At 47.4% G+C, this 288,358-nt stretch overlaps 1 long non-coding RNA gene across 1 annotated transcript; it reads right to left on the bottom strand.

Annotated features, from left to right (window-relative positions):
* Positions 1–61,632: 61,632 nt before the first annotated feature.
* On the bottom strand, positions 61,633–65,334 carry LOC138472493 (uncharacterized). Its single transcript, XR_011268617.1, has 3 exons — positions 65,274–65,334; positions 64,831–64,903; positions 61,633–64,738 (listed from the first exon to the last, which is right to left on the bottom strand). It is a non-coding gene; the product is annotated as an uncharacterized lncRNA (long non-coding RNA).
* Between the last annotated feature and the right edge of the window lie 223,024 nt (positions 65,335–288,358).

The raw sequence follows: 288,358 nt of genomic DNA, 5'->3' as shown, positions 1-288,358 counted from the left end.
CCTCAGTAGGACTGTGCATATAGCTGGCAGATACATAGTTATATAAAGTGGACTAACTAGAATACCATACTGGGCAGTAGGCGGGAACAGTTGGTGACAGGGTTTGTCTGAGTTCATGGAACACAGTGTGTACTAAAAAGCAGGGTGGAATAGTTTAGCAGAAAATGTTCACCTAAATACAAGACACAATGTATACTAGAAATGCAGTGTACCAGGAGGTAGGAACAATTTAGCAGCAAGGTTCACCTAAATACAAGACACAATGTATACTAGAAATGCAGTGTACCAGCAGGTAGGAACAATTTAGCAGCAAGGTTCACCTAAATACAAGACACAATGTATACTAGAAATGCAGTGTACCAGCAGGTAGGAACAATTTAGCAGCAAGGTTCACCTAAATACAAGGCACAATGTATACTAGAAATGCAGTGTACCAGCAGGTAGGAACAATTTAGCAGCAAGGTTCACCTAAATACAAGACACAATGTATACTAGAAATGCAGTGTACCAGCAGGTAGGAACAATTTAGCAGCAAGGTTCACCTAAATACAAGACACAATGTATACTAGAAATGCAGTGTACCGGCAGGTAGGAACAATTTAGCAGCAAGGTTCACCTAAATACAAGACACAATGTATACTAGAAATGCAGTGTACCAGCAGGTAGGAACAATTTATCAGCAAGGTTCACCTAAATACAAGACACAATGTATACTAGAAATGCAGTGTACCAGCAGGTAGGAACAATTTAGCAGCAAGGTTCACCTAGATACAAGACACAATGTATGCTACAAATGCAATCTATAGTTTCTATGCTGTTTAAGGTAGGGGGCAGTAATATAAAGCACATGTGGGCAAGGTTGGGTTTCTTTGTAGAGAGCCTAGGTTAGAATGACCGTGAGTTGGGTGCATACCAAAGAGCATAGACATAGGTTAAGCTTCATGAAGGGCAGGTGCTGTAGGGAGGTAGTTAGAAACTGATAATATGCGCGTAGGAGATACAACAGTACAGCAAAGGAGCAGTAATGGAATATGCCTTAATTTGCGAATATGCTTAGTTATGTTATGGTACATACATTTAGTATAAACGTACTCACTGAGTCAGCGTATCTGTAAAGCAAATGACTGAGCAGGACAAATAAAGTCTTGGCAGTGGTGGATTGTTCAGTGACTCTGAAGAGGGTTTCAAATGGCGTAGCCTTAGGAGGACTCGATGAAGTTAAGGTTATTTTGTTATGGGGTCAAGACTGGGTAAGCCACAAAAGGTGCACTTCCAGTCTGATGCGATAGGTATTGGCCGCGTGCGTAAGAGTGGACATCAGAGGTAGTCCTCATGTGTGTTTTGGTCAACAACATAACTGACCCAAGGAAGCATTCTTGCTCTATCTTGTGCAAGGACATCCACGCATGTTAATTTATAGCTACATAAGGATGCTGTTGTCATTAACTGGCATAAAAACCAAAGGGGTTTCAATCAAACATCGTAAGCAAAACCATCCACCCCTAACTCAAGTCTTAAGGAGATCGAAAGTGTAGCCATTGAAAGGGCGAACATCTTCTTCATGTTGACCATTTCCTTTTGCTCCAGCTTCCTAAGGTCAGAATATCCCCAGATCTCAGTTCCATACAGGCCAGAAGTACTGGCACATGCCCTCAATATCTCCAGCTTTGGAGAGCTGCCTTTCCACCATAGTGTTTCAAAAAGAGCTGTGCAGATGCCCCCCTCCTTGTAAAGTTGAGTAAGGATTTATCAATATGTTTCCCCCACTGTCCTCTTTCATCTAGACGGTCTCCCAAGTAATCAAAGAAGTTAAACTCCTGAGGTTATTTCATCTGCCCCCATTTCCATCATTTTATAAGCATTCCATTGTGATTTTTCATTCATGTAAACTACACGTGCTATTTCAAGTTGGAAGTTTGTCAAGTAACACATTGGCGCCCACTTGAGTGTTCTCTTTCTCCCTGTTAATTTGCCCATTTCTGTTTTTGAACATGATACAAAATTACTGCATCTCCCTCTGGTTTTTTTTCTCATAGTTCAAAGGTGGTCATCTTCTCATTCCTCATAGATGTTATTGGGGCCAATAAATCAGCCTCCTGCTTTTGTTGCTTATTACTTTTTTTCATTTTCTTGTACATTTAGAGCCTGTTTTTATAGCTGCTTTTTGATAGAGTTTCTGTATCTTCTCCACCTATACACAACATATAAACGGATAGGTAAGATAAAGGAGTACATTTAATTTGAGTGCTTACTTGTATATTGTTTTTGGCATTAAAGCCAGAGCTAGATAGAGCTCCAGAAATCTAGGATTATCTAATATCGGTTTTGCAGCTAGATTTACTGCCGCAGCATTTTGAGTTACTATTGTGGTCCTTCCTTTTTGGGAAATTTGTATATTTATTAGGGCCATGGGTATCATTACACTGCCACGGTTACAAACTCTTGGATTAACGATGATTCGCAGGATGCTTGCTTGATGGTTTTTACCATGCGTCTACATTGCTTTTCTTGATCCCATGTCCACAAAGGTCTCTAATCTGCCCAACACCTGAATATTGGGCTATGGCAGGGATGTTGCCTGAATTATCCTCCTCACCTTTCTCTTCACTCTCAGTCATTGAATGTTGGGATAGAACCCATATGAATGTACAATTAGAGATGTTTTTTAAAGGAACTCTTCTTATACCTTGTAGAAGGGACGTCTGCTTACTGAAAAATACTGTGAAAGTTCTGGGGATGGACAGACTATGACCTGTCCCCGCCTCAACTCTTCACTCGTCCTGACCAACCTACTACCTTTAGCTCCCTTCTCGTACTTATCATCTTCATAGATGGCCACAATATTTTTGTAGAAGTAATCATCACTCCTTAATTGAGCTTCCTCTTTCAGTCTTTGCCCAAATCGCATGGTTGTTGGGCTCCTTCCCCTACATCCTCTCATTTATCTTCCACTTTATACCCATGTCAGGAATCCATTCTAATGCCTAGGTTTCCATGTTACCCTAAAAGACAGATTTGGTATGAAGCCATCAGGGTTGTATCCACCTAGACGGACACAGAGCGTTCTAGGCATATTAACAATAAATGAGTGGCCACATATTGCCTCAGGGGACAAACACACTGTGAGCGGGTGCCAGGAGCACTTGTGGACACAACTGCAACACATGGTAGTCCTCCAGTACCCCTGCAAGAGAAGGTTAGTGGAGTAGCCAATGGCTTTGCATTTTGTTATAACCCTCAACCAATATTGTACAATGCTCTCGATGCTTAGCTACGATACCGCTATGTAAACCCAAACACAATTACAAATGGCTCTAATCCCTAGTAATCCCTTCTGCGAACACATTTGTAAAAAATTCAAAAGAAATGGGAAGCAGGAGGCATTGAGATGAGGGGAGCCTGTGACTTCATAATACCATGGCAGTGTCTTCCATATTCCCTTCTGCCAAATGTTCATCCATATTTTTTAGTCACTGAAAGAAAAAATTACAGTAGAATACTTAGTTTATTTTTTTAGCTTAGTTGTGCCCTCGTCATTTGTTCTTCTTAGATAATGCCCATGAGACCATTGTTCGTTTGTGCAGGTCCTCCATATTAGAATTATCAATTTTCCTTCTTTTTAATTAAGTATTCTGTTCAAATAGCCCCCAAATGTCCTAAAAAATCCATGTTTATTTAATTTGCATATGTTTTACCGGACGACTGTTGGAGTTCTAAATGGGGCTGGAACATGTACACTTGTATTAATAACAGTATATTATTTTTCATATATTGCTATCCATACATATAGGCAACATGGAATAATAAAGCACAATACAATCTGAGAAAGACATTCAGCAGCCATTTGCGTACCTTTCCAAAAGATGCCCTTCAATTTGTGAGGTTAGAATACTCTGGAAGGAAGAGCCTCTTTCTTTGAATTTACCTTTTACCGTTTAATAGAAATGTACCGTTCGCTGAATTTCAGCACAATGCACCCAACACAAAGCTGAAATCATTTATACACGCACCAAGTTACGATTTGTTTTCTTCTTTCTCTGGTGCACTCACAGTCACAGCTGAGAAGATCTCGGAGCTTACACACAGGAGGGAGCCTCAGTTGCCCTCCCCCGTTACCTCTCTCTCCTTCCATTACCCGTCGCTCAGAGTCAGACACAGTGTTATTATAACGCTACAGAAATTGAGCTGCAGCGAAGCACTTAAAATATGTCTTCTAGCCACACACAGGAAAAGATTAAAAGAAAGGAACCACAGCCAAAACCCAGCCGGTTTTATGTAAACAGAGAGGCTATTATGATATATTTTCACTGTCAAACATACAGTCGCACATGTTCTTTTAATTGTGTATTTATCTTTTCTTATTGCATTTGGTCTTTCTTTAAAACGGTTCCATCCAATTATATATAGTTTATGCCTCTTATATAAACCAACTAGTAAAACTACTCTGAGCGTTATCGTGAATTTTCAACGAAAGGTGTTAGAGTGAGAACACTGCAAAAAAAAAAAAAGAAAAAATGTGGCAACCAAGTACAGTAGGCAGTGGTCGTAGCATTTTTCTTTACTCTTTCCAACCAATAAGATTTCAGCCTCCTGATTCTGAGCTCTGGGTTAAACCAGAGTGGAAATTATCCCCTCCAAATGCTTGAGCCACCATTCTGAGGTAAAGGACTGGAAGGGAGGGGATCAAATCTATCCTTGTGAGTGCAGCGTGTTTCTCAAAATTATGCTGCTTTTCTGATTCATGAAAAAGACCTGTTAAGCCTTCCGTAAATCAGAATAGGGCGGGTGCCTTCTGGAAAATGCCTATCGTATCTGCCCTCTACAGGAAAGACTTGTTTCGTAGCTTGTAGGGCTTTTCAATGAGAATCACCTGGCAGTGTCTGCAGCAGGGGTCTGTAACTTTTGGCTCTTCAAATGTTTAGGAATACAACTTCCATCAGCCCTGGCCAGCATATTCAATGGTGAGGTATCATAGGAGTCATAGTCCAAAACATCTGGAGAGCCGCAGTTTGCTGGCCCCTGATCTACGGCATCTCTGCGGGTCTGATTCTGTGGCCGGGACTAATTACGGAAACTGCTGTCGAGTGTATGGACATCGTCCCTATTAACTGAATCTAAAGCAATACAAAGGTGGGGGAGATTTCTGTCATCTTGCACTTTCAGAATGGATGCGCTGTACTCATGTCACGGCTTAACAATGGCACCAGCAACCACACTGTATAGAAATTAGGATTTTGTGATGGCATTCCCCAAGATTACTTCCTTGTTTGCTTCAGTGTGTGTGTGTGTACACAGGTATGGTACTTCAAGGTGTAGTAACTTCTCATGTGACTACCAAAAGTAGCAGCAGCAGTATTCCTTTAGAGAGTACTCATCCCCAAGAAGACACTAAGTGGGAGGTGGAATTTCACATGCATCACACATAGCTATGCCCACAAATCAATTATTTGGTCAAAGTATATATTGCATTCAAAAGCAGGTGATTTTACCACAGGAACCTTTTAAGCATCACTTTCATGATTAAATACATGTGGGGTTATTTTACAAAGATGGTGTTGTAACTACGTGCAGAGATGCATACCGTTCACTGACCAGTTGCCAGATCACTAACAAAGAGGGTCAAATTACTTGTTAGAAAAATAGCACAGTTTTCCCTCTGAATTAGGCCCTGCTCCTAGTCAACTAGTCTAGATAACTATGACTTAGAAGGTAATTAGTCCTGGGGTATCAATTAAACCCGCAGCCGTCCCCACCTCTCCATCCCAATCTATGTGAGCAGGGTTAGCCAGGTCCTCCCTGACAATATTGCTCTACGTGCAATACTACTGGTCCATCCCTCTCCATTCCTTTCCTACACCCCCTGTTCATATATTATGCATTTCTCTGAATTTTCTCTCAATCATTGATCTCCTAAAGTGCCTAAATGGCTTCCTCCGGTGCTACACTCAATAATTCTGACCAATTATTTACACAAACCATGTCACCCCCTATTTACAAAACATTCTTCAGCCCAGAATACAAGTTTGCTTTCCCTAAAATGTTCTTTTAAAGGGTGATGTCTTCCCAATCACGATGAGTTTTTGAAGATCATGGCCTGCTAGAAATTGAGTGTGCCTCATCCTCCATTTTTGTCCAAAATTAAATGTGCTTGACTTCAACAAAATTGGTGTTTTAATCTGCTGGACAGGCTAACATCATTGGACATTGTTGCTGTATGTGAGGCTGGAGGCCACATTTGTATGACGGGTTACCGCCTACAGGATGGTCAGTCATTGGCTCGTCCAGATGGGCACCAACAGAGCCGAATGACACCCTCCACCTGCACAGCTCCAAGAGACCACAAAGGGAAGAGTCTGCACTAACCTGGCCATCAAGATCTATGACAATGATGATGACCCCAGCTGTACCTAAAGGTCAGTTCTGTCAATGACATTCTTTAATGCCCATTAACCAAAACTCTATGGCCCTCATTACGACCCTGGCGTTGGACCATGGTGCTAATAGCACCATGGTCCATGCCGGTAACTTACCGACTCCGCCATGGCAGAATGGGGAATTACCGCCCCATTCCGAGGTTGGCGGGGCGGTAATTCCCCATGCCACCATGGCCCTTCCCCATTCCCATTTTTGCCCCATAGGGCTCAATGGGAATGGGGAAGGCGCTAAGTACGGTGCCGCAAATTGCGGCACCGTACTTAGCACCAAGGTCCCTTTGCGGGTTGATTTTTAACGCCTGCAAAAAGCAGGTGTTAAAATCTCCAACCCGCAAAGGGACCTCGTAATCAGGCGTTAAGGGGTTAACGGCGCCGCCACCTTTTACGGCGCCATTAACCCCTTAACGCCAGGGTTGTAATGAGGGCCTATATCTCGCTCATTTAATCATCTATCTTAATCACCTACCTGAAAATAAACCCCATCAAAACCAAATGTATCCTCCTGTAAGCCAATTCGGAACTAAATCCCCCAGGTTCTTCATCAAAAGCAATGCTTCCTGCAAGACTCCAATTGTGAGGAAATCCCAGAAAGCCTGGTACCTGCTCTCTCACCTTTCCCATAATCAAGCTTGTCAATCCTGCCACAGACTTCCGAACTGTTATCCAAGCCCTCGTCCTTTTCCACTTGGATGCTAAAACATTTTCCTCACTGGAGGCCTACCATCACTTTGGGCTCATAGAAAGCCGTCCAGCATAATGCTGCCTGTCGTCTGAATCACATACACGGTAATGCAATTTCCGCCAACCCATCATGAAAATCTCTAACTTGGGAGACTACCACAGTACCACAAGGCACAATATCACAGAAGAATAATCTGGACCTAGTCCTGCTGTACTCTCAGACTCTGGAATACTACACCAGTGCATCCAGATTGGATCGATCAATCCTGCAATTCTGGAAGGAATTGAAGACCCTGCATTCAAGAGCCACCTCATTGCATGTTTACCCTCCTCCCCGTCACACCATTTTTCTGTCCCAACTCCCTCAGTCTTTCTCTGTGTGTATTCCTCCCCTTTTTTCTACAGGACTGTGTTACTTGATAGCTAGGATTACACTATGTAAGTTACATACATGTATTAATAATAACTTTTCCTGTACCACCTCAATGCACCTGCTGTCGGTAGCACTTTGTAATTTTTGATGTTTCCCTTGCTTTCAGAACAAACCCAGACACCCTCTAGTCACCAGATCATATCTAAGACTAAAGCTTCCTCAAGGTTCTTCACTGATTCCTCTAGTCTTCATCATCTATTATCCCACTGCACAGAATAGGTATTCTTTCTCCCCGTCACACTAAAAGCATGAAACTCCACATCCAACATTGTTTCGATCCCCTTTCCATAGTATTCTAATTTCCCCATTTGATAAAAATACATCCACATATGAATATAGTCCTGCAGGGTTAAGGTAATTGAAAATGAGACAAAATCACTGGTCTTTATATACTATACTGACCTTTTTACAATCTCCTTCTGGCCCTCTTATCTTGGACCATCTTCACTTAACTGATGTGAAAGATCTTCAAGGTATATGACAATCTCTTCTGCCCTCCCCCAGATAAGTCCCCAGAAGGTAAATAATGTCCTCAGTGGAATTGCACAAGGTTCCACCCTGTCCACTGTCATCTTCAACCTTTAAATGGAACCTCTGGGAGATCTCCTCATCAACACAGATTTGAGGTTACACTAATACACAGATGACATCATCTTTACCTAAAGATCATTTGAATCAGTGGTATCCATCGACTTCAGCACTGTCCCACATCAAAGACTAAATGTCAAGTGTATACCTTAGGGTCAACCCCACAATTACTGAATGTATTCTCCTATTAACCCCACTAAACATACCAAATCCCATAACTGGCTGACTGACATGAAGCTGAACCAGCTCATGCCTCAAATCTCTTTGACTGTGAGCTCTGATTAAAAATACACATCGCCAAGAAGACCCAAACGGCACTATATCAGGTCAAGCTCCTCCAAAAAAGTCAAGCCTTTCATCCCAGCCCATGTTTCAGAACATTTGTCCAAACCCTGATCATATCCCAATTTAACAGTGACAGTGACCTATGCGCAGGCATCCAAGATGCCACCATGCCCCTTCAGAAAGACGTCCTTCATCACAGGACTAAAATAATTCAACCACATCACCCCCATTCTCAGGGAACTGCACTGGCTAACCATTAAAGCTTACATCATGTTTAAGGCAGCCTGTATCTCTTTTGTAGGCGTAAACCCAACACCCGATTAATAAAAAAACGACTCCAAGAGAGTCAAATAAGCAGTGCACCCTTTGCAAGAAAAAAATAGTTTTATTACATGCAAATATGGCTGGGAGTTTCCATCAGTCCCGTGGAACTGAAAACAAAACTAAGAACTTACTTGTCTATTTTGGGTTACATCTTTTACAGTGGAAAAACTGCACGGTTAACAGAAGCTAAACTTATTGGTTACAACATAATCCCACATTTCCCATTGGCTAGCACCTATACATAAAATCTAAAGATCCCCTATTGCTCAAGGCCCTATTGGTCACGCTTATCTAAAAACAACTCCTTTAAAAATGACATAATATGTAATCATCGAGCAACACTGCAAGTTGATTGGTGCATTATACGCAGGTACTTTGTTGCACAAAAAAACTTCCCTTGTAGGTTAAGTTACTGTGGACCATCCCTTGATGTGCATACCCCCAACAGGACCCAATCAAAGAGTGAGTGTGGCTGAAGTGACCAACCATGCTCGATAACCCATTGGTCTTCTCATCATACCAGACACTATAGATATCATATGATATGACATTTATAACGCGCCTATGCACAAGTGTTTCAAGGCGCGACGAGGCAAGGGAGGGGGAACAGAGGGAAGACAGACAGCGATCTTACTAGGCCAGGTGTCATTCAGTTTGCGCAAGGGAAGGGGGGAAAAAGAGAAGTGCGGGGGGAAGGAGAAAGTGCAGTTCATGGGATAACATATATCATAAAATAAATAAAGAACGGCCAGCTGGTGGCAAGTGCAGGGTGAGTGTAGACATAAGTGCTGGTTTGGGGACACTAGGGATAAAGAAAAACAGTCCCCAGGTGCAGGGGTTGCCAGGGAGGCAACACAAGCGTGCAGCTGGCAGGGCTTGGGCCCAGATCAGATGGGTGGCCAGGTAACCCGTACAGTCTCAGTTTCAGCCAGGACGTCAGCAGGGGGGAGGGGGAGAGAAAGCAGAAACAAAGAGGAAGGTTTTTAGGTGTTTCCGGAACCGAAGATGGTTCTCCTCAAGTTTCATGGAGGGTGTTCCAGAGGGAGGCCCCAGCCAAAGAGACATCTACCACCAACTTGTTTCTTGGAGAAGCGACTGACCCTGAGGGAGTTGGAGACAGATGAGCGAAGAGTTTGAGGGGGAAGTTATTTAGGAGGAGAGAGTTGAAGATATTGAGGCCCCAGGCCTCAGAAGGCCTTGTGGACAATGCAGAGGGTTTTGAACTTAATCCTCGCAGCCACTAGGAGCGAGTGCAGAGATTTCAGTCCTGGAGAGATACGATCCCTGGGTTTAAGGCCAAGGACAAGTCTCACAGTCCTGTTTTGGATGAGTTGCAGTGGGCGTAGAGTAGAAGCAGGCAGATTTAGAAAGAGGCTGTTGCAATAGTCCAGCGTGGAGAGAACCAGAGCTCTGGAGACAGTGAGCTTCTGGGGGAAGGAGAGGAAAGAAGAATAGCTCTGAGGAGGTGCAGCTGGTAATGTGACTTCTTAGAGACATCAGAGATGTGAGGGGAGAAAGAGAGTGTGGAGTCGAAGATGACCCCCAGGGTTTTAGCTTTGCAGGTGGGAGCAGGAAGAGGGTCAAGAGAGGCCGGCCAGAGAGCCACAGGAAAGGAGGGAGTGGGTGTGCCTATGAGGAGAATCTCAGTCTTACTGGCATTAAGGCAGAGGTCATTGGCGGCACACCAGTCCTGGATAGCAGATAGACAGTCAGAGATGAGGGACGGGGAAGAGGTGGCCGAAGGTAGCCTGAAAATGAGTTGAGTGTCATCCGCATAGCACTGAACGTTGGGGCAGAGAGCGGCAATATGGCGGGCAAGGAGTGCCAGGTATTGGTTGAACAGCCAGGGAGAGAGGTTAGACCCCTGGGGGACACCACAGGTAGAGAAAAAGATAGTGGAGAGGAAGGACCCAAGTTGGACCTGGGAGGGTCGGTCAGAGAGGAAGGAAGTCAGCCACGCCAGGGCCTGACTGGTGATACCTAGGTTATCACGGAGACACTTTAGCAGGATGGCATGGTTGACAGTGTCAAAGGCAGAAGAGAGATCAAGCAAGATGAGGACACAGGGGGTTCTAGAGTCAAGGTTTGAGAGCAGGCCTTCACAGATGTTCAGGAGAACAGTTTCCATGCTTCTGGCAGCTCTGAAGCCAGACTGATGGTCATGAAGACAATCAACAGATTCAGTGTGGAGATTAAGTAGGGAGATGGCCAGTTTCTCCAGGGACTTGCCCAGGAAGGGAGTGATGGAGATTGGGCGGTAGTTGGCCAAGCAGGAGGGATCGGCAGAGGGTTTCTTAAGAAGAGGGTGCACAAGGGAGTGCGTCAGGGGGGATGGGAAGACTCCAGTGGCGAAGGAGTGGTTGCAGAAGTCGGCCAGCCCAGGAGCCAGGGTGTCAATGTGGTCCTTGATGGTTTTGGAGGAACAGGGGGGAACCTGTTTTGGATAGACTTTCATAGATCGGACTTGTCTAGAAAACTTGTCTGCGGAACACAAGGGAAAGGCAGAGAAGGAGGGAGGAGGGGTGGCCAAAGAAGGGCCAGAGGAAGAGCAGGGAGTATAGGGAGGGAGGGGAGAGGAGGAGAGTTAGAACAGGATGTCCTGAGTTTTAGAGATGAAGTGAGAAGCCAGTGCCGAGCAGAGGGCCTGGGAAGGGACAGGAGAGGTATCACGGAGACACTTTAGCAGGATGGCATGGTTGACAGTGTCAAAGGCAGAAGAGAGATCAAGCAAGATGAGGACACAGGGGGTTCTAGAGTCAAGGTTTGAGAGCAGGCCTTCACAGATGTTCAGGAGAACAGTTTCCATGCTTCTGGCAGCTCTGAAGCCAGACTGATGGTCATGAAGACAATCAACAGATTCAGTGTGGAGATTAAGTAGGGAGATGGCCAGTTTCTCCAGGGACTTGCCCAGGAAGGGAGTGATGGAGATTGGGCGGTAGTTGGCCAAGCAGGAGGGATCGGCAGAGGGTTTCTTAAGAAGAGGGTGCACAAGGGAGTGCGTCAGGGGGGATGGGAAGACTCCAGTGGCGAAGGAGTGGTTGCAGAAGTCGGCCAGCCCAGGAGCCAGGGTGTCAATGTGGTCCTTGATGGTTTTGGAGGAACAGGGGGGAACCTGTTTTGGATAGACTTTCATAGATCGGACTTGTCTAGAAAACTTGTCTGCGGAACACAAGGGAAAGGCAGAGAAGGAGGGAGGAGGGGTGGCCAAAGAAGGGCCAGAGGAAGAGCAGGGAGTATAGGGAGGGAGGGGAGAGGAGGAGAGTTAGAACAGGATGTCCTGAGTTTTAGAGATGAAGTGAGAAGCCAGTGCCGAGCAGAGGGCCTGGGAAGGGACAGGAGAGGTAGAGACTGCGGCAGGATTGGCCAGTTCCTTGCAGATTTTAAAGAGTTCAGCCGAGTTCTTAGATACCGCCGAGACACGGGCTTGAAAGCGCAAATATCTCCCCTGAACTCGCAATTAATTTTATTGGCATCACCTCTTGCTACTCCCGTCTCAGAACATGGTACATCTGTAGCACATCTTCTCCCTTATCTCTCTGGGTACCCAGGTGCCCACGAATGATGTGGTTGGGGCACTACACCTTGAGCCTGAATTTGGCGTACTTGTTTGTCGCGTTTACACAGGCAGCCGCAGTTCAAATGCGCAGACCGCGTTTCGATGGGGGCAGTATTGCACCTGAATCTAGTTGTTCCACTTTGCACCCTAAATGCCCTTCTTCATTATCATAGATTCAGTGTGTGCAGCTGCAACCCTAATCTTTAGGCCGGGACCTAGAATTCTGTTCCCAGCTCCTGTGAGCTGCACGGCTTGATGCAATTAGCTACTAGCTGTTCAGCGTGTCTTCCTGCAACCTTGGGTGTCTGACTATTCACGGGGAGAGACAACGATTTCTTCTAATGAAATGGACACACCCTCTGCTTCAAATGGGGCCTGCTTCTCATGCTACTAAAAAGGCTGCATATTATTACTATGCCCAAAATTCAACATAGTGGGACTCTCGCTAACTCAGCCACCATCCCTTGCATTCACTGCAACACCTTTCTTGCTCTCTGTCTTACTTCTGCCCTATTTCAACTACCTGTTTTTGTACTCCTCAAAGCGTAGCATAAGTCACTATTGCTAACTGTACAACCAGTTCCTCGCCACCCTGGCTCCACACCGCCGTGGCTCTGACCTCTATATCCACAGAGTCATTGCATTGTCACTAATTCTGTAAGGCTTTGTGATGCTTCTTATGTGTATCAACGCTAACTACAATAACATGCATGCAGCTACTGCGCCAAACAATGAAATACCAACACTAAAGGTGTATTTTGTGCAGCCTGAAACTTTTTTCCCGATTGGGACTTAGCACTTGCATCCCAACATCTACAAAGAGTCACAAAGAAAACACCACCCTACCATGTCAAAAAACGTACCTGCTCCAGAGGGCAATCCATGGAGAAGCCAAGACTTTTCCAGGCTGGAAGCAAAGAACTGCAAGAGGAAAACAACTTGGAAAAAGGTTTTTTCCTTATACACATTGCTAGGGTAAATTCTGGGGTCAGCAGAGCCGTACCTAGGGTCCGCGGACCTCCAGCTCGCGGAACGCCCTAACTCCTTCCAAGTCCCAAAGAAGTCAAAGTCCACACAAAGAGCAAAGGGTTACTGCCGTTTAATTATATCAAACGAGCAGGGATAACATACATGGAACAAAAATCCAGTCCAGGCACATCTCATCGATCTTGGGCTCGCAGGCCCCTTTTGTATCATTGTGACGTCACATTTAGCGTCACTTACCAAAATCCATCCCCAAACCTAACGCCACTCTGGTTTGGCTCCCAGGGTGGTAGGTCCAGTATAGAGACATATACGGTGCACAGTTATTGATGGCCATTGTGTCAGGTGGTGTGCTTGGATCGTCCCTAAAAATTGTTACCCGAGACATGTTACTTTAGAACCACTGATGATTGGCTGGAGATTCCGGCCGCCAGCCGATGAAGCCGAATTACTTCAATTTGATTTGTATTTTAGCTTGGAGTATTCTCTCCTGTAGCTGGCTCATCGTGGCATAGTGAGTGAGGAATGTTACTTGCAACATCATGGCCTTGGCGGTGGCAGTCCTTACCGGGGCTATTCTGGCTGCTCAGCAGCTCACAGCTTCGGGACCTCTGCGAGACGATTCTAGTGTGCAGGATTTGTCTGAGGCCTACTACAGTTCTGGTTATACTTCCGACATAATTGTCCATAGGTTAAAGGCATGCCATGGGTGGTCAGGTCCCTTGAGTGCTCCTGTCCATCCATAGATTTAAAAGTGGGTAGCATCTGCAAGCATATACACAAGGTCTACTGGCGTCTTGCATTTCTGCGGTGCAGTAACAAGCCTATATGGCAAAATAACAAACATGCAGACAGCGGGTGTGTGTCACCGTCATCTAGCTCATAGAACTGTACGCAGATGTCTTCATGTGGGTTGGTGTGTGAATGTCCCGGTTGTGCAGGCTGCACGTATGCTTCCTGTCTAACGCAGCTATGTCGTCATGGAGTCTCTAATGACCTGCAGCATGGCTTGTAGGAATGTCAATCGATTTGATCCATATAATCATCTCCAGGTCGGTTTTGGTTGTCATTGCTTGAATTGAACAGAGCTCGTGCCATCGCGGGGTTGTATGGTCGAATGGCTGGTTGCCGTTGGTGATGTGTGCTTATGCTGGGAGCGGTGGGACCAGGTGTAATCTCGTATGGTCGATGATTATATTGTCAGGGGTGCTTCTTCCGGTTGGGATTCCCATCAAGAGGGAAGGGACTCTCTGATTTTCCCTCTTCAACATCCGGGAACAAGATACCAATGCAGATATAACTGACTCCCCTATCACACACTTCTGTAGTGAGCGAGCGAGCTGGAGGAGGTGAAAGGGCACAGAGAGTGGAATGGGCAGAATGAGCTTCAGAGAGAAGGAACATTGGAGGTGGTGAACATCAAGAAAGAGAAGTGACCAAGACCAAGGGGATGGATGGGGAGGGTGTGGAAAGACATGGAGGAGGAGCCAGTAAAGGGAGAGTGAAGAGAAAGAGAGATATTACCTTTGGTGAGAGGAGGAAAAACAAGGGGGAAGATACCTGGAGAGATAGGAACATTTATAGTAACAAAGGAAGGCAACACCCACCTATCAGTTGTATGGAGTGAGAGGGAGGAGGAAATGATGTATGGCAGAACATAGACGAAGTTAGTCGACAGCCAAAGCAAGGGACATAATTGAGGTGCGGTGTCATGCCCCAAGGCCCCAATGAGTGGCTAATCAGTGAGGAGTCACGTGAGATAGGGTTGAGTGACAGCAGGATCATGTCCCTGAGACAGGGTGGTGATCTGAATTAAAACAGGCCCCTACACTCCCTCATGGCCGACCCCACCTTTGAGAAATGCTGTGGGGCATGCTATAAAAGACCCTGGATTGTCAATGAGGGCTCCTGAAACTCATGAGTCCCTGCATGGAGATGGCCTGATGTGGCCTTCCTTAAAAGGTCCAGCAACCAGACATCGCCTGATGATGCAAACTTGTGTCAAAAGACTGAGTGGCATGGGAGAAAGGAGTGAGGTCCCTGGAGGCTGGACTATAAAATTCCAATGCAACTAATATGGTAGAAATAATTAGAGTAATAGCCCAATTGCCTTCCAAAGCCACTCCAGGAGAGGTTAATGTTGATCTTTTGAGTATGAACAATGTGAATGTTACTCCCAGAGGTTCAGCTCTGGAGCTTATAACTGTAGGAGTCCAATCTCCCCTGAGAACCTGTGTAATGGAAGCAGCCAAGTCTAGGCTTATTCTAAATTATGGCATAGCGGAAGGTGTCATAGGCTGTGTATACTGGGGTAATGTTAAGGGGTACCGTTTAACCTTAATGATCAGTAGTTCATATTACAGAAAGGGGAGCAAACATTTCAGATTGTATTAAAAAATTACTTTTCAAATACATTACAAAATAGTACCTAACTCAGCCCTACTCAAATAGGGGATCAGAGGTTTGCTTTGAACTACTAACACTAAAAACATACTGTCTTTGAAAATGTTGAATGGTACATGTCTGCATGAAAACTTCAGGGGGAAGTAGTCCACGCCCTCCGAGTCCCAAATTTGCAGCAGCTCAAAGAAATGGTCCTTCCCTCCAGCCTGTGATTACCGTTGAGGAATGCCTTTAGAAAAAGGTCCTTAATTTTTAGAACAAGAGGGCTTCTTTACCAAGTAGACCACAATCCCACCAATAATGGACAAAGACACTGCCAGCTTCTAGTACCACCCGGTTTCAGGAAGGCAGTGCAAGACCTAGCCGATTCCCATCTGACAACGGGACATGATAGGACAACCAAGACACAGGCGCATTTCTTACTTTGTTTCCTTTGGCCTGGTATATATCAGCAGATCAAACAGTATTGTGAATCGTGTCCAATTTTCCAAAAGTGCTATGGCTGCAATGTGGGTCAAGCCCCTTTTAGTATCTCTTCCCATGATTGATTTCCCCATCTCTAGCTTAAAGATGGATTTAATGGGACCGCTCAACCAGTGCAAAAATGTCAATAGGCGTATCCTGGGCATTGTGGACTGTGCAACCAGTTATCCCTTTGCTCTTCCTATTAGATATAACACTGTACAGGATCTGACCTATAGTATCCCCTCCATATAGACACCTTATGCTCTTCTGCTTATCGTCTCAAATGGGACAGAGTTTACCAAACCCTCAAGTATCTTTTGTGGAACCTCATTGAGAACGATGTTCAGATCTAGAATGAACTGATAGCATGGGCCCTCTTTGCAGTGAGGTGGGCCGTTTAAGCTTACACCTGGATTCTCCCCATTTGAATTGGTGTACGGAGGAGAAGCCTTGGACATCTTGGGTATGCTGTTGATACCAGTTAAAATGCAGCGCGCTTTGTTGAGGATACTCAGGCACACATCCAAATGAGACAGTCCTTAGTACAACAGGATGAATGGGAAGCACAGGAGATGCAGAAGAGACTTTATGACAGATGTGCCCTGCTACAAAAACTTGAATTGGGGGCTGGCTCCCAGTCCTTTTACAAATATTTGATCATAAACATCTAGTCAAGTTACACGGAATGTTATGTTTTTGCATGGTCTTCAATTTACTCAGCAATGGCCTAACAGACTGAACTTTCTGTAATTAGAAGCTGCTTTTCATGGAAAATTGTGAATTCAGCCTGTTAAGAAAAAAGGAGACCCCACCACGCCACCCGAGGTAAGATACAACACAGCCCACATTGCAACCTGGGGCATAGTGGAGAGCACATTCGGAGTGCTCAAGTCACGCTTTCACTCCCTTGACAATTCTGGCGGGCAGCTGTTATACGCTCCCCCAGTAGTGTGCAGGATCAAAGTGGCAGCATGTGTCCTGCACAATGTTGCAACACGCCGGGGTCTGCCGGTGGACATGGTGGTGCCCCCAAATCCCCAACCACATGCACGCCCGCTGCGCATGGGAGGGGAAAGGGCACGGGGTGAGGCAGCCCGTACGCAGCTGGTGGGTAATTACTTCACCTAAAATCACACCCCTGTGGAGTGCACACAGCCCTGGCACATACCATCTGACAATCAATGATGATGACATAGGGGACAGTCAACTGTCACAACCATACCAGCCTGAGATTGGTCACATGGAAGTGTTACATTGTGTGCATCCCTACCTACACAAACACCACCAATGCTGTGTCATCAGAAGACACACTTCTATGCTGCTAAAATCATTACCCCCTTGCAAAATACAACATGACAACAGTGCCATGTCACCCAACCCCTCCTCAGCACCGCCACCCAAAACACCATGGCATGTTATGCTATGTGAGAGCAAACAAAGCAATCCCCAAAACATGGCACAAGTGTCAAAGTACAGTGTTCCTAATGGAAACTGCCCACACACAATATGCTCCCAGTAATGTAGAACTAACAACCCACATGACCAAATACTTACCAACAATACAATGCAGCTACACAACTTCAAACATAGCATAAACATGACAGTACTAAGTTAAAGTAGTGGTAGTCTTACAACCTGATCATGCCAGCACATTGGCCACTTCCAACTGTAAGGTGCAGCTGCCACGCAAATGTCTAAGTGCACTGCTTACAACATGAACTCCATCTCCAAAGTAGACGGCCTTGTGAAGACATGAGGAATTAACCTGCAAATTAGGCGAAAGACATGGATGCACAAGCACATAGCAATACACCATGCAGTGTACAATTCAACAACAATATCCACTAGGAATGTATACACAGTATTGACTACAGACTTCCCACACAGCTCACAGTCCAACGTCACTGTGTAAGTCACTGTCACTTGGGCACACCCTTTGCAAGCCCATGGAAATGGGAAGCAGGAGGGGTGTGTGTCATGAACCCAAGCATCTAACCCAAACTCAGGACAAGCCTGCATGTGCCCAGCTGGAATACAGTGGATGCCCACGGGAGCCACGCAAGGCAACACACTGTAAAAAAAAATCAAAAATCAAAAATCAAAAATAGCCATGTGGAGGCCGGGGGAGGGGGGTTAAGGCCACCCAGGAGGTCCGAGGACAGGGTGCGCATCAACACCCACCTGTGTGGATGTTGGGAAAAAAAACACCTCCATGGGCTCATGGCCTGCACGGCTATGCCAATGTGGGAGAACTGCTGCTGTCGCTCTGATCACCCTCTGCTGCTGCCACAGGAGGTGGTGCTGCCACAGGAGGTGGTGGTGCTATGGGAGGCAGCCCATGCAAAGCCCTGGTATGGTCCTCCATGGCACCAAGCATGAGGGTGTGGAAGGTCTCGTTCTGGAGGATTATAGTGCGGAGATCCCCATGCAGCACATGACGTGATGCCCGGATCTCCTCCCGAGTTGCCTGCATCTCAGCTGAGAGCGAACATGTGAGCCGCTGCAGCTGCTGTTCTGTCTTCAAGTTAGTGGAAGCCTCAAGGTCAACAAGAGTCTCCCTGAGGTGATGGAGTTCTACCCTCAGGGCTTCCCTGTGGCCCTGGGACTCTATTGATATCGATTGGGGTAGAGTCCCCAGTGCCGCCCGTCTGTCCCTGTTGGACGCCAACATGTACTCCCTGTGTGATTGGCAAATGGAGTCTGTTGCCTGCTGTAGTTGCTCCATCTGCCTTTCATGGGGGACAGTGGAAGTGGCCACCCTCTTCATTGCTTGAGCCATCATCTCAACTGATGCTGCCTGTTGGGTTACCATACCGTACATGGATTGTTACCATGCGGTATTGCCTGGTGGCGTACGGCCACCGCGTCGGCGGGCACCACACCTGTTTGGGGCAAGGCGATCTGCGCCTTGCTGTGCCGGCACTGCCTGAGGCTGCAGGACTGCATTCCCCCTCGGATCTGCTGGCCCAGGAACAGGATCAGATGTTGTGGAGTGTGAACCTGCATCCGTAACCGCCAAAGGCGGACTTACAACACTGACATCCCCATAGAGGGTTCTACCCCTGGTACAGGTGGGTTGGACAGAACAGAATCCCTGCCAGAAACAATTACCTGCGATGCCACATAGGTCTCATCATCCGAATCAGCACCTGAATAGAGGTCTGGGGAGGTGCACCCAGAGGCACCCCTCCACAGAATGTTCAGCAGCAAGTTTGGGTTCTCACCCACCACCACACCACGTCCACACTGGTGCCCGGTTGTGCCTGAGATTCCTCCTGGGTCTGCACCATCTCCTCAACCTCAACAGCATCAAGTGCGTCGTCCCCTGCAAAAACATGAAAGACAAAAAATGGAAACAGGCATTAGCACCATAGCACACAAATAGGCCTGACAAGCTACAGAACCAGAACATGATTTGCACATGTCCCACATGACTATAACCCTCCCATGCATGCACTGTCACAGAGTTGAAAGGGGAGGCAAAAGGCAGACACTGATGACACCAAGATGGAAGAGCAACACATTTGCTGCATGCTGGGTAGCACTGCCATCACACATTGGCCTGTGAGTGGCATGTCCAATACACATACATGACACATGCCATCACACAGATGGCATGTACCATAGCCATGTTACATTCCACAAGTACATCCAGATGTCAGTGAATGAATACTGGCAGCCATCCATGTGAGATGGACATGATGAGATGGAAAATGCTACATAGTGTGACAAAATAGGCATGTGCCACACACTGCAACACATCCACTGTACAAAAATACAGTGATTGCAGGCCGATGTACACATCAATGGTTGTGCACTTCAACATGACAGGAAAGAACTATCATGTTACACATTCAAACAAGCCCCAAAAATTCCTGTGAGCAGGCCAATACTCAATTAGCCTGAATGGTCGAATCATTCACCGAACAGGGTAACACATGTGGGCCAATGTGGGGTTCTTCAATGACAGAAGCATGTCACAAATGTGACAATAGGGCTGAGGAATGCGTAGCAGAAGTGGGAGAATTGAATCAATCAGCCTGAACGAACACTGAAAAATACAAACAATGTTGTTGCAAGATGCAACTGCCGTAATGTTGCGCTAAATTACTAATATGGGCTGAAGGGATACTGTCACACCCAAATCCAAGGGCGCTGAATGTTTTGGATGAAGCACATTGGTGACCCATACCACTCAGGCACACACACCCTCACCTGTCACTCAATCAGAACCCGTCACCCAAACAACATACACATGCATTAAACACACATGCATGGGCACTCACCGGGCAATGCATCATAATCAGGTAGTCCTCCCACACCTTGGATCTGCTCCTCTGTGATGAAGGCCCCAGCAACAGACTCATGTTCAGTGAGTTTGTTGTCCTCTTGTGGAGACCCACTGCCAGTCACCAGAGTAGCGGCATGATTTGAGGCCAGCTTGTACTTTGCTCTGCGTTTCAGGTCATTCCACCGCTTGTAGCAATCATCAGCTATGCGCCTCACAAATCCAAGGGCACTTATGCGGTCGGCGATGGTCTGCCAGTGTGCCTTACGTTGACCAGGTGTGGTCTTGCACCCTGCAGTCATCAGCATTTCGTGGCTATGTGCCGACACATAGCCCACAAGTGCATCAAGTTCCGGATCATTGAAGCAAGGCTTCCTTGAGGTACCGGAGTGTGTAGCCGTGCCTGGGGTCTCAGCCTGTCGTGCCAGAGCACCCTTCTTCCTCTTCTTTAAAGGTGGAGCAGAGCCAGAGTGGCTTACGCCGCTCTGGTCAGTAGGGGCAGAATCACCGGTGGACTGGGTAGTAGGAGTGTGGGAATGCACAATGACCATAGGTCTTGATGCAGGCATTGGTTGCAGGGTAATGTTGGCAGGGGGAACCTCAGTTTGATGGACTGGGACTGACACTGTCCTGGCTGGGAGAGTCAGAGCTGGGGCGGATGGAGCTGCAGCTGCTCCTGCAGTCTCCCCACCCTGCATACTTGGGGCAGCAGATGACATAGCTGCCCCAGATCCACGTGGATTGGTGACAACAACTTGCACCGCCACACGTGGCCTAGACTTGCTGACCTGGAAGTCAGCCAGGGAGTCATCCTGTGCCAGGTCAGGTGACAGAATGGGCTGGTCCAACAGGGGCTGAGCTTGGATGGTGTCAGCCACGTTTCCCTCAACCATGGGGCGGGGGGGGGCATGGGTGTCCCCGATTGTTCCTCCACACATGGGGGCATAGGGGCACCCTGCAAATCCCGGCCACGTCCCCTACCGCGCCCACCACGCCCACCTCTTGAGGGTCGGCCAACTTTGCCTCCCTTACCGCTTGGTCACCTCCCAACCATGGCACTGATGTTGTTGTGCGTATGGGAGTTGCAGTAAACTATTGTCCTGGGCAATTGGGGTCAAAGGGGTAGGATACCAGATGGAATTTGTACCCTAGTGCTCTAACAAGGCTGTCTGTGACCCCTGGGGGAAGATGACGGGTCACGCAACGCACAGGCAGCCCAAAATCAAAAATAAACGTGCAAGCAACCCCTCGTAGACCACGTGCATGAAAAAATGAACCCACACTACGCTGTGGCACCCAGAAACACAAAAATAAGCGTACGCGTAATACACACAGCCTACAATGACCTCTGAAGGGGAACGCGACACACGGGGCAAGCACAGTTGCTAAGTACGTGCGGAACTCACCGTCTGCCTGGAAAAAGAACGTGAAAAAAAACACACTAGTGCGCGTTGGCAACACCCCCGCCAAAAGAAGAATTGTACGCCGTCTGAGGAGACAGGACAAAAGGAGACGTGAACTCTGTTTGAGGAAACAGGCCCAAGAAAAATCAGAAAAAATCTGTCAGAGGTAACAGGGAGTACGAACTAGAAACGCTGTGAAGTAATCGCATGTGAACCGACAAGAAGTACAGATTTCACCCACTAGCTCTCCACGAAAAGCATGTACAAGGAAATGGCATCCTACACGCAGCTTTTAAAACGGCCCACACGTACACGTCAGAGATGCGTGTACGTGGGCGCTTTCCTCCAATTACACGCGATGACACTCGGACGTGCAGTTTTTCCACGTGTGCTCTGTCATCACGTGCTATGAGGGAAACGCCCGCGCGCGTATCGTAACTTACGCGCTTACGCGCTAAGGGCCTTTAGTCCAATGGAATCGCATGCGTGTGCTGACGCACTTACGCGCTAAGGCCCTTTCCTCGAATTACACGCTGATGTGTAAGATTTTCACGTGCCAAAACACTCCGTATCAAGCTGGCCACGCGAAAACACATGGAAGACCACGCTCCTGCCCAGAAGGCCAAATTACTGCCCCCCAGAGACCCGAGCATGCTCCCACCTGCCATCTGCTGCTGCCTGACTGCCTGCTGCCCACGTGCCCTGCCATTTGCTGCCTGAACGTCAGCCAGGGGTGTAGTTGCTGTGACCACCACTGCTGGAACCGAAGACTCCCGACTGCGATTCCTTCGCTCCACAGCCCAGACCCAGGACCCAGTTGCCCACCCACTCCTGCCTCTGGGGTTGCCATGTCCAGCACTACACCATCTGGCAGCACTGGCAACCCGCATCCAGAGAGGCAGAGGGCCACCAGCTTCAGTGCCACCGAAGTTGGTGTCCTGGTGGAGCAAGTCCTGGGGCAGTATGATGGCCTCATTGGAAGTTTGCGCGCCGACAAGAAAGGACGAACCAGGATCTGGATGGACAACGTGACTGCCATCAATGCGGAGGGGGTGGCAGTCCGCGATTTACAACATGTCAAGAAGCGGTGGGAGGACTTAAGGTCCAGGACCCTCAACACAGCCCGGTGCCTCGCAAAGGCAGCGGATGCCAAGGGGCGCCGGGGCCAGCTGTCAGACCATCAAATGAGGGTCCTGGAACGCATATGCCCAGCGCTTTACGTCCAGATCCTTGAGAGGCAGACCCGTCTGGAGTCGAGCGGTAAGTGTACATGCATACTGATTGGACGCTGTGCGTGTCGTGTTGTGCCAGTAGTGTGCAGGTTGCACATGTGTTTATGTAGGGCCATTTAGGGATGTGTATCAACATGGGCGTGTGGCTGCCACATGCGAGTCCTCTCAGGTGTGAGACACATTGATGGTGTATGTGTTGATAAGCATGCTGGCCATATGCAGGTGTGGGAGCACACAGGATTCAATCTCTCCGTATGTACATTGGCATGGTTGTGGCACAGATGGTGGTTCATAATTCATGTATCTGCACTGTGTACATGTGCATGTATGTGTATTTCACAAGTGTGCAAATGTGATGCATCATGGATGCACATTACACTGATATGGAGAAGGATGAATGGCAGATGTGACATGTATGGCGATCTCTTCACTGAAACAATTGCAGGAGATGTAGACATGCATGTAAGTGTGGTGGCGTATGTGCATGTCTAGTGCACACCCTGTGTTTCATGTGATGTCTGGCTCACCTTTGGCTGCTCATGCTGTTGTATGTGTATGGATGTTGCTGGCCGTTGTGATATGGCTGTGGAATAGCTCATATGTGTGAGTTGAAAGGACATGTGTGTTGGGGATTGCGATGCCATGTCTGAAGTTTGACCCTGCCACTCATGTGGAACTGTCATATGTGTATCAGTCCATTGTACAGTGACCTGATGCTTGTCTCCTATCTCTCCCTGTCTGCAGCGTCAACTGATGAAGAGGGCGGAGAGTGTGCTGTGGAGCACAGCGGCAGGGATCGCACTGCCAGCCGGAGACGCAAGGCCCAGCTCCCCTCCCAGGTTGTGATCCCGTCGGGGAGTGAGGCGTTTGGTGCCGTGTCGCAGGCCGCAGCTGCCGAGAGTAGGTCCAAGAGGCAGAGGTCAGATTTGGACTCCTCGGCAGCAGAAGGGGCAGATAAGACCCCACAGGGTCCAATGGAGGAAGATGGCACAGAGTCATCCAGGTTTGGTCGAGGAGGAGGCCGTGCAAGGGACAGACACGGGGTCTGGAGGTGGGGATTCCACTGGTGCTAGTGGTGCAGTGCAGGGGCAGGGACAGGAGGCAGCACAGGCCACCGCGGAGGTGCCTGTGTGTAATCCGGTCCCGATCCTGTGACTGCATCATCCCACACCAGCAGGGATGCCTACGTCCAGACCCGTTTTCATGGAGGGGATCCGCTTACAACAACTGGCCTTCCTCTCCCTGTGGACGTGGCTATCCGGGACCGGGTTGAGCCTGTCCTGGGTGGGGTGGCGTTGCGTCAACGGGCCATGCGAGCTGACCTGCAGTCTTTTCATGAGGAGACTGCACGTCTTCTCGGATGGCTCGTTGACCGTGTTGACCTACTGGGACAGCTCACCAGGGCCGGATTCCTCCATTTTCTGGACCTTGTTCTGACCCCCTCCTCAACTGAACCCCCTATGCCCCAGTCGTCCTCCATGCCATATTCCCACCCATGTATCACCTGGGTACCCTGTGGAGCTGCCTCTGACCCTGCGGCCAGGATGGTGGAGGACACATCCCTGCCACAGTCGGGAGTCGGACGTCCAGCAAGGGTGGCCACCTCAACAACTGCACCCTAGCCGGAGGAGGATGTGCAGGCACAGGCAGAGGCACAGCAGCAGCAGTAACAAGGTGGGAGCCATCATGGCTCGGGGACTTGGACATCGGAGGGGCAGGCATCAGCCAGGGGCAGGAGGACCCAGGACTGGAAGTGTCTTCGGTGTGGCAGCGGTTAGGCCATGCTATAGATGCGGAGCGGCAGCGGGCAGAAGAGGCACGGCTCAAGATGGTCAGGGCGGAGAAATCCATGCGGAGGGCCCTGAGGCGGGCCGAGTGCCTCAAAGCAATTCGCAGGCAGTTGGAGGAGAACATGTCATCGTCCCTGCGAACCCTCGGGGCCATGGAAGAGGACCGCCTCCAGGACATTGAGCAGGAGTTCCATGATGCCCTGACCCGGGACATCCAAAAGTGACCCGTCGGACTAGCCCGCTGCCCTTGTAAATAGTTTTTAGAGTTAGGTTTCCTTTATGTTTTTCTTTTATTTATGGTCAATGGACAATACCACCCAAATCTGTATATAGTTATATTTTTAGGTAGTTAGGTAGGTAGGTTTCATTTGTTTGGTTGGGATCATGGACCCTTTACATCCTTGGACAATGGATTGTATATAGTTTCATCATGTATCCTTTTTTTTTTTTTTTGCATTATGGACAAGGAGCAATGGAATTTTATTCTCCCGGACAATGGATTGTAAATAGTTTGACTATGGATTGATTTTTCACTTTTTTTTGGTTATGAACATGAAGCAATGGATTTCTTTTTTTTTTTACATTTCCTTTGTATTTGCGTTGATGGAGGCTGACTTTGGACTGATTTTCTTTCAAATTTATATGGCTTGGTTATAATTTTCATTCAATCATCATTTTCACATGCTTTTCATTTCATGTTTCATATTTTGGTATGCTTTCATTTCATTTTTGATTTCATGTACCCCCAGGGATATTGGCCCTGTGCGAGCGGGATATGTGTATTACGGGGTTCGCGGGAAGTCTCAAACACCATTTCAGCAGGGTACGTGTATTTCGGGGGTGCAGGGGAGTCCTACACGTGATTTGGCAGTGTGTGTCCTCCCAGGTGTTCCCTCTACACCCTCCACGTACCCTGCAGGCAGCCCACACCACAGGGGACTACCCTGCACCCCTGGTCATGTCCCGCAGGCAGCCCATCCACCATGGGCATGCCCCCCAGCCAAGCCACATGTCACCTTGCACTAGAGATCAACAACGCATGACCCCCTGTACCCCCACCCCCCAGCAGTGCAGGGCACCTGCCAGCAGGCCCCCACTCATGTCCCACTCATGTCCCCCAGCACCCCCACCCCTCAGCAGTGCAGGGCACCTGCCAGCAGGCCCCCACTCATGTCCCACTCATGTCCCCCAGCACCCCCACCCCTCAGCAGTGCAGGGCACCTGCCAGCAGGCCCCCACTCATGTCCCACTCATGACCCCCTGCACCCACACCCCCCAGCAGTGAAATGCTGATCTCATGACACAAACCAAAAATCAACTATGTACATCAACACATGTCCGTCACACACATACACTGGTTGGCATTGCTTGTGTAAACGCACATTTTCACATGCATCAACCCAATGAGCGAATCCCACACATGGAACTAAAAAAATGAAAATGTATTATGTACATGGAATCAAAAAGGAAATGAAAGCATACCAAAATATGAAACATGAAATGAAAAGCATGTGAAAAAGATGATTGACTGAAAATGTAAATAATCCAAAAAAATTTGAAAGAAAAACAGTCCAAAGTCACCCTCCAACAACGCGAATCAAAAGGAAATGTAAAAAAAAAATATCCATTGCTTCATGTTCATGATACAGAAAATAAGAGAAATCAATCCATAGTCCAACTATATACAATCCATTGTCCAAGGATGTAAAGGGTCCATGATCCCAACCAAAAAAATTGAAACCTACCTAACTACCTACCTACCTAAAAATATAACTATATACAAATTTGTGTGGCATTGTCCATTGACCACAAATAAAAGGAAAACGAAAGGAAACCTAACTCTAAAAACTATTTACAAGGGCAGCGGGCTAGTCCGACGGCTCACTTTTGGATGTCCCGGGCCAGGGCATCATCGAACTCCTGCTCAATGTCCTGGAGGTGGTCCTCTTCCATGGCCCGAGGGTTCGCAGGGATGATGACATGTTCTCCTCCAACTCCCTGCAAATTGCCTCGAGGCACTCGGCCCGCCTCCTGGCCCTCCGCATGGAGTTCTCCGCCCTGACCATCGTGAGCCGTGCCTCTTCTGCCCGCTGCCGCTCCACATCTACGGCATGGACTAACCGCTGCCACACGGAAGACACTTCCAGTCCTGGGTCCTCCTGCCCTCTGGCCGATGCCTGCCCCTCCGATGTCGAAGGCCCTGAGCCATGATGGCTCCCACCTAGAGCCTGCTCCTGATGCTGCTGTCCATGTGCCGTGTCTGATGGTGCCTGCACATCCTCCATCAGCTGGTCTCCAGTTGTGGTGTCCACCCGTGCTGTGCCGCCGACTCCCGACTGTGGCAGGGATGTGAGCTCCACCAAGCTGGCTGTGTTGGTCGGGCCAGATCCACAGGGGGCCCTGGTGGAATCAGGGCCGGAAGACGGTGTGGAGAACGACTGGCGCACAGTCTCCACAGAGGAGGAGAGGTCCGCCAGAGTGCGCGACACATGTAGGGACCCACCAACCAGGACGGAGCCCATTCGTTCGTGGGACCCCTCGTTCGCAGGTAGTGGAGAGGCAGATGACATGGCACTCTCCCCTACCTGCGGACGGGCCTGGGACGGGGCCTCCCTGATGGTGCATGGTGGTGCAGTCACAGGGTCAGGGACAGGGACATGCACAGGCCCCTCCGCTGTGACCTGTGCTGCCTGCTGACCCTGGCCCTGGACTGCCCCACTTGCACCAATGGTACTACCCCCACCAGGCCCCATGTGCGGCTCAGTAGCAGGCTCATCCTCCTCTGTGGAGACCACCAACCTGGATGTCTCCACACCGTCTTCTGCCATTGGAAGCCCCTGTGGGGGCTCACCCGGCCCTTCCGCTACAGCCGTTGTGGCAGACGCAGCACCAGCCCCCTCGTTCCCGGATGATGGTAATTCCTGGGAGGGTGGCTGGGCTTTGCGTCGCCGCCCAGTGGAGGCATCCCCGCAGCTTGGCCCCACAGCGCCGTCTCCGCCCTCTTCTTCACTTGACGCTGCGTAGAGGGAGACATAAAACACAAGCATCAGGGTAGAGTCCAAATACCCTAGACAGGAAGCAATAACACATGAGTGGCACTGTCAAATGTCACTTCCATCCTGTCATTCCACAACACATGGGTGAATGCACACAACACACATGCAGAAACAGTCCTGGCGCCTGCAATCAACATCAACATCCATGTAGAAGGGCCCCTGTAAACCAAGATGTTGCCTTCAAAGTCACATGCAGCCATGGCGTTTCAAAGTCACACACACACTTCTCTGGCACACACACACACACACATGTGCACCATACATGTACATGACATCAGCACCCATTCCTCACCCCCCCCTTCATGTCCAGGAACACAGACAGCCATGCTTTCATGTGTGCATTCCGCATAGAGCTCCCCATGTTACATTAAAACACATGCACCAACCATGTGGTTCACACATAACTGGTCTCACATGCATGACCATGATGTCCCTGCACTCACACATCCATACATGGCCTATGTCACACATACAGGCAAGCATCAGACTAGCAGCACACTGCAACATGCCCTGTCTCACACAGCAATGCTTGGCCACTTACCGCTCAACTCCAGACAGGTCTGCCTCCGAAGGATCTGGGCGTGGAGCGCTGGGCCTACATGTTCCAGGACCCTCATCTGGATGTTACTCATGCATGCCCGGCCCCCCTCTGCGAGGCGCCGGGCCTTGTGGAGGGTGCTGGACCTGAAGTCCTCCCAGCGCTTCTTGACGTGCTTGATGTCGCGGGTTGCCACCCCCTCCACATTGATGGCAACCACTACATCGTCCCAGATCCTCTCCCGTCCTTCCTTGGTGGCGCGTGATGTTCCGAAGAGGGCATCATAATGCCCCAGGACATGCTCCACCAGGACACCAACTTCAGTGGCAGTGAAGCTGGTGGCCCTCTGCCTCTCTGGCTGGGGGTTGCCAGTGGTGCTAGATGGAGATGTGCCCGACATGGCAACCCCAGAGGCAGGAGTGGGTGGGCAACTGGGTCCTGGGGCTGGGCTGTGGAGCGATGGTATCCCAATCGGGAGTCTTCTGTTCCAGCAGGGGTGGACACAGCAACTGGACCCCTGAAGATGGCTGATGTGCAGGCACCAAATAGCAGGGCACGTGGGCAGCAGGCAGTCAGGCAGCAGCAGGTGGGAGCGTGCTCGGGGATCTGGGGGGCAGGAAAATGGCCTTCAGGGCAAGAGCGTGGTCTTCCGTGTGTGTATGCGTGGCCAGCTTGATACGGAGTGATTTGGGATGTGAAAAATGTGCACGTCAGCTTGTGATTCGATGAAAGGCTCTTAGCGCGTAAGCGGGTCAGCACACGTATGTGATTTCATTGGACCAAAGGCCCTTAGTGCGTAAGAGCGTCTGTGACGTATCGCGCACGGGCGTTGCCCTTTCGCGTGTAAAACTTCACGCGAATCCCAGGAATACACGTACCCCACTCGCACAGGCCCTTTCGCGTGTGAAACTTCCTGCACCCCCCCGAAATACACGTACCCGGATCCAATCACGTGTGTGACTTCCCACGAACCCCTGTAATACACGTACCCTGCTGAAATCGCGTGTGAAACTTCCCGCGAACCCCAGGAATACACGTACCCCACTCCCACAGGCCCTTTCGTGTGCGAAACTTCCAGTGCACCCCCGAAATACATGTACCCGGATCCAATCGCGTGTGTGACTTCCCGCGAACCCCCGTAATACACGTACCCTGCTGAAATCGCATGTGAAACTTCCCGTGAACCCCAGGAATACACGTACCCCACTCGCACAGGCCCTTTCGCGTGTGAAACTTCCTGCGCACCCCCGAAATACACGCACCCAGATCCAATCGCGTGTGTGACTTCCCACGAACCCCCGTAATACACGTACCCTGCTGAAATCGCATGTGACACTTCCCACAAACCCTAGGAATACACGTACCCCACTCGCACAGGCCCTTTCTCGTGTGAAACTTCCTGCGCACCCCCGAAATACACGCACCCAGATACAATCGCGTGTGTGACTTCCCGCGAACCCCCGTAATACACGTACCCCACTTGCACAGGCCCTTTCGTGTGTGAAACTTCCCGCGCACTCCCGAAATACACGTATCCGGATCCAATCACGTGTGTGACTTCCCGTGAACCCCCGTAATTCACGTACCCCACCTCGCACAGGCCATTTCACGTGTGAAACTTCCCGCGAACCCTGTAATACACGTACCCTGATCCAATCGCGTTTGAAACTTCACGCGAACCCCAGTAATACACGTTCCCCGCTTGGCTTTGCTGTTTGGCAGCCCTGTAAACTGGTCCAGGGTTAGCGCAGCCCTTTGCTCTGGATTGGGAATTTTGATGGCTTTTGCTTGCGCCAGGGCGTTCTTGGGGGCGTAAGTGGCGCTGTTGCAGGGTCGCTGCGCCACGGCTGGTTTTGGAGGCTAAAATCCATGAATATGCTGTGCTTGGAAATCGATTTCAGCACACATGGCTGGCGCAGACATTCGCACGCGCACACTGTGCGCCAGCTCCGTGCGCCACTTTTGTGCGAAATTCTATGAATTACCCTGTATAATTTAAGTCTACATTGGCATAACTGATCTAAATATATAGGATTATCACCCAAAGGATAACGAGTGTCTACAAACTATTAGCATATTTATAAGACTTTTGAAGAATGTTTATGAACCAAGAAAATGTCTTGACTTTGTGTCTGCTATTCAGACCACCCTTAATGTATTCACCACTGTACCTTAGGCAGAATAAACCTGTTTGAACATAGCTAAGTAGATGTGATATCTGTGAAGTCTACTTAGCTTCTCACAATTATTACAGTTAATGAAAGTTATTACAGTAAATTTATGTTAAACATACATTACCATCTTGCACCATGCCGTATATATTGACGTTTATACCAACATTTTGAATGTTGTTTGTGAGCTACATAATGCCTGCATGCCAATTCTGTCCTCTTCATTGCTCTCAAACCCCACATCGTGAAATGATAAAGGAGAGCTGATATGATTCTACTTGCGTGTTTTTACTATTCATAAAAATGAGGAATTACCCCATGAAATAAAAGAAATAATAGAAAATTCAGTGCCTTCCTTATCAAACTCTCTATTTCAGGACCTCAACATAAATCCGCCCTATTAATTAAAGGTCATGTCTGAATTCCAAATATTTAAACTGTTTGTTTGCCATAATATCAAGTACTTAATGTGGGCTTATTTCCTCAATCATTTTTTACACTTTCAAGAAATGTATGTGTACTGTGTTCATTCAGTTTATGTCACTGAATGGCACACATACGTAGCTTGTCTTCTGGGGTATGTTGCATGTATATGCCTGCCAGTGTTATAGTGTTGGAAAAATCATTATTTAACAAGCCAATATTAGAGGTGTAATTTTTACATTTGCTGGCTCATTCAATGTACTAATCTGGTTGCATAAGCAGAAATCATATTCCTCATAAGAACCACACATCATTAGTTCGTTTGATCATTCTGTAACACAGGACACCGAGTCTTCCCCCACGGCCTGCACCTCCCTTTGAGCACAAGCAGCACTCGGGACCAGGCAGACCTTTGCAAACTATGCGTCTGTGGGACCTCCTCGTGACATGCACTTCGAACTAATCTCAGCCCACCTGCCCTGCGCCCCCAGGAGCACAGCAAGAATACCCTCAGCTCGCCCAGGAAACGTATGATCTCGCTGCGGCCTCCACAATGTACCAGGTGACCTATGTCAAAAGTCCCAGGAAAGAAAAATGTAATCCAGGATGGAGCGTACACCAAGCAATAAGTAACAGTCATTTATTGAACTCAACAGCTGGGAGACATGGTTCAGACAGCCACATGTAACTGAAATGAATTAAATGAGCTCTCAACGCCATCCACTGTGACTGGACTGTGTTCCCAAGTGAAACTTCAGTCCTGCAACATTTATGCGCACTGTGCTGATTATTCAAAAAATACACACTGCTTTCACAAAAGCCTGCAACCCTTTATTATGAGCTGTCAGCTCCTGTGAGTTAACACACTATGGGCCTCATTCCGAGTTTGGAGGTAAGTTCCGTTCATTACCGGCATGGTGCAAATAGCGTGTCCGAGCTGGCAATAGACCGCTAAAAGCGCCCTATTACGAGTTTGCGGGCACGAGCTTTGCGCCATGCCGGTAATGACCCTAGCGCCATGCGACAAAAACAGCTGAAAAACCCTCTACCGGCATGAATCGCACCAAAGCGAACAGTATCGCCTTAGAGTAACGCGTGAATATCGGTGACTGTAAATAGCGGTCACAGTTATTTACGGTCACCGTTAAATTGTGGAACCGGAAACAGCGTCATCACACAGGAATTGGAAGAAGCACGGCGGCCATCTTTAAAAACACAATCCATTGCAATCCTCAACAGACAGGACCCCTGGCAAACTTTCAACACCGTGGAAACCACCCATCTTCAAGGAGGAATGCCCAAAGCACCAAAAAGGGAGCTGTCCGCCTCAGGAAGGAGCGCTTCAGCCCTGATGAGCTCCAAATGATGGTGGATACCCTCCACGAGCATGCCGACACAGTTTTCAGCAGTGACATGCGGAGGGTGGCGGTAATAAAGAAAAAAGAGATCTGGGCTATGGTAGCGCAGAAGGTGAGTGTCGTGGGCAACACCCCCCGCACCACTAAGAACTGCAGAAAAATGTGGGAGGACCTGCGGCTGAGTGTGCAGAGCATCCTCTCGGCTAATAGAAGCCAGGCCCTGGAGACAGGAGGAGGGCCAGGTTCGCCCATGAAATTAATGCCGTGGGAGGAGGCATGTGCGGCCCTGATAGGCCCCGAAGCCATCAAAGGGGTTTTAGATATGGAGTGCGGGGCAACGTCATCCATTGATGGAGGTTAGTGTCCAAAGTCAATAGTGCCAACGCAAATGTTATGGAAGTCACTGCTAAGGGCTGGGCAAGGTGTCATGGCATGGTCGGCCACACCCCCCCTTTAAATCATGCCAAAACAAGTGAGACCCAGGCTAGTGCAGGTGCGATGCCGTAACCTATATGACACATAAGACACAAAGAGGCCCATTCCGTGAGGCACACAGGGCAGTTGATGTAAATAGTGTGCATGTGAGCCAGCACAGTACCCGGCCAAGATGAGTGACACAGACATATGCATGCATTTACCACCCAAGCATAGAATAATGTGCCGTTCACTACCCAAATGCCGATAACCCACTAGTATCTGATTGTGATATTGTAGGCATATCCAAATGCTGACTCTCAAATCATCACTCATGCCGTCCCTCTCCTCCACTCCCACAGGCAGCGAGCATGACAGCGAGGACCAGACAAGCAACCGGCCCAGCACCTCCAGGGGCCAAGTCTGGGCCCGCCGTCTACCTGCGAGCAGGAAAACACCTGGAGGCACACCACCGGCTCCGGCAAGGCCAGTGGAGGTTGCACAACACCCACCCCTACCCCACCCTGCACTGGCAGCAGACACATGCCCTATGCTGTGCTCTGAGGAGTCTAGTGTGGCTGGGGAGATTGCAGCCACGTCCCCCCTCGATGTTGCTGACAGCCCCTTATCCATATGCGGAGCAACTGAGGAGGACACATATGAGATCGTCCACACCCCTGATGGCCAAACTAACCCCCAGGTCTCATATAGTGACTCTGGTGAGAGTGACACACCTGGGTTTACGGGGCAAGGAGCAACACAGGGACATGCCAGTCCTGTGGCCAGTTCCCTTAGTGAAGCGCCGGAAAGACATGTGAGCCCGATTCCCAGTGGGCCAACAACATCAGCCATTGATGCAGAGCAGGCTCAGCAGCTCACAGGCCTCATCAATGACTTCATGCAAGACAATCGGCAGGCCAGGGAGGAGTGGCGGAATGAACTGAGGGCACTGGGCGAGGTCATTACAGACAGCACAAACTGGCTCTGTGAGGTCCTTGGCCGGATAGCAGATGCTCTGGAGGCTGCACCTCCTGCATGACAGCCCCAGCAGGAGGACACACCTTCTTTATGCTCCTCCCCCCAGACCAGCCCGCTCCGTCGGTCCCAACATACGATGCGCTGCCAGGACCTTCCTCCCCCTGGCTCTGGGAGTGCACAGTGACAATGCTGCCATCCACATGTGGCCTATGTGGTCCTTATGGGACTAGTGTGGGGTTGTTGTGTTGGGAGGGGGAGGGAGGTGGGCGTGTGTTTGGGAGTTGTGGTGGGAGGGGGAGGGGTGTGAGGGTGTGTTTGGGAGTTTTGGTGGGAGGGGGATGGGGGAGGATGGTGGAGGGTTTGTTTTTCACGTTTGAACCTTCAATTTCAATACACCGGTTGTTCATCTAAAAAAAACAGAGTGGACATTCATCATTGCGCATATGTCATTCAATATTGCACAGTGCATAGCGTACATGTATCCCCACACCCAGTGCCCGATGTCCTCACATCCTCACACCCTCTGCTGACTTGTGTGTCAGAAATATTGTCCAATCAATGCTTGCCGCACAGCACGTCACTCCTGTGCATCGGCACCATGATGCTGTCCTGCCCCTTCTTCCTTCTCCTCCCCTTCATCATCATCAGGTGGTAGCAGTTCCATGTCAAGGGGCAGGGGCACGTTCCGACGGATGCACATATTGTGCAGCATTACACATGCCATGGGGATCTTGGACATCTTCTCATGGCTGTAGATGAGTGCCCCACCCGACTGGCTGAGGCAACAAAATCGTGCCTTCAACAGGCCAAAGGTCTGCTTAATCACCACACGTGTACGGGTATGGGAACGATTGTAGTCCTCCTCATGCCTGTTCTGTGGGTTTCAGACAGGGGTCATGAGCCACGGCGTCAAGGGATAGCCACCATCACCTGCATGAGAGGGGAATGAAGGTAAGTGTTTGTACATTCATGGTGGACAACTGTACTAGTCTGACATGGCAGCAGGTGATTTCTGCCCAAACGCACATGTCCCTGGATGCATTGACCCCATTTCTGGCCCCGCAATGTGTCCTGTGCAATGGAATGATGTAGGGGGTTGCATCTTCAAGATGGTTTATGGTGTGCACTAAGATCTTGTAGCACGTGCATCATATATGCATGCAGCAGTCTTGGGGTAAAATCATTGATTTGCTGTCTTCTGTGAGATTTGGTAGTAGGGAGTGTTGGCTGTAGTCAGTAGCATATTCGTCATTCTGCACTGATCCATACCATGGTGACTTGCAGCACTCCTATGGGTGTGCGGAACCAGTGACACGCTGTGGTATCCCTGTTGGGCTCATCTCAATGCACTCCCAGGGATGACTGTCCTGTGTGGTGATATGCTGGAGGCAGCGACATAGTGCATGTGCAGTGCATAGTGCTGGAAGCCCTTACGATGTGTGAGGGCCGCCGATGAGTGGTGCATGTGTTGTTGAATGCGGCCAGTTTACCTGTTAGTCATGTAGTGTTAGGTGTCGCCCTTACTTCCTCACTGTGGGATTTGGTAGTCATGTGCCGTTTCACTTGCTTTGGGGCACAGTGTTCGGTGAGTTGCACATCGTGCACTGGCTTCAACATTTCCACCCAGGTGGAGTATGCATCCCCCCCTTCCCGCCCAGGTGGAGTATGCATCTCCGCCCCCTTCCTACCCAGGTGGAGTATGCAGCCACCCACCTCACAACCCTGATGCACTTCCATGGCCCGGTCAGGCAACTCACCAAGCAGCCAGGCACATCGTCCAGCATTTCGCTCGATATAGCATGTTAGCGTGGAGTCCTGCAGTACCAGAGAGTCATGACTTGATCCTGGGTATCGGGCACAGCAATGTGTGATGATCTTTCTGGCGTTACATACCAACTGCACGATGATGGAGTGGTATTGCTTGCGGTTGCGATCCGCCACCTCCATGGCATGCGGGACCACCAACTCCACATGGGTGCAGTCGAGTGCACCTACACAATTTGGCATGCCTGCCAGGGCATGGGAAGGCAACTTTTGTAGCGAATATCTTCTGGGGAGTCCGTGGTGGGGATATGTAGTCCTTTGTGTGCTTGAGTAGGGCATCCAGCACTTGGGTCAGTATCCGGGAAAATAAGGGTTGTGATATGCCATGCATGTGCTCCACTGTGTGCTCGTAGGTGATTGTGGCAAGGAAGTGCAGGACACACACTACCTTCAGTAGAGGGGGAATGGCAGTGTGTATTTCTATGAGGCTCACTATGTCGTTGTGTATCAGGTCCACTACGGTGGTGATGGTGTCACGGTTAAGCCATTACAGGGTGTGGATCTGCTCAGGTGTTAGGTTGAAGGGGGTGGCTCTGATGCGATGGATTGGGGGCTGCCGGCGTGGTAACGGTGGCTGCACTGGTAGGGCATGCTGGGCCTGTCTCACCCTCCTTCTCCTCCTGTGTCTCCTGTGTGGTGGGGCCTGTTGTTGTTGTGGTTGTTGTTGTTGTTGAGGCCTTGCAAGCAGGGCCTACTGCTCCAGTAATGCTACCACTATTGGTATCATCTTGGTGTGGGAGGGGGTGTAGTGTGTGGGTGTGCTCCTTTTGTACTGGCCCTGACTCCAGTGCCTCCACCTGTGCTGATTGTGTGCATCTGTGGCACTTGTAAACACTGCTCAGGGTTCTTAACACCTTCTCAGAGATGCTGGTATTTTCTCCATGCCGGTAAGGTCTTTTTCGGCCTTCAGGAGGCCATATTTGCATGTCCACATTACTTGGGATCAGCTCCGGGTTACAGGATGCCGCTGATGTCGGCTTGGTGTGTGTCGCGCGTGCGCCCTGACTGTTATTTACGGCATTGTACTTTACGGTGCCATAAATAGCGGTCTGGTTGGTCAGAATAGCCCGTAGCGGTAAGCAATGCTGGTAATCCTTTAATGGCATTGTTTTTCCCTTACCTCTGACCTCGGAATGAACCCCATAGAATACTCAAGAGTTTTATAATGTGTTACCAGAGTCCATAGACATGGGCTGTGATCACTTTCATCTCGTTCTATTATTTCAAAACATTGAAAAATGTGTAAGTCCTTTTAGCTTATTAAATAGATTGACTTCACAATTCAAAAATGTACAGGATGAGAAGGAGTGTCTTCAGTAAGTTTTCTTCCACAGATACTACATATGCTCTTATCAAATTGGATGTGTTCTAGAGAACCTTATTATAACAGACTTTTTTGGGTCACTTTGTTTTAGTTGCTTCATTAATGTTTGCTTCTTTTCCACGTTCCTGGGATTAAAATCTTCACAATCTTGATTTGTTTACTTATTTGTCAGGACAATCCTTAAATGTATGTTGTAATAAATCCAAAGAGTGTGTCTCTTCTCCCCAAGGATGAGCCACCCCCTTTGGGACAAGGGAGGGGAGACCCCTATGAAAGACCCTCCATAGGGACTAGGGTTAATGGGAATCCGCTGGAGGCATGGGCGTAGGACATGAGGGACAGGGGGGACACATCCCCCCCACAATTTTAAGTGGGGGGGGGGATATAATGGCATATATCCCCCCAGAATATGTCTGTGTTGTGCATAGTGAACAGTGTCTCTGCCACTGTCTAGTCATTCCAGTTGCATCATGCAGTGTGTAAAAATCCTTGGATGAGCCCAGAAGGTAAGTTCCTTATGAGCAGAGAGCTCAGTCTTGCCTCCACGGACGGTGCAGCTTTGCCAAGGTGGAATTCTCTCCATCAGAGATGACAGCTTCAGCCACATGCCTCCTGCATGGAAATCAGACATTGGAATATTCCCACTCCTTGGTGCAACCTGTTGGAAAAGTTTTAAGTGTCTCTATTTGACATGACCTCGAGACTCTGCCCTTCACTGCGATGCGCCAATTAATCTCATTTCTCCAGCAGTGGTCAGCGCCTTAGCATCGCTCTTCCAGCAGCTTTGGAAGCATTAGCAGCTATTTCCATTTACCTGAGAGCCCAACATCATTTAACAAGCTCCATGAAACTATACAACCCACCTGAGATGCTCTTTCTACACCCTCACAGGGAGTTTTTTCTTTCTATTTTTCGATGGAGTTGGGTAAAGAAACACTGCGCAGCATAGCAACAATGTTGGCCCCTTTCAACACAGAGGCCCTCATTAGGACCCTGGCGGTAAGGGGTTTGCGCCAGCGTTAGCTGCGCCGACCCCTTACCGCCAACTACGAGTTCCCATAGCGCCATGGTCATTTTTCCGCCCGCTTTTTGCGGGCGGAAAAATCCATGGCGCTATGGGACCTTGGTGTTAATTACGCCACCGTAATTTACGGTGGCGTAATTAACGCCTTCCCCACTCCCATTGAGCCCTATGGGGCCGAAATGGGAATGGGGAAGGGTAAATGGGTCAATGGGGACTTACCGCCCCGCCGACCTCGGAATGGGGCGGTAAGTCCGCCATCCGCCATGGCGTAAAGGGACTTTACGCCATGGCGGAAAAGTCCGCCGACGGCGGAAAAAATCCGCCAGGGTCCTAATGAGGGCCAGAGTCTTTATATTTCTGTTCTCTCCTGGCCTCATACAATTGCAGCCAGTCCCAGTCACATACATTTCGCGCCCACCGCCCATAGCGCGGCCATCTGAGCAGGGGAAAATGGGATGTAAAAGGACGAACGTAAGAGATAAACAAATACACCAATGGGGATGCACAGGCATTTAACATGGTGTTGGAAAGAACCCGCATTGAATGTGCAAAGTAAACCGCCTTTCAAACATATTTATGTAACCTGACTTAAGTTGCTGACTTTATATGTTCTGCGCACAATGAGTGTGTGCGGGGATGTATAGACTTCTGAGATACAACGAATACACTGCTACCTTTGACTGTGAGTGGCATTTCATGAATGTGTGTGGTTCACCCCACAACGTGCTTACATGACCAAGTTCCCGACATATGAGTTGCTACAGCCTTTGACTGGGAACTATGTTTTGTGCATTTTCTGTGATACAAGAGTTGGTAGGTTCTATGAACCAGTCTGGAATCTGATTTCTCTAGTTGCAGTAGGACGTGTTTTACACAAGCGAAAATTAAGTCCACCCTTCGATGCTAATTAAAAGTTACAGTTCATAAAAGCTTTGTAAGTGTAAGTATATCAAATATCAAGCTGACATATACACAAATGTTCACATTATGATTACATCTGCGAATTTGGTACGTGCATGTGCCCGGGGAGGGGAAAAAACAGCACTTGCGCAGTGCACTGCTGCACAGCATGCGTTTGTTCAGTCAGTCTTACTCATCGTCAACTCGAAGTGGAGCACCCAGGCAGTGATGCGTGCTGCGACTGAGCAGGCAGCCTGAGTAGGCAGCCTGAGTAGGCAGCCTGGGCCGGCCTCTACGACGACAGCGTTTGACTGATTAGCGAGGGTGTGAGGCAACATTGTATGCAGTACCCTGTGGGAGACTGCACCAGCCTTGTCCTCTTGGCAATAGTTAACTCAACCGTTGGTATAAGCATGTACTACACAAGTTGATAGAGTGACTGAGCATCCAGGTTTATCTCAAGAGGGTTCAATATGAGCTGTGGGGTTGTAACTTAGAGATTCACAGTGACAAGTATCCAAATAAACACTTACACTCAAGGTATCTTGATTAAACAATTTATTAATTTAACAGTCAGTTGAATAAGCCTTCTTTAGAAGGGAGCAAACATATGTAACACTTTAATATACTTCAAAATACACACTCTCATTTTCTTTAAATCAGTTGATACCCATTTGGATGGCACACAGACACTTCTTACACCCCGAGGTGACTTAAATAACTAGGACACTGCAGACATTAATATATCACTGGCACATTTAGAGCAATACTGAGTTTGATGTCAAAAGGCAAAGATTAGGGAATAAAACAATGGTTAACACATTTTCTTCAGCAGGTAAGTACTTTTGAACCCCCAATGCAAAGTAAATTAAACCTTTCCCTGCAACACAAGCTATAGAATGTGTGACTTTTGTTGAGGGATAGTAAAAGCACAAAGTCAGAGGTAAGAAGAGTCTATCGGGGAGCTAGGACAGCCAATGTCAATTGAGCAAAATGTATTGGGGAGCTGAAGCACTGCTTGAAGGTAAGTAAAAGGTATTTCACAATGCTTTAGAAATCTTTTTAGAAAATGAAATCACTGTTCGGCTAAAAGCTGGGAGGCTTGTGATGGGCAAAGCTGCAAGTAACTCTGCAAAAAGCAACCAAGACAAGTCTCAACTGGGAGCTAGTAAGGCTGCACGACAAGAGGTAGGTACCCCTTAGTTTACAGTACCTTAGGTCTGAAGAAATTGGTTCCAGCTGACTTCTGTTCCTGTTTTAGTATGGCAGAATTTCAGGAACCTTCCCTGCTTCCTGCCCTGCCAGACACGCTGGAGCCAGAGGCAGGATTCACCAGTGAACCGCGCCAAAGACAAAAGACAAAATTAACAAAGGGACTAAACCTGGTTTGGCACACAGAGTAAATATCAAGAAGGCCCTTTCCAATAAGAAATGGCGAAAAAAGAAGACCAGGGCCATTTTGACAAAATGGGCACCCATTGGTGCTTTACTGCAGCTGCAATTGCAGGCCGCGGTAGAAACACTCAATGGTAGAAAAAATAAACCACTGACACCAGCCATTCATTGTTGAAATAGTAACATAAAAATGTTACATGAGAAACTAGACAGAGGGGATACTAAGTAACCCCTCCAGCACCCTATTGTAAGATAGTTTGTGCTGGGTCTAGACAGTTACAAAATGTAAGTAAAGTCAATTTAACTTCACTGCTCTTGGAAACAATAGTTTTACCCAAGAGAAGGTATTTAAACCTTTGGGAAATCTGAAAGAATTCCCTGTGCCACTGCACTGAAGGTGCTGTGCGTCACAATGTAAAAATATGATGCCTATGGAGTTTGTCAGACTCCAAAACCAAAAGAAACACAGTGTTCAAATCACAGAAAAATACATGAGAGTGTGGGAAAAAGGTCTCACACTCTCCAGGATAAAAATTAAAAGTCCTAAAGTCCAGCAAAAGGGCTGGGGGTCTCTAAAGTAGAAGGAGATTAGCACATTTCTGAGAATTCTCCCTTACAGTGGGAGACTGGGAGAGAGACTCGACTCGAGCTAACTTAAGGTAAGTGAGTTGTGAGTACTAGTGTGTGATGCATATTGTGTGGGGGGACAGCGTAAGTGTGTGATGGTATATAGGTTAAGGGTTCCCTTGGAACCTCAGCGGAGGCAAACATTGACCGTTTGCATTGGTATTGTATGCAGCGTATGTATTTTGTTCTTGATGCAGCGCAGTGATGCTTTCAAGAACAAGATATGTGAGTGCACTTGTGCGCGTTCAACATCTCCCACCTGGTATTGTTGGGTAGGCACAGTGCCGTGTGGGGTGTCCACGGCTGCCCCTGCCCCTCCCTGCCTCTTTTTCATTTATGAACCATAATTGTTTGGATAAAGAACGTAAACCCGCTGTGTCGCATAATCACATTCTTTCTCTTACTCCCCCACATAAAAGTAACAAGCAACAATTAATTTCATTATGTACCATTGGGTCCAATTCCATTGTCTATTATTCTGCCCACAAGACTGTCCCACTCTCCACCATTAAATGCTTCAGACATTCTCACCAAGTACCCATGCATAGAGAAGCAGCTACTCCCCCAACCCCTATCTCCTGCTGCCGCAAACACAGTCCTCCAGTGTCCTATGCCCTGAATTTCACTTCGACTGATCTGGAGAGATCCTATGACAGTTTTCATGCGGACAATAAGGACTTAAATGACACGGTGGCATCTGTAACAGACAAATTCAGTTTTATTAAAGGTTTCATTTTTGCATTTTCTAAGGTCAAGTGGGTCCGTTAACATGGCAAATATGTTTTGAACAAAGCTTTTTTACATCCTCCAAGAGTGGTTAATGTTACACGCCAGGCCACTTTAAGTGAAAAGTCGGTATTACCTGTTGCTGTGGGAGAGGTGCAGGTAGAAGCTGAGGTTTTGTTTTCCATTAACAATCAAGTTCATTAATTAGAAAGTGTAACTCTAGGGGTCAAATACAGGAGATTTCATAAAAGGACGCTACCTTTTAAAAGCGGGTATGTGTGGGGCAGGATCATTCACATATCGGGCGTACCTGACTGCGATTTTCATCCTTCTAAGGATGAGGACTTGAATAAAAGTGAGATGGGTAAATATTAAAAGGTGAGATTTAATATTACAAGTCAGAACCTCTACAACTCTGGAAGGGCTGGGGAAGAGTCTGCCACGTGTAAGGATTTGCATTGCTCATGCTTTCATACTTTTAAAGTATGATATGATAGGATTTGATATCTCATTTATTACGCGCCTGTACACAAGTGTTTCTACTAGCACAACAAGAGAAGTTAAGGAAGACAGAGGGAGGGCCTTGTGTCATTCATATTGTGCAAGTGTGGGGAAGAAGGAGGGGAGAAGTGCCCAAGATGGGGATAACATGACAACATTAAAATCAGCACTTGAGAATTTTCATGACAGCCCATAGCTCCTCAAAAGCCAACAGGGCTCAGGTATAGCCATTCTTAATTTTCATGCAAATGATTGGCCCATTTAAAGGCATTTTACTTCTGGCATCCACTGAAAAGGCAATTCTAACCAAGCCATTTTAATTGTGCCTTTCAATCCTCAGTTGTTGCTGTTGAAATGTGGAGTGCTGGGAACAGGTAAAACATACTCATGTGTCCCAATATGTGAATACTGGAAAGAAGACCCCTTCAGCTATCTTACTGGGGTTGAAACCACACACGCACACACCCCCACAAACCCCCACACACCCTGTAGCCAGGGAACAGCCTCGGCCCTGGCAGCGCCCGGGGCAAAACAAAATGTGTGTACACTCCCCACCTCCTCAAGGCAGCAGGGGGCACCAAATGTGGGATTACGCTGCCACACCAGCACAGGGCCTTTCAAATGTTTCCCCGTGCTAGTGTAGCAGCAACGCCCTAATAAAATGAAAAGCATTGGGATGACTGGGTGTATTTGAAATCATGGTAGAGGGGCATTGTCAGAGCTCTATTGATGTGTCCACAACCGGATACCAGTGCATACTGCAGGTTAGGCAAGAGGTCCTTCATGTAAGCCCTGTGGATCTCTCACGACTGTGATAACAGAATGCACTTGAAGGCAGGATACAATAGTATTGCAAAAGCTCTGCAGACATCTCTATACTGGGAGACAGGTGTGGACAGAAGCAAATTGAGGGAGCATGGTGGTAGGTCAAGACAGAGGTGGATTGTATGAGCTCTTTGGATGTACCAGTACTGGGCGACACGTGCATACTGTAGGCCAGGCAATATGTGAATTGTGAGAGCTCTGAAGAGTCCTCAGTACTCTGATGCAAGGCCTCCCCGAGGTCAGGCAAGATGTACATTGAGACATCTGTACACACACAGTGTACACTCTGTATGGCCTGGTGCCACACCCAATAGACACGGTGCCAGGCGAGTGGATGCCTTCAGTCCTACACAATAGTTTGATACTAACTCAAGTACATGCTGTTCATGCCCTCTGGTATTCACTTCTGTTTTGTTTTCTCTTGTTTTATACACTGATGATATATGTAACTTAATACGTACTGCTATTTTAATTTAGTGATTTTGTGAAAAGTCGAGTTCTTTGACTAAAACACAATACATTTAAAAAAAAGCAAAGTCCCCAAGGTGTTCCCTGTCCCCCCCAGATTTTTTGTGTCTCTTACACCCCTGGCTGGTGGTAACGCCCGTCTCAGGACAAAGGATTCTCAAAAAATAATAATACTGCGCATTCCCTTTCCCATAAGAAAGACATGTTTATTGGTTACATGGGAAGTGAACAGGGCAATTATGTGCTGGACCACTTTATAGTGGAAGGCTTAGTTTCTGACCTGTATTTGTCGTCACCTTCTTGTGGAAGTCAGCACCAATCAATGTTCATCTTCCATTGCAGGAGGAACTTCAAAACCACTAAACATCCGACAAGAGAGAAAGCATCCGCTGTAGAGTGAGGCAGAGGTGACGTTGAGTACGGAGTAAAAACTGTGGTGGATGGATCCCAGAGACAGCGTAAAGAACCCTGTAGCTTTGACAAAGGCCGAACCTCAAGTAAGAGAGGGGCCATTGAGGCAGTAAGCAGCACCAACACTGCAGTCAAGAGTTAGCAGTGTCCCGGAGTAGAGATGTCAATGCTCCCAGCAGGACAAGACCACTTGAAGCACTCCCACTGATAGGGCCAGAGAATTCCATAGCACAAGAGAGGTCAACCACATACATACCCCTGGATGGGATGAACAAAACCGAACAAGCGAATGCCCAGAGAAGACTGTAATCCATGAGGAACCAACTGGGAGCATACGTCAGGATGGGGCTCACCAAAACGAACAAGCAAAGGGGCCAACTGAGAGCATACCCAAGGATATGGTGAACAAAACCAAACAATCAAAGGGAACAGAGAAGCCTGTAGCCCATGAGGGGCCAACAGACAGCATATCCCAGTATGGGGTGAATAATACTGAACAAGGAGGATAGCACAGGGGCAACGTGATGGTCTTTGAAGCAAGATCACGCAGAGCAACAGAAGTTCGAATCCTGGATCCGCTCTTAGAAACCCGAACTCAGGTACAGTATGAGGCGTGTTATAAAAAAAAATTAAATAAATTAAATAAATTAAGTAAATAAGCAAAGGAGGAAGAGAAGCATGTGGCCCGCGAGTGGCCAACCGCAGGCTTACCCCAGGATGGAGTGAACAAAACTGAACAAGCAGAAGTGCCAGAGAAGCCCGTAGCCCACTGGGGGTCAACTGAGAGCACAACCAACTGAGCCAGAACTACCCAGAGCCCAGTCGGGGCTAAGAAAAGGACCAAATCACTGATGTGTAAAGAAACAAACAACTGGACCGAGGGAGCCCACTGTCTATCCGAGGTCATCAGAGGTAAGAGCCCAGGAGGGACCAGGAATGAGCATTCTTGAACTTGTGAGTACTGAGACCCTGGTGCAAATATGCATATCCCTGGAGAATTGATCAAATCTGATGAGGAAATTGGTTTGAACAGAACTAGAACTTTGGGAGAAATGTTTCTACTGAAAACAACTCTTTAGTTTCAAGATATAAGAGTCTCTCCGAACTCCGGGGTGAAACCAGCCACCACTACTTCTCGGGGAGAAGTAACCCTTAACTAAGATGCATTTTAGGATCTTTCTTTCTATCTTCTTTTTCAGAGAGCAGAATAGTGTTAGGTTAGCTTAGGGTTGAGACAGAGTACTAACTTCAGTTTATTAGACATCATAAACTGCACTTTGTTACTTTATAGCAAAGGGGTCTCCTCCTAGAAGTAGGTACTAGAGCAGGTTTTTCTTAATAAAGTGGTGTTGAACTATGCCTCCGTATCTGCCTCCTCTTTATGACGTACCCCAATGTGTACAACCTTTCATTTTCTTTCTTTGTTCATTTTTTGATTAATTATATCTCACTGTTGGAAAGGGTGCTGCTGCCTTTGGTTGTTGTCGTCGTCCCCCATTGCTGGAAGCAGATCTGGTGTGCTGGTGCTGGTGTGTGCACCCACCCCCCTGCATTGTTGCAGCAAGAGGAAGGGGAGGCATTTAATCTTAAAAGACTGACCTTGAGGTGAATCCTACTTTGGGAAAGGGAGCTGCTGTCTTTGGATGTCTGTGGCCAGCTGGAGCTGGCAAGTAGAGTGTAAGGCTTACCTGCCTCTGGAGAGGTTGTACCATGGCCACAGTCATGTGAAAGGACTCATGTGCAGTGTCCTTGCCCCTCTTTTTTTTAACAACTTTGTTTAACTTTGCACACAGGTTATGCACATACATTTGTAACAATCATTTAGCGGTCATACAACATATACAAGTTAACTTCCCTCCGTAATCAGGCACTCCTGTTCTGTTAAATCTGCCAGATATTGTTTATACCTCGACCATATGTTTCTGGGTTTGGAGGGGGGAGATCACTGAGTCTATATATAGTTCCTCTGTATCGTTAGCCCACAACATGTCTTTGTTCCAGTCTTCTTTAGTCGGCAGTCGAACACTCTTCCATCTCATCAATATGGCCCTTTTGGCTATTAATAGACCTAGATTTAACAGTCTGCGCCACGTTGGGTTCATTTTCTCCACCACCCCCAGCATGCATATTCGCGGTGACCATTCCACCGGATGGTCTGCCATCATGTCCAGGGCTCTGCAAATCTCTGACTAATATTGTTCCAGTTCTATACAATCCCATAACATGAAATATGTTGGTGTTTTTACTGTTGCATCTCGGGCACGTGCCAGGCGTGGTAGGGTTTATTCTCTTGAACTTTAACGGTGTATAAAGTGTCCTATGTATTATTTTATAATGAATCATCTTGAACCTTGAATTGCATGATATCTGCTTGGTTAATGCACACATCTGGGACCATTCTTGGTCTTCTATCAGTTGCCCCAGATCTTGCTCCCACCTGCCCTTCGCTACGTAAATAACCTTCAGGCGTGTCTGTACTATGACTTTATACAGAGCGGATGCTGTTATTTTCTGAGACCCCTCTGTATATATGTAGCCTAGTGCCATATTAATTTCAGGTTAATTTGGGAACGATGGGTACACATAGCGTGTGAGGGCTACTACTCGGTCATATTGTCGCTTATGCGCATTCATGTTTCCCACTGTGTCCTTAATATCTTCCCAGAGTATAAAGTGTTTTTCCGGGAATAGCTGCCCCCATTGTGTAATACCTCTAGTACTCCAATGCATTGCCACTTCACTCTCGATGGAAAGGGATGTATGAGGATCACCCCAGATTGGCATACTCAGATGGTATAAGTTCTGGCTTCGAATATGTCAGCAATTTTAGACCATGCCGTGACCGGAACCTTAGTTGGGTTTATCGTGTTGTAGTGCTTGGGGGTTGGTCTGGTTATCCTTTGTAGAGCTAACACCGCCTCACGCTCCCCTGAGGAGGGAGCTGGGGGGCCTGGGTTCATAAAGGATGTGGTCCAACCAGCAGCATAGTGTGCCTGCGCTGACAGATAGTATATTTCCATGTCGGGAGCCATCAGCCCACCCCTGGGATACGTGTCCGACAATACCCTCCAGCTTAATATAGGATGTCCACCCCAGATGAACTCTATGCAGGCGCTGTTAATTTTAGAGAACAGAGCGCGGCCAGGCCAGACTGGTACTGTGCTGAAAAGGTAAAAGAGTTTTGGTAGTATTATCATTTTAATCAGTGCTATCCTCCGCATCAATGAAATGAGCAGAGCGCTCCATCGCTTCATTTTGATGCATAGTGTTTCTGCCAGTGAACTGTAGTTCAAGGCACAGGACGATTGGGCCCTCCTGGCTATGTTGGCACCTAGATATACAATGTGGACTGGACTCCATATGAGACCATGCACATTTCGGGGTTGTACAGTGTTGTCCGTGAGCGGAAATATCTCCGACTTGTTGGGGTTAAGGCGTAGTCCTGAGTATTCGCCAAACTTCTCCACCTCTGCTAGCACCTTGCCCAGTGTGCAGTCAGGACTTTTTAGATATAGTAGGATATCATCCGCATATAGCGTTATGATTTGCAGTTTACCATCAAGCCGGATCCTGAATGTGCTGTAGCGTGACCTAAGAATGTCTGCTAGTGGTTCTATGACTAAAGCAAAGAGGAGTGGGGATAGTGGGCAGCCCTGCCTGATGCCTCCTAGTAGTTCTAATATATCCGTGAGAGCTCCGTTGATTCGAATCCTCGCCCGGGGTAGTGTGTTTAATATTTTAATCCACTTTATAAATTGTGGACCGAACCCATAATTCCGCAACACCAGGCATATGAAGGACCAAGAAACAGTGTCAAATGCTTTCCGTATATCGAGGGAGACCGCTATCCCTTGGGTCTCGGGGGGTATTGTGGCTATGATTTGGTGGCATCGTCTTATATTAGTTGCTGTGGACCTGCCTGTTAAAAACCCTCCTTGGTCCTCATGTACCATATATGGCATCAACGGTGTGGGTCTGATTGCTAGTATCTTCGCTAGGATTTTAGCATCTGTGTTTATTAAGGATAGCGGTCGGTACACCCCGCAGTCCTCGGGGTTTTTCCCTGATTTCAGCAGGAGTGTAATTATTGCCTCTCTCTCGTGGTTTCGGGGAGTTCCCCTTTTTGTATTGCCTCGATCCATACGGCATATAGTCTGGGTGCCAGTAAGTGACTGAATTCCTTATAGAATTCAGCTCCCAACCCATCCGTGCCCGGTGATTTCCCGTTGGGGAGTGCTTTTATTGCTTCAATTATTTCAGCTTCAGTAATGAGTTCCTCCAATGATTCTCTAGTGGCATCTGCTAAAAGGGTTATTGGTACTCGTGAGAGATAGTGTTCTATTTCGGGTTCTGTGACAGTGATTTGTGGGGAATATAAATCTTTATAGAATGCATAAAATGTGTTTTTCAGTTTCATCTGATCGGTGGTTACTGTACCATCTGCCGTTAGTATGCAGGGTATAGTCGTGGGGCCGCTTTCACCATGCACAGTTCTGGCCAGTAGACTCCCTGTTCATTCCCCTTCCCCATATCTGCACGCCGCAAAGGGTCTATCGAAGTATCTGACCTCTTGATCTGCTGTTTCCATGTATTCATCTAGCTTGGTCTTAATTTCAGAGCAGAGTTGGGGTGATGGGGTGAGTGCATACTGGGATTGCAGAACTGCTATCTGTGCCTCTAGTCGGGTTAGCCTACCCCTAATGTCTTTTAGGATTCCCCCTTCTATGGATATCGACTGACCTCTGATGCATACTTTGAATGCCTGCCATAGTATAGCCTGAGTTGAGACCGAGTTTTCGTTGATATCAAAGTATTCTTGTATGTATTGCTCCATTGAATTTTTATAAACCAAGTCTCTTACGGCAGCTGGTTTAAATCTCCATGGTGGACGGTCATTAGGCCTGTCGGGGATCTGCAGTGTGAGTTGTATCGGGGAGTGATCTGAGTAAGTCCTAGGGTGGATGTGGGTGTCTGTGACCCATGCCATGCTACCCGTATCTATTAGCCATAAATCTATTCTGGAGTGCATGTCATGGACCGAGGAGTAATATGTGTATTCTCTCATGCTAGGGTTTAATGTTCTCCAGGCATCTTTCAGATTTAGGTCCGACATGTGTGCGAGTATTGTCTATGCTGTTTTGGTAAGTGTTCTGGGTTGAGTCGAAGTGCGATCAAGTTGTACATCCAAAATAGTATTAAAGTCCCCCCCACATATCACATGAGCAGTAGGGAAGGTTGCTAATTTTTCAAAGACTGAGGAGTAGAATTCTGGTTGGTCAGTATTCGGACCATATATATTAAGGAAGACTATTTCTTTGTCGTAGAGGTTGCCATGGAGCAATACATATCTCCCTTCAGGATCACACTCAGCTTTTATACATTTGAACGGTAACGTTTTATGTAGCAATATTGCCACACCTCTAGTGCGTCTGGAGTATGTTGTGAAATATTGATGTGCCCCCCAGTTAGATATCAATTGTTTAGCCTGTCGGGGTCCCGTCTGTGTCTCCTGCAGGAAGATAATCTTAGCGGCTTGTCTGTTAACATAAGCCAGAATCTTCCTTTTCTTGATCCTGGATCCCAGGGCCCTTACATTCCAGTTTAACACATTAATATCGTCCTTGCCTGTTTTACCCATTGTCTATGAAGTGTTTGCCTTTCTTTGTACACCAATAACTGTCTGCTGTATGCTTGAGCGCCATTGTGCTTACTACATGTGTGCTTTTTGCTTTATCAACCTCCCTTTCATAACGAACCCTCAACATTCCCAAGTTCATCCCTCCCCCCACCCTCACAGTTCCCAAAACTTCAACTGTGCAATTAAATGTCCATCCTTCCTCACCCATCAATGTCTTGAGCACCTGCTACAGGGGGGGCTGCAGCGTTTCCAGTGCACCTGCTGACATTGGATCCGAATGTCCTTTCCGGTTCTGACTCATTACTCTCACTCATTATGACGTCTGGGGTTATTGCAGTCGACGTGCTTAAAGATCGCATTTCATTCCTCCCAGACATGAGCCTCCATGGGGAAGCCTCTTACATTGCTATTCATCTTGCTTCTTGAACGTGATGGCAAAAAAAAAAAAAAAGCGGCCCTTGAATTACTTAGATAGCCCACCATTTAAGATTGTCCATTGTTCGGTGGAATATGTGTTTCTACAAAGTTCGCCGCCTCCTCAGGGAACGTGAAAAAGTATGATTTATTCTGGTGTTGGATTTTGAGCCTGGCGGGATAGAGCATTGCATATTGCACTTGCAGATCACGGAGCATCTTCTTGACCCCTGTAAAGAGCTTCCTTTCCTGTTGCACTGCTAATGTGAAGTCTGGGTAGATGCGTATAACATTAGCCTCCCATCTTAACTCCTGTTTCTCTCTAGTGGTTCTTAAGATCAGGTCCCTGTCTCTGTAGTTCAACATGCGTGCTATGATCAGCCTGGGGTATGTCCCCGGTTTCGGGGCAAGTGATCTGTGTGCTCTCTCCACCATAAACATCAAGGACCAACCCGGGTCACCCAGTAGTGCACGCAAAAGGTCTTCCACCGCTTTCGCCATCGTTCCTTTCATTGCTTCTTCTGGGACCCCAATAATGCGGATATTGTTCCTTCAAGACCTTGCTTCCAAATCCTCACATTTGGATTTCACTGTTCCCAGCTCAATGGCCATTGTGGAAACTGTGTTCTTCAGGGTTTCTAAGGCATCTTCTGTGCCCGATATCCTTGTTTCAGCCTCAGTCATGCGGGACGTGGTTTTGTTTTATAGTGCAACACTTGCTGTGATCCCATCTAGTTTATCGATGAGTGTTGCAAAGCCCTTCTGCATGGCCAAAAAGGCCACTTGAGGATCCATCATTGATGTTGCGGGGGTTTGTTTTTCCTGTGCAGGCATTTCCTCTTCGGCCTCAGGATCTATGTCTTTCTGCATTGTGGTCGTGAATTTATCTATAGTGCCTCTGCTCCTTTTAGGACCAAAGCTCTTGGGCATCGTTACTGTTCAAGGGGATTATCAGCAAAAGTTATTGCAAGGTTCACCTTACCAGCTGCCTCGTGCCTAAGATGTCGGGCTAGTGCTAAGATATGGTGCGTGCTGCTCAGGCCTATCCGATGTTCAGATTTCCGTGTATCTTGCACTATCGTTGCGCTCAGGCGCGGGCCTGATCCCCATGCATGGCGGGGTGTTATAAAAGAGGTGGGTGCCTTTTGTTACCAACTTAATGTCTGAGTATTGGTACACAACAATTGTTGCAGTGACTTGGTAGATGGTGCCCTGTCTTGGAGATTTTATCCCGCTGTGGTCTAGTCAGGTGGTTCCTGCCTTGGTCCCCTTGGGGGGGGCGTGATTTCCTTTCCTTGGTCCGTTTCCACCCCGGCGCCTTCACTCCAGGGTATGGTTATGTTTTGACCCCACACCTCCGTTGAGGGGGGCCAAGTGTTGTAGCCCTGACGCCCTATTCCCCCCCGTGAACTTGATGTGCACACTGGAGACCCCGCCAGTATCTTATTGCCTCCTCGTCTGTGAGGTTAGGAGTCGCTTGTACGTACCGATGATGTGCCAGTCCACCACTTTGGGGCGTATGGGCCTTTCCAGCTACATGTGGTCCCCGTGTGGCCCGGGGGTGGGGGAGGGGGTTCTTCATGTGTGGCCCAAGCAGGGAGTGCCAATATCTCCTGTGGCCTAGCCGGGCTGACTTGTGTTTGTTTCTTTCCCAGCACGGGAGGCATGTGGAGGAGGGGGGAGCAGCGGAAGTTGCTGCACCCCCGACCCATTCGGTTCGGGTGCTTGCTCCCTCAGCGTATAGCCAGTGTCCGGCTTGCCGTCCCCGTGGCCTCTGGAGCTTACACGTAGCTTGCCAGCCGCTCAGGAGAATGGGATGCGTGTGCAGGGGGAGGGCGGGCCCGGCTTACCTTCCCCGCCGTAGACCAAAGCAGGGTCGGGTGTCTACTCTTTTCCAGATGCTGCAATAATGTTTGCGGAGGTGTCTGCAGGCGCTCTACGATGTTCGGAGCGCCCGCGACTCCCCTCCCTGCGAGTTCGGATCGAACGTTCTGCTTCCTCAGCTGCTCGTGCTGGTCTGGCGCCGGGCTCCTCCCCACGTTCCTCGGCCGCCATGTCCTTCACAGCCACGGAGGTCGGCAGAGCTCATATCTCGACAACCCCAAATTTCGTGTGGGCAATCCGCTATTGTTGCTACATGTTCCATGCGAAATTCATGTGGAACCGGAGGGAAACCAAGTAGTTATTTCAGCTTGGGGCCCTGGATACTGCCAGAGCCTACACAGGCGTTGCCATTTTCTCCTGTGCCCAACAGCGCCCCCGTCCTTGCCCCTCTTTGCGTTCAGAGGAGTGTCTCTCTCGAAGGTACTGTCCATGGTGCCGTTTGCTGAACTGAGTGAAAACTGCACAGAGAAACGGGAGTTTAAAGCCTGTCTCCCTTTTCAAATGTGCAGGAGCATCATTATGTGTTTATTCTTTTATTACTACTGGTTTATTAGTCTGAAGTGCCTTTTTGCTGGAAGGCACTTCGGTGCCTTAATTGGCCACAGCTGGGCCTCAGCTTCTTAGAGAAACAGCACAGAGCATAGACCCCATTAGGAGTGCTGGATCTCATGCTTGCTCCTAATTAGTTTTTCTATTTTCTCACTCCCATCATTTTGTATTGATACCTGCTCTTTTCCTGTGCATAGGATTTGTGGAGTGTCAGATTACTTTGGATTGGTTCCGGCTAGAATGTGACTGCACTGTGGTAATTAGGGACGCCCGTGTGGAGTGGCTGGGGGGGGGGGGGGGACTAGGGCAATCCCTAAGATGGTCAGGCGTGCCTCCAGCCCTCCTCGTGGCGCCTATAGTTGTTTGCATTACAAGGCAGTACTGTGGGATTTTCTGCTAAAACCCGGATTGACTGAGTCATTAGGGGATCATTTTTAATTAAGTGCTTAACAGTAACTGATGCTAGTGTTTTTCAACTAGGCGTCATCGTGTGTAGATTGATCGATTGATCTAATCCCCCAATTGTTTTTAACTACCGATTTTAATGTTTGATTCTTATAAGGATCATGTTCATTCTTTTTTAAATCTTTTTAATTTTTGTTTTTCCGCTTCTGTTTTAGCTGGTCCGATAGGGCTTATTTTGCCAAAGCCATTATGGTCAAGAGCAAGGCCAAAGATGATCGGGCGGCTGATCGACATGCTAAAAAGCCTAAAAATAATGTTGGGAAAAAGAAGGGCAGTAGCTCTCAATCCCCTTTGGATTCCTATTAACAGCAGATGGCAGGGAAAATTGAAGAGTGCATTTCAGGCACCGGGAGGGCTATTGTGGCTGCATCACATAGCAGGGCTGAAAAGGCTAATCCTGTGTGTGGCATTTCACCACCTCCTCAGGTTTTAGACGCAGATTCATTGCCGTCAGGGAAAACAGATAAGTAGGGTAATTTTGGTAATGTAGTTAGCCTGGCCAAGGAGCCCCTGGCACAGCCCCCAAAGCTACTGGAGAAGGAGAATCTGTCAGTTTCCCAGAGTTTAAATTCATAGCATGGTACTAACTTGGTAAGTAGCAAGGTTAAATTCTGGGAGTTTTTAGAGGAATTGCTGGATGGAAAGTTTCGGCCAACTCTGGTGTCCATTCAATCTTTTAGGCAAACGTTTATGAGCTCTATAACTATTGTGCAATTTTAATGGTTGGTAGAGTGGGATGTGGGGGGGGGGGGTCAGAGCCATAAAACTGTTAAGGGAGATTGTGTGGTGGTTTTGTTTTCCACCCCTTCATTGTTAAATTATGTATCTAATTCTAACCTATCGAGAGGCTTCCTCTGTAGCGGTCAAATTTACAATAGCAGGTTTGTACCCTTGCTCTTTTTCTATTCTCAGAATCCGTATCATGAGATCAGTAGAGCGTTGACGCAGGCCCTCTCCTACCATAAGGGGTAACAGGTGAGTAAAGGCCTGAGTGGGAACACGGTGAACAACTCTAAGTGGATGACTGTTGCACGAAATGATTGTCGAACTAACAAGGTGCTGCCAAGTCTGAATAGGCAAGGGGGCGGTAACGGTCTCTAATCAATTTGAGGTCCTGTTGAACATTGAGAAGATAGATTGACTGGAGTCTGCCCTGCCACATGACGTAGTCCTAACTCCAAGGGTGCTGAGAGCGGACTGGAGGGACAAGGAGAAGCATCTAAAAGTTCATCTTCCATGACCCTTTTCTCATAGAACATTGCAGGGGCAACATCCAAATTCATGCATTGGGACACATTCAAGTTTTTAAAACACCATGATGTAATTTTACTGCAGGAAACTTGGCTGCAGATTGTGTATTTTTGAATGGGTTTGTGTCATCCCCATCTATTCCTCTAAGAATGAAAGAGAATGCAGTTTTGGGGGTTTTACTCTGTTGATTTAGGTATCTTTGAATTATTCCATACATGAAATTGATACTAATTTAAATTACCTCCACTTAACTAGATTATACCCAAATAATGGAGAAAACAGGATGTTCCTTAATTTTTATAGCAGCCCTCACAACTCAGATCAACACAGATTGGAAGAGTTTAAAGACTTTTTTGAGAAGAGAGTGCTCCACCAGCTTGACATAAATACAGTCCTCTTGGTCAGGGGCGACGTTAGTGTTAAGAAGGGTAACAGGATGCATGACAGTCGTCATGACGAGTCTGAAGATTTTGTCTCTGGATCTTGGACCCACATGTGCTGGATGAATGAGTGTGTGCCAAGGGATAACTGGTAGGTTCATGGCTTATAAAATGGGGTCTGTGTTCTTTGAATGGAAGAGTATTACCTGATATACATGGAGTGTTGACCTTTAGGAGTCATCAGGGTACTTCATCTATTGACTATTATTACATGGTAGTGAGGCAATGGCATATGATTGAGGAGTTTAAGGTGGTAGCAGACCATATAGTGATCACCATCTTATCTGCCTTATCCTTTCATGGCAGCGTAATAGGCAGTTTTTAACCACCATGACCCATTTAGATTCAGGGGATGTTAATCCATACTGCTACAGAAGAAGTAGATGGGTAAAGATAGATTCCCCCAAATTCCATCAGGGGTTGATATCAGCAAATGTAGCTCTGATTTTGTCCATCTTGGATGAAACAATGACTCCTCTATCCACAGTTAACAAATTTGCTAAACTCAATGGCCCACTGACTATTAGCTTTCACCGTGACTTTCCAGGGAAAACGCATCATGATAGGAGTTGGTTCAATGTGGAGTGCAGAGAGCTCCTAAAATGCTCAATGTTTTAGGTTCTCCAGACAGATCAAGAGGGGGTATAATTAGTGCTAGAGCTGCTTGAGCGGCGGTAGGGAAAAGGCAAAAGAAGTAAGACGATCAGGCCTGGGATGATTTGATGGTGGCGATACCTTTGAATGACTCAAGGAAATTTTGGGAGCTTGTGGCCTCTGGCCCACTTTATAAAAGGGTCCAGAATTATAAAGAGACACATGTGGATCCCAGGACCATTTTTCAAACCTATATCAGGTTTCCTCTGAGCCATTGGTACCTCGAACTCTGTTGCCTATCTGAAAGTTTCTTTGAAGGAGGTAGAGGATGCAATTTTAAAACTAGCAAATAATCACACTCTGGGCCCAGATGCTGTCCACGCATACCTTTACCAAGAATCATTGAACCTGTGGGACCCATTGTTAACAGCTTGCTTTAATGTTATTCTCGAAGCTGGCAAACTCCCATTCTTGTTGAAATTAGCCATTATTTTTCCCATTTTTAAAAAGGGAATCAGAGAAAGCCCACCTGCATACATGCTACTATCCTTATTGGATACATTGTTTAAGACTTTTGTGAGAGTATTGCTGGGTTGCTGTCATGATGCCTACCTCCAAGGAGCCGAGTCCGACCCAGCAACCCCAGAGGCAGGCATCATTCCCCCCAGGGAAGTGCCAGCGGGCCCAAGCTGGGGCCCTTAGGACACAGTCCTGGCGCCTTAGGCGCCAGGCTCATGTTGGACCCCTGTCATGGCGCCTTAGGCGCCAGGCTCATAAAGCTAGACATGTGTTCAAGTGTTTCAATGTGCACTTACCTGATGCAGACCATGCTGCTACATCCAGGCCCTCTTGAGGCCTGAATGGAACTACTTTACCTGTGGGACTACTTTCCACCTTGGTGTGGTCGGGGAAGGATACATACCTGATCGGTGGAAGGATACATACCTGGAACTTCTTCCAAAGCTATTTAAACCACGTCCGATCAGCAACTCTTTCTTCGCGTTGTTCTGCTCCTCGCAGCTGGACGCTCACCGTGTCAGCTCCTGCATCTGGACTTCAGCCACGCCTGTCAGCATCCTGGGTCACCTGCAAAGGGAGATAAGAGAGAATTGGGGAGAAAGAAGACCTTACCTGCTAAAGCTGTATCACAGAGACATCACACCGACGATCCTGAAAGGGAAGACATCATTTTTAAAAGCATTTCGTTTCCATCGCTGCAGCGCTGCATTTCACTCACCTTTCCTGGGCACCTCCATCTTCAGCAGCGATCATCCGGATCCGCAGCCACTTCCCAGTGCCTAGAGAGAAAAAGACAAGAACACAAGGTGAGAGAAGGAAGGGAATAGGAAAAGCTCAGTTTCCTTCTAAGACTTACCAGTTGGGTCATTCCCATTTCATTTCGGGTCCTGCCGCTTCCTGGCATTCCGGACCCCGGCCCCTATGGGGAAAAAAAGACAAAGACATTGAATGAGCGAATGCAAAGATATTACCCGAACGCTCATCCAGAACTTACCTGTCATTTATTGGAACTGCACGTTTCACTTCGGGTCGGCGCCATATCTCCGGCATTCCGAACTCCGGCCCCTAAGGGGAAAAAGACATAAGCGTTAGCGCTTGCTGCAATAAGACAATGAACATTATTATTAAGCTTGAACTTTTGAACTTGCAACAGAACTCTTACAGCGCCTTACCTGAATAGTCAAGCTTATTTGAACTTCCATCAAACCTCAATCCAGTGAAGTAACTGGGTTTCAACGCGCCCCTGCATCAGAAGCAGGATGGAGAACTCTTCCTTCCAGACCCTAAGGTGAGACTTCACGGGGAATCGTGGAAGGGTATCGTGGAGGGTTGGAAGGAAGTGGGAGGCTTGAGCAATTCCGTCAGTAGGTAATACTCCCTTTTCACGCACAGGGGAATATTCCTACGAGCCAGAGAAGCCAGAGTAGAGGGGCCCTACCTGTCCATCTTCAGAGTCCTGCGCTTCACCATTGAAGAAGCATCAGCACTCGAAGCCAGACCTGCGCCTCCGTGGGAATCAGGTGAGCGTGACAGTTGCTTAGAGGAGTGGAATTCCACCAGGTCTATACTATCTGACATACAGTGCAGTTTAGATCGGGGGTGGGCACTGGGTACCCGGCCCTATATCTCTATTTGCTTGTGGCACTCTCAGTGTTTAGCAGGGGTGTTCAAGGTCCATGGCATTCATGGATCAGAGCATGGTCTTTGAAAAGGTTAACACAGATACGCTCTGTATGATGCACAGGATCATGGTTGTCCAGTGGACATCCTGACATTGCTTCAGTCAATACACATGGGCACTCAGGCTTGTGTCCATTTTGGGAACCAAGGACAATGCACAAACCTTTTCTATGTAAATCTAGGAATTCGACAAGGTTGTGTATTGGCGTCTGTCCTCTTTACCCTTTACATCAATGGCTTGTATAAGGTTCTTGTTGATTCGCACATGGATTATCCCAGATTGGGTAACAAAGTCTTTCCTTTATTGGTGCACGCCGACAACCCAGTGCTCATTGCTTGGACCCCCAATGCACTTCAGAGATTGATCAAATTATATTCTCAATTTATGAATGACCTGGACCTTAAAATAAACACTTCTAAATCTGCCATTATGGCATGTGTAATGAAGCAGAGGAAAGCCAAAATGAACAAGATGAGGTTCAATAGGGTTACCATCCTGAAGGTCAAGGAGTTTGACTACTTAGGATTTTTTTTTTTCCTTTGTGTTGTCGGGTCAGGCCCATATTAAGAAACAAAACATCTAAATTAGTCAATCATTGAGGGTGGGGGTATCCCGTTTTATGGTCCTATGCCTGCGCCAACCTCTCCTCATGATAATCTAAGTTTATGATGACCAGGGCAATGACCAATTATGGGGCTGCTTTAGGGGGTCATGATTATGCTTCAGATACAGGAAAATCATTTTGTTTAAAAGGGATTGGGCCTACCGACTTCAGCTCCTTCGTATACAGTGCACACAGAGCTGGGAGGTATGTTTCTAGAAGATCATTTGCACCTGGCTCCACTCTTCCACTGGCTGCATTTTTGGCGGATTCTATGGCAGCTGTAACTCTACATATCATTCATGCCCTTATCCGTAGAGATGATTGGTTAAAGATCCCTTGGCTTCAATACAATAAATGCTGTCTGACAGATGAATGCCATGTCGTAATTTTTACCTGTTAGTTTATTCAGTCAGGCCCAGAAGAACATTCAATTCATTCTAATACAGTTCAAGGGATCGTAAGGAATGTGGATTCGATCCAAATGTATTTGACAGTAACCAACAGTAAATCAGATTGTTGGCTAATAACCAGGGCTCACTGCAATGGTATAATGCTAAGAGCTAATAGAGTTGTTTGGCCCAGCTTTCCTGGTGACTCCAGTTGCCCCTGTTGCCATATGGCTATGAGGATCTTCTCCATTTTATATTTTTGTTGTCCTTTTTATTCAGACATAAGGAAACACATGATTCTACCAGTACTTCAGCATCAAAATGTCTTACAATGCTGCACAGAACTATGTTATCTCCTTTTGGTGAATTCACCTTGCGTGGCTTGGGCACTACTATCTTATTTAAAGAGGGCAATGATGGTAAGAAGATACTATTTGGACTTTTCTACCTCAAGTCTGTCTCATTGATGAGATGTTATGTTATGGTTGTTAATCTATTTTTGTATATATGCTGATATCCTCACATCAATCTTGGTGTCTGTAATAGTTGTTTTAACTGTGTTTATGACTTGTGTGATGTTTAATGGATTTTTTTGTATCCAAATAAACTTATTATGGTGAATTTACATTTGTCCAGAATAAATATTTGAGATTTTATAGGGGGCTGGTTACGAATATATCCGGTTTTACAATGCTTACTGTTTTCCCCACATTTTTGTTCCTATTTATTTCTTATACCCCCTTGTTTTACAATTTGATGAACATGGAGAGAAGTATTACATTATTTTATTTATTTTAAAACTTAGTTTTGAAGAATGTCCCATACAAACTTGACATATAAAAACATGCATGCATTATATATGTATAGATTTGGATAAGAAACACTGTTACACATCTCAAATTCATTCTAAATAATAAACAGCCCCAGAGAAATGCAGTTAGGCTGCTGTCAAATTAACATAATAATACTAGTTAATGTAATAAGGCTGCTTGCTTTCAATTAACAGACCCACAATTATTAAACTAAGAAATTACAATTTCGTTCACACCTAAAGAGGATAAACTGTCAATGCATCACATAACACTATTAATCTAAGCAGTTGTTTATCTTTAATCTGTCCACCTGAAACGCACACAGAGTTCTTTGATTTTCAAAAAAATGCTGTCTAATAATTTGACAAGTACTAATATCAAAGCTAGTTGAAGATAAATCCCAGCACAGATTTTATATTTTCAAACTAGTTGCAGTATCCATTCTGGTCTAATGATTGAGTATGATGGACAAATATAAGAAGATATTGACTCAACTGTGTGATCATTGCAATGTCACAATGTCACTTAAAGAAACATAAGATGATCATTTTGTGTTATCACTGCTAGTAATAACAACTGTCGGAAAGTCACATATATCAGGCCAGGAACTGGGGGCAGAGTGACACTAGGGCCTGAAAATCTCCACGCTCTACGATGCTGGCCGCAGAGGCGTTATGAGTAGGGCCTCTCTCCCATTCCAAACATTATCACCCCTTTTATTCAGATGCGGTAGACACTGTTAGTATAAGAGACCCAGATGCCGAACTCATAAACATCTTTGGGGAGAGCTTCCAAGCAAGTTCAGTCTGCATTTTAAACCATCAACACAACTGATATCGGACCAAGTACTCTGTACAGCATGACAAAAAGGGGGATCTGCCAGTAGACAAGGACATCTTTGGCAGTAGCTTGAGGAAGTCGAATGACTAACACAGACCCAAGAAAATAATGACAGGATCAGGTGGTCACCATGATAGAGTTGCCTGATTTTAAGATAGCAGGTCTCCAATTTGAAAACTCAGCTGATGTGAATGGGAAGGATCCAATGGCCAACATTTAAGCAATAAGGGTGTTTTCTAAGGCACTTGGGCCCTGGTGCTGGAGTCAACCAGTCCCATATTGCTTAAATTCCAGCTTGAGCCTGGATATTAAATGGATCAGCGGCAAGCTCAAAGTGAGGTTATTTGGGAAATGGTCCACAGTGAGGATGTTTATGAAGTGAGATATTAAGGAGGAGGGGATTGAAAGATGTAGTTGGTAGAGGAGAGGCTAAAGAAGAGGACAATGAGGGCTGTATCATGACATTGATGGAGTTTGAGGAAGGAAGATCAAAGGTGAACCACAGGGAAGCAATACCAGCGAGGGGATGGGGAGTTGGTGGAGGGAAAGTGAAGGAAGGAGAGCTGAAACCAGAGCAGGTTGGTTGAGACAAGTGGGCACAGAAAAGAGGTCATCAGAGGCAGAGAGCTCCAACACAGAAAACAACCATTGGTCAATCCAGGTGGGCTGAGTTCTAAAAGGGGTACGAGGAGGCAGACAGTGAACTCCCAGATAGAAAGAGAAAGAGCGAGATAGAGGCCATGTGTAATCCATATGCTAGATCGTGGGGGAATGACATGCATACCAAGGAAAATAAGTAGGACTTGTTTAAGGAGAATTTGGGCAGGAGGTCTTGTTGAGAATCTGTGACAGGTGGACTTACTAAAAACCCAAACCTCAAGGGCACTTTGAGACACAAAGCCAGGAGGGCTCACTGAGAGTCTGAGCCAGGAGGGATACATGAGAATTTGAGAAGTCAAAGCCTGTGGCGGCTTTGGAATAGCGACACTGACATCTAACTTTGAAAATGGCATCCAGAAATTGGCTGCCAGCTGGATGCCAAATGACTTTGTCCCTGGAGCACCAACATTCCCCACTAAATACCATGAAACGGTTCCGGAACCTGCAAACCTGAAAGCACTGAGTAACTTTGTATGATTACAAAAGTGTGTACTAACCCTACCAAGAAAATATAAACTGGGGCACTTGGAGTTGGGCTCATAATACTGCTGTTTATTGAGTTCTGTTTTTTCAAATAGTGCTCTCATCTATTCTGTTCTCCTTAACCCTTGCACTACTGTACAGATATACATCATTGTGCAGCTCGGATCTGCATCCTTGCTCTAATGCCTGCATTTTTAACTGAATAAAGGCTTTTTATTTTGCAACCTATTAAGCACTCAATTCGTCCGTTGATCCCTCAGCCTGTGACACACCTCTTTCTGCATCTTGAAGAATATATATATTTCTATGTTCACCTGGCAAAGATGTAAGTACGTCTCTCTTCTCAGTGTAGGCAAGTGATTGAAATAATGCACTGCTAATAATCCCAATAGAACCCCTAGTATTCTTGTCTTTTACAATCCAACAATTGCAATAATAAGTTTACTAGATTTTATCAGTATTGTGGGTTTCTGCAGTCAATTTGGGAGATTAAAGAATTGTATTGAAGACATTCTGGGGCTCGTTTTGATGAGCAAGCAGATGCACCCTAAATGGTAATTTGACAAGCAATTCCACACAATTGTGAGGTTGTGGTTTATTAATCATTTTGACGTGTTTCTGGTTAAAATGGTAGTCCCATGCAATGTAAAGAATTTGCATGAAGAAAAAAAACACATTGCATGGAAAGAGACAGCTGCTAAATGCATGCATTGTAAAACATTTCTGTAAGCACCAGGATGCTCTGTGTTAGTTCATTCTCTTCATTTCTTCAACAATCACTGTATCTTGTTCCGCAGCAGGATAAACAAGCATCCTGTCTGTCCAGCCAGGCTCTTTTTCCATTTGTGTTGTCTTGATATAATCATTCTGGTATGGAAATGACTGTCTTAATCTCCATCTCAAGGTTGCCCAGTTCCTTTGAAACTGTCCTCTAGTGGTACATGCTGCCAGATGACTGAGGCACTTTGCATCTTGTGTGGCATCACTTTTGAAATTAAGGTTTTCACTGTATTCATGGCATAGGGGATGAGAAAGCAGACATAGCAATTCTCATCATATGCTCTCTCCCCCATCTTTCCATATGCAATACAGGCCAAACTGCTAATGGTCCACACAATCAGAGGACTGCACTCATCAGGACCAGCTCCAGGGTTCCACTAAGAAAATGCTAATATTTTGCTGCTGCACCTTCTCTTAAGTGCTGCTCTCGAAATGATGTCTCTGCCTTGTCTCCTGGGCCCCCTCCCTGTCTGAAGACTCCCCTGAATGCTCTGCATTCGTTTTAACTTCTCTCCCACCTCACTGACTGCTGTGGATCCTCCTTTGGCCCAGTACCCTCTCACTCCTGTGCTCCCTGCACCTCACCAGCTTCTGCCCCATGTTGCCTGCAACTTTCCCAGCTTGCATTCTTCTCACACCTTAGTCGCCCCTCGAGAACCTGAGTCAGCCAAACGCCTGCTCCACTGACCAGATCCAGTGACTCGCTCTCTACCCAACACCATGCCTCTTTAAACCATGTCAAAAGGAAGATGTCTGAAATTCTCTTCCAATGGGTTCAAGGTCCTGAGGTGGCTTGCATCATTGGTCCAGTGTATGCAAAAACCCTAGTCCATCAGAGCACCAAATCTGGATGGTGGCAGTGATCAGTGTCATATTTCTGGCTATGACTCCATGTAGGATGAGCCCAATCCAGAAGCGCTAGCCAGACCTGAAAAGGTGTGAACGGAAACTCATCTCTGACGAATGCAAAGAGAGCCTAGCCGCAGCTGATGGTATACCTCCCCCATCTATGGTCCTGCTGCTCTGGATGGAGCAGGCCATGATGCCCATCAATCAGAGCAACATAGAGGGAACTGGCAAAGTGGAGAATGGGGTGGAAATGAGTCCACAGAATACATGTATGATAACAAAGAATGTTGTGAGTGGGCATATGTGTTACTGGATAAGATCATGTGACTGTGATACAAAGGAACACATTAACTCAAACGATAACCCACACAGAAAAGTGCTAATATAAATGGAAATGGGTTATCATCAATACCCATTCCTCAGAGCCATGTCCTTCTTCTATCTATGCATTTGGCAGCAGATATGTACTGCAACATGTCTCTGCATATGGCCAGAAGATCACTCCATGTCTGAACAAAGTTCAATTGGCACAAATCACCCACCCGATGTCTGAATGCATTGCTTAGTGCATCATGGTATTTGCAGTGTTGGCCATTCCAATGCCGTCAAGGGGGGGATGTACTGAAAATAAATGAGGCCACAGACATTGACTGCTGTTCTATATTCTCAACAACATGGAGTCATCACCTGCCCTTACTTGACCAGAGAGCCTGACTTTGTGTCGGCCTTCACCAACATAGTGTAAAGGTTGGGATTAGCATGTACTAGGTGGGTGGGCAGCTGCATCCAAGATGCATGTTTACTGCCCAGGGGCATCTTGTAATGTGTCTCCATGACAGAGCCCTCACCAATCACAAATGATGTGTGCAAGCTGAGAATGATGAACACAGTGATACGCAATGGCTCTATGCCCAATAGATATCCTTATTGTATGCAGTACGTTGACTACCCCCAAAGACCCCATTGAACATTACAACCTCAACCTTCTATTGAGTCAGGTTGATGCCTCAATGTTAGGGGGATAGGGAAGAAAACGGTTGGTCATCACCTGTTAAATACCACACCATACGTTGGAAGGAAAAGGAAACATTACTTAATGACTTTGCTTGAGGCTGGAGCCATGATCATGGAATCTCAAGGGGTATGGTGAAGTGAGGAACGCCATGTGCAAATGGACATGTGCATCTGCATAGAAATATGATCCACATTTTTGGACAGAGAAAGGTCACATCACAAGATGTTGTTCTGTGACGTACACATTGTCTTCTCTCCCCTGTCTGCCTCAAATCACTTCCATTCATGCTACTACTGTTTGCAATAGCTTGCTCTACATGTGTTGCTGTCACAAAAGCCCTAGCGTTTGCTGGTGTGACGGCTACAAATGGGATGTAGAGGTCCTTTCCCTTTCCTCTCTCACTACTTTCCTATGCTAAAAAGGTAAAGTGCACATACAATGGTGGTCGGTTTTTGGCTTTAATATTCCTGCCACCAATGTGTGTGTGTCTTATCAGTAAAAAATAATTCCGACCAATAGGTCGAAGAACAGCTAAAAACTGAGTATAAGTGACCCTCTTTTGGTTATTGGGTGGGATACTTCGATGCTTGCCTTCTATTTATATAATGATTCAAGCCCTTTTATCACAAGTATAGTGTGTCTTGGAGTCAGGGTCATCAGCCCAAGACTGCTTAATGAAAGTCAACCAGTTTCAGCGGTTCTGGTCAATAGCCGCTTTCTTCAGGACAGGTAAAGTCTTGCTGCGTTCTGCACAAGATCTGTAATTTCTTTACAGTTCTCCTTTTTAAGGATGTCTTGAGGAAATCTTCGGGTTTCCAGACTGGCATGTTGGATAAAATTCCAGGCCCCATGGGGTTAAAAAGACAGATGGGGCATCATGAGTCTCAGAGTGCTTAAACAGAACAGGTAAGGAGGTTTTTAAGAGGCATTTCCCCTTACCTGTAATAGCGTATGTCCCATATTTAGGACATCTGTTATGGGTCAAATGTGGAGGTTGTATCCTGGTATGGGATGTCTTTCAGGATCTCACTCAAGTAGATATCTAATGGTGGATAGACAATGGGAAGAATGCTTGTAGTCATGCCACAGATTGCCTTGATGTTATGGCATATAAGTATCTAAGGACCCCTTTACCTTATTGTACGGCTGGATTCTTATAAATAATCCGCGTTGTAGGATTGTATTCTTCAATGGGTGTCTGGTGGTCCTGAAAAGCAAATCCCAGTATTACAAGTTTAAAGGATGCATTATGATAGTACACAAACACATCCATTTTTTTTATCTTTTTTATATATCTATTTCTTAGCCCTGATGACTACAGGTGGTAATTAAGGCTAGCCGGCAATTATCATACTATACCACAAATTGTATTCTATGTTGTCATGGGTACCGGCTCTGGTTGTCAGGAGAGCTTTAAAATCACGAAGTGCAGTGACAAAAACTGTTTTACAATGTCACATAGTGATCAGGCTGTCGTGGCTATTGGGCTATCAGATAGCTGCTGGCTAAGTGTTTTCATATTTGGCGAAAGCATCTTGTCTTGAAGCTCTAGTTAAAAAGAATTTCGAGTTTCTTACCTCAATTCTCACTGCCGTCGCATGGATTTTTCTGACTTCGGTCATGGGCGCCATCTTAGAAATGATGCCTTTTAAAGTCACATGCTATCATCACGTGACTGTTTGTCACTCGCGTATAAAACAAATAATGTTTCTAGTCTCATCCCTTTAATAAGGAGTTTTTCCCAACCTGAATGGTACCTCACGTAAGGGCTTGATTGTTTTTCTAAAGAATAAATGTCTCGATTTCGCCAGTCTACGGCAATTCGAGTAATGACTGTCTCCCAAGCGCTCATGGGAGTTGTAGTGCCATGTGCCACTTCTGATTGGTTTTCAGATAATTTGTGGGCAACCATGCTATTTATGATAGCGCTCTCTGTGCACCATATTGTGCCTCTATTGATGTCTACTCCTGCCTGTCTATGACACTAAGTAACGTACCGAACTACGGCACATATTAGCATCACGAACTGCAAACTTCCAGATGTTTCATGGGAGTCGTAGTTCGGATATTTCTTCAGTGTATTTGACTTCTTATCTTATTATTACTGGAGGGCAACAAGTCCAATTGGCAACAATCGGATCACCTTTCCTGTGGATCACAATTCATCCCCCAAGCTAGCAGTGAGTGAAACATTAGGAGTGCAGAGAGATGTGGCACTGATTTAAGTATTTTTAATTTACTATATGTTCCTTGTGCCCTGTCAACTACATGTATGCTCTCCACCAGAGGGGAACATGACAAAGTTATGGTGAGGATGATGGGCAGTATGAAAGTGATAATGAAGAACACATGGAGGGGGTAAGCAAGGACGGGCCACACATTGTGCAAGGGGCACTCACTACCTCCCACAGTCCCACCATATGTGAACAACATCCACCCCATGTCTTCCACCAGCACTGCCATTTAGCTGCAGGGCCAGGGTGACAGCAATTCCGCTTCCATCTCATGCTTCAGACATCATCACCATGGGCACATGATCCTCCAGCAACTAAGGCCAAGCAACATCCTTCATGTTGTGTATCATCCCTATGAACCTTTCCCTTCCCCCACCAGGTAGAGCGATTGGAGCTCCTTTATGGCCACTGCAATCTGACCCTGGTCTTCCAAACATATCCACTTCAGCCGCCCTCTTCCTCTACCTTTGGTTCCTGCCCCTATGGCTAACAGTTTCATAGTAAGCATTTCATAAAGACTGTCAGTCAAGGAGGCAGCCCAGGCATGGGTGGAGATAATGGAAAGGAAATAAAGCAGACCTGTTCCTCAATACAATGGAACCTTATCCAGGTCAACCAATCCCTGGAGGGCATTCAGCAGGAGCTGCAGGGGGCAAACCAGCTGAGAGAGGAGTTGGTAGAAGAGACAGGATAGGCATTTATAGAGAAGCAAGTGCAGCAGCGGCTGTGTCAGTGACAGGACCACATCTGTGACTGCAGCAATGGATGCTGTGATTGCAGTCGTAATTGCTGCAGCAGCAGATATGGAGGCCTATGCTGGGGCCAGGAAGGAGCCCAGCATCACCCTCTGCTGTCAGATGGCGGAGGCCAGCCAACAGAACACCCATTTCTAATTCACCTTGACTAGGTTTCTAGACTAGCAGTCTCTCCACACATGTGCGGGTAGGAAATCCTCAACACCCTCTCTTTCAACTGCCACCTCCACCTTCCCATATGCCCTCTCATCCTTCATGACTACTGATGCACATTCTGCAGACATGTTCTTGAATACCCTCATCCTCGACCAGCCCCACAAGATCAAGTGGCCAAGGAGTGAGAAAGTGATACCCTGGCACTGTTTCTTTGCCTGCCATTCGTTTTGCTCCCTTCAAAGCTGAAACGTCAATTTGTTCGATCACACCCACCCTGCCTTAATCCTGGTTTATCTTTAGAACTCGCTTTGGACACTAGCTTATATTTGGATTCCATTGGACACTTGATTTAATTTTTTTAAAACATCTTTTTATTAGTATGTCAACAAATACATTTCATCACAATATAGTACAGGGGTGTTTAGCAAGACCTTAAATAACCAGATCACCAACATTTTGGTAATTACATAACACTAAGTAAACATTACAATCAAAATCACCCCCCCCCCAACATACTAAGCTAATTTCAGTTTATGCAAGCAATAGAGAAAAAATTGTAAAAGGTATATACATACATTATTTTTAGGACAGAGACACAAATACAAGACTTCACACAGACAAACACTAAACCAAACCCCCTGCAAAGAAGATGAAGAAGAAAGAGAAGAAGAAGTAGAAAGGGAAGAGAGAAGAGAAAAAAAAAAGATTCCCACTCTTCATCATTATCCACATTTAATATGATCAGTCATATAAGGCATTGAAGGGCCCCCACATCAAAAGGTATTCTTCCTATTTTTCTCTTGCCTTGAATGTTAGTTTCTCATAATTCAAAAAAGTTTTTAAATCTACTAACCAATCTTCCACTAAAGGCTTCTTCCTAGTTTTCCAGACCCGGAGAATCAATCTCATTGCTATTAATATAACTTTATCCAATTGTCATATTGTATATATTTCTTACACTTATCTCGATGTAGAAGTAATATTATATTCTCTGCTGATCTCTGTAATTTGATTTTAACATCCCTTGGAGGCTGAATTTTATTTGGAATCCGTTTGTTTTTGAATTGCTCTAACTTTTCCTGCAACCCCATTTGACCTGTAGCAACTCTCATCCCGTTCAACAGTTTGCTAGCTCTAATACGTTTTGGTTTATATGAAAGTTTCATTTTTCATTTCACTGACATTTCAATAAGGAGTAGAAACAGAGAAGGGCTTTGTTCTCTTTTGTGGTAATGCCTAACCTCTACATGAGGAAATTGCTGGTGTTTTTTTGGCCAGCACAAGCCCACTCATGTTTTTCTGTTGGTGCCTAGGCCGTGGAACCTGCCAGTCATGGCCTTCAGCAGTGTCATTCCACTTATCATCCTTCTCTTCCTTATCAGACATGGGCTCATTGTGCCTGGTAGAAAGGCTGTGCAGCATGTAAAAGATGGCCATGAAGAGTCAAACCACTATTTGCCCTGTGAAGGCACCGGAAGTGGGGATTTTTTACACCAAATTTCCACTTGATTGGTTTGCGTGGGGGCACTGTAGTGCAGCTGCATGTGGTTGAATGGCTGGCATATTGGGTTCTTGAGCAAACAGTGAATTAGGTATAAAGAATGCTGAGCATATGACCCTTGGAACTTGCATATGGTAAAGGATGGGATTACACTAGAATAATTATGATCCAAATAACCGGACAAACTCAAGAAGATGGCAAGTCACTGTTTTATTAACAATGATCTAAAAGATGGACGTTACAACGAACATCAACGGACCTACGCTCAGTCTCTCAATGATTTTCACAAAAAATACTCTTCATATACTTCAATATGCATCAAAGCAACGTCATACTATATGGCAATTGTGAAAAACCTATCAAGGGTCGGGATTGGTTAAGGGAAACATCTATATATACAAACGTATAAGAGCTAGGGTTGTTATTGCCTGTCCTTTATCAGGTGAACAACTTATGCCTACATCTTTGAACATGTAATTTCAGAAACACTAGTTACATCGTGTTTGACTGGTCTTCTAAGCTATAAGGTGTTTCATTCTACGTACTAATACAATTGGTTGGCTCGCTTGTGCCATGTCTGGAACATTCAGTTCATTTAGCAGCACGTAAGCCAAGACCCAGGTGCAGAGAGATACGACATGAAGCTACCACACCACCCAATTAGCCCAACATCTCTCATCATCCATGCCTTCTGCCATGAAATTGTCTTTGCACTTGGCCGTGCAGAGTATTCCTGACCTGAGAATGCACAGGAGTGAAGGCACTCGCTATCAGGTCTGGAACTCTTGTGACAAGAGCCCAAGATTTGTTCCATTCTGCAGTTTTTAAATGCTTTAAATGAATTAAAACTTGGTATCCTTTGTGTTCTTTCTTGCACCTTAAAGTGAGCGAATTCAACCTCTGCACACCCGTTCTCTTCAGAGTAGATAGCTGACCTCGATTTTTAGGATATTGACTTCAGGCCAGGCAGCCTCACCACGCAGCTCCTCTAGCCTGCGACACAGCTTTCCTTTCCCATTCATGGTTTTTTGGCTTACTATTTCATGATACCAATGTCCAGTTTCTACACAATGGTGGCTTTGCCTGCATTCTATTCACTACTCATAGCTAGCCTATACGATGACTTGATCTAGCTAGCATTTCAGCGTCTGTACATTTATTGAATTTCTGTTTTCTGCAGCACTTTGTTAACGTGCAGTCTTCTTTTCCACTTTGATAGTTCACTCGATTCTTTACTCGGTCATTTGTCCTCTAGGATCCATACATTGTTTTCCTTCAGTATCTCGGTACATCGTGCACACTTTCTTATGACATCATCAGTTCATTTTCTTAGTTCTTTCTCATATTCCTTCAGGTTGTCATCACTTCGGGGGTACATTCTATAGGGTTGTCTCAATGGGTATCTCCTTCCAAATACTCGCTGCGGTATTGGTACAATAGCTGGTGTCAGGCAAGGCACGGTCTCGTATCTCCAATACAAAGGAAGTAGGAGGGCGGGATCTCCCGCAGAGGTATACATCTGATCCTCTACAATGACCTCTCAAGGGCAGATATGCGTGGCTAGGATTGTTCATGTTTTTGCGAGACTGTAATTGCTAATGGCACATTCTCCTGAAATTTGACACGGACATGCATTTCACTGGTTGCAGTCTTTAAATGTGAATGGGCACATGCTTTAATGCATTGTGTGAAGATAAGGTGGCACTCATATGTGATGGTGTTTTTCCATTACTCCTCTTCAACTTAATGGAACATGGATACTCATTGTTGAGGCCCAGAGTTGGCGTATGAGGTATCCTATGGTTCTCAACTACATTTGCAGACTGTTTGATTGGTACTGAAGTGAATCAAGCAGGGGTGCACAACATTTCTTTTTCTACTGGACTGATTGTTCAAAGTTTCCAGACTGCAGCTACTTGCAGTTGGGATGATTTTCATTTTTTCTTCATCAGAGGATTATTGCCAGCACCCTCCATTTAGTGGATCAAATGTCCCTCCACTTCTCTTTGCGATTAAACATCATTGCACACATGTATACACGTGTGAAGTAGTTAACAGAAATACAGCTATGCTCAGTAAGAACTGAGAAGCATAATCCCACTTGGAAGGTTTACCTGCTAAATTAGGCAGAAAATAAATCATGTAGACCACATTTGTGAATTGTATGACTGCTTGGAATACGCATAGTCACATTTTCAGAGATGTATTCACACTTAGTGGCGGATGACGTGTTGAAGCAGAACTCCATATAAAAATATTACACAACCTTCGGTAGCGGCCGTGTAGTTATGGCTAAGTTGCTCAACTCAAAGTAAGAGCCATTTTTGGGTGGCTTATAACTTTGCTGCCCCTGGACGAATCCTTACCAAACTTTTCAAAAAAGATGTATGGGCCGCTCTGAATTTTATGGCAAATTTGGTGAGGTTTAGTCAATGGAGGGCAAAGTTATAGGGGGGGTCCCCAACAATTTTTTGTTTCCATAGACTGAATGGAAAAAAACGTTGCTCACACCCATAGCTCAAACTGCTGGATGGATTTTCACCAAAATTGCGGCAGGAGCGGCAGCTTGGTCCCAAAAGCGTGCTTTTGTAAATTTGGTGGAAATACGTCCAGTAGTTTTGTAAAACAGGCAAAATGTAAGCCCCAGAAAATGGGTGATATCTGGGTTTGCTCCGCAGACCCATTTCCCGGGGAGTGAAAAATGGCTCATATGATGTATTTGTTTAGGTGGAAGCACATTGACTCTCTGACCCCTGCCCTGGCTGATTTCTGCAATCACTCCTTTGCCACTGAAGTCTTCCCATCCCACCTGAAGCACTCCCTTGTGCAGCCTCTTCTTAAGAAACCCTCTGCCGATCCCTCCTGCCCGGCTAACTATCGCCCAATCTCCATCACTCCCTTCCTGGGCAAGCTCCTGGAGAAACTGGCCATCTCCCAGCTTAATCTCAACACTGAATCTGTTGGTTGTCTTCATGACCATCAGTCTGGCTTCAGAGCTGCCAGAAGCATGGAAACTGCTCTCCTGAACATCTGTGAAGACCTGCTCTCCAACCTTGACTCTAACATCCCTTGCGTCCTCATCCTGCTTGATCTCTCTTCTGCCTTTGACACTGTCAACCATGCCATCCTGCTCAACCGTCTCTGGGATAACCTGGGTATCACTGGTCAGGCTCTGGTGTGGCTGGCTGCTTTCCTCTCTGACCGACCCTCCCAGGTCCAACTTGGTCCTTCCTCTCCGCTATCTTTTTCTCTACCTGTGGTGTCCCCCGGGGGTCTAACCTCTCTCCCTGGCTGTTAAACCAATACCTGGCACTCCTTGCCCAACGCATCACCACTCTCTGCCCCAACATTCAGTGCTATGCGGATGAAACCCATCTCATTTTCAGGCTACCCTCGGTCTCCTCCTCTCGTTCCCTCATCTCTGACTGTCTGTCTGCTATCCAGGGGTGGTGTGCCACTAATGACCTCTGCCTTAATGCCAGTAAGACTGAGATTCTCCTCATCGGCACCCCCGCTCCCTCCTTTCCTGTCGCTCTCTGGCCGGGCCTCTCTTGGGCCAAAAACCTTGGGGTCATCTTCCACTTCACACTCTCCTTCTCTCCTCACATCTCTGACGTCTCCAAGAAGTCACACTACCAGCTGCACCTCCTCAGAGCTATTCTTCCATTCCTCTCCTTCCCCCAGAAGCACACAGTCTCCAGAGCTGTGGTTCTCTCTAGCCTGGACTACTGCAACAGCCTCTTTCTAAATCTGCCTGCTTCTACTCTCCGCCTTCTGCAACTCATCCAGAACAGGACTGTGAGACTAGTCCTTGGCCTCAAGCCCAGGGATCGTATCTCTCCAGGACTGAAATCTCTGCACTGGCTCACAGTGGCTGCAGGGATTAAGTTCAAAACCCTCTGCATCATCCACAAGGCCTTATGGGGTCTGGGGCGTCAATACCTTCAACTCTCTTTTCCTAAATATCTTGCTTTTTGAGCTCTTCGCTCATCCGCCTCAAAGTCCCTCAGGGTCAGCCGCTTCTCCAAGCAAGGATTTGGTGGTAGATCTCGTTCCTTGGCTGGCGCCTCCCTCTGGAACAGCCTCTCTGCCTCTCTTAAACTTGAGGAGAACCATCTCGGGTACAGGAAGCACCTCCAAACCTTTCTCTTTGCTTCTGCTTTTTCTCCTCCTCTCCTCTGCTGACCTCCTGACTGGAACCGGTAATGCTCGGGCTACCTGGACACCCTCTGATCTCGGGCCCAGGTCCCGCCCCCTGCCAGCATCACACACCAGCACTGCCCATCTGGCAACCCCCACACTTGGGGACTGTTCTGTATCCCTACAGTTCCCCCTACCAGCCCTTGACACCTGATGTCCGCACTTACCCATGCACTTGCCACATGCTGGCCTTTATTTTACTTATTGTTATTATCTATTCCCATGTACTGCACTGTCCCTTCCCCCTTCCCATGCACTTGCGCAATCAGAATGACACCTGGCCTAGTAGGATTCTTGTCCGCCCTCCCTTTGTTCCCCTCCCTTGCCTCGTCGCGCTTTGAAACAGTTGTGCATAGGTGCGTTATAAATGCCATATCATATCATATCATGCCCATGATGTGGCCTTTTTCACACTGGCAAATTCATTGACAGGGCTTTCTGATTTCATGGCGGTGCTAGCAGATTCAAAAGTGGACACACTTTGGTTTGAGCCATAGTTGTAATACTTGCCCTGATTTGCTTGATTTATGTTTAGCACAGAGGTGTACCACAGATGCTACCTGCTGTGTGCATGCTCTTGTTGCTTCTAAATCACACTCTTACTCACAAGTCCAGGGATAACTGTAGCATCATTATCATTATCATAACTAGAGTGCATAGTCGATTATTGAATCTTCCCTTTACCAGGGCCGCCTGGGTATCACCAGGTCACTGGCATTATTGCCTGAAAAAAAGGGAGATGGAAAGGAATGGCTATCTTGGCCTTTTCCCTCAGTTTTATCGGTATTCCCACTTAGCCTTGAAAAAAACAGCTTTTCTATAACCCCAACTGTACATTATCTATTCTTTCCCAGTGCTTTCCTCTCAGTCAATGACTATACCTCACCACCTAATCTTGTCTCCAGCACTACCCAAGCAGTCAGAAGAGTTTCCTTTTTCCCTATGATCCATATCGGTTGATGTTTTAGGCGGAGCAGCACTTCCTTACTCACTAATGTGTCAAGTTCAAGTAGTTGCAGAAGGTACAACAGTCGGTCAGTGGTGTGGTAGACCTCTTATGGAGAATTCCACTGGCCTGATACCACATTGGGCCACACCATCAGTTTTCTTTAAGGAGGGCAGTTTCTTGTTCCAGCTTGCTTTTTTGGAGAAATATTAGAGTTTGGCTTCCCAGGAAATGCTCTGTGATTGATTTGTCTTCCTGAATGGAGGAGAACAAATATATAAGCATGAACGCACTGTGCAGTATGCACTTGCTTGTTGTAGGCAGAGTTGTTACATAAAACACAAAACTTGAGGGACATATATTCATATTCAAAATATTTATAGAAATGTTATGCATGCCACCATGAATCTACTGAGCTGCTGGGCGTGGCTGAAGCAACAGTTGATTGAAAACAGCAATGGACAAATTACTGGGTGGCCACGTTTTTTGAAAGGGTGCACTGCTTTAAAATTTCAAAAATATATAGAGTCTCAGAATGTGTTCTTCCTTCTCACTTTTGATTTAACAATCATTCTATAATCTTTTGCCATGTTCGTCTTCCATATTCCTTTGTGGTTCATTTTTCAATGCCCTCCCAAGTCTTCAAATTGTAATGACACATTTATTAAAGAAACTAACATACAAAATAAAATAATGAAAATAAAATTAATTTTGAACAGAAATTGTGAACAAAATGTGTAAACAAATTCTAATAGTTCATGAAAAATGCAATAGAAATACACAAAATATTGGTCACTGTTGATAATTAAGATTATTTAAAACATGATCAAAACGAATCACATAAAACTGTAACAATTGATGAAAAATACAAAAGCAATGAAAAACAATGATCAGAAATAATAATCAAGAATAGAAAAACAATACAAAATAAATGCAATATGTGAAATTACAATGTTTATAGCTATAGCAAACCTTTTTCCTATCTACTCTTTCATATCTATAGAGATGTTTGCCCTTACATAGTGTTCACGTCATTGTCCATGGGTTTGTATATCCTGGCTGTTACTTTTAAATGTTTCTTTATTTAGAGTATTACAAATATTGTCATTTTTTCATAATTTGCTTTAATCAAAACTGATTACATTAATGACTTGCATAAAACATGTATTAGTACTTTTTCGGTTTGTACAATGTGTTGATCCTATAAATACCTAGGATGCTTTATTTTCAACACAGTAGCAATTTGAATCTTGAGCTTTGCATGCCATCAGAAACTGAGCAACAGGTATACATTCATTATTCCTGTTTTCTTTACTTGTTTTTCTTTCGTCCCGTGCCCAGTTGAAGTTGCTCTCAATTGTGTGTAGGATATTATTCAGCTATGTGCTATTTATTCTAAATATGTGTAGGTTTAATTGTATGTGAGTGGCGGAGTTCTTTGTTTAGATAGTGATTTTCTTAAAAAAAATCACTTTACAGTACTAATGACATGCTAGTATAGTACAACAACTATGTTTTTTTTTTTTTTTTTTTTTTATTGCAATTTCTAGTTTCTTACAAACTTTTATTACAACTTTCTTCCTTAATCACTTCACCCTGCATTTACGTTAACATCTGGATTTTGCTAGCTCCTTGGTTCATGACTTCAAAATTTGCTCCAGAAAGTTTATAACTGCACAGGTCAAGTGAACTGAGGTCCCGCTTAAAATTTTCAACCATAGTTCATCCATACAATCGGTTTGAGGGGCGAACTTAAGTAAATGCAGAGACCTTGTGTCCTTCAGTGAGTGACAATCAGTCAGAAGATGTTTTAGTGATTCTGAGTGGTTGCCACAGAACCTACATGAGGGGTCTTTTACATTGTCAATGTGTCGTAGAAAGCACATTTGTCTGGTTTTGTGGAGGTTTGTTCTTAGGCGTAAAAAGCCATCTCTATGATGGCGAGACGGGAATGTACTTAGATATTTTGGTAAGCAGTCTAGTTTGTTCGGAATCATGCTTAGGTCTGTTGCAGTCTTTAATTCATTGAGTTTTTCCAAGTTGTCAATCCAGAGATGACGTCTCAGTTTTTTTTTTGCATTTTGGGGTCGTTCTATCAGCATCTCCATGCTGATATGAGCAGCTTGCATAATTATTTTTACTTTTTCGGCCCATACTTCTTGTAAGGTGTTTGAATTTAAGTTTGTTTGTGGGTTGAACAGTTTATATGCTGGTTCAACCTTCTCCAACGATATCTTTCGTAGTAAAGTCATTGATTTCCAAATGACAGCTCCGTACATTGGTTCGAGTCCCAATTCATGGCGGATTACTGTTACTGACAGATATTTAGGTAGTCTTAGCACGCGGCGCCAGAATAAGCCCTCAAATTTAGGCCAGACTCTGAAGTCGATATTCCAGCCTGTCTCTGCACCAAACGTCAGGGATGGTATCACCTTTTGTTGGTAGAAGGTTCGTACTGGAATCAGAGAGAATTTTCCAAATTGTGAATGTATCTTTGCACCTTGTAAAGATAAGATTTTTATTCTTTTGTCAAGTTCGGACACCCAGCTCCATTCTCTTATGGACGTAGAGAATGGAATACCCAAGTATCGAATTGAGGTCACTTCCTCAATCGGGACGTTGTTTAGAAACCATTTGTATTTCTTATTTTTCTGGGTTACGCCATGACCTAATTTCAGAATTTTTGTTTTGTCCACATTAATTTTTAGGTCATGATCCATCATATAGGTGTTCAATGCATTTAGTAGCCTCTGTAGCCCTATTTGCGTTTTGTCAACTAGGACAAAGTCATCGGCGTAGATCAGATAACTTATAGGGAATCCATTGAGTTTGGGAGGAAAGCAGTGGGTGTTTATTAATGTGTCTGATACATCTGCAATGTATAATTTGAAGAGTTCCGCTGCTAGGGGGCAGCCTTGTTTCACTCCCTTTTTCGTTGGAATAGCTTCAGAAAGAACACCATCCTTGTTCAACCTTATTTTAACTGATGTAGATTCATGTAGGGCTTTTATGGGATTTAATATATTTGGAGGACAGTTCCATTTATTCAGTTTTCCCCAAAGTTTTTCTTGGTTGATTCCGTCGAAAGCTTGTTGCAGGTCTATAAATGCAAAGAACAGGGTTCCCTTGTGTCTCATGGCTTCCAACTTTAGTAGATTGAGTATAGCAAGGTTGTTTTCAGTGCCCACTCCTTTTGTAAAGCCAGTTTGACGTACATCGTTTAATCCGCAGCAAAGTGCACAGGCTGAGATCTTTTCTTGAAGGAACGAGGCAAAGACTTTCCCAATAGTATCTAATAACGCGATAGGGCGATAATTGGCAGGTACATCTCTGTTGCCCTTTTTATAAATCGGGACGATAATGGCCTCCAACCAGGATGACGGAATTATCCTGGACGAGGCTATTGTCACAAATAGATCGGCTATGAACTTTGCCCATTCGTGGGGGTGTTGTTTAAGCATGATGTTCGATATGCCATCTGGGCCTGCTGCTCGGGAATTTTTTAACTTTGATATGGCACCATGTATGGTCTTTGCGGTCTCAGCAATATCCCAGCGTACGTCTCCACCATTTTTCCCATCCACCAACATGGTGCTAGAGGGTGAGAAGATGTTTCTAAAATGTGCTGCCCAGGCCGCCTCGGGAATACCATTTGCCATGATTACAGCTTGATTTGGCTGATCCATATTTAAGATTTTCCAAATGTTTCTGGTGTTCTGAGATCTTATCAAGGACAACATCTCCTCGCCACGTTCTTGGTCACGTTGGAGGGCAAAAGCTTTTGTCCAATTTCGGTATAGTTGTTTTCGGTGTTTAATTTTTGCTACTTTATTAACGCTACTTTCCGCTCTTAGTTCTTTCAGATCTTTCCTCAGTTTCTTCTTCTCGTTGTTCTGGGCTACACTCCATGTGTGTTTATGATTGGACACTGACGTGTTCTTTCTTGGGTGGGAGCTGGCCACGGTTAGGAGAATGGCGGGATAGTCGGTAAAGGTTGTCGATGCTTCATTTCTTGATTGAAAGTCGGCAGTGAGGTGTTGTATCTGTTTATAGGACATCCGAATTCTATTTCGGCTGGTGTTCACCTCTAAGTCGGTGCATGTCGTGCTGCTTAGACGCTTACAGTGAGGTTGCCAGTGCATTTTCAACGGAAAATGGTCGCTGTTCTTCGTTGGCGTAATCTGCATATTGATGATTGACGGCATCAGATTATTTGACACCCAGATGTAATCCAGAGTTTTCTTTAATCCCATGTTCGTCCACGTAATTTGCGGTGGAGTGTCACCCGGGACATTGCCGTTTAACATTGTACAATCTCTTGCTTCCATAGCTTCCTGCCATCTTGTTCTTTTAGAAGAGTCCTTGAGATTCTTATTGCAGCGATGATTGACGTCTAAGTGGTTTCCATTGAACCAGGATGTATTTAAGTCACCACACACAATTATCCAGAGATTGTGAAGATTTCTTATATTTATGTCGATTATTGTAGTTATTGAGTGAATAAAAACCCCAGCCGAGATCTTTGCAGGGTTCCAATATACATTAATTAGCAACAGATGTTGAGGTGAGCTGAGGTCTTTTCTAGGTTCGCTGGTTTTTCTTACGAGTAGAGTTGACTGGACATGGCCATTAGGGTTCAATGTGTCTGCCACTTCCCAACCTGTTCCTATTTTTATCAATGTTAGTAATCCTGAAGACGGGCGACCTCTCGCGTTTTTGCTTGCAGGGTTTATTAGTATTTGGTAGCCGTCTTTTACGGGAAGCTGTCGCATCCAGGTCTCTTGCAGGCATATTATAAAGTTGTCTTCGAGGTCCACTGGGAAGTTGTTGTATAAGTGGCCGAATCCTCTGGTATTCCATGAGATCAGGGTGTTAGCGGCCTCGGGTGCACCGTTGTCTAGTTAATGTTTGTTCTTATCGTGTTGTGAGGTCCTGTTTATCTTGGCAGGTGTCAAGTTTGAGTACAGATGCCTTCGAATCTGCTCACGCCGATAGCTCAGGATGGTTTTTTGTTCAGGATCCTTAGATGGGTTATCTCTGTGCTGTTTGGCTGGTTCCAGGTATTCAAGGATTTCAAAGCCGAGCCGTAATATGTCTTCTCTTGCTCCCATCATAGATCTTCTAACTGCATGTGAGTTGACATGTAGTAATACGCAATCGAGTCTTTCTTCGGAGTAGTATTCGACAATTTGGATGTCGTCCGATGAAATTGTCCTTAGAGAAGGAACTGAATGCAGAAGGCGCATGACATTGCCACGATTCAAGTTTACATCAGAGTCGTCAGCCAACACGTTAGCCAGTTTGATTTTCTTTGCTGTCATGATTCGGTGTTGGTCGACAGGGGAGCGTTTTTCTCTTGTGTCCCTGAGTTTAAGATTCTGGGCGATTGTACGCTTTGGGTTTAGAACTGCGACTAACTTTTCCTCGTTGGTCTTTAGATTGAGATGTTTTTCTCCAATCATTTTGCTATCAGACTTTCTTGCATCTTGTGTGCATTTCTCACTCAGTTTTGTTGGCAAACATGTTTGCTTTTCTTCTTTTTTTTCCCAAGGATTGTTGTGTAGTTGAATGTGATGCTCAAGGGGGGACTTGTCAATATTTGACATGTTAACGTCGTGGATATGGCCGCCGTCCACACTCACGTCGTGTGAGTAAGTGGACAGGTTACAAAGATCCTCAAGGTCATTTACGGTTGAGTCGCTGCCAGGATCCGAGACGACCCTCCTTCGCTTGTGTGGATTTAGTTTCATTGACTTAGTTGCATAATTTTGCGTGTTTTTCTTCAGGGATGGATGGTTGGCTGTTTTTTCTTCTGCTTTTTTGCAATTTTCTCTGTTGGAGACCGGGGTCTGGAATAGAGATTGTCTCTTTAACAAATTTCCTGACGTGTTGTCACGGACAAAAGTTTTTGGTTTTGGAGGTGTTGTTAAGTTTCTAATGAATTTCTTTGAGATTGGGGGTTGTTTTGGGGCCGTTGTAAATCTGGTCTTTTCTTTCTTTTTGTTGTGAGGATTACTACTTGGAGGACCTCCTGGTTTTCTATTTTGTATGGAGCTAGGAATGTTTCCAGTTTGGAGGTTTTTTGCGCCCCCATGGAAAATACCAAAAGAAGCCTTTAGGTTTGAGCAGCTAGGAGCTGCTGGGGGGAGGTCCCAGATACTGGGAGGGACTTTTCCTTTTAAATTTTGATGTACTTCGCTTTCATTAGGCAATTGAGAGCCTTCCACTGAGCAGGGTTGAGGTGTCGCGGGAGTGTCAGATTTGGAGCTTGTTTCTTTCGCTTTTGATACCTGCTTTAGTACATTTACTTCCGCATTTGCTTGAGGATAAGTAACACCTTGCACGTTCACCTGTGCTGTTTCCCCTGGGGGTGTTATTGGCAGTGCAGCTGTATCACTCGAGTTTATGTAATGATGAGATCCGTTTTCCGAATTTAACAATTTTGACACGGTTGGACCTGTGTGCCGAAGAGATTTTTGCATGAATGTCGACAGGTCATCCATTTGAGTCTTTGCATCATTTGAATTTTTTTCGATCAGCAGGACTATTTTTCTGAGGCCATCTTCCATCTCTAAATGATCTTTTATTCGTTGTTCTAGCTGCAGGTTAAAGTTATATTCCAGCAGAGATACTTTTTCTGTCAGGTGACCAATGATTGCACCGTTATTATGAAGTGTTTCATTCATGCTTTCGTATAACTTTATGAAGGGTATTAGAGCCTGAGATGTCGCTGCTAGCACGTTGTTATGTATTTGAATTGCTGCAGCGACCGAAAGATTAGATTTTGCTTCAGAAATTGAGTCCATTGGATTAAGCAGTTTTGGCTTGTGATGACCGTTATATTCGGAGTCGTCCGGTTGAAATGGTAGATGTTGTTTCTCTCGACCTGCATCAGCGGATACAAGTTTGTGAACATGCAAAGGGGTCGAACACTTTGGGGCTGTGTCACCACCTTTGTTTGTCACGAGCTTTGGTCTGAGCATAATCTCTCCCACTTCCTCAGCTCGATCATTTTTCAGCATGTGGGGCCGAAGTGGACTTGCGACGCCTCTCCCCCGATTCGGTGAGGTAACCAATGTATATTCTTCCTTATCTTGAGGACTAGATTTCTGTTGGTGGTTTATTGTTCCTGATTCAACATTGGTAGGTGACCCCAAAATTAACCTTGTGTGATTGTTAGGCCCATTTTCGTCTTTTCCTTCAGGGAAACTTTCTGAGAGTTTTGCTTTAATTAAGTCAAAATCGGCTTGTAGCCTTTGTGTAAGTCGAGCCTCCCGACCAGACGAATCGGTTACAGTGTTTAATGGTCTTATAGAGGGAGTAGAGTGTGTTGCGTTCACTGGCGTATTATTTTTATTGCTGTGAGCTGGTTTGTAACTGTGTCCTGTACTTAAGTTGAACGGTGTGTTATTTGTCAGTTGATTGCTCAGGGGATGACTATTCTGAGACAATCTGCGGGAAGTTGAAGTGACAGCAGAATGAGCCACATCCTTATTACGAAAATGAAAGCGTAGCGTTTTAGGGATTTGGTTGATGCGTGAGGTATCCGAGTTTAGAAGCTCGGCATCCGACACCTCAAAGGGAGAGTAAAATCGCTCGTCTCCATCTTCATTACTCTCTTCCGGTGGACAGCGTGGATGTTGTATCTTGCATGCAGCGTCGAAATGTGTTTTGCATGTCTGTTCCAGGCAATCAATGTTTAAAACAGGAGCAAGTTCTGTGTTCGATTGCATGTGTTCAGGAGAGTTTGCAATTTTGTCACGGAGACCCGCATTTGGCAGGTCTCGTTGGACATCTAAGCAACCAGTTCGTTCACGGGTTGCCGTCTCTCTGGGGTGAGGGTGATCCAATACGTCTCGCACAATTTCCTGGGAGACAGAAGCTGAGATATCCTTAGCTATGGATGCAGCAAGTGAAGTGTGGCTCTCCACAGGGCACAATCCATTTTGTGCAATGTCTATGGTCGGTGTTGAGGGAGGAAGTGCTGATGTTGGGGGAGGCACTCCTGGGTTGTTGAGCTTGTTCTTGTATGTTCAACTATGTATACTGATTTTTCATCATTATGGAATTATATCGAATGAAATGACAACATAATAATTTACTTTTCAAAGTGCTTTGACAGAGTATTACATGGATTAAACATTTCTAGTGTAAAGCTTTGCTCTACTAATTTGATGCCGTGTTGCATGCACCCGTCTTAAAGACCTGTTCTCTTGCCCTGGGTCGTACAAGTCCGTGTGTGTGTGTGTGTGTGTGGTCCAGGGTCCCCGCCTACATTGGGGAAGCCCACAAAGACAAACAATTCTGATTGTGTTGTGATTGACGGCGTCAGGGTCACTGGGATGTGTAGGTGCTGCCGGATATGGTGCACATGCTGGTTAATGCATGTGAGAGGCTTTGGCAGAAACTGGGATGGGAGATGTTATGTTGCAGGTTTATAGACGTGGAGAATTGTGAGCAGCTTCAACGGGGTAGATTAGATGCTATGACTTCTTGCTGGGCTCAATGTCATTCTCATTTTTTGACAGAAGGTTGAAAACTGTGCCTTGCAGCATTTGGCAATGACCTACAGGTCAGTGAGGTCTAGGCGTGATGAGCTGCACCTGTATAGCCCAGGTATGTATGCTTGTGTGCTCTCCTTCCCTTTCTTCTGGCTTGCCACAGCAGCTGGGGGTGCTGTGGGGCTGACTGCTGGGGGTCTGAAGGACAGGCTGTGTCACTGCCATGGAGACTGCAGGACAGGCTGATGGGCGACCTGAGGTCTTCAGGGAAGTATGATAGATTGTCAAAGGTGCGGGCTACAGGGCAGGTGGATGATATGCTGGGGGCCTGAAGGTCAGGCTGATGGGCTGCCTGGGTGTGCAACCTAGCTGTGTACAGTCTTTGCGTTCTCCTTACCCTCATATGGACCTGCTGCATGACAGGATCATGGACTGCAGGCTAGAGGAGCTGAAGGGCAGACTTTTGTGGTGCCTGTTGGATGCAGGGCAAGATTATGCACTGCCAGGGCAGGCTAATGAGCTGCCTGGGGGGCTGTAAGGAAGGCTGATGGATTACCTGCCTGGGAACAGGGCTACAGGGCAGGTGGATGCACTGCTGGGAGGCCTTCGGGCAGGCTGACGGGCTACCTGGGGGATTGCACGTCGGGGCAATGATCTGCCTGGCCTGGGGGGCTTCAGGGCAAGTTGCATGGCAGGTTTACTGGATGCCTACTATTGTAATTGCAATTGTAATTGTTTATTTGTAAAGCACTTATACAGAAGTGAAGTGCTTCAAAGAGATTCAAGGCGGGAGGGGAACACGGGAATCAGTAGTCATTCTTAGGCCTTGAAGTTTTCGAATGATCTAACAAAACATATCTAACAACATTAACTAGTATACTAGGCCAGAGGCATTTCACTAGTGCAAGTGCATGGCAGGAGGGAAGGAGAGAAGGGAGGGGTAGAAAGGAAGAGCAAACAATCAATAAGCTGCCGTACTAGGCCTAGCGACTTGCAGGGGAGTTGCTAGGTCTGGAAAAGACCCAGGGCTAAGCTGATGTCGGAACTGTTGGGACTGGGGGCTAGCTAGTCTTTTGGCTGTAGCTCTTGAGATTCTATCTGGGGCTACAACCAAAAGATCAGGGGCTATAGCCCCCTTAGCCCCCCCTAGCAACGCCCCTGACGACTTGCCAGATAGTGCAAATGCAAGACAAGGAGAGTGGAGAGAAGGTGGGCAAGGGGGAAAAGGACATACAGAACAATAACCTACTGTGCCAGTCCTTGCGACATTCATATTGAATGATGATAGGTCATCATCAATAATGCGCCTATGCACAAGTGTTTCAGATGCAACCAAGCTAGGAAGGGAGAACAAATGGAGGACAGAACAAGAAAACTTGCTAGGCCTAGTTTATTCAATGTTGTGCAAGTGCGCAGACAGTAAGTGCGAGGGAGGGGGAACAAGTGTGCTCAGTCCATCAGGGTCCTTGGTTATGTGCAGAAGAGGTTGCCTCTCACATTGAACGTATTCCGAGTGCAGAAGTGAAATGCAGAATGCAGAGGCCAGAGGCAAGTGTAGGACTGGCAGGGAAAACTGGGACCTGAGTGGCTCTGGAGTTACACCAGGTGACCAGTCAGAGAAACTGAGCAGAGTTGGTGGAAAGCAGGTTAGAGGAAAAATGGGGTTAGAAGGGGAGGTCGAGAGAGAAAGAGGAAGAGAAGAGGAAGGTTTGAGGAGTTTCTGGAACTTGAGAAGATCCGGCTCAAGACGGAAAGAGGCAAGGAGGCTGTTCCGGAGGGAGGAATCTGCAGAGTTCTACCCCCAAATCTCTGTTTGGAGAAACGGCTGACCCGCAGAGAAATGGAAGAGGCAGAGTAGAAGGCTCTATAAGGGGAACATTTAGGGAGAGAGTGTTGTAGGTAGTGCAGGCGCCAGCCCCAGAAAGTCTTGTGGACTATGCAGAGGGACTTGAATTTGATCCCTGCAGCCACCTGGAGCAGGTGGAGAGCATTCAGCGCCAGAGAGATGCAGTCTCTGGACTTGAGGCCAAGTATAAGTCTTGCGGTTCTGTTCTGGATAAAAAGTTGAAGAGGTCGCAGGGTACAAGTACGAAGATTAAGAAAGAGACTGGTGCAGTAGTCCAGTCTAGAGAGAACCAGGGTTCTGGAGACAGTGAGCCTCCGAGGGAAAGTGAGAAAAGGTAGAATAGCTCTGAGGAGGTGCAGCTAGTAGTTGGACTTTTTGGAGATGTCCAAGATGTGAGAGAGTGGAGTCGAAGGTGACCATGAGATTTTTTGCCTCACTGATGGGTGAATGCGCAGGACCAAGGGAAGCCGGCACAATGCAACTGGGAAAGCGGGAGGTCTCAATGAGGAAGATCATTAGCAGCACACCATGACTGAATTGCGGACAATCAGGGATGAGCGAGGAGGAGGAAGAGGCCGAGGGTAGTCTGAAAGAGGGCTGTGTGTCATCCTCACAACACTGAACGTTGGAGATCAAAGAAGAGATCATGTGGGCCAAAGGGGCATGTAGATATTGAAGAACCAGGGGGATAGATTAGGTCCCTGGGGAACACCACAAGTAGAGAATACTACCTGGATGCATGGCATTCTGACAGGCTGGCTGAAGGGCTTGCTGTTGCTGCTGATCCCACAGAGTCTGAGCCAGGAGTCCCTGAAGTTGCCTCATGACAAGAAGAAAGTGCGCTGCTCCATCCTGGCCTGCAGATTACAGACTGTGGCGAATCTGTCCTGTATCTACTGTCACCACTTTCTAATTAGTAATTCCTTTCGTGGGTGATTGTTACATGGAGCTAGTAAGGTTTGTTTTGCTCATCCGGGTTGCCTGTGTGCCTCCCCACACCAGTTTGTATCTGGTCTGAGCAGTGTTATTTTTAAGAGTAAATCAAGGCACTAAAACATGCCTAACTATGCATCATACCATTGATCATTTTTACGGCACTTAATATATGTGAGGTAACAGGCAGTGAAATCACATGTTTAAAACATGTGGTTGTGACACCTGTACATGACTTGACCTTGTACTTGTACACTGTGAGTTGTGATCCTAATACTCCAAACACCTGGCACAGGGATGCTGTTAACGACTATAGAAGTTAGAATGAGATGTCCATTGGTAGTTGTAGTTCTAAGACTTCAAAAACGTGTCAGATAAGCACTGCTAAAGACCGGACAATATACGAAGAATTTCATATTAGGAACTGTTCATCTGAGATTACAAAAGCCTAGCACATGGGTGCTGATTAAGACTATAGAAGATATGAAGAACGGCATGCTGGGAGTTGTGGTTCCGCCCCTCTAACAGACAAGTATAGTGATCTTGATAAAGTCAAGAGAACCACAGAGACCTTACTTCTTGGGTGATGTAATTGAAACACTTCAAGCGCTTAGTGCAGTGGCACTGACAGACAAAAAGAACCAGATTCAAATGATGATTTAAACATTTCACAAATACAAGATCCTATTCGGACTAGCTGAAGAAACGCAGCCAAGAATTGCATTTTTGAAGTTGAGGTGCTGATACTCTGAACCTGAAATAGTGTCACTTATAGGTTAGAGAGGGATCCCTTTGAACTCCAGAGACTAGTGGCAGTGGTTCTTACATTGATTTTGGCTTTCAACGACATTCTCTTTTTCAGCTGTCTTTCTTTTTTACATTTGTGTTATATTCTTATTTTAAAATGATCACCAAAAGAGGAAGCAACAATTACAGAACATAGATCTTCACATTCTAAGAGTGAGCAACACGCGATACATACATTTGAAAATAATGGAACGCATGATAATGACACCATAACACATATACAAAACATATAAGCATCCAATACAAAGAAACACACATTGGCAACAGTTTGGCTTTGTTGTGTGAATGGGATATATATTTTCCAAGCACTGCTAAGGACACACATACTTCTTATGAATTAAGTGACTGGTTAAGTCATTTTAATCACACCAGTAGCACATTTACAAGTGTAATTAATCCATTAACTCTCAGAAGATGATGGATTTAAAATAACACTGGCAGCCACTTAATTCGATGCTAGTGCTTGATAGAGCTATCTCAAAGAGATCCCAGGAGGGTGTGTTTTGGGCAGGGAAGAGCAGGTAGAGGTTGGATGGGTATGACCACTAAGATTAGCATGTCCATAGGCAGTGAGTGTGTGGATAAAAATACAATACAAAATAAAAACAACAAGCTGTGTGTGCCCTCGTCACATCTTATCTCTCTTCAATCTGTTCACCAGTGTAACAGTTTTGGCTTAATCAGCACCAAATAACTAAAAAGCGATTACCTCAGCTGTTTCTGGTGCAGCATGAACCATGGCATCATGACAGGCTTCACCTGTTTTCCCATATGAAGACACGTTTAAAAGACAGTGATAACACACCCACAGCTTGCTGGGGCAACAGCAGATACGTCCCACCCCCCTCATAACATGGTGTAACATTAGAATGTAGTCTAATGTCATACCGTGTTGGACAGGCTTATCAGCCATTTGGCCCCTGACTGATTAAATCTGGCCTTAGGATTGGGTCGTGCCGGTTTTATGAGCCACCCTGGGTGCCGGTTTCAGCCTTCGCATGTTGATATTAATAGGCATCGGCCGTTTTTTATCTTGCCCCGTTGGCACATGTGGATCGATTGATTCATGTGCTCTCCTCTGTGCACATTCATCAACGCAACTTAACACTTAGTTCCTAAGTCTTACATTTGCTTTGATGAAAAGCATGAGTGCCCGGACCCCATGCGTGGCGCCGCCAGCCAGGTGGCAGCCCCACTAGGGTCTGTTGGGGGCTGCTCCGGGTCACCGGGCAGCCCCGTGCTCGGGTCGGGTGGCACCCGACACCACACGGTGAAGTGCGGCGATCATGCCGCGGGATGTAGGGTGGGGGTTCATCCCACCCGCTCCGGGACACCGGAGCTCCCCACATGGCCGGCTGGCAACCGGCTCACCGCGGCCCCGGCTCTGGGGGCACCCAGGCCGGGGTCGCATCCCCAACCCGCCTCACATGGCTGGGGGACCCACAGGGACAGCGTTGCCCGGCAAGGGCACCGTCCGGACGGCGTTGCCCGGCAGGGGCACCGTCTTCAAGCTGGGCCCCGACCCTGGGCCCAGCACACGTGGCGAGGCACCCCCCGGCACCAACACAACACACACACGCGGAGTCAGGTTCACTCGTGACTGCCGAGCCAGAAGCGGCTCGGACCTTTTATTAGGTTGGTCACATGGGTAACCATGTGACCACACAACTCCGTGGAGTATACCATGGCCCCTCACAGGGGTGCCATGCAACACTCCTCCTTTTTCATAACAAAATGCAAAACTCCAAAATCCAACCATAACTACCACTACTACTACTGGAGCCACTCTACTACTTTACACACCCTTTATTAACCTGGGTGAGTGGCTCCCATGTCCCTGAACGGCACCAGTGAGGGCTACTGGCACCACATAAAGCACTCGGAGCCTACAGGTGCGCACCACACAACATTGCCCACTAACTGGACCATTTTAAGCAAGTCCATGTCTGCCGGCTCACAGTCTTCCGGGGAATGTCACTCATGATGTCCATCTTCCTTATGGAGTCACCGTAAACCAGCTTGCACCCTCACCAGAGTTCATTTAGGACAGTTACAACACGATCACCCAAAACACCGGCAAAGCCGCACCTGGGGAGGCCCAGGGGCCACATCGGCCAAGTTCCACATCGGCCAAGTTCCACTTGTATGGGGGCAAACCTCATGGCCGGATGGCAGAACCCGCTTCCTTCGCCTCCCCTTCCATCTAGGGCTGCTGACCAGATGACACCGGTGCGATGCCATGAGCCCGGCCATCTTCCTTACTGCGCCAGACCCTAGGGCTTTCCGCTCTCCTTCCTCGTGTTCCTCTTTGTTTGCCGTTGGGGGTAGGCAGCTCCTCTGCCCGCTCCTCAGAGCGAGCACTCCCTTGTCCTTGCGAGCCCAGCTGGTGCTGGGCCCGCATCCTTTGTTCCCTTTTGTAGGCCCCGTTGGAATCGGGCCTGCATCATCTTTCCTCCCCATTTTCTTTCGGGGCGCGCGGGGCCCCTCTTCCTCCTTACTTTCCTTTGCGGCGCCCATCGCCGCAGCCAATTCTTATGGGGGGGGCAGGCTCACTCCATATGAGGCCGACACCGCTCAACTCATGGTGGTCATGAACGCGGCTACCTCTCCCTCCTCTCTGATGCCGGGGAGAGGTCCACGATGGGGGAGGGGCGCAGTCACCCACGCACCGATGCCGCGGGCTTCTTCCGTCTCCCTCGGGGGACGGGCGGGCCGCTCGCCCACCATGTTTTCCTTGCGGGCCCAGCTGGTGTTGGGCCCGCCTCCTTCTCTTTTCCCGTGGCGATGTCAGCCGCACCAGCGCTCCTTGGGGAGGGGAACCGGCATCCTCCCTCCTGCGGCGATGTTAGCCGCTCCTCGTTGCGGCCGACGCCGGGGCACCCTCCCTCCCGACGGGGAAAGAGGCAGCCCCCGCGTTCTTCACTGCGGCGCGGGCCGCACACTTCTCCCCCCTCTCGCGGCCGACGCCGCAGAAACTTCTCTCCCCCACGGGGATAGGGGGGAAAGTCGTCTCCGCTCCTCCACATCGCGGGCCCAGATGGAGACGGGCCCGCACCATATCTTCTTCGGGGCACGCGGGGCCCCTCGCTTCGTCGCCATTGTTGGGGGCTGCTCCGGGTCACCGGGCAGCCCCGTGCTCGGGTCGGGTGGCACCCGACACCACACGGTGAAGTGCGGCGATCACGCCGCGGGATGTAGGGTGGGGGTTCATCCCACCCGCTCCGGGACACCGGAGCTCCCCACATGGCCGGCTGGCAACCGGCTCACCGCGGCCCCGGCTCTGGGGGCACCCAGGCCGGGGTCGCATCCCCAACCCGCCTCACATGGCTGGGGGACGGCGTTGCCCGGCAGGGGCACCGTCCTCAAGCTGGGCCCCGACCCTGGGCCCAGCACACGTGGCGAGGCACCCCCCCGGCACCAACACAACACACACACACGCGGAGTCAGGTTCACTCGTGACTGCCGAGCCAGAAGCGGCTCGGACCTTTTATTAGGTTGGTCACATGGGTAACCATGTGACCACACAACTCCGTGGAGTATACCATGGCCCCTCACAGGGGTGCCATGCAACAGGGTCTCGCCCGCTATCGCACTCTCTTTCTGTGTCAAGTAGAAATCAATAATCAACAAATACTGTGGGCCTGTGGCTGGGCTGGCCAGAAAGTGTGAGCCGACTCATCCGAGCCGGCTGAGTTTGTATGTTTGTGTCTCTTGTTGATTGTACTTTATAATTGCAAGTTGCATTGCATTGCACTGACTTGTGTCTTACAAGGTCTGCCTCTGTAATGCTACTTTGTGCTCCTGCCTGGGATGGAGGGCGGGGCTATGTTGTTGCTAGGCTAGCAACTTGCTACAGTATGTATCAGCACCGCTGCTGGTCCAGCAGCCAATCATTGCACGTGTCCCGATCCCACCGTCCGTCCCGGGGACGGGCCATCATGTGCATTGTTTGTGCTGTGCTGGGTGCGGCCACCATACCTCGGCACATGCTGACTGCTGGTACTTGGAAATTGGCTGGGAAGTGGGAGATTTAGCAAACGTCGAATGAAGCCAGGTGTGAGATGTTGCACTGTTGTTAACAACGAGGGGAGCAGAGCACTGAGAGCAGTGCTGTCTGTGACTGAGTGGGCATGAGCAGCAGCAGGCCTGCAGACAACAGATGAGCCGCTCGCAGTCCGCTGATTCCGATATTGGAGGATTGAGCTGCTGCTTAGTAAGTAAAAAGTCCTCTCCCCTCCCCTGAAGTCCTTATTGTGTTCCCTGGCCATGTGTGATGATCGCAAACTTTTCCGATGGAGTCCTGCATCCAGAAAGGTTTGCAGGGCTTCGAAATTGAATCACCCAAAATGTTGATTACTTGGAACATTCCTAACCTAGTTTGCCCATCACTAGGCATAAGTCATGCAGTTGCTTGAGGTTTTATGCCAGCAGGGGAGCTGGAGGTTAATAACCGGTCTGTAACTAACAAGCTCAGCTACAGTGCCGTTTGGCTTTGTCAGACGCTGCATGAACGCCAGGGTATGTTGCAACTTTGGTAGGACCACTCCAGCTTAAAAAGCGAAGGCAGGACAGAACCCAACATTAGCAGCGTCACTGCCTTATAATGAAATAAAGAACACATGCATGCATGCAGGGCTGGCTGGGCAACTGTGAGAGCATGATTCCTTTATTTGTTGAGCCCAAACCATGATGCATTTCCTGCTTTCCTCGACATTGCAATATTATTGTGAAATTATCTGATTTAGACGAAAGGTCCTTATTTTGGACAGCAGTCACTGAATGGTACATTCCGCTACATCACCGTGGTAAAAGTAGATTTAATAATCAAGGAAGAGAAACATGTATATGCAAGTGGTACTTTTGTTATCCCACTCATTGGCACTGTACCAAAACGAGTTACGTTCTCCTGGAAGTAATTTACATGTAAAATAACCCCTACAGCAAGCACCCCATCCTACTGAGCTGTCTTTCACACATGTATGCAAATCGCTGTAGCTTAGAAATAAATCGGCAGCTTGCTTCTCCCAAGGAACCTTTTCCATAGCAATGGGCATCTGTTGTGTTGATCCAGTTGGCAGTATGCTGCTACTGTCTCAGACACTGTCAGGCCACACAATACAGCTGAAACGTGGAAACGGATTTCCAGAATTTTTCAAATGAACTAAAACCAAAGGGGTATTCAAAGCAAAGTGCACTGTGAACCAAGCATGCAGGTTTCAGACTATCATCAAAGGAGTATTTTCTGTGAGGGAAAGAGGCAGGTGTGCGAAGCGTTATTTCTTTATGGGGTACTTTACAACATTGCAAAACCGATTCTGCATTGATTATAAAAGGAAGCCCTGTGCAAGAATGTGAATACTTTACTGTTTGGTCCGCAATGTTAGAGACGTGGTTGCATCGTGAGGAAATCTGGTGCCTTATAGTACTGACATTATGCTACTTTTATAGCACTGTGACCCTAAAGGGCTGCTTTAGTGTATGTTAAACTGACATAGGATGACATTGAGGTAGTGCAGATGTGTTAGAGCTGAAGTGGAGAATGCTTTCATAATTGTTTTACTGTTCTAAACTTTAGATGCCAGTATAGAGGAGGAGCCAAACGCCTCTACCGGAAGTGCCGCCCCCATTCTTCCTATATGTTGGAAACCGAAAATTGCAACATGTGCAACACCAGTGATGATACCTATACTGCAAAGAACCCTTGAAACAAGCTATCCATTGAGGAAACCTATAGATGTACCCCCGAGAAATTAGTCTTTTAAAGGAGGTTCCGGAAGAAGTGTATAAATGAATGAAAGAGAAGACTGGTGATGTCAAATGAAGCAGACATGATGCACCCAGAGGAGATGCCAATGAAGAGAGTATATAGTCCTTATAGAATTTGATGGCAAAGTGAAGAATTGAGTAACATTTCATGTACGGAAAGAAGATTGCACTTGTGGAGAGCACTGAAGAAACTGCAAGCCGTTTAACAATTTTACAGATGCTGAAACGCAAGTAGACTAATTAATCATAAGGCTGGCGAAATGTAGTGAATAGACTGCATGCGGTGCCGCCAATATGTATATATATGTGTATAGAATCCTGATGTTCCACAATGCATTTAAGCAAACCAGGACCACATGAACAGATGGGTTGAAAGTGTGGTGCGGTAGAAGAAAACAGCTGACAATGAGGGAAGATTTGTGAAAGGTTGTCTGGCCCAGTGTCAAGGGTTGGGGCAACCACGAAACTGGTTATCTGTTTGAGAAGATACAATGAACGTGAGAAGTGAGGTGAGTTCCTGTTGAGGTGTAATGGAAAAACACTAGAAGTGCCAGATTTTATTAATTTAATAATGTTAAATACAAAATAAAAAGCACTAAAACACTGTCTCCTGTCACATGGTCAATATTAAAATAGACTTTGGGCAAGTTACACCGAGACTTGAAGATAAGACCATGCTCACACTCCCTTTTATTCTCAGGCCCAGTGATACTTTGCAAGGCCAAGTTCAAAGACAATTCGAATGGCAGACAGCAAAAGTGATGATGAATGATGGGCTAATTGGGTGGGGAGGTATGGTCAAGTCCAACCCTCCAGCACCTGGGGTACTAGCTTGTGTGCTGATAGCGAGTGGAATATTCCAGAAGGGTACAAACATACCAACCAACCATAGAGGGCCACATAGCAAAGAGCCCTATAGTTTGAAAGCCAATGAAACATTGAGTATTTCATGACAGCAAAGATGACTTGCACCAGGGGTGGGCATAGCTGTTCACCTGACCTTAGAGATCCAATTATAATCCTGTCCCCCCTAGAAAGTATACCTAGATGTTCCCCTTAAGCCTATCATAACCCCAAGTAGGTTTTCTTATTTTTGCCACGTAGTATGACGTCACGTATGATGAGTGTTTGCTATAAAAGTAATGTTTTTTATGAAATGCATTGAGATCATTCTGTGAGACGTCAGTTGATGTCCGTTGTGCTCCCTGTTTTAGACAACTGCAATTAAAACAGTTATGTTTTTGCCAACTTCCTGAGTCTGTCTTATTATTGGTATAAGACTAAGATCTGAATCCCCATCCATCCCATATAGCGCTAACTCGCTTAAAGGGCCTACGTGTTCACCAGGGTGAGTGTCTAATGAGTCCTTTTTGTGCTCGCTGCATGTTTGCCCAACTACTCAGTGGGGCCTACTTCACTCCCCCTTTCTATGTTATGCGTTTGTATTCATACAAGGGTCAAAGTGCGTCTATCAACTTAAATCGTGGATTGGATGCAGTGGACTTCACAGGACAGATCACAGTATATCAATACTGGTTCGCTTTGCTTTTCTTCTGCATTTAAACAATTCCTCTGTGATTCATAGGTTCTGCTAATTCTGCTCTCTTGCCATGCTGTTCCTACCCATTGCTTACCGTGACCCCAAGGGGGAGAGCCAGCTGCTCCCAATCTCCAGTACAAGCCATTATTAAACAAAGGAAACATGACGCCAAACCACGGCAAACAGGAACAACCCTGTCTTCATGATTCCAATACATATGGTCAAAACTAACAGGCCGATTCATGGAATAATTAGCGTGGCGCAAGTGGGCAAAAACGTGCGATCACAGTGGAATAGCGAAAATCGCAGTGCAAGTGCGAAAATCGCACGAAAAGCAGCGCACATCGATTCATGGAAGGCCGTGCGCGAGAAAACCAGCGGATGTGCGATAAAAAAGTGCGCGGCGCACGTTGGCGCACAGGCCATCTAACTGCGTGCGCCAGGTCACAGCGAAAATCGCACAGGCCACAGCGAAAATCGCACATAGCGCGGCGCACGCAACAAAAGTAGGCGGAACACGGGCATAACACTCGGAATGGGGAACAACTTGCCAAAACGTGGGCGTCACGGGGGAAGTACAGGGCACAAGTGCGCGGAACGCCCACACGCTCGCCTACAACACGTATTCATGGAATAGAATAGGGCAAAAAAGCGCACGCTCAAACCAGCGCACAGGCACAAACACGACCGCCACAAGAAAGCAGGCGGTAGCGTCTCTGCGGCTGTAAGAAATGTGCGCCAAAAGGTGCGCCAACAAATAGCACCTATATACTGCCATGATGAATGTCCTATACTGTGGCCCTCCAGGACAAATGACGTGCAAAGGGCTACCCACAAACACAGACACCCGCTGACAAAAAATATGTGTGCGTGTATACCGGGGTGCGCGGGAAGTCTCACACGCGATTTGGCCGGGTACGTGGATTTCAGGGGTGCGCGGGAAGTTCCACATGCGATTTCATCAGGGTACGTGTATTTCAGGGGTGTGCGGGAAGTTCCACATGCGATTTCAGCAGGGTATGTGTATTTCAGGGGTGCGCGGGAAGTTGCACACGCGATTTCATCAGGGTACGTGTATTTCAGGGGTGCGCGGGAAGTTCCACACGCGATTGGCCCAGTGCGAGCAGGGTACGTGTATTTCAGGGGTGCGCGGGAAGTTCCACACGCGATTTCAGCAGGGTATGTGTATTTCAGGGGTACGCGGGAAGTTCCACACGCGATTTCATCAGGGTACGTGTATTTCAGGGGTGCGCAGGAAGTTCCACACGCGATTGGCCCAGTGCGAGCAGGGTACGTGTATTTCAGGGGTGCACGGGAATTTCCACACGCAATTTCAGCAGGGTATGTGTATTTCAGGGGTGCGCGGGAAGTTCCACATGCGATTTCATCAGGGTTACGTGTATTTCATGGGTGCGCGGGAAGTTCCACACACGATTGGCCCAGTGTGAGCAGGGTACGTGTATTTCAGGGGTGCGCGGGAATTTCCACACGCGATTTCAGCAAGGTATGTGTATTTCAGGGGTGCGCGGGAAGTTCCACAAGCGATTTCATCAGGGTACGTGTATTGCAGGGGTGCGCGGGAAGTTCCACACGCGATTGGCCCACTGCGAGCAGGGTACGTGTATTTCAGGGGTGCGCGGGAAGTTCCACACACGATTTCAGCAGGGTATGTGTATTTCAGGGGTTCCGGGGAGTACCACACGTGAATTGGCCGTGTGGGTCCTCCCAGGTGTACGCTCCATAACCTCCACGGCCCCTGCAGGCAGCCCACACCACGGGGGACTACCCTGCACCCCTGCTCATGTCCCGCAGGCAGCCCATCCACCATGGGCATGCCCCCCAGCCAACCCACATGTCACCTTGGACTACTGATCAACAATGCATGTCTCCCACCACCCCCACCCCCCAGCCACCAGGGGCACCCACCACCAGGCCCCCACTCATGTCTCCCACCACCCCCACCACCCTGCCACCATGGGCAGCCCCCACCAGGCCCCCACCCATGTCTCACACAACCCCCACCCCCCAGCAGTGCAGGGGCACCCTCCACCAGGCCCCCACGCATGTCTCCCACCACCCCCACCCCCCAGCAGTGCAGGGGCAGCCTCCACCAGGCCCCCACTCATGTCTCCCACCCCCCAGCCACCAGGGGCAGCCTCCACCAGGCCCCCACTCATGTCTCCCACCACCCCCACCCCCCAGCAGAGCAGTGCAGGGGCAGCCTCCACCAGGCCCCCACTCATGTCTCCCACCACCCCCATCCCCCAGCCACCAGGGGCAGCCTCCACCAGGCCCCCACTCATGTCTCCCACCACCCCCACCCCCCAGCAGTGCAGGGGCAGCCTCCACCAGGCCCCCACCCATGTCTCCCACCACCCCACCCCCCAGCAGTGTAGGGGCACCCTCCACCAGGCCCCCAATCATGTCTCCCACCACCCCCACCCCCAGCAGTGCAGGGGCACCCTCCACCAGGCCCCCACTCATGTCTCCCACCACCCCCACCCCCCAGCATGCAGGGGCAGCCTCCACCAGGCCCCCACTCATGTCTCCCACCACCCCCACCCCCCAGCAGTGCAGGGGCAGCCTCCACCAGGCCCCCACTCATGTCTCCCACCACCCCCACCCCCCAGCAGTGCAGGGGCAGCCTCCACCAGGCCCCCACTCATGTTTCCCACCACCCCCACCCCCCAGCAGTGCAGGGGCAGCCTCCACCACGCCCCCACTCATGTCTCCCACCACCCCCACCCCCCAGCCACCAGGTGCAGCCTCCACCAGGCCCCCACTCATGTCTCCCACCACCCCCACACCCCAGCAGTGCAGGGGCAGCCTCCACCAGGCCCCCACTCATGTCTCCCACCACCCCCACCCCCCAGCCACCAGGTGCAGCCTCCACCAGGCCCCCACTCATGTCTCCCACCACCCCCACCCCCCAGCAGTGCAGGGGCAGCCTCCACCAGGCCCCCACTCATGTCTCCCACCACCCCCACCCCCCAGCAGTGCAGGGGCAGCCTCCACCAGGCCCCCACTCATGTCTCCCACCACCCCCACCCCCCAGCCACCAGGGGCACCCTCCACCAGGCCCCCACTCATGTCTCCCACCAACCCCACCCCCCTGCCAGCATGGGCAGCCTCCACCAGGCCCCCACTCATGTCTCCCACCACCCCCACCCCCCTGCCACCATGGGCAGCCTCCACCAGGCCCCCACCCATGTCTCCCACCACCCCCACCCCCAGCAGTGCAGGGGCACCCTCCACCAGGCCCCCACTCATGTCTCCCACCACCCCCACCCACCTGACACCATGGGCAGCCCCCACCAGGACCCCACTCATGTCTCCCACCACCCCCACCCCCCAGCAGTGCAGGGGCACCCTCCACCAGGCCCCCACTCATGTCTCCCACCACCCCCACCCCCCATCAGTGCAGGGGCAGCCTCCACCAGGCCCCCACTCATGTCTCCCACCACCCCCACCCCCCAGCAGTGCAGGGGCACCCTCCACCAGGCCCCCACTCATGTCTCCCACCACCCCCACCCCCCAGCAGTGCAGGGGCAGCCTCCACCAGGCCCTCACTCATGTCTCCCACCACCCCCACCCCCCAGCCACCAGGATCAGCCTCCACCAGGCCCCCACTCATGTCTCCCACCACCCCCACCCCCCAGCAGTGCAGGGGCAGCCTCCATCAGGCCCCCACTCATGTCGACCACCACCCCCACCCCCCAGCCACCAGGTGCAGCCTCCACCAGGCCCCCACTCATGTCTCCCACCACCCCACCCCCCAGCAGTGCAGGGGAAGCCTCCACCAGGCCCCCACTCATGTCTCCCACCACCCCCACCCCCAGCCACCAGGGGCAGCCTCCACCAGGCCCCCACTCATGTCTCCCACCACCCCCACCCCCCAGCAGTGCAGTGGCAGCCTCCACCAGGCCCCCACCCATGTCTCCCACCACCCCACCCCCCAGCAGTGCAGGGGCAGCCTCCACCAGGCCCCCACTCATGTCTCCCACCACCCCCACCCCCCAGCAGTGCAGGGGCAGCCTCCACCAGGCCCCCACTCATGTCTCCCACCACCCCCACCCCCCAGCCACCAGGGGCAGCCTCCACCAGGCCCCCACTCATGTCTCCCACCACCCCCACCCCCCAGCAGTGCAGGGGCAGCCTCCACCAGGCCCCCACCCATGTCTCCCACCACCCCACCCCCCAGCAGCGCAGGGGCACCCTGCACCAGGCCCCCACTCATGTCTCCCACCACCCCCACCCCCCCAGCAGTGCAGGGGCACCCTCCACCAGGCCCCCACTCATGTCTCCCACCACCCCCACCCCCCAGCAGTGCAGGGGCAGCCTCCACCAGGCCCCCACTCATGTCTCCCACCACCCCCACCCCCCAGCAGTGCAGGGGCAGCCTCCACCAGGCCCCCACTCATGTCTCCCACCACCCCCACCCCCCAGCCACCAGGGGCACCCTCCACCAGGCCCCCACTCATGTCTTCCACCACCCCCACCCCCCTGCCACCATGGGCAGCCTCCACCAGGCCCCCACTCATGTCTCCCACCACCCCCACCCCCCAGCAGTGCAGGGGCAGCCTCCACCAGGCCCCCACTCATGTCTCCCACCACCCCCACCCCCCAGCAGTGCAGGGGCAGCCTTCACCAGGCCCCCACTCATGTCTCCCACCACCCCCACCCCCCAGCCACCAGGGGCACCCTCCACCAGGCCCCCACTCATGTCTCCCACCACCCCCACCCCCCTGCCACCATGGGCAGCCTCCACAAGGCCCCCACTCATGTATCCCACCACCCCCTCCCCCCTGCCACCATGGGCAGCCTCCACCAGGCCCCCAACCATGTCTCCCACCACCCCCACCCCCCAGCAGTGCAGGGGCGCCCTCCACCAGGCCCCCACTCATGTCTCCCACCACCCCCACCCCCCTGCCACCATGGGCAGCCTCCACCAGGGCCACACTCATGTCCCCCTGCACCCCCACCCCCCAGCATCCAGGGTCACCCTCCACCAGGCCCCCACTCATGTCTCCCACCACCCCCACCCCCCAGCAGTGCAGGGGCAGCCTCCACCAGGCCCCCACCCATGTCTCCCACCACCCCACCCCCCAGCAGTGCAGGGGCACCCTCCACCAGGCCCCCACTCATGCCTCCCACCAACCCCACCCCCCTGCCACCATGGGCAGCCCCCACCAGGTCCTCACAATCCCCAATCATGTGCGTAATGGTCAGCCTCCACAGCCAAAAAGCCCTACCAAGTAACCCATTCACCCACATGGAAATGGAAATCACATGTTACACCCCCAATGTTCATGAAGCTAATGAACCCATGTCCGTCACACACAATGGTTGCAATTGAATGGGAAAACACCCAACATGACATGCATGAAACCAATGAGATGATACCACACAGTGAAGTATGGAAACAAAATTGTATTGAAAAAAATAAAGAATGCTAAAGAAAGGAAACAAACTACAATGGGAATGAGAAATAATAAGCTGCATGTCCGTATTAAAAAAAAAAAACTGCAAATCAGAATCCAAAAAAATGTCGTCCAAAGTCAAATGTAAAAAAATCTCTATGCAATAAAGAACTATGTAACAAACTACCAAGGGTCCATGAGCCCAACTGAACAAAGGAAACCTACTAAAAAACCTAACTAAAAATCAACTATATACAAAAAGTGGAGCAGTGTCCGTCGACTCCAAATCATAATAAGAAACAAAGGAAACCTAAAACTAAAGAACTATATACAAAGGCGGCGGGCAAGTCCAGCGGCTCACTCCGTGGTGTCCCGGGCCAGGGCATCATCGAACTCCTGTTCGATGTCCCGGAGGCGGTCCAGTTCCATGGCCCCGAGGGTCCGCAGGGACGACGCTGTGTCCTCCTCCAACCCCCTGCGGATTGCCTCGAGGCACTCGGCCCGCCTCAGGGCCCTCCGCATGGAGTTCTCCGCCCTGACCATTGTGAGCCGCGCCTCTTCCGCCCGCCGCCGCTCCGCACCTATGGCGTGGCTAAACCACTGCCACACGGAAGACACTCTCTGTCCTGGGTCCCCCTGCCCTCCGGCCGATGCCTGCCCCTCCGATGTCGAAAGCCCCGAGCCTTCATGTCTCCCACCATGTTGCTGCTGCTGCTCTGCCTCTGCCCGTGCACTGCCTCCTGCTGCCCACACATCCTCCGCCAGCTGGGGTGCAGTTGTTGATGTGGCCACCCCTGCTGGACCTCCGACTCCCGACTGTGGCAGGGATGCCTCCTCCACCAGCCTGGCCGCACCGTCAGAGGCAGCTCCACAGGGCACCCAGGTGACTGATGGGTGGGAAGATGGCACAGAGGACGACTGGCGCGTAGGGGGTCCAGTTGAGGAGGGGGTCGGAGCAAGCCCCATCAGACGGCGGAATCCGGCCTGGGTGACCTGTCCCAGCAGGCTGACGTGGTCAACGAGCCATTCGAGATGACGTGCAGTCTCTCCATGAAAAGACTGCAGGTCACCTCGCATGGCCCGTTGACGCAACGCCACACCAGCCAGGACAGGCTCAACCCGGACCTGGATGGCCACGTCCGCAGGCAGAGGAAGGCCAGTTGACGTCAGCTCATCCCCTGCCTGAAAACGGGTCTGGATGTAGGCATCCCTGCAGGTGCAAGATGATGCAGGGACAGGATCGGGGACAGGATTGCACACAGGCACCTCCGCGGCGGCCTGTGCTGCCTCCTGTCCCTGGTCCTGCACTGCACCACTAGCACCAGTGGGATCCCCACCTGCAGACCCCGTCTCTGGTGCTTGCAAGGCCTCCTCCTCCACCAAACCCCCCACCAACCTGGATGACTCCATGCCATCTTCCCCTGTTGGGCCCTGTGGGGTCCCAGCTGCCCCTTCTGCTGCCGAGGAGTCCAACTGCGACCTCCGCCTCTTGGACCTCCCCCCGGCAGCTGCGGCCTGGGACGCGGCACCGGACTCCTCACTCCCCGACGAGATGACAACACGGGAGGGGAGCCGGGCCTTGCGTCTCCGGCTGGCGGTCGGATCCCCGCCGCTGTGCTCCACAGCACCTTCTCCGCCCTCTTCATCAGTTGACGCTGCAGACAGGGAGAAACAAAACACAGGCATCAGGCCACTGTACAATGGACACATACACACATGACAGTTGCACATGAGTGGCATTGGCAAACCTCAGACATGTCATCACAATCCCCAACACACATGTCATTGCAACTCGCACACATGAGCCATACCACAGCCATATCGCAACTGCCAGCACCATCCCTACACATACAACAGCATCAGCAGCCAAAGGGGAGCCAGACATCACATGCAACACAGGAAGTGCACCACACATGTACACACACCACCACACTTGCATGCATGTGTACACCTCTGCCAAGTGTCGCACTGTTCAGACGGGCATCCATGTCACATCTGCCAATCAGGCTTCCACATACCGCTGTCATATGCATCCATGTTGCATCACTGTTGCACCCTTGTCAAATACACACAAATGCACATGTACACAGTGCTCTTACATGCAGCCGAAAACAACATACATGCGTGACATCACGGACATTTCTACTTACATACACATTCATCCAAACATGTGTGCACGCACAACTGCATTTGCCATGCAAGCCTACACACACAAGCACCATCCATGTCTCACACATTACAGCCCTCGCATGTGTCAGCCCCACGGCCCTGTACACCTCCACCCATACTCGACCCCATACAAACAGATGTGCAACCTGCACAATACCAAATAATCACCACACGCACTGCTCACAATCAGGATGCATGTACACTCACCGCTCGACTCCAGACGGGTCTGCTTCTCTAGGACCTGGACGTGGAGCGCTGGGGATATGCGTTCCAGGACCCCCATCTGTTCTTCCGACAAGTGGCCCCGGCGCCCCTTGGCATCCGCTGCCTTCAAGAGGCGCCGGGCCTTGTTCAGGGTCCTGGACCTGAAGTCCTCCCAGCGCTTCCTGACATGTTGTAAGTCCCGGACTGCCACCCCCTCCGCATTGATGGCAGTCACGATGTCAGTCCAGATCTGAGTCCGTCCTTCCTTGTCGGCGCGGGAACTTCCGAAGAGGGCATCATACTGCCCCAGGACTTGCTCCACCAGGACACCAACTTCGGTGGCACTGAAGCTGGTGCCCCTCTGCCTCTCTGGCCGGGGGTTGTCAGTGGTCACAGTTGGTGTTTGCCCTGACATGACAACCCCAGAGGCAGGAGTGGGTGGGCAACTGGGTCCTGGGGCTGGGCTGTGGAGCGATGGAATTCCAGTCTGGAGTCTTCGGTTCCAGCAGGGGTGGTCACAGCAACAGCACCCCTGGCTGATGTGCGGGCAGCAAATGGCAGTGCACGTGGGCAGCAGGCAGTCAGGCAGCAGCAGATGGCAGGTGGGAGCGTGCTCGGGGCTCTGGGGGGCAGTAGTTCAGCCTTCTGGGCAGGAGCGTGGTCTTCCGTGTGCTTACGCGTGGCCAGCTTGGTACGGAGTGATTTGGCACGTGAAAATCCTGCACGTCAGCGTGAAAATCGAGGAAAGGCCCTTAGCGCGTAAGCGCGTCAGCACGCATACGCGATTCTATTGGACCAAAGGCCCTCAGCGCGTAAACGCGTCAGCACGCATACGCGATTCTATTGGACCAAAGGCCCTCAGCGCGTAAACGCGTCAGCACGCATACGCGATTCTATTGGACCAAAGGCCCTCAGCGCGTAAACGCGTCTGTGACGTGACCCGCACGGGTGTTTCCCACACAGCACGTGATGACAGAGCACACGTGGAAAGACTGCACGTCAGAGTGTCATCGCGTGTAATTGGACAGCACGTCAGAGTGTCATCGCGTGTAATTGGACAAAAGTGCGCGTACACGCGATTGGCCTATGTACGTGCATATCAGGGGTGCGCGGACACTTACACACGCAAGTACGTCAGCGCACCTGTATCCCGGGGTGCGCGGGAATTTCCACACGCTATTGGACTGGGTACTGGATTTCAGGGGTGCGCGGGTCACACGCTCGCCTACAACACGCGCAACGCATTAATTTGCGCGCTAACAAAATAACAAGCTCAGACCCAGGATGAACATACCGTTCCTAGCAGCAGTGGGCGTGGCCTACCAAAGGAGGAAGAGGAGGATAGTCAGGGCCAGAATATTCACACCCAGAACCAGCCTTTTCGGGATGCCTGATGACCAGGTGCATGGGAGGTACAGGTTTCCACCACACATTATACTGGACCTGGGGAGTGAGTGGGAGGATGACCTCACATCACCCACCCTGTGCTCCCAAGCACTCAGCCCCCTGGAGAAGGTCCTCAATGTACTGCACTTCTTAGCCACTGCATCATTTCAGCGGACAAGTGCCATTGTGGGTGGTGTATCACAGGCCACCCAGTCACGCTGCCTACACCAGGTCTTGAACATCATCACTGCACGCCCATCAGTCCGCAGGCACATATACCTGCCCAGAACCCCTGCAGAAAGGCATGCTGCCGCCCTGGATTTTTACGCTGTGGCACGATTCCCCAAAGTGCTCGTTGCCATTGACTGCACCCATATGGCTCTACATCCCCCCAGGGCATCTGAGCACATCTATAGGAACCGCAAGCACTGGCATTCCATCAACGTGCAGGTAGTATGTAATGCCAAGGGAATCATCACCTCAGTATATGCCAACTATCCCGGGTCAACCCACGACAGCTTCATTTACCGAATGTCCACCCTAAGCCGGGACCTAGAAGCTGGGCGGCATGGCGATACATGGCTGCTTGGTGAGTATGAATGCCACTGCACATGCATGCATGTCAGATACTGAGCAAGGTCATAACCCCACCAATGATACCAATGATACCAATCACCACCTCCACAGGGGACAGTGCCTACCCTCTCAGCCCCCACATGATGACGCCAATTCGGAACCCCACCACGCCACCCGAGGTAAGATATAACACAGCCCACATTACAACCCGGGGCATAGTGGAGCGCACATTCGGAGTGCTAAAGTCACGCTTTCGCTCCCTTGACCGTTCTGGCGGGCAGCTGTTGTACGCTCCCCCTGTAGTGTGCAGGATCATAGTGGCAGCATGTGTCCTGCACAATGTTGCAACACGCCGGGGCCTGGCCGTGGACATGGTGGTGGCCCCACATCCCCAACCACATCCACAGCCGCTGCGCATGGGAGGGGAAAGGGCACTGGGGGAGGCAGCCCGTACACAGCTAGTGGCTAATTACTTCACATAGAAATCACACCACTGTGGAGTGCACACTGCCCGGGCACATTCCATCTGACAATCAATGATGACTCAACCTGACACTGATCCTGAATGTCTGGAGAATGAACCGTGAAAACCATATCAGCCTGAGATTGTACACCTGGAAGTGTAACAATGTGTGCATCCCTACCCACACAGACACCACCAATGCAGTTTTGTGAAGTAACACATTCAAGAAGCTAAAATGAATACCCACTTGCAAAATTCAACAAGAGGACAGTGCCATGTCAGCCAACCCATCCCCAGCACCGCCACACGACACACCGTGCCATGTCATGCTATTTGCAGGTAAACAAAGTAATCCCCACAACATGACACTAGTGTCACAATGTAGAGTGTCCCTAATTGATACTTGCAACACCTGAAATGCTCACAGTAATGCAGGACCAACAACAAACTTGAGCAGGTACTACCATTAACATGACATCACAAATGTTATATATTAGTAGTCTCACCACCTGGAAATGCCTGCACTCCCACCACTACCAACTGTGCAGTGTTGGCGCCATGTAGAGTTGTAGCTGCACTGCTGCCAACATGGACCCCATCTCCAGACTAGAGGGCCTTGTGAAGACATGAGGAAGGGACCTGCAAATTGGGAGGTAGACACAGATAATGAGTTACACATCAATGCAACATGCAGTGTACAACACAACAGCAATATGCACTAGGAATGTATACACAGTATTGACTAGACTACCCACACATGTACTGGGAGTCCAATGTCACCATGTACGTCAATGTCACTTGGGCACACCCTTTGCAAGCCCATGGAAACGGGAAGCAGGAGGGGTGTGTGTGACTCAAACCCAAGCATCTGAACCAAATACATGACAAGCCTGCATGTGCCCAGCCACAATGCTGCGTATGCCCACAGGAACCACGGAAGCCAACAAATTGTCCCAAAAAAATTGGGAAAAAATATTTAGAAATTAAAAATAAAAATCAAAATAAAAATAAAAATCAAAAATAAAAATAAAAATCTAAAATAAAAATAAAAATCAAAAATGGCCATTGATGGACCCGGGGGGGTTTGGGAGGCCACCCAGGAGGTCCGAGGACAGGGTGCACACCAAAACCCACCTGTGTGGGTCCTGGGAAAAAAAAACACCTCCATGGGCTCATGGCCCACACGGCTACCCTATTGTGGGAGTATCACTGTTGTCGCTATTATCACCCTGTGCAGCTGCATCCAGAGGTGGTTTCACTATGGGAGGCAGCCCACGCAAGGCCCTAGTCTGCTCCTCCATGGCTGCAAGCATGCGGGTGTGGTAGGTCTAGTTCTGGAGGATGAGTGTGCGGAGCTCCCCATGCAACAACTCACGGGATGCCCGGACCTCCGCCCTCGTTGCCTGCATCTCAGCTGAGAGCGTACGGGTGAGACGCTCCAGCTGCTGTTCTGTCCTTTGGTGTGTTGAAGCCTCAAGCTCAACAAGAGTCGTCCTGAGGTGAAGGAGCTCCTGCCTCAGGGCTTCCCTGTGGGCCTGGGACTCAATGGAGATGGCCTCCTGCAGAGTCGTCAGTGCCGCCCGCCTGTCCCTGTTGGACCCCAACATGTCCTCCCTGTGTGACTGGCAGATGGAGTCGGTTGCCTGCTCTAGTCGCTCCATCAGCCTTTCAGGGGGGACAATGGAAGTGGCCATCCTATCCATGTCCTGAGCCATCATCTCGGATGATGCTGCCTGTTGTGTTGCCATACCGTAAATGGATTGCTCCCATGCGGTATTGCCAGGTGGCGTACGGCCACCAGGTCGGCGGGCACCACACCTGTCTGGGGCAAGGCGGACTGCGCCTTGCTATGCCGGCACTGCCTGAGGCTGCAGGACTGCATTCCCCCTCTGATCTGCTGGCCCAGGAACAGGATCAGATGTCGCGGAGTGTGACCCTGCATCCGTAACCACCAAAGGCGTAGCTGCCAACACTGACATCCCCATTGAGGGTTCTGACCCTGGTGCAGGTGGGTGGGACAGAACAGATACCCTCCCTGGAACACTCACCTGCGACGGCATGTAGGTCTCATCCGAATCAACACCTGAGTACAGCTCGGGGGAGGTGCAGCCAGAGACACCCCTTGAGAGCACGACCTGCAGCACTTGTGGGTTCTCACCCACCACCACACCACGTCCCTCACTGGTGGTTGGTCGGCCCTCGGACCCCTCCTGGGTCTGCACCATCTCCACAACCCCAGCAGTATCAGGTGCGTCTTCCCCTGCAAAGACATAAAAACAAAGAAATGGAAACAGGCATTAGCACCATGGCACACAATGAGGGCTGAGAAGCAAGAGAACCAGTACTTGATTGACACATGTCCCACATGACTAAAACCCTCCCATGCATGCACCCTCACTGCATATGAAGGGCAGGCAAATGGCACACACTGATGACACCAAGATGGAAGATGAACACATTTTCTGCATGCTGCCTGGCAGTGGCATCACACATTGGCCTGTGATTGCCAGGTGAAACACACATGCCATCACACAGATGGCATGTACCATTGATATTGAGTGAAGATGGAGAGGAGGGCAGCACCTATTCATTCAGTCCAGTTCCCGCATGTAATAGCTTTTCTAATTCTAACAGGTCAGATTTCTCACCTGGAGCTGCCAGTCTGAAATGGTCCAATTGCACAGGGACATGTGTGAACAAATGATATCCAGGTAACAAAGTCACTCCACTTTACCATAGCCATGCCAGACATGTGACTAGTGGACTGCAACATGCCTAGTAAAGGTGGTGGAATGCAAACAATCTGACTGAATGAACAGTGAAAAATAAGCAACAATACTGTGGCAAGGTGACACTTCAAGGGCAACTGGCGTGCAGTTGGGCTAGATGTCTACTGTTGGCAGAAGGGATACTGCTATGGCCAAATGCAGCTGCGCAGGATGTATTGCATGAAGCACATGGCTGACCCATACGACTCAGGCGCACACACTCTCACCTGGCACACAAACAGAAGCCCTCACACACACCATGCACATGGATGACACACACATGCATGTGCACTTACCGGACAATGCCTCGTAATCAGCCAGATCTCCCATGCCTTGGATCTGTTCCCCCGTGACGTAGGTCCCAGCGACTGACTCATGTGGAGTGAGTTCCATGTCTACTACTGGAGACCCACCTCCAGTCACTAGAGTTGCGGCATGACTTGAGGCCAGCTTACTCTTTGCCCTGCGCTTTAGGTCATTCCAGCGCTTATAGCAATCATTGGCTGTGCGCCTCACGATTCCAAGGGCACTTACGATGTCCGCAACGGTCTGCCAGTGTGCCTGGCGTTGTGCAGGTGTGGTCTTGGATCCTGCAACAATGACCATCTCGTTGTCATGTGCGGACACATACTCGACAAGTGCATTCAGTTCGTCATCCGTGAAGCTGGGCTTCCTGGACGGGCCGGACTTTGTAGCCGTGTCTGGGGCATCAGCCTGTGCCGGACGAGCACTCTTCCTCTTCCGCTTGGAAGGTGGTGGTGATCCTGAGTGTCCTGCACCGCTCTGGACACTAGGGGCAGGAGCCCTGGTGGACTCTGTATGAGGAGTGTGGGATTGCACACTCAGCATGGGAGTTGGTGCAGGCATTGGCTCTAGTGTGATGGTGTCAGGGGGAATGTCAGCAGCATGGACTAGGACCGACACTGTCCTGGCTGGGTGTGTGAGGGCTAGGGTGGATGGAGCCGCAGCTGCCCCTGCAGCCTCTCCGCCCTGCCTACTTGGTGCAGCAGATGACCTTGCTGCCCCAGATGCACGTGGCATGGCGACATCAACGTGCACCAGCGCACGTGCCATAGGCCTGCTGACCTGGAAGTCAGCCATGGAGTCAGCCAGGTCTGGTGCCACAATGGGCTGGTCCAACAAGGGCTGAGCATGGATGGTGTCAGCCACATCAGCCTCAACGGGAGGGGGGGGGTTATGGGTGCCCTTGACTGGTCCTCCACACATGGGGGGACAGGCTCACCCTGCAAGTAATGACCACGTCCCCTACCGGATCCACCACGGCCACCACTTGTGGCTCTTCCACCTTTGCCACCCTTACGGAATCCTCGCCTCCCAGCCATGGCACTGATGTAAATGTGCGTATGGGAGTGGCTGTAAACTATTGTCCTGGGCAATTGGGGGTCAAAGGGGTTGGGTACCAGATGGTAATTGTACCCTAGTGCTCTTGCAAGGCTGAATGTAACCCCTGGGGAAAGATGACGGGTCACGCTACGCACAGGAGCCCCAAAAAAGGGAGATGACGTGCACGCAACCCCTCCTAGACCACGTGTGCAGAAAGAAAAACCTGCACTACGCTGTGGCACCCAGTAACACAAGAATGAACGTATGCGTGTCACACGCAGCCTAGAATGACCTCTGAAGGGGTAGGCTACACACGGGGCAAGCACAGATGTTCGATACGTGCGTGACTCACCGTCTGCCAGGTAAAAGAGCGTGAAAAAGGAGCGCGTTTGGTTGGCAACACCCCCGCCAAAAGAAGATTTGTACGCTGTCTGAGGAGACAGGACAACAGTAGAAGGGAACACTGTTTGAGGGAACAGGCCCAGGTAAACCAGTATAAGAGAAAAAAGAGAAAAAGCTGTCAGAGGTAACAGGGAATACGAACTTGAAACGCCGTGAAGTAAATCGCGTGTGAAACGACAAGAAGTACAGAATTCACCCACTCGCTCTCCACGAAAAGCACGTACAAGGAAATGGTGTTCTACATGTACCTTTTATACAGGCCCACACGTCCAGCGTCACGTACGCGGCGTGTACGCGCTAGGACCATTTCCACCAATTACACGCTTTGTCACTTATGTGTGTAGGGCCATTTCCACCAATTACACGCTTTGTCACTTCTGCGTGTAGGGCCATTTCCACCAATTACACGCGATGAGACTCTGACGTGCTGTCCAATTACACGCGATGACACTCTGACGTGCAGTCTTTCCACGTGTGCTCTGTCATCACGTGCTGTGTGGGAAACACCCGTGCGGGTCACGTCACAGACGCGCTTACGCGCTGAGGGCCTTTGGTCCAATAGAATCGCGTATGCGTGCTGAAACGCTTACGCGCTAAGGGCCTTTCCTCGATTTTCACGCTGACGTGCAGGATTTTCACGTGCCAAATCACTCCGTACCAAGCTGGCCACGCGTAAGCACACGGAAGACCACGCTCCTGCCCAGTAGGCCGAACTACTGCCCCCCAGAGCCCCGAGCACGCTCCCACCTGCCATCTGCTGCTGCCTGACTGCCTGCTGCCCACGTGCACTGCCATTTGCTGCCGGCACATCAGCCAGGGGTGCTGTTGCTGTGACCACCCCTGCTGGAACCGAAGACTCCCGACTGGAATTCCATCGCTCCACAGCCCAGCCCCAGGACCCAGTTGCCCACCCACTCCTGCCTCTGGGGTTGTCATGTCGGGGCAAACACCATCTGTGACCACTGACAACCCCCGGCCAGAGAGGCAGAGGGGCACCAGCTTCAGTGCCACCGAAGTTGGTGTCCTGGTGGAGCAAGTCCTGGGGCAGTATGATGCCCTCTTCGGAAGTTCCCGCGCCGACAAGGAAGGACGGACTCGGATCTGGACTGACATCATGACTGCCATCAACGCGGAGGGGGTGGCAGTCCGGGACTTACAACATGTCAGGAAGCGCTGGGAGTACTTCAGGTCCAGGACCCTGAACAAGGCCCGGCGCCTCTTGAAGGCAGCGGATGCCAAGGGGCGCCGGGGCCACTTGTCGGAAGAACAGATGGGGGTCCTGGAACGCATATCCCCAGCACTCCACGTCCAGGTCCTAGAGAAGCAGACCCGTCTGGAGTCGAGCGGTGAGTGTACATGCATCCTGATTGTGAGCAGTGCGTGTGGTGATTATTCGGTATTGTGCAGGTTGCACATCTGTTTGTATGGGGTCGAGTATGGGTGGGGGTGTACAGGGCCGTGGGGCTGACACATGCGAGGGCTGTAATGTGTGAGACATGGATGGTGCTTGTGTGTGTAGGCTTGCATGGCAGATGCAGTTGTGCGTGCACACATGTTTGGATGAATGTGTATGTAAGTAGACATGTCCGTGATGTCACGCATGTATGTTGTTTTCGGCTGCATGTATGAGCACTGTGTACATGTGCATGTGTGTGTATTTGACAAGGGTGCAACAGTGATGCAACATGGATGCATGTGACAGCGGTATGTGGAAGCCTGATTGGCAGATGTGACATGGATGCCCGTCTGAACAGTGCGACACTTGGCAGAGGTGTACACATGCATGCAAGTGTGGTGGTGTGTGTACATGTGTGGTGCACTTCCTGTGTTGCATGTGATGTCTGGCTCCCCTTTGGCTGCTGATGCTGTTGTATGTGTAGGGATGGTGCTGGCAGTTGCGATATAGCTGTGGTATGGCTCATGTGTGCGAGTTACAATGACATGTGTGTTGGGGATTGTGATGACATGTCTGAGGTTTGCCAATGCCACTCATGTGCAACTGTCATGTGTGTATGTGTCCATTGTACAGTGCCCTGATGCCTGTGTTTTGTTTCTCCCTGTCTGCAGCGTCAACTGATGAAGAGGGCGGAGAAGGTGCTGTGGAGCACAGTGGCGGGGATCCGACCGCCAGCCGGAGACGCAAGGCCCGGCTCCCCTCCCGTGTTGTCATCTCGTCGGGGAGTGTGGAGTCCGGTGCCGCGTCCCAGGCCGCAGCTGCCGGGGGAGGTCCAAGAGGCGGAGGTTGCAGTTGGACTCCTCGGCAGCAGAAGGGGCAGCTGGGACCCCACAGGGCCCAACAGGGGAAGATGGCACGGAGTCATCCAGGTTGGTGGGGGGTTTGGTGGAGGAGGAGGCCGTGCAAGCACCAGAGACGGGGTCTGGAGGTCGGGATCCCACTGGTGCTAGTGGTGCAGTGCAGGACCAGGGACAGGAGGCAGCACAGGCCGCCGCGGAGGTCCCTGTGTGCAATCCTGTCCCCGATCCTGTCCCTGCATCATCTTGCACCAGCAGGGATGCCTACGTCCAGACCCGTTTTCAGGCAGGGGATGAGCTGACGTCAACTGGCCTTCCTCTGCCTGCGGACGTGGCCATCCAGGTCCGGGTTGAGCCTGTCCTGGCTGGTGTGGCGTTGCGTCAATGGGCCATGCGAGGTGACCTGCAGTCTTTTCATGGAGAGACTGCAAGTCATCTCGAATGGCTCGTTGACCACGTCAGCCTGCTGGGACAGGTCACCCAGGCCGGATTCCGCCGTCTGATGGGGCTTGCTCCGACCCCCTCCTCAGCTGGACCCCCTACGCGCCAGTCGTCCTCTGTGCCATCTTCCCACCCATCAGTCACCTGGGTGCCCTGTGGAGCTGCCTCTGACGGTGCGGCCAGGCTGGTGGAGGAGGTATCCCTGCCACAGTCGGGAGTCGGAGGTCCAGCAGGGGTGGCCACATCAACAACTGCACCCCAGCCGGCGGAGGATGTGCAGGCAGCAGGAGGCAGTGCACGGGCAGAGGCAGAGCAGCAGCAGCAACATGGTGGGAGACATGAAGGCTCAGGGCTTTCGACATCGGAGGGGCAGGCATCGGCCGGAGGGCAGGGGGACCCAGGACAGAGAGTGTCTTCCGTGTGGCAGTGGTTGGGCCACGCCATAGGTGCGGAGCGGCGGCGGGCGGAAGAGGCGTGGCTCACAGTGGTCAGGGTGGAGAACTCCATGCGGAGGGCCCTGAGGCGGGCCGAGTGCCTCGAGGCAATCCGCAGGGGGTTGGAGGAGGACACGGCGTCGTCCCTGCGGACCCTCGGGGCCATGGAACTGGACCGCCTCCGGGACATCGAACAGGAGTTCGATGATGCCCTGGCCCGGGACACCACGGAGTGAGCCGCTGGACTTGCCCGCCGCCTTTGTATATAGTTCTTTAGTTTTAGGTTTCCTTTGTTTCTTATTATGATTTGGAGTCGACGGACACTGCTCCACTTTTTGTATATAGTTGATTTTTAGTTAGGTTTTTTAGTAGGTTTCCTTTGTTCAGTTGGGCTCATGGACCCTTGGTAGTTTTTTACATAGTTCTTTATTGCATAGAGATTTTTTTACATTTTACTTTGGACGACATTTTTTTGGATTCTGATTTGCAGTTTTTTTTTTTAATACGGACATGCAGCTTATTTTTTCTCATTCCCATTGTAGTTTGTTTCCTTTCTTTAGCATTCTTTATTTTTTTCAATACAATTTTGGTTTCCATACTTCACTGTGTGGTATCATCTCATTGGTTTCATGCATGTCATGTTGGGTGTTTTCCCATTCAATTGCAACCATTGTGTGTGACGGACATGGGTTCATTAGCGTCATGAACATTGGGAGTGTAACATGTGATTTCCATTTCCATGTGGGTGAATGGGTTACTTGGTAGGGCTTTTTGGCTGTGGAGGCTGACCATTACGCACATGATTGGGGATTGTGAGGACCTGGTGGGGGCTGCCCATGGTGGCAGGGGGGTGGGGGTGGTGGGAGACATGAGTGGGGGCCTGGTGGAGGCTGCCCCTGCACTGCTGGGGGGTGGGGGTGGTGGGAGACATGAGTGGGGGCCTGGTGGAGGCTGCCCCTGCACTGCTGGGGGGTGGGGGTGGTGGGAGACATGAGTGGGGGACTGGTGGAGGCTGCCCCTGCACTGCTGGGGGGTGGGGGTGGTGGGAGACATGAGTGGGGGCCTGGTGGAGGCTGCCCCTGCACTGCTGGGGGGTGGGGTGGTGGGAGACATGGGTGGGGGCCTGGTGGAGGCTGCCCCTGCACTGCTGGGGGGTGGGGGTGGTGGGAGACATGAGTGGGGGCCTGGTGGAGGCTGCCCCTGCACTGCTGGGGGGTGGGGGTGGTGGGAGACATGAGTGGGGGACTGGTGGAGGCTGCCCCTGCACTGCTGGGGGGTGGGGGTGGTGGGAGACATGAGTGGGGGCCTGGTGGAGGCTGCCCCTGCACTGCTGGGGGGTGGGGTGGTGGGAGACATGGGTGGGGGCCTGGTGGAGGCTGCCCCTGCACTGCTGGGGGGTGGGGGTGGTGGGAGACATGAGTGGGGGCCTGGTGGAGGCTGCCCCTGGTGGCTGGGGGGTGGGGGTGGTGGGAGACATGAGTGGGGGCCTGGTGGAGGCTGCCCCTGCACTGCTGGGGGGTGGGGGTGGTGGGAGACATGAGTGGGGGCCTGGTGGAGGCTGCCCCTGCACTGCTGGGGGGTGGGGGTGGTGGGAGACATGAGTGGGGGCCTGGTGGAGGCTGCCCCTGCACCGCTGGGGGGTGGGGGTGGTGGGAGACATGAGTGGGGGCCTGGTGGAGACTGCCCCTGCACTGCTGGGTGGTGGGGGTGGTGGGAGACATGGGTGGGGGCCTAGTGGAGGCTGCCCATGGTGGCAGGGGGGTGGGGGTGGTGGGAGACATGAATGGGGGCCTGGTGGAGGGTGACCCTGGATGCTGGGGGGTGGGGGTGCAGGGGGACATGAGTGGGGGCCTGGTGGAGGGTGGCCATGGTGGCAGGGGGGTGGGGGTGGTGGGAGACATGAGTGGGGGCCTGGTGGAGGGTGACCTTGGATGCTGGGGGGTGGGGGTGCAGGGGGACATGAGTGGAGGCCTGGTGGAGGGTGCCCCACAATGCTGGGGGGTGGGGGTGCAGGGGTACATGAGTTGGACATGGGTGGGGGCCTGCTGGCAGGTGCCCCACAGTGCAGGGGGTGGGGGTGGTGGGAAACATGAGTTGGACATGAGTGGGGGCATGCTGGCAGGTGCCCCACAGTGCTGGTGGGTGGGGGTGGTGGGAGACATGCATTGTTGATCAGTAGTGCAAGGTGACATGTGGGTTGGCTGGGGGGCATGCCCATGGTGGATGGGCTGCCTGCGGGACATGAGCAGGGGTGCAGGGTAGTCCCCCACAGGCCGTCGAGGTTGTGGAGCGTACACCTGGGAGGACCCACACGGCCAATTCACGTGTAGTACTCCCCAGAACCCCTGAAATACACATTCCCTGCTGAAATCGCGTGTGCAACTTCCCGCGCACCCCTGAAATACACGTACCCTGATGAAATCGCGTGTGGAACTTCCCGCGCACCCATGGAATACACGTACCCTGCTCGCACTGGCCCATTCGCGTGTGGAACTTCCCGCGCACCCCTGAAATACACGTACCCTGCTCGCACTGGGACAATCGCGTGTGGAACTTCCCGCGCACCCCTGAAATACACGTACCCTGCTCGCACTGGGCCAATCGCGTGTGGAACTTCCTGCGCACCCCTGAAATACACGTACCCTGATGAAATCGCGTGTGGAACTTCCCGCGCACCCATGGAATACACGTACCCTGCTCGCACTGGCCCATTCGCGTGTGGAACTTCCCGAGCACCCCTGAAATGCACGTACCCTGCTGAAATCGCGTGTGGAACTTCCCGCGCACCCCTGAAATACACGTACCCTGCTGAAATCGCGTGTGGCACTTCCCGCGCACCCCTGAAATACACGTACCCTGCTGAAATCGCGTGTGGGACTTCCCGCGCACCCCTGCAATACACGTTCCCCGCTTGGCGTTTGCTGTTTGCCAGCCCGGTGAACTGGTCCAGGGTTAGCGCAGCCCTTTGCGATGATTTAGCGATTTTGATGGCTTTTCCTTGTGCAAGGGCATTCTTGGGGGCGTTACTGGCGCTGCTGCAGGGTCGCTGCGATTCTCTGCGCCACGGCTGGTTTGGAAGCCTAAAATCCATGAATACGCTGTGCACGGAAATCGGTTTTAGCGCACGTGCCTGGCGCAGTCAATCGCACGTGGACACTCTGCGCCAGCCGCTTGCAACACTTTTCTGCGAAATTCTATGAATTACCCTGTATATGTGTGAATAAGAGTTAGCTGGTCTAGTCAAAAGCAGACAACAATTATTTTTGCAGTGTAAAGCTCAGGTTTATTGCTCGTGCTTTGCTGAATTGTCTCTCTGACAGTAGTCGCACTGCAACGACCTATGGTTTTTTAAAATTAATACCTACATCTGTTCATTAACCTTGCTTTAAATATGTGCACGTTTTAGAAGGTAGTGTTTTTAGCCGTTCTCAAGTGCACCGTGCTGTGTGTTGACACTTTCTGCCTCCAATCTGTTAGTTGAATCCAAATCCTTTCTTTGGTTCCCAGGAAAGCATAGAACCGCTTGTACCCTGATTGGATGTGGCAATTTGTCTGGCTTTATTTACCCTGTTTATTTCTCTCTGCTGCCCTAAACCTTTGTGCATATCCCGGATGGTGTCAAGGTCCCTGTGCCTTATGACAAATGGACAGAGGAACTGGTATTACTGGTAACTGTTTAGTGTTACTGACACTCTATATGGTGCTCAGTGCTGCGATGATTTCACATTGAAAGTGGATGATAGCTGCGTCTGGTTCATTGTCCGTGCTTCGGTTCTGGGAGCGGTGTGCAGTATGCTTGTATACTGAGTTGTTTCAAAGGGTTAATGTCAACGAGAGACGCACGGTTGAAAGGATGCTTAGTCTTTTATGTCAGTTTGTATGCAGCTTAAGTAGTGGTACTATCAGTCCAGGATAAAGCCAATGCAGGTAAGAGAAGAGACTGATATATTCAAATGTCGGTCTCAACTATAGTAGTGCTTGTTAGCCACATTTGGTTCTTGTTAGCAGGAACATGGAATTCCCTGATTTGTGTGTCCACAGTGTCAGGAATAATGCAACAAAGCAATAAAAGAAATGTGACCGAGACTCTTCACATCTTCTATTAAATCTCTGGCTCTGGCCTCAACCAGCACTGCTCGTTCTGCTGCCTCTCAGCAGGCTCGCTCAGCTAACACTGGACACGGGTGCGTGCCTGCGTGTGAGATCCAGCTGTTCTGGTATCAGCACTCTCTATTCAGTGACAGCATACCACGGTGTTTCCTTGGACTGGGGCTGCGTGTGCTTGGGTTGTATTAGATCTGCGTCGGTTCACTCATGGAAACACTCAAGCGAGGCTATATTTCACCTTCTAATGTCTTTGCAAATGATACAAGGTGTTTAGGCGTTTACCGGCTGACATTTTTAGCTACAGAATACCTCACAAGATAGCAATAGAAGACTGTAATGGGGATTTAAAGGATGTCTCTATATCTGATGGGTACAGATGAGCAGTTTGCAGATAGACACATTGTCAATGGCTTTTTTTTTGCTGTTGCACACTTTGTATGTTCTTCTGTTATAGAAAAGGCTTATATCACGAAGCAAATCGTCCCTGATAAAAGGTGTGGATTATGGACAAATACCTTTTGGGTAGTGGGTCCGGTAGTAAAATAAGCAGAGCATTATTGAACATATTTGGACTGGGCTGTAATAGACAAGACAAAGTACACCTTACACTTTCCCTTACAGGTTGTCCAGGTGGAGGGGATCCTGAAAAGTATTGCCTATCTACTTTATAGAAAGCATTCTGCCAATGTTCCTAATCTCGCCAGCCTTTCTACAGTAATGTCTATGTAATTATCCAATGCGTTATGATTCCTATGCTTTTTAATAAGTGTCAGAAGTTGGTGCATTCTGAATTGAATCTAAAGTATATTGTGGTACCACATATATGTGTATATATTTATCATTATTAGGATAGTGTTGCCTGAGTACACAGTGGGTAATTTATGGATGTGTATATTTACTTGAACCTTGTTTATCTAAACCTTGATTGTAATGAAAGGGGCTTGGGGATTCACTATACTTAAGAACCAGCCTGCATCACCTCCTGAGAGTCTCAGCATGGCCACTGTCCAATGTTGCACATTGAGAGCCTTGTCCGGGGTGCTCTGTGCTTTTACCCCAACTGTATAGAGGGCAGAAATAGAGGAACCCCCATCCAGTCTTCAAAACATCCCAAGATGCTATTACACTAGGCTGAGCCAGCTATAGGCAGCCTATCCTCAGGTCACTCCTCAGCAGAGGCAGATGGCTCTAGCAATGATAATGCCAACAGGGTGTAATCCACCAATGGAACACTGTGACAGTTTGGTTTCAGTATTTAGCTGTTTGTACCTTCATCTAATTGGGACTCTTTTAATTACAGCACTAACCTCCATTCTGAAAGAGAAATGTAACTCCCAGGGAGCAGAAGCAGCATTGAGTTTATGGCTGGCAAAAGCTGGGGGCAATTATTCCATGGTAGAAGGAATATGTATGCCCCTTATAAAAGATGAGTCCGTAAGACTAGAAGTCATCAGACACCTAGCAGTATTGCCCAGTGACCAAGAAAAGAAACTCTGGTTTGAGCACATATTGACAGCTACATACAGGTTCCTAGGCAGAGATCACCTGGGTAGAACCCTGGGGAAGGGGAAAGGAAGGAGTCAGGTGAGAATAAGCACTCTAAAAAAACACCACCTAATGGTATCATTGGAACCAAACAGCAACCAGGTAGATATCCCTTATCAGCTAGAGACAGAAAGGTAAGGACAAGGGCTTCCAGTTTGCCCCCTGCCAAAGAGGAAAGGGAGACCTTATATAGCAGAACACTATCTGTAGAAAGAGATAGTACCAGTCCCAGGCATGAAACCGGTTTGGATATAAGACCCTTTTAGGGCAGAAGAGGTGAAAAAAGTACCTATCAGTTAAGGGATAGGCACAACTTAGGCAGCCACAAAGACAGATGAAGGCTATCCTTCTTCTTCACAGAAAGAAAAGAAACAGGGCTTGGCACCCAAGGGAGAGCAGAAGCCCACCAGGAGGGTGGAGAAGAAAGGAAGCAAACTGCTTTGAGAGTAGACAAAGGCAACAATGACAAAAACTCTAAACCAGACTCACAGAATAATACCAATGACAAAAGATTCAAGGGATTGTTTAGTGATACAATTGGCATCTGGCACACATGTCTCCATATTCAAAGAAAGATACCATAATCTTTTACAGCACATTCCCACTAATCAAAAATGTAGAGGTTATTAGTCCCACAGGAGAAGTGGTTGAGAACAATAATGTGTATATAGAATCAATATCCAATCACAGCACAGGCTATACCAGATTGGAAAGTAATTGTGGATCAGTTATTAGAGCAAGGGGTTCTGATACAACTAGCAAGCCCCTACAGTACAGCATTACTCCAGTATCCAAACCAGATGGTTAATATCGATTGGTAATAGACTTTAGAATTTTAAATCTTAAATGCTAATACACACACATGAGCTGTACAGAACATGCATAGGTCAGTCCTTCTGAGTAACATACAGAGATACAAATATAGACTGTATTGTATCTGGGGAATGGATTCTTTGTACAAACTTTGGATTCGGAGAGCTATACATACACAGCTATAACCTTTAGGGGAAAACAGTTTTGCTTCACTAGGCTCCCACAGGGGTACAATAGTCCTGGGCTTTTCTTTAGTAGAATGCAATCCCTCTTAAAAGGCATACAAACATTTGGAACATATGTAGATGACATATAGCCAATAGAGAAATTATATTTGGAGTTTTTAACTATCTGATTAGGGAAGGGGACTATTTATAGAGAAATGTGCACACTTACAAAGCCCACGCACATTCAAAGTGGTAGTGCCATTAACACGCTCAGCCACATACATAGATGAGGACATAAACGCATGTCTAGATACTAACAGTCCTAGCCCTCAAAGGTTCTCCACTATTTATACGTATGTTGTAAAGGAGAATACAGGGATAGTCACTATACCTAGGTCAAAAGGTGGCCCTGTTGACAGGGTGCCACCGAACAAACACGATACATTCAAATTAGTCTCTGCAGCACATTCATGTGTAGCCCCTACCCACTTTGGTATTTCAGTTAGTACATGACTCTTGCAGGATAGCTACTCATGACAAGGCTTAGTAAAGAGGTATGACAGTACATATCAAATTGCGCCATATGTTTACAGACAACCGTGCACAATTCCTGCAAATCACCAGTAAGCACACTAACAGGGCAACAGTGCCTTTTGAAGGCATGTATATGGACCACACAGGTCCACTGACATCCATCAACAAGTTCAAATATTTGTTAGTCGTGGTGGACTCGAGCACAAGGTTCACTTGGATCATTCCTCAGAAGAAAACTGATTGTAAGGAGGCCCTGAAGGGTTTGTTGTCCTTAGTAGCCAAAACAGCCCCGAAATTGCTCCAATCTGACAATGGGCCAGCCTTTTCTGGCAACGCCATTTTGCCCATAAGATAATTGTGTCACAGAGAGGGCCAACGGCATAACAAAGAAAGGCTTGACTAAATGCCTCCTTTCTCTGGTGGTAATTGGGTGAATCATGTACCTATAGTGCAGCATAGCATAAGTTATCTACTTCACCTTTCTCAATGTGAGGGTAAAACACTTTATGAGTTGCTGTTCATCACTCCTATGTAAATGCCTGACTTACACAATTCTTTTAGTTCTCTCACCAGGCAAGACCAGCTGCTTCTCATAAATCTCCAAAGGGACTCCATCAATGGTGAAGAAGCACCACATCATCAAGATAAAGACAAGTCACAGACTACCTTGAAATCTGGGTCTACATCCTGGATAAAATCCATGATAAATAAACACTTGGACCACGCTACCGACCTTCTGTGAAGGTACTGGAACTTATTGGCCCAAGAACAGCAGTCCTGCTGGCCCTGCCCCCTAAGAAAAGTACTCAACACATGTCCGTCGAAAACCTTAAGCCAGCACCAGATGGTTATGCCCCGGTTCCCGAGGGAGGAGACTCTCTATCTTGAACAACCTGCTTAGCAGGCAATAATAGACACAAATGTAAAATTAACAATCACTCCAGAAACCTCCACATAATATGAAAACATGTCTATTTTTCCAGTAATCAAAGCGCCAGAAACAAGTCAATGAATATGGCCAAGTGCGAGATCAATTGTGAAGACAAAGATTTTTTACTGTCCAAAGTGCACGAAAACCTGCATTTTTTTGGAACAGTGATCCTAGTTTACACTCTGCTGTGTATAAGCCTTCTCACCTTTTTTGTCTTATTGACTTTGGGAAATGTCTTCATCCCAATGGAGATCCGAATGATCAGCCGACAGTTGAACATTTCAAACTTAGGTACAGCATATACTCCATACCCAATACACAACAGGGAGGTGCGGGCGGCTGAGGTGGGAGGAGTCTCAACACAAAAAAGCATGTACCCACTAGAGTTAGTTACATTCTAGACACGCCAGTATGACACCACAGTGTGCCTACTATTCAACTCCAGGTTACACTATTGTTGATAGATGAATCTAGATTAGTGACCTCTGCGAACACATCAGGGACACCTATAGTAACCTGATCAGAACTAAGATAGAGGCTTGTTAGATACTGAAGATGATCTAGAAAAGCTAGATGACATGGCAGACCATGTATGTTTTGTGAAATATTTAGACACCTTCCTTTTTTACAAACAAAATCCAGTGCAGTCTCCAGAGTGTGTGTGTTTTTCATATTGTCTGATTTGTGCGTATGTGGATGAATGAAGCATATCTTATGCATGAGAGTGTATGGTACGAATGGTCATAAGTGGAATAGTTAGTAAGTGAATTTTGATCACGTATTATCACTGTGTATAAGCCACTTGATCACCTAGGCGCCCATTTATGGGTTGCATTTGTGGAATTACGTTGCAGCATTACTGTGGGGTGGTTTTTTTCTGTTTATGTTCTTGTTTTCTCTGTATTTAGTACTCTCTTGATTTATCCAATGAGAGTATTCTCTAATTCACTTTTGTATTCAATTAATATGAAATATGTTTATGAAATTTCAAATTAAAATATGTAATGGTTTTAGATTTTCTAACTCTGGTATTATGCATTATTGACTAATGTGTTGACATGTGAGTACATGGGTTAGTATCCCCTATTCATTCTAAGAGAGCGGTATTTTGTGATTCACGGGCTTGTTTGTATATATCAAGGGTTCCACCCTTTACGCGAGGGTTTGCCTGTGACTCCAAGTTTTCCCTCTACCTCCCAGTGTTTTCTTGCAGTCTCCAGAGAATACATGTTGGTAGCATTGCCCTATTCCTAATTTGAACTCACCACTGAAATAAAGCTCAATTTCCGTACGTGCCAAAACCTTATAGGAAAGAAGAGCTCAAAGCACTAAATGCATATACATTTTCCCCACCACCTGCAAACAGTCAGTATATGCGGTCAACACATTCAGTGGAGTATGATAAAACATTCCATACCACATGACAGCGAAAACATGTCAGGACACAGTCCTCCTTATCATGACATCGGGGTCAGTCTTGGCAAGGACATGGCTACTCTAGGTCTGGCATGCTGAAATCCACAATTAATGTACTTCCTCAATTGCATTCATTTTTGGCAATGTGCAGATCACACGCACTATACGAATACCCAGATTGGCAAGCCAAAGAGGGTGGCTTTTGGTGGGGAACTACAAAGCTTAGCAAAGTAATAAAGGGAAACAAATAGGAACATATTACAAATGCCTCTGGCATTTCAGTACACTAGAACCTTGGTGGCAATGAGTGTTATGAACGACACAAAGGTATAGGCATAGGGTCTTACAAAGCTTGGGCTACACTAAATATGTCACATGCATATGCAATTTCCATAGGTAAAGCATGCCAACGAATGGCCAAGCAAGCACCTTTACATGAGGTTGTTAGTGGGAGAGACACATGGGGAGCGTCAGCAATCCTAGACAGGATAGGTCAACTAGGAACGGCTAGGTACAAAAGGGAGGCAAAAAAAGCAAGCCCCACCTGGAAGAAAGCTGTCTTACAAATCCAAGAACTGGCTAGCTATCCTATCGAGATGAGCTTTGTTTCCACTGATGACAACTTCATTGAATTGTAGCAGGGAATTTACAAGCTGAGAGATGTGGTATTGGACATATCATTCAATAGGACTTGGAAACATTACAGGACGAACAGCAAGCAATGCTTGAACTACTGAAAATCACAGACTTCCTGCATACACTCTCTATAGGTGTTCCAGACTGGTCTACCATGACTTTGTTTCTTATCTTCCTTGAGGTGAGTGAGTGGCATTATCTCCTGCCCCCGGCCCCCATGGCCTAACTGCAATTACGTTTTGGTTTAAATTGTATTTAATGCACTGTGCTCTCATTTTGTTCCCCATCCACCTGCCTCCAGCCAGCTTACGTATCGGCAGAGCATCCCCGCCTCCCATGCCTCCCACCTGCCCTGATTGGTCCTTGCTTTCCCTTTTGAGACATGTTCCTAGGGCAGCACCTCTGAATACGTAGCCACATCAGCTAAGGGCCCTGAGTCAAAGGGCAGCTCCTACAGAAGCATCTCCAGATTGTGTTTACCAGTGTGTGCCAGTGACGCATGCAACCATCAACCAGCAGCGACTGACAAGGTAAGTGTGGTTCGAGCAGGAGTTATAGTCATTACTGCACCCCATTAAAGTGACACATCAATTTTATTATCTATTAGCTTGCAGTCTGATGCATATAGCCCACAGCTATATGGTTATCTTATTTTGCATTTAACCAGTCAGCCATATCTCACATTTCGCCAGATTGTGTTAGTCAGCCATATCTTGCATTTAGCCAGATTGTGTTAGTCTGCCATATCTCACATTTAGCAAGATTGTTTTAGTCAGGCATATCTGACATTTAGCCAGATTGTGTTAGTCAGCCATATCTCCCATTCGGGCACATTGTGGCAGGTAGCGATATCTCCTCACACAGCCTACTCTCTCACACAGCTTCCTAATCGTCCACAGGCCCCCCGGCTATGACAGACAATTCGCCAATAGCCTATGCGACTCACTAGCAGCCATTCTAGTCAACCACCTGGCACTCACCCTACTAAGAGACTTTAACATCTGGGTCGACCTTGCCAACAAGTCCATGACTCTACCCCTGGTCGACAGCCTAGATGCACTCAACCTCAGCCAGCATATCAGAGGACCATGCATACTTCCCTCAATGCCATTTTCAGCTCTTCCAACCTCATCTCCACGTCCACCTCTCAACCCCTCATCTTGACAGACCAATGTGCCATACCTTTCTTTCTCCTCACACTGCCACAACCCCCCAAGCCATCCTATACCCCCCTACATCTCAGGTCAAGTGCTGGAACAAGGTCAAGGTATTACCGGACCTGGCCGAGGTGCTGCTAAGTGCCCTCCCTTCACTCAGGACCACAGTTAGACTCTCAGCCATAGAGCTCTTTGACTCTTGGCTAAACAACTCCCTCCCACAAATGGAGATCTTATAAAACCCTGCAAAGCAAATCAGTACTGACCCACCACCACATAAATTACAAATCAGAGATGTGAAAGGCCAACAAAGCCTATTATAATAAAAGTCTCCTGAGCTGCTGTAATGGCAGCAAAGAGCTCCACAGGATCATCACAGAATTCCTGAACCCACCCTGCACCACAGCCCCCAACTGCCTCCTCACAAACATTCTGCAATTCCCTGTCTGAATACTTCCACAAAACAGCTCTAGACAGGATGGCCACCCTCAATGCCAAACTCTCCATCTTGTCCACCTGCTCTACACCTGCTCTACCAGATCCCACCATTCTCCCCCGAGAACCATTCTTTCTGTTCTTTCAGCCCTATCCTGAGCAAGGAGTTGGTGAAACTACTGTCCATCAGCCGACCCTCTGGCTCGCCCCTTGATCCTTGTCCCGCTTCTCTCCTCAAGAAATCATCACCTCCACATGTGCAGGAGAATTGGCAAGGTCCATTCTTAATGGCTCCCTCACCTCCGGCAACTGCCCAGAATCCTTCAAAACTGCGCGTGTCAAATCTTTGCTTGAAAAACATCCCTCAACACTCTCCTATCAATCAACTACAGGCTGATATCCAGCACCCAATTCCTGACAAAATTCATTGACCGCACTACATACTCGCAGCTCAATGGTTTTGTGCAATCTAACAATCTCTTAGACACCGTGCGATCAGGTTTCCGTCTGTGCCATGGAACAGAAACCACGCTGATCTCTATCTGGGATGACCTCAAAGTCACAGCAGGCTCAGAAGGATGCACAACACTTATTCTCCTTGATTTCTCAGCAGCGTTTGACACCATTAACCACATGATCCACCTTGACTAACAGCACTGCTTAGAAATACCAGATTCAGCAATCACCTGGATTGCCTCATTCCTCACTAATAGACATCAAATCACTGCCCACTTTTCTCTCCTCTGCACGTCCTGCAAACACTGGAGTATCCCAAGGTGCCTGCCTCCCTCTCCTTCTCTTCAACCTTTACATGACCCCCCTGCACAGGATCATCCATCCACACAACCTCACCTGCTATAGCTATGGGGATGACACAAAAATCATCTTGAGAATTCCTAAATCAACCACCTACCCTTGCCCTGATTTAGCAGCATGGCTCACAGACATTGACCTCTGGATGATGACTAACCATCTCCTTCTGAACCCTGGTAAAACATAGATCATGGTATGTGACAAAATAGCTCTATTCCCCCAAACAACTTCCTGGCCAACCTCACTTACGCCCCCCCTCCGACCACCACCACTGTCCAAAACCTTGGCTGCACAATGGACTGAGACCTTACTCTGTCTCAACACATCAATAATGCATTCAAATCCTGTATTTTCCACCTTAGGCTCCTGAAGCATATCTTCCCTTACCTCACCTACCCCAACAGACTGGCTGCAATTATGTCCATTATCATTTTACAGACTTGACTATGCAAACTCCCCTTACCTGGGTGCACTGGCCTACCAGCTAAACAAACTCCAACAAGTACAAAACTCGGGTGCCATACTGCTTCTCACGTTGGGACAAGGGGACCATACTATACATTCCCTACGCACCCTAGAACAGCTCTCAATTGGACGCATGGCCACCTTCAAATTCCTATGCATTACTCACCGAGCTGTGCACAAAGCAGGCCGCAAATTCCAACAAGAAAAGATTACGCCTTACCACTAACTCGCACCCTAAGGTCAAGCACTGCCCTCCTCTTAGTGGCCCCCACCTCCAATTTGGCAGGATGGGAGGGTACGCCTACTCAACCTTGGCACCAACTTTGTGATGCTCACTGACTCCCCGCATTGGACACTGTGAAAAATACATGGCTTTCTGTAAGGCACTCAAAACCTGGCTCTTCGCCTAAGAATACATAAGGAAATGCTGTCAATCACTCGACTTACCTCCACAAGCACTAAACAGGCGTGCTACCCCACTCAATTCGAACACGTTCATAAACTCTCAGGCCAGCCGATATCTACCCCCATTACCTGGTGCCTTTGTCTCAGACTTGAAATCCAAATCGTTGTGGCACCATTGTACTTGACGGAATTGATTCATTACCTTCATCCGCAGGAATACCATACTCTCTGACTCCTAGAGTTATGTGTCACAAATAATCTTGACAGACAGTGCTAGAATCACAACCCTAGTGCTAATGGCACTAATGAGCTTGATCCAGGCTATTTAATTATGCACTACGCTATCAGTCCTAGAAGGCACATGCTGTCACGACCCTCGCCCAAAACCCCCTCTGGCAAACACATTGGCCAGGTGGAGTCAGGACTCAGGCCTCTAGAGCCTGACATCCTCTTCAAAAGCCCTCATGGGGCCACTCCTGGCACCGTTGGCGCCAGGCTCATACACCATGAACAACAATGTGCTTGGGAACTACTTTATTGTATTGTCAGCCAACATGGAGGCATCCACATAGCTTGGTTCCTAAGAACCAGGCTATGCGGTCTAGTGTTTTGGGTGTGGCAGGCCTGGAACTACTGACCCTGGTACTACTTTACCTGAGCTATATAAACCACACCCTGACTGCAGAACATGCTTCGTGTTACTTTGCAGCTTGCAACGTGATGCTCACCGTGTCCAGCTATTCCCTCGAACCTCGGAGAAGCAGAACCTGCAAGGAGACAAAAGGAACATCATTAGCAGCAGCATCTTACCTGCAGTCTTCATCTTTAAACACTCGCAGCTACTGAGAACAGCTTCCTTAAATCTGCACGCCTCCCGGACAGAACGACCTGAAAGAGGAAGATGGAGGCAACATTAAAGAAAGCTGTAGAGACATTTACAAATTACAAACTGCTCAAAAGGCTTACCTGGCTGGTCGCCTCTCGGCTGGCACCACTCCGGACATTCCACTTGCGCTGAAGAACACCGCGACTTACAAGGAAGGAAAACACAGGTTAGCAAAGGCAAGACTCGCAGCGCTGCACATAGCGCTTACTTACTGCATCATAGCACTCTTAATGCGCCATCATTTACCAGCGGGGCTCAACCAAGCCAGTTCGCCGCGCTGAAGCTCTGCATACCTAAGGGAGAAAAAAGAGACATTTTAAACAAAGAAAGGCATGCAGGATAGCAACAAAACTAAAGAACAGCAATAAGACCTACCTGAACAATATCAAACGGGCCGTCGTCAGTGAAGTAACTGGACCGCAATCACCCATGAAAGACAGCGCGCCCCTGCAAAGAAGGCAGGACAGAGAGCACGCCTAATTCTACCACAAGGTGAGGAGAGGGTGCCAGAGGGACTGAAAGCATATAGAGGGTGGAGGGAGGATACTTACCCCAGTCGGTCGGTCTTGAACAAAGTCCTCCTGTATTTTCAGGCAGAACCTTCCCCGCAGACCACATCAGGGCAAAGCTGAGAACCATACCAGCGAGTAACCCGGCTGGGTGGCGTCCCTGTGGATACCAGGTGAGCGTAACAGAACACGAAGCCTACCATAACAAATCCACCTAGGCGCCATGGAGACATCAGAAATGGACCAATTGGCCCAATTACTAGGAGAGCTTCGTGCTGAGGTTCATTCTGCCCGACAAGAGACTAATGCCCTCCGGAGAGACCTAATAGTGACCAAAGAACGCACTGAAGAGATTAGCAGGCAATACTTGCAATCACAGGCAGGACAGACGCCTCTACCTGGAAGCAATCCAACAATGCCAAACCCCGCCATACCACCCACTCCGGTACAGATCACGTTACCTGGAACAGTGCCCCTGGCACCACCAGAAAGGTTCTCAGGCGACCCACGGAAGTATGCGGCATTCATCAATCAGTGCTGCCTTCATTTTCTTTGTAGGCCTGGAGCATTTCCAAATGACCAAGCTCGGGTAGCTTTTGTCTTATCATACCTGAGTGGTAGTGCAGCAGATTGGTCGGTGCCATTGGAAACCCATGACGATCCTCTATTACATGACTTTAGGGGGTTCCAGAGAGAAATGGAAAAAGTTTTTGCTCGCCATACCCAGGAAAAAGCAGTAGACAATGAACTCTTGTCCCTCCGACAGGGGAATCATGACTTGTTAACATACATTGCTACCTTTAATAGACTGGTTGCCGAAGCTAGGTGGCCAGAAAACAAAAGAACCATGTTATTCCATCGAGGCTTACGAGGCGAATTAAAGGACGTCTTAGCCCAGGTGGTTGATCCACCCAGAGACTGTGCAGAATTCATAAATCTGGTCATGCAGCTAGACCACCGGTGGCAGGACTGAAAGACAGACTGGTCTAAGACGGACCGTCGGACCGCGTATGTTCGAACAAGGGAAAACACACCCCGTGAACCTGAAAATGCTGTAGAACCCATGCAGATTGGAGGGATACGGCCTCCATTAACAAAACAAGAGCGGGACAAAAGAAGACAACAACAGCTTTGTTTGTATTATGGGAAACCAGGACATTTCCTGAAGGACTGTCCAGTAAAACCCCCAAGAAGACAGTCGGGGCCACAGAGAAGGATGAAGCTAAGGAATCGGAAAACTACCGGCCACAGAGAAGGATGAAGCTAAGGAATTGGAAAACTACCAAGCTCGACAAACGTAGAGGTCAGTTTGTCAAGTGAGAAGAAAGAGTTGCTGACCTCGCACTTTGCAATACCAGTGATCTTAATTACCCACCAACAGTCCTCAAGAATGCATGCCGTTGAAGCATACATCGATAGCGGAGCAGTTGGAAATTATATTGATCAAGAACTGGCAGCAGAGATGGGGCTTCCTTTGTGTTCTAAGCCAACTATGGACAAGGTAACCACCGTGAATGGGACAAAAATCGCTTCCGGACCAGTAACCCAGTGCACAGCCAGGGTAACTTTGCTGTGCCAGGATGGACATCGGGAGTCTATTTCATTCGATCTCCTCAAGGCACCTCAGTTCAGACTAATACTAGGGATGCCATGGTTGGTTGCTCACAACCCTTTGATAGACTGGCGGGCACAAAAATTAACCTTCCCCTGTGACTGCTCCCCTGCCTGCTATTACCAAGAGGAGAAACCCGACGTCTGTATCCCCATGACTCCCGGAGCGACAGTATCAACCCTGGGAGCAACTAATACCTTGCCAAGTCAATACCATGATTTCCAGGATGTTTTCCGAAAGGACCAAGCCAATACATTGCAGCCGCACAGGCCCTATGACTGTCAGATCAACCTTGTTCCTGGTGCACAAATCCCTTGTGGCAGGATCTATGCTCTCACAGAACCAGAAAACATTCATTTGAAATCCTATTTAGACTAGTACCTTGCAAACGGATTTATCCGTCCTTCGAAGTCCCCCGCAGCCAGTCCTTTGTTCTTCGTACCAAAAAAGGAAGGAGACTTGAGAAGCTGTATTGACTACCGCGCATTGAACCAGATCACCGTGAAGAACAGTTACCCCTTGCTACTTATCCCTGAGATGCTAGACCAAGTTAAAGATGCCCAGATGTATACCAAATTGGACCTTTGAGGAGCGTACCACCGGGTCCGAGTCAGAAAAGGAGATGAATGGAAAACCACCTTCCGTTCTAAGTACGGCTTGTTTGAATATCAAGTCATGCCCTTCGGGTTATGCAACGCTCCTGCGGCATTCCAATATTTCATGAATGACGTCTTAAGGGAGTTAATTGATGTGTGCATCTTAGTGTACATAGATGACATCTTAGTATACTCAGCCTCGGAACAAGATCATGTCAGGCATGTTCATTCAGTCCTCACCAAGCTCCGTCAACATCGCTTGTTTGCAAAGCTTGAAAAATGCTTTTTTCAAGTCACCGAAGTAGAATTTCTTGGTTTTATCCTTACTCCAGGAGACATCAGAATGGACGTACACAAGGTAGATGCCATTCTGAAATGGCCTTCACCGACGTCTCTGAAATGGGTACAGAGCATGCTGGGCTTTGCGAACTTCTACCGCCGGTTCATCCCAGACTTTTCTCAGGTTGTGCACCCAATCACAGTACTATTACGAAAAAGCAATAAAAAGTTTGCTTGGACCGAAGAAGCAGAAGAAGCCTTTCAGGAACTTAAACAAAGGTTTACCTCTGCTCCAATCCTGCGACATCCTCGTCCAGACCTCCCTTATGTCGTTGAAACTGATGTGTCCAGTCTTGCAATAGGGGCTATCCTTTCACAGAGAGACCTGGAAACCGGCCAGCTACATCCTGTGGCCTTCTGGTCGAAAAAGTTCTCACCTCCAGAGATTAATTATGCCATCACGGACAAGGAACTCCTGGCTATCAAACCTGCCTTTAAAGCCTGGAGGCACTACCTTCTGGGGGCCAGACACACCATTACAGTCTTTAGCAAAACAGAAAGGTGATGGCTGGAAGGTTTTGAATTAATCATAACCACAGGCAAAGCTCTGGGCAACCGTCCAGACCATCGTTTTTCAGCCTGCCAAGCCATTACAGAAGGGGAAAAACCATATGCAAATCAGGCTTGGTCCTACCCCAAAAGGGGCAGTCCAGCCCGAACTGCTAGATCACATCCCTTCTGCACGAGACCACAAGCATCCCCAGACATGTTTCAGCCTTGTTTGGCGTCATCAGTGAGGAGTAGCTTGGGTCTCTAGGCCCGGCAGACTCGGGACCCACGTCTGGGCATACCCGTCCCACTCGGGGTGACTTTAGCAAAACAGAAAGGTGATGGCTGGAAGGTTTTGAAATAATCAACCACAGGCAAAGCTCTGGGCAACCTTCCAGACCATCGTTTTTCAGCCTGCCAAGCCATTACAGAAGGGGAAAAACCATATGCAAATCAGGCTTGGTCCTACCCCAAAAGGGGCAGTCCAGCCCGAACTGCTAGATCACATCCCTTCTGCACGAGACCACAAGCATCCCCAGACATGTTTCAGCCTTGTTGGGCGTCATCAGTGAGGAGTAGCTTGGGTCTCTAGGCCCGGCAGACTCGGGACCCACGTCTGGGCATACCCGTCCCACTCGGGGTGACTTTAGCAAAACAGAAAGGTGATGGCTGGAAGGTTTTGAATTAATCATAACCACAGGCAAAGCTCTGGGCAACCTTCCAGACCATCGTTTTTCAGCCTGCCAAGCCATTACAGAAGGGGAAAAACCATATGCAAATCAGGCTTGGTCCTACCCCAAAAGGGGCAGTCCAGCCCGAACTGCTAGATCACATCCCTTCTGCACGATACCACAAGCATCCCCAGACATGTTTCAGCCTTATTGGGCGTCATCAGTGAGGAGTAGCTTGGGTCTCGAGGCCCGGCAGACTCGGGACCCACGTCTGGGCATACCCGTCCCACTCGGGGTGACTTTAGCAAAACAGAAAGGTGATGGCTGGAAGGTTTTGAAATAATCATAGCCACAGGCAAAGCTCTGGGCAACCTTCCAGACCATCGTTTTTCAGCCTGCCAAGCCATTACAGAAGGGGAAAAACCATATGCAAATCAGGCTTGGTCCTACCCCAAAAGGGGCAGTCCAGCCCGAACTGCTAGATCACATCCCTTCTGCACGAGACCACAAGCATCCCCCGACATGTTTCAGCCAAATTTGGGCGTCATCAGTGAGGAGTAGCTTGGTCTCTAGGCCCGGCAGACTCGGGACCCACGTCTGGGCATACCCGTCCCACTCAGGGTGACTTTAGCAAAACAGAAAGGTGATGGCTGGAAGGTTTTGAATTAATCATAACCACAGTCAAAGCTCTGGGCAACCTTCCAGACCATTGTTTTCAGCCTGCCAAGCCATTACAGAAGGGGAAAAACCATATGCAAATCAGGCTTGGTCCTACCCCAAAAGGGGCAGTCAGCCCGAACTGCTAGATCACATCCCTTCTGCCCGAGACCACAAGCATCCACAGACATGTTTCAGCCTTGTTGGGCGTCATCAGTGAGGAGTAGCTTGGGTCTCTAGGTCCGGCAGACTCGGGACCCACGTCTGGGCATACCCGTCCCACTCGGGGTGACTTTAGCAAAACAGAAAGGTGATGGCTGGAAGGTTTTGAAATAATCATAACCACAGGCAAAGCTCTGGGCAAGCTTCCAGACCATCGTTTTTCAGCCTGCCAAGCCATTACAGAAGGGGAAAAACCATATGCAAATCAGGCTTGGTCCTACCCCAAAAGGGGCAGTCCAGCCCGAACTGCTAGATCACATCCTTTCTGCACGAGACCACAAACATCCCCAGACATGTTTCAGCCTTGTTGGGCGTCATCAGTGAGGAGTAGCTTGGGTCTCTAGGCCCGGCAGATTCGGGACGCACGTCTGGGCATACCCGTCCCACTCGGGGTGACTTTGGCAAAACAGAAAGGTGATGGCTGGAAGGTTTTGAAATAATCATAACCAAAGGCAAAGCTCTGGGCAACCTTCCAGACCATTGTTTTTCAGCCTGCCAAGCCATTACAGAAGGGGAAAAACCATATGCAAATCAGGCTTGGTCCTACCCCAAAAGGGGCAGTCAGCCCGAACTGCTAGATCACATCCCTTCTGCACGAGACCACAAGCATCCCCAGACATGTTTCAGCCTTGTTGGGCGTCATCAGTGAGGAGTAGCTTGGGTCTTTAGGCCCGGCAGACTCGGGACCCACGTCTGGGCATACCCGTCCCACTCGGGGTGACTTTAGCAAAACAGAAAGGTGGTGGCTGGAATGTTTTGAATTAATCATAACCACAGGCAAAGCTCTGGGAAACCTTCCAGACCATCGTCTTTCAGCCTGCCAAGCCATTACCGAAGGGGAAAAACCATATGCAAATCAGGCTTGGTCCTACCCCAAAAGGGGCAGTCCAGCCCGAACTGCTAGATCACATACCTTCTGCACGAGACCACAAGCATCCCCAGACATGTTTCAGCCTTGTTGGGTGTCATCAGTGAGGAGTAGCTTGGGTCTCTAGGCCCGGCAGACTCGGGACCCACGTCTGGGCATACCCGTCCCACTCGGTGTGACTTTAGCAAAAAAGAAAGGTGATGGCTGGAAGGTTTTGAAATAATCATAACCACAGGCAAAGCTCTGGGCAACCTTCCAGACGATCGTTTTTCAGCCTGCCAAGCCATTACAGAAGGGGAAAAACCATATGCAAATCAGGCCTGGTCCTACCCCAAAAGGGGCAGTCCAGCCTGAACTGCTAGATCACATCCCTTCTGCACGAGACCACAAGCATCCCCAGACATGTTTCAGCCTTGTTGGGCGTCATCAGTGAGGAGTAGCTTGGGTCTCTAGGCCCGGCAGACTCGGGACCCACGTCTGGGCATACCCGTCCCACTCGGGGTGACTTTAGCAAAACAGAAAGGTGATGGCTGGAAGGTTTTGAATTAATCATAACCACAGGCAAAGCTCTGGGCAACCTTCCAGACCATCGTTTTTCAGCCTGCCAAGCCATTACAGAAGGTGAAAAACCATATGCAAATCAGGCTTGGTCCTACCCCAAAAGGGGCAGTCCAGCCCGAACTGCTAGATCACATCCCTTCTGCACAAGACCACAAGCATCCCCAGACATGTTTCAGCCTTGTTGGGAGTCATCAGTGAGGAGTAGCTTGGGTCTCTAAGCCCGGCAGACTCGGGACCCACGTCTGGGCATAACCGTCCCACTCGGGGTGACTTTAGCAAAACAGAAAGGTGATGGCTGGAAGGTTTTGAATTAATCATAACCACAGGCAAAGCTCTGGGCAACCTTCCAGACCATCGTTTTTCAGCCTGCCAAGCCATTACAGAAGGGGAAAAACCATATGCAAATCAGGCTTGGTCCTACCCCAAAAGGGGCAGTCCAGCCCGAACTGCTAGATCACATCCCTTCTGCACGAGACCACAAGCATCCCCAAACATGTTTCAGCCTTGTTGGGCGTCATCAGTGAGGAGTAGCTTGGGTCTCTAGGCCCGGCAGACTCAGGACCCACGTCTGGGCATACCCGTCCCACTCGGGGTGACTTTAGCAAAACAGAAAGGTGATGGCTGGAAGGTTTTGAATTAATCATAACCACAGGCAAAGCTCTGGGCAACCGTATAGACCATCGTTTTTCAGCCTGCCAAGCCATTACAGAAGGGGAAAGACCATATGCAAATCAGGCTTGGTCCTACCCCAAAAGGGGCAGTCCAGCCCGAACTGCTAGATCACATCCCTTCTGCACGAGACCACAAGCATCCCCAGACATGTTTCAGCCTTGTTTGGCGTCATCAGTGAGGAGTAGCTTGGGTCTCTAGGCCCGGCAGACTCGGGACCCACGTCTGGGCATACCCGTCCCACTCGGGGTGACTTTAGCAAAACAGAAAGGTGATGGCTGGAAGGTTTTGAAATAATCAACCACAGGCAAAGCTCTGGGCAACCTTCCAGACCATCGTTTTTCAGCCTGCCAAGCCATTACAGAAGGGGAAAAACCATATGCAAATCAGGCTTGGTCCTACCCCAAAAGGGGCAGTCCAGCCCGAACTGCTAGATCACATCCCTTCTGCACGAGACCACAAGCATCCCCAGACATGTTTCAGCCTTGTTGGGCGTCATCAGTGAGGAGTAGCTTGGGTCTCTAGGCCCGGCAGACTCGGGACCCACGTCTGGGCATACCAGTCCCACTCGGGGTGACTTTAGCAAAACAGAAAGGTGATGGCTGGAAGGTTTTGAAATAATCATAACCACAGGCAAAGCTCTGGGCAACCTTCCAGACCATCGTTTTTCAGCCTGCCAAGCCATTACAGAAGGGGAAAAACCATATGCAAATCAGGCTTGGTCCTACCCCAAAAGGGGCAGTCCAGCCCGAACTGCTAGATCACATCCCTTCTGCACGAGACCACAAGCATCCCCCGACATGTTTCAGCCTTTTTGGGCATCATCAGTGAGGAGTAGCTTGGTCTCTAGGCCCGGCAGACTCGGGACCCACGTCTGGGCATACCCGTCCCACTCGGGGTGACTTTAGCAAAACAGAAAGGTGATGGCTGGAAGGTTTTGAATTAATCATAACCACAGTCAAAGCTCTGGGCAACCTTCCAGACCATTGTTTTCAGCCTGCCAAGCCATTACAGAAGGGGAAAAACCATATGCAAATCAGGCTTGGTCCTACCCCAAAAGGGGCAGTCAGCCCGAACTGCTAGATCACATCCCTTCTGCCCGAGACCACAAGCATCCACAGACATGTTTCAGCCATGTTGGGCGTCATCATTGAGGAGTAGCTTGGGTCTCTAGGCCCGGCAGACTCGGGACCCACGTCTGGGCATACCCGTCCCACTTGGGGTGACTTTAGCAAAACAGAAAGGTGATGGCTGGAAGGTTTTGAAATAATCATAACCACAGGCAAAGCTCTGGGCAACCTTCCAGACCATCGTTTTTCAGCCTGCCAAGCCATTACAGAAGGGGAAAAACCATATGCAAATCAGGCTTGGTCCTACCCCAAAAGGGGCAGTCCAGCCCGAACTACTAGATCACATCCTTTCTGCACGAGACCACAAGCATCCCCAGACATGTTTCAGCCTTGTTGGGCGTCATCAGTGAGGAGTAGCTTGGGTCTCTAGGCCCGGCAGATTCGGGACGCACGTCTGGGCATACCCGTCCCACTCGGGGTGACTTTGGCAAAACAGAAAGGTGATGGCTGGAAGGTTTTGAAATAATCATAACCAAAGGCAAAGCTCTGGGCAACCTTCCAGACCATTGTTTTTCAGCCTGCCAAGCCATTACAGAAGGGGAAAAACCATATGCAAATCAGGCTTGGTCCTATCCCAAAAGGGGCAGTCCAGCCCGAACTGCTAGATCACATCCCTTCTGCACGAGACCACAAGCATCCCCAGACATGTTTCAGCCTTGTTGGGCGTCATCAGTGAGGAGTAGCTTGGGTCTCTAGGACCGGCAGACTCGGGACCCACGTCTGGGCATACCCGTCCCACTCGGGGTGACTTTAGCAAAACAGAAAGGTGATGGCTGGAAGGTTTTGAAATAATCATAACCACAGGCAAAGCTCTGGGCAACCTTCCAGACCATCGTTTTTCAGCCTGCCAAGCCATTACAGAAGGGGAAAAACCATATGCAAATCAGGCTTGGTTCTACCCCAAAAGGAGCAGTCCAGCCCGAACTGCTAGATGACATCCCTTCTGCACGAGACCACAAGCATCCCCAGACATGTTTCAGCCTTGTTGGGCGTCATCAGTGAGAAGTAGCTTGGGTCTCTAGGCCCGGCAGACTCGGGACCCACGTCTGGACATACCCGTCCCACTCGGGGTGACTTTAGCAAAACAGAAAGGTGATGGCTGGAAGGTTTTGAATTAATCATAACCACAGGCAAAGCTCTGGGCAATCTTCCTGACCATTGTTTTCAGCCTGTCAAGCCATTACAGAAGGGGAAAAACCATATGCAAATCAGGATTGGTCCTACCCCAAAAGGGGCAGTCAGCCCGAACTGCTAGATCACATCCCTTCTGCACGAGACCACAAGCATCCCCAGACATGTTTCAGCCTTGTTGGGCGTCATCAGTGAGGAGTAGCTTGGGTCTCTAGGCCCGGCAGACTCGGGACGCACGTCTGGGCATACCCGTCCCACTCGGGGTGACTTTAGCAAAACAGAAAGGTGGTGGCTGGAAGATTTTGAATTAATCATAACCACAGGCAAAGCTCTGGGAAACCTTCCAGACCATCGTCTTTCAGCCTGCCAAGCCATTACAGAAGGGGAAAAACCATATGCAAATCAGGCTTGGTCCTACCCCAAAAGGGGCAGTCCAGCCCGAACTGCTAGATCACATACCTTCTGCACGAGACCACAAGCATCCCCAGACATGTTTCAGCCTTGTTGGGCGTCATCAGTGAGGAGTAGCTTGGGTCTCTAGGCCCGGCAGACTCGGGACCCACGTCTGGGCATACCCGTCCCTCTCGGGGTGACTTTAGCAAAAAAGAAAGGTGATGGCTGGAAGGTTTTGAAATAATCATAACCACAGGCAAAGCTCTGGGTAACCTTCCAGACGATCGTTTTTCAGCCTGCCAAGCCATTACAGAAGGGGAAAAACCATATGCAAATCAGGTCTGGTCCTACCCCAAAAGGGGCAGTCCAGCCTGAACTGCTAGATCACATCCCTTCTGCACGAGACCACAAGCATCCCCAGACATGTTTCAGCCTTGTTGGGCGTCATCAGTGAGGAGTAGCTTGGGTCTCTAGGCCCGGCAGACTCGGGACCCACGTCTGGGCATACCCGTCCCACTCGGGGTGACTTTAGCAAAACAGAAAGGTGATGGCTGGAAGGTTTTGAATTAATCATAACCACAGGCAAAGCTCTGGGCAACCTTCCAGACCATCGTTTTTCAGCCTGCCAAGCCATTACAGAAGGTGAAAAACCATATGCAAATCAGGCTTGGTCCTACCCCAAAAGGGGCAGTCCAGCCCGAACTGCTAGATCACATCCCTTCTGCACAAGACCACAAGCATCCCCAGACATGTTTCAGCCTTGTTGGGAGTCATCAGTGAGGAGTAGCTTGGGTCTCTAAGCCCGGCAGACTCGGGACCCACGTCTGGGCAAAACCGTCCCACTCGGGGTGACTTTAGCAAAACAGAAAGGTGATGGCTGGAAGGTTTTGAATTAATCATAACCACAGTCAAAGCTCTGGGCAACCTTCCAGACCATCGTTTTTCAGCCTGCCAAGCCATTACAGAAGGGGAAAAACCATATGCAAATCAGGCTTGGTCCTACCCCAAAAGGGGCAGTCCAGCCCGAACTGCTAGATCACATCCCTTCTGCACGAGACCACAAGCATCCCCAAACATGTTTCAGCCTTGTTGTGCGTCATCAGTGAGGAGTAGCTTGGGTCTCTAGGCCCGGCAGACTCAGGACCCACGTCTGGGCATACCCGTCCCACTCGGGGTGACTTTAGCAAAACAGAAAGGTGATGGCTGGAAGGTTTTGAAATAATCATAACCACAGGCAAAGCTCTGGGCAACCTTCCAGACCATTCTTTTTCAGCCTGCCAAGCCATTACAGAAGGGGAAAAACCATATGCAAATCAGGCTTGGTCCTACCCCAAAAGGAGCAGGCCAGCCCGAACTGCTAGATCACATCCCTTCTGCACGAGACCACAAGCATCCCCAGACATGTTTCAGCCTTGTTGGGCGTCATCAGTGAGGAGCAGCTTGGGTCTCTAGGCCCGGCAAACTCAGGACCCACGTCTGGGCATACCCGTCCCACTCGGGGTGACTTTAGCAAAACAGAAAGGTGATGGCTGGAAGGTTTTGAATTAATCATAACCACAGGCAAAGCTCTGGGCAACCTTCCAGACCATCGTTTTTCAGCCTGCCAAGCCATTACAGAAGGGGAAAAACCATATGCAAATCAGGCTTGGTCCTACCCCAAAATGGGCAGTCCATCCCGAACTGCTAGATCACATCTCTTCTGCACGAGACCACAAGCATCCCCAGACATGTTTCAGCCTTGTTGGGCGTCATCAGTGAGGAGTAGCTTGGGTCTCTAGGCCCGGCAGACTCGGGACCCACGTCTGGGCATACCCGTCCCACTCGGGGTGACTTTAGCAAAACAGAAAGGTGATGGCTGGAAGGTTTTGAATTAATCATAACCACAGGCAAAGCTCTGGGCAACCTTCCAGACCATCGTTTTTCAGCCTGCCAAGCCATTACAGAAGGTGAAAAACCATATGCAAATCAGGCTTGGTCCTACCCCAAAAGGGGCAGTCCAGCCCGAACTGCTAGATCACATCCCTTCTGCACAAGACCACAAGCATCCCCAGACATGTTTCAGCCTTGTTGGGAGTCATCAGTGAGGAGTAGCTTGGGTCTCTAAGCCCGGCAGACTCGGGACCCACGTCTGGGCATAACCGTCCCACTCGGGGTGACTTTAGCAAAACAGAAAGGTGATGGCTGGAAGGTTTTGAATTAATCATAACCACAGGCAAAGCTCTGGGCAACCTTCCAGACCATCGTTTTTCAGCCTGCCAAGCCATTACAGAAGGGGAAAAACCATATGCAAATCAGGCTTGGTCCTACCCCAAAAGGGGCAGTCCAGCCCGAACTGCTAGATCACATCCCTTCTGCACGAGACCACAAGCATCCCCAGACATGTTTCAGCCTTGTTGGGCGTCATCAGTGAGGAGCAGCTTGGGTCTCTAGGCCCGGCAAACTCGGGACCCACGTCTGGGCATACCCGTCCCACTCGGGGTGACTTTAGCAAAACAGAAAGGTGATGGCTGGAAGGTTTTGAATTAATCATAACCACAGGCAAAGCTCTGGGCAACCTTCCAGACCATCGTTTTTCAGCCTGCCAAGCCATTACAGAAGGGGAAAAACCATATGCAAATCAGGCTTGGTCCTACCCCAAAATGGGCAGTCCATCCCGAACTGCTAGATCACATCTATTCTGCACGAGACCACAAGCATCCCCAGACATGTTTCAGCCTTGTTGGGCGTCATCAGTGAGGAGTAGCTTGGGTTTCTAGGCCCGGCAGACTCGGGACCCACGTCTGGGCATACCCGTCCCACTCGGGGTGACTTTAGCAAAACAGAAAGGTGATGGCTGGAAGGTTTTGAGCTACTCCTCACTGATGAGCCCCAACAAGGGCGAAACATGTTTGGGGATGCTTGTGGTCTCGTGCAGAAGGGATGTGGCCTAGCAGTTTGGGCTGGACTGCCCCTTTTGGGGTGGGGCCAAGCCTGATTTGCATATGGTCTTTCCCTTCTGTAATGGCTTGGCAGGCGAAGAACGGTTGTCTGGAGGGTTTCCCAGAGCATTGCCAGTGGTTAAGATTAATTTTAAACCTTCCAGCCATCACCTCTTTGTTTTTGCTATGTCACCCCGAGTGGCACGGGTATGCCCAGACGTGGGTCCCGTGCCTGCTGGGCGTAGAGACCCAAGCTACTCCTCACTGATGAGCCCCAACAAGGGCGAAACATGTTTGGGGATGCTTGTGGTCTCGTGCAGAAGGGATGTGGCCTAGCAGTTCGGGCTGGACCGCCCCTTTTGGGGTGGGGCCAAGCCTGATTTGCATATGGTCTTTCCCTTCTGTAATGGCTTGGCAGGCGAAGAACGGTGGTCTGGAGGGTTGCCCAGAGCATTGCCAGTGGTTAAGATTAATTCTAAACCTTCCAGCCATCACCTCTTTGTTTTTGCTATGTCACCCCGAGTGGGACGGGTATGCCCAGACGTGGGTCCCGTGCCTGCTGGACCTAGAGACATAAGCTACTCCTCACTGATGAGCCCCAAAAAGGGCGAAACATGTTTGGGGATGCTTCTGGTCTCGTGCAGAAGGGATGTGGCGTAGCAGTTCGGGCTGGACCGCCCCTTTTGGGGTGGGGCCAAGCCTGATTTGCATATGGTCTTTCCCTTCTGTAATGGCTTGGCAGGCGAAGAACGGTGGTCTGGAGGGTTGCCCAGAGCATTGCCAGTGGTTAAGATTAATTCTAAACCTTCCAGCCATCACCTCTTTGTTTTTGCTATGTCACCCCGAGTGGGACGGGTATGCCCAGACGTGGGTCCCGTGCCTGCTGGGCCTAGAGACCCAAGCTACTCCTCACTGATGAGCCCCAACAAGGGCGAAACATGTTTGGGGATGCTTGTGGTCTCGTGCAGAAGGGATGTGGCTTCACAGTTCGGGCTGGACCGCCCCTTTTGGGGTGGGGCCAAGCCTGATTTGCATCTGGTCTTTCCCTTCTGTAATGGCTTGGCAGGCAAAGAACGGTGGTCTGGAGGGTTGCCCAGAGCATTGCCAGTGGTTAAGATTAATTCTAAACCTTCCAGCCATCACCTCTTTGTTTTTGCTATGTCACCCCGAGTGGGACGGGTATGCCCAGACGTGGGTCCCGTGCCTGCTGGGCCTAGAGACCCAAGCTACTCCTCACTGATGAGCCCCAACAAGGGCGAAACATGTATGGGGATGCTTGTGGTCTCGTGCAGAAGGGATGTGGCCTAGCAGTTCGGGCTGGACCGCCCCTTTTAGGGTGGGGCCAAGCCTGATTTGCATATGGTCTTTCCCTTCTGTAATGGCTTGGCAGGCGGAGAACGGTGGTGTGGAGGGTTGCCCAGAGCATTGCCAGTGGTTAAGATTAATTCTAAACCTTCCAGCCATCACCTCTTTGTTTTTGCTATGTCACCCCGAGTGGGACGGGTATGCCCAGACGTGGGTCCCGTGCCTGCTGGGCCTAGAGACCCAAGCTACTCCTCACTGATGAGCCCCAACAAGGGCGAAACATGTTTGGGGATGCTTGTGGTCTCGTGCAGAAGGGATGTGGCCTAGCAGTTCGGGCTGAACCGCCCCTTTTGGGGTGGGGCCAAGCCTGATTTGCATCTGGTCTTTCCCTTCTGTAATGGCTTGGCAGGCGAAGAACGGTGGTCTGGAGGATTGCCCAGAGCATTGCCAGTGGTTAAGATTAATTCTAAACCTTCCAGCCATCACCTCTTTGTTTTTGCTATGACACCATTACAGTCATCACAGACCACCAAAACCTACAATATCCCAAAACAGCCAAGGCCCAGTCCTTGCGCCAATTACGGTGGGCCCTTATCTTCGCCGAATATGATTATGTAATCACATTTCGACCAGGAGTCAGAAATGGAAAGGCGGATGCCTTATCTCGCATGGGCATAGATGAAATAGTGTATACAACTATAGACCCAGTACCTATTATACCTGAAGACAAACTCTTGGGTAGCACGACAGCCTTAACACAAGCAGAACTACGAAAAGAAATCCAACGGACAATGAATCCTGATGCCTACCTCGCATGGCAAACTCAATGAGAACTATATACCATCAAGGACCACCTACCCTTTTTTAGGGATCGCCTATATGTACCCAAGAAGGAATTACAACAGCATATTATTTCAAACTATCACGATTCACTGATCGAAGGGCACCCTGGGATTGCCAAAACCCTAGCTAAGGTGAAAGAGAACTTTTGGTGGCCTACCTGGCGTAAGGACATCATTCAGTATATTCAGTCCTACGGTGTCTGTGCACAAAAGAAATCACAGAAACAAAAACCATCTGGTCTTCCACAACCATTGGACATTCCTCCAGTTCCATGGCACACTCTTTCCCTTGACTTCATCACTGATCTACCTCCAAGCCAAGGGTTCAACACCATCCTTGTAGTTGTGGACTTATTCTCGAAGATGGCCCATTTTATTCCTCTCAAAGGCCTCTCAGGCGCAGCCACTTTAGCAAAAGTGTTCCTGGAGGGCGTGGTTAAGCTACATGGCTTCCCTTCGGTTCTGGTCTCTGATCGAGGCAGTCAGTTTGTTTCAAACTTCTGGAAAAAATGCTGTGCAATGGCGAATATCGACGTTCGGCTATCTACCAGTCACCATCCCCAAACGGATGGCCAAACCGAGAGAACCAATCAGGCACTCGAGCAATATTTACGGTGCATGCTGCACCACGAACAAGGGAATTGGAAAGACCTACTGTGGATAGCCGAATATGCATATAACAATTCTTTGCATTCAAGCACGGGATAAACGCCCTTCTATACCCTTCATGGCAGACATCCACGTACCTCTGAACTAGACCTTCCAGCCAGCTTGGAAATGCCAGCGGTAAAGACTCTACACACAACCATTACTCAGGCTTTCAAAAGGGCAAAAGAACACCTTATTCATGCCAAAGAAAAACAAAAGAGATTTGCCAACCAACACCGGAAAAGGGCCCCTGATTATCAAGTAAGAGACAAAGTTTGGTTAGCCGCTAAATTCGTACTCATCAAGGGAACCCAGACCTTTCATCCCAGATTCTTAGGACCCTATATCATTAAGGCAATTATCAACCCGGCAGCCGTGAAACTGGATTTACCACCTAATCTACACATCCACCCGGTATTCCATGTGTCCCTCCTGAAACCAATGCAACCCGGCACACGGATTGGGACACCAGCTAAGCCCATACTTGTTGATGGAGAATCAGAATTCGAAGTCAAAGATATCTTGGACTCTAAATACTCTAGGACCAAGCTATATTATCTTGTCGATTGGAAAGGATTTGGACCACAAGATAGATCCTGGGAGCCCAGTGAGAATATCCACGCACCACGTCTAATCAGGAAATTCCATCGGAACTTCCCAACCAAACCTGGGCCAGACAGAAGGAACACCATGGGAGGGGCCTTAGGGGGGAGTGCTGTCAAGACCCTTACCCAAAACCCCCTCTGGCAAACCCATTGGCCAGGTGGAGTCAGGACTCGGGCCACTAGAGCCTGGCATCCTCTTCAAAAGCCCTCATGGGGCCAGTCCTGGCGCCTATGGCGCCAGGCTCATACACCATGAACAACAATGTGCTTGGGAACTACTTTATTGTATTGTCAGCAAACATGGAGGCATCCACACAGCTTGGTTCTTAAGAACCAAGCTATGCGGTCTAGTGTTTTGGGTGTGGCAGGCCTGGAACTACTTTCCCTGGTACTACTTTTCCTGGGCTATATAAACCACACCCTGACTGCAGAACATGCTTTGTGTTACTTTGCAGCTTGCAACGTGCCGCTCACCGTGTCCAGCTATTCCCTCGAACCTCGGAGAAGCAGAACCTGCAAGGAGACAAAAGGAACATCATTAGCAGCAGAATCTTACCTGCAGTCTTCATCTTTAAACACTCGCAGCTACTGAGAACAGCTTCCTTGAATCTGCACGCCTCCCGGACAGAACAACCTGAAAGAGGAAGATAGAGGCAACATTAAAGAAAGCTGTAGAGACATTTACAAATTACGAACTGCTCAAAAGGCTTACCTGGCTGGTAGCCTCTCGGCTGGCACCACTCCGGACATTCCACTCGCGCTGAAGAACACCACAAACTACAAGGAAGGAAAACACAGGTTAGCAAAGGCAAGACTTTGCAGCGCTGCGCATAGCGCTTACTTACTGCATCATAGCGCTCTTAATGCGCCATCATTTTCCAGCGGGGCTCAACCAAGCCAGTTCGCCGCGCTGAAGCTCCGCATACCTAAGGGAGAAAAAAGAGACATTTTAAACAAAGAAAGGCATGCAGGATAGCAATAAAACTAAAGAACAGCAATAAGACCTACCTGAACAATATCAAACGGGCCAGCGTCAGTGAAGTAACTGGACCGCACTCACCCATGAAAGACAACGTGCCCCTGCAAAGAAGGCAGGACGGAGAGCACGCCTCATTCTACCACAAGATGAGGAGAGGGCGCCAGAGGGACTGAAAGCATATGGGGGTGGAGGGAGGATACTTACCCCAGTCAGTCAGTCTTGAACACAGTCCTCCTGTATTTTCAGGCAGAACCTTCCCCGCAGACCACATCAGGGCAAAGCTGAGAAGCATACCAGTGAGTAACCCGCTGGGTGGCATCCCTCTGGATACCAGGTGAGCGTAACACATGCCTGCTAATTCTACTCAACTGGAAATCCAAGAGCAGAACTAGATACTGGGGGGCCGTCTAGCACTTATTTTGCTAATCACACCCATCAGTGAATCTATTTAGCAGAACTACCTACTGGGAATCTGTCTAGCAAGCACTGATAGCACTTGACTTATGAACTTGATCATTTCCCTTCAAATATGCACTACTCTATCAGTCCAGGAAATGCCCTTTCCTGCTAATCCCACACATCTGGAAAACCATGAGCACAACTATGTACCAAGGAACATTCTAGCCCATAGTCTTTGCTGATCCCAACCATCTGGGAATGTTTTAGTAGAATTACTTATCAGGCATTCCATTTAGCATAGCTACCAACCAAGGACGTCTCTAGCACCTATATAGTAATGACGTGGTGTTGGGACAGATCTACCTGTCACCACCCGTCAGTCTTCACGAAAGCAATTTGACCCAACAAGACACAGGGAGGACCTTAGCCTAACAGCCCAAACCCAAAGGAGATACCACCCCCTCAAAAGGCACTAGAGGCTCAAAAGAAACAAGGTCCCCCTGTTAAGCACACAGACACTCAAACACACCATTATGCTAACTCTTTCTTCTGCACCAAAAAACAATCGAATGCAGCTACACCCCTTGATTAATTCGGCGTAGCTGCACAGATACTTACACAGTGCCACGTTCAATTTAACAGTCTTTAGAATGCAGCTATACCCCTCGAAATCGGCCTAGCTGCATACATACCGCCTCATTACAAGTGCACTGGTCTGGTAACACTGGTGCCACCTGGGTCATACTTTGCAGGCGGAACCGCACCTGCCAGCAGAGTTTCATGGAAGCACTGACATGTTATTTATGGTGCTGTTGCTTCCGTGGTCCCCCATTCCCATTTGAGTCCTATGGGACTCAAATGGGAATGGGGATTCATATTTACCGTCGCCTGAGTTCCCGGAACACCAGGGTTGTAAGCCCCTGGTGATTCCAGCAAGCCAGGTGCTGGTGGAAATCCGCTGGCAGCCCCGGCAGGGTTACCGCCAGACTACTAATGAGGCCCATAGTCTCATTCACTAACACTAGCACCACCAGAATGCACATACCAAGGTCCATTGGTCTTGCTGCACACATTTCACTGATTGCACACACTCACTGCATCACAGCTAGCACTAGTATGCAGCCACACACCACATATCCCACACTTGCTGCACACATACCGAGTGCACCAATTAATGTGTGCTACATCACTCTCCCCACTGACCCGGAGTGCGGTTCCCATGGGCATTCAACACACAGTGCTGTGGAATCATACCAATGGTAAAAAGCCCTATACAAATGCCCAATAACATAACATAACATGGGCATAGCAGCTGACAGACCTGACAAACCTGATTCTATCAAGCTCAAAACAGGCTATTTCAGAGTTTTCCTACACTTTGCTGAGTGTACTCAAGAAAAGAGTCCAAGGAACATTGGCGTGAGACAAAAGCTTTATATCATGGAGACTGCATGGGATCCTGAACATTCTCATACCAGCGGAAACACCTCTGAGTAGAGAAGCAATGGATACAAAATCTATATGAAGTGCCCCATACCCATGCCTGTGTGACTCATGATGATTCTACGGTACAACTGTATTCCCTGAAGAACTGTCTGGGAACACCCCATCCAAGATGCCAGGACATTCTCAAGATAAGCCTGTGTGAGCACAATTCAAAGTCAACCAAGTGTATGTATGCTGAGTTCCTTTCAAAAGGAAACCTTCAGTAGCAAAGCTCTGCTACTTCCTAATTGATCTTACATCATGCAGTTTAACACTTCATCCTGTGGTGTGCCTTTGGGGATTGCTTGATTGATCAAAGGTGGTAAAGTGGTTAAGTGTTGCAACATCATTTTTCATCAACCAGTGCGGACTGACCTAGTGCTATTGAATTGGCCTTAACTGCAGCTTTCACCACTGAAGCTCCTGCAACTATCACTGAGACTGGCATACCTCCTGGATATGAAGATACACATCCCTAGCACCACAGAGACTTTTGTAGAAGCCTCAACAGAGCACTGCAATTGGCCACAGACCTGCTGGAGAGAACACCAGATTGGCGAAAGGAGATTCAAGCCCTATTGGAAAGCTCCACTCCAACAAATGGGATCTCCATTTTTCAATCCATTATGGACTGGCTGACAAGACATTTTTCTCTTTCAATCCATTGACAAGTATGTTGGACTTTTTTGGAAACATAGGCTGTGGGATCACACCTGTGTTCGACATCCTTGCAGCCGGGTTCATACTGATCATCTTTTTATTTCATTGTGACAAGTACCAGAGAACTTGTTAAATGCACCAAAGCAAGTTGTTTCCTGTGGGACAGATGGGAACTGTTTTGGAACTTTTCGTGTGATGAACATCTACCCATCTCTGATTCATCAGTGACCGTCAGCAACTGAAGATTGTTTGTTGACCAGTACCTGCTACAGCTGGTTCTTCTCAAGAATACATGTTTGTTTCAGTATTTAGTATCTAGTAAAGATTCTGAGTTAATACCATTTTAGCATATAAGTATTCTGTCATGTTTTACATGCTCTTTTGTCTCTTCACGCTTATTCCCATGATACCTATGATGCCTCCAAGGCTTGCTCATTGGTTCATGGACGGGGGATGACATGTAATTTTGTGTCTACCCATGTCAGCCATGCTTAAAGCGGCATGTTGTGTGAGCAGTAGGCCCTGCCTTGATGCTAATGCAAAGTAAAATGCGAACACTTTCATATTCAGTAAACGTGAGCCATGAACATTAAGTCCAGTGCATTAGAGGGGTTTTTAAGTAGTTTGGGCCGATTGCCAGCACCCATTACCCTGGTACACTATGGTTTGTTTGTATACACAAAGCCGCTCATTGCGCTATAGGCATTATTCTGGGACAAAAGCAAATATTCCAATAAATATAAAACAAGAGATAACAATGCAAAAGAAAAATGGCACTGCGGAAGAACTACAATATGCCGTCCTTGCTGTAGTTTACACAGGATCAATGCTGTCTGCTGACAATTTTGTCTGGAAAGATTTTTATTGCTGGATGACGAGGACGTCCTTGCTGTAATTTACATAAAATTGATGCTGTTTGCTGATATCACTGCTGAGAGCAGGCTTCTCCTCCACCCCTCTGAGAAGACAACTTTGATGGCTATAGATGTGGAACAGTGAACACCTGCATAGTATAAATAAGATAGGCTTCAAGCCCCCACACACAGCTGTCCAGCGACAGAGCTAGACAAGGAGGCAGAAGAAAAAACATAGGGCTGGTGCGACAAGTCCGAGGCTTTCCAGACAGGAGAGGCCAACTCCCTCTTTTTCCTTTTACTGGATTTTAAGGCCACTAAGCTGGATGCAGTTTTTGAGTCTGAAGTCTGAAGGCACCCTGCCTATTGACTTTTGAGCAGAACTTTGTGTTTTTATTGAACTGCTTGGGAATTATTTAGATTTTCTGCCCCAAGTCACATAGGCTCACCACCTAAAGAGCAGGCCCTGTTTTGGATGGGGTACACACTGGCACCATATATCCCAATGGACAATTTAATTCTTTTGAAGCATTTTTTCCTTATTCTTTATGCTTTTCTGATGGTGCTCTGATAAGGTGTTTTTTATATTTTTGCCACACTGTTGGCATTGTTTCCTACATTGTATAAACTGATTTCAGGCATCCAATCGTATCCAGCTCTCATGTCCATACCTTCTACAGTGAGTGACTATTGGAGGCCTTTTACCTTTTATTGATATGACATTGAAAAAGGTATTGAGGTATTTGGGCAGGTGCTTCTATGATGTTGTCCATCATGATTTTGTAAGGCAAAAGGTGTGAGCAGTGGACTATCAATCAACTATAATGTGGCATTGGTAAACCTCTGATGTGTTGGCAATTGAGAGCAGCCTCCTACTGCAGGGGTTGTTGCTTGATCTCTTTAATGTTGCACAATGAAACATTCTTTTTATTACCCCTACTCCTACCACAGGCCCTGCTTGGGGGTCATGGACACTCCCCTGGCAGTGGAGGGAAAGCTCTGAAGGTAGGGGTGATATAAATCATTTCCGAAATGTGGCTCTAATCTGCAGCTTTTGTGGTGGAGAGAACGACTTCAAGACAGTGCACACTGCACACTTGACAGTTCATGTGATGGCAATTTTCTACCATATTCAAGATGGATCCTGGGATCCTGTTTTCAGTTTTGAAACAGAACCAAGTAGGAGAATTCCGGCATCAAACATAGCACACAATTAATTCTCCGCCCTCTTCGTCAGTTGACGCTGCAGACAGGGAGAGATAGGAGACAGGCATCAGGACACTGTACAGGACATTGCTGCCTGCACATCAGCCATCTGCAGGGGTCCAGTTGCTGTGTCCACCCCTGCTGGAACAGAAGACTCCTGACTGGGATACCATCGCTCCACAGCCCAGCCCCAGGACACAGTTGCCGACCCACGCCTGCCTCGGGGGTCGCCATGTCAGAGGGGCAGAGGGCCACCAGCTTCAGTCAGAAGGAAGTTGGTGTCCTGGTGGAGCATGTCCTGGGGCATTATGATGCCCTCTTCGGAACATCACGCACCAACAAGGAAGGACGGGATAGGATCTGGGCCGACTTTGTGGTTGCCATCAATGCGGAGGGGGTGGCAACCCGCAACATCAAGCAAGTCAAGAAGCGCTGGGAGGACTTGAGGTCCAGGACCCTCATAAAGGCCCGGCGCCTCGTGGAGGGGGGCCGGGGCAGCATGCGTACCATTCAGATGAGGGTCCTGGAACGCATAGGCCCAGCGCTCCATGCCCAGATCCTTCAGAGGCAGACCCGTCTGGAGTTGAGCGGTAAGTGGCCAAGCATTGCTGTGTGAGACAGGGCATGTTGCAGGGTGCTGGTTGTCTGATACTTGCCTGTATGTGTGACATAGGCCATGTACGTATGTGTGTGTGCAGAGACATCATGGTCATGCATGTGAGACCAGTAATGTGTGAACCACATGGTTGGTGCATGTGTTACAATGCAACATGCGGAGCAGCATGCGGAATGCACACATTAATGCATGCCTGTCTCTGTTATTGGACATGGATGGGGTGTGAGAGATGGGTGCTGCTGTCATGGACATGTCTGGTGTCCATGTCTGTGTGTCTGACTTGCGCGTCTGCGACTAGTAAATGCCATGGATGCATGACACATGTCTGTGACAATGTTCAGATTCACTGATGCAGCCTACTCATCCTTGGATCCACTGTGTCTGGGGTGTACGAGGCGATGGATGAAACTACAGAGAAGTGTGTGCATGTGATAGGCATGACCCATGATGCATGTGAGTTTCAAACCAGCATTGTATGTTTCAAGAGTCCCTTGGACATGTATGCTAATGTTCATAGCATGCACCATGCCGGTTACTGCATGTGTTTTGCCTGCACTGACCCATGTGCTGTGGAGGGACATGATGGAAGTGATGTTGACAGTGCCACTCATCTGCTATTGCTTCCTGTCTAGGGGACCATTGTACAGTACCCTGATGCTTGTGTTCTATGTCTCCCTCTACACAGCAGCAAGTGATGAAGAGGGCGGAGACGGCAATGTGGAGCAAAGCGGCGGGGATGCCCCCACCGGCCGGCGACGCAAGGCCCAGTCACCCTCCCAGAAATTAACATCGTCCGGGAGTGAGGGGACTGGTGCTGTGTCTGCCACTACGGCTGCAGCGGAAGGGGTAGGTGAGCCCCCAAAGGGGCTTGCAACAACAGAAGACGGTGTGGAGCCATCCAGGTTGGTGGTTTCCACAGAGGAGGAGGAGGCCGCTACTGAGCCGCACATGGGGCCTGGTGGGGGTGGTACCACTGGTGCAAGTGGTGCAGTCCAGGGGCAGAGCAGGAGGCAGCACAGGTCACCGTGAAGGGGCCTGTGCATGTCACTGTCCCTGACACTGTGACTGCACCACCATGCACCAGCAGGGATGCCCCATCCCAGGCCCGTCCGCAGGTAGGGGGGATGTCCATGTCATCTGACACTCCTCTACCTGCGGACGCGGGGACCCCTGGCCGTATGGAGAAGGTCCTGATTGGTGTCGCATTGCGCATGTGTGACATTCGTGATGACGTGCGTGCTTCCCGGGGGGAGCACGCACGTCATCATGAAGAGCAGCGTGTCAACGTGGCCCAGTTGGGAGTGTCCATGGTCGGGGGTTTTCTACATGTGTCGGCCACTCTGGCGGCCCTCTCCTCCTCTGTGGAGACTATGCGCCAGTCGTTCTCCATGCCATCTTCCGGCCCAGATGCCACCAGGGCCCCCTGTGGACCTACCCTGACCAACGCAGCCAGCTCGGTGGGGATCCCATCCCTGCCACAGTTGGGAGTCGGAGGTCCAGCAGGGGTGGACAACCCAGCAACTGGACCCCAGCAGATGGAGGATGTGCCGGCATCATCGGGCAGGGCACGTGCACGACGGCATCGGTGGATTCCATCAGCCTGGATGTCGTCGTGCTGTCAGAGGCAGTTGCGTTGGAGGCAGCGGCATGCTCAACGTAAGAGGCATCATGGCGCGGGACCATCTACATCAGATGGGCAGGCATCGGCTGGAGGGCAGGAGGACCCTGGAATGGGAGTGTCTTCCGTGTGGCAGCGGTTGGGCCAGCAGATAGGTGCGGAGCGGCGGCGGGTGGAGGAGGCACGGCTCACAATGGTCAGGGCGGAGAACTCTATGCGCAGGGCGCTGAGGCGGGCTGAGTGCCTCGAGGGAATTCGCAGGGAGGTGGACATGGGGTTATCCCTGCGAGACCTCGGGGCCAGAGAACAGGCCCGCCTCCAAGACATTAAACAGGAGTTCGATGATGCCCTGGCCCATGACATCAACAAGTGAGCTGTTGGACATGCCCGCCGCCATTGTATATAGTTCATTTGTGTTAAGTTTCATTTCTTTTTTCTTTCATTTGGGGCGCATGGACTATGCCCCACATTTTTGTATATAGTTAGTAATTAGGTAGGTTTCATTATAGGTTTCATTTATGTCGTTGGGCGCATGGACCCTGGATTTGCTATTTGTACAGAGTTTTACAGTAGATTTTTCTCCTTCATCTTTTTTTTTTCACCATGGAGCAATGGATATTACGCTTTTCTTTCCCTTTTCATTTGGATTAATTTGGATTCTCACTTTATTTATTTTTTGGGACATGCTGCATTTTGATTATTATTGGCATTATTGTGTGTTTTGATTTCATTCCCTTCATTTTCACTTGAATACATTTTTGTTTCTTACTTCAATGTGTGGTCTTCTCTCATTGGTTTCATGCATGTCACAATGTGGGTTTTCTCAGTCATGTGTTGCCATTGTGTGGGTCTGACAGACTTGTACTCATGCGCATACTGCTTATTTGTGATCTATCGTGTAATGGGGATTTCAATTTGGAGTGGATGTAAAGCTTGGTTGGATGTTCGGACTGGGGTGGCGTGGGGTGGGATTTGGGTGGCCATAAGAGCCAGGGATCTGGATTATGATGACGTGTTGGCTGGGGGATATGTGTCGGGGCCTGCTGGCAGGTGCCTGTCAATGATGGGGGGGTGGGGGTGCTGGGGGATATGTGTGGGGTCCTGCTGGCAGGTGCCCCTGACCGCTGGGGGTTGGGGGTGCTGGGGGACATGAGTGGGACATGAGTGGGGGCCTGCTGGCAGGTGCCCTGCACTGCTGGGGGGTGGGGGTGCTGGGGGACATGTGTGCGGGCCTGCTGGCAGGTGCCCTGCACTGCTGGGGGGGGAGGGGGTGCTGGGGGACATGTGTGGGGGCCTGCTGGCAGGTGCCCCTGACTGCTGGGGGGTGGCGGTGCTGGGGGACATGTGTGGGGGCCTGCTGGCAGGCGCCCCTGACTGCTGGGGGCTGGGGGAGCTGGGGGACATGTGTGGGGGCCTGCTGGCAGGTGCCCCTGACTGCTGGGGGGTGGGGATGCTGGGGGACATGTGTCGGGGCCTGCTGGCAGGTGCCTGTCAATGCTGGGGGGTGGGGGTGCTGGGGGACATGTGTGGGGGCCTGCTGGCAGGTGCCCCTGACTGCTGGGGGTTGGGGGTGCTGGGGGACATGTGTCGGGGCCTGCTGGCAGGTTCCCCTGACTGCTGGACGATGGGGGTGCTGGGGGACATGTGTCGGGGCCTGCTGGCAGGTGCCTGTCAATGCTGGGGGGGTGGGGGTGCTGGGGGACATGTGTGGGGGCCTGCTGGCAGGTGCCCCTGACTGCTGGGGGGTGGGGGTGCTGGGGGACATGTGTCGGGGCCTGCTGGCAGGTGCCTGTCAATGCTGGGGGACATGTGTGGGGGCCTGCTATCAGGTGCCCCTGACTGCTGGGGGGTGGGGGTGCTGGGGGACATGTGACATGTGTCAGGGCCTGCTGGCAGGTGCCTGTCAATGGTGGGGAGGTGGGGGTGCTGGGGGACATGTGTGGGGGCCTGCTGGCAGGTTTCCCTAACTGCTGGGGGTGGGGGTGCTGGGGGACATGTGTGGGGGCCTGCTGGCAGGTGCCTGTCAATGATGGGGGGGTAGGGGTGCTGGGGGACATGTGTGGGGGCCTGCTGGCATGTGTCCCTGATTGCTGCGGGATGGGGTGCTGGGAAACATGAGTGGGACATGAGTGGGGGCCTGCTGGCAGGTGCCTGTCAATTATGTGGGTGTGGGGGTGCTGGGGGACATGTGTGGGGGCCTGCTGGCAGGTGCCCCTGACTTCTGGGGGGTGGGGGTGCTGGGGGACATGTGTGGGGGCCTGCTGGCAGGTGCCATGCACTGCTGGGGTGTGGGGGTGCTGGGGGACATGTGTGGGGGCCTGCTGGAAGGTGCCCTGCACTGCTGGGGGATGGGGGGGCTGGGGACATGTGTCGGGGCCTGCTGGCAGGTGCCCCTGACTGCTGGGGGCTGGGGGTGCTGGGGGACATGAGTTGGACATGAGTGGGGGCCTGCTGGCAGGTGCCCTGCACTGCTGGGGGGTGGGGGTGCTGGGGGACATGTGTGGGGGCCTGCTGGTAGGTGCCCCTGACTGCTGGGGGATGGGGGTGCTGGGGGACATGAGTGGGGGCCTGCTGGCAGGTGCCCTGCACGGCTGGGGTGTGGGGGTGCTGGGGGACATGAGTGGGGGCCTGCTGGCAGGTACCCTGCACTGCAGGGGGTGGGGTGCTGGGGGACATGTGTGGGGGCCTGCTGGCAGGTGCCCCTGACTGCTGGGGGGTGGGGGTGCTGGGGGACATGTGTTGGGGCCTGCTGGCAGGTGCCTGTCAATGCTGGGGGGGTTGGGGGGGTGGAGGTGGAGGTGCTGGGGGACATGAGTGGGACATGAGTCGGGCCTGCTGGCAGGTGCCCTGCACTGCTGGGGGGTGGGGGTGCTGGGGGACATGAGTGGGACATGAGTGGGGGCCTGCTGGCAGGTGCCTGTCAATGCTGGGGGGTGGGGGTGCTGGGGGACATTAGTGGGACATGAGTGGGGGCCTGCTGGCAGGTGCCCTGCTCTGCTGGGGGGTGGGGGTGCAGGGGGTCATGCGTTGGTGATCAGTAGTGCAAGGTGACATGTGGCTTGGCTGGGGGGCATGCCCATGGTGGATGGGCTGCCTGCAGGACATGACCAGGGGTGCAGGGTAGTCCCCTGTGGTGTGGGCTGCCTGCAGGGGCCGTGGAGGGTGTAGAGGGAACACCTGGGAGGACTCACACTGCCAATTCACGTGTAGGACTCCCCGGCACCCCCGAAATACACGTACCCTGCTGAAATCACGTGTGAGACTTCCCGCGAACCCCAGGAATACACGTACCCCACTCGCACAGGGCCTATCGCGTGTGAAACTCCACGCGTACCCCAGAAATACACGTACCCCACTCGCACAGGCCCTTTCGCGTGTGAAACTTCCCGCGCACTCCAGAAATACATGTACCCGGATCCAATCGCGGGTGAGACTTCACGCGAACCCCAGTTATACAAGTACCCCGCTCGCCCAAGGCCTATCGCGTGTGAAACTTCACGTGAACCCCAGAAATACACGTTCCCCACTCGCACAGGGCCAATCGCGTGTGAAACTTCACGCGAACCCCAGAAATACACGTACCCGGATCCAATCGCGTGTGAGACTTCATGCGAACCCCAGAAATACATGTTCCCCACTCGCACAGGGCCAATCGCGTGTGAAATTTCACGCGAACCCCAGAAATACACGTACCCGGATCCAATCGCATGTGAGACTTCACACGAACCCCAGTTATACAAGTACCCCGCTCGCCCAAGGCCTATCACGTGTGAAACTTCCTGCGCACCCCCGAAATAGACGCACACGCTATTTTTCACCTAGCGGGTGTCCGTGTTTGTCGCATACCCCTTTGCACGTCATTTGTCCTAGAGGGACACAGTATGGGACATTCATCATAGCTGTATGTGTGTGCTTTTTGTTAGCGCACATTTTTTTCATGCACAGGGACGCTACCGCCTGCCTTTGTGTGGCGGACGTGTTTAGGCCTGTGCGCGTCTTTGCCCGTGCACTGGTTTGCCCTATTCGATTCCATGAATATGTGTTGTAGGCGAGCGTGTGGGCGTTCCGCACACTTGCCTCCTGTACTTCCCCCGTGATGCCCACATTTTCACTTGTTGTTCCCCATTCCGCGTTTCACGCCCCGTGTTACGCCTACTTTTGTTGTGTGCACCGCACTATGTGCGCTTTCGCTGTGCGCTTAACGCATGCTGTTTGAAGGCGTGTGCGCCAGCGTGCACCGAACAGGATTTCAGCGCACATCCATGGATTTCCACGCGCACGGACTCCCATGAATCGCTGTGCGCGGGTTTCGCTGCGATTTTCGCACTGGCACTGCGATTCGCACGCTTTTGCACGCTTTTGCACGCTTGCGCTGAAAATTTCAGCGCACATTAATTCCATGTGGAATCTCTGCTAGTATTGGATTGGGTGAAGTGGACGTCCCGTGGTATGCAGATTGTGGCTTAAACTGGGTAACTTTATCACCATTCTGTGAGCGTATGGCTCACTTTAAGGGGCTGATTCATGGAATTTGTGCACAGAAAAACTGGGATTTGTGCGCTATTCTACCCAAAAATCCCTGTTTAAAAAATGGGTATTTGCGGGCAGAATGGCGCACAAATCCCTGTTTTTCGGCACACAAATTCCATGAATCACTCGCTAAATGTCCAGATATTATTATTGTGCATTGTGGAGGCAGCAGCTTGGGCTATGAGACTGCAGGATCTTTGTAGTTTATCATGAAGCATATGTTCAGAAGCCTAATGGAACTGTTTACAGCTGTGAAGATAATTATTTCTGAAATCAATCAAAGAGAAATATGGAGACTCCCAAACTCTTTTGTCCTCAAATGGAAGAAGCTAGACAGCATGTCAATAAAGGTGTTTGTACTTTTTTTCATATGCTTTAGGAATGGCATCTTTTGACAACAAAAACATAAAGTTGGATGGTGTAAATATATTCTTTGCAGATGTAGTGCATTTGACTGATGTCAGAAATCATATTTTTCTTTTGAATATCCATAATTCACTGAAACTATTTTTGTGAACTATGTTGTGAAGTATTTTTTAGTAGTTGTAGTGCATAAAAAACTAAAACAGAATTAGAAGCAGTTTTTGTGAAAGTTAGAAAAAATAATTAATTTAATTTCAGCAAACTATTTGTTAGTTCAATATATAAAACCCCCAAAAATAAAGAAGATCATTTTAAGAGCCATTTTTTAACATAAAACAACTTAATTTATTTTAATTCCCCCACTCCATGCCTGGAATTTTCCAGATGTCCTTGGACTTTCGTACTGTCTGCGGACTATGCAGACTGCAAAAGGTCCTCTGATTTTTATTTTTAGTTCTGTTTTTTAATTGTGAAAGGTGGGTCCTAACAGACACCCCCTTCTCTGTCCAATATTTTAAAAAGTACTGGGTGGAAAAACCACAAACCTCAACGTATTTTGTGTGAAATTTTTCAGCCAAATCCCTCGAAAGAATCAAAAGTTCTTAGCAATTCATTTTTTCAAATTCCTATGTAACTCCGTTTTACCTTAACTATAGGGTGGCGACCACCGCCCTATAATATGTATATTACGCACTATAGTTATGTTGAGTATTGAGTTATATACTATATCCCAAAAATGAATTGCTAATACCTTTTGACTCGTATGAGGGATTTGGCTGAAACTTTGCAGACAAAATTGCACTTATACCCGTTCCCCCCGCAGACTGGAAATTTAGGGAAAGATCTGTTAAAAAATAAAGAAGTTATTAAAAAAAAAAAGAAACAGTTTTGGCCTAGTCCCAATTCCTTTTACCACATAGGAAAAAGTCACATTTTTGCACGAGCTCACTGCCCAAACCGCTGAATGGATGGAATTGGATCAGGTATGAAACAACTTGGGCATGAAGCGTTGACTCGATTTCCCGGGGGGGACGGGGAGTGGGGTTATTGAGTCCAGTCGTTTTTTCAAATATTTGATAGAGAACGGGGTGTCACCTTTTATAGTGAAATCTCCCATGGCACGTTGCAGCAGAGAGGCTTTTCAGAAATGAAAAAGTCTAGATTTTTGTGGGTTTGATGTGAGAGAAAACATTGACTTCCCGAAAACAAAAAGGCAGAAAAATGCCATTTGAAGGAGGAAAAACAATGCTATGGCATCAGGCTAGAGGTGGTGGGGGGCACCATGTGAAATTGGGGAGTTGGAGTGGGGCTAGGAACCAAGTTCAGTGCACAAACATCTTCTTGTAACCGGTAGGGACACTGTGAGCAATGACATTACACTCAGAGGAGGCAGTAAATAGTGGCAAGGGGATTCATATGGAAAATATAGACATCAAATGGCTGGTGTACATTACAAAGGGAAATGCAAATTCTTGCAGTAAGCATGTTTTTAAAAAGGACTAGTTCAGGGCAACAGATCATCTGTCCGCTTTGCACTATGTACATACTAACTTAAACTAATCAATTAACACCCTAGTCCTATCCCATAATTAGTCAATGCCATTAACAAATCAGTGAAAAGCAGGATCAGATATGATGTCAAAAGTGTGCTTTTCTGCAATGGAATTAAAACGGGCAAGTATTTTACTGGCTATGTGATCTCATTCAGCATTGCACAAACTGCGAGGCTGAAATATGCAGTGATTGAAAAGCACTATTGTGTGCGCAGGAAGCAATTGTTGCAAATAGGTTGGGCAAAACTATCATGCTGAAAGAAAAAAAACAGGGGCAGCTTGATTGTAGGCATGTACAACATAGAGGGCAGGTCTTATTGTTAGACAGGGTTAGCATTTAAAAGCAAGGCACCGAGTGGGTATAGTTAGTCTGGCTGAGGAGAGCTGCAGAAACTTTCTGGAAGACGGCAGACTGAGCAGACGGGCGGTAGACTGGGGGAAGCTGAGGTCCTGGCATACAACTTTTGTCCTTCATCTGGGCGGTTGGGCTTTGCAGAGTTTGCGATACTCCTGTTTGCTGTCAAGCCAATTCCGAGGGGTTCCCCAGAGATAACAGTGCAAGAACTTCACCAGAGTGCAAGGTGAATATACTTGTAATAAGTGAGGTGCATGCATGAATGGATTCATTTTTAGCCAGCCAGTGGGTACTCATTACATATGTAAAGTATCAATATAAAAAGAGAATGCAACTCTGAATTTACACATTTTGTTAAGCATAAACATTGACAAGTCTTGTAATCCTATTCTATAATAGTGTGGTGTATTTGGAAAAAAAACATTCTCTTGCTTCTTGCTGCTCCACATTCACAATGGTAAATGCGTCCCATGTATAACTGTTACAGTGTATGATTGGTAAATGTAGCTTCCTCGATAAAGACACGTTACAAAAATCAGTACGTGATTTTATGGCATTTGGGGTATATTGTTTAGTCTGCATGCACAAGCAAGAACGGAATGCTTTCATGAGAATGATCTATTGTGGGCTCTGTAGTTAGTCAGTGGGCGAGTGTGCGGTGTGTCAGCTGTGCATGTTTACAGCTGAACAGATCTGCCAAAGGCAATAGGCCAACCTCGTACATAAGTTGCTGGGAGTGACAGGTGACACTGTCAAAGTCAATCCAAGTGTAATAAGTCTGGTGATTTTCCTTCAGAGTTGCCACTATGCTCAAGATCACTCCTATGACATTCTGCACCTTCACTTGGCTGCAGCTATTGGACTGCACATAACTTTCCTGTCTGTTCAGACACATTTTTGACTTGGGCCTATAAGCATTGAAACCTGTCCATGTCTCTGGATTCCCCCCCTTTGTGGCCTGGGCCGGTAATGATTAAACTCCCCCTAATTAGGCCTGTTCTGATATATCTCAGGAGATTAATTTCTGTTTGTGCTACCTCTGAATTCATGTGATACAGGAGGTGGAGAATGCGGAGTGAACATTCTTTGCCCATGGTCGACTGGTGGTGGTGATTGGTTATATTGGCGAGGGACAACATTCATATTTCGTCTTTCATTTGGTGGGAATTGTCCCCTATGCTGTTTTGCATTTTCAATTAATCTATCCACATATATTGGTCTTTCTTGGTGGCCATATACCACTGTATTAGATCTACTCTGGGCCCCTAGTGTCTGGTATGAGCCATTGTACATTTGATTTTGATTGTTATTTAGGCCTGACATATCGCTGCAAAATCCCACTCTGGGAGAATTACCCATATATCTAGTGCTAATGTAAGAATCCCTATTTCTGGGATCAATTAATTGGAACATAGGAGTTTAGGGTGATGTCCTCTGTGGCGGCACTCCCCTTTGGCTAGGTGTTATGTTGTTTCTTGCCTGAGTTTGGGCTTATACTATTGGCATTTTTACAGATTTTACATCCAAAATCACACGTGTGGGTTCTTTAGACTTCGGTTTTTTGTCCTTATTCTTAGGCTCCTCCTCTCTCTGTCCAAATATCACTTCATTGCAGTTTGGTCCCCATTCTATTATGCATTACAGTGGTTTTTCCTTGTCAAATTCACAAATTAACTGGGGTACAATTTCTTTTTAGAGTGCATAAAAGTATGCAGTCTTAAATTCTACAGAGTTAGGGTTAAAGGACACATCAAAGCGTGAACATGCTCTTTTCACATTTTGAAGGTATTGGCGAGGTGACATATCTGGCTTTGCTGTCATAGTATAAGCTGCTTTTTTGGCATCCTGTATAAACTGGTAAGGTGAGAATTGATGGCTAACCTCCTTCTCAAAGTCCAACTATGACAAGTTTTCCTGTTCATTGAGACCACAAATGACACAAGCAGATGCTGCATCTAGGGTAAGGTGAAAGTACTGTCTATATTGTTCCCTAGGTATCTGTAGGGCTTTGAATATATCGTGAATGGTTTCTAAATGGTCTTCCATGCAACAATCACCTCAATTTTTGAATGGTTTCATTAACATTTCGATGGATCCATGCAACAATCACCTCCATTTTTGAATGGTTTAATTAACGTTTTGAAGGATTTCATCATTTTTATAGGACTACATGGTGCATTCTGGTGTGTGTCATTTTGTCACTCATTACTGTTCTCTTGTGGGCAAGAATGTGTGTGAATATTTGCAGGTGATTCAGACTCCACCATTGGGTTATCACCAGGTCTAGCCAAAGGGACAGCTGTTGGTGCATTGATTCCTTGGCCATAGCTGGGATTGAGTTCAGTTCCATTGAATGTAGTGCCTTGTCACCTTTCCTGAGATTTGAAATTCACTATTTGCTGCTCTAGGTTCGTGCACTGTCCATTAAGCTGTACTGGCTCATGACAGAGATCAGAATTCTTGACACCTAACCTTATTGATTAGAGCTTGCAATTCATTGATTTGTGTCTGACTACTGATTAAGCACTTTGGCCTTTTTGTCATTTTCTTCCAGTAACTTAAATATCTCCTCTTCCATTGCATGGAATTCTTTATCTTTCTCCCTGCCATCCTCTCTAAGAGCTTGTATTTCTGAAATAGCAACATCCTAATCTAGTCTTATTTAATCTAAAATTGATTTTAAATTGATTAATTCTTGGTCACTCTGATTAAATTGTTTCTCTTTCTGAGCCAATTGAGTAGCCAGATCGCTGCATTTGGCTTGCAATTCCATGTGTAGCTCCATCTGCTTTAATTCTGCTGCACCTGATCACATTCATTGTCCAAACTGCATTGTAACTTGCTAATAACCTCACTGTCTAATGATGCATTTTTTCTCCTCCTTGCTTTCTGATGCTCAGAATAGCCTAAGAAGGCACACCTGCAAAATGCTTCCTTCGTCAAAAAAGTTTTCAAATACCTCCCGTTCTACCTCTGTGGTAATTCTGTCTTTCCGCATTGTCATAATTTCTAAGCATAAAGCTTTGCCATGTGATAATTTGACAATTCAGAAAACTCAGCCTGGATCTGAGACATGGCAGCACTATTGCCAATGGCACTATAATGAGAGTCAAATAGCAGTCATGTATTCATGAGGTGGCCACAGCATAAAACACACTTTCACATGTACTTGTCTCCTTGTTGCACTTTACATGTTTGTGATGAATGTAATCAGGGACTGCGGCTGGTATCTGCACTGGCATCATGAAATGGCTGGTCAACGCTATGTACTCTGCCATGTCAGAATCAGTCACTGGTCAATGGCCTAATGTAGTCCTCATCATGTGTGCACAAACACCACGGCAGAACCAATAAAAGCACACATTTCTTCTTAAGTGAAGTAGCTTTCTACTAGATCTAGCCACTGATACCTACTTATACGTGGTGCACAGGCGCAAACTCATGCACCCCGTTAAACCTGCTTGGGGTCCCCCGCAACCACACATCGCGGGGTCCCCCATAACCTTTCACAGCACCCTGACAACATGCGTACCATGTATCATGTACGTTGTCATTTCCCAGTAAACATGCCTGCAAACCCCTGTAAACCATGCCTGCACACTGCTATGTTGCTTCCACGCACCTCTAAGTCCGATCGGAACCCCAACTGCGTGCACACACCCCTAAATCCAACATGCAATCTTACCTCTGTGTGGTGATTCTTATGCGCAAGTGTGAGTACATCTGCCTTCGGGTGGTGATTAGGTCAGGAGCTTTGTGGAATCATTTCCCGATTTGAGGTTGCACTGTCAGATCCATGAATACAATTTGTTCTGCACAGTTGTGGGAGTGCGATCTCCGCGCAGCAGGTCGTCCCTCGACACAACCTCATTTTCCCTTGTTCTTCCCCATTTTGCATGTTCCGCCCCCTATTTTGGTCTCTGTGTAGGCCCAACTCACACTCTACGAGGAGTTGCACACAGAGGCATGCCAGACCTGTGTAAAGTCCACACAGGTTCCGTAAAGGTCCCATGCAGTTGATTCCATGAATCGACTAACAGGGTTGTGCATGCAGAATGGCACTCAAAGTCCCGATTTTGCACGCAGATAATTCCATGAATCAGGGCCTTTGTGTATTACTGAGTTACACCTTTTGCAGTTACCCAGTAGTCAGTTTTGTCATCCTACCTTCCATTTACTTTCCTTTCCCAGCATCCCCCCTCTCTCTTACTTTTCCCATTGTTGTCTGCGTTGGGAGATGTTGTGATATTATGCTATTGGCTGTCCTGTGGCATTCTGGAGTCTCCTATGAGATTCTAGAGCGGCATGGGAGAGCAGTTGGGGAAGAGCTATGAAGGTGATTTGAAGCAATGCTTATTGCACGTCTGAGAGGGGTCTTATTCCCTCCCATAAACCTGCTCACCTTCCAAACCCTGTCTCTGGCCTGTATCACTTCACAAAAGTGATGTGTGTGTATAACAACGTATCTGCATGGTTACATGCGTAGGGCTGCTATGTGTATTGTGCACATGTGGCTAGCAGTCATGTATTCATGAGGGGGCCACAGTAGAAACACATATTCACATGTACTTGTCTCCTTGTTGCCCTATACATGTTTGTGTTTAATATAATCAAGGACAGTGGCTGCTATCTACAATGGTATCATGAAATGGCTGGTCAACGCTATGTACACTGCCATGTCAGAATCAGTCACTGGTCAATGGCCTAATGTAGTCATTATCATGTGTGCACAAACACCATGGCAGAACCAATAACAAACACACATTTCTTCTTAAGTGAAATAGCTTTCTACTAGAACATCCCTAAGGCATGTTGCCATGTCCCCCATGTCATCAACTACAGTATGTTGGACAGGCAGCCGCGGGTGCACATCCGGGCTGGGGAGTAGACTTTAGCTTTCCCTGGGGGAGGAAAGGAAAGGGGGAATGGTCGACAAACCTTTAGCAGGTCCAATTGGCAGTATAGACACTTTTTCACAGATGGCCTTTCCCGAGGAGCACCCGCGTACTCGGTGCCCATGAATCAGGGACGATATTAATCTGAAGTCCACGTCTTACCAAAATGTTAAATAGCACTGAACAGGCAACTATGATATGGCCTACGGTCACAGGGTTGTAAAGTAGTGGTCCCCCTTATTGGTCTAGGCACTAGAAGTGTTACTTAAGTATATCAAATGTATCAAATGTATGCAGTATATCATTCATGATGTATATGTGTGTCACATTGTATCTTTCCTGCCCTTTGGTCTATGGGTTCCTGAAAGAGTTAAATAAGTGTTTCCTCTGGGGCTTGTAAAGCCTGGAGGGGGGTGTCTGTACTTCCGCTCTCTATGTGGTAGAGGGGAGGCACAGAGGACCCCAGCCAAGATTCTCTATTATTGGTAACGTAGTCGAGCAATCAAGGCCTAGCTTCTCGGGAGGTGATGCAGGCTGGTTCGTAAGTACAGTTTAGTCCCCGAACCCCCACAAAGGAATGTCCACACACTGTATTACTGAAAACACAGTCTTTATATAATTAATATTCAAAGGTATGTACACAATCACAATAACGCACTTTGTACTCGGAAATCAACAATGATGAATATATACAATTCTAAAGTAGTACCATCTCATTAAAGTGCATCAACTGTACGGTTAAAATGTCACACAGATCAATAACGCGGAAACCAGCAATAGAGATAGGAAGGAAAGCAAGATGGTTGACACGGTAGGCAGACTACTGACCCCTACCACTAGGTACAGTTCTGTGTGGAGATCCCCCCACCTGGGCAACCTGTAAAATAAAGATATATAGCACAAGCCCAGTCCATATATTGTTCAATAGCCTTGTTTCCTCCTATTAAGGTTTTACCCCCCCAATGTACCTGGTGGGGTAGAGTTCTTCGAAGACGCATCGAAGGATCCTTCTTGAGTGACGCCCTTTAAAGCAGGAGCCACGGATCGTCGAGAGGCGTTGAAGATGGTGAACTTGTCGTCGACGGCGGTGATGAGAAGTTCAAGGGTGCCGATCCAGGCGGTGCTCGTCAGCGACGTCCTGCGAGGATGAGGTGTGCGGGGCACCTCGGCGATGGCTTGTTCAGGACCGCAAAGAGTTTCTGAAGAACTGTGGCTCAACAAGGTCGTCGAGTGGTCGAAGTCTTTGTGGCCTTCAGGTGGCGGGAAACCCACCGGCGGATTCTCCTCGGCGCGTAGGTCGTCCTCGACTTTCTCCGGCGGGCCAAAGCAGTCGAAGTTGCGGACAAGGGAGTCCTTGGATTCAAATGTTCTTAAGCAAAGGAGTGGGCGGCTCCGGTCGTCGGCGGCACGGCGTCACGTGGTCCCCACGGCTGGGCAACACAACTTCGACGTGCCTCCAGTGGTTGCACAAACCTGCGAACCCTGGTCGACGGCAATAGACTTTTAGACCACCTCGGGTTGGCAGCCTTTCGAGGGTCTGACTTCCAGGGAGCTTCAGCGAAGGTTAGCGGTGCTCGATGGTCCCTCGGAGCACGGGAAGAGGGCGCCTTACCAGGTCCTCTCTCGGATCAGTCCTTGATGAATTCGGCAGCTTTCAGATCAGGTCGAAGCAAATGCAACAGCAAATCTTCTTCTTCCAGCTGGGCGTTGAGGATCAGCAGTTCCAGTTACTCTTCAAGTGTAGACACAGCTTCTGAACAATTTCCAGTGGTGAGAGGTCCCCAGATATACTATCTTGTCTCTCATCCACACTGCTGGGTCACTCTCAGCAGCCAATCATACAGAAGGGCATTCATGCAGTCGGTCAGCCAATCAGGCACACAGTGCATTCAGGCCATCCTCCTCCCTCTCAGACACTCACAACAAGGAATGTGGATTGGGACAAGTACCCAGCCATTCAACACTACACACTGCATTCAGGCAAGTTTCGGGCAGGGCTGTCTCAGTCTTTGTCTCTCATCCCAGAAACCAGACAGCCACAAGCAGAAGTGCATATTGGTCACACACTCCATTCACCCAGGTCAAACGCACAGGGCGTACCCACAACATACAGTCACTGGGAAGGCTCCAGTCAGTCTGGACTGGACTTCACAACAACACCATATATGGAACTTCCACCCAACAGCCAGTCAGGGGGAAGGGACAGAGTCAGGGCTTCCCAGGACTTTGGGAAAACAAGGTAACAGGTAATAGAAAGCAAGAGGCCACAAAGGCCATCTTGTTTTCCATCAGGAATCAACTAATTCCAATGACATTGCCTGTGGATCCCAAAATGGAGGATATTCAGCGCACCTGTCAAAGTCAGCATGGAGCTGCCACCAGCCCATACCCTGCTCTGCGGGCCACCCACAGGTGCCCAAAAAAATACCCTAGGGGCACAGGGTTGTACCCCCACCCATGGGTGCTGTAAGGGTATCCCACGGGTCTGTTCACCAAACCAAAAGAGAGAGAGCTGCACTGCCAGGAGTCCCACATGAACTCCTGCGTGGAAAATATGACAGAACACACGATAAAAAGGCAGTAAAGGACAAGGATACAGAGGCCCTGTCCCTCCGATGCATTTCCAGCATCACAGTGCTACCCTCTGACACCTGTGGATGAGAGGAGCATCATGTGATGTGTGATATCATGTTTAGATGTACACATCTGTTTTATATTATGTGTATAGATCTACTGAGCAAGCATGTATCATCATTCTGCCTGCCTCAAATTGTCAGGCTATTGCAGAATGCCTGTATATGAACTGCTGTGCGCTGATCCAGGGTAGTTTGCATGCCAATTCATGATGATGTTGTCTATGTCACACACGATCTGAACATTCACAGAATACCAATGTCTCCTGTTCCCATACAGATGTTCTGTAGCTGTAAGGGCGTTGAGTGTCACATGAGGGAAATCCGTGGCACTGCACACCCCAGGTAACATTATGTGTAACAGAAATCTCTCAATAGTCTACCACTAATATATGTAACATGGGGCATGACTATGTTATGCTTGGCAGAAGTAAGGATCAAATTAAGAATCCCTGAATGTGAAGGCTGGGAGATTCCTGCTTTAATGCCAGACCACCCCCTGCCTTCTCAGTAGATCTAGTATTACTTGGGAGGGGGCATGGTATCCCAAGGTAAGCTCTTCATCTGCCAGTTCAAAAAGGGAAAACCTCCTCCTGTATATTCTTTGTGTCCTCCTTATGAGACGCTGCAGCAGAAAGATGGCTTATTTATCCACCATTTTGGAAAAGTGTAGCTGTTTCCATGTGCTATCCTTTTATTCTTTGTTGTTTGTCCGATTGGTGTGTGATGGGCTACTTGTTTTGTTGGGCAAATCATATGCTCACCTTTGTGAGACTTGCTCCTGTTTGTGATTGGAGCCAGTGGTGATGGGCATTTATTTAGCAAATCTGATGCTTGATTTTTGGTGAATTAGTGTTTAAAAAGCCAATACAGATACAGAGCCCTAGAGAAACGGTGGTGCAAAAACCATAACTCGAGAGTCCTCACCAACATCAAATCTCTTCGCGCAAACCATAGGATTCTGATTACCAAGGCCAAAGCTGCTTACTATTCTACCACCATTGCAGCAGCCGCTAATAGGAGCAAAGTCCTCTTTGAAGTAGTTAAACATTGTACCAAACCCTCACCCAACCCAAGGAACCAGTAACTAAGGAAAAATGCAACAATATCAATGCATTTTATATTGAAAAAAATAGACAAAATCAGAGAGACCATCGGATCAACCTCTTAAAGCATTAGCATTCCTTGCACTCCAGCACGCACGCTGCCCCTCTGGACTGAATTTCCTCCTCTCTTTCCTCTGGACCTCCTAAAATATATTGCCTCCCTCAAACCAAATTCTTACTTCGACAATATAATTCGGGCTTCCATCATTAAACAACTGATGTGCCTGGCGCTTAATGCGCTCCTCAGCCTTATCAATTCCTCCCTTGCAGAAGGATCATTCCGGATCACCCTCAAGCCTTGTCTTATACGACCTCTTTTGAAAAAAACAACCCTAGGTGCAGATAACCTGGCCAGCAACAGGCCCATTACAAACCTCCGTTTTATTCAGAAAATCTTGGAAAAGGTAGTTGCTACACAACTACTCGCCAGAATGGAAAAACTCCATCTCACAAATGACTATAAGTCAGGGTTCCGCCCCAAGTATTGCATTAAGACAGCCACCATCCAGGTGGTAGATGATGCTCTCCAAATCAAGGATAAGGGTGACTCATGCCTCCTCGTCCTCTTTGAGCTCTCAGCTGCATTCAACACCGTCAACCACCACATCCGTCTCTCCCTCCTTGCTGACGGGATGAGATTGTCTGGCACAGTCCTGATTTGGTTTACCTTCTACCGCTCAGGCAGACACCACTCGGTCCTAATTAACTTTTTACTTTCTAACTGACTCCAGGTCTCCTGCGGAGTCCCCGAAGGCTCCATCCTTTCACCAATCCTTTTTAACCTTCAAATAAAGCCTCTGGGCACTCTCCTGAAAGATCCCAACATAACACTCCACCAATACGCAGATGATAGTTGTACATGAGAGTAAATAGCATGCAGGACATAATTTGTCTCTGCGATTATCTAGCCATCATACAGTCCTGGATGTTGACTGTCTACCTCAAACTAAACCCATCGAAGACTGAATTCATCCTCATTGGTCCACCCACTAAAAAACAACAAGGGCCCCATAATATGCACATAGAAGGATTTAATCCACAACTCTCATATTCAGCAAAATGATGTAGGCATCACTATTTACAGCAGCCTGTCCTTCCAGAAACACATGGCCAAGAAGGCCCAAATAGCCTGGCTCAGAATCTATAACCTTCAAAAAATCAAACCCTTATCCCACAACAGGACCTCTGGACCATAGTGCAGGCCCTTGTGTTCTTGCACATCGTTGGGGAAAATGCTTTCCTGACAGTGCTACCAGCTGCTTACTCGGCAGTATCCACCTAAAAGTAATCCACCATGCTGCTGCACGTCTTATTACAGGAGCAGGGAGATTTGACAAAAATACCGCCATCCTATGTAAACGTTGACTCCCACTCCAAGCCAGGATATTATTCAAGACTGCATTTATCATCTACAAAGCAGTCACGAGTAGCACACCAGCATACCTGGCGTCTAAGCTGCACATATCTGGTGGCAAAAGCTCCTTGCGGAGCAAATCGACCAGCCGGCTTGAATCACAACTTGTCCACAAAGAGAGGACCCACAAACAATCCTTCTCTTGTCATGCACCCACCTCGGGAAATAGATACCAGTGTCCGCTCAGGATACCCCCACCATTCCCCAATTTTGCAAATCTCTCAAAACATGGCTCTTTCAACAACACCTGACCAAGGACTAATTCCAATGGACACACATACTGACATACAGGCCCCACAGCACTGGGCTACTATTAAAAGGTACCAGCACAAATGCCAGCTACCCACACTCTGTACAGCGCTCTGCTGCTCTCAAGCCAGGTCCCTGCTTTAAACAATAAAATTAAAATAAAATAAATTTGGCCTATTTTGTTCCCACTTTTTCTTGCCACTCAGCTCGAGCAGGGATAATGTTTATTTCTGTTTTCTGCCCACTTTGCGCATGGTTTGCCCTTCTTTTGCTTGTCTTTTGTGTGCAAGTGAATCTCTGAGATGTGCCCATCTGTGAATTGTGCACATCTTTTGTGTGTTCATTTGTTGCACATCTCTGAATTCCTCTCCTTCTTTCTTCTGTTTGAAGGGACGAGAGTACATTCAGTGGCTGCAACTCAGTGTGCACCAGGGAGGAGAGGTTAATATTGTGTATGGCAACATGTCTGCCGTACCCAATACACACCACAGGGAGAGGGTATTGCGTATTTCAGAAGTGAGCTACATTGAACCCATCCATTTGGCATTCAGCAACAGCATCTTTGTCCACACATCACTGCAAGATTAAACATGTATTTATTTGTAGTTGATTTATAAAATGCCAATGGGAAAAAGTCACTTTGTGGTGCCATGCATAGAGGGTGGAGGGGAGACAACAATGACCTTCATAGCCGTGTAACATTCATGTCAGGTAAGTGCTAGAGGGAGGGAGATGGTGTCAGTTCCGAAGGGAACACAAAGCAGTTCAAAACAAACACAAAACAGTCGCCCGAGAGGTAGAGCCAACAAGTGAAATGAGAATTAACCAGACACAGCTGGCAACAGAGTAAAAAAGCCAACAAGTTCAGTTTAAGGGTGCGATGTGATATTACTGCATATCAAAGACCAAACACAAAAAAGACCGATTTTTTGGGCCTTTTTGTGTCGCTTTAAAATGTGGCAATATAACATGCTCCCGCCCCCCATACCTCCCCAAGGTGATCCCTTCCTCACCTCCAGCCTCTCCCGCCGGTTGTTATGTAAAACGGGGGCTTTCACGCCCTCTTTTTTCTAACCCTCCCGCATTCCCAACACAACACACCAAGTCCACGCAAACACTCACGCAAACACTCACACAGACACACACACACACGCACAGACACTCACCTGTCAGCACCTGTGCGCACTTGTGTGCTGCAGGGGCTGCCAGTTGGATTTAGAATTACCACTCTGTGTGACCACAGCGATCATTCTGAATCGATCTTTTTAGTACAGAGAGGTATAGTACAGTGCTCAGGGGTATAAATAGAGTGGGATCCGGGTCCTCAAGGTGAACAGCTGCCTAGGTGGCGCCCAAACCAAGGCCAGGTAAATACAGATTGCACCAGATTCAAAAATCAATAGAGGCAAGAGGTGAGGTCATAACTAAGGGTTAATGATGTCCTTGAAAAGAGGAGTCTTAAGATATGTTCTAACGTGATAACGGCCCTCCTCATTTCTAAGATGAGGAAGAAGAGAGTCCCACTAGCAAGCCCCTGAGACCAGTGATTGAAGTGAGCGGGAACGGTCAGGAGCGGTATTCCACTACTTTTATTTTTTTCTGTTTACCATTCTTCTACTTTTTATGACCATATTCATCATTCTATACAGGGGATTTGATTTGTCCATTCAAGTCCCTGTGCAAGTGCAAAGTTGTAATAGGAGCCTTAGTTACTAGTCACTTAGAATATTGCGATTCACCGGCCGCAACACCTTGTCACATGTTGGACTAAGTTTCCGCCTACCCTCTCCCCTGCCGAGACCAGAGTTCCACTACTTTTTTCGGTACACTTCTACCACTGCCTGCGACGCCAAGTATCCGGCTGCAGAGCCCCAGTGGTCTGGATGAACGTTTATCTGTCACAAAGTGCCTGCTCGCCTATTGCAGTGCAGGAGTAGGAGGAGGGGGTTCTGCCTTCAATATCTCGGGCAGGAGGGATCCCGGGAGGGGGCACTAGTAAACTGTATCTATTGATGAGCTAGAGATTATCCTGTGCCATCCAACTTTCCATAGATGACAATAATTAAGTCGTTACATTTTCGCCAGATGGTTTTACTTCAAACTTGCATCACAGATTTCCTGGCATCTGTGTTCAATCGGGAACGGGGAAGACGAGGGGACAAGCAGGAAAGAGCGACTTCTTACGAAAGCAAAATGAGAAAGAAAGGCTGTTAAACCTGATCTGTTTCCCATCTCGGCAGCTACTCTGTGCTTGGAAGTAGTTGGGAGGGACTTAGCGGGGGAATGAAACTCCAAGGCGCGGAGCGGTTTGCAGAGAAAATAAACCGCAGGGGAACCTGTGTGCCTCGCTGAAGCACTCCACTGCGAGCGGCTCTGGGCTCGGCTGGTGGTGGTTTGCAGCGACTGTGGCAGATGTCTGACGTTACAAAATGAGGAATCATTTTTCATGGAACAACCAATTTCTCACTCGCTTCTTGCAGAAATAAAATAAATTATGTTTAGATGCCCCCCCAGAAGAAGCTAAACGGTAAGATTGTGTTTCGTTCTTGGTGCCAATTGTGCATAGTTCGTAGATGCTGTGCACATACACGTCAAATGTATAACATAGTAAAACATTATGGTAGTTATTTAAATGTTTGGATTCGATTAATTTAACTAGCCCCCGTATGAAACGTTACCTAATAGTCATATCAGGAAATTCGTCTCCATTGGTTACATCCTTCCATTTATTGACATTATATTGAGTCAGTTCTCGCATTTTCAAGGCCCTGTGGAGCAAAAGATGTGTGGGCCCCCCATCATTTGTATATCTGTTAACATCACAGTGACATACATGACATTACATTAAGTGGCGTGACATGACATGAGTTTTTGATTCATTAACTGAAGGATCCAGGCGGACACTCATTTTGTAATGCTCGTTATACAAACGGTTACTGTTATAATTATTATTATTATTATAATAATGATAATAATTATAGTACAATTATTATCATCATTTTATAATATATGGAGTAATACCATCACAAAAGCATGTGTTGAGTAGAGGACAGTGTTTTTGGTATAAAAAAAACATAACATTCAAAATTAGACCATGAAACAATAAAAACAATTAAAATGAATTGCAATCTTGCTGTCCTAAGTAGTCATTAAATACACTACAAAAACAACGCCCATCCAGTGCATTCTGTATGAGCTCAAAATCAGTTCATCAAAAATGACATGGTATGTACACGATGCAATAAGTAGAACCACGGGAAACACAATAGGTGACAAAATATAACCCATTGGTTTTCCTACAAGCACATATTAATTATCTTCTTTAAGCTCTAGGGCTTTGATCAAATGATCTGCAAAGCAATATAATAAAAGATGCTTCCTTTACATTTCCCCATTCTATGCTAGGTGTCAGCAATCCAGTTTGATATACTTTGTTCTGACTAAAAAGGCTGTCTTTTGAAAAGTCCTTACCCTAAATATAAATGAATATTAAGGATATAATCGGTACATAGATAACGCGTCCTTCATAAAGCAGATGCCCTTTGCCTGCAGAAGTGGGTTAAGCATGTACCTAGCACGAGAGCAGCAGAACGCTGTACAAGCTTTGGGCAGCCAGCGTTTGGACTGACATCTTTTAACAGAGGTACAGTACCGTGAGTTGCGTTCTGTGCGTCCATTGGGAGGACCGTGTGCCACCAGATGTGTAGACCTTAGCTCCGCTCGTGTGCTACTCATGACTGCTTGTAGATGATACATGCAGTCTTGAACAGTATCCTGACGTGAAGAGGAAGCCAAATCCAGTTTGTGTAGAACAGGGGTGAATTGTTCAAATTTCTGCGCACCCAGAATACGATGTGCTGCAGTACAGAGGACTGCTTTTAGGAGAGCAAAGGGAGACCGGCTGGGAGCCCTGTCAGAAGGGAATTTCCCACATCAATGTGCAAGACCACAAAAAGTCTGCATTGTGGCCCAGAAGTTCTGCGGCAGGAAGAAGGGTTTAATTTTTGAAAGGGGGTAGATTTTGAGCCAGGTGGTTTGGGCTTTTGTGGCTATATCTTTCTGGAAGGACAGGCTGCTGTCAATGGTGAAGCCTAAGGATTGTGCTGAATCAGAGAGTTGTGGATTAAATCCTTCTAGGTGCATATCATTGAGCAATTGTTGGGCAAGTTGTTTAGCAGGGGGCTCGATGAAGACAAATTTGTTCTTGGCTAGGTTAAGTTTCAGGTAGGCAGCCAACATCCAGGACTGGATAATGGCTAAGTAATCGTGGAGATGACTGATGTCCTTTGGGCTTTTCATTCTCATGTACAACTGAGTATCGTCTGCGTATTGGTGTATGGCTATATCAGGCTCTTTGATGAGTGTACCCAGAAGGTACTTGTAAATGTTAAAAGGATCAGTAAGAGGAATTTGACTTGGGGGACTCTTCAGGAGATTGGGAGTCAGTTAGAGTGTAACGTGTTCATCTGGACCACCTGGTATCTGCTCAAGCGATAGGAGGTAAACCAATTTAGGACAGCTTCAGAGATTCCCATCCAGTCAGTCAGGAGGAATAGGGGACACAGGGGTCAACTGGGCAAAATGCAGCCGAGAGGTAAAGGAAGATGATTTATGGGTTGTCCTTATCCATGATTTGTAGTGCATCATCCACCACCTGGATGGTGGCTGTCTTGATGCTACACTTCAGACAGAACCATGACTGACAATCGTTTAGCAATTGTAATTATTTGATTTTGGCAGGTAGTTGTGTAGCAACTACTTTTTCCAAAATGTTGCAAATACCTGGGAGGTTCGTAATGGGCCGGTAGTTGGCCAGGTCATCTGGGGCTAGGATTTTCTTTTTCAAAAGAGGTTGTATGAGACCAGTCTTGAGGGTGTTTGGGAATGACACTTCATAGAGGGAACCATTAGTGATGCTGATTAGTACATTGAGTGCCAAGCCCAACAATTGCTTATTGATGAAGGCTGGGAGGATATCAGGAGAGTGGGAAGTAGGTTTGAGAAAGGTAATTGTTTTTGGAGGTCTGTAGGAGAGAAAGAAGAGCATTCAGTCCAGAGGGGCAGTATGAATGCTGGAGTGCAGGGGGGCTAATGCTGTGATAGGTTGATTCGATGATCTGTTGAATTTTGTCAATTTTTTCAACAATATAGTTGTTGATTTGGTTACATTTTTCCTAAGTTGCTTGCACCTCAGGGATGAGTGAGGGTTTGGTACAATGCTTTACTACTTCATAGAGGGCTTGGCTGCTGTAAGAAGCTGCCACAATGGTGATGGAGTAGTAAGCAGCTTTGTCCTCGATAATCAGAATCTTATGGTTGGCGTGAAGAGATTTGAGGCTGGTGAGATCTCCAGGGTTATGCTTTTCGCACCACTGTTTCTTAGGGCTCTGATTGAGCGGTTGCTTGAGGTGGGCTCAGGGGTGTACAAAGGGGTGGATTGTTTGGTTTTAACTTTAGTGGTTTTTAGGGAGGCATGCGTGTCCACCAGAGTCATAGTTGAGTTGTTGAATAATTCTAGGAGGACCAAGTCATTCCATGTGGAAGAGAAGTCTGCCAAGTTTGGTTCTAGCTTCTTGACTGGGAAGTTTTTGAATGAGCAGTGCTGAGTGAGGGGGCGTTTAGCCTGACCTTTGTTCACTGTCGTTGAGTGGGTGATCAATAGTGGGGTGGCAGCGTAGTCAGACCAGTCAAGTGGGATAGGGGGTGCGCATGTGATGAGGGGGGATGATGTAAAGACTAAGGGCCTCATTACACAGTAGGCGGTAAGGGTTTACCTGTACCAGTATTTTACCGGTACCAGTAAACCCTTACCGCCTTACTACGAGGTCCCCTTGCGGGTTGGGGAATTTAACGCCTGCTTTTTGCAGGCGTTAAAAACCAACCCACAAAGGGACCAGGGAGCTAATTACGGTACCGCAATTTGCGGTACCGTAATTTGTGCCTTCCCCATTCCCATAGAGCCCTATGGGGCAAAAATGAGAATGGGGAAGGGCAATGGCGGAAGGGGGAATTACCGCCCCACCAACCTTGGAATAGGGTGGTAATTCCCCTTTACACCAAGGCGGTGCCTGTATTTTACCGGCATGGACCAAGGTGCTAATGGCACCTTGGTCCACTGCCATCCGTGTAATGAGGTCCTAAGTCTAGTGTGTTGCCTTTGTTGTGCATGGGGAGAGCACAATTTTGTTAAGGTCCATGGATCCAGTAAGTGCAAAAGCGTGCTTTGAGTGTAGTTGTCCACGTGAGACTCAGGGGTGTTAACGTCTCTGAGAAAGACATTATTAGTGCGTTCTAGTTTGACAGAGGAGAGTAAGTTGGAGATGTCAGCAGTGAGTCACCTCTGTGAGGTGGTCTGAAGATGATGTGAAAGGTCATGGATTCATAAAGGTACCCTACAGGTGAGTGATTCAAACAAGCTTGTTCTGGGAGAGGGGATGATTGTGCATGACCAATCACTCCTGTGGAGGATTGCCGGTCTGCCTCCTACCCTTCCTGGCCAGTCGGCATATTGGATGCAGTAGCCTGGGGGAAGGATGACATTGAAAACATGGGGGAGGATGGGGTAAACTATATTTCGGTGATGAAGGGGGCTTCCAGGTGTTGTGTGAGATGCTGTTGTAGGTCTCTGTGGTGTGAGCGACTGGTGATAGCATTGATCAGCATGAGGGGGCGTGTCCATATGGGTTGAGGGTGTTGGATGGGGTTACAGGAGATGTTGATGAGGTTCCCTAGAGTAGCTTGCTGGGGCTGCTGAGGGTGCTTAGCCATTGCTGTGGGGAGAGGAGACACACAGTGATGTCTTTTGGTGAGTAGCAACAGTAGTGACTACTTAGTAGGTGGAATGCAGGATAGCGAGTCTGGAACTTGGCCCTATCAACCCCCAAACAGGCACAAATAGGTGAGGTTCTTGTCTTTGTGTGTCCTTTGCTGAGGACGCCTATGGAGGATGGGTTAAATATGTGGTGGGCGGAGCAACTGCATGGTACAGCCTGGTCACGTGACCTGCAGCCTCCTCAATGCAGTCTGGATCATGTCCTTAAGAAGTTACCCGAAAGTCACAAAAACTGGTGTTGGATGGAGCAAATAAGTGGCTGGCCCCAGTCACATGACCAGCAGCCTCTTCAATGCAGTCTGCCTGGAGATGGCCTGGATTCCATACAAAGTTACCCGGAAGGCGACAAACAGGTGGTGGACTGAGCAATTGAGTGGCAGGGCCTGCTCACGAGACCAGCAGCCTCTTCAAGGCAGTCTGCCTGGAGTCTTCAAGAGGTTACCTGGAAGGTGCAAAAACTGGTGGTGGGCAGAGCAACTGGGTGGCAAAGCCTGGTTGCATGACCAGCAGCTTCCTCAATGCAGTGTGCTGTAGCGGGCCTGGAATCCTTAAGAAGCCACCTGGAAGGCACAAAAACTGGCCAGGGCAACTGAGTGGCAGGGCCTGGTCACGTGACCAGCACCCTCCTCGATGCAGACTAGAACCTGGAGGCTCCTGCTCTACCATGTCCTTCATCATTTGCTGGCATGCACTGTGGTGCTCCAGCCCTGCTTCCCCACTCATCATAAACTATATCATATTGAGGCAATAGGTGATGAGGTGGTGGGTGGTGGCCTCTTGCGCATTAGGACCCAAAGTTTCCCACTTCACCATCTTTGCTGCTATGGATTTGCATGCACTGTGATGTAGCAGCCCTGCGATTCCAACACTTCAAAAATATTCTCTTACCAAAGCAGGCAAAGTGGCAACTGATGAAGAAATATGGGTGGACCTGCAGTGTTCTAGGGTCTGGAGGATCCTGCTCTATCATCTCCAATGCCCTGCACTGGGGCACACTTTGCTGCTCAGCCCTGCCTCTCCAATAACTTAAGAAAAATCAATTTGAGTGAATCTGGGAAAGCTGCAGGTGAAAGACAGCCTGCATAGTCTGGGCTGCCTGTGAGGTCAGGAGGTGCAAGTCCCCTATCGCTATTCCTTGTGCAGCATCGCAGTGTGGAAGAGACCTTTAGCTAAGCAATCACACAGAAGGATTGCAATGAAAGGTTAGCCTGAAGAGCATCTATATGGCGGGCCCATAACTCCTTCTGTTTCTGTTCAACAATGATCATTTTATAGCCTCTGGTCTCAGGTCCTGTGTCAGTTTGCTTTTTATTGCTGTATTCCTGGCTCTTATGGATCCTGAGCTTATATTTTACTTTCATGAGTTCTGACTTCATTGAGCATGGGCTGTCCATCTTCCTGGTTGGCTGTGTAAATGGTTCCTGTGGCATTTGGATGGTATGAGGGGTGTTCAGGTTTGAGGTACATCGTTTGTGGACTGTTGGACAGTGTTAAGAAAGATTCCCATTTATGTGTAATATTACCTCCAGTTGTGAACCCGACAGCTTTTTGGTGTTGTCCGATCATCCTAGACAGACTTTTTCCAGTGGAGCCCAGCCTTCTGCTGAACTCTGCTGGGCTTGTGCTCATTTTGTTATGGGGAAACTGACATGCCCTTAGGACAATCAGTACTGGTAGACTTTGTTTCCCTTATTCTTTCACTTTATTGCTATTCTTTAGCAGCATTTTTTCAGTGCACCAAGTACCTTACAGTACAAGTGCACTGGGGTCCCTTTTTAATTTTAAAGGCCCTAGACACCCTCAAAGTATTATTTGGCGAATGTACAAATGTGCCTTGGGCAGAGCTGTGGCAGCTGTTACTTTTCATGTATTTCTAACCCTTTTCTATGGTCCATACCGTATTTAGCGTGTTTGGCCCAGGACAGTGCCTAAAATGGCCATGCCGCAAGGTCCTTTGTTCTGTCCTTTGGCCATCTTGTTCCTTTGCCTTCTCCAGGTCAGCCCTGGGAAATTCCTTATTTGGTCATGCAGACCCTAGCGCAAACTGAAGCTTTTGCAGGCTTCTGCATGCCTTGTGTGTGTGCCTCCAGGATGTGGGCTGGACTGTCTAGTTCCAATACACATCCTGGGTGCTAGTACACCCATCCCAAGTCGATCTTTTGAGTTCACACCAAACTTAGGAAAGGAGCCAAGTATCCTGAAACCAAGAAGCAGAGCCGAGAAACCGCTGGTGACCTGCTGGAAGGTTTGGCACCCTTAGCCCGCTTTTGTCCCGTTGGACCCCTGTTTCTGATCGAACCTAGAAGGTCTCCAAAGGTGCTTTGACCCATTGGAATAGTGGAACTAACTATTCTCGACACCTCTAACTTAACCTGTTAGCGAGCCTTCTTGGAAGTGTTCCTGGACCACCCAGTAAATTGACCAGCTTGCACAGGACCTTTGCCCTAGTACTGCTGCTGTCTTGAGTTGACACTTAAGCATTTGGAGACTCTACCTCCTGTTATAAGGCACTCTCCCACCGGGTTTCATAGCCTAGCATTCCTATGTCTGGAATTAGGAGCGTACACGTGAACCTGAGCGTACACGGTCACTGTGTCGCCCAGCTGTGGTGACGAACTTCATTGGTGCCTTGCTGCTGTGCCCCTCTGTGTCCTCAGACTCGCTGCAGCGGAATTGGCCTGATCCCTTGACCAGGAGTGGAGAAATCGCCACTGTCCCACCACAGAATAATTCCTGCAACGCAGCCCCTGAAAGCTGCAGAGCCGTGCAACTACAGGATTTGAACCTGCAACCGAAGTGGACTTGACTGCCGAGGTTTGGTCCGGTGTGCGCTGATGGTCGGTGAGTACTTGCATCCCTTACCAGGTGGTCCCTGGTGCACCCATTCATTTTTATGCACAAGTGTCCCCTGAGGGCCACTCTTCTTTACCGAGGTAGCCTGTGCTACCGACCTATTGCCAACTCTTGGATCCTGGACCCTCCTTGAATAGTGGGAACTTATTCTTCACTGTGTCACCAACCTTCTTGAGTTGCTACAGACTCTGCAAGAGACCCCGTTTTGGCTCAACCGCACAATCACGTGCACCAGCACCGGAAGTACTTTTGAGCAGAAGGCTTCACTCATTTTAGGGATTGAACTGCCTCTCAGTTAGAGTTTGATATGTGAAGGACTGCCTAAACGAAATGTGCACTGTATGCTCACTTTCTTTGCAGGTTGTGGACCCATACTGTGGGCCATTCCTTTAGGCCATTGGTGACTGTATATATGTTTAATAGTTGTGTTGGTTTAGTTATTACTGCTGATTTTTGCTTTGTGTTTGATTTAAAGGTCTTTAATAAATGTGTTGAGGAGGAGCCAAATGTCTCTACCGGGAAGTCCTGCCCCTATTTTGCCTATATGTTGGAGGCCGGAAGTTGCGACATGCACGATGCCAATAATGGTAATTATACCATGAAGAATTCTCGAAACAAGGTATCCATTGAGAAATCCCTATATGATGTACCCGTAGAGAAATGACAGTCTCTTAAAGGAGTTGCCTGAAGAAGTGTGAAGAGATGAAGGAAAGAGACTGGTAACGTCACATGAAGCAGAGATGACACACCAAGAAGCGATGCCGAAGAAGAAAGTATATAAACCTTATAGAATCTGATGACGAAGTAAAGAATTTAGTAACATTTAATGTGCGGAATGAAGATTGCACATGCAGAGAGCAGTGAAGAAAATGTAAGCCGTTTTATAAATGTACAGATGCTGAAACGCAAGTAGACTAAGTAACTATGAAGGATGGCTATACGTAGTGAATAGACTGCAGGTGGTGCCACCATTATATACATATGTGCATAGAATCTGGATGTTCCATGTTGCATTTTTAGCAAACTAGGACCCCCTGAATGGAGACAAGCACCTGGGGTACCAGCTTGTGTGCTGCTAGTGAGTGGAATATTCGCGTGTCAATTAATCATAGAGGGCCACATAGCAAAGAGCCCTAAAGTTTGAAAGCCAATGAAAGGTCATGTATTTTATGACACTGATGATGACTTGCACTAGGGGTTGTCCACCTGACTTTAGACAACCAATTACAATCCCATACCTCATAGAAAGTATACCTAGATGTTCCCTGTAGACCAGCCACAATCAAACTTAGGTATTTTGCCATGTAGTGTGACGTCAATGATGATGAGTTTTTACTATATAATGGTGTTTTTTCATGTAACATGTGGAGAGAAATACTGTGGGACATCCGTTGATGTCCGTTGTACTCCCTGTTTTAGATCATTGTTAATTAAACAGCTAAAGTTTGCCAACTTCCCAAGTCAGTCTTATTATTGGTGCAAGTGTACATTCTGCATCCCCACCCATCCCATATAGCGCTACCTCGCTTAAAGGGCCTACAGGTTCAAGTGTATATGTATTCTAGATAAATACACCTGGCTGAGAGTAATTTGTAGTGTAATTTACTGTGTGTGCTCATTGTGAACTTTCGATCACCCTCACCCTTCCTGAGACCTAGTCTTGACCGTCGCCAATGCTACCTTGATTGGTCTGGCTTGTCCAGAAGATTACCCTGTTCCAAGAAACTAGGCTGGCCTTCTGAACCTCTGCCCACCAGGGCAGAGTTCTGAAATCCATCTTAACAGACAGGACCCCCATTAGTTATTTATCTATTGTTTGCTTGTTAGGCGCGTATACAATAAGAAAATACTGTTTCAAAGTGCCCATAGGGAAGGGAGGGAGTGAAGGTGTGAAATAAATTACAACACAATATTTAAGAGCAGAGGTGGAAAAAGGGAGAGGGATGAACCTACTATGCCTTGTTAGTATTCAGAAATTGTATGTTATCTACTGAGCATTCAAGCTATACCAGACGCAGTAGCGAGACTACAACTCCTGAAGAGGAAGTGAAAGAATTAATCCTGTGTTGACATGAGAGGCTCACTTTTCTCACCTGAAGAAACACAGACTGAAACTTCTCCAAGATTGTGAGATGGAAATGTGTGTCTTTCAGGTACTGACCGTATTCAAAAGCGATCATAGCATCAACAAGCATGAGTGCAATTATAGAGGTTGACCATTTCTTGACCCCACTTTGCCTGGGTGGGTGTACGCCCCATATCTGCACCAATAACTAAAATAGTGCCATTTGTAGATGTCCTGCCTTTGTTATTCTTCTTTTATAGACAACATGTTTACGAGAAATGCTTTCATAAGATTAACACCTAAAAACCATAATAATTAGAGGATGTCTAAGTAAAATATAGAAAATGTTACATACCAATGGGCGCTGTTGCGTACATGGAAAATGGCCACCTGAATCAGGAGCTCTGATCGGTGACAGATCCTGTAAAAGAATTCATCCATGCTGGAGCCACCTTCACCCAAAATACTTCAGTGTGCTGGTAGATGACTGCCTGGAGAGCATAATCTGCAACTTTGGGGAAAAACCGCTTGAGCGTGGCTAAGATGTCCCATCTGCATACTCCCCCGGAAGTAACATATGATGCGGGCCACTGGTGGGAACCAGGCGACATTCACTCGAGAGTGGGTTGGGGAGCCCTGCTGTGGGCCAAGCAGTGGCAGGAGCTGCAGACTGAGATGAAACATCGACTTCCCCCATACAGTCAACTCCTGCTCTCGCCTGGCCGACACTGGAGCGACCCTACAGTGAGTGGAGGAGGAGGATAACTGCCGAGACACTCTCGGAGTTTGACACGATCCTTCTTGATCCGGAGAGCAACGCGTGCCTGAATGCAGTTGGAGGACCTGACACCGGAGCTGCGTAGCATCGTGGGTCCTTGGTGGAGACACCAGTGCTGAATGGATCCAGCCAGATCGGACTGCTTCGAAGACACTGATCCGTCTGAGGGGCTGAGTAGGCCGGGCGGGTCCATAGCGGGCCCCTGACAACCTGAAGTGGAGGATTTCCTTCGAAGGGCTGGCCCCCTACATAAACCCCCACGTCAGCCTGGCACCACTGATGACCGCTGGGCTGTGCTGCACTGGGCCGAACCTCCACCATCGGATATAAGCAAAGCAACACCCTGCAAGTTCATACTGAGGGACACCTACAGAGTTGCGGCGGTAGCCGAACTGTGGAGAGAGTAATACACTGCAGAGGCCTCCATTGCGGTGACAGCATGGAGAATAATACGCCTTCCACACCGATGCAGGTACCAACAAAACTGCTCTATCCGTCGATTTTGAAATGTATGGGGGCTTAAATGAGCGGTAGCGGAGACCGGGCCACCTGGTAACAACCCTGGACAGAGGGGAACCGCGTTGGAGGCCGGATCGAGTCGAGTGGCATACCACACGTTGTAAAAGCCCAGATTCTACGCGCAACTTATTTTAAGGGCTCGCTATGCAGAGGAGAATGCACGACATACAGCGCTGCCAAAACAAAGGTGAGGCGGAATCGAAGGGAACGAACCTCAGTACGCACGCTGCGCAATTGGTAATTTTGAAAGACCGCTCTGTCTGTAAGGAATGTATGCGCCAGAGAGCATTAATAATGTAGCACAAATATTTGAACTATGAAACCCATTGCAGTCTACAACACTGTATAGCTACTGAGGTGCAGTGTCCAAACACTGGGCCCTTACTGTGAAGTACAAAAACAATATATTTCCTATCCTAAAACGTGGGAGGACACAGTCCACTCTCCGCTGTGATCTGAAAAGCACAGGCCATGCCGGTACATCTCTCAGCGCTACCCATTATAAATACTGCATGGAATGACTTGGAGTGTGCACCGCCATCTGTACAGTGGGGCGCTATCCTCTGCTTTTTAGAATATATTCTACAAAAACTGGTGAATGCTTGGAAACTGTGCTGGTGAGTGATTGCTGGGAACTTAAACTGGTTCACACTGTGTGATTTCGTCTACTATCCATAGTGCGTAGGAGAGTGGCCCCGTGGGGTAAGCTGCTGGGAGTGAAGCCCATAACTGCGGGACTACATCCTAGGGAGCCATTGTCACTGAGACACACCTGTGACCCAAGTGCATATACTAAACTTTGCACCACTGTGTGGGGGGCGACACTGTATCCCGTATTACAGAATACAACCTACAGCTAAATGAATGGGTAGCTGAGGCTCTGGGACCCCGCAAAGTGGTCTCAATGCAATAAACTCCTCGTTACACGCCATGGGAGTGCGCAATTTACTGCACTCAACAGAGAAATCGAAGGATCCTGGCCCTGAGACTTGGCAACAGTACTAGAAGACAGAAGACGAATAGCACCCAGGCGTGGGAGAACACAATACATTCAGAGGTACAGACCGCACCGGACAGGCTGGAACGACCTGATCCAGTGTGGGATGTAGCACTGACACAATACCATCATCTTGCGGGGGCGACCTGTAGAGCAGGAACACAATCTACATAACGGCATCAAGCTCACTGACACGGTTCCTGACTCAGGACCAAATCCTATACAAACACGCCAAACAAAGAATACTGTTTTTCAACACTATATCAAGACAAATTGGAGACATGCAGTGAGCCTCCAACAGGAACAAACCTGTCTCGCTTGCGGCGACGCTGCAGAGGCACGTAATTGTCCTTCATGCCCGGTGGGTTGGCACCACTAACTCGGATGTGGTCTTCTCCCTTGCTCTGACAAATCCCGAGCAATAATGGGCTAAACAACAACTGGAAGGCTATCAAGCACATAGGATACCATGCCTTTTCAGGTTGGTCCCATCCCACACATTAGTAAGGAATAAGAAGGCAGCTGTACTTGGGAGATGATGAAGGGCGCAGGTGCCAAGAAAAAAGGCCCAATGGATTCCTTTACAAATACCCAATCCCAGGGACCCGCGGCAACGGCGTTGTCTGCCACCAGCTCCCATACAGTGACACCTGAGGACGCCAGAGAGGACCGATTGCTGGCAACCATTCAGAGTGGGTTACTCGCTGTGAACGTTAAATCAGATGATATAGTAGCTACCATTGTCTCACTCAAGGCGAGGGTGGATAAGGAAAGTGCCCGTATCACTGAAATGGAAAATCGTATCAGCACAAACGAAGATACCATTTCTCGGCATGACCGAGACATAGCGTGACTAAAAGGTGGACCTGTCCAAGGTACAGAACAAATGTGAAGACCTCGAATCTGGATCCAGCAGAAACAATGTCCATATAGTCTGGGTCGCAGAATTCTTTAGCAAAGGTCCAATGGAGAGACATGTGGAGAATCTTCTGAAATCCCTGCTTGGCACTGAACACTTGTCGGAACACTTCCTGGTCGAGAGGGCCCACCGCACTCTGTCCCCGGTGCCCAGACCCAGAGCACCGCCCGTACAATAATTGCCCGCCTCCTAAAGTAGAGAGACAAAGACAGGATCCTTAGATTGTCCAGGGAAAAAGGCACGCTACACTATGAAGAAAACAATATACATATTTACCCAGATTTCGCCGCAAGTGTACAAGCACAAAGAAGATCATACAAAGCTGTCAAGCGGCAGCTCCGTATACCTGAGTCCCTTATGCCCTGAGTTTTCCAGCCAAAATGAAGATCCAACATGGGGGAAGGGCACACTTCTTCGAAACTCCTTCAGCGGGAATGGCATATGTCGAGGACTCTATCCTCGTACCCCTCAGAGATCGTGGGGCGGATCAGAACTTTGGACCTCAACCTGAAGAAGACGAGCGAGACCCGGCAGACTGACCATTGTATACACTGATATCCTTTAATATGGTTGAATAGTTAAAGCAGTGGATGGCTCCATACACTACTAGTTAAAACAGGATCGTGGGCGCCTGGTGCAGCAGCCATATAGCTGCAATATGCTCACCTCAGGAAAAGTCCAAATGTTTGTTGGGATACATCATCGAGTTGGGGGGGTGATGCGGGAGAGGGGGACAAGCTGGCAGGTTGGGAATAATGATGCAGGTGGGGGGTGGGGAAGGGATAGGAAAGGGATGTTGAGTTGGGACTCAGTTGTTGAAGTTAAATGGTTTAAAATACATGTCATGCCGCTACGTATAGTACCTCTCTTGCTAAATTACATGTTAATCTGGCAGTAAATGCTGAGCGCATTTGGCAAACATTCTACCAATGGGTGATAAACTGAAGATTAACCTGTTATCTTGGAATGTGCGTGGTCTTAATAGCCATTCAAAATCTAGAAAAGTTGGTTCATGTATTACTAGACATCATCCTCACATATTAATGATGCAGGAGACACATGCAACTGGGAAGTAAAACATAGATTTTCTGGTGAAATGGGGAAAACAACGTTATCACACTGAATACTCCACTCAAACCAGGGAGGAACTCACGCAAATACACCAGTCACTGGGGTTTCAACACAAAGGTGGCAAAATCGACCCCCAAGGGAGATATGTTGTGGTGTGGTGGAAATAGGACAACCAATTACTCTGGTGAACACATATGTCCCCAACATAGATGACCCACATTTTTATATTGAAATTCTAGATATCCTCAAATCACTAGATGAAGCTTGGATCGTTTGGGGTGGGGACTTTAACACAGTCCTGGACACTACCAAGGCATCCGTTACTCTGCATCAAATATTGCCACAGTTGTCACTGATCGATGCATGGAAAACATTACATCCATATGATAGGTAATACACTTACTACTCTTCGGTGCACGATTCCAAATCGCACATCGACTACTGGCTCATCTCGTCCTCCTGCTCCGGAACAGACGAGTTGCAACACCCACCCACGCACACTTTCGGATCACTCCCCGGTACCGCTGCTGTTGACATTGCATGACACCCCACAACCGACCAGGAGATGGAGAATGCCTTCGGCTATCCTCCAAGATCCCAATGTAGTGGACTCTGTGAAGAAATTGAGGAGTTCTTTTCTAATAATGTAGGGTCCGTGGATCATTATGCAACGTTATGGGAGACCTTCAAGGTCTGGGTGAGGGGCGCCATCATATCAAAGTCCACTGGGCTCTTGAAATCGGTAAGACTAGAACTTACAAAGATTGAGCACAATCACGGGACCTGGAGCTTAGATATAGTGAAACCCACAACAAAAATACCCTAGCTGACATTAATAAATTATTGAAAGATTTTGACGGAGTAGCCGCCAGGGAGAAACAGTATATTCCGGCCCCATTCAGAGAACACAGATATGGGGAGGGTAACAAAGTGGGGTGGTACTTGGCCGACCTTAATAAAGCGGAAAAACTACATGACTCCATCACAGGTATACACAGGAAGGATGGTAGGGTGATCACAAATGAAGAGGGTATCAATCAGGAATTCACGTCATTTTATTCAGAATTATTCTCAAACTGAGATCATAAATCTGTCCCAGACATACATAAATATCTTGATGCGCTGATACTGCCAAAACTGTCCTTGGACACCAAATTAACCCTTGAACAACCGATCACCTGTGAGGAGATACAGGAAGCAATTAAGGCCCTAACGTCAGGAAAGGCCCCGGGTACGGATGGACTGGGTGCCGAGTTTTATAAAGTATATCAAGAGGAACTAGCTCCAATCCTGCTCAAGTTTGGGGAGGAGACGATGGAATGGAATATCTTGCCGGAATCCATGAGGGAAGCAGTGATAACGGTTTTGCTCAAACCCAGGCGCCCACCCCAAGACATGTCTTCATATAGACCACTGTCATTGATTAACCCTGATGCCAAGATTTTTGTGAAAGTACTGGCTACGAGACTGCTCTCTAGCATGCCAATCCTGGTACACCCAGATCAGTGCGGCTTTATTCCAACTCGATCCACCACCCTAAACCTCCGCAGATTGTTTGGGGTGATGGCGCAAATAGACCCCGGAGCGAGAGCCGTTGTGGTGTCTCTCGACGCTGACAAAGCTTTCGACTCCCTATCCTGGAAATATTTGTTTGCAGTGTTTAAATAATTTAGAATGGGTCCTTACTATATTAAGTGTGTGCAACTACTATACACGGCACCTGGGACAAGGGTTCTCACAAACCGTACGATGTCCAAACTATTTCTACTGGGTAGGGGCACAAGACAAGGCTGCCCGTTTTCCCCTATTCTTTTTGCATTGACCATTGATCCAATGGCAGCATTTATACGTTAAAAGCAAGGGACAGAGGAATAGGATGACATGCCCGACCCAATCAGTGTCGCTTTATGCAGATGACGCACTCTTCTACATCCGGGACCCTGAGGCTAACCTAAAATGCATTATGTTAGACATACATGACTTTGCTGAGTTCTCTGGGTACCGGATCAACAATGCTAAATCTGAAATATTCCCGCTGACCCCTGCCACGACATGCCCTACGGACGCCTGTGGCCTTAAGTGGTCGACACAACACATTTGCTATTTGGGCATATTGCTATCCAAAGATAGACAAACATTATATACAGATAATTATTACCAACTATTACAGTCCCTCAATGTTAAATTACAAATATGGGACAAACTCCCATTCTCTTTGTACGGGTGGATTGCCGTACTGAAAATGATAGTCCTCCCCAAGCTCCTTTATCTTTTCGGCAATATTCCCATATGACCGGGTAGAGCCTTCTTCGCGAGGCTCCGCTCCATGGTCACCACATTCGTATGGAACAGAGGTGTAGCCAGAATGAAGTGGGACAAAATTACTGAAACTTATAACAAGGAGGGTATTGCAGCACCAGACTTCGAGCTGTATTATCTGGTGGCGCAGGCTCAATGTGCCAGGCACTGGTATGACCCCTCGGACACTGCGCCTCACACCTGCATAGAAAGATACGCTGCATCCCATGCTGACCTCCGTACTATCATACTCGATACACATCATAGGGACCCAAGTCGATTTGATCCGGTGAGTGTCACAGTCCATGCCTTGACCTTAATCTATCAAAAATTGCGGGTAGAGGTACCCTACGACTCGGAAGCCCCTCTGTGAAACTTCCCAGGCATCTCCCCCACATTCGATGAGGATCTACAGAAAACATGGGACCCAAATAGGGAGATAAAAATGCAAGATATGTTCCCCAACAGGAAATATGTGACCCTCAACGACTTCCAGGATACAGTAGGGGGATGTCAGCTTAAGATGCTTCAATAACACTGTATGAGAGCAGCCTCCATACTAAATGGCCACTGCTCCCTGATGAACCCCCCTCACCTGCGTGCCTGTGAGTCATGGTATCTGGGGCAGCTCCCGGAGTCTCTACATTGTACTCTATTGTACAGACACACTCTCCATCGCTTAATAATGTCGGGGACGCAAAGGGACCTCTTAATAGGTTTACCGACACTGATGTCCTTAACGGTGCCTGGTATCCCTTTGTGCCCTACTCGGAATGACCCCCATTGTCACCTGACTAAGGCTGTGTCACTCAATGAAGGCCTGCGCCTGGTCCAATTTAAAATATGAAACAAATTGCATTACACACTGGCCAAAATGTCCAAATTTACACCGGATTGCACCGGGGAGTGCCCTAAGTGTGGGGAATCACAGACTGGCTCATTTCATATGTACTGGGCTTGCCCAGTCATGGCAAATTTCTGGAGGAAAGTGGCAGAGGCTCTGGAGGAAATAACACAAATCCCGGCCTCCCTCACACCACAGAAATACTTGTTTGGTGATATTGGGAAAGCATCAGTTACCATCAGAAGACTTTTTAATGTTTCTTGTATAGTGGCTAAAAAATGTATACTTCAAAAATGGAAAAGCCCCTTTGTGCCACAAATCGAATGCTTTCTCAGAGAACTATCACTTGTTAATGAAAGTGAGGAACAATATGCTCTGACATTACCAAAGACGAGCCGCCCTGAGGACACACGGGCCCCTTTCAGGATGTACCTGTATGACATGTTATCGGATGATGAAGCCTCTCCTATCCCCACACCCTGAGTGGATAATAATAATGAATAATTTAATAATAATAATTTAGCATTTATATAGCGCTACGAACCCTCAGGTATCTGAGCTCTTATTATTACCCAAGGTTTGTGGTGCTCATTTATCGACTTCAGAAGAATGAAAGGCTGAGTTTGGCCTTGCCGGATTCGAACCTGCGTCAGCAGGCTCTGCACGGATGTCAAAGCGCGCTCTACTAGCTGTGCTATCAGACCGGCTTTACACATTTGGGGGATAATTCATAGAATTTAGTGCACAAGTGGCGCACGCGGCTGGCGCCCAGTGTGCGCGTGCGAATCTCTGCGCCAGCCGCATGCGCTAAAATTCATTTCCGCGCACACCGTATACATGGATTTCAGCTACCAAAACCAGCCGTGGCGCACAGTGGTGCAGCGACCCTGCAGCAGCACCAGTTACGCCCCCAAGAATGCCCCTCGCGCAGGTAAAAGCCATCAAAATCCCCAATCCAGCCCAAAGGGCTGCGCTAACCCTGTACCAGCACCGCAAGCGGGGTACGTGTATTCCTGGGGTTCGTGGGAAGTTTCACATGCAATTTCAGCAGGGTACGTGTATTTCAGGGATGCGCAGGAAGTTTCACACGCAATTTCAGCAGGTACGTGTATTTCAGGGGTGCGTGGGAAGTTTCACACGCAATTTCAGTAGGTACATGTATTTCAGGGGTGCGTGGGAAGTTTTACACGCGATTGGCCTGGGTACGTGTATTTCGGGGGTGCGCGTGAAGTGTTACACATGATTTCAGCAGGGTACGTGTATTTCAGGGGTGCACGGGAAGTTTAACACGTGATTGGCCTGGGTACGTGTATTTCAGGGGTGCGCGTGAAGTGTTACACGCGATTTCAGCAGGGTACGTGTATTTCAGGGGTGCGCGGGAAGTTTCACACGCGATAGGCCCTGTGCGAGTGGAGTACGTGTATAACTGGGGTTTGCGGGAAGTTTCACCCGCAATCTCAGCAGGGTACCTGTATAACTGGGATTCGCGTGAAGTTTCACACGCGATTGGAGCATGGTACGTGTATTACGGTGTTCGCGGGAAGTTTCGCACGCAATTTCAGCAGGGTACCTGTATTTCGAGGGTGCCGGGGAGTCATACACGTGATTTGGCAGTGTGGGTCCTCCCAGGTGTTCCCTGTACACCCTCCACGGCCCCTGCAGGCAGCCCACACCACAGGGGACTACCCTGCACCCCTGGCCATGTCCCGCAGGCAGCCCACCCAACATGGGCATGCCCCCCAGCAAAGCCACAAGTCTCCTTGCACTACTGATCACCAACTCATGTCCCCTTGCACCCCCACCCCCCAGCAGTGCAGGGCACCTGCCAGCAGGACCCCACTCATGTCCCACTCGTGTCCCCCTGCACCCCCACCCCCCAGCAGTGCAGGGCACCTGCCAGCAGGCCCCCACTCATGTCCCCTTGTTCCCCCACCCCCCAGCAGTGTGGGGCACCTGCCAGCAGGCCCCTACTCATGTCCCCTTGCACCCTCACCCCAGCAGTGCGTGGCACCTGCCAGCAGGCCCCCACTCATGTCCCACTCATGTCCCCCTGCCCCCAGGTCATGACAATCCTCAATCATGGCCCTTATGGCCAGCCTCCCCAGCCCAAAGACCCAACCAAGTATTGCATCCACCACAAAGAAAAGGCAATTACATGATACAACCCGAATGGCAAGAATGTAAATGAACACATGTACGTCACACACACACAATGGTTGCAAGTGAATGTGAAAACCCATATCATGACATGCGTGAAACCAATGAGATAATTCCACACATCGAAGTATGAAGAAAAAAATGGATTAAACACAACATGAATGTAATGAAAATCAAACAAACAACAATGGTAATAAAAAAAGAAAAGCTGCATGTCCCTTAAAAACTGAAAAACAAGAAATCATAATCCAAAGAAATCCAAAGGAAATGGTGTCCAAAGTCACAGTCCAACAAAGAAAATCCAAGGGAAAAAAAGAAAAGTGAAAACCATTGCTCCATGGTGAAATGAAAAAAAAGAGAAGAATCCAATGGTGAACTATATACAGATGAACAATCCAGGGTCCATGAGCCCAACTGAAGAAATGAAACCTATCAAAAATACTACCTAAGAAAAAACAAAAGGAAACCTAACACTATCTAACTATATACAATGGCGGCGGGCAAGTCCAGTGGCTCACTCTGTGGTGTCCCGGGCCAGGGCATCATTGAACTCCATGTCAATGTCCCGGAGGCGGGCCTCTGCCCTGGCCCCGAGGTCTCGCAGGGAGGCACTCATGGCCTGTTCCAACTCCCTGGGAGTTGCCTCGATGCACTCTGCCCGCCTCAACGCCCGACGCATGGAGTTCTCTGCCCTGACCATCGTGAGCCACGCCTCTTCTGCCTGCCACCGCTCCGCACCTATCTGCTGGCCCAACCGCAGCCACACAGAAGACACTCCCATTCCTGGGTCCTCCTGCCCTATGGCCGATGCCTGCCCCTCCGATGTTGATGGGCCCGAGCCATCATTGCTCCCACCTACAGCCTGCTGCTGCTGCTGTCCATGTGCCCTGTCCGATGGTGCCTGCACATCCTTCATCTGCTGGTCTCCAGTTGTGGTGTCCACCCCTGCTGGACCGCCAACTCCCGACTGTGGCAGGGATGGGATCTCCACCAAGCTGGCTGTGTTGGTCAGGCCAGGTCCACAGGGGGCCCTGGTGGAATCTGGGCCAGAAGACGATGTGGAGAACGACCGGCGCATAGCCTCCACAGAGGAGGAGAGGTCCGCCACAGTGCGCATCACATGTAGGAACCCACTGACCAGGGCCCCTCCCAGCAGTGCCACGTCACAACGCTGCTCTTCGTGATGGCGTGCATTCTCCGCCCAGGAACAACGCACGTCATCATGAATGTCACGTGTGCGCAACGCGACACCCACCAGGACGGAACCCATACGGTCGCGGGACCCCTCGCCCGCAGTAGTGGAGAGGCAGGTGATATGGTACTCTCCCCTACCTGCGGACGGGCCTGTTACAGGGCCTCCCTGCTGGTGCATGATGGTGCAGTCACAGGGTCAAGGACAGCGACATGCACAGGCCCCTCTGCGGTGACCTGTGCTGCCTCCTGACCCTGGCACTGGACTGCACCACTTGCACCAGTGGTACTACCCCCACCAGGCCCCATATGCGGCTCAGTAGCAGGTTCCTCCTCCTCTGTGGAGACCTCCAACCTGGATGTCTCCACACCGTCTTCCGCCGTTGAAAGCCCCTGTATGGGCTCACCCGGCCCTTCCGCCACAGCCGTTGTGGCAGACGCGGCACCAGCCCCCTCGCTCCCTGATGATGGTAATTCCTGGGAGCGTGGCTGGGCCTTGTGTCGCCGCCCGGTGGAGGCATCCCTGCCACTTGGCTCCACAGCACCGTCTCCACCCTCTTCTTCAATTGACGCTGCGTAGAGGGAGACATAGAACACAAGCATCAGGGTACAGCACAAAATACCCTAGACAGGAAGCAATAACACATGAGTGGCACTTTCAAATGTCACTTCCATCCTGTCCTTCCACAACACATGGGTCAATGCAACACACATGCAGAAACACTCCCGGTGCCTGCAATCAACATCAACACCCATGTACAAGGGCCCCTTTAAACCAAGATGTTGCCTTCAAAGTCACATGCATCCATGGCAATTTAAAGTCAAACACACACTTCTCTGGCGCACACACACACACACACACAAGTGCACCATACATGTACATGACATCAGCACCCATTCCTCACCCCCCCTCCATGTCCAGGAACAGAGACTGCCATGCTTTCAGGTGTGCATTCTGCATAGAGGTCCCCATGTTGCATTAAAACACATGCACCTACCATGTGGTTCACACATAACTGGTCTCACATGCATGACCATGATGTCACTGCACACACACATCCATACATGGCCTATGTCACACATACAGGCAAGTATCAGACTACCAGCACACTGCAACATGCCCTGTCTAAAACAGCAATGCTTGGCCACTTACCGCTCGACTCCAGACGGGTCTGCCTCCGAAGGATCTGGGCGTGGAGCGCTGGGCCTATGCTTTTCAGGACCCTTCTCTGGAAGTTGCTCAGGCTGACCTGGCCCACCTTCGCGAGGCGCCGGGTCTTGTTGAGGGACCTGGACCTGAAGTCCTCCCAGCGCTTCTTGACATGTTGGTAGTTGTGGGTTGCCACCTCCTCCGAGTTGATGGCAGCCACTGCGTCATCCCAGATCCTTTCCCGTCCTTCCTTGTTGGCGCGTCTTGTTCCGAAGAGGGCATCATAATGCCCCAGGACATGCTCCACCAGGACACCAACTTCGGTGGCAGTGAAGCTGGTGGCCCTGTGCCTCTCTGGCTGGGGGTTGCCAGTGGTCTCAGATGGTGGTGTGCCTGACATGGCAACCCCAGAGGCAGGTGTGGGTAGGCAACTGGGTGCTGGGGCTGGGCTGTGGAGCGATGGTATCCCAGTCGGGAGTCTTCAGTTCCAGCAGGGGTGGTCACAGCAACTGCACCCCTGGCTGATGTGCAGGCAGCAAATAGCAGGGTATGTGAGCAGCAGGAAGGCAGGCAGCAGCAGATGGCAGTTGGGAGTGTGCTCGGGGCTCTGGGGGCAGGAAAATGGCCTTCAGGGCAGGAGCGTGGTCTTCCGTGTGTTTTCGCGTGGCCAGCTTGATACGGAGTCATTTGGCACATGAAAATCTTGCACATCAGTGTGTAATTCGAGGAAAGACCCTTAGCGCGTGAGCACGTCAGCGATTTCATTGGACCAAAGGCCCTTCGCATGTAAGCGCTTCTGTGACGTGAGGCACGGGGGCGTGCGCAGGCGTTTCCCCCATGACGTGGGCATAGTGGATTAGCGCGTGCGCGAAAAAAATGCACGTCCCCGTGTGAATGCGTGTAATCCGAGGAAAGGGCCTACGCACGTAAGTGACGTGATACACTCGGGCGTTTCACTCAGCATGGGTTACAGGTGAGCGGGGCGTGGAGACACACGTGGAGACCGACGTGTGTTGCTGCTTCGTGTTGTTTCGTGCGCCATTACAACTTCACAGCTATCATGGACGTATCTCTTCTTTTGAGTGGGGTATTGGCTACGCGTGTTTTTCTGCATCGCGCTAGTCAGACGGTGAGTCGCGCACGCTATTTTTCCCACTGCGGGTGCCCCTGTGTATCGCACCATTTTTGATGTCATAGTAGCCTACGTGTCCACGCGTACGCGATTTTCGTGTTACTTGGTGCCACCGGATACTGCCGCAGGTTGATTCCACGCACGTAGGCTGCAGGGTTGCGTGCACGGTTTTCCAGCATTTTTGGGGTGCCTGAGCATTGCGTGACCCATCACTACATCACCGGGGTCACATACAGCCTTGCAGGTGCAGGGGGGCTGTTAACAACTTGCTTCCCACCCCCTTCACCCCAATTGCCCAGGTCAATTGTGGTGTACACCTCCCATTGGCACTACTCTATCTGTGCCGGCACTACTACATCTGTGCCATGATTGGGAGGACACAAAGGTGAGGGGCGCCTCAGCTGGGCGTACTCCTCGTGGCGGGCGTGGTCAGGGACGTGGCCGGGGTGACCAGGGAGTAGGGGGACTCCAGGGTGTCCAGGGCAGCCGCAGAGGGGGAAGAGGCAGGAGTGCGCCACTTGAGCACAATGTCGTGCCATGTGTCGGTGCAGTCATGCCACCACACCCTGTGGTTCCGGGAGATGCAGCTTCTGCATCTGGCACTGGTGCCCGAGTGACTCGGCAGTCCATTCCATCGACTGCCACGGGCCCAAGGGTAGTGGTAGCTGCAGGTGCAGCTGTGGACACCGCCACCCAGGCTCAGGGTCTGCCAGCGCAGCCTGCGTTGGCACTGGAGGAGCCCTTGGAAGATTTCCAACAGGCCAGGAGGGAAACCGAAGGGGCATGCAGGGCTGCCCTGACCAAGACACGTGTCCCTGGGGCAGTTATGTCATCTGCTGCCCCAAACAGCCGGGTGTTGGCAAGTGCAGGGGCAGATGCACCCAACAACACCCCATTTGTGAGTCTGCCAACCAGGACAGTTGCGGTCAATGACCCTGCCACAGCGGATGTTGCTGCGCACGGTCAATTAGAGGGAACCCAGCTGCCACTGACAGAAGTCAGGCCTTTGGCCATCCCTCCACCTGCCACTCCCTTGGCTCAATCCACCGAACCCACTAGCCATACTGGTCAGGGCGGCATTAGCCAGCCAGGGTCTGAGCCACAATCCAAGAGGAGGAAGGTTGCACCTGCAGCACAGGCTGGGACCTCACACACAGCCAAGACCTCCTGCACGTCGAGGAAGAAGCCTTTCTGCAACCAGGAACTGGACTTCCTCGTGGGCTACGTGCGGGGCCACAGCCGTGACATGCTAGTTAGTGCCAATAGTCAGACTACGGCTGCCCAACGTGATACCCACTGGAAGCATGTTGCGGAAAATGTCAGTGCATTCAGCCATGAAGTGCGCACAGCGCAAGAGTGCAAAAAGCATTGGAATGACATCAAACACAGCGCTAAGCATGCCTCAAATTACAACTTGACTCTGGTGACTGGCGGTGGCCCTGCACCAGAGGAGGAAGTCCTCACTCTGCATGAGTCACCTGTTGTGGAGTTCACACCATCTGAATCGGTCGAAGGAGTGGGAGAGATGCCGGACTTTGATGCCCAGTCCAGTGATTGTTGATGTGTATTTGTTGAGGATGAGTGTGTTTTACTTGTGGGATGTGTTGTGCATGATTGCCACTACATGTGAGGTGTACATGGTTCGGATGTGCAAGTAATGCAATGCTTCCGTGATGCATGTCTGCTCTGCTGGATGGTGGACATGTGGTGCAGACGGGGACTGTCGGCATCCACACTATTGCACCCTACTCACATGCTGGTTACCAGTATGCCCCTCCGGTCCATGTCCCAGCTCACTGGCCCTTCTGCATGTAGTGTGGGGTGACCTTCCTCTCAGACCAGGCACAATGTCATAGCATGACTGATGTGCATGTGTCCTCTGCCTGCATGTGGGTACTCCATGTAGGCATGCTCCCTTGCCCCTCCACCCCCCGCTCTGCACCCCAATTCCACCTTTGCACTGGTCTGCTTCAATATTGCCTTTGGGTACTTCCCTGTTAATGCGTCCTTTGTACATGCTAACTTCCTGCAACCAATCTGCCAGACATATGCTGTGTGGTACAGCCTTAGTTCCTGATGCAGGGTATCTCACTTGTACTGTGCAGAGGTCAGATGCCCTGCAGGGACATGAGTGCCCATTCATGCTCCATGCGCATTGCACGCATGCCCCTATGTGTCCTTGACTGGATGATCACTGTAATACAAGTCCTGGGTGACATACATTGCATGGCATTTCATTAGCCTTCCCATGTCTACTGTGGCTCAGTACTGCGTTGCACACATGTTTAGGGTCTGACAATCTGGGTGGGTCACAGGCCTCAGCCTGTTTAATGGCCAATGACTCTGTCCAACTGGTGTAGTGTCCTCTTCACACGTGGGTGGCCTCCAGACGTTTCATCATGTCTCCTGCTTACTGTCCCATCATCATTTGCAGTGTTGTCACTTGACTCATATGAAGCTGTTGATGCTAGTCAACACTGCCTGTCAATGCACAGGCCTATGGTCAGCCTTTTGATAACATGCTAGGCATCCATGCTTTTGCACTTGGGTGGAGGGGTGCTTTGCTTGTAGATATGCTACCCATTGAATGGACAATGCACGTGATGCCTGAAGTTGACCTTGCACTGCCTTCACATTTTCTGACACACACCATGAAGTACTTGTACATATAGGCAGTGAGTAACATACACATTGGCTGCACTGCATAGACCCACTTCAATGCAAACTGCCACCTTTCAACAGGTCTGATCACAGAAGCAATTCCAAGTTGACCCAGCATGCATGCCAGGTTCTATTTTGTGTGTCACATGTCTGCCTGATGTTTTCGGTGTGTGTGTGTGTGTGTGTTGTGTGCTTCTGACATGTGTAGTGACCTTTTTCTCTCTATTTTTCAGATGATGACGCAATGGAGCCCGAGGATGGTGTTGTCATGCCAGGAACAGGGTTGGTATCACTACATCAACCCGTCACAAGTGGGGGTCGTGGGGTGGCAGGCCACGAAAACCCCAAGTGCTACAGGCCATCTTGTCTCTTGCTGCCTATGAGTCCAGCCCTGATGACGACTCTGACGTACATGTCGAGTTGGATGAGCATCAGGTCCATGTGTCAGGGGTGAGTGATTCTGATGTGGACACTCCTCTGTCCGCGACACCTGCACTGAAGGGTCAGACAGTCTTAGAACCTCCGCCCGTGGTGGATCGGGACGCAGGGTCACCCTCCACACCAGTCACTGATGTGCCTGGGACATCACGTCGACGGGGGCATGTAATCGTGCAGCCACGGGCGGTGCCAACACGACGACAACCGGTCCTTGGGTCCCGCAGGGGTCAAGCCCAGCAAACCGGTCGCTGTGCGCAACCGCTGTATACTGAGTGGGAGCAAGACATGACTGCCAATTCAGAACGGCAGGGGGCAGCAATGGAGAACATCGCTGAGAGCATGGAGCGTGTGGCCCGATCCATGCTCCCCCCTGCTAGGCAGGTGCTTCTCCAGCAGCAGGCGGCATGGTCCACGGCCCGCTCGCTCAGGCTGGGCATGGCGGCCTCAGACAGGGCACGTCAGGCTGAAATGTCATCTCTGCGTCAAGAAATTGCTGCTCACGCAGAGGCACACATGGAGGCCCTGAGGGAGGAGTATGCTTCCCTCAGATCCACTCTGGGTGTCCTTCTGATGTCCCAGAGGGGGCGGTCAGAGGAGAGGTTTGCACAGCTTGAGCGTACCATCTCGTCTGAGCTGCAGGCTTGCCGGGAGGTGCAGCGGTTGTCCAGCCAGGCCTTGCAGGACGAACTCCGTGTTACATGTGCTACCTTGCAAGAGGAAGCACGTGTATCACGGGAGGTTCTGCATGCAGACCTACGTGTCATCGCCACACAGAACCAGGCTCACCCGTCCGGCAGACTTGCTGCCGACGAGGGGCAAGCTGCGGTTAGGCATGGCCAGGCTACTGTGTCACGTCCTCCTTTCCAGGATGAGCCAGACTTGGACGACCATTTATCTCCCATGTAGGTCGGGCTGTGCAGGCGTTTTAGCCCATGGAGGGGTTTTTTTTGGCTCAGCATCATCGCATGTGGGTGTTGAGCAGCACCCTGTACCTCCCCCCTCCTGGGTGCCCCCCCGGGTCATATGTGGCCATTTTTGATTTCTCATTTAGTTTAGTTAGTTAAGTTTCTGTTTGATAGTTAGTTTAATTAGGTAAAGTAGGTTTTTGTTAGTTAGTGTAATTAGTTATTATAGTTTAAAATTGCTTGTCTATTGTGCTTTCATGTGACAGTGTGGTGCTTTGTGGCTTTTGAAAGTATCCACTGTGTGTTCCAGCTGGGCCCTTCAGGCTTGTCTTGTGTATGTGTTTGCTGCTTGGGGTCCTTCACTCACATATGCCATTCCTGCTTCCCTTATCCATGGGCTCGCAAGGATGGTTCGGTGTAACAGACCATTATACAAGGGCTTTGGACTGTCATATCTGTGGCATGTCTGCTGCTGTGGAACTTGTGTTACCACCCCTAGTGGGGATGATTGGGGTGTTATTGACCACTGTTCTGCTTTTGCTAGATGGGGTGTTTCATGAATCATGTGTGCATTCATTGCTATGCATTGTGTAGTATGTTTCTTATCTTTACTGTACATGTGCTTGTTGCAATTCATGCCGTAGATAGTGTGTTCCACACTTTGGCTGTGAAAGACGGACTGTGGTGTGATTTCTGATGTACGTCTCTGACATGGTCCAGTGATGTGATGCGTGAAGAGACACACACAGATGAATCTAATGTATTAATCATGTGTTTCATGCCCTTTCTGCAGGGGGATGAGCCTCCAGACCACCTTTGCCAGCAGACATGGGCCATTGGACGTCTGGAATCTGGACACGCTTGGTGGTGCCCACATGCACATGTGTGCGCAAGCAGAGGGACAGGGATTGCAATCATACATCCGAAAACTGCTGACGTGTTTCAAGGGACTCCAGGCAAGGTGAGCAGCACAGGGGGGCCACAACACAGCAAACCTTCCACCAGGCCAGTTGCACATGCATGCTTAGTAGCAGCACTGAGGGTGAGCTTGGACGAATATTGGTGTTGAAAAGCACAATACAGCTCAGATGTGTTGGTGGACTCATGGTTCGTTGATTGTAAGGTTGTCTGGGGCACCTGCAGGGGCAGTGGCACATTCCCTCTGGTCCACCATGGTCCATTGAGGCACTTGTATAACCCAAGTAGCGTTCCAAGACATGGAAAGAAGCAGCTGACAGGGACAGACGGCAAGGGACAGACTCAGGTACAGTACATTTCATTTCCATGTAGAATTTGAAACATGCACTGCCTACTTTATTTGGGTCAAGGTGGAACACGTCTTGTTTGGAAGTCATACCTTGCTATATGCGTCTGTCTGCTTACCCAGGGAACATTGTATGTTGTGTGATTCATGACACATTGGTGTTCCATTTGCCACGCACCCACCGGCACCTGACTTACTGCATTGACTCTGTATGAACCATCACAGGGGTAATGTTACGTATGGGTACGAAGCATCCACACCAGATTGTCTGTTTGTAGAGTAGTTTGTTACTTTGGGGCATATTTGGTGGTGTGTTTGTGTGTTATGGGCACGCACAGATTTTTAACTGTGGCTCTCTTTGCAGCATTGAGGTGCTCCTGTTACCGGACCTGAGAGTGCGCAGGCAGGAGGCCAGCACTCACCCCAGATATAAGTTTCTCTTTGACTTCCATTTTAGTGAATTGCTGCTATGTTTATGATGAACAAGTTTGGTATGATTGTGTATGTGTTAATGTGAGTACTACATTCTTGGCCATTCCCTACTTTCCTGTGTCAATCCTACTCCCCTCTCCTGCCCCTCATTCCGTTTATCCAGTATGCCAATGCCTGTCCCGACTCCATATACCTGACCCTCCTTCCCCACCAGGGTCTCAGAGGCCTGTGTGAGTTTGACCTTGCGGCCACCCAGACCATCGTGGGGGTGGTTGGTTCGTGCCACTCCTGCACCTGTACACGGGAGCAGTGACAGTACACATCCGTTTGTGGTGCTTCATTCTATGTTATGTACCACACATGGTACACATCCTGTTGTGACATTGTTTTACTGTGCTACCTTGGTTGTTACGTCATTGTGGTAGTACTTGGCCTTTGTGAGGTAATGCTACTTCAAGTCATCTACTGGAGGCTGTTCTGGTTAGTTTTTCTGCCTGCAGGCTTTTTGCTTGGCTTCTGTGTTGGCCTGCTTTGAGTTCTCTTGGATGTAGTGTTTTTGCAAATCAAGGTGGACTCTGAGGGTGCAGGCAACTTTTTACACAATGTGAAAGAGTCTACTGTTCTAAAAGGGCAAGGGTAATCAATTCAGAAATTATTAAAAGTGGCGAGAGGTCGAACCTTAAGGGCGTTATCACATCAGGTGAGTTGGAGGGTGAGATTGGCCTGGTTAGTGGGGTGGGATGTTATGCTGTCTGAAACTTGTAGGTCTTGGGATGAAGTTTTCTTGTTCATCCCTCTAAAGACTAAATGGGTGATCATTTCTGTGTTTGTTGACAGATGGTGCTTGCGACTCGGATCTGTCGCGCAACGTTGAACGCCATTGGACATTGGGTTGCCACTTACTAAAGACCCCTGAGCGTTCTAGAAGAAAAGGAAAGAGACCTTATTAAAAACTCTATTGGGGGTTTTGGGAGGAGGACCCCAGGGCTAGTGAGCATGCATGCAGGGAGGGACGCACAGGTGACAAAGAGTCCTTTAAAGTTCAAGGGGTCTGTTTTGGAGGTATGCTAATACGGGATGACGGTTCTGGGCTGGGTATGTGTGTTGCTCTTGGGATTTGCTGGTTTTATAGCAGTGGTACTCTTGATGGTTGCTGTTTTGAACAACTAGGTAGGGAGGTTATGTGAGGCATCCATGTCAATAGATGGATGATTTTCTTGGAAAATCCTCGACTTTCCTGTTTTCCAGTAATTTAGAGTAGGGCAACTGTCAATAAAAGTGGATAGAATAATGGTATCGGAATAAGTGCCTCACTAAATAGGAAAAGGTGAATGGTTGCAGTTTGAGAGGCCCTATCCCTATCAAGAACATTCTGCAGTGTCTCTGTTTATTTGAGTACACTTCCCTTCTCAGGATTGAGAAGAAGTGGAGTCAACGTGTGGCTGTAATAGGGTTTCCTGGGCAACAGGGCAGGCAAGAGATTGAAGGAGTGCCAAAAGTGGGACAGTAATGGAGAATGAGCAGTCAATGCACATAGGGGAAGCCCTAAAGGGGTTCCCTGCCCATTATATATTTGCCCAATTCAGTAGCACTGCTGGAGATTTTTTAGAATCCTGACCTTTTTTGATGCAACATAATAACCATGCAAAATTCCCAAACTGGACCTTTAATCTGGATAACTTGGTGGCCCTTATACTGGCGCTAGGGAACCAAAAAGCGAAAATAACAGCTAAACAATGGGGAGCCTTTGCAACCTATTTAGAGGAGGCACAGCACGAAGAAAAGATAGTAAAGTCCAGGGACTCCGGGAAGTCATTGATCAGTTGCGAGGGCAGATAACGCATTGGAACATTTGAAGTTGTGGAGGGTGAGGGGGGTATACACTTGTGCCCCAAAAAAATTAGGAATGAGAGAAGGAGAAAGGAAAGAAAAACGGGGAAGATGAGTGGGAGGAATAAGATAGTTAATCGGCTGGAGATATTATTGAATTCTTCACACCAGCATGTGAGCTGCAGTAAGTTTCGGGTAGAGGCAGCCACCTCAAGATGCGTTGACACAAGGTCTTATACTGACTTTACCTTCAGCCCCTGATGCCTCTGGACCAAGCTGTCAAGGTGGTGCGGGGGGCAAACACACTCCATCTGTGATGATGGGAGGCATAGTTTGTGGAAGAGACTCTCTAATCCTTAAGGCGACTCTTAGACAAGTGGCGGCTGGCCACGAATAGGGACAGCAACAACCAAACCTTGTTATTGTTCATGTCGTAGGGACACCAGGGGATTTGAGAATGGTATTAAATGATTTTACCACATTTTAGTGAGGGGCCAGAGCGGTTTGTGGAATAATTGCAGAAAGTTTTACAATGTTACCACCTTTCCTGAGATAACATAACTCAGTTAATGAGGGTAATAATGCCCCCTGCGGTATGAAAGACTAGTAGAAAGAGCCACTTGGCCAGCCCTCAATTAATCAATAGATGATGCATTAGTCCAAGCTGGGGTATGGATAGGGACCACCATTACTGAAACATTTCTGAGAAAGACTGACTGGGCTAAGAATCAAACTGTAAGCAAATTAAAGGTGTACTGCTCCCAGACTAATTAGACAGATTGACGGTGCTGTTCACTCAATACTCTGGTATCACCAAGCTAGATGAGAGTGCCATAGAAGTGATAGCAAACTCTTTCTGTGCTTTATGTTATAGGCACAGCTTAATTACGTATGTACTGGAAGGCAGACAAACCATTATCAGAGCTGGTGGCAATTGTGAATCACTGCGTGAAATGCCAAGAACACAAAAAAGAGATCTTTGAGAGTAAATTGATGACTTTACAGAGGCAAAGCCTTCAGAGAAAGATGCAGGGACAGATGCACAATGTCCAGACTAATCATCAGAGGTGGTCAGGCTGAGTGGTAGGGACCACAGAGGATCCCCAGTGGGATTGGTAGTATAGATTTGACAAGTGATGGACTTGGGCAGCAGTCCAACCAGCAATCCTGGGGTTACCAGACCAATAAAAGGAATTGGGGTCCGTACGACCAGCAAAGAAAGCAGAGGTGGCCAAATGAACTTGGCACCAGGATGGCTATGCTCCACCCCTTGACTTGTAATTATTATAGACAGGGGGGACACTGGAAAAATTAGTATCCTGATACACTACATAGACTGTACTATCAAGGGAACGTCAGGCCAGGGTACCTGTGCATTGTCTTGGCATATTGGTTACTCTGATCTATCCAGACTGTGTGAAGGTAGAGCATATAAATACCACTACTATCTTTTTGCTTCAATAAGCACATTTCCTATTTCTTGAGGTTGTGTGGATGATCCTGTCATACTATGATTTGACTCAGTTTCCCTTGTCCTCGAGTTATCAGTCATTTTCAATGTATATTTCCATCTATAATGGCTTTTTCTTTAAGTATACTAGTGTATTACATGTACCCTATTGTTTTCTAGTGGCCAACTGTACTTTTGTCTGGTCTTTCTCTCTCCTCTCATTCATTTCTAAAAATGTTTTCCTTCTTTATTGGCTCATCTCTTTTTTTATAATTTCTGTTAATGTTCACATTTTTCATTCTCCATATTTTTACTCCATTTTCCATTTATCTATTTTTCTTTTTTCTTTTTTTCACTGATCTTTTTCAATTCCTTTCTGGCCCTATATCGTTATTTTTCATTTTTTTTTGGAACATGTTTCTTTTGAATTGTTTCCTTTTAATCCCTTATGTACCCCTTGTTTCTCTTATATTTCATTTTTATGATTTTTAATCATTTTGTTCTTGTTCGTGAATTAGTAGCCTTTGTCTCAATGTCTAACCCTTCGGGTCGCTACTTTATCAATGTGTGGTATTTACATCAATACGTCATCATGTTTTCACAAGATGATGTCACTATGCCTGTGTTCTGGCGCAAACCTTTGATAGTGAAATCACATTATAAGCTTGGAGTGACACTATGGGCGGTGGTACTATTCAGTTCTCATTCTGTGTCCTCGCAGAACTACCTCCATGCTTTAAAGAGCTTTAAAATCTAAGCAGGCAAGCAAGCAGAGCTTTTACTCTGCACTCCTCTGTTACCTTTTCTCATCCACCATTTCTCAGTTTTTAATTTGTTTATTTTTTAAAATGTTTATTTAGATTCTGACTTCAATTGTGCTTCTTCTTTGCAGCAGTTCGGGTAAATGGTCTTCTACTCCAATACCAGGCATGTTGCATCCTTCATTTTTTGGTTTTGTTTTCGGAACAAGATTTCTGGCCTCATTATGAGTTCAGCAATGTGGCCAAAAACATTCATAAGGCAGTGGTAACTGCTGCATCACTGCACTGCCGAACTATGGGATTAGAGGTAAGGTGAAGGAAAAACCTGCAGCAGAATGCTGGAGGTAATTCCTCTACCTTACCACCAAAAAATTGCTAAATCAGCAGAATTACCGCTGACAGAATTATTGCTTGTAATCCTGCAGTAATTCCAGTGGACCAAGTGGCGGTAATGGTAAATCCATTTGGTGGTATTTTGGTGAATTTACTGCTGAAATACCACCAAACTTGTAATGAGGCCCTTTTGTCTTTCATTGTTTGGTTGTTTGGTGGTTTTCCTTAAATTCCACAGGCTAGGTATGGCTATCATTTTATTTATTTTTGATAGATTTTCTTCATATCTTTTCACTTCTCTTTCTTTCTTTACTCACCCTAAATAAAGACCTACTGTGGTCTTAAACGCATTGGTAATTGATGCCTGCCTGTTTATTTATGCAGCCCAGAGAGGCAGATTGTGTTTTGCCTAGTGTCTGAAGATTGGGTGTGAGGAGTGAAGCAACATTTCTTGTGGCTTATGGTCCGACGACAGCAGGCTGTCAACATGCATGAATTACCAATCTATGTGTAAGAGAATCATGGACTAATTACATGTAAGCCACAAACAAAAGAGAATTAAAAGAGAAAACCACTGAGCGGTGAACACTGATTTAAAAGGAACAAGCAGTGAAGGGTGGTATCGGAATGTTGGTCAGAGTTTGGTTCCATTCAAAGGTTCCAAGTAAAGGCACCCTCTGAATAGTATTTTTATGTAAACCACCGAAGAATTAGACTGTTGTTTACAAGGGGTTGCATTTCTTTTTGTCCTGATGAAGGTCTAATGGAGAGTTAAGGGGGCTAGACCCTGTGTTGTACAGGCTGAAACACACATGTTTCGACATACATAGGTGCACTGTATATTCAAGTCATAAGAAAACTAGAGGAATAGGATTTCCACAGTAGCACCACAAACTGTGCTATTGGCCGCCTGTGTTTTCTGCATGTAATGAACTGTCGACAGACTTATCAAATACTGGTTACTTATACGTCTGAAAGTCTGAGTTTACAAAGTGAGGACAGCTCTAACCCAATACAGTGGGTACGAGTAGATTCAGAAACAGTATCTGAGTATGAGATTTTAAGTCACTCATTTGCTAAACCGTGGCACCTATTCAGTGTTCACGTTTTTTAAACTTTTGTCTTGATTGTTTTACATGGCTGTGTTTCAATTTGATTTATTTTGTGAAAACGTTTGTGGTGAATAAAATGAGAGGTATTTTTTTTTTACAAAATCTTGTGTGGTTGCACTAAAGTCTTTTGGAAGTATGCCAGAATGAGTGACTCGATTAGTACTCACAAATAGGAATTGTGCTATTTGGTTGCCTGTTTATTAAAGATCTTTTCCACCAAATATGATTAATTACAGTTTTCAACATCCAGTTTGGCAATCAAAGACTTTATCTTCACTATTGTAATATTCTTATGAACTAGATTAGTGAATCTCACTCTTCAACGGTGTGCAGTCAGCACTGTGGGCTAATCTCCTCAGTCCATAGTTATCAGTTCTAATATATCATCCGGTGCATGGGTGATTTGCTGGCTTGCACCTTGAACATTGTGAAATTATTCACACAAATTACCAAGAATGATCTCTACTATATTACTATGTACAGAAGTGGGCGCCCACCCTTCTCCCACCTAGGATTCCTGAGTGTATTATGAGGGGTCAGTAATGCAAGGCAGACAGCTGCATGTCGTTTTCTCAAGATAATCAAGCCTTGCTTGCCCTACTCTATCCCTAACTAGCCTAAAGACTAAGGGAACCATTCCTAACATAGACACATTGGCCCTCACACTAAACAACAAAACATGCAAAGATAACCATTAACAACATAACATAATAAACAATAATTAAACAGTATTTTGCATGACAATCGCCTGTCCTGGGTAAATCCCTTCCCCAGGGTTTCAAAGTCAACTTCAAGAACATTTTCAACAGAAAGGAAACGTCTTGAACCAGTTCTCATCAATTCCTCAAAATGTTCAAAAGGAAAGAAAAGTCTTAAACCAGTCCTTGTAACTTCCAAGTTAAAACAGAAGTTCATCAAACAAAAATCCTCTGGTAACAATTCATCTTCCAGTTGAAAAGATCACCTTAAAATCCCAGCATGAAAATAGCACCAGTGGTATTCCTGGATATCTTCCTTCCAAGATTCTTTGCCACAGTTCAAAGAATAGGTCAACAACTTCTTTTACAACTCTACAATTGCTTAGGACCAATGCCGTACATTTGGTATAATTGTCAGGATGCGTCTCTTTGGGTTGTTGCTTACCTCTTGACAACCTCTCTTCTACTACCTCTAACATGATAACAGTCTCCTTTGTTCCACAGTATGCCACCACTTCAACCACCTTCTATGTGATATCCACTGAGAGTTGTATACACCACCACAGTTGAGGTACTTCTGCTTCAACTTTATACTCCAATATTATTAGGCATATAAAGCCAAGACACTTCGACCTCTACAGGTAGGCAAGGCACTCTTCTTTCCTATGCTCCACAAAAAGGGCAGCCTCTTTGCCTATTCTGTCTACCTTACTGCCACAAGTATAACTTGCCTCCGCCCAAGACTCACTTTCTCTGAACTTCAGCAGTCTTCAGCATTACAGATTATTTTCTTAATCATCTTTATAAGGACCCAGCTCCCTTCCTCAGCTTTGTTCACACCTTATTGGTTCCAGTAACTACCCTGAAGCTGTATTGCCACTTCCAGCTTTAGGTAACAATGCCACACTTGTGTCAGAGGAGACTGGATCTTTAACAACCTTGCAGACCAGGTGGATATATCTAAATAATACTTGCTTCAGCATGAAAAGGGTTTGCCTCTTGGCTTGGGTAATGCATGTTCTCCTCGTCAGTAAAACAACTTCTGGACTAAAAGAATAATTGTTCTGAATACTAAAAGGTTCAGTCTTCAAAGGAAAAACAACTTTAGGCACACACAACCACTCTTTAAGATAGATCTCTAATCTTAACGGATTGCAAGTTATTGTATTCTCACATAATATCACAGAGATGGTTTCAAACTCCTCCGGGAAACACAATTTGCCACACACAACCTTCCTTTTGATGCTGCATTCACTTGTAACTCTTGTGAAAGTCAACGTTAGGTTTTTAGAAATGTTTTAACAGGTGTTCCCTTTTAATTAGGGACACATGACCACTCCGACAACATTAAATGATTCAACAACGGAAATAAGATGCCTTTCTTCTTACATGAGCACTATGGCTTTCACTATTAGTGTGTGTGTTACATTTCCACTGTCAGAAATACTTTCTACAACAATGAACAGTTTATACTCACGTTTACGCTTACGCAAGTTCCTTTTCAGTAACAGTTACCGGAAAGGCTTGCTAATTGAATCTAAACTGATATATTTCACCGAATCCACTTCACCTGAAGGTGAAATCTTTGATTTGTTTTCCTTCAAATTCTTTTTTTTATTATGCGTGGGGAGACCCCCTGCCTCTTCCCACTTCCCCCTGCCTTATCCTATACCCTTACCCCACCCTGCATCTATGCTTTAAAATTCATCCACTTACCCAACCAAATGTGAAGAAAAATAATTTCTCATACAGTGAAATTGTATTCGGTGAAACGGAGATATAGCAACCTGAACACTGAGCTTCAATCTCTGGCTCCAGGAACACTGTGAGCTGCTTCACTTCCCGACTTCTTTATCTTCTACTACTGCTTTGGGCAAACTTGGGACCAACACTCTTCTGCAGCATGGGTATCTCTGATCCGGCCACTGCAATTGGGAGTCCCCTTCACTCCTCAGTCCCTTGGTTTGCTGCTACAGGCGTCAGGCTTCAGCATGGCAACAGCTCTGCAATGACAGCTACTAGGTGCACATGGGGAAAACTCCATTCTCACCATGTCTTTCTCAGTGCAGCCACAGCAATGCAGGGTTTGAGACCACAGGACCCTCTAAGAACTTGCAGGTGAAATCTGCTGTCTCGTCCCAGCGATCTTTCTGTGATCACAGTTCCTCGTTAATTGCCAGCCTCATGCTCTGCTACTACTACTGCTACTGCCAGCCTTCCTTCTCCTGCTCCAGCTACTTCCTTCTCTTCTCTCCTGCTGCCACCTTTTATGCTTCACATGTTTGGCAATTGGCTTCAGGTGTGAACCATTGGTTTCAATTTCCTGATCCTTGCAAAGGCTGATAGGCATAATTGCCTGACTACTATATCTGCATGCCTCTTCAGCCCTCTTCTTCTTCTCAGTCCCTATAGGATTCTGGGACATGTAGTTTACTTTATCAATGTTAGATTATTCTACTTCACTTTACTTTAGTAATTTTAAGGGTAGATTTAATTCCCTTGCTAATATGAACAGAGGGGCTGTAGGTTTTAACTTTGCTAGAGGAAGATGATTTAGAGGAGACAATATTTCCACCATTCCTTGTAGTGTACCCTTGGTATTGAGGAGGGCATTTGATTTTGGGAACCAAAAGGATTCTTTCTTTTGGTATGATATGCTTTTGTGTTATAATCTTAGGGTTAACCACCTTAGATTTAATAGGAAGTTGAGACACATTAAAATGGCAATAAGCCATAACCTCTTCTGGACAACTGGTAAGGGTTTCCCTGTTAGAGGATAAATACTGTGTCTCACCCCACGGAATCTCTGCACTACCCTGGGCCCTGTCTCCACCCAGGTGATGCTCCTGCAGTACACCACCCCCAAGGTCAGGATCAGCAAGCATCTGCCTTCCATTGGCCACTGGGCGGAGGCTTTAGGCATGGTTTCAGTGTGAGTTCCTTAGGGTATTTCACAGTACACACTGCCTATAGGCAGTTTAAGCCACAAACAGGAAGAAAAGTAAAGTCAGCCAGATCCAAATGATCAGGAATAGGGAGGTTTTAAAGTGCTAATTTACTTTGTATCTGATTCCCTGTGCTCTACTCATGATAATGATGTAGGGCACATCAATACAGCAGAACCATGCATGTTAGAGTTGATCAATTTAGAAAATTAGCGAGGATATTTCTAATACCCGTTGATGCCTGAGACTGAGGAAGGCATTACACCAGTCATAAAATCACTTTTGAAACAAGGAATCATAGTCCTGAATAAAAGTCCATGCAATACTGTGATTTTCCCTGGGTCAGAATTCTGGAAAATCAAACTATAGATTTGTTCAGGACTTTAGGGCAGGTAATGCAGTACTGATACCGTCATTCCATGGGGTGCCAAACCCAGCCACCATCCTTTGCTGTATTCCGCCTTAAAGCTACCCAGTTTAATATAGTGGACTTATGTTCAGCTTTTTTCTCCATACATAAAGAGAGCCATTGTTTGTTTGCATTTTCACATAAAGTGATCTAGTATAGCTTGAGCCATTTCCCACATGGATATACAGTGTCCCCTACCATCTTCTCACAACAACTAAAGAAAAGATTTATATGACATAAAATTACCAGCAAATTCTGTGTTTGGCAAGTAAGTGGGCGACCTGTTAATAGTGTCTCCCTCTTGTGAAGCATTTAATGAAGACACTGGGCCTCATTATAAGTTTGGCGGTCCGGGAACTATGGTACTGGTAAGCTTGCCGGTACCATAGTTCCCAGACCGGCAAACTACGAGTTGCGCTCGCGGGCGCCTTTCTGCCCACCAAATCGTACCTGAAAGGCACCCGCAAGCACAGAATGTTGAATACACCAGCACCGTTACAAACGGTGCCGGTGTATCCAACCTCCCCATTCCCATTCAGCCTTATGGGGCCGAATGGGAATGGGAGCATCCTTTTTCCGGTGCCCGCAAAGGGGCAATTGGCGGGTCCGGCGGGGTCGGAATGCCCCAGTAATTGGCCACTCGCGGGTGCCAGAAAGTTTCGGAGGTTTGGCGGCAGCCTGCCACTTTTAGTGACAAGGCTACCGCCAAACTTATAATGAGGCCCACTGAATTCCTGTTAACTACACAGGCCCCCAAGGGACATTAGGCGGCTAAACAGACGTTGCAGTTTTGTGTGCATAGGGCTTACTATTTGGGACAAAACATTATTGAGGGATATTGTCTAATATTATCTTTGCATAAAAAGACAGTTCCTAAGATTCTGAAATCGCAGACCATCACACATATGGGGGCATTTTCATGGGTAGTCGGTTTCTGTGGACAATGGATACTGTGGCATGCCGAGATAGTAAAACCCCTTCAAGTGTATGCAAGATTGAACACCATGGCGCCTTTACAATGGACACAGGAGGCAGAAGAGGCCTTTAAATGATAAAGACATGTTTGACCAAAATGCCTGCCCTGGGTTTGCCAAACTATAAAAAGGCTTTTGTTTTTTATACTGTCCAGAGAAAAATGGGTTTGCTTTTGCAGTGTTAATTCAAAAACATGGGATCCATTCCAGAGCGATAGCCTACTACAGTAAAAAATTAGACCCAGTTCCAGCAGAAATTTCTCCATGTTTATATTCGTGCCAGCAGCATCCTTGGCAGTAGAGCAGAGTGAGAGCATTGTGTTGGGATCCCCTCTGAAGTATCAGTATCTCACACAGTTATTTCCTTGCTGCTAAAGACTTAAACTCAACATATGTCTATAAATAAAAATGTATTCATATGAAATACTTTTGAATTCCTCCAATATAACTTTTAGACAGTGCTCGATTCTGAACCTGTCTTCTTTCCTCCCCACATCACCAGATGGGAACCCCAATGCAGTACGCCTCTTTACTTTAATCTTTTGTTCAAGCGCAGCCAAAAATGGGCCAAGGCATACAGGTGCCTAGAACTGGCTTCCAGAACAAAGATGGAAGGACAAAGCCAATCCGACCTATGAGTATCTGGTATGTGGCATCCTACCTAAATATGTGGGTTTTAAGTTTTATCTTAAAAACCACAAATGTCTCACAACTTCTGAGGTCCAAGGTCATAGGATTCCGGCTTTTTGGTGCAGCTACCCAGAAGGCACTTCTGTTAACAAGGAATAGTTTGGATCTGGGGACTTCCAATAGTTTGAGGTCATTAGATCTCAGATTCCTGGTTATTCTCTTTTTACTCAGACTGCCAGCCAGGTAGGCAGGGTATTGTCCATCAAGACATTTAAAAGTAACCATGACTAGGTACCAATCATCTTTTGTTTAATGATGCCTCGACCGGGCCTTACAGACACGACTTTGTCAGAACCAGTCCTAGAACATTTGGTGCACAGATAAGAATGGGAAGGTGAGCACGGTATAGAGTATGTGTGCCTGGGGAGATGGTGGAGAGTGAATAGTTGCCCCTAGTAAATTCAGCTTAGGTGGTTGAATTGGTGGCTCTCACGCATGCCTTCTGTTTAGCTGCCATAGAGTCAGTTCATATTTATATTCATTTGTGATATGCCTTTAGTGAAGTCCACTACTTTGACCAAGTCTGGAAACAGTGAGGCTTCTTGACGTCCACTGGAACCCCTCTTAAGAGTGGCCATTATGTGAAGGCCTTATTAGATGCTAACATGCTATCTGAGCAAGTTGGCAGTGTGCTGCCCACCAGTCCCTAGATGACCCAATGAGATGTGGTAATGATTTTGCAGACCCACCAGCCAAACTGGCTGCCACGTTACACACTGAAAATGCTTATGTGTTGCCAGTCAAATCCAATCCACAACCTCCCTCATTTTGAACCGTAGAAGAATTGGCTTTAATTCAAGAGAATGGTCCCACCATTGAAAAAGATAACTGGATAGAAAAAGGTTGTTGGTTACACAAAGACTCACTGTAGAGAGATGACCAGGGCTTATGAGTGGTTACTAAGGTATTAATTTCCCATCTAGTAAGGTTGTACCATGGAGAAGCACCGGTAGGGTGGTTTGATGATATTTGATGTTGCTGATCTGGTCTTGGTTTGCACAATCTTTCACTAAAATGTCTCTGGAATACTGTCAGGGATGTATAATGTGTGTGTAGAATAATGTGGGGAAGGCAGTTCCACCCAAGCAGAGATAAGAACATTCTCCTTATGGTCCATTTGTGGGCCTCCATATAGATTTTATGCAATTGCCATGGTGTAACAACTGGTAATACCTTCTTGTCATTGTGGATGTGTTTTCTGGATGAGTGGAAGCTTGACTGGTGCAGAAGGGTAGACACAATTACGGTTGTCCAAATTTTGGAAAGAGATTTTATTCTGAGATTTGGGGTGCTCATTCGTATTAACAATGGCCAGGGCAAACACTTTATGAATAATGTTATGAACACTCTATTGTTTACTCTTAAAATCGAGCAGAATTTGCATTGTTCACACCACACCCAGTCTGCAGGAGCAGTAGAGAAGAGGAAACAAATAATAAAAAAAAATTGGTGAAATGATGTCAGGAGACAGGGTGATGTGACCAGCATGAAAAGTAGTCCAAATGAGAAGTTAGGGCACACCCCTTATGAATTCCTTTATGGAAGACCAATGCGATTGCCTGCATCCCCTCCTGTAACAATTGTGTCTAACGACTCACATCAGTCTGATGACAAACTATTGGAGTTTATGAAGGACCTAATGCCTTCTATCACTTTTGTTCCTGACCAGTTCAAGGCTGTCTTTCTGCAAGAACTGTCTGTCCCCAGTCACTCAATACAGCCTGGAAATCACGTTTTAATAAAGCCCCACAAGCAAAAGTCAGCATAGGCCCCCTAGTGCCCTCTGATCTCGAATTCAGCTGTAAAGTTGCAGGGGCACCCAACATGGTTGGATGTCTATCACTGCAAGCAATCCCTTACATAAAGAAGTATTTATTTGTTGTTCTTTATCTCCTTTTGATAATATGCTGGATCCTGGCCTCTGCTATACCTTACACCATCAGGTCAGAAATGGCAGGGAAACTTAATCTTACTTATCTGCTTACTACTCCTGATATCCAGAGTTGGCTATAGTATAAAAAAAAAAGGTCCATAGTTCTCTGGCGGGAGGAATCTGTGGTTGGGGAAGAGACTGGGAGTGTGGAGTGGATTTATGGTTATGATAGATCTCACAGCCAGTGGAATGCTTGTGAAATAGTCCTTATCCTTAAAGCGCATCCAAATTGGCTAAATGATTAAGACTACCTCCAAGCTTTGAAGGCTGAGTGACAAGCTCAGCCTATAACACTGTTAGCTAATATTAGAAATAGTCCTGAACCTTTAATAGTGAAAATGATTACAATGTCTCAGTCATGTGTACAATATCCAGAGCCTTCCCATATTACAGACCTCATGCATTATTGTTACTCTGTCTTTTTCACTAAGAGGAGAAACTGGATGATCTCCAAACTGATTGACAGGTACCTGGTTCTGCAGTTGTGACAGCACATGGACAGATTGGCGGTAATGCCAATCTAACCTCAGACATGGTGAATTTCCCACATGTAATACACCGGATAGAGGCGGCAGGTTCTTGTGAGATTAATGATTTAAGTACAGTGTTAGGAAAGAGCCCAGGGTGACCGGTAGAATTGGAATGTTATTTGTTGACTATACTAGATTCTAGGAATGATACTAGAATAGAGAAATGTGTGCCAATTCTACTAACGTTCATTGCCATTTCTCTGATGATCTAGGCAATATAACGTGTACTACCATACAAAACTTGAATTCCCCCGAGCTCAAGTTCAGTAAGTTAATGAAATATACTCAAATATACATCATTCAGACGTTGTGACATCATACCATCGCAAAGCTAGAGCAGGATATCAGTAGCTGGTGTTGAATGCAACATTGGTCACGATCATATTCACTTTTCCTTTATCTTGCTTCCTGGTCACCACTCACTTTTGTAACTGCTCAGGGAGGGCTGGAATTAGGCTGCAACAGCAGAAAGAGGGACTGTTCGCAGGACAAAAAAAAAGAAAAGTAGTGGATAAGATATGAAATTGGGTGAATACTGCACTTGCAGATTGATGCATCTATGAAGGGTCAAATTTGGACTAGGGGCTGGACCATTTCAAACAAGTCACTGGATTTACATCTGGGGTAGAGCTCTCAAACATTAAAGAACACATTGGGGAACATCATGTGATTGGCACCCTCAGCCAATTAACACAAAACGCATTGCAACAGTTGATGAATAGTGTTCTGAATTGCAAAACTACCAGAATTCCCAATTGCTCTCGATTTGAGATGATTTCTGGCAGAGCAGCTGGCCGAGACTGTTGCTAAATGACTTGTTTATACCAGAGTACCCATGTCATTGTAAAAACCTCTGGAAGTACAGCGGGTGGTCCTGTGAGGCAAAAGACCAGTGTGGTCACTGCACAGGGTCCAATCCAAGGTCTATGTGCCCCAACAAGGCCAATACTGACTGGCCCACTGGCAGGTTGTAACTAGGAGTGGATGACACACCAAGAAGTGTGGTAAATCAAACCACCTGACAGTGCTGCCCAATACCTGATCTCTGTCCCGGGAATAACACCTGATTTGTGGTTACGATTGGCTAAAATTGAAATATATGGCCTTTAGAGTCACCCCAATTGCACTGTGTAAATAAATTAGACAAAGGGCAGATAATGCTGGTGGGTAACAGGATATGTTGGGAAGGGCAGGCTTCAGAGTTTACCTTAGCAGGAAGTGGCCAGGGAAGGATAAGTCCATAGAACTAGTTTTACCACCAGATGATGGTATACATTTCTCTGTGCATACTGAAATTAGACAGTTTTATGTAGTTTGGCTAGCAGTAGAAAGAAGATTAGTAATAGTATATTTAGAGTTTCTGATGGATTGGCGGAAACTGGTGCTTCTGCGGTTTGGAAAGATAGAGAAAGATGAGGAAGAAATCATGACAGTAACAGATATTGCTAAAGGTTTGCATATATTAGAAAAGGTGTCTACTGAGAAAAAGTAAGCATATGCCATAGCACATCGTACAGACACGATATTTGTCTCAGCGAATATCTTAAGTGAAGGTCACTAACACGCGTCTGAACAGCCTGACATTACTGCCACTGTGTGTCTAACAGTTTTCTCTCTAATTCTGACAGTGCTAATGACATGCTGTCACAGGGTTGTCAGTGAAGTGAAGCTGTAGTGGTTGCTACTACAACCTACAGTTCAGCTCCTCTTTGCTCGACTTCTGAAAACGATGCCTTTTTTCTCACTTTTGCAGGTGCACCAAGAAACAAAGGCAATGGAGCAAGAACTTAAACAATTGATGTATGTTGCTAATGAATCTCCCCATGACAGTTGTTATTATTGAAATTTTAAAAACAATGAAAAATAGTAATACAATACCTAGATTTAGTTGATGGGAGGTAGGATAGCTCAGGGGCAATGTGTTTGTCTTGGAAGCAAGACAACACAGAGCAATACAGGTCCGAATCCCGAACCTGTGCTTAGAAACCACTCACTGGTATTACGCATGTTATAACAGAACAATCATAGTTATAATTCTGTACACAAATGAAAAGTAGAGAAATCAATAGTTAGGGAAAGTCATAGAATTCCTTGTGCAAAGGAAAACAGGTGGATTTGGGGGAACATTACAGCGCAAGAGAAAGTGTTTTAGTTGCACAGAAGTGCAAAAGGGTGTTCTGTCTGTGAATTGTGGCCTTGTTACATGATAATTGATTAAAAAGACATCATTACCTTGTGTCCACATAAACAGGAGGAAAGGTAGAATGGATGAAATGGGAAACGTTTACAGATGGATTATGGTACCGCTCTATGCTTTATTATAGTAGCATTATGCCTGTTTCTATACTGATCCAAAGTATTTTTCATCTTTTATAAATGTCAGTGAACATTGAATGTAGGGCATTCACCGGACCTAATTACCATTGCCAATGCTTGTTTTCAGAAAGTCAATGAGAGGACAGGTGTTGCGTAGAGCGGGGCAGAGTTCAATGATCCACACTTTTTGTGCTACTTAGGAGCACTGGGTGAAGGCCATTCAGCCACCATCTTTGGATTGTACTGGTTATGACCAGACTGAACAATGGAGCTTTGAGTACAAGCAAAAATACGTAGATGGGCGGTGAACCAACGCCCGAGGATGGGACCAGATGTTGCCAATCGTGACAAGTGGAACCGGAAGTAGCTGGACATGTGATGAGGAAAAGGAAAATAAGAAATGATGAAAGACTAAGATTGAATGTGAACGCATCTATTGTTCTATTTGGGCAAGATGAATCAAAGTGAAAGTTATGAAAAGTGGCAAGAGGTCAAATCTTTAGAGAGTTATAAGGCACGCTGAGCTCAGGTTGGGGTGTGCCTGAGTAGCGGGTGGGATGTTATGCTGTCTGGAACTTGTACGTCTTGGAATACAGTTTGCTTGTTCATCCCTTTGAAGACTAATTGGGTAGTAATTTCTGTGTTCAATGACAGGGCGACACACAAGTCAGTGCCCTCATGTAGCACCTGGGAGTAGGTGTTGGGAGAGCCATGAAACCCTGAGAGCAGACTGTGGGAGAAACACTCTTTTCAGAATTTGCTCGGAGAGAGCAGTAGATATTTTTGGAGGCATTTAACACACCAAACAGTGTTTGTCTCTTGAAGTGAGTGGATGAGACATATGCCATTGTTTGACACCTGACAGGAAGATCTAGGAATCTCAGAGGGCAGCATGTGGGAGTCAAGCTTGCCTATGTTTTCAGGGAGGAGGCAACAGAGATTTGGGAAGGTGGTGCCACACCAGTCAAGTGAGTGAACAAGACATATGCAGTATTGTGCCAGTTGCCAGGAGGAGCGTCAGAAGATGTGAATCCCTGAGAACAGCGTGTGGGAAATTCATGCTCCAATGATTTTATTGGGAGAGGGCAGTATAAATTCAGGGAGGCAAGTGACACCCATTTGGACACATTTGGAACAACATGTCAGCATGTTCGAAACCAAAATAGGGTTCGCCACACCAGGCCGGACGTGAATGGCCAGGGTTGGGCAACCATGCAGCTGACAGACTCTGAAACCAGAGGACCCTTCCACAGTGTTTACAGCGATCATGTCCATTTGTGATGCTACATCTGCCCAGGCTGCTAAACTGAAAAGTATGACTGATGTTCCTGGCACCACACGTTGAAAGAATTCTCTAATTAGCATGTACAACTCTTGTTCTTACACCATCTGCTGTATCTGCAAAGATGTTCATTACAGCTGAGTGTTTACGCACAGCAGTGCCAAGAATTGATTTCCACATTTTGAACAAATGGTTCTGTCCTGATAAAGGCCTTTGCAAACATCATGAAAACACACTTTGGAAGAGTAACCTTTTAAACTTGGCCGAAACACAGAGATAAACGAACTCTTCATCCCTTGTGGACAATTAGTAGCCAGTGAGGGTAAACCTATTTCGAAGGACTTGCAATGCTGTCTGATGAATCTTTAGAGCAACGCTGAGGAGCTATAGACAGTATACCATGTACCGGCTTAACAATTCTAGCCCTCCATAAGAAACTGTGAAATAAGAATAAAGTGGGGAGTGGCATTTGGTCTCCTCTGGTGTTGTTCTTGAACCCACGGTGGGCCCTTTTAATTCAGTAGCATGTCATACAAGGATGGGGATGCAGAACACCTCCTACACCAAATAACCAGACCCACTCAGGAAGTTGGCAAAACCTCTCCGCAGACTGTTTTATTTTCATTTGTCTAAAACAGGGAGTTACAACGGACATCAACAAACATTCGACCGTGCTCTCAATCATTTTGCATAGAAAACACACTTAAGTCCTAAAAATTGATTCAAAGTGACGTCATTGTCAGAGCTTGCATCTTCCTGGCGCAGAGGCAGCACAAACGCCTCCCTCCCTATTAGGTCTTAGCACCTGGGAACTGACAACACAGGCCACCTCGACCCTTTGGGGAAAGAGGGTTAGAGTCCGTTGAGTGTATAGGCAGGGGAGGTTGGGAACACCGGAAAGAGGGATAGGTACAAGTCATGGATGGGAAAGGGGAAGTAGGGTCACATGCTCCTCGGCTCCTGCTCCTTGAGTACTCTGCCCTTGCACTCTTGTTCTCTTCACACACTCTCACTCAGAGTATGCCAACAACTAACTAACCAGGGCCTTTGTGCTGGAGCCCTTTAACCAGGACATTCACATAGGTCCTGAAAACATGTGTTATATAACCACTATATTAACTCATGTACGGCTTTTAGGCTTGCGCCCCCCCCCCCCACATTGCAGTATGCGGGATGACAACTCTGCATTCACTTCATGCAGTTTCAGTGGCAATTCCCCCAAAATAAACCTGAAATGCACTTAGCTTCGGTTTCTGCCTGAGTCCGTTGGCTTTTCTGGCCTTTTCGTGTTGGTTGGCCACGGTGCTTTCACCAGCCTCTCATGCCTCTGCAAGGAGCAAGAACAGTGTCAAATAGGGGTGCTCACACTATGCGTGACAGAGTCTAGGAGTTTTAGTTATTAGTATTGGTTACTCTGCGCAGCGAATTTGCCGCTCCGGATTCTTGCGACTATGGTTTTTGTCTCTTTAATACATGCAGACGTTATTAGTTCAAGTCTCATGCAGGGTTAATGTGAGAACATCTAGAGTTCCCATTCTAGACTGTTGGTGCTTCCTACTGGCTGCAGGCAGATAAGAATAAGTGCTACTCCCAAAACGTGGCCCCCTCTGATGCTGCGGGCTGCCTGCGCTAGGTAAGTAAATGCACTTATCTTAATGTGTAAGCGGGGCCTGGGGTTTTGCAGGCAGAGGACTAACGCCCCACGTAGTCTTGCCAACCGGAGCTCCACTGAAGCACTTCTTTCCAGTTCGCTGGTCAGGATTGCGAGTGGCTCCCCACGGGCGCGGCTCGCGCATGAGTGTTGTTGCGGGTGTGGTCGGGGGCGTGGTTACCTTCCCACCAGCAGGCCCGTGCTGTACACGGCCTGCTGGGAATTGTAGTATCCGGCTTGTTCTCCATCCCTAGACCCCGGTCCTGCAAAAAGGGTGGAGAACACGCCTGGTATACTTGATGGAACGTTTTCTGGCTCCCTTCCTTCCACCATAACTCATTACAAGGGCATTTACCCTAATACCTGCTCCAGCCCTGACAGTCATACTAAGTGGCAAACTGAGACCACCTATGGGGAGTTGTGATTGGCTTAAGGGGAACATCTACATATACGTTCTTTAAGGGATCGGCTTATGATTGGGTCTCTATAGTCAGGTGGACAACTTATGCCCACCCCTAGTGCAAGTCATATTCATTAGTTATAAATAAACGGTACGTCATTGGCTATCAAACTGGCCTTCTGTAATTGGATGGCATGCTTGTTTCCTTCTGGAACATTCGGCTCACTAGCAGCACATAAGATGGTACCCCAGGTCCCAGTGGGTGGACTTGACCGTGTCTTCTCACCCAATTAGCCCTACATCTCTCATCCCTCATGCCGTCTTCCATTCAGATTGTCTTCGAACTTGTCCTTGCAAAGTATCATTGCTCCTGAGAATAAAAGGTAGTGTAGGCACACTCTTATCGGAAATAAAAGGTAGTGTAGGCACACTCTTATCGCAGTTCTGGTCTGTACGCCCAACTACTATTTCCATACTTGACTCACGTGAAAGGAGACCGTATTTTGGCCTGTTTTGCAGCATTTAATTGTCTTGAATTAATAAACTTGGCACTCATGGTGTTCTTTCTTCCACCTTAACAAGGGCTGATTAAGTTTCTCACGTTCACTTGTTCTTCAAGGATAGATAACCGGTTTTTGGCAACTCCATCGTTTGACACCAGGCCAGACAGTTCTTCCAGGTCATTCCTCGATCTTCAGCTGTTTTCTTTCTGGAACACAGCCCTCTGATCCTTCTCTCTTCAAGTGTCTGAGCTTACTACATATGTGACACTGAAGTCCAGAATTCTATATAATGGCAGTACCGTCTGCATTCTATTCAATACATATAGCCAGCCTTTATGATTACTTAATCTACTTGCGTTGCTGCACCTGTACAGTTATAAAACGGCTTGCATTTTCTGCAGTGCTCTTCACATGTGCAATCTTCATTCCACTTATGAAAGTTTACTCAATTCTTTACTTCCTATTCAGATCCTTCTTTGACCATTCTTCTCAGTTCACCACGCTCATTTCTTGTGACGTCACCAGCCTCCTTTTTTCCTATCTTCATATTCCTTTAGGTAATTCCTCCAAGAGTTTGTCATCCCTATGGGGGTACATCATATAGGGTTTTCTGAATTGATACATTTTCTCTAAGTCTTTTCATGGAATTGGTACCATCATTGGTGTTATGCATGTCACAACTTCTGGCCTCCAGCATATAGGCAGGATGGGGGCGGGACTTCCTGGAGAGGCATCCAGCTACTCTTTCTTTATATTTTTTGATACTGTCTGAGAATGTAATGCACTCCTACTTCGGTACTAACCCGTGTTGCACTGGACTGTTTTTAATGTGTTGTAAATGTTCGTTATGTATTGTATTTGTTGATTTGATGCATGAAATTGTGGGCAATATGAAATCAGAAAATATAGACACTTTGGGTCTATAAGATCCCATTTCTGTTGTGTTATATATTTGAAGAGATGAATAAAAGTGATGTATTTTTTGGGAAAAATTAGAGAACATCTGAGTGGAGGTCTCTGTTGATGTTGGTACATATAAGTTTGACTGACCTACAATAGCCAAATGGGGTTGGAGGTCCAACTCTTACATGAGATGTTGTATGTTTTCCCCTGGTTTTGAGAAGGCCTGCTTTCTCTTTTGAGAAAAATACAGTGGTGACCCATTATGAGATATGTAGCACCCAATAGATGTGCAGCACGTGGCGTTTTAACATCACTGCATTTGCTCCGTTCACTGGGGGTGCCAGAATTACACATGGAACATTTGAGGTACTGTCCAAATCACAGAGCAATACTTCTTCCCACGGTACCCTAGGGTGCTTGTGCCACTGCAAGAAAATGCAGTTATTGCACTATGATGATGAGCATACACTGGCACAGACAGAGGTGATTGCACTTTAAATTCTGGCTTCTATCTCTGGGGCAGAAGGGGGAGTTTTTCTGATCTTATCCAAAGAAAATCAGAAAAGATGAACACATCGAGTACTGGAACAGCTGGAGGAGATTAAACATCTCATGGCTCTATCTGCAGTGTCATCAACCACTGATAGATCAGACTGTAATGATGATGATGGTGAAATTGCTGATGATCAAGGCAAAAGATTCTGATCCCTCAGAGTCTAGACTGGAAAAGTTGATTACTGGGAATAAGCATTAGCAGCAATGCTGTGGTGGAATAGGCACATGACACCACACATCTGGAGGACTTAGTATTAGTAGAAGCCACCATGTCCATTCACTTGCAGAAGCAAGTTCCAATTCAGAAAGCACATAATATAATTACATCACATCATTACGTGGCATCAGAAACAAACCAGTTCCTTCAATAGCACTGCCACGTGAACTCAACATGTGTGCTAGCCTACTATGAATGTGTAAAGTATGACTGTAGTACACACAGAATAAAGAGCAACCAAATGTTGCCACCTGCACATTCTGCTAGCTGGAAAACAGTGTTCAGAAGGAAGGAAGAGACCAACTTGGGTACCACACGTATGTCTTCCTTTATACTGCTCTCTACACCATCAGAGAATGATCCTACCTCCACTGGTCTGCACAATAAATCCTGAAAATACTGCAACTGTATCATTGCTTGGGAGTGGGTCAACGAGCTCTACCCCCTGTATCTCAGTGGTGCATAGCAGTGATCCCCCGTTGTGCCAGGGCAGTGATAGGAGAGCATTTAAAGATGGATACAAATATCCCAAGCCCCATGACAGACACCACCTGTTCAATGAAAAACTGGCTATGTTGGCAATAGATCGCTTGCCCCATGCTTTTGTGAAACACCTCAGATTCCAGCACATTGCAAAAAAAAGTTGGAAAAGTCGATCATTTGCTAGGATGTTCCTGGCTAACGTTTTTTCTCACACAGAGCAGTACTGGAATTGTACAATGGGATTATAGCTACATTAGGAACGCTACTATAGCAATATATGGGCCAAAGATTCCACATTACTAAGGACATGCGGTCAGTGATCAGAGCATCGACTAGATGGCCAACACACTTCCCTTGGTGGTCATTTCTTCCACTAACAGCCAGAGGGGATGCAGATGTATGCAATTCAGCACCAGGCAGCACTGGACATGCAAATGCTTGAGGGCAGACGCCCCAGGGGAGAAGATATTTGAGAGAAGTCGAACAGGTCTAAGGCAATGTAATATGCGTTTGGGTTTACAAATTGGCAAGAAAACACATGTCCCCTGCTTTGCTTATGTCTTTCACCTCATGGTCACACATTTTATCAGCAGTTGTGAGCTTGTGAAAGAAATGATCACTTTGACCCAGAAGATCAGCTCACATTTCTGCAGGGCTTACCAGGCCAAAAACGCACTGTGCCAACTGCTGGTATACCACAAGATGGCATTGCATGTCCCGAAGAGCTCAATGCCATGTGTTGGAAGCTTACTTTGCACATGTTGGACAGACCATGTGAGCAGTGCAGTGCCATCACAGATTACTGCAACACTCACTGCAAACCCCTAGATGGGGATTCCCTATGTCTGTGTCAGCTGCAAATGCTGAGTGCAGTGCTACTTGTTCAAAAACTTATATTTTTTCAAATCAACAGTCACTTCACTATGAAAGACTATGGGCCTCATTACGACCCTGGCGGAAATCGTGGCGCCAAATGCACCATGGAGCACGGCGGAAAGCTGCCGATAGCGCCATGGGGGTTGGCGGATTTACCGCCCCATTCCGAGGTTGGCGGGGCGGTAAATCCCCATTCCCCATTTTACCCTTCCCCATTCCCATTTTTGCCCCATAGGGTATAATGGGAGTGGGGAAGGCGTTAATTACGCCACCGTAAAATACGGTGGCGTAATTAACAACAAGTTCCCGTAGCGCCATGGATTTCTCCGCCCGGAAAAACCAGGCGGAAAACGCTCCATGGCGCTACGGGAACTCGTAGTGGGGCGGACGGGTCCGCCGCGAATACCGCTGGCGTAAACCCACTCCGCCAGGGTCGTAATGAGGCCCTATATAACGAGTTTGATTCTTAGCCAACACAGTAACTCAGATAATGACATGTCACCCGGCACGTGCCCGACACAAAAAAGTGGACATGGGCTGTTACATGGTGCATGTGCTTGGGAAATGGACAGCTGTAGTAGTGACTGTGATTTACAGAACCTGTTCAGTTGCTGTTATGGGTGTGTCATTGAGTACTGTGCAAGTCATGTTTTTGAAATCTTGTATTGTCTCTGGATCACATCAACTGTCAAAGGTTCTCACTTTTCTCTTTTAGGGGGCAGCCACTCGCCAAGGTGCTCAAACTCTTTCACACCATGCCTCCACCCAGCAGTTTTCTAGGGGTCTTTCACAATGCAAAGCCACCCACCAAGTTTATTTGACTCTTTCACATGGCATTGCCAACCACCAAGGTTTTCGGGATCTTTTATAGGGCACAGCAAACAAGTAAGGTTCTATGACTCTTTCACAAGGGACATCTACTCACCAAGGCTCTTGGGCTCTTTCACAGAACACAGCCACTCACCAAGGATCTTGGGCTATTGCACAGGGCGTGGCAACCAACTAAGGTTCATTGGCTCTTTCATAGAACACAGCCACCCACCAAAGTTCCTGAGATCGTTCAAAGAGCACAGCCACCCACTAAGCTCTCACAAAGAGCTTTTCATAAGTTTCCTCTGTTGCCACAAAGACCGCTGATACTTTTGTGGGTGGAGAGTCTCCCTATGTGGCCAGTCCCTCCCATATGACTTGCTCTTTCCTTCTCCCTTCACAATGCACTCCAGGAGGTAAGAGTAGTGGAGCTACATATGTCACACCGTGGCCGCCAGTACTATTCCATCTTGCTACTTTGTCTAATGGAATTCACTCAACAAAGGCAATAGGTCTGTGCATCATTATGTGACCTGGGGCCCTACTCAAAGACAGACACTGCTTGTGGCACACCATCCTCATGCACTTCTTGGGATGGCACCAACAACAGGGGCCTTCCACTGGCCATAGTTGTCCATATCACTGGAACCAATTGGGCAGGCTGGATAGGTGCTGAGAATACTACACAGTGTGCTCTATGTCTGCTATGCTGTCACAAGTAGCTGAGGCGGAGGACTCATGAGTGCTGGTACACCTACTTGTGCCACTGGCTCATGGCCAACATCCCCAGGGAGCATCCATTTTCCCTTGCCTTGTGACCCCACATCCCCACAGACCATCTTCCCTGGTTGCCTGGCAAAGTAGCCCCACAGCCAGGAGGACCATGTCAGCTGCAAAAGAGGGAGTTTAAAGTCACCATTCCCTGGAGCTCCTCCTGTGCTTGGTATGCCTCCCCCCTACAGCAGGAGCAGGAAGGGGCTCTCCTTGCATCACCGCCTCCTCCCCATCAGTTATGTCCACCACCTACTGTGGCACCTCTACAGGCGTGGCCTCCTCTTGAGCCTCCTCCTGATGGACTTCCCCTTGATAGTGCCACTCTCACCTTGCTGGGTTGAGCCCACTTCCTCCTCTCTGCCCCACCATCCAGACAGGAGCCATCGCAAATGTTTCCTCTCAGGTGCTTGCTGCAGATTCCCCTTCTCCCACATGAGCAATATGCCTTTCTGCTCCTCCAATATTTCCTGCCTCTGTAGGGGCATCCACATGAGGACCTACCTACCCCACTTTGTGATACATTTCACCACTGAGACCACTTTTGATTGTCCTGACTCCTGTCCAACTGCAGGGACCACCCCCCCAATCCTCAGCCTCTCCACCTACTTCGAGGATCAGTGATGCTGTATGGCGTCAACTGACACTCAGAAAGAGCACAAGGATTCTGCCTTTTCACCCACCAATGGTGGATCCGCCTCCTGCTGCAATGAGAAATGCAGCTCATTTTCATCTCACCAACCTTTTTCCACTTCCCCTTGCAGGCCTGCCATGACAATCTCACACCTGGTAACTCTGAGAGCCATGTGCACCACCCAAGAACCAAACAGTGTATTAGATGTACCACAGAGAGAATCAGCGAGAACCAGAGCACAACTCCAAGTGAAGAAACAAGTGAAGAAACAATCCTATGATTTTATGCCAACCATCATGAGAGACCTGGAAGCCTGCCACGAGTTTGTCTGGGATTCGTTTGCTCCCAGAACCTGTCCTATTCTAGTGGTAGGAGTGAATCTTCATTGAAATATTCACCTGTTACTGCGGGTCCATCTTTGGGGCGTTGGTCCAGACCTAATTGAGTTACAAGTTTCTCGGTACAAGGTATTTGATAAATTCCAGAGTTGGTGACTCTAGGGATGCATCAAGATCACAACAATGATGTGTATGACGCAGTGGAGAAGGAGGAGTCACAAGAACAAGGGACAAATGAGCATGATATACTATAATGTGAAGATTGAAATATCTAGGTAAATGATGGTCACAAATGTATTTATTCTTTGATGAGGACAAGAGGATTTCCTAAGCTCCACATGTGGCGATATGCCAGCTCCCTCTGTTGTTGTATCTATGCAGGACCAAAGGCGTTGCTAGGGTGAGGCTGAGGTGGCTATACCCCCGGGTCTTTTAGTTGTAGCCCCAGATAGAAGCTCAGACACTACAATCAAATGGCTAGCTGGCCCCGAGTCCAGACAGTCCCGAAATTAGTGACCGACAGTGGCTATGGAGGCATCATTCATAGCATAATAAAGCCCACCCCTCTAAGCCTCTCTTTATCAAACCTCATTTGCTACAGGATTTTGAAAGAATAACATTTAAATATATGTGTTCTCCATCGTGCCACCCATTCTTTCTCTGTCTCTCACTCTCATGGTGTTCCCATTAATAGCTCTCTCACATCCTTCTATTCTCAAACTCCTTTGGATTGCCTCTTCCTGCTTTTGTATTTCTCGCTGCCTTATCACACTCGTTGTATCTATGCCTTTATTCCCTGTTCTTCTCTTAATCGTGTTTTATGGCCTATTCCACCCCCCCCTTTTCTATCTTTCTTGCTCTGTATATTTTTGTCTGTCTTCTTTCCTCACTCACCCATGTTTTCTCTTACTCCCCTTTTGCTTGTGTTCTCTTTCACTCGTCACTTTTTCTTTGCCTCAAAATCTCTGCTCGTATGTTTTCTCCCGTTCTCACCCTGCCTTTCTATTCCCTGTTGCCCTGTATCATCCCACCTGCCCATTATCTCTGCCTCCCCATCTATGACCACACTCCCACCTCTAAAGCTCGAACTATCTTTCCATCATGTAGCTTCCCTGTTCTTACAATCACACTACTCTGTTGCCTCTTTTCTTTACTCCCTTCTTTCTGCTGTATACCCCTTCACTCTCTCTATTCTCCTCCACTCCCATTGACTCAATCATTAGACTACTCCTCTGTCCATCTGCTCACTTATTGTCTCTGGCACCCATGCACCCACCCTGACGCTTGGGACAGTTACAGTACTCCTCTGCATAAATACGGCAGCCTTCAGAGCCTGGACAGATTTCTTTGAGATAGCTGCTTTGATAAGCTTCTTTGAAGGAGCTCGAGGGATGTGAAGCTACTTGGCAACCCACATGGCAACACCACTCCATACAGGATATGAACACTTGAAAAGCTAGTGTGGCGGGAACGAAGTCTGACGCCTTATGCAATGGAGACGAATCCCAATTCCTCAAAAGTGTTGAAGTGGAGTTCACCCTCAATGCACATTCGGTCCTTGGCTTCTACACGTAAACAATCCAACATTCAGCACCATTTTACTGCATAGCACCTCTAATGACAATGCAACCATTGTTCTGTAAATAGATAGTAGCGCTGCTGCACCATTAAAAATACAGCAAATATGGTGAAGTGTGCTATACTTTTCTGGTAAACGCACACCAGACCTGCTGGGCCATGCTGATCTTTTCCTCTAAGTACAGGAACCCTGCTGAGAAGCGCTCATAGCTTCTCATGCTTCCCGCCAGTATGCATTATATTTACTTAGAAGGGTAGTAAAGTTAAGACTCCCTGTCTTTGTAAGATGTTGTGTCCACTTATGACAGAATTCTCCCCTTTTCATCCAGATAACAACCTCTAAACCTTTCCAGATTGTACACAAATGTGCACCCGGGATATGGGTTTCAGATAATAAAGTGTCCGATATTTAACATGCATACATTTGGAGTAGCAACCTTTTTTCCGCTACTATCCCCAAGAACATACCACAGGATCCTAACACCTCTTAAAATGTGCACAGAAAAATCACAAGAACGATGATGTTATTTATGTAATTTTTACAAGTCCGCACTGTGAATTATCCATCTTTTTAAAATTATGCTCTGGCCCCATAGGGGTGTGGTTTTCCAAAGCACATGGTGGAATTTCTGGTTTATCCACTTCCCTCAAGCTCAGCTGGCTCACAGATGCAGTGCCCCTCCCCGATTCCTTCCAAGAGGAAGTCATTTATGACCCCCCTAATTTAACATTTGCCTGGGGCAAGGACAGTGCTTTGTTTAGTTTCCTGTAGTCCCCAGCTGCTCCTCCCCTAATTCAATCAGAGAGGTGTCATCTCCTTTTGGCAGGGGCAGCAGAATGCAGCCAGGCCTGGGAAGAGTGGCTGAGCAAGTTTCACTCCTGTCGGGGGTGGTTGTCAGGCAGAATTCAATCTCTTTAAGCCGGCTTCAGCTAAACGTCACTTTGGTACCCAGTTTTCTACATTCAAATCAAACTGACAATTTTTACACATGCAGCTAGAACGCTGATTCTAAGTTCAAAACTATGACATTTCAACAGTTGCAAACTATGTGACACTCAACAGTAGGTCACTCATTTATTTTAAACATTTAGATTTTAGTGTCTTTCAGTCCAATTTCACTTCAGCTGCTGACATCCACAGCTCAGCCAGTTTTGTTATAAACATTGTTTTGGGCTCTTTCTCTTTCCAGATTTTGCATGCACACAAGACTACATTCTGCCAAATGTCTGCTGGTGTTCATTGAGATTTTTGAATATCTTGCAATGTTTAAAATAGGCATTTTTAGCTTGCATTTCAGAGAAACAAAGGTGATTTCAACGTGCTTTTTTATTTTAGCCACCGGCACTGCTGTTTTTCCTTTGGCAGACATTTCACTCATGGCACTCCTGGCCCCTCACGCTCGTACTGGTGGGTGGCATGTCAGGGGACCATTTTGCTGTGCTCAAAACTGCACGGTTCTCCAGGATTCTGTCGCAAATGTGGGCTTTTCTGCCCTCTTGGATGTCCTAAACCCACAGCACCAAGTGTTTCAGCATAGTAACTTGAACGTGGGCCAAGACACCCAACAGGCCCCCCCGCCCAACTGCTCTTTGATTTCGAGTCGAGGGGGAGTCGGGTGCAAAGGATGTTTTGATCCACACGTTGGTATGTCCGCATCCTCTTCTTCCAATTCCGCAGATGGCACAGTTCAGCATCTTTTCCTCCATCCGGTTGGATCGATCGGTTCTTCTCGCTGGTCCTGATGGGAATATTGGGCGGTACCCTGGGTCCCTCGGATCTTTGCTCCCAGTCCATGGGTCGTTCTCCTTGGTCAGTCTCCATGGTTTCATCTCTCCTAGGATGATAAAGCAAAAGCGGCAATACCTATTCATAGACATTTCTCCCCCACTATTGATATAGTGGGGCGGCATATACATTTTATAGTCAAAAACATGAACATATACATTTTTTAAATCAGGAGGCAAGACATGTTCAAGAATCATAGAATTGTATAGGCTATATGTGGAATATTTTAGGGTGGAACTGAATTAATCTGGAGCAGTCCCCTCTGGTATTGCAGAGGACTCCTCCAGTTGCTGCAGAGTATGCCTGGGATGGCAACACTTTAGCTGATTTATATGTACCCACTTGTCTTCCCCTTCCGCCAGACTACCTTTGGGGATGCAGATCTTATACGCTACTGGGGAGACCTTGTCTATAATTTCAAATGGTCCCTTCCATGTAGGCAAACATTTTCGCTGTTTGGCCTGGTTTCTTTGGAAATTGTATAGATAAACCCGGTCTCCCACATTATATTCCTTCCTGGTGGTCTTCAGGTCGTAGTGGGTCTTCATGTTATCAGCTGATCTTTCTAGATTCCGCTGAGCATAGGCAAAAGCATGTTGGAGGTGTTTCCTTAAATTCTCCACATACTCATGAGTTGTGGAGGCATTTATCAATGTCTGCTCTTGGGTCCTGTAGAGCAAATGCTGGGGAAGCACCATTTTGCGTCCAGTCATCAGCTCAAAAGGTGACATTTTAGTTGCAGATGACGGGGTAGATCTGATGGCCATTAGGACCAGAGGTAATCAGATATCCCAACTTGGCCCAGAATCTGCCACAAACTTTTTTAAGATGCTCACAATGGTCCGGTTGTAGCGTTCTACTCCCCCAGAAGAAGCTGGCCGGTAAGCAATATGTAACTTCCTTTTGACCCCCAGTATCTCCCACATCTTTGTCAATACCTCGCTGGTGAAATGGCTACCTCTGTCTGACTCAATCCTTTGAGGTAGAACAAAACGGGAAAAGATGTGGTTAATCATCAGGGCAGCTGCTGTTTCTGCCTTGCAGTTTGGGGCCGGGAAACATTCCACCCACTTGGTAAACAAGCATGTGACGGTCAACATGTACATGTTTCCTCTAGACGAGCGAATCACAGGGCCTACAAAGTCGATTTGCGAATGGCAGTATCTTCCCCCTCTTTTGGAGAGGCGCCCGGTGTGTGAGGGATGTTGGCTGAAATTGTGCACACACGAGACACCCCTTCAAGTATTGGTCGAGGTCCTGCCCCATGTGTGGCCAGTATGCAACCTCTCTTAAGATCTCAAGTGTTGTGTGAAACCCCCTATGACCGGCTCTGGCCGCATCATGGGCGTGACTTAACATCAGGCTTCGGAATGAGGTAGGGACCACCCACTGATCATGGCCAGCTTGGGATTTCCTTACCAACAAACCGTCTTGGATTCGGAAAATCTTTGGACATTTCATCAACACTCTAAGGTCCTCCTTCCCAATGTAATCGGTATCCGTCAGGGGAAAGCTCTCAGGGTCCTCAACGTGTTGGTAAAACTTACCAATTATTGGATCCCCCTTTTGAGCCGTAATTAAATCAGCATCAGGGGTCTCCTTACTCCATTGTGCATTTGAAAGATCATTGTGAACATTTGTCTGGGACCTAGTGATAGCAGTGACCTGGATTTCCCCCAACAGGGACTCTATTTCTATTAGATCCCCTTGGATGGCCCCGGTTTTGGCCAGCTGATCAGCCAGTCATTTCCAGTTTTGTCTGGTCCCTCTACTTTGGAATGACCCTTGATCTTTTTCCAGTAGATGGTCATCCCATTCGAGGTGACCAGGTCATCAATGTTTTGGATTAACTTCCCATGTTTCAAGGGTTTGTTATTAGCACATAACATGCCTCTGGTTTTCCAATTAACCAGGTGCTCCACGAACTCGTTCCGTACATAATCCGAATCTGTGATTATGACCAGTTCGTGGAGTTGATGTTGGACAGTAGTGAGGATGGCCTGATGCACAGCCATCAACTCTGCCACTTGATTACTTCGGGGACCAATTTTGTACCCATCGGAGGGTTCTAGAAGCTCCTTCACCCATGCATTCCCTACGCCGGCCACCAGTTCTTTCTCCCCGTTGTTGTCAACATGGTAAGAGCATCCATCCACATGGGCATTTCCTCACATTTGTCTTCTTCAAAGACTTTGTGTGGGGAATTGAAGTATGCCTCCATGTTGTCCTTGATTTTTAGACTTTCGTCCTCGAGACAGTTTTCTCTGGCACAATCATGCAAGTCATCCAGACCTTGCGCGAGGGGACTCTTCTTGTTTTGGCCATATCTGACCTCCACAGGAAAGCCTTGCATTGACAGAATCCAGGAAGTAATTCAGGAATTACTCACATTTCCGGCCCGGATTCTGTCACTTTGGAGATATTGCAGAGGCTGGTGTGGAGTCTCCACTATGATGTGTTCCCCCTGGATGAACGGGCGATAACTCTTCAATGCCCAGACCGTTGCCAGGAGTGCCTTTTCACAATCGTTGAATTTTTCCTCCACAGAGAATAAAGTTTTGCTCGCATAGGAGATTAATTTATTGACCTTGTCATGCTTTTGGTATAATACTGTCGTCAAGCACGTATTTGAAAACCCTGTCTCCAGGAAGAACTCTTTGTTTCTGACAGGGTAAGCTAGGCAAGGCGCTTGTGAGAGGCTTCTTTTGAGTTGTTTTACTGCCTCGGATTGTTCTGGACCCCATTCCCACTTGACCCCCCCTTCAAGAGATGAATCAGGGGTCTGGTGATCTCTGCGTAGCCCTCAATGAACTTTCTGCTGTAATTAGTCAGTCCAAGGAGGCTTCTTAGTTCCCGCAGAGTTGTGGGATCCTTCAGTTTCTGAAGTGCTTCCACTTTCTTTTCTTGGGGACAGAGACCCGGAGGAGTAATCTCATGCCCCAAGAAATTAACACAGATTCTACACCACTGTGCTTTCTGAAAGGAAAGTTTTGCTCCGGCGGCCCTCAACTGTGTCAGAACATAACGGATCTCCGCTATGTGTTCTTCCACAGATGAACTTTTGATGAGGACATCATCTACATAAGCCAGGTTACCCCTCGCACCCAGGTCAGGCATGGCCTTATGTAGGAAAATGTTGAATTCATTGCCGGAGTTGAGGTATCTGAAGGGAGTCCGGGTCCATGCGTACTGCTGGCCCCCAACGATAAAAGCCAGTTTGTATTGGTCCTCCCTACTGACAGGCACGGTCCAGTATCCATTGGTCAGGTCTATTGCAGTGAATACCTGTGACCCCTGAATCTGGGCCAGCCCTTTGTCAATGTAGGGCAGAGGCCATCGGGAAGTATGGACCCGTATGTTGAGCTCCCTAAGGTCGGCGCAGAGTCTCCATTGGCCGTTTTGCTTCAATATTCCCAGCACCGGATTATTGAAGGTGCTGTGTACTGGACGGATTATTCCCCGGGACTCAAGGTTCTTAATCATTTCAGTAAGGGACTCCATGGATGCGAGAGGCAAACGATATTGCTTCACAAACACTGGAGTCATGCCAGGGTTTGTGGGAATTGTTGTTGTGTGGATGTCGGTGCGACCACAGTCATATGAGTCTACCACAAAGAGATCTTGGAAATCCAAGAAAACTTGTTTCAACTTTTGCTTCTGTTCCAGAGTCACGCAGGCATCAGCTACGTTGACTCTCTCTTCCACCATCTGCCTGAAGCCTGGAAAGACTTCTGGTTTTGCTATCTCAGCGGCCTCCTCCAGCTGGGTGGAGAAGTCCCTTGTCAGAGTGCTGATTTGGACTGGAGGCTTCAGGTGGGAAAGGCAGCCCTCATGGACCTGGAAAATTACCTCATCCCTTCTGAAGTCACAAGTCACGTCTTCCTTACCATAAGGGCAAGAAGTGTACACCAGGAAGTTCCCCCGATGCCGGGTAAAGATCCTGTCTGGTGTTGTATTGTCATCACTGTCACTGTCAAAACAGTCCTTGGGGATTGGTCCTAACAGTTCATTTCCTAAATCAATGGAGAAATGTCGGTCATCAACCGCCATTGCAATAATGGTGCCTGCGGCTAGAGTAATACTCTGTAAGTCGCTGTTATCCACCTCCATTGGAATGGTGTCATGTTCTATGTTGACTAATTGTGTTGGGTTTACCCCTAACCCTTGCTGTTGGAGGGAAGCATTTAGATGAATATAAGCATCAGGGTTTTTAAATTTTTTTCCTCTTTTGACTTTCACTCCCAGGGAGAATTGTCGGGTCCTTTCTGGGATGGTGACTTCCTCTTTAACCTGAATTTCAACTGCATAAGGTAGCAATTGAGCTGATCTAAATGCTTTTTCTGGATCATCAAAGCCCATGGGATTATCCGCTAATCGAGACCAAGCTTTGAAGTTTATTACATCCAAACTAATGGCAAAGTGATTGAGAATGTCACTGCCTAAGTAAAAGGCGGCAGTGATGTCTCGCACGATCCAACAATTATGGACTATGCTCTTGTTACCAATGGAGATTTTGAGCATACACCTGCTTGGCAGGAGATGTTTGGAATTGGGTGCTTCCAGGACCATTTCCAATTTGTCTTTCAGTTTGAATGTGGGAATGGCTGGATCTTTTGGGAGTTGGCGGAACATGGCTTCGCTGATGAAGCTCTTACCGTTGTTCACACACACTCGGGCGAGAACAGTCCTTCCCATCTCATTTAACTGAACCGGGATGAAAAACTGCTCTCCAATTTGCTGAATATCAGCCAGGCTCTGAGCTGATTTCACATCTTTCTGGACTATAGGAGTGGGAGTGTCTGATTGTGGATTGGTAAATAATTTCAGAGTGTTTCCTTCCAGTGTGGAATACCACCTTAAACTGGAAGGAAGGTTGATTTTCAGAAATAGAGAGGACCCCCATCACCAGTCTGTTGCCCTACTGCTATTACTGTCACGTCTGGAATTTGGTTGTTCTGGAAGTGAAATTCTACTTGGTCAGATTTTTGTTCAACCATGTGGCAGGTGCCGTTTAAACTAACATGGTTGACACTCTGTTTTAATTTTATTGGTCGGCTAGTCTGGGTCCAGAGGACCTTGTTTACGCAATCTATTAGGGGTGACAGCCTTCTCAGGAGGTCATTCCCTAGTAAACAAGGGGTGCCCTCTGGAGTCACTACTATGACCGGGTGTTTCACCTTGTGGGGCACAGATAATGCACATTTTTGGATAACTGGTGGGCTAACTTTCTGGTTTTGGACATGGCGAGAGAAGAGATTTGGGCAGAATTCTGTGGAGAGTCATGGGAATCTGAAAGAAAAAGTTTGCAACTGGATATCATGCGGTTTTTGGTTCCCCTGGTTCCAGTTCTGGGCCGCCCCCCCTTTTTGGAGGCAGTCACCTGGATGGGTTTGAACCAGGGGTTTTCGGTCTTGTTGGTTCTGGGATAGAATGATGGGCGGCGACAGCGCAATCCCCACATCTACCCAGTCTGGGTTGGAATCCCTTGGGACCCATTTTTCCTTGGGAGGAGTTCCCCATCTCTGAAGGAGAAAATACTTTTCCCATGATCCTCTGAGGATCCCTCTCCCTCAAATTGGAAGACCTGTACCTCCTCCACAAAGTGGGTCTGTTTGGGTACTTTTTTTCTCCTACCCCCCTCTGCCCCTTGGGAGGCAGACTTTCAGGGGTAGGAGATTTTGTTTCCGGTTCCTGGTTTTCCAGGGGCTGTTTACAAGTTGGGAAGGAAGCTTCCTCCAAGGCTTTACACCCCTCTTCCCCTTTTGCCTCCTCCCTGGGAACCAGTGGGTTATCAGGGTGCTGCCCCCGTCATTGTTCTGGAACACCAGGTCCAGAGTTTGGGGCATTCTGCGGTGGAATGCTCATCTGAGGGTTCTGTTGAGCCCTCAGTATGTGACCCAGATCCCGTGCCATATTTTGGACCTGGCACTCAAGTTGGGAAACCCGCTCAGGTTGATACAGGGTTCTGTTTTCTTCCCTGGGCTGATCCCGAGAAGGGTAGCTATCCCTTCTCTGGTAATACCCTGGGTTGGGAAGATTTGGGTACCCCTCCACCCTTGGCCTCCCCTCTCCCGGATCAGGTGGTCTGGGCTCAGGGAATTGGGGAAAGAAGGATGGATGGTTTTGGGGTTGGAAATTGGGTGGATACCTGGTAAAAAAGTTCTGCCCAGTCTTTGGGGAATTTCTGCCCTCCTGTGGGAAGTTAGGAGGGAGTTCCCTGGGTCAGGTGCTTGGCTGGATCCCCCCCCTTGGGCTGGAGGAGTCCACACATAACCCAGGATTGGTCTGTTTCACTTACATAGTCAGGGGAGCGGGGGACCCCATTTGTGGCACTACCTCCTTGACTCCCTGTCTGTGACTGGCCCGAGGGCCTTCTGGGCTGTGAATTATTTGGTGCAGGCAGGTTTTTAGGTCCCCCCATCTCCAAATCTAAAACGGGGGCAACCTTTACCTCTGCCACCTTGGCAACAGCATGGAAAAATGTGTTGATGAATTCTCTGCTGTCCGTGCGTACCCTTCTGGTGGTCTGTGCAAAGGCACGCTTCAATTCTTGCATGAATTCTTGTGGGGCTTGATCCTCCCCACATTGCAAATTGTGTGCTGCCTTGCGAGCCTCTTGGGGATTTCTATGCACAGAAAAGTGTTTCAAGATGGCCGCCCTATAGGTGGACCCTCTTGAATGATTTTGGTCCTCCAGCCCCGCAACAAAACTGGAGTATTCTGGGGAGAATGTCCATTTGACGTACTGGATGCAGCTACTGCTGTCCTTCAAATGGAAGGTCTCCATCATTTGCTCAAAGAGCTCCAAGTGTTCCCACACAGAATACTTGGAGTTCTTGTGATAAGGCGTGATGACACTCCTGATTGCCTTAATCTGTTTTAAGGGGTCCTTAAGCAAGGCCCTTTTTTGCCTTATTGGCCTTTTTGGTTCGGGTAACCCTGGTCCATTCATCCTCTGACTCAGAAGCACTGCTCCCAGAGGTGCCCGCCTTATCTTCCAGGTTTTCCCGGATTCTGCGAGCCTGGGAATGGCTGGCAGAATGTGGGGACCTGGTCTCCTGTGTCCTGTGACGCTCAGAGGAGTCTTCAGATCCCTCCTTGCTACCAGGATTTGCTGGGTACCCCCCCCCCACTGACCTAACTGGGCAGAGGTTTTCAGGATGCCCTTAGTGGGCCTACTCTCCTGGGGTTCCCCACTAAGTTGCACTTTGCTTAGGTGCCCATACCCGGATGCCCGCCCATCCATTCCTGGGTGGTACTGGCCTATGAGCCCCATCCTTTTGGCTGGATAGTAATCTGCCATCCCTGTGGCCCTGTGCTCATGTGAGCCAGGGGACATGAGGGTGGCAGAGTCCAGGGACTGGGAGAGATGAAGGCCTCTGGTACTAGGGCTCCTGAGGTTATGCTCAGGTGTTTCCCTTTCCCAGCGAACTTCATCTCTATCAGCCCCTGCTCCTGGTTGCAATGCAAGAGCCTGGGCTTTCAGTTCCTCAACCAAGGCCTTACTAGACTATATCAGTCTCTCCTGCATGGCTACTTGTTGCTGGAGCCTATCATTGTGCTGACAGAGAGCCTGATTCTCTCTCTGTGTCTCCTGATAGTGTCATGATGCCTACCCCCGGAGCACCAGGCCAGGCCCAGCACCCCCGGAAGCAGGCATCATGCCCTCAGGTAAAAGCCCCTTATAGGGGCTCTTTGGACTCAGTCCTGGCGCCTTTGGTGCCAGGCTCATGTTGGACATCAGTCCTGGCGCCATAGGCGCCAGGCTCATAAAGGGAGGTGTTTTGTGCACTTACCTGATGCAGACCATGCTGCACGCTTCAGGCCTCCCTGAGACCTGAAAGGGACTATTTTTTCATAGGGACTATTTTTTCACTCAGATGTGGCCAGGGAAGGATACATACCTACTTGGGGAAGGATACATACCTAGGACTTCTTTGGGGGCTATTTAAGCCACGCCCAGACAGCAGCTCATGCTTTGCGTTGTTCTGCTTCCTGCAGCTTAATGCTCACCGTGTCTGCTCCTGCTCCTGGACTCCAGCCACACCCGCCTCGAACCTGGAAGACCTGCAAGGAAGGAAGAGAAGAGAAAGGTGAAAACCAAGGACTATTTCAAACTTCTTACCTGCATCCGGAATCTTCTCGCCAGCATCCCTGAAGAAAGACTTCCATTTAAAAGCATTGCGTTGCTCGCTGCAGCGCCACGCTTCACTCACCTGTCCTCGAGACATCTCCCGGCTCCATCGCGGCTGTCAGCATCGGACGCCACATCTCTGCACCTAGGGGAGAGAGGAAGAAACAAAAGGTGAGCAGAAGGAACACAGAAGGAAAGCCTGATTAACAGCCATAATACTTACCAGCTTTTCTTCCACATTTCGGGTCGGCGCCGCCCCGTTGGCAGGTACCGTACCCTGGACCCTATGGGGAAAGGACAAGAGACATTTCTGGGGAATGATAAGGACATTTAGAGGGATCGCCCTCATCACTACTCACCTCGGCAGTTTAACCCCTCGACGCATCGCCTTCATTCTGCACCTGAAATAAAGGACAGATCACAGGTTAGAAAGACAACATAAAGGGGCCTCACTTGAACCTTTAACTTTCATACTTGCGGCGCATCGCTCAGGAAAGTCAAGTGGATTTTGCCAGCGCCATTCTGAAAACCAGTGAAGTAACTGGACGAACACGCGCCCCTGCACCAAAAGCAGGATGGAGAGTTCATCCTTCCAAACCATAAGGTGAGCTTAAACCGGGGTTTGGAGGAAGTTAGAGAGGAACGAAGGGGGAAGGGGAAAGGGGGGAGCTAGCACACTATTCTGCAGACTGTTAATTCCCTTTCTCATCTGCAGAAGGATATTCCTACGGGCCAGGCAAGCACGATTTGGAGGTCCTGTCCAATCGGTGTTCCGGGTCCTGCGCATCACGCTAGAAGAGGCCACAGCAATCCAGACTAGACCAGCGCCCCCGTGGGAACCAGGTGAGCGTTACAGAACGCGAAGCTTTCCTACAAATTCCCACCCAGGCGCTATGGAAACTTCCGAAACTGACCAGTTGGCCCAATTACTGGGGGAATTACGGGCCGAAGTACACGCCGCTCATCAAGAGACTAGTGCCCTCAGGAGGGAAGTGATTGTAATAAAGGATAGAGCTGATGACCTGGCTAGACAGCTTTTGCAAGGTCAAGCTGGACAAACTCCTTTACCCGGTTCCGGGGGGAACCCCGCTCCTGTGGTTTCCAGTAACCTGGTGCAGATTAATCTACCTGGAAACATGCCGCTGGCCCCACCTGAACGCTTTGCTGGGGACCCCAAACGATTCGCTGATTCATGAATCAGTGTTGTTTGCACTTCCTATGCAGACCTGGGGCCTTCCCTAATGATCAGACCAAGGTAGCCTTTGTGTTGTCATATCTCAGTGGCTGTGCTGCCGATTGGTCAGTCCCACTGGTAACTCAAGATGACCCGATTCTTCGTGATTTTCAAGGATTTCAAACAAGCATGGAAAGGTTATTTGCTCAACACTCCGAGGGACAGGCTCTGGATGACAAACTTCTATTTCTGCGACAGGGCAATCAAGACCTTCTATCCTACATTGCAACCTTCAATAGACTAATTGTGGAAACTGGTTGGCCAGAGGATAAAAGAATCACGTTATTCTATCGAGGTCTACGCGGAGAACTTAAAGATGTCCTGGCACAAGTTGTAAATCCGCCCCAAGAATGCACTGAATATATAGACTTAGTGGTCCAATTGGATCACAGGCTGCAAAACAGAAAAGCAGATCGGTCCAAGTTTGAAACCCGGGTTTTGGCCAAGACCCACGCTAAACCCAAGGGGGCTGATGCCTCGGAGCCTATACAAATCGGAGGTGTTAAAGGACCCCTAACTCAAAAAGAACGGGAAAGAAGACGACAGATGCAATTATGCCTTTATTGTGGGTCCTCTGGACACTTTCTACGAGATTGCCCGGTTAAGCCGCCCAAGAAGGTGGTAGGAGCCGCTGATAAAATCCATGGAAACTCTGTATCGGGAAACGACCACGCCCGGCAAGCGTAGGGGTCCGCTTGCCGAGCTTGAAAACTAACTCTCAGACCTCGCATTTCATTGTGCCAGAGGTCCTCGTAGATCCGGAACAGCCTAAACGGTTGCATGCTATAAAGGCATACATCGATAGCGGGGCTATAGGAAACTATGTGGTTTGAGAATTGGTCTCTAGGATAAACCTCCCTCTGCGTCCTAAAACCAACAAAGATGTCATCACCACAGTAGATGGAACCGAAATTGCCTCTGGACCGGTAACACCTTCCACAGCTGAGGTGACACTTGTAGGTCCGGATGGCCATCGGGAGGCAGTTGTGTTTGATGTAATCAAGGCTCCACAGTTTCAGCTTATTCTCGGAATCCCTTGGTTAGAGACACATAATCCTCGAATTGATTGGCGAGCGAAGAGAATAACCTTCCTGGATTGTGCACAAACCTGCTACCCAGAAAATCCAAAGATTAATCTAGCATCAGTAACCTCTGTCCCTGTGCAACTACCTCCAGAGTACCAAGACTTTCAGGACGTCTTCCAAAAGGAACAGGCCAACACGTTACCGCCCCACAGATCGTACGATTGCCAAATCGATCTGGTGCCCGGTGCACAACCCCCTTGTAGCAGGATTTACGCCCTTACTGAACCAGAGAATCTGCATTTGAGACAAAATTTAGATCAATACCTCGCCAATGGTTTCATTCGCCCGTCAAAGTCCCCGGCATCCTCAGCTTTGTTCTTCGTGCCTAAAAAAGAAGGCGACCTTAGAACTTGTATCGATTACCGCGCATTGAACCAGATAACTGTTAAAAATCGTTACCCTCTGCCTCTGATCCCTGAACTCCTTGACCAGGTGAAGGACGCTTGCGTATACACCAAGTTAGATCTCTGGGGGGCTTATCATCTGGTACGAGTAAAAGAAGGCGACAAATGGAAAACGGCCTTCCGTACAAAATATGGACTATTCGAATACCAGGGGATGCCTTTCGGGTTGTGCAACGCGCCTGCAGCCTTCCAATTCTTCATGAACGATGTCCTTCGGGAACTCATCGATGTCTGTGTTGTCGTGTATATCGATGACATTCTTGTGTACTCCTCTTCGGAAACTGATCACAGAAAGCATGTCAGGGCCGTCCTAGAGAAACTGCGCCAGCACAAACTGTTTCCCAAGCTGGAAAAATGTGTTTTCCATACCACCGAGGTTGAGTTTCTCGGATTCATCCTGACACCTATAGGGGTCCGAATGGATTCACGGAAAGTGGATGCCATCCTCAAATGGCCATCACATAGTTCGGTGAAAGGTGTCCAAAGCATGCTTGGTTTTGCCAACTTTTATCGCAGGTTTATCCCGGAGTTTTCACGTGTGGTGCAACCCATCACTGCACTCTTGCGAAAAAATAAATGTTTTGAATGGACCGAGAAAGCCGAACAGGCCTTTCAGGAGTTGAAAGCTAAGTTCACGTCTGCACTTATTTTGAAGCACCCGCGTCCCGATCTCCCATATATAGTCGAAACCGACACGTCCAGCTTAGCCATGGGAGCTGTCCTGTCTCAGAGAGACCCTGAAACCAACCAACTGCACCCCGTAGCATTTTGGTCCAGAAAGTTCTCGCCGCCGGAGATAAATTATGCGATCACTGATAAGGAACTATTAGCCATTAAGTCCGCCTTCAAGGCTTGGCGGCATTATCTCCTCGGCGCCCGGCATACCATCACCGTGATCACTGATGACCGAAATGTACAATATTTAAAAACTGCCAAGGCTCAATCGTCTCGACAGCTCCGATGGGCTTTGTTCTTTGCTGAGTTCGATTTTGTAATCACCTACCACCACGGCTATAAGAATGGTAAGGCGGACGCTCTATCCCGAATTGGAATGGAAGAAATAGACACAAACTCAGAACCTGTGCCGATAATTCCCGAACAAAGAATTTTGGGGATAACCACTTTACAAACCCTTGAAGACATTCAAGCACGAGTGAAACAATTCCTGGACTCTTCAGCCTTGCAGGATTGGATCAAAAGGGGGTCTAACTTTTCAGTCAAGGATGGCTTACCTTACTTCCAAGGACACTTATTTTTGCCAGAAAAGGAATTGCAATAACTGGTTATTTCCCGTCATCATGATACCCTGATGGAAGGACATCCTGGCATTGCCAAAACAGAGGAAAAGGTTAAACGACAATTCTGGTGGCCTTCCTGGCGAAAGGATATTAAATCTTTCCTGATGTCCTGTGGAGTTTGTGCCCAAAACAAAGGTCAAAAGACAAGACCCGCCGGTCTTCTTCAGCCCTTAGACATTCCACCAGCACCTTGGCACACCCTGTCACTAGATTTTATCATGGACCTGCCCTCTTGTAATGGTTACAATACTATTCTGGTCGTGGTGGATTTATTTTCCAAAATGGCCCACTTTATTCCGTTGAAAGGATTACCTTCAGCCTTGGTTCTTGCCAAAGAATTCCTCGAAAATATCATCCGTTTGCATGGATTCCCGTCCATATTAGTCTCCGATCGGGGAAGCCAGTTTATTTCTCATTTTTGGAAAAAGTGTTGTCAACTGGCACAAATCGACGTAAGACTCTCGACCAGCCACCACCCACAGACCGATGGTCAGACGGAGAGAACGAACCAGACCCTTCAACAATATCTACGATGTATGTTGCACCAATCGGAGGGTAATTGGAAGGACATTTTATGGGTGGCAGAATATGGATACAATAACTCGATACACTCTGGAACTGGTCAGAGACCCTTTTATACCCTATATGGACATCACCGTCATACTTCAGACTTGGACTCACCTCTGAGCCTTGAAATGCCCGCAGTGGACCATTTGCATTCTACGATTACTCAAGCCTTCAAGGATGCAACTGCACATTTGCAACATGCGAAAGGGAAATACAAAAAGAATGCGGATCTGCATCGAAGAGAGGCGCCTCCATACCAAATAGGGGATCAAGTATGGTTGGCTACCAAACACCTATCACTCAAGGGGTCTCAAACTTTTAATCCAAGGTATTTAGGCCCTTGCTCGATCAAAGCTATAATCAACCCAGTGGCAGTCAAGCTCGATCTACCAGCTAAAATGCGGATTCACCCCGTTTTTCATCTGTCACTTTTGAAACCAGTGCACCCAGGACCCAGATTAACAAAGCCACCAGAACCGATTCAGATAGATGGGGAGCCTGAATTCGAGGTGAAGAACATTTTAGATTCTAAGATCTCAAAATCAAAACTTTTCTATCTAATTGATTGGAAAGGGTACGGGCCTCAGGAAAGGTCTTGGGAACCCAGTGAATACGTACATGCACCTCGGCTGGTAAAAAGGTTCCATCGGAATTTCCCAAACAAACCGAAACCTCCAGAAGGAACGACCTTGGGAGGGGCCTTGGGGGGGAGTGCTGTCATGATGCCTACCCCCGGAGCACCAGGCCAGGCCCAGCACCCCCGGAAGCAGGTATCATGCCCTCGGGTAAAAGCCCAGCGGCCCCTCATAGGGGCTCTTTGGACTCAGTCCTGGCACCTTTGGCGCCAGGCTCATGTTGGACATCAGTCCTGGCGCCATAGGCGCCAGGCTCATAAAGGGAGGTGTTTTGTGCACTTACCTGATGCAGACCATGCTGCACGCTTCAGGCCTCCCTGAGACCTGAAAGGAACTATTTTTTCATAGGGACTATTTTTTCACTCGGGCGTGGCCAGGGAAGGATACATACCTAGTTGATGAAGGATACATACCTGGGACTTCTTTGGAGGCTATTTAAGCCACGCCCAGACAGCAGCTCATGCTTCGCGTTGTTCTGCTTCCTGCAGCTTAACGCTCACTGTGTCTGCTCCTGCTCCTGGACTCCAGCCACGTCCGCCTCGAACCTGGAAGACCTGCAAGGAAGGAAGAGAAAAGAAAGCTGAAAACCAAGGACTATTTCAAACTTCTTACCTGCCTCCGGAATCTTCTCGCCAGCATCCCTGAAGAAAGACTTCCATTTAAAAGCATTGCGTTGCTCGCTGCAGCGCCATGCTTAACTCAACTGTCCTCGGGACATCTCCCGGCTCCATCGCGGCTGTCAGCATCGGACACCACATCTCTGCACCTAGGGGAGAGAGGAAGAAACAAAAGGTGAGCAGAAGGAACACAGAAGGAAAGCCTGATTAACAGCCATAATACTTACCGGCTTTTCTTCCACATTTCGGGTCAGCGCCGCCCCGTTGGCAGGTACCGTACCCCGGCCCCTATGGGGAAAGGACAAGAGACATTTCTGGGGAATGATAAGGACATTTAGAGGGATCGCCCTCATCACTACTCACCTCGGCAGTTTAACCCCTCGACGCATCATCTTCATTCTGCACCTGAAATAAAGGACAGATCACAGGTTAGAAAGACAACATAAAGGGGGCCTCACTTGAACTTTGAACTTTCATACTTGCGGCGCATCGCTCAGGAAAGTCAAGTGGATTTTGCCAGCGCCATTCTGAAAACCAGTGAAGTAACTGGACGAACACGCGCCCCTGCACCAGAAGTAGGATGGAGAGTTCATCCTTCCAAAACATAAGGTGAGCTTAAACCGGGGTTTGGAGGAAGTTAGAGAGGAACGAAGGGGGAAGGGGAAAGGGGGGAGCTAGCACACTATTCTGCAGACTGTTAATCCCCTTTCTCATCTGCAGAAGGATATTCCTACGGGCCAGGCAAGCACGATTTGGAGGTCCTGTCCAATCGGTGTTCCGGGTCCTGCGCTTCACGCTAGAAGAGGCCACAGCAATCCAGACTAGACCAGCGCCCCAGATTGGTCCTGGAGTACTGGGCCAGTCTTTGCTGCAGGAGGGTTACCTCCTGAGTCCCATCCCTACTGGCCTGCTCCTTTCTTGATAGAGCGTCTTCCACCCTCCTAGTGTGCTCTAACAAGTTCTGATGCTCTTTTTGGAGGTCACCCAGCCCCTGGAGGGCCAGGTGATTTCCTTCAATTGTTTCTTTTAATTGGCAGACGTCCTGGCCTAAGGTGTCCCTTTCCTGACTAAGAGCCTGCATCTGTGCCGCCAGGTCGTCCCTCTGCCTTTGAAAGGCACCAGCTTTCTGGCGTTCTTGATCAAACTCTGCCTGGGTGTCCAGGTCTTTCAAAATCAATTTATTGCTTTCCTCTTTCTCCCTATCTAGGTGGCTTTGCAGGGTGACTACCTGCTCTGCACACCCCTATTGAAGTCCAGTTGTTGCTCCAGCTTTTTCTGGCTCTGCAGTAAGGAGTCCAAACTGTCTTGGTGCTCCTTCTGCAAAGCCAGAATTCTGGTATCCTGGTCAGCCTTTTCCTGTTGCAGGATATCCATATCCTCCTTCATTGTATTGTCTACTCTTGTTTTCTGACTCCTGGCTTCTGTGCAGCCTCTGCTCAGAAGAGACCAGGTCAGATTGGGGCTTTTCTAACGCCACCTGTTGTCTATTTGCCAGATCTTGGCCTTCAGCACATTTGTCCTGCATGGCTCCCATATGTAAATATAAAAATGCCGCTACCCTGGCAATCTTGTTGTGCTCATCCTTGGCCTTAGGGGCCATATATAGTTCACTCAGGGCCACATGTAAGGGACCCTGATCTCTCCACATATCTGACCCAGTTGTAGTGACCTGCTGTGTGATCGCCTGCAACCATACATTTTGGTCCTGTTCAGACCATTCACCTCTCACAAACAGTTTATGTAAGAGGTGCTCCCTAGCTATCTTCATATCTACCAAGGTCGTCATTCTGGAGATTGATTTCCTTCCTGACTTACAGAAGTTTGTATTTTATTTTGCAAAACAGACCGTTTCCTCAGAGCGTTCCTTTGAGGAATGCTTTACAGCGTAACACAGCATGGAGATCTAACCGGATATGTATCCTGTCAGCTGGCACACTGTATTAATCTGCACAAGTGATAGATCTAATCCAGAATCCCCGGCTACGAGCCCCCACTTTGTTAAAGACTCCAATCAAGCAGTCCCACTAAGTCAGTGCCTTGTCTGGGATTGCTCAAGGGAAGCCCTTATTTATATATTTTTATGTCCAGTTCGTGTACTCTGGATGACAACCCTTATATAACACCCCTCTCTTAGAATCCCCCTGACCCCACTGAGCCAAGAAGTAAGTTTGTTTTGCAAATTTAAAAGGTTTATTTGAGAATTAAAGAATATATATATATCGCACTTTTATAATAAATTAATAATTGATATCACACTTGTGAATATGAGCAGTAATCAGCAATAGGTAATCCTACAATAGCACAGTTCTGGTGACTTATGACTTGAAACAGGGGAATAAGGTATCAGAGAATGCTTTATGGTTTCAAGCAGATGCAAAGATGAATAAGAGCAACACAGGAATAAACTTGATATGATTTCAGCAAAACATAATATAATCACTTTTCCCCTTTTGGCAATTCACCCCCCCTCTATGCAATGTAAGGAGGTGGAAGTGACACACACAGTTTTTCAGGAACACAATCACAGTACAATCCCAATTCAGTTCCCCCCTAGCAAGCTTAGATCAACAGGGATGATTTTAAACACAGGCAAAGTACTTTAAAGGTGATATGCAAAGAAGGGAAAAATATGCTAAGAATTATTTTAATTCCCTCTAGAGGATCAGGGTGAGTGATAGCTACTTTAAGTTAGTTCAGGATCACTTTAGCAATGCTCTATGAATGATTGTCAGCTTGCAAACGAATTTCAGCAAAGGAAAGCAAGGACAAATATTTTTACACGTCGCTGAAATGAAGCAAAATGTCAAATCGCAGCAATTTAGTCGCGTGCGTCGAGCACAATTACGGAGGAAGTATAGGGAGTAGAAAGTTCTGTGTTCGTTGGAAAGCCCAGAATCTTAGCTTTAAGATGAAAGTTAAATTTCGTTCCTAGGGCAAACGGTTCCCGAGATACGGTCAATTTCGTTAAGGGGGATTCTCAAAAGAGAAGTCAAGCTCAGAATGACAGATGACAGTTTTCAGGTTTGAGATCACAGAAGGAACACAAGATGTCTAGGATGCAGTTCTCAATAGGTTAAAATAGTTTGAATTAGATTATTTTAAACTAAGAGATTGGGTTTTGCACAGTTCTGGCGGTACTCACACTATATTTTGGACAGGAATGCGACTTCGCCACGGATCGGGTCAGGATTGGACTGCGGTTCCCTCGCCACGGACGGTCTCTGCCTGGTTCTGCTCACAGCGATCTGGGTCAGCGCTGCTAGCGGCACTGCACAGCGGTCTGGATCTCTGGTTCTGGCAAAAGTTCTTGGCACTGCACGGCGGTCTGGTCTCTGGTTCCGGGTGCAGCTCTGCTTTCTGGGTGTTTCTGGCACAGGGTTTTAGGCCAGAATCAAACAGCTCAGCCCGGCTGCTTTACTCTGATGTGCCCCTTGGAAGTCTGGGGTGAATCAGTTTGCAAAAGATTTTGAGGCCTACTGACGATTTCTGAAGTCTGAATTCAAAGTTCTGGTCTCTGTCTGGATTTGAAGTCTAAGTGCTGGGTCTGGTGTCTTCTGGCAAAACGCTCCGCAAGAAATCAGCTTGAAGTGGGAAGTGAATGTCCCTACCTGTCCTGCACAGTCTCCTTTTATGTGTTTAGAAAGTGGGAGGGTCGGCTCATCTTCTATGCCCAACCCTCTCAACTTATCATTGGCCAGTTCCTCCTCTCTACCTTGATTGGGGGAACTGGGTTGTGAGTCAGAGTGATGAGGTAGGTTTATGGTCAGAGGATCCTCCCCTTGTCAAATTGCACACAAATCTATTTCTGATGCAAATACATATTTATCTATGTACCATTTTTCTAATATTATATGTCCAGTTAACATATTTTCTGTAACACCAAACCATCCAATCCCTGTCTTTGTAAGATGTTGTGTCCACTTATGACAGAATTCTTCCCTTTTCATCCAGATAACGACCTCTAAACCTTTCCAGATTTTACACAAATGTGCATGGGGATATGGGTTTCAGATGATAAAGTGTCAGATTTTTAACATGCATACATTTGGAGTAGCAACCTTTTTTCCGCTACTATCCCCAAGAACATACCACAGGGTCCTAACACCTCTTAAAATGTGCACAGAAAAATCACAAGAATGATGATGTTATTTATATAATTTTTACAAGTCTGCACTATGAATTATCCATCTTTTCAAACTTATGCTCTGGCTCCAAAGGGGTGTGGTTTTCTAAAGCACATGGTGGAATTTTTGGTTTATCAACTTCCCCCAAGCACAGCTGGCTCACAGATACAGTGCCCCTCCCCGATTCCTTCCAAGAGGAAGCCATTTACGACCCCCCCTAATTTAACATTTGCCTGGGCCAAGGACAGTGCTTTGTTTAGTTTCTTGTAGTCCCAGGTGCTCCTCCCCTAATTCAATCAGAGAGGTGTCATCTCCTTTTGGCAGGGGCAGCAGAATGCAGCCAGGCCTGGGAAGAGAAATTGAGCAAGTTTCACTCCTGTCGGGGGTGGTTGTCAGGCAGAATTCAATTTCTTTAAGCCGGCTTCAGCTAAATGTCACTTTGGTACCCAGTTTTCTACATTCAAATCAAACTGACAATTTTTTCAAAGCTATGACATTTCAACAGTTGCAAACTATGTGACACTCAACAGTAGGTCACTCATTTATTTTAAACATTTAGATTTTAGTGTCTTTCAGTCCAATTTCACTTCAGCTGCGGACATCCACAGCTCAGCCAGTTTTGTTATAAACATTGTTTTGGGCTCTTTCTCTTTCCAGATTTTGTATGCACACAAGACTACATTCTGCCAAATGTCTGCTGGTGTTCATTGAGATTTTTGAATATCTTGCAATGTTTAAAATAGGCATTTTTAGCTTGCATTTCAGAGAAACAAAGGTGATTTCAACACACTTTTTTATTTTAGCCACCGGCACTGCTGTTTTTCCTTTGGCACACATTTCAGTCATGGCACTCCTGGCCCCTCACGCTCGCACTGGTGGGTGGCAGGTCAGGGTACCATTTTGCTGTGCGCAAAACTGCGCAGTTCTCCAGGATTCTGTCGCAAATGTGGGCTTTTCTGCCCTCTTGGATTTCCTAAGCCCACAGCACCAAGTGTTGCAGCATAATAACTTGAACGTGGGCCAAGACACCCAACAGTGCACTACATTTTCCTGGCTTATCTTCTTTCAGGGCTGCTCTCAATCTCTGCTGATGAAAACGTTTTCTTCTTCCGTCCCAAACACCTCTTCTTCTATGTTTAAGTTCAACCATTGTTGTAGCTTATCCATGATATGATATGATAGTTTATTTATATAGCGCCTATACACAATGTGTTTCAAAGCGCTTCAAGGCAAAGGAGGGAACAAGGGAAAATACAACCACATTCTTACAGGCCATGAACATTAAGGATGTGAAATTAACTATCGTACTCGGCCTGACGACATTTCAGATAGTGCAAGAGCTAAGACATAGATAAGGAAGGGAGGGGGAGTGTGGGAAGGAAATGGAAACAGACAGGCAACTACCGTACTAGGCCTGACGACATTTCTGGTAGAGCCGGAGAAAAACAAAAGGTGAGGGAGACGGGTGCAGAAAGGGAGGGGAGGAACAAAACAAGCGACTATCATACTAGGCCTGACGACATTTCAGGTAGTGCTGGAGGGGTCGTGGGGAGGAAAAAAAACAGCAATGGGAGGGACCATGATTCCATTTCTATTCCTATGCTCACAAGACTCAGATCCTGGTACATCTGAACCAGGATTTGGTATTGAGCTGTGCAAAATTTGCCAACGGTCTCCGGCCTGTAGATTATTGAATGGCTAATCATTGGTTCAAGCTGAATATAAACAAGAATGAGGTTCTGGTGATAGGCCGAAACGTATTCTGGGTTCAACAATTTTGGCCCACTGAAATTAATCCTGTTTTCACTCCAATCCTGTAGGTTCATAATCTACAAAAACATTTGGATAAAGACCTATCTCTGTGATCTCAGATCTGTGCAGGCTATAGCAGCTGTCTTTCTGCTCTAAGAAGTCTAAAAATGTTCTCCTCCGCCTCAATCTGAGAGCTACTGCGGTCTCTGCTCTGGTTTCACCTAAACTGGATTATGGCCATTTTGAGACCCTCTCAATAATTTCAAAATGAGGTGGTATGACTGGATCATTTCGCTCCCTAGCCCACCCCTCTAAGCCTCTCTTTATCAAACCTCATTTGCTACATGATTTTGAAAGAATAACATTTAAATATATGTGTTCTCCACAGAGCCATCCAAGTTATCGGTGCTCTTTCTTTACTAGAACGTGCACTCATTATATCCACTATCAAGCCCTCCGCTCGTCTACACACGTCTGTTAATGGTTCCCTGTTATTTACCCATTTAAATTCTTGGCCCCTTAATTTGGAATGAGCTTTCCTTACCCATTCCCTCACTTGACAATCATCTGACTTTTAGACATTTGCTGAAAACCCCATCTCTTTCCACTTTAACGCTCTCTCCTTCAGTGCTACCAAGCTAGCACTCTCATACCATTTAGACAGCCTTGTGCTTTAGAGATATGTACTCATACCCCTAGACAGATACCTGGCATATCCATCATGGTGGTTAGAGAAGGGACACGGGGTAGTAAACACAGACATTAAACACAGGTCTAAGGAAGCAGTCTCTACCCTAGTGGTCGCATGCAAAGGAAACGTGGGGGCACTGTACCAAGGGCATTCCCAGGAGTGCCTGATGCTGTACCAGGCAACGCCTAACTGCTGTCCATGTATAAAAATAGAGTGTTCTATATCAGATGATTAAAACTCTCAAATCCAAATCCTAACTGCTGTCCATGTATAAAATAGAGTGTTCTATATCAGATGATTAAAACTCTCAAATCCAAACCCTGGAATGCTGTGCACAGGAAGTTAAATTACAATTGATATTGCTCCTGTCATAATGGCCGATTACATTACCATAACAAGGAAACATACAGTAAAACCTGCGCAAGAAAGAATAAACTCCGATTGCAGGAGAGTTTAGGGAGAATTGGGTATAAGGCGATTTCTTGAAGAGTAGACAAACTAACTTCTTGGATCGCTTTGCTTTGGAATAAAGGGGTACAGGCAAGGTCAAGAAAGTTACTGTTTGTATACCTGCCATTCCAGAATAGATGTAAAAGAGAGAAAACATGAATTATTGTGAAACATTAGTGACGCTATGCTAAAAAGGCGCAGAAATCGTGCTGAACTGCCGTTCGTGATCAGGACGCTTTTAGAAGCCCCTTTAAAATGAGCACACACGATGGGCATAGAACAGTGACATTATTATCTTTTCTCCAAAATAGAACAATTAGGGCCATGTGGAAATGAAGAATAATACGGACCCAACCAAAAGCACTCCAAACAGTAAGCAGCACTTTAGTTCTGGGAAATACTGAGTGCTCATTTAAACCTTTGTATCGTGTTGCAAGTGGAGTGGAACGTAAACAGAAGACGATGTACTTGGAAAATCATCAGTAGAAGAGGTAGATAGATATTTTTACTTCCTTTTAAATCAACAACATTCAAGCATGTAGCTGCAAACTGCTAGAGAACTGAAGTAGAGCACACGCTTATTACATCAAATGCACAGTGCAATAACGACATTCAAATGGCGCCCTTGCCTATACCTGCAAATTCCGTCTATGCAATCAAGGCAATACATATAGGCCTCATCATAAGAAATCCCCTTTTATGGAGAGCTAAAGGCTTTTAGGAAAGATAGTAGGGATTAAGACATTCAGGAGCTCATCATGAGTATGGTAGTGTTCAAATATAATTGGCAGTATTTTCAATGCTTGATTCTTTTACAGACTATCCTCATTTTTAGTTTGGAACATGTACCACACGCAGCGTTTTAGAATCCCTGCATACCATAAATACTGCTAGATTAGTTGTTTTCATGCTACCCTAAAATCAACAATATTACGCCACAGTAAGATCATTTTGTCTCCTGACTGTTGAAAAAAAACTTGTATCCCATAAGTGAGGAGTTGTGTTAGCATATCCTCTTCACTTAAGGGAAAGGGGAGTAAAAAGTTAGTCTTCGCTTGCAGAATGCTGAAATGTATTTAGCATCTGGGGAGAAGGTGTCGGCCAATCAGGATGTCAGGAACACGGGCAGAACTTAACGGTATAAGCCTGTGTTTTATCCTGAGGCTATCACTTTTTCCCAGAGGCGTTGCTAGGGAGAGCTTGGGGGGCTATAGCCCCGGTTCTTTTGTTTCTAGCCCCGGATAGAAGCTCAAGGGCTACAGCTAATAGACTAGCTTGTCCTAGTTCCTAAAAGTCCCGACATTAGTGTAGCCCCAGATCTTTTACAAACCTAGCAACACCGCTGATTTTTCCCATAGTGTGCCACGTTCCACCGCCCCCCAGTGCCCTTCCCAGACACCCTCCCTGGATGATCTGACCCCCACCCTCCCATCCTCTGTGAATCCTCACCCTTCCTCCCAGAATCCTCACCCACTTACCTGCTCCTCAGTCCTCCATTACTGGTTCTTCCTCAATGTCGCGTCCTCAATCATCAATATAGAAGATGGGATTCACTTTGAGCCCATCTTTTATTTCCATAACCTCCAACCAAACATACCTCATGGATCATTTTTTGAATTAGCCAAAAAAGTATTAGCGCCTGGGTGATCATTGCAATAATACTAACGGTAGCCAGCAGGATTGGCTGGTAACAGCATCAGGGCCCGCCATTGGGTCCCGGGCGTTACCATCCGATCCACTCTGCCACCGCAGGTATTATTGCTTAATTAGCACATAAATCCAACTACAGATCTCCTCTCATCTAATCACAATTCTCGGAATTCAATGCGTAATCTCTAGTATGGAACACATTTCAAACATTCTGATTTCAGCAGCAGCCTGACAAGCACAGAAATAATTGGTTTAAGCTGTGTAAAGGCAGAGGGGGTCATGTGAGGTTCAATTCTTAAAACTAACGAAAAGCAATGAAGTATGAAATGTGGAACAGTTATTGTTATTGGTTCCATTTTTATTAAATTAACATTACAGACCATTTGTGAGTGCTCATTTATTCCCCACAACAAAAACATGTTCCTTTTTAGTTGCACAGCACCTCCATGTGTTAATAGACTTCGAGATCGTGGTCGTGGCCATTATTGCTTGAGACAATGACCCTCCACCAAGCGTTTGTTATTGACTCAGGCAATAACTTCGGGCGGGTCATTATCCTGTAATAAGTACCAGGCCCATGGACTATAAAGCTACAGCCAAACATTTAGTGACGATGACATAAAAACGAGCATGATTACAACTGTTGCATCAAGAACAAGAAAGCAGTTGATTTCAAATATGTTGCCACATAGGTAAACCTTTTCTCGTGCGTGGTTAATCATTGGATGTATTATTTTATTTTGGATCTGTTAATAAAAACAATATAACTCAGTTTGTGGAGATGTCTGTGATTATTAGTCTGTTATTTATATGAGCTTGAAAAAATATACCAGTAACTCCTATGATATGCCCTACTGGAGCTAGAAATGACGTGCAATGGATGTAGGTGGCCGCAGCATAAAATAACGCATGTGAACAAAGGTAATTTCTGATGCTGAAAGAAATGGTGCTTCAAAGATGAGAAACCCACATACATTTCTTGATGTCTGCACTTCAAACATAGACAAACAAAGGGAAGGACACCTGGGGTACCTGTAGCATGCACACTTGCCCGTGTCTTTGTGATGCTACATCAGAATTTAGAAAGATAACGGCATCTGAGTTTTGTTGGCGATAGGAATTTACAAAGTGTTTTAGTTTTAGTCGACAATAGCCTTGCATGTGTTCTTACACCTGCCGTGTACCCACAGCTAACAATCAAAGCAGATTTGAATGCAGACCTCTCTGAAGTACTATACTGCGTATATGCCCAGAAGGGCTAAGGTAAAATAGGTGGAATAGACTCTATCAGGGCTCCATAAGCGTATGTTTGGACTAGTAAGGAAGAGGATGTTAAATAATCTCGGAAACACGCCAGGCAAACACCATTCTATGAGAAATGTAATCGTAATACAAGATCAATCAATAGCAGGGCAAAACATATGAAATCACTCTAATATTGTCCTTATCGCAAGTTATGATTGATGTAAATATGTGCTCTGTAAAGCGCTTTGGATTAAGGCGCTATGTAAATAACACATCATTATCATTATCATTATGCACAAAAGCTCACGTAGCAATCTATTACTAATAGAAAATACAACCTGAGCACTTGGAATATGTGCGCTTTCGGTGGCATGGGACACTATGGTGCTGGAAGACAGTCCGACTGCGTGATCAGCGTACATGCTAACATTGACCATTCGATCTCGGACGTGCTAGTCCATTCTTGATTTTAACTTTGAATTCTGGGACTTGTAGTCCTAGGTTTATAATGGGGAAATCCACGACGATAAGTTTTAGACTGAAAAGTTAAAACCAGGAATGAATTGGCATCTCCCAAATGGGATGGATAATGTTGGCATGTATGGATCAAGGGGTACATGAGTGATTGGGTGGCTGAAGTCTCAAGGGTAACGTCATGGCTGTGGGATCAGCAGACAACTACATATGGGTTGGCAGGTTTATTATACAATTTGAAAATTTACAGGGCTTGTGGTGAACTGAATAAACGGATAGGAGGGGGGAGCGAAATAGCCAAATAAAACAGGAGAAATCCCTGCTTGTTTCAGGACCATAGTTTGTCCGTCCATCCCTCACTTCCCCGAGTCTCTGCCCCCTGGCTGTCAAGCAAAAGCGACTCACAGTAAATGGATTTCCAAGTGTCCACTGAACTTCTTTTGTGGTTGGTGTGTCAGAATGTCCACCTGATGAAGGCAGGATAGCACATTTGTTAAATTCTGCTTCTGAAGGGCGGTCTGCAGATTAGACCCCCTTACATAAATGCTCCATCATGCCAAAATTATAGTGCAAACATTTGGCTAAAGGCATCCTCAGCCCAGTCCTGCAGTGGAACAGAGCAGGTTCAAAGGTCACATGTGCGTTCCTGACAACTGCTAGCATCAGGCAGAGGAATCTCCAGCACCTCCCACACAAAAAACTATTCAACTACCTTTATACAAAAGGTTGTATGCCTTTATCAGTCTGATGGCACATACATCTTTACATAAAAGCCATGCCTGGTTGTGACATTGTGACTATTAAGAGCACACAATTAAACAGCCAAACTAATTCATTATCACACCAGGGTCAGCTCTGTGAGCAGGGCCCAGCTATGAAAAGTCTAATGAAACAACGTTCAGGATCCTGCCTCTTTGATCCCCAAGAGGAAGTCCAATCAGTTCTCCTAGACTTAAGATCCAAATAAATGAGCTCAAAGGCAATGGTAAACTAGCTCCCGTGCTACTGTTAGGCCTCTGAGCTGCTTTGCACTTGGTAGATCATAGCATTCTCTGCCAACACCTTGTATCAGCTGGCCACTTCTCGCCCAAAGATACTGCCTGGATCTCATCCTTTCTCTCAAACAAAACAACAAGGGTGTTCTCAACATCTGCAGCGACTTCAAATCATACAGAATAATGCGCTAAGAGCAGCCTTAAACATAAAGAAAAATGATCACATCTCCTCAGCAACAGGAAATGTACACTGGTTTGAGAGTGTAACCTCTTCAAAACACTTACCATTACCCATAAATACCTCTCAGACACCTCCCCTAAATACCTGACACATAAATTCGCCAAACCACAACCTACTAGGCCCACTCGATCCACATATCCTCACTGGTTATCTACACCAAGATTCAGACTACAAAAACAAGTGGTTGCAGCTTCCTTGCTGTTGGCCACGAAACACTGGAATGTACTTCCCCTACAGCTAAGGCCAGAAGCCTCATTCTGAAACCTTCCGAAAAAACTGAAAAACATGTCTCTTCTCACAAAGCCTTAACTCCATCTAACCTAGCACTACCTACATTAGTCTTAATGCACAGTGCCTTATACACTCTGACTTGTGACCAAGCTTACATCCACCTATACTGTACCTACTGTAAATACGTGTTATGTTTCTTCATTACTAAGCTATGTCTACTGTAACCAGCACCCAGATGCCTCAGGGCTTGGTGCACTTTACAAATGTCAAAGTAAATAAATAAATAAAATAAACTCACTCCCAGGGCACAGGATCCTCACCCAGGAAGTATGTTGTGAACTGGTGCTTCAAAGGCAGTACTAACATAACAAAGCCACACTCACGCCAGGGTGCTGACAGGTATGGAATGGCGGTGGAGTTATAGCGGTCAAAAAGATTGAGAGAGGGATTCCACCGTCTTGGTTTCTGTTAGGGCTCTCTACCTCTTGCTGTCTCCCTGTTTCCTGCAGGCAAGATACTCTGGGTGTGCGTCCAGAAGGCAAGGGACAGTTGTTACACCAGCCTGGATTGGACACCCTAGTATAGGCGTGCTCTGGACCAATCCTCTGTGCCATGTTACCTTTATAAGGAGAGGACATCTTTCCCTCTTTGATTCATCTCTGGACTCTTTGAGGAATGCAAATAAATCACTGACCTCTGAGGGGGATACAGTGTATCCAAAATCATCTGTCAGGGAGGCTAAGACAGAAGGCTACCAAGGCAGAGCAGAGCTCCATTCCCTTACCATCACCAGGGAACAGTGGGTGTGAACTGCTGTGGAACAAGGATGCCCTGCATACTGCACTGCAACCAGGGAATTACATTGTATGTGATAGAGGCCCTGTAGGTGCTAGCTAAATTCCTGGATTGGTAACCCAGAACTGGATGGCCCACCTTGACCGCAAGAGCCTGGATCGAGACTCCCTGCAATCCAGACACCCTGAAGCAGCTAGGAATCATGTTTAATTGCATCAAGGCATTCCTAAGCCAGCCCAATCACACTCAAAAGCAATTGGAGCTGCAACACAAACTGTGGTTTTGCTTCTGGCACCATATGACTCTTCAAACCTCTTGCTGCAATTTGTGCCATCCAAACATCAACTCCACGCATTGCCATAGATAACCTCAATCAACTGGATGGTGGGAATCCATCAAACTCACCCGTCGCGAACACCAACTTGACCCAGCAGATCCACCATTTCACTGCTGACTCAACCGGCACCCTGAACGTTTGGAAGCCACCATCTTGAAAGCTGACTTGATCCATTGGCATTCCTCTCCTTCGAGCTGCCTCGACACTAGCCTCCAGTGAGATCACATCATCTCTTACATCTCAGAATCAGCTCAGCTGCAGCTAAAGTGCCATGAAGCCAAGCTTGAGTCCTTCAAGCCCCAAAGACAAGAATAAATGTACTGTGAAATGACCCTGTCTGCCAGGCTCATTTTCTGGGACCTTAATGACTTTTAAGACCCTCTTCTTTTCCTTTTGCTACAAGAACATATTCTTGAACAGTGAAATTGTTGCAAATCTATTGTCTGAACACCCCTGCTCATCTTCTCTGAGTGCCTATTCGCAAACGTCTGCATTCTCTATGATTACTTTGCACGGGTGGGTTTTGCTAGTGTTTCTTTAGTTGTTTGCATTTCATTGTTTGTTTAAGTTCTTTGGGTTGCTACTGTTATCAGCTCACACCCATCCTTAAGATATTGGGACTGATTCCCAGAGTATTTTTCAATGGGATTGCACCATTTTAAAACGCTTCTGTGAATCAGGCCCATAGTCTTCCCTTGGCCTGGGCAACCAAAAGAAGTGAATGAGGTATACCTTTTGGGCCGTACCTGTTTCACCTTTATGATTTTGATCACTGCTGGTCCAGAAGTAGTGTATGGCTAAGTAGGTGGTTTAGCCACTACTCATCCTTTTACTCCTGCAGAGCAGTGGTCATTTCATCAGCGTTGACCCTGTCCTTTATACTGCCGTTACTGTATTCAGTATGGTGAGATCTCTTTATGTGGTCATCGCCACCTTGCATGACAAGTGGTACTTCCAGTTTTTCCACATTTGGGCCCTGTTGCTTCAGATTTCACTGAGCTCAGAGAGCTTTAAGATTGTACCACGAAATGCTGGAAAGCATCTTTTCCACCTTTGATGCCAGCAAGGGGTTGAACAGGTTGAACAAGTATTGCCTCTATAGGACCTCTCTAATTCTCTCTTTAATCTCTGGTGCTGAATTTCTTGCTCGTCGGTCACCTCTATTCCTTTGCTCTTCCTCCACTATGCCTTGCAATGATCAGGCCTTCATTAAATCTCCTTCTGAATTATCTTTTATCCCCTGTGGGATTTTGGCTTTTCACCCCTCTGACTTCTCTATTTTGCTTTATGGCCTGTTTCTAGGTTTGTGTCCTGTCATTCTTGCACGTTTTTGTCTTTCTCAATTCCTGATCTCCTCTCTATCTCTTGCCACTCTTTAACAGGTTCTTATCCTCCATTCCTCACGCCCGTAGTTGATTTCCCTCTGCTCTATTCTCCTCCTTCTACAGGAACTTTGTTATCATTTTCTTCCCCCTTCCCCACTAAAAAACATTATCCCCTGCTTGGAGATTCAAACTTTTTCTCCCACCTCCTTGCTCTGTCCAACCTTCTCTTCTCTCTTGCTCTAATCACATCCACTCTCTGGGTTTTCTATTGCTCTGTTTTTCCCTCCTTCATACTACAAAGCCCTTTCCTCAGTTGCTCCACTCTCTTTCTCACCTGTACCATTCCTCCTCATCTTACAGCACTTTTGCTTCCTCCCCCGCTCTTCTTTCTGCTCATCATTCACTTTCCTTCTTTTCCTCACCCAGCCAATGCCCTTGAATTGTAGTTAGAAAATCAGAGTTAGGCTCGATGGAAATACCCTCATGCTAAAAAACGGAGGAGTCCAGAAATGTGACAAATTGCAGCTTTATTAAATCCAAGCAGGGATACAAACACAGATTCTACAGCTCCAAATGCACTCTCAGCTCATTACAGGCAGACAGTGAGTTTTTAAGCTGCTGTGACTTCACACCCAAAAGATACATTCCTTGCTCTTAGGCAACACTGGATTGGGTGAACAGTATAGGCATAATTACAATCTATAGGGGATAGATCATTTGAATGGTCTTGCTAGATCTGGTAGCACCACCTGGCACCACCCCCCAGGTCAGTGCAAGTCTTGTCCGTTTAGGAAATTTACCAGCATGTAAGCAAAAATGATGGGCGGGGAAGGTGAGCTCAGACTTCCCAGACCTTGAGCAAGGACACTCCATTCTCCATCTTCATGTTGTGTTGCATTATTTCAATCTTCTATCTTCAATTTGATGTGAACAACCTTATCTGTCTGAATGGGATTTGTTGCCACACTCCAGGACACGTGTTCAAGGACCGTAAAAAATATTTTCTCTGTTGGTATTTATGAGGGATTTCAGCCTTTTTATCCTTGCAGGTGCTGTGTCTTTTCAGTGGACTCGAGCCCTCTCCCCCAGCCTCCTTGGTAGGGCTGGACATGCTGCCAGGCCTGTTTCAAGTCTCTCAGAAAAGTCAGTGTATCAGGTCTCAGCCCTGTGTTTTGAGCTTTCCCAATTCTTTTCAATGCAGCTGGGTTTTCCATTTTTCTTTCATGTATGGTGTCTGCAAGCAGTTCATGTGTGCTGTTTTGCACCTGGCTAATGTCTCTGCAGGTGTGTTCAGCCATGCCGCCTTTTCATGATTACTTTGGTGATGTCATCCGGCTATGATCTGTGGGGCTGCTTCAGCGGGTGACATCCACCATCTTAGGGTTATTTTTGGGTGTGGGGGGGTGAGACACCCTCAACACCCTCCTTCCCAATCTGATGATGCTGTGACATTTTATTCTCCCACAGACCCACCCCTTGGGGACCTCAAAGATTGATGTTGATCAGCTGTGATGCATGGCTCACTCCACACTGGGATTATCTGTGGCAGTTTTAACTTCTGCTCTCAGCTGGCTCTCTTCCTTGGTAACAGCCAGTGTGGTTCAGTACACATTAAGACTGCAGCAGCTGCCTTCTTGCCCTTTACAGTGCTCTGGCGGTTGTTGTAATCAATGAGTTGTCCTTGGTACATCATCATTCAGTATGGTTGTTAAATGACACTGCATATGTTCCTCCTATGCTCCTTCCTTTCATACTAGGAAAGTTACATGATACTTGCCCTGCAGTGCAGTGAACCATTGGATGATATATCAAAGGCAGTTGTTTCTGCAGATAATCTGTGGTAATGGGGCTCAGACCCTTCTTTAAATTGTTCCGAGTCCATCACAACAAAATGCAAGGTGTTTTTTAACATTATGTTAGTGTGGTATAGAACAGGTACATTTGATTGGCTTTCACACACTTCTCTCTCATATCCTCTGCTTTCTCAAACGTGTGCTGTGTTGCTTTTTGTGTTAGCAAGCTGGGACCTCAGATCATGGGCACTTCCTGGGTACAATCTTAAACAGATAAATTGCTATTGATATCCCCTCTCAGTTAACGTTGAAAACAAATTCTTCCAACTCTAAATCCAGAAATACTTCTCATTTCACAGCGCACCCTCACACTAGGAAGTAATTCAATGTAATCATGTTGGTGAGGAAGGCTGTGGTACCACTAGGTGGGGGGGTCCTCTCACCAAAAAGAAAAAAACATGTGATTAAAAGAGGTGATTCTAAAGGGCATACCAAACTCTTTGTTTCTGGTCAAGTATGTTGTGTCCTGGACCCAGGGCACAGGGTCCAGGCATACCTTTGCTGGGGGTAACCAGCAGACACAGCGATCAACCTGTAGGACCTTGAGCACACAGTCAGATTGTGGCCTGGGGGAAACCAGGCCAGTGGGACAGGAGTTGCTCAGCAGGGGCTCTGCTGATGATGAAGGCTTCGTGCCTTGAAACACTTGTGTATAGGCACGTTATAAATGTCATGTCATATCATGAACAGTCAGGGACAGTGATGCCCAGAAGGGGTATGGTCATGATGGAGGGCCCTGCAGGCAGGCCCTCTGCCTATTATGCAGTTCCAGCATCGCTGTGCAGTAGAACTACACAGCAGGCAGGAGTCCGTTGGTATCAACTGACGAGACGGAAATTACTCATCCCTTTCATTGCCTGAGTCACATGATCACAGCATGTGACATTAGCAGGACCACTGGGAGGGAGCATTATCCCAAAATGGGTGGCACACCACACTCCTCCTTTTCCATAACAAAACAAAAGCAACAACAACGGACATCTCAATAAACTAAAAGTCAAGAGCAGTAATGCTGGCTCCATTTGGAGTCTGTTAGGTGTATCGACCCACGTTCAAGTTATTATGTTGCAACATTTGGTGCTGTGGGCTTAGAAAATCCAAGATGGCTGAAAAGCTCACATTGGCGCCAGAATCCAGGAAAACCGCAGTTTTTGCGCACACCAAAATGGTCGCCTGACCTGCCACCCACCAGTGCGAGCGTGATGGGCCAGAAGCGCCATGAGTGAAACGTGGTGCCAAAGGAAAAACAGCAGTGTCTGTTAGCTCAAAAAAGCGCTTTAAAATCACCTTTGTTCCTCTGAATGCAAGCTCAAAATGCCTATTTCAAACATTGCAAGATATCCAAAAATCTTACTGAACACCAGCAGACGTCTGGTAGAATTAAGTCTTGCGTGCATATCAAATCTGGAAAGATGAAGAGCCTAAAATAATGTTCATAACAAAACTGGCTGAGCTGTGGATGTCAGCAGCTTCAGTGAAATTGGACTTAAAGCCACTAAAATCGAAATGTTTAAAATAAATGAGTGACCTACTTTTGAGTGTCACATAGGTTGCAACTGTTTAAATTTCATAGTTTTGAACTTAGAATCAGCGTTCTAGCTGCATGTGTCAAAATTGTAAGTTTGATTTGAATGAAGAAAAACTGGAACAAAAGTGACATTTGGCTGAAGCCTGGCTAAAAGACATTGAATTTTGCCCAGCAACTACCCCCGACAGGAGTTGAAACTTGCCCAGCAACTGCATTCACAGGCCTGGCTGCATTCTGCTGCCCCCACCAAAAGGAGATCACACCTCTCTGATTGAATCAGGGGAGGAGTACCTGGGACTGCAGGAAACAGAACAATGAACTTTCCTTGGGTCAGGCAAATGTTAAATCAGGGGGTCGTAAATGGCTTCCTCTTGGAAGGAAATGGGAGGGGCACTGCCTCTGTGAGCCAGCTGAGCTTGGAGGCGGGGACGAACAAGGAATTCCCCATGTGCTTTGGGACCTAAATCACACCCATCTGGGCCAGAGCATAATTTTAGAAAGATGGATAATTCATAGTACATAATTGTCAAAATTATATCAATAATATCATGATTCCTGTGATTTTTCTGTGCACATTTTAAGAGGTGTTAGGACTCTGTGCTATGTTCTGGGGGGTAGTAGTGGAAAAGAGGGTATTAAATGTATGTATGTTAAAAATCTGACACTTCATCATCTGATGCCCATATTCCTTGCGCACATTTGTGTAAATTCTGGAAAAGTTTAGAGGTTGTGTTCTGGATGAAAAGGGCAGAATTCTGTCAGAAGTGAACACAACATCTTACAAAGACAGGGATCGGATGGTTTGGTGCTACAGAAAATATGTTAACTGGACAGTAGATTTGTGTGCAAAGTGACAAGGGGAGTGTTCTTTCATAGAAAGTCAGCCTCCCCACCCACTTTCAAAAGACATAAAAAGAGCCACTGAGACCCAAGGAGACACGGTCACTTTCCACTTTCTTGTGAAGCACTTTGCCGGACCAGACAATATCCAGAAGGACCGTAGACTCCAGATAGACTCCAGAACTTGAAGCAGAGAGGCCTGAACCAAAAGCTGAATACTTCTCAGCAGGCCTTAGAATCCAGCCACCTAACCAAACTATTCAACAGCCGGGCAAGCTGTTTGATTCTGGCTAGAACTCTGTGCCAGAACCCAGAAAGCAGAGCTGTATCTCTTGTTCAGAGAAGAATTGCCTAGCATTTTGGTGCTGGACTGCCCCAGGACAGGACAAAGACTGATATGTTTGGGATATTTCTTCTCTGTGAAAGATAGTGAGCTAAAGACTCTGGGTAAGTCTCTTGTAACAAGGACTAATGTCTGGCAGATGGACTCCCAGGACCCCCCTTGTTAATTTGCATGAAAATATATAATTAAGCGCCTCCCTTGGGCATCCCAGACTCGGCATTGACTTAGTTGGAGTGCTGAATTGAGGTCACTTAACAAGTCAATGGTTGGAAGAGAATCAGACACTTAGACTCAGGCAGTTACAAACATGAGGCATACACTGAGCATTCTGTACATGTTGAGGGTGTCAGTAATGGTTGGTGGACTGCTGGTGGCCCGTTGGTAGTTCTGCTACATATTAAGAGACCGTTTATTAATCTGGGGTGATTGGAACTTCAGCTACTGAACGACCCTATTGTGAGCTACTGGCACCAAATAGAGCAGCCTGACAAAATGCAGGAGCACAGCTTCACATAAACATTTGAACAGGTTCCCCTTTGAGCATGTACATGGCAAGCAGGTGCATAGAATCAAAATGTACATTACTGAGTCCACTTTAAGCATTATCCGAGCTGCAGGAGACCAGTTCATAGTTGCACAAGCATCAGTTCCAGACAGTTAAACTCACAGTTCAAGGGCTGGCAAAGCCACACCAGGGGGCACCAGAGTCCACATTGGCCAAGCCCATTGATGGTGGGTGCAGGCAGAAGTGTAGCACTGGAGGTAGGTTGTCTGGTCACTCCTTTCACTCCCCCTTTCAGGCAGGGGCACTTTTGGCATAGGAGGGCACACACGCACTCTTACGAGCTGCAACCCTTATGTTCTTCTGCATTGGGCCACATGCCAGTCCAGTTCTTTGCTTCTTTTCCAAAACATTTGTGGCCAAGCACACACCTTTCCGCAAACACTCCATGAAGTGAACACCCATCTTATTAAAAAAAAAAACTGCTACTTATGGTGAGCTTCAATCCTAATGGTTTGGATCAGTCCTTCTGTGTTGGGCCTGTGTCCATTCATCCATACTCTTTTGATACTCACGTGTCAGGGCATACCACTTCAAACTCCCCAAGGAGCATTCTGACATCTGTCCATCACCACTGCCTGGCTCCGGATTTTTATTTCTTCACTCTGACATGGGGTAATCCATTTTCTTCCTCTGTTTCACCCACCTCACCACCGATGGGCCAAGGAGCGCTTTATTTTACTTCACTGGCGGGTTGCCCGTGAAATGCTGGTAGAGGCACCCACAAGTGTGGGTCTCTATTTTCAAAACTCTGATACCTGACGCACAAATGCAGCATTGCTGGGGGTCCTGGATTGCACTGGGGCCCACTTTCTTTTTTTGTTTGTTTTGCGCCATCTTCATCAGAGTTCCGATGATGTTTTCAATCACCCACAGCCACACCCGGAGGCGGGAGATATTCTTTCAATAAGCGGACTGCAGCTATATCAATGCAGCGGCAGACAGCTGCTGCGCCATCGGCCACCTATGCATGTTGGCAGTAGATGGCCTTTCACTCTGAAGGGCCATCTAGGGGTGAGACACAGTCATTCACTAATGTATTCCAAGGTGCACATGCTTTCCTTTCTTCGCCGGGCGACCGAGCAACCCGCCGGGGTTCCTCTTCTTCTCAACGGCAGACGTCGCATTACCACATTGTTGGGGACACGGGGACCGAACATCCTCCTTAATGAAATGCCACACACATGGAGCACATCACAGTCCCCTTTCAGAGCCCAGCAGACAGCCGGGCAACCACTGCAGTCAAGCAGGCTCCTCCTACACACCGGCGGCAGATGCCGCTTTCATGCCAGGGCAAGGGGGACCACACTCCTAGTCGCTAATGTTGTGTCCTGGACCCAGGGCACAGGGTCCAGGGACCCCTTTACTTGAGGCAGCCAGCTGACACACGTGGACACAGGGATCACCCAGCGGGACTGTGTGCACACAGTCGGATCATGGCCTGGGCACACCCAGGTCAGTGGGGCAGGAGTTGCCCAGCGGGGGCTCCAGGACACACACAGAGTTGCCCAGCAGGGGCTCTGCTGATGATGAACAGACAGGGACAGTGCTGCCCAGCAGGGGCATGGTCATGGTGGAGGTCCCTGCAGGCAGGCCCTCTGCCTGATACACGGCACCAGCATTGCGCTGCAGAAGAAGTGCACGGCAGGCAGGAGTCTGTCGATATCGACTGACGATTATTGCCTGAGTCATATGGTCACAGCATGTGACATTAGCACAAGCCTGGCATGGACCATTATCCCAAAAGGGGTGGCACACCACAAAGTACAAGCAGAACCATTTATTGAGCTGCTTTGAAAGGACCTACCGTATGCTATTTAGATCATTATTTAATTTGAACAATTGGAAGTCACACAGATTGCAAAAGTGAAACAAGGTACCTAGCAGTCTGGCCAGGAAGGCATCAGATGGTGGGCTATAGGGAAAAATACATGTTTTCAGTAGCTTTCTGAATTACAGGACATTGGGAGAGTCGCAGAGTGTTTGGCAAAAAGGATTACACATGTTGGCTTCTCAAACGCAAAACGTGCATAACATAGAAGAGGATTTAGAGGGTGAAGCATCCGAGAGGAGCATGGGGGATAAGGCGAATCGTCTTACTGTATTGTGTGCAATGCTATGGTTTTTAAGGTAAGTTGGGGCTTTTCTATATATCTAGTTAGGAATTAGAACTACAATTCTGTTTTTGCATCTTTGTTTAATAGGTAGCCAGTTTAGTGATTTAAGAATCAGACTGATGCAACATCTTTTGCATATGTTGGAGATCAATCTGACAGCAGAGTTGGATAGCGTTTATAGCTTTGTTATCAGGAAGGGTTTGACACCTCTGAAGAGAGTGTTTCAATAATCAAGCATGGAAATGATCTAGTGGAGTAGTCGATAATCACAAAGACATATGTGTTGCCCAGTCTAGATGTTTCTAAACGTCCAATTGGGTATCCATCCCAATTATTGAAAAGATGACCTCTATGATTGGTAAAGGATTCGGAGGGGCAGGCAATGTGATGTGAGTACTAGTTTTCTGACTTATTTCACACGTCTGAATAAAGATTTTTATGTCTGCATGGATACCTGGCCAACTTCCCAGTGATATGTGAATGGGGTTTGGATTGTCCTAAGTGTCCCCCGGTCAGATTGGAATGCGCAATCTCTAGTAAGATTTCTGAGTGGGTTTTTAGAATTACTAACTCAGTTTTACTTAAGCCTTCTGTGGATGTTTCTTTTCTATATAGCAATCCTTGCTTTAAGGAGAAAAAAGGACTTCCCTTCTCTAGACCTTCTCATTCTGGAATAGCTTGTAAAAAAAGCCTCAGCGAGTGCTGGGTCATTTCATTGAGCAAAGTCTCGGTTGGGATAGATGGTAGGCTCTTATCTCTTTTTCTCTTAATTGTTAGATGGTTCATCAGCTTCCCCAAAGCCTAAGGTAACTCTCTCAGTTTCTTCTGGTTCACTTTCTTTAAAATGAGGAAATAGAGCCTTTTCAGGAATCCATTGGGCAATTTTTTCACCACAATGCACTTCAAACAGGATTTCACAATAGTTCTGTAAGAGAGCCTTTATGTCACACCGGAAGTTGGGATCAATGATGCCTGCTACAACATCTATACTGAACTTCCAAGCTAGGCCAGATTTCGGGCCAATCTTATACAACCCCCAGGAGGGGGTATCAAAACAAAGTTTGTGGGAATCATTCCTCTTTTCCCAGGAGGGATAGTAGCCTCTATACTGCTACAAATATTGAAGCCTATGTTTCGTGGCAACAGAAGGGTTGGAGGCTCTATGACAAAGCTTCTGGAATTGGCGGGTTCCCCAATTTGTTTCAATTGAGTCACATCCCACTCCTGACACCACATGTAAGGAAGGTATGGTATCAACAGTAAGACAGACACAAGTGACCACAGTTCAAGGGTGTTTATTGAACTTTCCACAAGGCTGTGCTAAACGCCTACATTTACAGATGGGAGCAAACTACAACCATCAAATAATACTAATGCAGTCCTAGTGGAGTCTTGTCAAAATAAAAGGGCCTAGTCTAAAAAAAAACAATTGCCAATCCTTACCACTAATTTACAACTAATCCTTGCCACTAATTTACAACTAGTGCAGGGTACTGTTTCATGAAAAAGAAATAAGTGTTCACAAAAAGATATGTCAGGGTGTTTGGGCTGTTGGTCTCCCTTCCCCACGTTTTCAGCATTGGGCAAGGTGGTTCACTTGACCAAAGCACACACTCTGGCTTCTTCGACACAAGGATACTGTTTGATTTCCAGCAATGTGCCTTCTGTGCCCAAGTCTCTTTTCTCATCAAAGTCTCTTGATTCAGAGGGCCTGATGTACAAAAAAATAAGACACACAGTTATTTTCTTGTTACACGTAATTAACCTGGGTACTCCACCATGGATCCCCCTCAGCCGTGCTCAGATCCATGTTATTTTACAATTGTTACTGCAGACCCCCCTCTTCTGGGCTTATGTCCCTGATATTACAAAGTTCAGAGAATATTTGTTTCCTCAAGTGACTCATGGTTCACCCTGGATAACCCTCAGCCGGGCACAGATCCTTTCCCTTTTCCAATTAGTCTCCATCAGCCGGGCTCAGACCAATTGTAGTTCACCTTGGTTTATAGAAGACTTTCAAATGTGCACTGGATTTAGCTTGACCCATTGCAGGACCACTTCGATACAAACTTCCATTTTATGATACACTTACTATTCAGTTGGATACCTAGATACCTGGATACAGAGACCTTCAAATGAGCACCCACGTGGCGCCAGACCACTCTGTATATGTTATCTCACTTGGCCTCCCAAAGTTCATTCACTCCTTTTGTTTCCACTTACATTCACGTCACTCATCACATGCAATTCACACACTGTCCTCTTTGGATTTCTTCATACAATGTTGCTGCTTGCAACCTTGGTTCAAACACAAGCTGGATTGGTATCAGTCTCTCCGACTCACCGACTGTGCTGTCTTTTCTGGCGCTGCTTTGTTGTAGGAGCCAAGGACAGTACCATATCAGCAATCAATCCTCGCTGCCTTGGTTATCGCCATGGGAGAGCCCCAGAAACGTCTGGTGCACAGTGTAGGTTTGTTCAGCTTTAGTTCCCCCTTCTTACTTTCCAAGGTTTGTGAAAGTAACAGTCTTTAAAGGTCAAGGGCACTTCCCTCCTCGCAATCCTCTCTGGTCTCTCTGTCTGTCTCCTTGTAAGAAATTGCCATCCTGGAACTGTCGCTTCCTCATTTGCTTTCCCTCGCTCAGAGTGTGCTTTTGTGCTCTGCATTTTATTCATGTGGGGAAATGTGATGGAAGTCAGGTGTGTGTAATTTCCTGACCATGCCTGACCATGGTATTGGAACATGTCAGGTATACAGCTCTGGTGTTAGCCCGTTGTCGCTTACAGTGAACTGTCCGTGAGAAAATTTTTGTGTCAGCAAAGGGAGGGTGGGGGAGGTTGAGTTTCTAGATATCCTACCTGGTAGGATGGGGAAAAGGTGCTACAGGGAAGGGAATTCCGTGTCTCACTGTCCGGTGCCCCACTTCCACTCCCCAAAGACCCCTCATCCAGGAGATCCTCCCACACTGGTTGACCCCCAGGAACTGTATCCAAAAGTGATGGCCATGTCCTGGCCACCTGGATGACAGATCCCGGGGACTTGCGGTTCAGACACCTTCAGGTTTCTCACAATCCACCACCATCCAAGGTGCTTTATAATGGCCCCATATTATATCCTTTGATCCTCTGCACATTGCGTACTCCCCTTATATGGAATTTAGGCACAACCATGGCCCCTACATCCACATGACATACACCACAAAATAGATTATCTTAGATTATTGCTACCTTTCCTGGAATTGTTTTAGATAAACATCGCCATAGTGCCTACTCCTACATGCTCATTGGATAAAACCTATTCAGTCCCCACATATGCTCTGTATGTATTCAGATAAAGCCTGTGTTCCGGGCACCTTATCCTAATCGATTTAGTGCATGCACACATGTACTATGTTCCTTCACGTTCTCTGGAGAGTAGTAACTTCAGCGCTCTAGCTCAGTTTGACATTATAACTTTCCCTGTGCATGTCATATTGTACAAATGAATGAATCAAGATGGTGCACGCAACTACCACAGAACGTCCTGCTCTGCCGAAAGACTTTTGGAACCTTTTTGTTAGCCGGAAGGTGGAATCAGGACAAATTACAGTCCTCACAATTCAGTGGTAAGAATCCCTTCACTGCGCCCCCTCTCCTACTTAATACCGGGATTTCTTATAAATTACAGGATACGTGACAACTCTATCATTCCATAACAGATACATCTATGCAAGCTTTATCAGGTTTCTGAGCCCTCATGTCGTTGTTGGCACACCAACCGGCATGACCAGTAGCACCAAGCATAACAGGAATACTAAATATGCTGTCCAGCTGGAATAAGAACCTTTTTAGGGTAAGAGTCCACTACTCTAAAGCTTTGCACTAGATTTTTATGTGTGTTTCTCACACTGAAATTAGTATCTGCATCAATATGCCTTAATCATTTCTGTTTCCTCTTTTTTTACAGATCTTTTCACCCTAGAGTTAACAGGTGCCTTTACCCACACACCATCCACGGTATCTCTACCGTATTGGCATTTCACATATGGACCAGACCCAGATTTAAGCTAACACCTCAACATATATTCTTCCTTTCACCAAGCCACTTGGCTAACTGTACATGTAAGTCAGTAACTGAGGATTCTTTACATACAGATATTTTCAATCGCATTGAGTGATAGACCAAGATTGTACAGCGACCAAGAATGTTTTGGTGAGGCCAATAATGCCCCGGTTTTTCCTACCTTTTGGCAGAATGTTTAAAGCTTTCATGTAAAATGCAAATACTAATAGTGTCACCCTTCTCTTTTTCCCTGCCTCCCCACTCTCTCTCATATTTTGTGGTTCATTGCTCTTTTTATGTGTCTAACTTAATCATTTACTTGACTTCTTTTGTTTCCTTAATTCCACCCATTGGTTCCTACTGGGCTTTCCCCCATTTTATGAATACAACTTGTGCACTTCTTTTAGTATTGTATTGGTTTCAACCTTGAGGAAGACCTGTGAGGGTCGAAACACGTGTTGGCTGACTCACTTATTATTCACATTAAATCTCATAGAGGCTAAATGCTATCAACCAACATCTTTCTGTGTTACTAATTTGTTGAACCAGCATGAGATTTACAGGTGTGACCTTTTCTATTGTTCCATATGCTGCTTGGGCAACGCCTCCCCTTTCTGTGTTCTTGCTGCAGGTTCACAGCTTTCAGTTATTTTGAATAGTCTAATAATTTGTGTATCTATTTCACTTGTGCCGTGCAAAGTTGATTCACTTTCCAGTGCCCTCCTTACGTCCTAGTTTCTGAAATAACAGCAGTTGAAATAATACTGAAGCACTCCTGAAGTAAACACATCATGTATAAGCTTAAAAAGAAGTGTGCAGGATGTCTAAAACCACAAGACCGAGTATTTTGATAATTCCCTCCATGTCAGCAATAACATGTGGCACAGTAGTATCAGAAAGGTGGGATTGGCGAGGTCTAATGAGAGCTGTTATGTTTCTTCCCTTATTCCATATGCATGAGTGCCTCCAGAGTGTTCATAGCGACTGAAGTACCTACACACAGAGCACATTGCTTGACACATCTTGAACTATGCACAACAAGAGGACAATTTCAGGGCAGGTGAGCCACTATGCAGTGGGTGACAAAAGCAGATTGAACTCGTGATGACAGCTTCATAAAGCTAAAACCTGATGACCAACTTTAAAACACAACATAAGATAATGAAATATGTATTGTCAGGCCCAAATAGGGGAAATGTGAGAATAGAAGACCACAAATGACCCCAGTGCACTGATGCACAAGGGAAAGAAATACCTTGCTGCTGGAATAGACCCCACTCACACATAATAGGCAATGTATTTACTGCAGCAAGATGGGTTGACGGAATGATGCACTGCAAAGCACAAGCCCTCATGACAGAATCAAGAGAGGTTGTGGAGAATGCAAATAGAGTGTGCCTCAAAGAATGGACTGAATGTTGTATATTGCTTACCTGGGTAGAAGATGAAGGACAACCGGTACCTAAAATACAAATAAAAGGTGTGCAACCCTGTGTTTCAGGAACATTGGTTCAGTGAAAGTAGGAATGAACAAAGTTTGAAAACACATTATGGACTGACCAGGCATGAAGGTGGGCAGAGCTGTATAAATGGACCGCTATTGGGCTTGCGGTTCGAAGGCCTATATGCAGCTTCCCCCGAATTGGGGACGCATATGCTCCATAGTAGTAATGAGTTCACCAGCACTGGTGGTGCCACAAAGTGAGGAGCAGGTCAGTAATTTTCCCATGATGAACACAAACACCAGAAAGAAAAGGTCTCTCTCTCTAAAATGTACTTAGAGAGAGAATTACTTTTTGCAAAATCAATTAAGGCCTACGTTGGCAGACCAGACGAACATAAGTTGTTTGGCAGAACTGAAATGTTCTTCACATCCTATCTTGACCCTCACTTCCAAACAGCAACTAATGTAAAATGGCTACAAATAACTTTTTTTTTTATTTTTTGTTTATTTGTTTATTGGCTAAACAAAAGATCAACCTTAACAAAAATACAAACCGACAAAACACATTTATAAAAATAGAATACCTGAACAAAAGGGAAAATACAATATTCTATAAAATTATAAAATCACTTAATCACGTACTAAAATTAATTGTATGTCTCAATTTCATACAGTTCGGATTTGCTTAAAAAGCCAACAATGCAATACATAATGATTTCTTAGAACCACTTAAATATAATCTCCAGAATTCACGCAGATCCATTGATTTCACTTTACCCAAGAATTTAGAAAAAAAGATCTCTCTGTAAGCATTCAATGAACAACAATGTATAACCAAGCGTTCCAGAGTTTCAATAATGTTTGAGGCCTCACAGGGCCAGCAATTTAAGTTGACCAAAGTCTCATATTTAAACCATTTCCGAATTTTATACAGGTTTCATCGGTATCTAATAAAATCTTTTCTAGCCCTGGGGCAAGGAAATACATTCAAATGTACAGCTAAAACTCCATAAGATTTGTGTTCATGGCATAAGTGTACCATACTATTGCGACTGTGAAAGTCATTAACTAAAGGGCACCAATCATGTTTCATCAAACACTTCTTTACTTTATTTGGCGTACTCTTTAGAACTTCCATTTTGGATCTGATTTCAACCATTATTTGATCACACAGCAGGCCTAACTTACAAATCTAATTTCCTACTTTCAGTTGCAGCATTTTATTAAATTCATCGTAGCTAGAATCCGGACAGGGTACCAACATTTTTTGAAAGAAAGCCAACCACTTCCATCACCATCGACTTAATCCCACTAATTCCCAAATCATCTAGGATTGCTGAGGTCGGAACAGCATTTGACATGCCTACAACTCTTCTCCAGATTCTGCTTTCCATTAACCGTAAGATATGCAGGATCCAGATTGTATATACCTCCACCCCATAGGAAAATTTGGGAATAATGGTAGCATTATAACATTTCAACAGAGGAGCCAAAGAAAACATACAATATTTGTTTGTATGTGCTTCATCTGGCTGATAAGCTGGTCAGCCCATGAGGAACAATATTTTAGCATGCTGTCTCTGTTTGGCATCCCGGAGATGTAAAACCCTAAGTAAATGAAGCTCTTAAACTTCTCCAGTTTTGTTCCAGCAGAGACCAGTTTCTTTGACTTGTGTTTCTTTGAGAGGTTAAAGTCAGAATCTTTGTTTTCCGAAGATTAACTTTCAGGTAATTTTTATCAGCCTCTAAAAGCTGTGATTAACCTCTGTAAACCCACCACAGTAGTATCAAACCAGAGAAAATGATCCACGTATGTTGTCCAGACTACTCTCAACTACCCAATTTTAGGAGGGGCTAGTGCACTATGCTGATCTCATATCCTACATCCCAAACATAAAGGTTAAAAATACAGGGAGCCAAGATGCATCCCTGTCTTAACCCCTTTACCACTGGGATAACATTTGTCATCACACCTTCTTTGTTTAACCTAGCCTGGACAGAGGTAGACTCATGCATTCAGATAATCAGTTTTAGTAAACCTTGTGGGATACCCCAACTGTTTAATTTCTTCCATAGGAGATTCCTGCTTGCCAAGTCAAATGCTGCACTCAAACTCAATTGAGGCAACATGTATGGTTTTGTACCGGCCCTCCCTTACTAATTCTTGGAGGAATTGTATTATATAGTCATTTATAGTTGTTCCATAGCATTTTCAAAATCCTGTCTGCCATTTTAGTAGTCCCCCCCTTCTTTGGTCCAAATTTCAAGATCACGTAACAAAATTGCCGCAAAGATTTTGCCATCACCATCTAAGATGGAAATAGTGCGGTAATTTGTGGGCTCACTATGAGGACCTTGCTTGTAAAGGGGTATAATATATGCTGTACTCCAAGAAGGTGGATAGCACTCACTTTTACTTGTATCCTTAAATAAGAATGAAATAATAACTGGCCAAGACTTTGGATTCTCTTTACAGAGTCTATTAGAAAGGCTATTCGGGCCGGGTGCCTTTGAATTACTGTCTCTTGTAATTGTTAAAGAATAGTTTGGGGTGAAAAGTCGATGTTATGGATATCATTTTTGCTAGATATTGATTGATTGATTGATTGTTTATTTGTATAGCGTCTATACACAATGTGTTCCAAAGCACTTCAAGGAGGGAGGGAACATGGAACAATACAGTTGCATTCTTACTGCTCCTTGAAACAAATCAGAATGTGAGAAATAACTATCATATCATAACAGATAGCATAAGTGCGTGGAACAATAAGGGAGGGGTGAGGGAGGAAAAAAGGAGATAATACAAGCAGTAACATTACTATGCCTGACGGCAATTGTTGCAGTGCAAAAATGACAAAAAGAGGGGGAGGAGGGGAGGTGTGGGGGAGCGGAGGGGAGGAAAGGCGAGAGGAGAGGAACTAACAGGTGACTATCTTAAAGAGTCAATGAACAATCAAGGTAGTGCTAGGGTGGGGGGAGAAGACAAGAAGGAGGAGGGGGAAACAGACAGCCTATTATCAGAGGTCAAAGTGTGAAAACAGAAACAAAATATCGAGGCTGAGTACCCCCAAAAGGAAATACACCAAACAAAGGTTTCAAAGGAACATACAAAGTACTTTATTCTCAATCGAATACAATTACAAAACAGTGCAAAGTGAGATAGCTATCGGCCCTCAGTACCACACAACGAACCCCAGCGTGGTTCAGTGTGTTCAGTGAGGGACTGTACATTAGAATGTATTCGCCTTTTATACATTTTGTGAGCGCTATGGCCAACCCTTCTTCGGGTTAATATTCTACTTTATATGTTACCAATTCTAGGGTTTGTTGCCGAGTCTCAAATAACTCCATCTAACTGGTTTGTTCTTTATTACATGTAACAATAAGCGTATACATTAACTGTGTATTCTAAGTTTCGTATTGCAGATCTTCTTAAACATTAATACAATATAGTAAAACAGATGTTCGTTGTCCAATGTGTAAATACATTATCATAATACATACTCGTGTATTGGTTTACTTGCGCAAGTAATCCTTTTACACATAGGTCAAGGTAGGACGAGGTCTCAGTTCATGACCTCAACAAGTAGCCTGCAGGCAGATTACACATTAGCGATTTACAGAGGTCAAGACGGCCATGTTGTATTTTGCAATGACATCGTCCACCATTTTAGCTCACAGGGGGACTTTTCCACATAAATCCTAAAATGGCGGTTTGACCTAAAATGGCGGCCTACATAGATTAAAGGTCAGGACCTTGTAACACAGATCTCGCAAATGACGTTTGAGCAGCTTGGCGTAGGCCAATATTAATATATTTATTACAATAGGAGGCACAATATACTTTTTATTCCGACAAACCCTCCTTTTGGCCTATGGCAAGTGCTAAAAACTATTTTGGGTCTCCTTATGAATAACTCCATACATCAGTATCCATGTACCCTGAATCACTATTTGAAATGTCTATTGCCATTAGGTCTTTTACTAAAATATCTTTTAACACATATTCTTTGGAGGTTTTATCCGAGGCATACACCTCATGTCCTATCAAATTTATCGCTTGTGCACAACACCCCCCTAGCATCGAACACATACCAGGCAGACACTGAATACAGCAACAAAGGAACAACAGACCTCCGAAAATGGTTAATAAAACTGAAAGTGCCTTCCAACCCCAAGATCGCAAGAAGTCCCAGAACCAAGTGCTTAGATCCCAGTTTCCCTCGCGAACATGCACTTCGGAACCAAGGACGTGCAGATTTTGTATTGCCTTAAAGATAGTTGGGGAGGAATCTGGTACGAAAACACAGCAAGCGGACCCCACTAATTTACAAACTCCACCACGTTCAGCTAGAATGACATCTAATGCCATTTGATTTTGGAGTGCTACTAATCTCATTGCTTTCTGCTCTAATGTCATATTGTAGAGTATATCTGTGGTCCGGTTAATGGTTCTCTCCAGTACTCTCACTAGTTTTCTAATATCTTCTGAATTCGCTATCTGCCCCCAAAATGGCACAACTGATTTTGCTATATCTCCCAATACTTGTGCCGGGGTATCACCATTCTCATCCCGTCGTGGACGAGCCTTTGAAACTTCTTTAGTGCTCGCTATAAACAACCCAGGTAACAGGATCCCTAAATAACAGGTTCCTTGCCAATCCCCGGGCAACCATGGAGACGCTATATTACCGCATACAAAATAGACAGGTTCGCCTACATACAAAGGTCTGTCTTCCCCAGTCAAATTTGCAACGTTGGCACAACCTTTAAAATCTCCCATTGACCGAGTGCCATCCCTCTGTATGCAGAAAGAAACTGAATCGGGGCTATGGTTAACAGTGTAAGAAGGAGGCATGGCATCCTTATTGCCTATCGGAGCCATTTTGAAGGAAATCAAAGATTGAAAAGGATGAGACAGTCTATCAGAAGGCCTAATAGAAGCAACATTCCGTCTACTCCTATTCGAAAAAAGAGAGCATCCCAGGGGAGTCAAAACACGTTTCTCAAAACTATTCAAATTGGTGCCTTCCAAGTTCCCTGAGACGCTATCATTCCATCGGCCAAAGAACAGTGCTCTAAGAGAAGCATAGCAAGCAGTTGTCAACGGTAAAGGATGAGTATACCAACCTAGCCCCTTATCCCCGTGTTGTGGTAAATGTGAACAGACCCAGCAATTGGATCTATTAAAAATGGCAGGTGTAGCGTGCATTATAAGTAGAAAAGTATTATTATGATACTTTTGTTTGTGCTGGGAATCTCTAGGGGACAAAGTATGCGAATGCACAAAAGGTGTATGAACAGTGGGTACATTTACAGTCGGTAGCGAAAACTCTAAAGGATAAGCGTCTTCTAAATACCAAAGGCCTACAACAGTGCCTATTATAAAACCAAATATTATTACAAAAACACAGCAGTACGCTTTCGGGCCCAGGCATTTTGTCCATTGTCCCGGTTGGTCACCCCCTGATTTACAAGTCCAATACGAGCGGCGGCAGTAGCAGGCATTGCAGTCTTCAAAACGGAAACCCCAATGTTCGTTGCTGGCGACCCCCCCCGGTCCCGCGATTTCTGTGTCCTTCCAAAACCCTAGACAACAGAATCCCCTTTCTCAAATTTGGGCAAAAGCAATCCCTCGATGATTCTTTTCCTTCCTTGAATGCACAGTCGAACCGTGCTGTAGGTCTATTTTCTTGGACGCAAGTGATATCTGATTTTTCCTGGTACTAATTGAGCCGGAAGCAATGTGTCATCACTTCCCATTGGGAGCAACGTATCCAGGACAAACGAAGGGGCTGCGTTTAAAACAGCCGTTTCCGGGTGCAAAATCAGTGGAGAGTGTGGAAACAAAATGGCAGCTTCACCAAGCCTCTCGGGCTTAGAGATATTCTCCGACACACTCTTGGTGCTGTTTACTGCTTTGGGATCGTTGGTTGCAGTATCAGCAAGGGGTTCTGCTTGTTCTGTAACATTTGGCACAGGGTGAGGAAGTTTCTTGATGTGTGACGCGTGGATCCAATTCTTCCGGCCAGCTACCCGCACCGCTGTTTGGGTGATCAACAAGACCTGGAATGGCCCACTCCAGCGAGGCGCGAGGCAGGAGGTGCGCTCAAATGATTTAGTAAGAACCCAGCTCCCAGGTTGTATGCCGTGGCCCGGGCCTTCGTAACGCACAGGTAAGTCCTCTCGTACCTGATGGTAAATCAAATACAGGTTTTTAGCCAATTGGCTACAATAACACGAAAGTAATACATTTTCAATATCTCTTAACTTTCGACATTTTGGCAAATTCCAGATATTGGCAGGTCTCCCCATTACCACCTCTTGGTTTCTTCTATTGTGGCATCGGCTTGGATATCCCGTACAGACCCCACTCCCTCATCCATTATATTAGCATTTTCAGTTTTCCTAGAACATATATCTCCGTACACAGATCAGTGGCAGTTTGTTTGGCTATTTGGTCGGCGAAAGCATTCCCTTTTCCAATGTTATCTATAATCTTGCGATGTGCTGCACATTTTACGACTGCTAACTGAGTAGTGAGCGCAAGTGTTCAGAGAAGTTGCACTATTAGGGTGCCATGTTGGATCTTGGTGCCATGCGAGGTTAGGAATCCTCTTTCCGACCAACGTCTCACAAAGTTATGAACCACCCCAAAGGCATACTGACTATCAGTATATATATTCACTGCAAGCCCTTCGGAAAGTTCACAAGCTTGGGTTAAGGCTATAATCTCTGCGGCCTGCGCAGAATTATGTGTAATTCTCTTCGTTTCCAAAACCGTGCTTAAGATAGTGATTGCATAAGCGGCTGTGGATGTACCATCCGGAAGTTTAAAGCAGGAGCCGTCACAAAACAGCTCCCCTTGCGGATTATCCAAAGGGGTATCTTTCAAATCAATCCTGCCCTTTGTTTCTTGCTCGGTCGTGTACAAACAATCATGTGAATCTTCATCGCCGCAAGTAATATCTTGCGGGAAAGGTAGGAGTTCAGCCGGATTAAGAACACAACACCTCCTAATTTGAATGTAAGGGGCAAACAAGATCAATTCGTATCTCGTCAACCGTGCGGAAGTGAGGTGTTGCGTTTGAGTTCGGTTCAATAGAACATCTACAGAGTGAGGCACCATCAAGGTCAAATCATGGCCTAGGATCATTCCCTCACTCTGTTTTACAGTCGCAGCAGCGACAGTGCGCAAACATCTTGGCAAAGAACATGCTACAGGATCAAGGGCGGAGGAATAGTAACCGCACGGCATATTCTTCCCTCCATGCTCCTGCGTTAATACAGCCAAAGCACATCCATCACGTTCATGCACAAACAATACGAAGGCCTTTTCATAGTTTGGTGTGCCCAAAACTGGTGCAGAGCATAATGCAGTCTTAGGCAAGTCAAACGATTGCTGGTGTTCCGAAGTCCAAGGCAACGGCGAGGAAATGCCCTTCTTAGTCAAGGCCAACATCGGTTTTATCACTAGTGAAAAATTTGGGATCCACAACTTACAATAAGAAGCCATACCTATCAAGGCCCTAACTTCCTTCTGCGTATTTGGGACAGACATACCAGAAATGTGTTTTATTCTTTCAGGTGTCAATCTTCTTCCCTCCTTTGACAGGAGATAGCCTAAATAGGCGACCTCCTGGCAACAATATTGACATTTCTTAAGCCAAGCTTTGTGACCATGCTTAGCTAGATGAATAAGTAGTAACACGGTGCCCTCCTTACAGGCACTCTCAGAGTCTGCAGCCAGAAGCAAATCGTCAACGTACTCAACCAAAGTACAAGTAGAGGGCAATTCAAGGGTATCAAGTTGCTCTTTCAAAGCCCTACTATAAATACTAGGACTCTCTGTGTACCCTTGAGGTGCACGAGTAAATGTAAACGAGCGTCCCCTTAAGATGAAGGCGAACAAATACCTACTATCCTTGTGTATAGGAATACTAAAGAATGCATTCTTTAGGTCCACAACACTAAAGTAAGTAGCTGTAGCTGGAATCATGGTTAAGATCGTTGTCACATCAGACACCATTGGAAACTGCGGTGCCACAACTTTATTAATGGCACGTAAATCAATTATAAAACGGAATGGAATTACATTATCATCTTTCTTGTACACGTGTAAAATCAGACTATTTCACAAACTTCCTGGGATTTCTTCAATCACACCACGGTGCACAAAATCGGAAACAATACATTTCAAAGCTCGCTCGCCCTCAACCGAAATCTTATACTGGGGAATGCGTGGCAGCTCAATTCCATGTTTCAAAACTATCTTAACAGGCTCAATCTGCAAAACACTGACATTGTCGTCAACAGCCCATAAGCTCTCTGGTACATCAATTAATTCTGGAGGCACAGGTCTAGTCAGAAATTGCGAGGTGGAAGATTGCTGCGGTGAAATTGTCAAGCATACTCCATCAGAAGAACAATAAATCACTGCATTGAATTCTTTTAACAAGTTCAATCCCAGCAAGTTTTCCCCACAAACGGAGGTCAATAGGAAAGGACACTGGTCCATAAAAGGACCATAAAGAAATAGGTACTGGCATAGAGACTGGACAAATAACTGGAGTACCGGAAAACCCTACAGAAACATTGGTTTGCCCTGACAGTGGAACGTTTGGAACCCATGAACGATCAATGGAACACTTCTGCGCTCCCCTGTCTATCAAAAACGGTTGTTTCCTATTTCCCACTATCATTTCAACGTAGGGACCTTTCTGATTGACGGGAATAGGTGTAGGTTTCAAACCCTGCTTCGGGCAATCCTAGCGAAACAGAATGTTGTTAAAAGGAAGTTCTTCAGACAAATATGCAGCGGAAGGATGATCGAATATGTTCCTAGTATCCACACTCGGAGTCTGATTGTCCTGCAAAAAAGGTTGTTGAGGGTCCTGTGTGAACTGACCTCTACCAGGGCCCCCTACGCCCGGGCGACCTCTAGATCGCCTACCCATGTTATTATTCGACCTATGTTGAAGGACGGGGCATTGTGCTCGCCAATGACCCTCTCGTCGACAATAAGCACATTGAAGAGTGGGAATAACAGCAGGAAAAGGTACCACAGCAGGAAGAGGAACATACGGAGTTGACACAGAGGCACCAAGCCTTTGTTCATTTAATATTTTCTCAAAAACTCATCAGAATCATGGAGATCTTTGGAAGGATAGATTTTCTGAATACCAAGTGAAAAAGCCCTTTCCATATTTTTAGCCGACTCAGCCTGTTTATCCTGATCATATAATAATGCTTTTTCGGCAACTGTCTTATGACGGCGCGCAAGTTTTTCTCTACTCTTAAGCTGTTGTAACGCTTCTTTTTTCCAATTCTGTAAAACACAAATGCTGCAGGTCTAGCCTTTTTCTTCAACAATACTCAATGCGAGGGATCTCAAAACTACCATTGATTGGCCACTGAAGTTCGGAGGTATGTCTGGTTTGTCTGTGCCAAATATCATTAAATACTATACTTCCAATGCCATGCTTACACTACACAGTACATGCCGGTGACCCCTCCTGTGGTGCCGGACGGCTAAATTCCAAAGATTGTCTATCACTGTGGAATAATGCCGTAAAGCAGGTAGACAATTTCCCAGGCATATCTCAAATTCTTGGTGTTACCTGGTCAATAATTGTGTCTGCAGATACAATGTGCCAAAATTCAAATTGCCAGGGTTAAATTAAGAATCGGGTCACGACTCACCTGGCCAAACCTAAGGAGGACCGATCGGTACTTCTAAGAATCTTACCTAACTAATCTTACCTCATGAATGGTGATTTCGGCAAATTTGCCCGCCTCGATAAGTGGACCCTCGTCAAGATGCCGTCTTAGACCACAGTCTAGTCGTCCAGGGATCGGATCGTGCAGCGCTGCTGAGGTGTCGCGTCTCATCCAAGGGTCCCTTACTTTTGTACACCGTCCGATCCCGGTCCGATAGCAAGTGTCAACCTTCAACAATCCGGCATCAATCTTGAGGGTCCCTATTCGGGCGCCAACTGTGAAAACAGAAACAAAATATCGAGGCTGTGTACCCCCAAAAGGAAATACCCCAAGCACAGGTTTCAAAGGAACATACAAAGTACTTTATTCTCTATCGAATACAATTACAAAACAGTGCAAAGTCAGATAGCTATCGGCCCTCAGCCCTCCTGTGTGAACTGACCTCTACCAGGGCCCCCTACGCCCGGGCGACCTCTAGATCGCCTACCCATGTTATTATTCGACCTATGTTGAAGGACGGGGCATTGTGCTCGCCAATGACCCTCTCGTCGACAATAAGCACATTGATTAATGTTCACAGGACCCAAGGGCACATTCCCCTGTGTGACATACTGACCTCTAACCTGAGAGTTACCCCCTCTGGGGCCTCTAACAATGTGCTGCAATAGCACCTTTGTTTTTAAATCACCTTTCTGTTTTTCAATCCTATCTTTTTCATTGTTGACACGATTTTCATAATACTGAGCCATATGCAGTACTTCTGATTGCGATTTTGCCTGCCAAGCACTCTCAGAGGACATAATCTGTGACTGGATGTCAGGCAGCAATCCACGTACAAATTTGTCCACAAATAACCTTTTCCCAGACTCTGTGCCGAAGTCTTGTCCACTGAAATCCGAAAATACCTGTTCGAACCGATTAAAGAACTCGGTAGCACCCTCAGACTTTCCTTGGACACAGGCCGTAAGCTTGTCCCATATAATTCTTTTTTTGGGAATTATGGTTTTTAATTTAGCAATGATTCTATCAGGCAAGGTTAATATCACCTGCTGTGGTCTTTTACCAGCTGGCCTTTCCACATCAAATCTAGTTAAATTCGCCCATGTATCTCCCAAACCGGGTACATCGTCAATAGTTCTAACATGTTTCCATAAATCTACGGGTAGAAGTACTGGAAACAACAAATCAATGTCACCCAAGGTGAACACCGAGGATTGCAAAACGGATTCCATCTCTTTATAGAACCCTGTCGGATTTTTCCTAATATCAGGAATAGACTGTTTAATGGTGTTCACTTCCTTACGTGAAAACGGGACGTGAACAAACTGTGATACATAATGTGCGGGAATGTCCACAGCGACTATACCTCGTGCAGCATCGGCTGCAACCTCAACCTTCGGGACAAAATGTCGGAGGAACCTCTCTCATAGGCAACTGAGATGTAGGCAACTCCGAACGCTTACTAAGCAACAGAGCCAAATCAAGCGCTAAAGCAGTCGAAGAAGTGTCAAACGAAAAAGCTCTCTTATAAATATTCAAGATCTCTGTGGGACAACTAATCTTCCTCTTTGAACATTCATCTTTCAGGTACTCTATCATCACCTGTATCACTTTTCTCTGCACTTCCAACGTATATTGACTATATGTGTCATATACCTCAACTGGAGTTATCGATATAGCTGAAATCCATCTAATCGCATCTTTCTTACAAATTTGAATTTCCTCCGATATCAGTTTACGACACGGAAGGTACCGTTTCTGTACATACATACTTTCCTCTTCATCATCCTCATTCCGTATCCTTTCTAACTCCTTTCTATATTCAAATAGCCTTTCAACATGCTCATTTACCTTCTCCACAGTATCACTGGAAAGTGCTAAAGTATTTAGATCCCTTAACCCTTGTGGAACATCCGTATTATTTAATCTTCCCCACATTATACATAACTGAATCCCCAAAACTTCAATAAAAACATTTTTCTCAGGAAAATTATCCGTATTAGAAAGTGTGGAAAAAACACTAGCCTGATCATCCTTCTCCATACAATGTTTAGCCCATGCAATTAACTCACGTTTCTTCTCCGGTGGTACAGTACTGCGAGTGACAACCTTCGAGCCTGCACCATGATCGATTACAAGCGGCCCAAGACCACTTGGAAGAGAGGGGATAGGCAAATTCTATGGAGGAGCTATAACTGGTGCGACAGGAAAAGGCAGAGGAGCAGGTGGAGGAACAACAGTCAAAGGAATAGGAACAGCAGGTTGAGCAGGAAGAGTGGGAATAACAGCAGGAAAAGGTACCACAGCAGGAAGAGGAACATACGGAGTTGACACAGAGGCCCCAAGCCTTTGTTCATTTAATATTTTCTCAAAAACTCATCAGAATCATGGAGATCTTTGGAAGGATAGATTTTCTGAATACCAAGTGAAAAAGCCCTTTCCATATTTTTAGCCGACTCAGCCTGTTTATCCTGATCATATAATAATGCTTTTTCGGCAACTGTCTTATGACGGCGCGCAAGTTTTTCTCTACTCTTAAGCTGTTGTAACGCTTCTTTTTTCCAATTCTGTAAAACACAAATGCTGCAGGTCTAGCCTTTTTCTTCAACAATACTCAATGCGAGGGATCTCAAAACTACCATTGATTGGCCACTGAAGTTCGGAGGTATGTCTGGTTTGTCTGTGCCAAATATCATTAAATACTATACTTCCAATGCCATGCTTACACTACACAGTACATGCCGGTGACCCCTCCTGTGGTGCCGGACGGCTAAATTCCAAAGATTGTCTATCACTGTGGAATAATGCCGTAAAGCAGGTAGACAATTTCCCAGGCATATCTCAAATTCTTGGTGTTACCTGGTCAATAATTGTGTCTGCAGATACAATGTGCCAAAATTCAAATTGCCAGGGTTAAATTAAGAATCGGGTCACGACTCACCTGGCCAAACCTAAGGAGGACCGATCGGTACTTCTAAGAATCTTACCTAACTAATCTTACCTCATGAATGGTGATTTCGGCAAATTTGCCCGCCTCGATAAGTGGACCCTCGTCAAGATGCCGTCTTAGACCACAGGCTAGTCGTCCAGGGATCGGATCGTGCAGCGCTGCTGAGGTGTCGCGTCTCATCCAAGGGTCCCTTACTTTTGTACACCGTCCGATCCCGGTCCGATAGCAAGTGTCAACCTTCAACAATCCGGCATCAATCTTGAGGGTCCCTATTCGGGCGCCAACTGTGAAAACAGAAACAAAATATCGAGGCTGTGTACCCCCAAAAGGAAATACCCCAAGCACAGGTTTCAAAGGAACATACAAAGTACTTTATTCTCTATCGAATACAATTACAAAACAGTGCAAAGTCAGATAGCTATCGGCCCTCAGTACAACACAACGAACTCCAGCGTGGTTCAGTGTGTTCAGCGAGAGACTGTACATTAGAATGCATTCGCCTTTTATACATTTTGTGAGCGCTATGGCCAACCCTTCTTCGGGTTAATATTCTACTTTATATGTTACCAATTCTAGGGTTCGTTGCCGAGTCTCAAATAACTGCATCTAACTGGTTTGTTCTTTATTACATGTAACAATAAGGTTTGCATTAACTGTGTATTCTAAGTTTCGTATTGTGTAAATACATTATCATAATACATACTCGTGGATTGGTTTACTTGCGCGAGTAATCCTTTTACACATAGGTCAACGTAGGACGAGGTCTCAGTTCATGACCTCAACAAGTAGCCTGTAGGCAGATTACACATTAGCGATGTACAGAGGTCAAGACGGCCATGTTGTATTTTGCAATGACATCGTCCACCATTTTAGCTCACAGGGGGACTTTTCCACATAAATCCTAAAATGGCGGTTTGACCTAAAATGGCGGCCTACATAGATTAAAGGTCCGGACCTTGTAACACAGATCTCACAAATGACTTTCAAGCAGCTTGGCGTAGGCCAATATTAATATATTTATTACAATAGGAGGCACAATATACTTTTTATTCCGACAAAAGGCCAGTGATAATAGTAAGTGCTTGTAAAATTGAAGGAAAAGGGGGCAGGGGAAGGGAGGATGGCTGCAGAAGGCAGGAAACTACAATTACTATGCCTGACAGCAATGGGAGAGGAGGACGGGAGGGCAAACTGCTGCAAAGCCAGGCGGCTACAATTACTATGCCTGATGGAAATTGAGGTAGTGGCGGAGAATTGACAGAAGGAGGGAAGGAGGGGATGGAGAGGAGTGTGGGGTGGGGGGAGAGGGAGAGGAAGAAGGAAGAGGGAGAGGCAAGGATGATAGAGCAGGAGGAAGAAGGATGAGGGAGAGGAACAGGATGGTAAAGCAGGAGGGGGCACCACATGGATACAGGGGGGCACAAAGATGAGCAAGGGGCAGGGGGACCACACAAATGGATGCAGGGGAAGTGGGGGGACCACACACATGGACGCAGGGGAAGTGGGGGACCACACAAACGGATGCAGGGGCAGTGGGGGGACCACACAAACGGATGCAGGGTCAGTGGGGGGCAAAAACAGATGGACACGGGGGCAAAGGAGTCAACAACATATGGACAAGTGAGCACACAGATGGACATGTGGGAGGAGGGAGACACAGAGATGGGGCACTGGACTTTATCTGGACTACAAGGGGGCAGGTGGACACAGAGAGACACACAGGGCATGAGAGGTGGGTGGGGAGAACAAGGAGACACACGGGGCATCAGAGGTGGGTGGGGAGAACAAGGAGACACAAGGGGACTTGGAGGTGGGTGGGGGAACAAGGAGACACACGGGACCTCAGAGGTGAGTGGGGGAAACAAGGAGACACACAGGGCCTCAGTGGTGGGTGGGGGGCACAAGGAGACACACAGGTCATCAGAGGTGGGTGGGAGGACAAGGAGACACACACGGGACATCGGAGGTGGGTGGGGGAACAAGGAGACACACGGGGCATCGGAGGTGGGCGGGGGAAACAAGGAGACACAAGGGGCATTGGAGGTTGGTGGGGGGACAAGGAGACACACAGGGCATTGGAGGTGGGTGGGGGGGAAATGGAGAAAAACACAGGGCATCATAGGAGGGTGGGGGGTACAAGGTGACACACGGGGCAACAGAGGTAGGTGTGTTGATCGAGGAGACACATGGGGCATCAGAGGTGGGTTGGAGGATCAAGGAGACACATATGGGGCGGGGCATCAGAGGTGGGTGGGGGGACAAGGAGCCACACGGGCCATCAGAGTTGGGTGGGGGGGACAAGGAGACACACGGGGCAACAGAGGTGGGTGGGGGGATCAAGGAGACACACCGGGCATCAGAGGTGGGTGGGGGGATCAAGGAGACACATGGGGCATTGGAGGTGGGTGGGGGGATCAAGGAGGCATATTGCTGTGTATACTTTAAAGAATGGTTCCCTGTCCCCTTAATATTAGAATGAGAAATCACTTGACAAAAAGGTTCTTTGGAGACAAATACTTCTTTTGCGATCTATAATGTTTCAACCAGCATCCACCCCATTTACTCAATTTAACACATTCTTTAATCGGGGCTCTTAAGGCCTGAAACTCTGTTTTGACTGTGGTTGCTGAGAGATCTGTATCCCTGGAAGAACTAGACCTTAATCCAGCCAAGGTCAAGAAGTTACTATTTGAAGAAGATTGGATTGAAAATAGGGATAATCTGCACACTTATATGTTTATTGAGCACTTTTCAATGGATATTAAATCCTTTAATGCTCCCCAGAAATATGTAACCAAATATACTTCAAAACACCTTAGAAATGTATGACTACGCATTCAATTAAATGCACTTTTAAATAATGATGTTGTAGGTGGTCGGTTAGGGACCCCATCGACTAATCGCTTGTGTCGCTGCTGTGGATATAATGGTGAAACCTTGAAGCATCTAATTGTTGAGTGTTCGGCCCTAACTGGCCTTCGTGAAGAAACTATTAAATCCTATGTTATTATTCGTCCTCTTTTAACTTGGGAAGCTTTTTGGTGGAACTTATTAATTAATCCTAATGATAGGCTGCTAATCAATGTAATGAATTTATTGAAGATGATTTTACCTTTATATGAAATTTCTCTGTTTAAAAGATGCTCTCTTTACTTCTTTTCCAATACAGATTCTTATTTTGTAAAAGTGGTGTTTGTGTATTATCTGGTTATGTCAAGATGTGTGTAAAGTTTGTAAAGTTTATTTTGTAAACTAATTCCCACAATAAATAAATAAATAAGAATAAGAAATTACTGACTCACTGTGTTTCGAATAATGCATTAATTTGATCTCCTAGATTTGAGCATTTGGACGTGTTTACCAGTTTCCAGAAGTCCCCAATATTTTTTGATTTAAGCATTGTGAGCATCAGCTCAGCATCTTGTTGTTTCAACCTTGCACGTTGTCGTTTCTTAACCCAATTCCTAAAAGCAAGACTAACTTTACCAATTGTACTCAGTTCCAGCTCTTTAGGAAGAGACAGTTTTTTAATGTCTCCTAACTCGTTTCTTGTTTGCCTCTCCTTCTCGACTATCATAAGATCATATACATGTGAATTATTTCTTTCTCTTTCTTTCGGAACTTGTCTTAATTAACTATTCACAGACAAAAGATTCATGTTAGAAGTCATAAAATTCACAAAATTATCAACGGTGAAGAGTCCCAATTTACATTCATAATGAGTGTTTTGAAATAGGGAATCATACTGATGATTAAATCTTTTAGTGTTCCCCTTGCCACAAGATATTCTATTTTCCTTCCTCAGGATACACACTGGCATTATGAGTTGCAAATCCACATTAAAACTGAGAAAGCAGTGATCACTCAATTGAGAGTTTATCACATTCAAATGACTACATCTATTGAATAAAAAAGCGTCCAAACAGATGTAGTCAAGAGTTGAATGTGAGTTTCCTCTTGACCATGTATGTTTCCCTGGTATGACACCATTAACAGCACCATTCAGTTTAAATAATCCCAAGGATCACATACAGTTCATCCATTTCAGCCCATTACAGTATTTCTTTTTTTTCCTGACTTTTCAATTAGGGGCAAAAATGTCTCAATTCTGCCAATTTCCATCTGAGGAAGTTTTGAACTAAGATCACCCAATATGATCACATGGCCCGACTTAGAGGGACTCAGACAGTCTTCAACGCAGTCGGAAACCTGTATCAGAAAGTCACCCATGCCAGTAAACGTTAATTAGTAGAACACTAAACTCTTTGTCCCCGGGTTTTCAGGGCAAATTTTACACCCAAGTAATCTCTTTTAGATTTTACAATGTTCAAATTGGTTACATCCGTCCCGAACTTAAACAATGACATCTGCCCCCTACCCCATCCCCGCAGGCCACCCAAGCTTATTTTATTTTGCTCTTTGGAAGAAAGTACAGCATCCTTCCATACTTAATGGTGAAGTGAGCCAGTCTTCCTGAAAACAAACTACATCATGTATACATACAAATTCATTTAATTCTGTGTTATTACACAAAGCGTTATGGCCTCTGGAATTCCATGTCAACATTTTGAGAGGATGTTGATCCACTATAGCCTTTTTTTTTTTAAAGCTATTTATGTGGGATGTAGTTGGAGCAATGGTCCCGGCTAACTAGGACCATTCCTGTTCCTTGGCTCTATCTAAGGGGTTCAGTGGATCTAACAGGGTCTTTAATCCAGTCCCTATTCAGTATAGACACCTTAATTTCACTTCCGGTTTTCCAGTGCTTTTTATCCATACTTCTACTATTAAATACATTTTCTAATGAGCTTACATCATTAACTACACAACCCAAACTACTCATATTCTTAATTTCTCTTCTAATAGCTTCTGCTACGAAGTTAGAACATGTACAATTACTGAACTTGTACATAGGAGTTTATGAAATTCAACTTGATCCAGATCCCTATTGCTGATTACGGATACATTGGGTAATTCCGAAAACAGTAGCAGGATAGCCTATCTATTTAGTGCCATAATAGCATCATTCTCAAAACAACTCTCTATTAAGAACCTATGAAAGTTGGTCATTTAGTTAGAACCAGTCTTGTCTAGATAAGAGCCCTTCATACCACCAATGTTATGATCAAACATCTGAGGGCCAGTAGCTTCCTCTTTTGCATTGTTGCGCCATTCCCCCCTCAGTACACTATATACCTTCGATTTATGTGTGGGTACAACCTGATGAGCTCTGACCCACATAGGTCCTCCTATTTAACAGTCTGGTAGCTGAACACCGTCCCCCTCCTCTGAAAAGCTGTGCACTATTGCTTCTTGGAATGATTTGCTTGCATCCAGGGGCAATTCAGCCAAGGTCGTCCTAAGACTTGCTTTTACAGGCTGTTGATTAATATTAGCTAATGCGTCTTTAATTGACATTGGTTTTTGGTTTTTTGATTTGTTGTTGCTGTTTTCTAGTATATTTTCTATGTGGCAGGCCCCCTTTCTCTAGTAGAGCCTTTTTCATTACAGAATATTCATTCCGAACGTAACGTTGTGGGGAGAAGTCATCTAACCCACTAACTTGTTACTAGACTCCTTAATGAGCCACTGACTTTTCCCTGTCCCAACTTGTACCGGCAATGAGGTTTTGCCAGTGGATTTGGAGTTTGCTACTGTATTTCTAGCAAATGTTTCATCAGACTGGGTTATATCCATTAGCAGCAAAGAAGTGGGCACCACTCAAGGATATAATCCTTACTCAAATATTGATTTTTCAAAAAATTAGTTTCTTATGTGATTTCTTGTCCAAAGATTGTAAAAGGGAGCCAGCTGAGATAAATAAGGAGACACCCAAATTCAAATTCAACTAAAAAAGCAAAAGACCAAGTACGCAACAAGGTCACTCACCCGCTCTCCAAAAAACCAAATCCGGGTAAAATTGATAATGCAAATTTTTCAAAAGTTTAATGTATTTCCGAAAATATATGTTCACATATAATAACCACGATGGTCCATTGATTTTTCAAAAAAAGAGTTTTTATCAACAAGTAGTTGCGTAAAAGCATAATAATCCGCCTCGTGGTGTGAGGCGTTGCTAATGTTTATTTAGCGAGGAAGGAAAAGCCACTTAGCATCTCATATCAGACCAAAACATTTGCCAATGCATTTCGGATTCATATATCCTTCTTCAGGGCGAGTCTGCAAATAGTACATGTGTCATTCCATAATATTCCAAAATTAGTGTATTGACAATAATCATATGAATAAAGTAAATAACATACCAATAGTTGTGGTGGTGGAAAAGGTCAAGATTGATAGATGCGGATAACAGGAAACAGAAAAAGAAGAAACCAGCAGTGAGAAGGCTGATGCATATGAGATTGACAGAAGTAAGAAGTTCGAATAGCATTTACCTGACTGAGTGATAAAATGCTTGCATACGTGGTGGCTTGGTGTGCGAAAACATGTAGACGGCAGTGAACTGCCCGGGAAAATGTCAGCGCCGTAGCGCAGCCTTCGGAATGGGCTGAAATGTAATAAAAGTACCATGAGCCATGAGCTATAGAAGCAGACAGGTACGATCAGTGTAGAAAAATCTTTAAGAAGGCTTACCGTGAGACCAGCGAGCGGTGGAACTGTCCCTCTCGCTAGCTCGCCTGAAACTGCGGTGCAAAGATAATTAATTTTTTACTTTGCACTCCCTTCCGGAGATCCACACACAGTCTGTTATTTCTAGCCGCGTGTCCTTCGGGAGCGCGGTCACGTGGAATATTTAAGAGGCGTTGTCTTGACAACGCGCCGATGCGTGCACCGCAGTTTCAGGCGAGCTAGCGAGAGGGACAGTTCCACCGCTCGCTGGTCTCACGGTAAGCCTTCTTAAAGATTTTTCTACACTGATCGTACCTGTCTGCTTCTATAGCTCATGGTACTTTTATTACATTTCAGCCCATTCCGAAGGCTGCGCTACGGCGCTGACATTTTCCCGGGCAGTTCACTGCCGTCTACATGTTTTCGCACACCAAGCCACCACGTATGCAAGCATTTTATCACTCAGTCAGGTAAATGCTATTCGAACTTCTTACTTCTGTCAATCTCATATGCATCAGCCTTCTCACTGCTGGTTTCTTCTTTTTCTGTTTCCTGTTATCCGCATCTATCAATCTTGACCTTTTCCACCACCACAACTATTGGTATGTTATTTACTTTATTCATATGATTATTGTCAATACACTAATTTTGGAATATTATGGAATGACACATGTACTATTTGCAGACTCGCCCTGAAGAAGGATATATGAATCCGAAATGCATTGGCAAATGTTTTGGTCTGATATGAGATGCTAAGTGGCTTTTCCTTCCTCGCTAAATAAACATTAGCAACGCCTCACACCACGAGGCGGATTATTATGCTTTTACGCAACTACTTGTTGATAAAAACTCTTTTTTTGAAAAATCAATGGACCATCGTGGTTATTATATGTGAACATATATTTTCGGAAATACATTAAACTTTTGAAAAATTTGCATTATCAATTTTACCCGGATTTGGTTTTTTGGAGAGCGGCTGAGTGACCTTGTTGCGTACTTGGTCTTTTGCTTTTTTGGGTTATATCCATTACCATTGTCCTGACAGCAAAATCATTTTTGAAGTTTTGAATCATTTGGACCACTTGTGACAGATCAGATTGCCACAGTTGTTGAGACGACTTGGAAACAAATAAGGAACGTAGTACCGCCTTGTTTGATACCATCTCCAGTTTTTTCCGAATTAACCCCAACATAATCGAATTACTCTGGACATGTGCTTTTAGGTCTTCAAACATGGAGACAAATGAGGAAAGGATGTAGTTCAAAGCAATAAGAACGTTTCTTGCATTTTCTTCATCCCCACGTTGTATAAGCAGAGTGACGTTTTCTGTATCATTCTGGGAAGGGGCAGAACAAATATTCCTTCTCCTTTTTAGATGGGGGTCAGCGCATAGGAGGAAATTGATATTTCCGTTTCAGTCTCATCTTGCTCTGAATTGGAATAAGATAAGGGAGACTGTAAGGTGTTTACAGTCATAAGATTAACCCCTCCATTGTCCAATAGGTTTTCAGTCACTGCATCTATCACTAGAGAACTATGCACAGCCTCACTTGTCACAGTGTCTATAAAATGTAAAGGAGGTCTCACAGACATGTTAACTTCAATTCCTGAAGCACTAGCGTGGGTTAATATGTGAGGACTGGCCAGCTCCACCATTCCACATGGAGAAGTCGGCAGGGACAACGCTTGTGCCATTTCAATCATTTGCTCTGCTATTGATTTGTCTGAGAGTTTTGGACAAGCTAAATAGCGCATACATTTCTCCAAAGTCAGAGAAGTCAGTACTCTGCCCTGCTGAACTGCAGAACTGCAACTCAACTTAGCACCAACTTCGCACGCACTTTATTGTGGCTTACGAACAGACATGCATGTTGAGCCCCGGTGCTCCCAGAAGTGAGTAGTGGATTAGCAGAGCGAGTTGGGGATCAGGCTCACATGTTGAACCATTGAAACAAAAGCACCCAAGCTGATAGCGTAACCTAAGCAGTATCTCCTGCAGAACTGCAACTCGACTGAGCAGCTGACTTTGCTGCAAATAGCTAGATGGGAGCTGCTCGAGACAATAAATGCAATGGTGGAGGGGTTTAATACAATTAAGGAAGAGTTGAGAGCCTTTTCATTAATGATCCAAAATAGGTATATCATTGATCTTATAAAGGCGATGCATGGGGGTGTTTGCGCACAGATATGATCTTCCTGCTGTACATTCACACCCAGTAAACAATGAGCATAATAGGTCCCTTACAGTGGCTATAAGCACACCAAAATGGTCTTAAAGGTGGAAGACATTGAAAATGATGACTGGCTTGATTACCTGTTCTCATAGGTATCCACCTGGGAAGCAAATGCATAAAATATTTTATTGGCTATTCTGGTACTGGTCCTGGCAGCTATTTTTGTCCTGAAAATAGCATTGAGCCAATGTAAAACAGCTGAAACAAAGGCACTGGAGATGCCAACAATAGTAAATGTGGGTGATAAAATATGTAAGTGTACTCAAACAGATGAGCCACCCCCCACACAGAAAATTGTATTGGACCACCCGGGACATTGTTTGAATGTCCTGCTGGCCCCCCACAACTACACAGAACACTAGGAAGATTGTGAAGGGGATGGGGACTGTTTTTTCATGACATGTGGCCCAGAAGAATAGCACAATGAGTAACTCCCTGTTACTCTAAAGATGAGAAAGAATATAA

This window comes from Ambystoma mexicanum, chromosome 8, assembly GCF_040938575.1.
Source record: "Ambystoma mexicanum isolate Mex_15411 chromosome 8, UKY_AmexF1_1, whole genome shotgun sequence".
NCBI classification, from domain to species: domain Eukaryota; kingdom Metazoa; phylum Chordata; class Amphibia; order Caudata; family Ambystomatidae; genus Ambystoma; species Ambystoma mexicanum.
This window is presented reverse-complemented; position numbering and strand designations above follow the sequence as displayed.